We start from the raw sequence: 282,206 nt of genomic DNA on the forward strand, positions 1-282,206 counted from the left end.
GGGGAGGTGTCCTTCTACAGTGTGAACGATGGGTCCCACCTGCACAGCTTCTCCCAGGCTGCCTTCCCTGGGCCGCTGCTGCCGTTCTTCTGCTTGGGAGCTCCAAAGTCAGGCCAGATGGTCATCTCCACAGTGACCATGTGGGTGAAGGGATAGAGGCGTGGAGCCAGGCACAGTAGTCACTGGGCATGCCCTGGTTCCCCAGGAGGCAGGGCGCTTCACCACCGTGGCTACCTACCCAGGCTTTCTCTGGGGCGCTGAGAGCCAATACCTGGGCTGGCAGGGCAACTTCCCGAAATACAATCACGATTAAAATGCTCAAATACGAACCGACTATTGAGAAGATACTAAATAGGGTTAACTTTAGAAAGAGTCCCGATATTTCCGAGTGAACTATATATTTCTAAATATATACCCGCTCACCGGGCAAATTGGTCTTCCGTTTTGTTAGCTTTGTCCTGCCCCAAAACTTGCTAGTATCTTGGTTCCTAGGGCACTTTGGCCATCCGGTCCTTCACAGAGAAAGTGGAGCCCCACCCACCCACCCTTAAGATAATTAGGGAGGGCTCCACTCCCCTTCCTCCATATACCGGTTCCTAACACTCCCGCTCCAAAGAACCCCTCACTTTCCATTCCTGTTACAAGACAGTAGCACCCCAGGACTCAAGTGAGTGAGGCAGTACTCTGGCAAGGGCCCATTTCCAAAATGGTTTCCACTGTGAGCCTTCTGGACCCACAGCGTGACACGCGACTCATTTCCTGTGGGGCGTTTACCCACCAACCCCACAGCTCCCCAGAGTTTTCCTGAGTCTGAGCAGCAGGAAATATTAGAAGGATTTATATTGCTGAGATAAACAGATAGAAAATACAGGATAGCCTCGAGAGGGCCTGGAACCTTTTCCAACAGCCTGTGCTCCAGGGTATTTATAGAGATGCCAAGGGGTGGAGCAAAAGACCTCCTCCCCCAGCACAGCCAAGTGCAGACCATCTCAGACACCTGCACTCAGGCCCGTGGCCCTAATCATCCTCTATGCAGACCTGCTGGGTAAAGCCATGAGGAACCTGAAAACGGGCCCCCACAGATCCCCCTTTAATATTTAAAAAATAACTCATTATGAGTAGTAGCTTACAGCAATCTCCATAGCTGTTACACCTCCCAGTATGGGAGTAGAGGATGATATAGATGACATTTCTTTTTTTGAATTAAGTCCAAGGTGACCTCAGCAGTCTTAGCTGCCTCAAGCCCTTTCTAAACCAAAATCTTAATGCAATCACAAATTTAAAGAATCCCTTAACTTCATCATTACCATTGCCAGATTAACATAAGTATTGCTGTACATAGTCACAATTCTCCCAAACTTATAACTCAAAGCAAACATTAAGCATAGATTCACACTCAATATTTACACTTTTCACAAACTCACATATAACATGTGCTTAAACAAACTCACACTCAACATTTATACATTTTTACAAACTCACATATAACATTTTTTGCCTTGCAAAGCATTGACACACATTCAACATTTACACTTTTTTTTTTACAAACTCATATAATGTTAACATCTACTTATTTATACTCCTTAAGGAAACTATAGAACTACTTTAGCAAATATATTCATTCCATCTTATTTCTTATTTAAACTTATATTTACAACTAGCATCTTCTTACAAGCTTATTAAGACTACCTTAGATCCTTCTTGCAAGTTTATATTCTTAAAGGAACTCTATAGCTCTATTTTACAAACTTATATAGGGCTACCATTAGCATATATCTAACTTAGCAAACACCTAAAGATTTCTTAACACAGATCTAACAAAACAGAATAATTTCTACAAACTCACATATCTTTTCATCTTTTCTACTTCTTACTCTTAATTATCATCACTATCTCCATTAGATTATCTTAACTAGACAGGAAGTACATACATCATTTCTAAAGTTTAGAGTTTATAGTCAGCTTTGCTATACAACACTGGGAATTTAGTGAGTGTTGTCGTTATAGAGTTGTGATTCTAGTTGCTGGGGGACTGTAACCTTCTTGGGACGAAGCCACACCCCAAAGTTGCCGAGTTCTCTCAGCCATTACAGAACCCACAGAGATGCACTGTCAGCAGTAAACGGTTTTTAACTAGAGGCTGTCCCTTCACCCTAATTCATAATAGCTCCCCTAAGTGCTTCAATTCAGACAAACATTTCTGTTACAGCAGTACTTTTGGTTTGTTCTACCAAAAAACTTCACTTCACCCTGAGGATGAACTTGCCGTATTTAGTTGCTGTAAAGCTCTTTGCAAAAATACTGCACAGCTATTAGGTGATATAAAGTATTTTTCTAAAGGAGCTAGTAAAGCCAAAAGTGGCACAGTTCTGAACTCTATTTCCAGTGACAGAACCTCAGAAACATTAATCAGCCACTTTCATTCTGGTTCCTTTATAGGAACGTCATTGGAGCTGACCTTCCTTAGTTCCACGCTCCTTACCAGACGCTCCGATAACCACCCAGCTGCATTCTCCTCCTGTGAAAAAATACAAACATGTCCTCAACCCCATATTAACACAGGATCGGGACCCTTCCATAATCCTGAGCAGGGATCTTTCCATTTCACTTGAGCAAAAGTTGCTTGGATGCCACTGTGCCAAAATCTGTCTGTGGCAGACTGCTCATGGACATCCATATTCAAAAGTTCAGAACAAAAAGAGCATGATTTATTTTTTGAAGTTGTATTTTAAGACTGCTATGAGCCCTTTCTACAATACCTTGTCCCTGAGGATTATAAGGAATAGCTGTCTTATGTACAATTTCCCATTGGGTACAAATTTGTTGAAATGCCTTATACTATATTCAGAACCATTATCAGTTTTAATTTTTGGTATACACATATACGAAAAACACATGTTTTGTAGCTTCCCCAGGTTGTGCACTAGCCATTAAAAATCCTGAATAAGTGTCAATGGTCACATGTACATATTTTAATTTGCCAAATTCTGCAATATGTGTAACATCCATTTGCCATAGATGATTAGGAAGACCTCAAGGGTTCACCCCTAAGTGAGGGACAGGAAAATATTTTGGACATACCCCATATCGTTTAACTATTTGACGAGCTGCTTCTTTGGTAAGATTGAATTGCTTTCTTAAGCTTTTGCTATTTTGATGATGAAGAGCATGTGACTGTTGAGCCATTTCCACCTGGGATAATGCTCAGCCATTGCATTACCCTCAGCTAAAGAACCAGGAAGATTGGAGTGAGCTCTAATATGGCCCACAAAGCATGGCAGCTTTCTTTTGTGAATAGCATCTTGAATTTGTTGAAACATTTTGACTTGATTGTTGTTAGTTCCAATATTTTCACCAAAACTGTTATTATTCAAAGGAGTCAAGAACATAGATGTTCTTTCATGAAACATCCTTCATTAGCTTACTTTGAAAAAAAGCATTTTCAGGATTTAGTATTTTCATTTCATTAGCTTTAACTCCTGATGTTATTAGCAGCTGTGATATTTAGCATTGATTTCTTATAAGGAACTTCCAGGTGAAGCAACTCTTTTGTAAGACAGCTAGATTTTCTGTTTGTTTCCCATCTATAAAGCAGTCATTTCCCTCTCTCTCTCTCTCTCTCTCTCTCTCTCTCTCTCTCTCTCTCTCTCTCTCTTTTTTAAGATTTATTTATTCATGTATAGTGTTCTGTCTGTATATACCCCTGCAGGCCAGAAGAGGGCACCAGATCTCATTACAGATGGTCGTGAGGCACCATGTGGTTGCTGGGAATTGAACTCAGGACCTTTGGAAGAGCAGCCAGTGTTCTTAACCTCTGAGCCATCTCTCCAGCCCCGTCATTTCTTTTTGAATGCCTGTTTCCTTGTCTCCTTATTAGATTTGCAAAGGAATTACTTATTGCAGGCAGTTTGTTCAAAAGGCAAAGAACTTTTTAAATTTCAACATGTTTCTTCATATCTAAGACAACATTCAGTGTATAAACTGCTTTCCCTTATTTTAAGGATTTTAAAGTGGCTTGTTTGCTCATATAGGTAGCTTTTTTTCTGATCTGAGTTCTCAAGAGGTAAGATTAAGCTTTCTAGCATTTCTTTGAGTAGAAACTTCATTCTGAGCTGAAAAGTTTTTGTACAGTATCGCCATCTTTAGCTGGAAAACTACATTTCCCAGAATGCATTTCTCTTATATCAGTCCTTTGTTGCATGCTGGCTTTCAGACTTCATTTCCCATAGTTCTTTGGGGTTCTAAAAGTCAACTTCTGACTCTCCCTTACCGACTCACTAAGTTTTTGCCTGGGAGGTTTGAACCTTGTTTTTTTGTTTGTTTGGTTTGGTTTTTTGTTTTGTTTTTGTTTTTGTTTTGCTTTTGCAACGGGAGGTTTGAACCAAGCATTTTAAGTTTTCAATTATGGGACATTAAGAGATTTCTATTCTCTCCTCAGCTGGCTTTAACAGGTGTCTCTCCTTCATTAGACACTGGCCCGGGTCAGAACTGCACCTGCCTCAGTTAGCTGGCATTGAGGCTGGCATTCCTGATAGCAACTTTCCTTGGGGCTTGTGTTTGCCTTAGCCAGTGAAAAACAAAAACATTTACAACAGCTTTTCCATAGCTCCTTCAGAGACATTTTCTCCCACTGATATTATTCTCATTTTGCTTGTTCCTTTCCCCCTAGATGCAGAGCTTCAGATATCTCAGGCTGCTCTGTTCCTCTGCTAGCTGCCTTTGGAGGTAGGGACTTTCTTTTCCCCCATCTGCCTCAAACTCTAGCAGCTTTGTCAGGTCATGCATTTTCTGGGGAGGATTATGTCCCTTCTCCGTTTCTTCAGAGTCTTTCTCCCTGACAGTTCCCAGTTTGGTCTCAATTTATCCCTTCTACCCCAGAAACATTTACCAACGCCACAGTGACAGCTGTTTTGCTTCTGAAGGTAGGGGCTTTAGTCCGTTTCTGTTTTGGGGGTCTGAGGTTTGTGTTCATAAATAAAGCTTAACAAGGGAGGTTTTTGCCCTCTCTAAGCTCACATTAGGACAGGTGTTTTTCCCTCAGGCCTTCACCTGGCCCTGTCGCCCAGGGGGTTGCATTTGCTTGTCTAGGTGCTCAAGGACAGAGCTCAGGCCAGAGGCAATCACCTCTCAGGGCTACACTCCCTCATCTCACCTGGAGTCAGTTGAAACAAAGCTTTTCTCAAAGAGATGCTTTCTCTGACAGAGAAGAAAGCTTTACTCCTGGATAGTTCTGTTCTGCCCTGGCTGGGCTCTTTCCCCAGACAGCTTCTGACTCGGCAGCACAACTGCTTCAGACACAGTTCAGCTTCACTGCTTTCCCAGAAAGGTCCTTTCTCTGGTAGGAACGCTTTTCTCAGATTTCTTTTTGCAGCTGTGGACCTATCAACCTGGGACTTGTAGGAAAGCGGACAACTTTGCCGTTCCCACCGGCTTTAGCTGTGTTTGTTCATTAGCATCTTCCCCTGGGTCCTGCACCTTCGTGCCTCAGCTCTGTGCTCCAGGAAGTTTGCAACTGCAGGAACCCTAGTATCCCCGAAACGTACTCCAATTCGGAGACGCTGGCCAGTCGCCTCTGGGTTTTTGGTCAGAAGCAAGGATACAATGCTAACACAGTTTGTATCACTTCAGGGGAATCTTTGCATTAGAGCAATTAGGAGCACCTTTTCCGTTCTGAAATGCTCAAACAAACCCCTTGATGTCTCACAGCTGGGCTGTAACGGAAAAGCTTGGCTTGTTTGCTTTTCTCAGGTGAGGTTTTCTGCCCTTTCGGCTCTGTAGCTCTTCACCCACACTCTCCCAGGGTTTCCCTCAGGGGACTCTGACCCACGGTCTTTTACTCACTTGAAGAGACAGAGCTTAGAAGAAGTTTGTAGGAACTTGTCCCTGCCTCCTGCATTGCAGGGAGGAATTTTAAAGCTTGAAAGAGAACTTAGAGAGGTTTTGCTGTCTTGAGAGGTTTGTTGTTTTCCCTTAGAACTAATCACAGGTGATTCTCATACTAATATCTTCAGGGGATTCTAATTGGTCCATCTGAGAGTTAAAGGCTTTAAAGTTTAAGAAAGATTAAGCCTTTTTTAAGAGATTTTCCCCCAAAATTTTCCAAGAAAAGATTTATAGTTTAAGAGAAAGATTTTTTTCCCCAAGAGAGAGAAAGACCAACTTTCCCCAAAACTTTTGAACTTTAAACTTTTTGACCTTTTACACCCACATTTTTGCCTCAGGGAGAAATCACTTTCTCCTGCAGCTTGGACTTAGCATTTCAGCTGTCGCCAAGACAAAAGCTTTCATAGGAAACTTTTTCTTCCCCATAAGCTCAAAGAAGAGCTTTTTTACTACCCATAAAGCTTAAAGATTTTTTTCTTCCCCAGTTTGTGTTCATAGCCCCCAAGTTAGAAAATTGAAGAGTTTTTCTGTCTAGTTGCTTTTAGTTATCTTAGAAATGTAAGATTGTGTAGAAAATTTTAAGTTTTTCCTACACTACATTACTACCCTATGCCTTATACCTATTTTTCTCAGATAGAAATTGAGAAGGGAACTCACTTGGTATCCCAGGCTGGCCTCGAACTCACAGAGATCTGCCTGCCTCTGAGAAACCCTGTCTTGAAAAACCAAAATTGAGAAGGGGATAGAAGATAGAAACTTTTGACAGAAGAGAATTTTGCACTGCAGCATTGGATATCCTTCCAGTCCGTTTTCCTTTTCTCTTGAGGATAAAACCCCTGCCCCTCAATAATATATATATATACATATATATATATATATTAATATATATATATATATATTAATATATATTAATATATATATATATATATATTCCATAACACTGGCATGCCACTTTCCACTGGCAGGGCTGACTCACATGTTCACCAAAAACTCTGTAATAAAACCATTATTTCCCTTTATCTTTTGTTCCTATTACTTTGTCTTTAGTCCCTGTTCATTTGTCTTTAGCCCCCCTTTTTTGTCTTTAGTGCCTGTTCATGGTGCCATTCTGTAGGGTGTTTACCCACCAACCCCACAGCTCCCCAGAGTTTTCTTGAGTGTGAGCAGTGGGAAATAGTAGATGGAAGGATTTATAGTGCAAAGATAAACAGATAGAAAATACAGGATAGCCTCCAGAGGGCCTGGAACCTTTTCCAAGAGGCCCAGACTGTTTCTGCCCCAGGGTATTTATAGAGACGCCAAGGGGTGGGGCAAAAGACCTCCTCCCCCAGCACAGCCAAGTGCAGACCATCTCAGACACCTGCACTCAGGCCCAGTGGTCCTAATCATCCTCTCTATTCGGACCTGCTGGGTAAAGCCACCAAGGAACCTGAAAACGGGCCCCCACAGATCCCCATCCCGGATCACTCAGGTCTGCCCCCAGACATGAGGGTGGCATTGGAGGTGTCTTAGCGACAACTGTCCTAGGGGTGCTATGGACACTGGGATACGTTCCATGCACTCAAGGTCATCCTGTGTCTCAATACTCTTAGTCCCTTTCTGGACCTGCGGGGACTGGTGGAGCGGGGACACCACCTGCAGAGACCTGTCACCGCGAATAAGCGCTGTAATGCGTTCTAATTCGGTCTCAGCCGCAAGGCCCTATGACATGCAGCGGCCAATCCACGACAAAAGCGGCTTCCAAAAACATAATAAAAACCGGTTTCCTGCTTCCGCCGCTGTTCCTCTTCCGGCGGAAGTCTGCGAGCCTGGTACCGAGCGTACCCACTACCCGGGAGGCTGGCCATCTGGTCCCGGCCCGTGCCCACGCGCGCCCCGAAGAGCCTGCTCCAGGCGCTGCCGCCCGCACCATGGCCGCCCCAGACTTGTCCACCAACCTCCAGGAGGAGGCCACCTGTGCCATCTGCCTCGATTACTTCACCGATCCAGTGATGACCGACTGCGGTCACAACTTCTGCCGCGAGTGCATCCGACGTTGCTGGGGCCAGCCCGAGGGCCCGTACGCGTGTCCCGAGTGCCGCGAGCTGTCGGCGCAGAGGAACCTGCGACCCAACCGACCCCTCGCCAAAATGGCAGAAATGGCCCGGCGCCTGCACCCGCCGTCGCCCGTCCCGCAGGGCGTATGCGCGGCGCACCGCGAGCCGCTGGCCACCTTCTGCGGCGACGACCTCTGCCTTCTGTGTCCCACCTGCGAGCGCTCGGAGCACTGGGCTCACCGCGTGCGACCGCTGCAGGACGCGGCCGAAGACCTCAAGGTGCGTTCCGCCAAGTGCAACTGGTCCGTGTCTGGAGCGAAGGGATGACCGGTCACTGTGCCCCTCCTTGGGTGAGGGAGTGTGAGTTACAGTTAACCTGATCCCGTGATGGGGTCCGGATGTAGCCTGTCTCATTCCAGGATGAGATGCACCGGCATTCTTGAAAAACTGGGTGTTGGTAGTCAGCCCTGACGGGGCTGGGAGAACTCAAGGGGCCACTGTGAGATTTAACAGTTTGGCCGACGTCAGAGTTGATACTTGCCCGGTGTGTTACCATCCCAGCATGAACTCCAGTTACCAGAATAAATCAGGCACCAAGTTTCCTTTGCTTTGGATCTCAGCACAGGGTTTTGGAGCTTATAGACAGAGAGATCCCTGTGGTTTTTTCGTTTCGCTTGATCCATACCGGATTCATTGGTCCAGCAGGCTTTCCTCCCTGCTACCGCAAGCCCCTTGGTGGTGCTGAAAGGGACCCACATCTCTCCAGAAGTGACATGATAAATCCTGGCGGGGCAACACAAAAGAAGAAAAACCTTGTCCTCTTCTTTGTCAGGTTCATTGTCCGAACTTAACAATTACAGCTAAAGGAACACTTTAAATTTCCCCTGCCTAGGGCTTCACACAAGAAAAAAGACAAACCAGAGAAGCAGTTACCCTGGGGCTTTTATCCAAACGGTGTAGAGTTACCAGAAGGAGACCTGGAAGTCCAGGTCTCAGCAGTTAGGACCTGTCTAGGAATTGGGAGGCTAATGAAAGGGAGTGTCTCTCCTGCAGAATTGATGCTCTGCCTTCTGCCCGCCTGTGTATCTGTGTCTGTTCAGACACCTTCACCTCCACATAAACCTCACAGCACCCAGGCAGGTTTGGGTGTGGGGACACAGCTTGCTTTATCAGATGACACCAGGAAATCAGCAGATGGCTTTTACTTGTGACCAATGGGTACGCAGTAAGCCATCCCTCCATTCACTGGAGCTTGGGATGTGGGTCCCCTGGGCCATGCTGGCCTCAGTGGCTCAGGTGACAGGTTCACTCTTTGGCTCTGGCCCTGGGGCGGTGAGTGAGTAGTACCCAGAGGGGAATCTCCAGCTCTCCAGTAAAACCAGAGAGATGGGAGGAGGGTTCACAAAGACAGGAACTGGGAGTTGAAGGGAGAACCCAGGCCTACCCCAAGGCCTCCTGGGTTCACACAACTTCCAAAGTAGGAAGTCTGCATCATGACCTAACCAAAGACAGGTTTGTATGCAGCTAGAACTTTTGCCAAAGTGTACACATGGTGCTGCTTTACAAGCTCACTCTGTTTAAAATGCTGCCCCTGACCTTAACTTTGAAAATGGGGAAATGGGGGCTGGAGAGATGTCTCAAGTAGTTAGAGTTTATTGCTCTTCCAAATTGCTTAAGTTACGGTACTCATGCTTGACAGCTCATAGCTGCCTGTAACCCCAGCTCTAAGGAGAGCTGATTTGTCTGGCCTCTACAGCCCGCTTGCAGACATACACATAATCAAAATAATAAAGATAAATTTTTTTATTGAGAAAGTGGCTGGGTATAGTGGCTCATATCTGTCATTCCAGCTACTCAGGAGGCTGAGGCAGGAAAATCGAAAGTTCAGGACCTACCTGGGTTACAGAGTTCAAAGTTCAAACCCAGTGCAGATAACTTAGTAAGACCATGTTACAAAAGAAAAAAAAAGGCTAGTTATAACTCAGTGGTAAGGCACTTACTTAGCATGCGTGAGGCCCAGGGTTCCAGGAGAAAACACTAGAAAGACTCAGGCAGAGCTTAGAACTCAAGCTGGAAGGGTACATGATGATGGAGCCAAGTGACAAGACAGGCCTGAATTTTCAAGAGAAGTTAAGCAGCATCAGAGATAGGCCTGTGGCTTCTACCATAGCCCTGATGAGGACTGAGCCCAGCTGGCAGCTAGGCTCCATCTCTCCTCCCTGACCAACTTCAAGATTTCCCCCAGCACCATGGAGTTGATAAGGTTTGGATTTATATAAACAGACTCTGTTGGAGACAAACACAAGCCACCCAGCCGGCCTGTTTATAGGAATGCTTGCTCTTCAGTGGTACGCAAAACTGCAAGAAAGTGGAAATGGAGCTGGATCAGGTCCAGCCTAGGAAAATAGAGCCAGTTGTGAGGGACAGGGAAAAAAGATGGGGTGGGAAGTCACATCTACATCTAGTTTGAACTCCCATGGTACAGCTAAGGCACACAGCCCTGGAGGCTGTTCAAGGTCAAGGCATGTCTAGTAAGGGCTGCCTCCCGGCTCACAAGTGGCCCCGTTCTTGCAGGAACTCCCAGATCCTATCCCGAATCACCTTCCAAAAGTCTAGCCCATCACCAAGGTGGTCGGGTGTTCAACTTAGGAGTTGTTGGGGACACTCAAGCCTTAGCCTCTGACTTGCTGTGACCCCTTGTGACCACAGGTGGAAGGAAGAGGAGGGGACAGTGGCTTCAAGGGGGGGAAGCTCAGTCCTCAGTGCCAGCTTGGTGGGTGTGTCCTGTTGAGGGAGCCTGGATGTGCTCACCAAGCAGGCAATACGCTGTCCGCTCTGCAGAGGTGAGCGGGGCTGGCTTAGGGACACAGGGCTAGCACTGAAAATAAGGAGAAACCTTGACTATGACATCTGGTGAATTTGGGGAGGGGTAGCCTTGGTCACTAGAGGGGTTACTGCCGAATCAGGAGGATGCCTGCCAGTGGGGAGCATTGTATCCTGCCATCATCTGGACAGATTTCATTTGGCCCAATGGGGAAGAGGTTGCCAGAGGAGGTCAGGAGGAGAAAGGCAGACTTCTGTGTCTGGGCCCTACCTGTAGGGCCCGATGCCGACTGAGATTCTCATGGCACCGCCTGGTCTCCATCCCACCAGGGGAGGCTGGAGAAGTCACTGGAGCACCTGCGGAAACACATGGAGGATGCGACGCTGTTCCAAGCCCAGGCTGAGGAGACCTGTGCCTTGTGGCAGGCAGGTGCTGGGTCTGGGGTGAAGGCGGGAGCATCAAGTCAGTAGCTAGATGCCAGACTAGCCTGAAACACCCTGTGGTCAGCCCAGAATGTATGTGTGTGTGAGTGAGTGAGTGTGTGTGTGTGTGTGTGTGTGCGTAAAATAGAAGATGCCAAAGTTGGATTCTGTCCTGCCCTTCGCTAAGTACCTGGGGTCCTGGCATGCTTGAGTTCAGGGTCATAGAGGGAGCAGACATGAGGGGTCCCAAGGATGGATTTGGATGGATGTCAGGAGCAGGCCCAGCTATGGGGAGGTCTCCAGTAGTGGATCTAGGGGTCAGGGAGGTGTTTGGCATTGGGGTAGATTTGGCCTATTTAGCTTTGCAGTGGCAGATTTGTCTGGCTGACATCTGGGGATGGGCTTGGGGGCCTGTGTGGCCGATGTTGGGTGTGGCTGGTCCCAGGAATGGATCTTGAGTCTGGGTAGCCGCGGGTGATAGATGGGAGATCTGATGGCTCAAGGGGCAGGTTTGGGTTGCCAATAACCCAGAGTTGTCAGTTATGTATCTGGGCAGCCATGGGTGACAGACTGGATGTGCCATCAGCTCTTGAAGTCTAGGCGGCTCCTGGTAGTCTATCCTGTGTCTGATCAGCCTGGGGTGGTAGATTTGGGGTGCGGGCATCCCCAAACGGTCAGTCCTGGTCTAGCGTCAGGTCTTTCTTATGCCCTACAGAAGATGGTGGAGAGCCAGCGGCAGAATGTGCTGGGTGAGTTTGAGAGGCTGCGCCGCCTGTTGGCGGAGGAGGAGCGACAGCTGCTGCAGAAGCTGGAGGAAGAGGAGCTGGAGGTGCTGCCGCGCCTGCGCGAAGGCGCCGCGAGACTTGGCCAGCAAAGCGCGCAGCTGGGAGCCCTCATCTCAGAGCTTGAGAACCGCTGCCAGCTGCCAGCACTGGGGTTGTTGCAGGTGAGTGGGCCCGGTGGAGTGTCCTGGGGGATCCACAGTACTCCCCAGGGGAACACCAGGTGTGCGCCTCTCACCCCACTGCTCAGCACGCCGCTTCCTCCCCAGACACACAGGGTCTGCATCTTCTTATTGCCGGGTTGCCACAGGGCATGCAATACAGCCCCAAGTCCCAGCCACTTGCATGCCTTCTGCATCCACCACTGACCACATGCAGGCCCTGCTGCTACCTGATGTGTCAGAGACTGTGCTCCGTGGGGCGGGGGGGAGAGGAGGGGCAGGGAGCTGTCAAAGGATTCAGAATAAGAAAGTGTTGGCAGTGCTTGTCCATAACAGATCAAGTCTGCAGAGAGCCTGGCCTGGCCACCTGTCCTGTAAATTCCACAGCAGCTAAGATGGGTGTCCCAGTATTCTGCCACCCTACACTCAGTGTGAATAAAAGAGAGAGAAGTAGTCTTTTGGTGGAGATGGATGCCAGCGCCCCCTGCAGGCGCCCAGTGGGGGTGCGCCAGTTCCTTGAATGAAAGGGCGCAGTGTTTATGCATCAGCTCCCACTTCCTCTCCTGCCTTGAGTCACTCCTGGCTGACCTGAGATCCTGAAGATTCTGAACATCTGTTAAACAGCTGCTGCTCTGTATTTAAGGGATCATGAGAAGTCCAGATGTGGTTTTACTTCCAATCCACAGTCGGTTGAGTATACAGGTGCAAAATGAGGGCGTACAGTGAGGCAGACCTCGGGAGAAGTCCCATTTTCTCAGGCTGGCTGGCCACAGTTGCTGTTCTCTGTGGACACAGCAGTGGATGTGGACCAGCCTGTGTGCTTTGCGGGGAGGGACGCTGTCTTCCCTCACTGATTACTCGTTCTTGTTCCTGGACCCTGGAGAGCTCTCAGTAGGTCCCCACCCCAACCCTTCCAGTTTGTGAGCTCTACTCCCCACTCCCTGCCGGGTGTCCAGTTGTCTTTGTGGGAGGTCGTACCATCATTTTCTGTTACAGTAAGGAGAGACTGGGGAGCTGGTCAGCAACAGCTTCTGATAGGGACTCTCGGAACCCTCAGGACAATTACTCCGGAAAAATCCTCATAAGACCCCATGGCAGGGATTACATGTTGACGTGTGTCTTGATGGAGACATTTCGACTGAAGCAGGTCCCTTCGCGCCTCTCGTCTTCTTTAAGAGTTATCCTCAGGATGTATGCTCTAGTCCTGTTCTTCCCTGAATCAAGTGGCTCCTATTCATTTCCCCCAAACCAGAACACTCAGGTCCCACACCCCCCCCCCCCCCCCCCCCCCCCCACGCACCCGTCCTCTGCCTCATGGCAGTCTAGGTAACCATGAAAAGTGTGGCCGTCAGTTCCAGGACCCTTCAACAGGCTCAGGGCCTCTGTCTCCCCATTTGTCCAGTGGGCATTGATGAGATTCAGGAGGTGACTGCCAGATACAGGCTGTGGGGTTCACTGTTGCCTTTCCTTAGGGGCTTGGCTATGCTGTGTGCCACCCCACACCCTAATGCCATCTACCTTGTGTGTAGATATGGGGTCTAAGACTGGCTGTCTGCCTTCCATGTAAGATAGAGGCCCCAGGGGCTGGGGACGTAGTCAGGAGGTGGCTCACTGGGACGAGACACCTGGGGATTTCGACCTTTACCAAGCTGTCAGATGGTTAGAGCCTGGCAAATGGAAATGTCTCTGTGAGATCTCGGAGGGAGGCTAGGAGAACAGAGAGGAATGGAGACAGGGGTCTATGTCAGTAAAGCAGATGAAATGCACTGGCATGCCTCTCACCTGGTGTGTGTGTGTGTGTGTGTATGTATATGTGTGTGTGTGTGTGTGTGTGTGTGTGTGTATGTGTGTGTGTGTGTGTGTGAGTGTGTGTGTGTTCCATTCATTCAAATCTCATGCCCCTCCTTGAAGATAAATAGACATTGCTATATGTTGCTAGTGAAAGGGCCCCTTTGGGTTTTTTTGGTGGTGTACCCACTGTGAGGTACTCACACTCATGTGAGCAACCAGTGAGACTCACTGGTACAGACAGGAAACACGGAAAGTCAAACCTGTCTTGTGTTGCATCAAACGTGATAGGGTACAGGTTGTTAGCCAAGTCATCTTCCTAGACTCTAGGAAAACAAAATGCTGGAAGGTTTTTGGAAAACAGGGTGACTTGGAAATGGGGGTGCAGGGTCTGTGTGAACACCAGATGTGGATTTGTTTTTCTAGGTGGTGGTCTCGGCCGTCTACTCATATTTCACATCACCTGGCTGCTTAGCTGCCGCCTGTGCCCCTCCCCATCCTTCTCCCACTTTATCCCCCGCTGCCTGCCCCCCACCTGCCCCTCCTTCGCCTGGTCCTCTCTTCCACCAAACTTTACAGGAAAGCCTTTGCTGTGTGCTGGGACGGGTTATGCCTACGGCTTGGGGTTAGGAGCAGCTTGCTTCATTCTGGCCCTGTGAGCTGCTGTCCATTGTCTAGGGTGAGAGAAGGAGGTTGAGGGGGTCTCCACTCTCAGCCCCAGTGTGCAGGGTCCTTCTTCCAGATCTCTAAGGCCTGGTGTGGTCACCTATGGCCTTCTGGACAGGTGTCATGCATAGATGAGGGCTGGGGGACCTGGAAGCCATCCATGTGTGCTGATAGCCTCTTAGGCTGACATGCTCTGTAGCACAGAGTTGATTTTTTTTTCCCTTTGCCCCTGAATAGATGTGTCTGAGGAGGCCCTTTCCCTACTCTGGAGGCCAAAGCTTTCCTATCACCCAGCAAGCAAGGCCTTGTGCCATCCTTGCTTCAGGCCATGCGACCACCAATACCCGCAACACACCTGTTTCCAAATGGGTGAGAGGCAGAGACGATTCCAGCCGCTCTGCACATCGGACTACTCATGGTTCCAGGCTCTTGCCCTTGCATCCCTATTCACCTGTGGCTTCGGAGCCCTCTGTTTGAGGCCTTTGTGACCTGTTGTCCCCTAGACAGAACTTGCAAGTACGATCCCATCTGCAGGGACTGTATCTCACTTCCCGTGTCTGACAAAAAGAGCAAGCCTGTGGGAGCTGGCTAGCTGCATGGTCCTTCAGCTCTAATGCCACACAAAGTACCATCGGCTGAGTGCCTGACACACAGAACTTCATTTCCTTCTGATTCTAGGGGCTAGAAGTAGAGGACAAGGGTTTCAGCAGAGCCCATGTATTAGTTTATTTTGTTTCTATGGAATACCCAAGGCTGGGGGTCAAATGTCCAAGCAGCATGCTGGCAGCTTGGGCGGGTGACACCTTGGCTGGGTCGTGTTACAGCAGTGGTGTCATACTGTAAGGGCCTGAGCAAGGGAGATTGCTCAGTGAGATGGGGGCTAGAGGAGAGGTCAGGGCCAGCGTGCTGTTAACTCTCATAAGAGCTCTCCAGGGTCCATGCAAACTGTGTTATATTAATTCCTTCCAAAGGTAAGCCTCAGACACGTCCTTTTAGATGGCACCTCTCAAAGGTCACACCACCTCTTAACAAATCTTCACAGGGCCCAAATTCCCACAACATACCTAGGAAGACAGTCAACCCAGCCAAATCACTGAGGTTGGCGTCTCTGGAGACCTCTCTCCTGGTTCAAGGACATCCATCTTCTCCCATGTTCCTATCTATCACTCAAGCCAGTCACCAATCCTGTTGTTACCGTCAACTGACTGGAGTCTGCTCTAATGAGATAGAGATCCTGGATTGGCAGGGAGCTTTTATCTCCCCTGGCGTTTGGCAGGAGTGAGCAGTAGCAGCAGGCCACAGCGCGTGACACTCTGGTGTCCTTGTGTGTAGGTCTAGGACATCAGGAGCCTTGGACCTGCAAGTGTTACTGTTCTTGTGCCCCCGCCCCCCACCGCCCTTGTTGCAGGCTGTACCGAATCCTCCAGACAGGCCTGGGTATCAGGATTCCTTGACCCTCAACACCAGCCAGTGTTGAGCTCTTGGCCCAAGGTCTCAGTCAGACTCTTGACTGTAGAGATTAGACATCTCCTTGGAACTCTCGCTGGCAGCCAGGGCCTGAAGTTTGCGGTATCTTAGGTCTATTTGTTTTGGGGCCGAGACTGACTGCCGTGGCTCTGTCCCTCTGCCTCTTTATAACCACCTTCTTCCTGCTTCACACTCAGCCGGCTGACTGGGCAGCATCTACCATCTCTGTTGCTTCTTTAGTGTTCCCAGGTCAGCCTAGGCCGCTACAATTAGAGAAGAGAGCAGCAGGAAGGAGCCTCTCGTGGGGCCTGCTGGAATACCAGCGAAGTGGACAGGAAGGAGGATGCCCTGAACCTGCATACCATGTGAGCCGCAGCCTGTTTTATAGCCAGAGACAACGTTTTATATCCATTGCAGCCTGGCCTTGGAGCACCAGTCACCACTGCCCACTGGGCCACCAGGGGAAGTGTCACCTAGAGTCCCCAGAGGCAGAAATCTGTTACAGGCTGTTCTTGCTGAAGCCACACCTTTAGGGGCAATGGGGGTCTATTGCCATCTTTGCATAGTAGTCAGAGACTGTGGGGAGTGCTGTGATGACGTCAGCAAAGTTGGGACCACAAGGGAAAGTCCAACAGCTGCCAAGTAGGGAATAAGTGGCCCACCCCCCAACGTCTTTGCATCCACAGGAAAATGAATGTGAGGAGTACTTTACAAGAAGAACTTTTTTTTTGACTGAAGGAACCATTTGTTTACTCTGTTTAATAGGAGGTGAAAGTACCCCCCAAAAGAAAGAAAACAATCCTAGATGTAATAGCTGTTAGAGTATCTAGGTGTAAAACTCATCCCAGGAGATGGGAAGTGGCGGTTCCCATGAGGAGCTTACAGAGGAGTCAAGCAGGACTCCTCAAGTACTGGGCCCTGTTTTTCCAGAAATTCTGCACCTGGGCTCCCAAGGTGGCCGGGGCTCCTGGAGCAGCCACTAGGGAAGAGGCGGGAACAAGAAACAGAGCAGCTGAGACCCTCCATGCTTGCTCTGACTCGCTCCATCTCATGCAGGAAGCTGTAGAACTGAGGCAAGGTTAGCTCTATGTACACGTTTTCAGTTTGTTTTCCTTTCTTAACCACCAACTTTAACTGTAAAAATATGCTTCCCACTTTCTCTAATTCACTACTTCCAGATGTCACTCCAAATCGCCACTCCATATCAATCAGCTGGTTAATCATCAGGGTCTGACCTATGGCCCATTGTGCAAGGGTTGGAGCATTCTGCTTCCACTTTTCAGAAAAGTAAGTGGCTTTCTCCTCACTAAGACCTAGAGTCAGGAGATCAGTCCGCACCTGCTCTGCAGTGAACCCCTTCTTCAATGCCCCATTCAGAACCAGAAGGAGGCTTTTCATGACGCTTTTGAGGGGGCCAAGACTCATCTGATTGGTAGTGGCAAATTCTGAGAGCTGAGCCAGAAAGCGCTCCACCTCTTTGGGCTCAGTTAGGAAATGGAAAAGCACTTCTGTCAGGGCTGAGAACTGCTGCATGTCGCCATGCATGGCCTCCTCGGGCACCGGGTCCTGTGTGCAGTGCAGGCGGCCCATGGCGCCAGGAGCCCCACAGCGGGCGCTCGCTTCCTCCCCTCCCCGGCCTCGCTGCGCTCCCGCAGCCGCCTACAAGAAGAACTTTAATAGTGATTTTTGTAGCCCTGGCTGTCCTGGAACTCACTCTGTAGACCAGGCTGGCCTTGCACTCACAGAGATCCACCTGCCTCTACCTCCAAGTGCTGGGATTAAAGGCATGTGCCATCACTGCCTGGCTCTGATATTTTTTTTTTTAAGAAATATTATTGATTCTCTAAGTTTCATACACCTATGTCCCAGATCATGAGCACGCCCACTCCCACTGCCCCTCACATTCCCTCAAACACCCCCAGCACTGCTTTCCCACCTCATGCCTTCTCTTTCTCTCACCCTCTTTTATTTAAATGATCCGAGTCCAGCTTGTGTTGCCCTGTGTGCTGATGAGCCCCTCCCCGCCATGCCGGACTCACCGGCTGGCTTGATCGTGTGCAGGTAACCACAGCTGCTGTGAGTTCCTAAGGCCAGTGCTCATGTCCCGCCCGGAAGATGGCATTGCACGCTCTCCTCTCCATCTTCAAACTCTTACATTACTCCCTCCCCTCTCTCCTGTGATGTCCCCTGAGCCTCATTTCGGGTTGAGCACTCAGCAGCCCCATACCCTCGGCACTTTGGCTGGTTTAGAGACTCTGCACTGACTGCTGCCTACTGCACAGAGAAACTTACCTAGCCGAGGTTGAGAGCAGCACTTACCTATGGATATAAACATAAACGTTGAGAAGGCAGTTTGACAAATATCTGTTTAGCAAATTGACAGTAGTAGGTTTCCCTCTAGGGCCTGTGGTCTCCCCAGCCTTACTAGACATGAATTCCTTCCTCGTGTAGAGCAGGTCTCAAATCCAATGAAAAATCAGTTGGTTACCCCGTAACCTCCTCCATGCCACTATTGTAGCGGTGGGCACATCTTGCCTCATAGGTTGGCATTGCACCAGTATCTACCTCTGAGTGAGTCCATTGATGACTTTGGTCCTGTGAAAGCTAGCCATCAGGGGGGTAATTTCCAGATCCATTCAACTTGATTTCTCTATGACCTGCAACCAGTGTGTTGTGTCTTCAGCAATGGAGGCTTACCTTTTAATTATGGTGGGCGACCAAGAGCAATGGTAAGCCTGTGTTCTGGGGGCGTTTGGGGCCTCTCTGATCAGTAACAATAGGGATGTATCTGATAGTAATTTTTGACAGACCGTCTGTATCTTGAACTACAGTTACATTCCAAGGTTTGGAGGAGGGAAGGACACAGCTTGGTCCCTGACTATGAAATACTTTGCAATTAGATAAATAGACACAGAAGGATGAACAGGCATGCAGACAAGATAGGAGACCCGTGGACCTTGGAGGCGGTATTAGGGGAAGGGGCAGAAGACACAGTGGGGGCACAGGGCTGGGCTCTTACACAGCACACCCCATTCATGGGGCAAATACACACACTGGTCCTATCCTAAGAGAAGCAGGGAGTCCTCTGGGATTCTATGGAGTGTAGACAGTGGCCCGTCGTTTGCTGGAAGTGAGAGGAAAAGGCCCAACTTGATCCGCACCTGGTCTACCCTTCAGGAGATATCTCCACAGGGCTCTAGACCCCTGGAGCATCCCTGTATCTGGACTGTGACCTGACCCCACTTGTGTGTGTCTTTGCCACATGGGGCTGGAGTGACCTGGGGAGACTCAGGATGAGGTAACAAGCCTTGGTACTGAGTGTACACTTTCTCCCTCCTACAGGACATTAAGGACGCCCTGTGCAGGTATGACGCAGCTGGGCAGGGTATGGGTGGGGCCCAGTTGCTGGCCCCAAGCATGAAGCTGAGCTGTCCCTTGTAGGGTGCAGGATGTGAAGCTGCAGCCTCCAGAGGTGGTGCCCATGGAGCTGAGGACCGTGTGCCGGGTCCCAGGGCTGGTGGAGACCCTGCGGAAGTTCCGAGGTGGGTGTTGAGTCCTGGGGGCAGAGCTGTCAGGAACCCCAGGACTTGAGATGGATTCAGTAGCTTTGAGCAGCAGTTTTTAGACATGTTACCATGTGTGGATATTTTCCAAACCAAGCAGCTGTCCATCAGGTCCAGCCCCACAAGACTGCCCTACTTCCGTGCCGCTTACAGGACCCAGGGGGACGCCCAGGTCTCTGTCTCCCCGCTCTTCCTCCAGAGCCCTCACAACCCTACCTAATGTTAGATGATTTACCAGGGTGGCCCACAAAATCCAGGAGACACTTTGCCTAGCATTAACGGTTATAAAAGCTGCAGTTAAGGAGATGTGTCGGCAAGGATGGAGGATGGGCACTGAGCCTTCCTGCCCTCACTGTACACCACCCTCCTGGCATGTTGATGAGTTCCCCAGCTCAGAGTCACCTTGGACCCCACCTTTGAGAAGTTTTGGGGAGGTTCTGTTCTGTGGGCACTGTGTGCCAGATCACTGTGAGCAAACTTGACCCCAGCTCCTCTCTACTCCCTGGAGCCCGTGAATGAGGCTGAAATTCTCATCCTTCTGTCCTACAGCTGGCTATGGTGACCAGTCCCATCTGGTGATGTCATCAGCAGGCCCCACCTGAGCCATCTTGGCAGCTTTCTTAGGATTGGCAAAGCAGGTTTTCAGGCCTTCCTCAGGAGCTAGGGTTCGAATCTTGCTAAACCTTGGTTGTCTGGGTGACTGCTGCCCTTGGTTCTAGCCAAAGCTGGCAGAGGTGGGGGGGGGGCGGGGCAGGCAGGGAGCATGCCAGGCCCAGAGGTAAGTAGACCAGAAATCACCTGGGACTCTGATCTGGGAGGTCCTCCTGAGCAGGTCTCTGTTTCCCTGGGAGCCGTCAGAACGCAGAACCCCAGAGTACAGCTGTAGCCCAAACCCAGTCTTCGATTGGAGATTGAAGGAAAGAACAATTGTAGAAAGTGGTCAAGACATGGGGGTAGAAGGACCCACACTTCAAGGTACCCTTGGCTATGTGACTAGCAAGCCCATCCTGGGCTACATGAGACTCTTTCTCAAAAATTGCAGTCAGAATGCCCTCTTGTCGTCGTAAGTAGACATAGGACTGGTCTCTAGAATATTCTGAGTTAAGATAGGGCTAGGTGTTTTTTCCCAGGGAGGGAAAGTTCTCCACTAGGGACGGTTACTGAAGCCTCAGGCTCCGGCAAACAGCACAGACTGCCAGGGAGGGTTTGGCTGATGGCCACAGTGGATGGGGGCTGACTTGGGAGTGTGGTTGATCTCTCCACAGGGGACATAACCCTGGATCCAGACACTGCCAACCCAGAGCTGGTCTTATCTGAGGACCGGAGGAGTGTGCAGCGTGGCGACCAGCGGCAGGCCCTGCCCGACAGCCCAGAGCGTTTTGACCCAGGCCCCTGCGTGCTAGGCCAGGAGCGCATTACCTCTGGCCGCCACTACTGGGAGGTAGAAGTCGGGGACCGTACCAGCTGGGCACTTGGCGTGTGCAAAGAAAATGTCAACAGGAAGGAAAAGGGGGAGCTGTCAGCTGGCAACGGGTTCTGGATCCTGGTGTTCCTGGGGAGTTTCTATAATTCCACTGAGCGGGCCTTCTCCCCACTACGGGACCCCCCCAAGCGCGTGGGGATCTTCCTGGACTATGAAGCTGGTCATCTCTCCTTCTACAGTGCCACAGATGGGTCGTTGCTGTTTATCTTCCCTGAGACCCCCTTCTCGGGTACACTCCGGCCTCTCTTCTCACCTTTGTCCAGCAGCCCAACCCCTATGACCATCTGCAGGCTCATAGGTATACCTGGAGACACCCTTGGTCCCCAGTGACCCAGACCCTCTAGAGGGTCCTCTGATGGTCCCTTGTCCTGACCATGCAGAGGCCCAGGAGCCAGATGGTGTCCTGTGAGCATTAGGAGAAGCACATAGTGCCTTTCTGACCACACGTGGGAAACCCAAGTTCTCAGTCTCAGAGACATAATGTGAGTGGAAGTATGCTGGTCTGGGCTCTACCCTCATGTTGGGGATCCTCTCTGCCACTGATGTCACTTAGTGCCAAAAGCCCTCACCAAAGCACTAAGTCCCATGTGTCACCAGCACCTCTGACTCGAGGTTCCAGTAATGCGATAGGCCTTTCCAGAAGTAATCCGGGCCTGTCCACACTGCTGTGCCAACAAGCACACCACGCTATCCCTGAAATGAAATTTGGTAAGGTTAGATAGGGAGTCGGCTTCAAGCCCACCAGCATCTCAGGATTTGGTCCAGTAAATGGGAGGGCTGCTCAGAGTCCTTACCATGTGGGTGTGGCTACAGTGAAGGATTAGAGAACAGCAGCCCAGCCCCAGAGGTGAAACAGTCTACTTTTGTATTCAGCACATACGGGGTCCAGAAACAGAACTCAGAAATGGCACTTGAACATACCCTTCTGTTCTGAGACTTACCTGGTTTGCCTTCAAAGGGGCTTCCCTGGTGTCTGGCTAGCTTTGGTACACTGCCTGTGGTTGTCTGCCCTGCAGAGTCAACCACACAGTCCCGAGTGTACAGGAGCCAGCAATGACTGCTTTTGTATTACACTTCCGGGAGTTTTATCTTTTATTTATTGAAAGAGAGACATTTAAATAAACTGTCATCTGGAACAGTGTCCTCTGCCTATCCTGTGGGTTAATAACTGGGGCCTTGGCTCAGCAGTTAAAAAGCATGCACCGCTTTGGCAGTTTGAACTGCCTTTGGTTCCATCTTCCAAGTTGGGCAGCTTATAACTGCTTGTAACTCCCACTCCAAGGAATCCCACATCTGGCTCTGAGGCATCTGCATTCACATGCTGCATAAAGCCCTCTCTCACGCATGCTATTAAACCTGACATGCCAGGCAGCCATGCCTCGAGGAGATGGTCACTGAAGAAACGAGGCTCACAGGCCACCAGAACTAAGACAGATACGTCTTTCCTACACAGGCAAACTGGAGGTTCCGGGTGGTCTTTACTCCACATATGTGTTGAGTTTCGGAATTTTGAGGTGCTACCAACGGCGGGGAAATGAATCTAACCAAACTCTTTGTCTGTTTACTTTATTCCTCTATGACAAAATTCTATCTGTGCAGCTTCAGCTCCATCCTCACAGCCAGCTCCTCTCTGTGCCCACTTTTCCTGTCCTCATGGTTTCAGTAAGCTTCTGTGTTTTTGACCTCGTCTTCGTCCTCTGTTCCTTCATCCTGCATCCTAGCTCCTTACTCCTGGCTATGGGAAAACTCTACAAGAGATCTGCCTTACCATCTACAGAATCTCTACCTTTCTTCTCTCTGGCCATGCAGCTGTCTACCCTCTAGAGACAAACTGCCTTGTTCTTTCCTGGCTACTATGCTCTCTGCCTGCCTCTGGAATTCAGCTCCAGTCCTTACTGCACCTGGTTATGCAAAAAGCCCTGTTGTCCTCAGCCAATCTGTCTGCCATGTACCTGAAGGAAGGGGATGGTCTGAGCTTCATTTGCACAAGACACAAAGCTATGCATCCACAGCCTCCCTGTCTCCTAGGCTCTGGGGTGGGTGTGGGGAGAGTTAGTTATCTAGTGAATCAGCAGGTCTGAGAAGCTGAACTGTTTGCCAAATGACCTAGTAGTATATGGGCCCATAAGAATTTCATAGTAGAAGACAGCTGAAATATTAAAACCATCAAATATTCCATGATAGATGGCTTCCTCTAGAAAAAAAATGCCTTAAAATTTCTAGGTATAGCTTTAATACACAGCTGAATCTCTATAATATATTCTTGCGGCCCACAAGATTGAGTATGTCTGGCACCAAAAGGACTTAGTTCCCTGGGGGTAGTGGGTACTTTCTCATATAGCTCATCATCAACTTGCTCCTGTCCTGTAACCAGCTCTATTTTGGGAAGGATGCCCTACACTTCCACATATTTGTTCCAGGCAAGGGAGGTCTAGCCGGTGAATGCAACACCTATGTCACCTGGCTGTGGCTTGTAGACAATGTGCTGCATTTGTAATTTCTGGGGCAAGGAGACCCTGGAAACCAGGTGGGGCAAGCCACGTGGTTGAGACCAACATGTGCACATAGCCCTAGCCATGGCTTTGGAAAAGAGCTGGACACAGGTTCTAAGGAAGGATGAAGTCCATGACAAAGCCAACTGGGTTCTGTAAGTCTAGTGTTGTGCCACAGAAATGGGTCCCTGGGGAGGGGCCCTGTCCAGGGAGTATACATACAGCCAAGAACTCCCACATCCTGATCTGGAGCAGACACCACGCAGTGAGAGAGACCAAAGGACATAGATTAATGTAGTGGGTGAGCTCTACCGTAGCAGTGGCTGAGCCCTATCCCAGCAGTGGGTGAACTCTGTAATGAAGAGTCGCTGAAGGACCAGATGTTGGTTGAGAAAGAGCTCATAAAAGCCAGAGCAGCGTGGAGACTCCTGGGAGCTGCTTTCCTGTGTTACTCATCTTTGTATTCCTCAAACCTAAGTAAAAGTCTTGTCACACAGGTTTAGCCAACCTAAGTGAATTAAAGTCTTAGAATTAAAAATCAAAACAACCCAGGTCTTCCTCGAGGGCAGCAAGCGTTCTTCACCACTAAGTCGTCTGTACAGCACCCTTGTTTCCTTGACAGTCTTTCTGGTTGAAACAGGATAGAGCTTCAGTGGAGATGCTATTTTGTTTGAGGCAAAGTTTCATTTTGTGGACCAGGTTGACTTTGAACTCCCACAGATATACATGCCTCTGCCTCTAGAATGCTCAGATTAAATTGCAAGAGCCGCCACACCTAGCCCCTCGATGTACTTTTGATTCGCATTTCCCTGATAGCTAAGGATACTGAATGTTTTCATGTGTTTGTTGTGTGCTTCTTTGGACAATTATCTGTTTAATTCATATTCCCATTTGTTGATTAGGTAATATGTTGTCCTAGTTTTTCATATATTCTGGATATTAATCCTCTGTCCAATGACTAGCTGGCAAAGATGCTCTCCCATCCTGTAGGCTGACCATTGCTTCCTTTGCTGGGCAGGAAAGGCTATTTGATTTTATGCTGTCTGTCTGTATTCCAGAGGGTTCCTATCCTGCCATGTACCTAGAGGCACAGAGAATCTGACAGGAAACTGAGCTCTGAAGTAAAGTGCTTGGTGTTTCTGGAATGCTTGGGGCTGACTGTTCAGAGGTCTCAGACATAATCAAGACAGGTGGCCTTGAAGTCAAGGTTTCCATAGTATTTTTGCGTCTTATTTTAGTTCATTCTCCCACCCTGGTTTTCATGATTAACGTGAGGACATCTCATTTTGTCCTTTATCAGTGCCATCCACTAGCATGTGACACAGTCAGGGGGTCCTCACCATAGGCAGAGTCACAGGGGCACAGACTTGGACTTTCTGCTCCCAAACCAAACAATAAATGACCCTCTTCACACATTCGGCAGCCTTGGGTACTGTATTGTACGGACAAATGAGGGCTGTGTCTGTGAATAGGCCCTGGTGAAATCACCAAACAGCGAGGAGGTGGAAGCAGTGGGAAGATTGAAGAGGTGGGGGCCAGTTCCAGTTCTGAGATCAAAGTACCCTAGGTGCAAAAAGACCTAAGGGGCAATGTCCAGTAAACAAGAATTGGTTCCAGCTTGGATGCTCTCAAAAAAGCAGACAGTGCTGACCAGTGCCTCAAAGCTTCTCAGCCACAAGAGACTATTCAGCAGCAATGACTGGTCCCCAGCCATCAGTGAGCATGGGTGCAGCTTGCTCCGAGGACATCTGGATCAGTGGTACTCTACTCAGTCACTGACCAAGTGGAAGATCAGGAGGAACCACTGGCCATTGTCACTCGGGGTCTTTCTCAAAGACTTGGTTTGGAATTGCTGGTTTATGACCATGATAAAAAGAGGGAGCAAAGCCTTCTTTCTATCCACGGTAGATGGGAACTGGCTTTGGCTCAAAGGGCTGCCCCCAAGGTTGGATTCTGTTCCTGCTTCTGGAAGTCCCAGCCTGAGCTTCAGCAGTCCTGATGTGGACTGTCCTTCAGACATCTAAGTGTTGCAGGTTGGCTTTTCAGTGTAGTCCTGCAGGAAGTTAGGACCTGAGAGAGTCAAGGCCCTGTGGGGAGGCCCCTAAGGCCGGCCCTCCGGGAGGTGGTAAAACCTTCCCTACCACACTTTGGATCCTGGCCAAGGGGAATGGTTTTTGCCTGCTCTGAGAAGAGGCAGTGGTGAGACCCTGAGCATCAGGATATCCATATGTAAAAGCGGGGGATCCAGGGCCACTCACAGAATAGGTAATGTTGAAGGATGGCCTGGGCTTCACCATGGCCATGAACCAGCAATGAATCCCACAAAACAAGACCTGGATAAAGACCCCAGGGGTTCATGGCCAGCAGTACCTCTCCCCCACCCCAGAGATTTATTTTATGTATGAGTGCTCTATCTGCATGTATGCCTTTATGCCAGAAAAGGGCATCAAATCCTACTAGAGATGGTTGTGAGCCACCATGTGGTTGCTGGGAATTGAACTCAGGACCTCTGGAAGAGCAGCCAGTGCTCTTAACCACTGAGCCATCTCTCCAATCCTAGCAGGACCTCTTGATTGGTCTGTTGACTAAGAACTGACACAACCAAGATGTTCAGGGCACAAGCAAGTTGCACACTGCAGTAGGGGGAAGGCCAATGGGTTTCTGTGGTAAGGAAGAGCTGAGGCTCAAAGGTTACTAGAAACGCATGAACAGGTGGGGCTTCACCGTTTTAGGCTTTGCGGGCCAAAGGTTCTGGGGATCTACCCCAGTCTGGCAGCAATGACCAGTGTCTAAAGAAACACCCGTGTCTCTCAATTTTATCAATAAAGCCCCAAATAAATGGGAGTCATCATCCTCACCCCACCCCACCCCAGGAAAAGACACCACCTAGAGGGGAAACGTCTCAGAACGAACTTCCAAACAGTTCTTACCTATCAGAGCATTTTACAAGATGAAACTGAAAGCTGATGACCATGGTGGATGGGACCGCACCTTGGCCAGCACTGCTTAGATGTGCGTATCCTTGGCCCTCTAACTTTAATCTTATTTCAGGTGCTGAAGATTGACCTGAGGGATTTGCTGTATCTCTTTGTCCCTCTTCCCAGTGGAGACGCATTTTAATTGGCTTATCGAGGATGGGTGGCTGGACCTGACTTGGGGCACAAGTTGTGATCTCCAAGTTCCATAACACTATGAATGAAGATCCCAAACACCAGGATGGTAACTCAATGAAGCAGAACACTCTTTGGCCATTTTTGCATCTTTTATTGGCACAGGTGTCCTCATGTGGCAAGGCACATCTTGCCCTGCGGAGGAGGACCTCAGCGTACCTGAGCCAGGTTGTGCTTCTTGTAGAGTAGCGCCCGCCGCTTCTCGCGCTCGCGCACGAAGGCGCGCAAGCGAGCAGTGGGGAAGGTCACCGGCGTGGTCCGGGAGCCGGCGGGGCCCTCCTCTGTCAACCACGCGCTCTGCAAGCAGGTGGTGGCGCATGGGCGGCCCCTGAAACAGAAGGTGGATCACCCGGGATCTGAGGGTTAGGCTGGGCGAGCAGGGATAGGGGAGTAAGGGGGAGGGGGATATGTAGGACGAGGCAAGTGGGGAGGGAAGGACTGCAGAGTGGGTGGGGCCGACGAAGTAGGCTGGGCCAGCAAGAGTGGTGGAGGGGGCGGGTCGGGACACAAGTTGGGCTCCTTACCAGGGTCGAGCGCATAGTGCGCTCTGCAGGAAGGCCACGGCACCCCCAGACAACCCCGCGTAGCAGCGACTCAACCGAATGAGTCCCCTGGGCAAGCCTTTCTGCAGGTCACGAGTCCCCTCGCTGCTGACCGGGTACTCGCCACTCAGCCTGCGTGGATGAGAGGCGCAGGAGACGCTCAGTTACCCTTGGATGGATAGGAGACGTAGGGACATCGAGCTCACCATAAGGGATGGTGGAGTATGGGGACCAAATTCTGGATGTGTTTGTGGAGATGCACAGGGCTCTGTGTTTAGGGCTGGCTCCACCCACCTAGCACAGCTCCCCCAGACTCCTGAGGGACTCACATAATGAAGGCTGTCACACCAATAGCCCAGATGTCTGTCTGTGGAACAGCCCCTTGGCCTTCCAGGAGTTCCGGAGCTGCAGAGGAGCATGGGTTGACACAGTTGGGCAGGTCAGGTGGTAGACGCAAGTGGAGGAGCCAGGTGACATGCTGGGCATCTGGGCCCAGGTGAATGGGCGCACGTATGAGGCTCTGCTGAGAGTTGTCAGTGGAACTGGGAGGGACAGATAGGGAAGAGCTTCCCACCTCCTACCTCCACCGATCAGGAGTCACATACGCACCCATGGTCTCCAGGTAGTCTTTGAAGTTCTCAGGGGGTGGGACCTTCTCTTGGCTGAGGCTCTGAGCATTGCCCAGGTCCACAACCTTAAGCAGGTTGTACTCGGTGACCATCATGTTCTCGGACCTCAGGTCCAGGTGCAGGATGTGCTGGGCATGCAGGTACTGGGTGGCGCTCAGCATCTGCCACAGGTAGTCCTTCACATCAGACTCTGAGTAGGAGTCCCTAGGGGACACAGATGGCTCAGGACAGGCCCGAGGCAGGAGGGGGTGTCCTGCTAGGGCTAGGCACACATGGGGCTGAGAACACTGTCCTGGCGAGCCAGAAGGAGCCTCAGGTTCTGCTGAGTACTAGCTTGATGCGGTCAGAGTTCTCAAAGTCTCTCCCAGAGACAGCTGCTTGCCTGTCTATGTCTGTCTCCCAGACAATCCATGTTACCCCCTCACCTCTCTGCCAGACAGGGTAGCAACTCAGGGCCAGAGCACAGCTCCAGGATGAGCACCAGGTGCCGGGGACTGAGGTAGGCGGCATGGAGTTGGGCCAGATGTGGGTGGTGCAGTCTCTTAAGTGCTTCATATTCTCTTAACACAGCCGCCTTGTCCTCAGGCTGGTACGGAACAATCTTAGCGGCCAGCGCCCGCCCACTCGCCTTCTCCCTGCACTGCCGTACCACACTGAACCGGCCCCTGCATAAAGGGAACGCGGGGTCTTGTGAGTAGTCTCCACACACTCAGAGCAGCAGGAACCACGCTCAATGAGCAGATACGGGAAGGGGCCCATGACAGGTGCACTGGGCAGTTGCCCTGGGGTGTGGGACAAGAAAAGCCTGCAGGAGGAGCTGAGGGACCGTCCCACCCTCCCACCCTCTGCAGACACCCCTGCACCTCCGGATCTGCATCTGGAAGGCGAAGGTCTTTGTGCTGGGGAGAAGCTGGGCTGGCCTCCCCCTGCCGCTCTCCTCCTCAGAGGCTGTGGGAGGTGAGATAGGTGACCTTGTCAGGAAGGGATATCCATGTCTCATCATCCCTTCCCAAGCACCAGGAAAGTGGCCCTTCTTTAAGATCCCATGCACTTGAACCTCTCATTCCCTGAACAATGTTGTGTGTGTTGGAGGAGAAACTCGGACAAGGGGGGAATCATGGCAGCATCTGTCATCGTGACGGATGGCACGCCTGAAAATTCCAGGATGGAACCCGAGAGCAGCCAAATGACATCTGCCGTTCTTGAGTCTACACCAGCCATTTCTAATCACCCACACCACCCTTCCATCAGAAGCAAACATAGCACCCAGTGAAGTTAAAAATCAACCGTCATCAACTCCCAGGGTGACATGAGGAGGGTGTCGGTGAGTGAAGGGGGACAGGAAGATGATGGGGTCCCCAGGGAGCTCAGGCTCTGAATACTGCATGCAGGGAAGTAGATCATCCATGGGCAAGAGGTGTCTATGCCTGATCTGATGGCCACCCTTATCTGCCCCATCTACCCCACCCAAAGCTCACCCAGGTGGTTGGGCCCTCCCAGGAGGACTTGTTCTGAAGGGCTGCTGTAGGGGCCCATTCCTGCTTTGCTGACACACGCGGTCCGGAAGGTATACTTGCCACCCCGGGACAGCTTGCCGGTGAGGTAGCAGCAGTCGGAGATGTCAGAGGCCAGGGTGGTCCAGCTGCCTCCTGACCACACAGGAGATAGAGAAGCAGTTGTGGAGAATCAAGGGAACCCCTTTTCTAAGGCTACCCACAGACACAGAGCAGACACGCCCACAGTGCCTCTCCACGTCAACCCTGCATAGAGACCTAAGCCTCAGGAAGCCTGTACCTTCTATACAGCACTGCACAATGTAGGTCACTGGGCCACAGGATTCCACGGGCTTCCAGACCAGCAGCACTGCATCTGTGTACACTTCCCCCACCTCTGGGCGTGGAGAGGATGAAGGGCGCTCTGCAAGGGCAACCTATGATCAGCATGGATACTCGACCCTTGAAGGGCAATCTCTGGCCACACCCACCATCTCCCTCTCAACAGCTGCCAGGCCGACTGTCTATTGGATGCTGGGCCTACTCTCTATTGGTTCTGGAGAGGGGTTTCAAGGTGGGATGTGTAGAAGAGATGGGCAGGGATTCAGGGATATCTGCCTGGCTATCTGTCAAGATCCCTCTCATGGGAGCCTACTCAAGACCCTAGGGAGTGGTCCTGGCTAGTGCCTCATCTCTGCTGAGTACTCCAGCAAGAGCATACAGGCCACCCAGTGATGGACTGGTACCACAGGTAGGCCAATAGTCCCTTTCTTCACTGCCCCAGAAACACCCTTGGCCACTGCATGAACCAGTACAGAAGGCAGTACAGGCAGATGAGGTGTGCAACCCGGAGAGGAAGCTCTGATCGGCACTAGATGTGACAGTAGCAGCTTTAGCTGCCCCTGACTTTTCTTGAGTTCCCTACAAGTCCCAGTTCCACGGACCCTCACATAAGAAGCCAGCATCGTCCTGCTCACTAATCAAGATAAGGTCTCCTGGAACTCCCAGCCCAGCCTCTGTGACCTGGCAGAGACTTCTGGTGTGGCCTACACACCTGCTTTCCGGAGGACACCTGTAGTGACTGCCATCCCCAGCGGATTGCTCACACAGCAGGTGTATGTGCCCAGATCCTCCTCTGTCACCACCAGGATGGTCAACAGCTGGAAGTTCTTCAGGGTGGTAGAGATGAGGAGGTGGCTGCTGCTCTCCAGGGGGGCCCCATCTGTGACAAAACAAAGCCAGCCGTGGTTCCTCCAGGAGAGCCACAGCGTCCTGCTGGGACTGTAGTTGCTGCTTGTCCACACCAATCCAGCATCCAGACTCTGGGACAGCTCCTTACCTTTGCTCCAGGTGGCCTGGGCAGTTGGTTGGGCCAACACCTGGCAGGCCAGTGTCACTGACTGGCCCAGGACCACGGTCTCATCTGAGAGCTCTCTTAGGAAGGATGGCGCTGAGACGGGGGATAAGATGAGCCTTGAGAGGAGACTTCCTGACCAGACAGCCCAGGCTGGACCCTGTTCAGCTCTACCCTCAGCTTCAACAGAAGCCTTCCAAAACTGTTTAGACCTCTACACCAGAACCCACACTGGACTCCCACTGTTGTGATCCCTGCTTACCTTGGTCCCTGCCCTTCAGGCCTGACAGCCGGAAAGAAGCTAAGCCTGCCTTCTTCCTGGGGGGCTCCTCCTTCTCAGGACCTATGGGAGAAAGAGGGCCAGGAGCTCAGGGCGTGGAGCAGGTCAGCACCAGCTTCTTCACCCTGGGAAATCTGCCAGGGGAAAGGACAGGGCCTTAGGGAGCATGTAGGAAACCAGAACAAAGCTTGGTGACGCCACCCCCAACTTCCTCCACAACAGGCTGTCAGGACACAGGCCTGAGCACAGGACTTGGATGCCTGAGGGGTGGGTGGGTGCTGGGCCTGGGGTTAGGAAAATCAGACACCATGGAGGCTCTGAAGATGAAGGGGACCTGTGGTCGCTGAGGGTCATGTCAGAGGGTCTGAATTTGGAGTGGCTCCTGGGCCAGAGATCTGGGGTCTGGTGAACTGACCCATGGACCTCCTCTCTCCCCAAAGGTCTGACTGTGCTGCTGGCTCCAGGTCCCTGGGTCAGGGATGGTCTCAGACACCCAGTAAGGAGGAGTGTCAGGGCTGCAGAGGGGATCCTAGGATTGGAGCCAAGACCTGTGGGGTCAGGCTAGATGGTGTGGGTAGCATAGAACAGGGAGAGGAGGCCAGTTGGATTTGAGAGGGCACAGAGGACGAGGTAGCCCCCCAGGGGGAGAACAAGGGACATGTAGACATGCCAGATGTTGGGGGAGGTCACCTTCCGGCTTGCCCTTCAGGATCCTGGAGATGTGAGCCATGGAAGCCTTCACCCTCTGGCGCAGCCCAAGCTCCACGGGCTCCTCCCCTGCCAGGCACCTCCCAGGGAACAGGAAGAGGCCACGGGAGGGGGACCACTTGCGCTTCCTGCCCATAGCAGCCTCTCCCAGCAGTGCTTCCAGGTCCCCTGGCTCCTCTGACTCCTCTGTAATTTCCAAGCCAGCACCCAGGCCCAGCTCTCCTGGCCAGGGCCACACAGCCTCCTCTAGGAACTCTGCCAGCCCTTGCCCGGCCTCGGTTTCAGAGCCGGGTGACTCTGGCGGCTCCACAGGTTTGGGGACCCTCCTGAAGATCATGAACTCAAAGGGGAGATATTTGATGTCATATAGATCAGAGAGGTTGAGGTAGGCAGGATCTACCTCAGAAATGTCCAAGGAGATAGTGTCAGCTGCTTCTGCATCACCAGACAGATCCCGGATCTGTACCAGGGAAACCTGCTCGACTTCCTCCCATGGGGGGAAGCTCGGAGAGGTCCTTAGGGGAACCCCACCAGCTTCAGCCATGGGCCCTGAGCTGCCTAGAGGTTGAGGGCTCTCAGTCACAGCTTCATCCTGCTCTTCTGAGGACTGGGACACAGCCCACGCCATCCTGGCCCAAAGAGGACCCTGCCCTAGCATGCCCCCTGCATCCCCACCAAAGGCAAATGTGCCATAGCCTGACACCCCTGCATAGCCCCCACGGGATTCCAGGGAGAACTTCCGGGTGGTGGCCTGCTCCTGAGGCCGCGGCAGAGGGGGTGTGAAGTCACATGTGTCTCTAGCTTCAGACAAGTCTTCAGTATCCAGGGAGGCACCTACTTGGGAGGCTGGCCCTGAGGAATTAGAGGGACTGGGACAGGGCCTTCCATGTAGAGAGCTATCCCCAGGCTCCTTCTTAGAACTGGGAAGGGAGCTTGCTTGGGTTGGGAATGGGGCTGCCTGAGGCTGTCCTGTGAGGAAGGAGCTACTGGGTGTCAAGAGGTCCTTCTTCAAAGACTGTGGAGGTAAAGAGCCAAGCGGTTGTGATGATGGAGAGCCACAGCCCTCCTGGGAGCCAGAACACAGTTCAGAGTGACAGGAAGGGGCAGGTTTCCCTCGAGAGCTGTCCTGGGATGATCCCTCTTGCTTAGCAGGCCCCGAGTCACCACTAGAAGGTGAATGGGGGACAGACTCCTGCAAGGACCCTTTTGAGTGCCCCATGTCTTTGGCAGTGGCTTCATGAGTCACCCCAGAGGAGGGTGGGAATAGGTATTGCCCCTCGCATTCCTCAGGAGAGCGGCCGGTGGTGTCTGGTGGGTTGTGGTCCAGGGAGCGGCTTCGGCCTGGGACTTCTCGGGCACTGGAACTAGGTAGTCTCAGGGCAGTCTCAAAGGAGGGTGTCTTGGTCATCAGAGCGGCCTGCTCCTCCCTAGCAGCCTCCTCCTCCAACACACTGTGCTCCATCAATGGTTCTCGAAGTCCTGGTAGGGCCCTTGCGATGTACCCGCCCTTCAGCAGGTGCCGCCTCCTAGCTGGGTGCCGCTTGGCCCCGGAGGTTTTGCTCCCACGCTCTGAACCCTCACCAGCTTGCTGGTAGAACAAGCTGCTGATAACGCTGTGCCGGGGCACACAACCTGGGCTTGCTGGAGGCCCAGCTCCCTGGGGGGATGCTGGCAGGGCTGCATCAGCAGTGGGCATGCTGGCTTCTGTCTCCTCTGGGAGGCTGGCTGAGGGCCGCAGAAAGCCCCGAGGATGCAGCAGTGGGGAGTGAGTCACAGGGGAAGGCGGCAGTGACTTAGCCCTGGCAAATGGGGCGAGCTCATTGTCTGAGGAAGATGATGAGCTGGAGGAGCCACTGGCTTCCCCTCGTAGGTGCCGGGCCACTCCTAGGGACGGACTGTCTGGAGGACCCTGGAGCAGCTCAGGGATGGAGCGCATCACCAGGATAGACTTGTAGCTCATCAAGGAGCGCTGGAAATGAAGACAGAGGGGCACCCATTGGACATGGCTAGTCATGGCAGAGGGTGGGGTGCCCACTGCCTCTATTCCCCCTGGGGGCCCCGAGGGATTACCCAGGACATCTGGGTCCTCTGCACCTGGTGCTCTGTTGTTCCGCCCACCACCGGGTGCACTCATGGGGACCCAGAAGCACAGAACAGGCCAGCCTGGCCCCTGTGCTCCTGGCCCAAGTTGGGCACACAGCTAGAGTCAGGTTCCCTTCCCTGGCCTCAGCACCTCTTTCCTGGGAAACGGGGACCCACCTGCCAGCGACTTCGAGCGAGAAGGAACTTGAGCTGCTTGGTGTTGATGAAGTGGGCCTCCTCAGCAGGCATGGATTTCTGCAATGGGAGGGGCTGTGGTGACAAGAGACCCTGGTGCCATGGTGGGGGCCCTCCGGGGATGCAGGCCCAGAAGGGCAGAGGCAGCAGACTGGCCTCCACTGCAGGCTTCAGAGTCTCCTCCTCTCAGACAGTCTGAGGGCAAATCCCTAACCCAGATGCCCATGGAGGCAGAAGGACCCCTTTGTTGCTAACTGCCTAGCAATTCTTTGTCGGGGGCTCCAGGACCCCCTGACCAATATGAAGGGACTGAAGTCCTCTGAACTGGGGACAACAGGCCAGAAGCAGTCCATGCTGATGAGACGTCCTGGCCTTTGTCTCCCTTTCTGCAGAGCAGTGAGTTGAGCCCAAGCTGGGCCTACTTACCAGGAACCAGGGGTGGGCAAGGCACTGGGAAGTAGCAGGCCTGGCCCTGGAGGAAGAAGAAAAGCAGGTGTGCTAGTCAGTCAGGTGGCCCTACCACAGGGTGACTGGAGCTTGGGCAGGGGAAGGACAGGTATGCACTCACCTGGGGGTCTTCTGCAGTGTGGCCTTGATAAAGTCCTTGGCATCCTCACTCAGATGGGCAGCCATGGGATTACTCCAAGATACCCGCCCCTCCAAAACATTCAGCAGGGTGGCACGGTCACTCTCTCCAGCAAATGGGGATGTGCAGGTCAGGCTGAAAGCAGGGATATGCTGAGGCTGACTCTCAGAGAAGATTCCCTGACGGGATGTGCACTACACTCATCTAGACCTGAGGAGTCTAGCCAGTGTCTCAGGCTGGACCAGAGCTATCCAGGATTAGCTTGGAGCAGGGATCCCGGCGAAGCCTGGAGTGGTTATCAGAGTTCAGACTAGGATGTGCATCCAGGCTTCAGCTAGGCTAGAGATGGAGGAAGAATCAGCCCACAGAAGTACCTTAGCCTGAGGTGGGGGTTAGGACTTGTCCTATAGAAGAAACAGGCTCGGCTGGAAGCGGGGATATGAGACAAGCCTAAAGTGTTATCTTGGCTCTAACCTGGGTAGAGATAAAGGCTCATCCTGGGGTGGTCACTTGCCCTTATCCTGACATGGGGACTCGTGTCCAAAACAGGACAGAGATACAGGTTCAGCTTGAGATATGGATATAGCTGTAATGTGAGGTAGGGATTTGGGTTCAAGCTGATACAGGTATCCAAGGTCAGTTTGAGGTGGCACCAGCCTTCATCGGAGGCAGAACTTCAGGTTCAGAATGGAATGGGATTCAAGGTTGTGTTAGAGTAGGAACCAGCATTTACCAAGGTAAAAATCAAGGTTCAGCCTGCAGAGGAGATCCAAGCCCAGGCTATACCACTACCACCTTCGGGGCAGCAGTGGCCACTTTGAGTGTCCCATGGACAAGCCCCCAGACCTGTAGGGACGTGGCCAAGATCTGTCACATGACAACTGGGTGTTAGTGAGAAGTGTTAAAGAAAACTTTTTATCAGGGCTGGCCCTACTGCCTGGTCTCAAAATAGCTGCCTGCTGCGTCTCGGGGTTGATCCAGGGGGTGGCCAGCAGTGTGTGTGGCCTACATGGAGCGGTCAGCTTGGAATAGGTGAGGGGGCAGGGTCTGCTTACCTGAGGTAAGAGATGACACCCACGGCCCTGCAAGAATGAAAGAAAGCACCACACACTGTGAGTCAAACCAGGCCTGGCCCACAGGCAAGGGGTGTGCATGCGGGGGTTGGAGAAGCCTGGGGCTGGAGGAGGAGGAGGCAGAGGCTCAGAGGACCCTCAGCTGCCAGACAGACAGAGGACAGGAGGCTCCAGAACCACAGCCCTCCTGGTGGTCCATCCACTTACCAGATGTCTGAGCCCTCGCTCACAGGACTCTGCTCGATGATCTCTGGAGACACGAACTCGGGCGCGCCGTACTTGCTGTACTGTGGCTCTGAGGGGGTGATTTTTTGGGCAAAGCCAAAGTCACAGATCTTAATGTCTTCCCGAGCTGGGTGCACCATCAGGATGTTGGGGGGCTGTCAGGCAGAGTTGAGAAGTTGCTGAGGGCTACGTGTCACGAGAGAGGTGACTCCTATCTCTCTGGGCCTATGGGGGGGGGCACTGAAGAGTCCTTGGGGCTAGTAAAGGACAGTGGGGAGTTCCTAGGTCAGACTGGACGTCACATCTTCTGCTCCATCAGATCCAAGCCTGAGGGCTAGGAAGCAGCGAGTTCTCTACGCTCAGTGGAACTCAAGCACAGGCAGGCTCCCTTGTGTCCCCACCCTGAGTTCCAGAGGTACCATGGGGTCAGTACCTTTATGTCCAGGTGGAGGATGCCATGGCCATGCAAATAGTGCAGTCCTTCCACCAACTGCTGGATATAGACCTTGACCTGAGGTAAAAAAAACCTGGTTCAGCTGGGGACCAGCCCCCAAGAGACTGGCTCAGGTACCTCCTGGAGGCCTGGCTCAGGTGAAGGGCCAGCCCCAGCCTCCTCTTCTATTCCATTCCAGCTTGCTCCCATAGTCAAGCCTTCCTCCCCTCAATTCGGGCCCCCACAGAATGGGTGACTGGCAAAGTCTTCCAAGAATCTGTGAGGCCTAGGTCTGGGGCGGGGTGGGGTCCCAAAGATAGGCTGAGCCTGAGTAGGCAGGAAGCAGCAGCCTGTTCAGATCATGGAGGAAGCAGGCATTGCGACCACAGCTTGACAGATATGGTCAGGAGGGGTAGGAGAGGGCTGGACATGCCTGGGTACTCTGGAAGCTGTAAGGGGCTTAGGTCAAGAGAGACTATGTCTGAGGACCAGGGGGTGTAGGCCCTGACCCTAGGGCCCCACTCGGACAAGGAGAGGGTAAAGGTCACCTCAGCCTCAGTCACGACACCCTTCTTGAAGAGGCGATCCAGCAGCTCCTCAGATGAGCACCTGGGCTTGGTCAAGGAAAAGCTGCACCTGGTTGGAATCCACCTGACTCCTGGGCACCTATGCTCACAGAGAGGTGTCTAGGACCCGAGGCTCCTGTAATCCAGATCTAGGGGTGCTAGTACTCAGATGAAGGAGGGTAGAATGGAGACTGCCCAGGGTCCCAGATGGCTACCATCCCTGAGAAAGGGGTCTTCAGAAAGACCTGGTGACAGGCTGTTAGTCAATAGCATATTGGAACTGTGGCACCCTTTCATCTCTGCACAGAGCCCACACCAGCACCCCTTCCCCAGGATCCTAAGACACAGTTTTGAGAGTAACAGGGCAGCCAGACCGTGAAGAACAGAAGACCCTCAAATAAGGCCCCATGAGCATGACAGAGACCTGGAGGAGCTGGGATGGGAAAATCTTCTCAGTCTCCAAGAGGTCACCTGTGAGAGGGACCCAGCCCACAACTATGGTGTCCACCCCCACCCCCCAATCATGCCACTGTGAACTATAGGGTCCACACACAGCCACAGCATCAGGAACAGAAATGCTCAGATGTGGGGCTAGTAGCTGTCACTGCAACACCCAAGTCTAGAAACCCCACACTCGGTAACTCCAACCCTAGCCTGGGTTCCCATGTCTCTTGAATTCTCCCTGGAGTCCAGGTGCAGGATACAGCTCCAAGATAAGGATGAGAGTCTTCCGTGTCTCAAATTGGTCCAGGAGCCCAGTGACCAGCGGGTGGCTGAGTGTAGCCAAGATGTCTCGTTCCTGGTACGCCTGGGCCCGAGTTTTGCTCCGCAGGGGGATGAACTTGGCAGCACAGGACATCTTGTTTCCTTTGTGCTGAACTTTTTTCACAAAACCAAATGCACCCCTGGGGGTGAAGAGGGAGAGAGGGAACCATGGTTAGGCGTCATGCAGAAGGGGGAGGAGTCATCCTTGGGGAGGACTAGAGTTGTGTGGAAGGTGAGGAAGCCATACCTCCCAATCTCTTCCTGGACTTCATAGAAGGAATGCAGTTTCCTCCGATAGACTTGCTTTTCTGAGTCTAGCTTGTCCCCTACAGTCACAGCACAGGATATGTACAGTATAGGCAGCTATGACAGCCTTGGCCCCACTGTTCTCCCATGCAATGACAGGGACTGCTCCCTGGTCCCTGTACCCTGCCCAGGACCTGGGAGGAGCCAGCCAACTCACCCCCATGGACCAGCAGTTCCGCCTTGCAGAGCACCTGTCCACCTGCATTATGGGCAAGGCATGTGTAGACGCCAGCATCATGTGGAGCCACATCAGTCAGCACCAAGGAATATGTAGTCCCATCCTGCCGCTGGCTCAGCCTGTCACTGCTCATCAGCTGGTTGCTGTCCTGGACACACACACAGGAGGCAGCCTGGGCTACCATCAGCCTACCCTGGGAAATACTTGCACCTGGACCCACACACCCTTCCTGGAGCAGTGCTTCCAACACCTGCTGTATGTCCAGCCCCAGGTGCAGGCCAAAAGTGGGATGGGAAGGTACAGGATAGGGCTGCAAGGTGGGGCCATGGAGTGGGGGTTGCAGATTGGATGGTGGGGTGCATGAGCCCCATACTCCAACATGGTCCCATGTATATGTGAGCTCATGCCCTCCAGCTCCTGAAGCCTGTCTCCTCCCCCTGCTGCCCGGGCCTGCTCCTACCTTGTACCAGGTCACTGTGGGTGGTGGGTTGCCTTCGATGACAGCGTCAAACTGTGCCGTGTCACCTATGTGGACTTGGACATCCTCAATAGTGACCTGCATGGATGGGGCCCCTGGGAGAGGTGGGAAGAGAACCTGTGTGTGGGGACCCTCAGGCTTCAGAGCCCTGGGTGCACAGTCTACCATGTACATCTGTGGTCAGTAAAGCCTTGGTTTATGTCCCTTGGACCAGAAGCCCACCTCCTTCCCTGCTGACAGTGACCCCAACCTCACTGCCTAGGCATCTGGTGGCTGCAAAGAGCTTCCTTCATTCCAGCTGATGTTTCTCCTGCTTTAATTTCAGCTGCCCAAGCAATCACAGGACAGTCAAGCCCAAGCAGGCAGAATGCAGAAAGGCTCTCTCACATATAGAACCTGCAGGCACCACAGATGCAGCTTCCGGCCTCTTCCCAGAGAAGAGGGAAGGGGGCGCCTCAGAAAGAAGGAGTGGGGGAAAGCGGGCTGAGGCATGCCATGTGACTTAACCAGGCCCTCAGAGAAATGCCCCTGGCACCTGGCATGGGCACACCCCCATCCGGCTGGCCCACTTCCATACTTGTGGCACTTGTGGCAGGAGCTTGGTACACATAGGTCCTCTGTGTGGTCTCCATGACGACTTGGCTGTGCACATCCAAGAGCAGCGGCCCAGCACCTGCACCTGGCCAGGCTGTTCCCTCCACCCTGGAGTCAAGGCAGGGTGGTCTCCACTCAGTGAGGCACCCAGACTCTGTACCTCCCGGGCAACTGTGGCTCAGGGTGGGAGGGTGACCCTAATGTCCCTCTTTGTGGGGTTAGATGTATGGACACAGGCCCGGGGCTTCTCCCCAAGACCTTAGGCACTAGAGTGGGTCCTTCTTCCCTCCCCTGCCCACCAGCTTGGGCTGGAGCCTGTAAGAAGTGTGCTGGAGAGCTTTAAGTCCACTCTGCTAACTCTTCAAGGCCATGAAGCCAGAGGCGGGAGGCCCTGCAATGCCAACCCAGGGTGTCCCTTTGGGGGCAGTTTCTGGCTCAAGAAGTTACCGAATAGGTACAGTCCGTCCCTGGGCCCCAGAAGTCGTTGTTGTCTCCTGCTCCATGCCTTTGTGCATGTCAGGCTGTGAGACCTCGGGTGAGTCAGCTGGTGGAAGACAGGGAGCCTAGTGAGTTGAATCTAGGCTCGGGGCGGAAGGACATCCTTTAACAAGCATGGGTCCCCCGTGTGACCAGTGTGGGGTGGTTGCAAAGTCAAAAGCAGCTCCAAGGCCAGAGCTACTCAGGTTCCCTGAGTAGGAACCAGGCCCCCACAATGAGTCCTGTCCCCCACAACCTAGTGATGTACGCTGGCTGTCCCACTGAAGCCAGACATCAGAGTCCTCCAGCTCCCCACCAAGGTGTCCTAGCCCACCAGCCAGGCGCCATGGGGATGCAGCAGCTCTGCCCTCCAGGACCTGTGCATCCAGCCAGGCTGACATTCCATGAGAACAGGACACAGGTGGCAGTGTGGGGCCCTGCGGAGGATATTTTACTCCTTGACAAGATAAGACACACCACACTGACTAGTTAGAAAAGAGGAACTTGGGACAAACTAAGTGGACAGATGGCACATTTGGGGAAACTGAGCTTCTAGGTATAGGAGTGGGCACCTCCGGGTCCCGGTACGTGCATAGGTGACCTGGGTGGACCCAGTTGATAGATAGGAAAACTGAAGTCAAGTTAAGGTTGGGCCTTGACCAGACAAAGTACATGATGGCACATGAGGCCATAAAGATCCCAAAGTGCCCCAGGGCTCTGCAACTTTGTAACTATAGAGTGGGTAATGGAGGTGATCAGTTAGCTCCCTACTGGCCTCACCAGGTATACCTGAGGCTGTCGTGCCTGGGATCTGGGGAGTAGCCTCTTCAAATGCAGGTGGCTCACTTTGTCTGGTGTGGGGGAAATCCCCCGGGGAGGGGCTCAGGGCTTCTGAGCTCAGCAGTCTCCAAAGGACAGAAGTGGCATCTTGGTCAGCTCCGTCCTGGGTAGGGTGGACTGAGTCCTCCACAGAGGTGTCTGTGGACAGGAGAATGGGAACACAAGGTAAGTCTGGCCTGAGGACTGAAATCCCAGGCATGGGCTCTGAGTGCCCACCCCCGTTCTCAGAGACTGCCTTCTCATGCTTATCCTGCTGCCTGTTCCTGGCTTTGGAAGACCCAGGTGGATACGGCACGGTGAGATGCTCTGAGCTCAGGGACAGGGCCACCGTTTCCTCCACCAGAGCCATGTACACCCAGGGCCAGCCTCCTCAAAGCTAAAGGAAGTGTACATCTCCTTCAGAAAGTCCCATCTTCAGTGTGACTCCAGCCCCACACACCTTCCATCTCAGCCTGCCTCCCCTCAAGGCTGGCTCTAGACTCTAAACCTTAGACAGACCGGCACATATTCAGGGTCAGGGGAACCATAGGATCGAGCATTCAGGAAGCCATGCCCATATTTCACCTCCCAGGGCATTCAGGCCTCACCCCATGTGGCTGACAGCTTTCTGCCCCCCACCTAAGTGGTCCCAGCCCAGCCAAAGCCCATGTCCTTACCCAGTACCTAGTGAGCAACCCCAGTACTCCTCTAACCCTCTCCTGGGTGTGGCTCATGTTCTCTCTCCTGTACCTTTCAGACCTGCTTACCCACGTTGGGGTTCCACACACATGCCCCAGGACTGCTGACCACTCCTTTGCCAGCAAGCCCCCGCCCATAGCCTCCTCACCCAGATCCTCCTCCGTGCTTGCGAATGAGGCATCTTTGATACCCCAGACCAAGGCTGGACAGGCACCCAGACCTTCTCCCCAACTCCAAGAGGCCAGCAACACCCTTAGAATGGGCCTCAGGGCTAGAGGCCTCCTGGCCCTCACAGACAAGTGCTAGGATCGTAGGTCATCTCCTTTGAAGACGATGGAATCGACTCCTATATGTTGAGAGCTTAGGACACATGGGTCACCCAATCTCACTCATGACTCCCTATTTGACCTACAATGGTCTCAACCATCCATGGCTTAAGAAGGTCTACTCAGATTCCCACAGGCCAAAAGTGACCATGATGCCTGCCCTGGTCACACTGTGAGTCTCAAAGACCAGCCCCTAGACACTGTCAAGGAAAGATTCATTATTGATCCTACTCTACCCACGGACCTCAAGGCAGGCTGGGACCTGCATGCCCTTCATCAGAGGACACAGGTAGCCAAACACCCTAGGAGTCCTATATGACCTGAGATGTGACCTTGGAAAAAAAATGAGTAGGTCTAGCAGGTATTTATAAGAGGAGGGACCCTAAACTTCCAGAACAAGCAAGAAGAAACAGAGAGGAGGGTCTAGGACTTGTTTTATTGTTCTCATCAGGACAATGGCCTGGGGTTTCCCCCACCCCACAGCCCGTGTCCACCATAGAAGTGGCCCTGAAGATCTGCGGAGCTGATGGCAGGTCAGCACAGGCCTTGGGTGCAGAAGACCCTCAATGGGGATACGTCTCAGGGCAAACACCCAAATCCACATCTTGTTTTCAGAGCCCCACAGAAGGCCCGAGGGATGGAGTCCAAAGTTGGAGTCTCTGAACTGCTCCTGGCCAGAGCTCTTCTGAAGTGACATGGGCATATTCCAACATTGTAGGAACTTCTCCATCTTCCCGGCAAAGCACAAGTCCAGTGAGGTAGGAAGGACCGGGCAGGAAAGCAAGGAAGACTCCATCCCAGACTGGAGAAGAGCAGGGGGTAAGAGGTCCCCGAGGTAAGCTGTGGGTTCCAGGGTAGGTGCTGGTACCTGGCAGGGCCCAAGGCTCTGGGCCACTCACCTTACCTTGTTGTCCCCAGGTTGTGTCCCCAGGGTGTGGTATCAACTCTGGGAGGGGTCTGGGGCCTCTCCCCCATCGGGGTTAATATGCAGAGTGACTGTCTCTCCTACAGTCCCAAAGCTGACCGTCTGGGTAGAAACCTCTGTCTTGAAGCTATTCTGACCGCCATCTACAGAACTCTGGACGTGGGCATGGAAGGAGCTTGTCCAAGGGGTGGCACTTACTGGCTCTGTCCAGTCCTCACGCAAGAGGAAGGAGACACCCTCGGGGCTGTGGACTTGGGGCCCTGACCCGAAGAAGCTGGGTATGGCACCGGGGACCGGAGGACGCCCCACATTGAGCAGGACAGGTTGCCCCACAGTGGGCTCTCTGATCTCTCTCTGGAGCACAGAGACTTCACAGGGAGGTTCATCAGGGGTGCTGGGGGTGGGGTCCCCGCAGCCAAAGGTCTCTCCTTCCTGGGGTACATAGTCTTCCAGGTCAGCCAATGTTAGCACCCTGCCATTGTGCATAAGGATTTTAGGGTCACGGCCCTGAAGGCTGCCCATGTCCTGGGGCTCTTCTATTAGCGAGATATTCTCTTCTCTGTCGCTGCCTCCTTCCTCCCTTGCAAAGTTCTCTTCCTCCTGGGAGGCTTCAACCTCCTTTGGCTCAGGGCTAGCAGTTGCCCAGTCCACATTGCCCATTGAGTCCACACGGAAGACGAGGGGTTCACCAACATGGACTACAGCAGGGCTGCGGGTCCGGGCTTCCCGGGACACACTCTTGTTGTTGGAGTTGTTGGCATTTGGGTCCCTGCCAGCGATGCCACTAGGCAGTGTGAAGACGATCCCCTCTCCACTGCTGGGCATCTCTCGGACAGGAGATGCACCCCGTGACCCCTGTCTTCTTCACCCGGACTTCAATGGTTTCCTCAACCTCTAACCACTTGGGTTTGGGCTGCGAGGCTGGAGCAAGGGTTTCAGCCTCTGTCACAAACAGTGCAGGCACTGGGGCCTTCCTGCTCACTTCTACCTCAAGTCTCCGGGATGGGCTGGTTCCGGGTGGGTACAGCATCTCGGGGGCCAACAGCCCTGGCCTCAGTGGACTGGCAGAGCGGCGGGAGGGTGAACGGGAGGGAGACTTGCTGGGGGACTGTCGTCGGCCACGGGGACTCTTCACCACGGTGGTGATGGTCTCTTCTCTGGTAGAGGGAGAGGGCCCAAGAAGAGATGGGCACAGAGACTCACGGCTTCACCCAGCATTATGCCATCAGCATAAGTCAGAGCCCAAGTTAGTGCATGTGTGAGTGAGTGAGCAGGGGATAAGACAGTACAAACTCCTACACATGCACTTGAGCCCAACCTGTACAATCCTAGCTAAGAAAACCAAAGAAACAAAGCACAAAAGTTCCAGTGGTCAGCCTCAGACTTGTTTGGTATGGGATCTCAAACAAGAGTCCTAGGTGCCTCCTACCACCAAGTGAGGTGTGCTTTGCAAATGTCCCCTATACTGGTCACCCCTCTTTTCCATCCCGAGAAGTACTTTGCCCCCTAGGGATAGTACTTGGCCAGCTCTCCGTGCCCGAAGCTCCTCAGTTAATAAGGATGGATGGCTAGCAGATGCAGCAGCCACATGCACAATACCAAGCTCCGGGTGCAGCTGCCTCTGACCTGCAGCCAGTCTTCCTGCTTTCTGGCGTTGAAGGGGTGAGAACAGTGAGGGCTCATCAGACCCAGGAGGACACCTGAATTGGCTACTTAGCTCTGGACTGCTCTGGGGCTGCCACAGGCCTTGTGACTTCTTGCATGCCCTATTCTGCGTTCCACCTTCCAAAATGGGAGCAAGGGTGACAGGAAAGGGAAGCAGAACTTGGGCACCAGGGTGAGTGGCAGGCCTTGGCTAGGACTTTCCAAGCTTTTGAGTAAGGGCTCAATTACTTCTTGCTCCCAGCAGAGGTATGGATACAAAAACAGAAAGGTGGAGAACTTTCCCAGGGCTATGTCACAAATACTGGTTAACTGGGTCTCCTTGGGCACCAGGGACCATGGTCTGGATACCTCAAAGTGTCTGATAATACAGCTCCCCACATGGCAGATATGGACAACCACTGGCGCCTATCTCCAGCATAGGGTCTTTCCAAGGCTGGGGTGGTGTGCATAGGCTGGGTGGCACCATGGGAGCTGACCACCTTAGAAGGAGAGACGTGGATGAAGGGCAATAAGGTATAACCCAGATTTCATCCAAGGTCTGCAGACAGAATTCTCCAGCAACACAGCCACCCATGGCACATAAGAGACCTCCCCTTACTGGGCTTCCCTCTCATCTCCTGGTGGAAGGCTTCCCAGATTCTCCAGGTCCCACGCAATCCCACATCTGGTGGGGTCACCATGCTCTGAGCTCCTGGAATCCATACATAGGATTTTGTTTGTGCTTTGAAAGCACCAGAGGATGAAGAAAGGGCTAGCTGGTGGAAGTGGCTCTCAGATGGCCTCCTTACTTTCCAGAGCCTCAGTTTCCCCATCTTCCAAATGTAAGGGCTGGGCTTGGAAACACAAATGCTCCAGGGCTATGATACCTACCTACCTACCATTGTAGCATTATTTAGGTTAGATCTAATGAATAAAAACCGGGTCACATTTAAGATTTGGCTGTCTGTTGTACTAAACACATTTAAACGCTGTGTTGGGCAGGGCAGGCTATGGAATGGGAATCGATTGCTGCGGGAAGCCCTGCCACCAACATTCCCCTAAACTCTCGGACACTAAAGGGCAGGAGTCTGTCTTGAGGCCACTGAGGGAGACAGATGGTTTTCATTGCCAGCTTTCCCCAACCGCTGGGAAGCCACTATGCTGGTGAGTCGCCATGAAGTGTGTAGAATAACAACACTCTGCAGTGTGTGCTCTGAGGCCTCAGAAGAGAGCTGTGGTGTGTAGAGGTCCCACAGACCTGGGGATGTGGCTGGGCTAGGTGCCTATAAGAATCCGCCAGGTGCCAATGACCCATGGGGTACGTGGAGGTTGTGTGCACAGGCAGGCAGGCAGGCAGCAAGGGCATCAGGCTGGCAAGGTGAGGGGTTAGTAGCATGCATGGGCACGACAGTCAAAGGAATATTAGAGTCACGCCTGCACTTACATGATGACGGTTTTCTTGGGGACTTTTGTCTCCTGCTCAGTGACTACAAAGAAAACAGTCGGAACAGCAACCGTTACAGACCAGCAGCGCCGGGGGAGCGGAGCTATCTGAGTGGTGGTGTTGCTAGCTAGCATAGCAACCTGCTTGGTGTAGAAGCAGGGTCTGGCCCTGTCTGTCTGTGTGTTCCTGGGAAGGCCTTTGCAGGTGGGGGATCGGGGTCCCTCATCTGCGAAACAGGGCCAGTACCTACCCTATGGGTGGTGTCAACCTCACATCTCACATGAAGCATCTAGTGTCCTTAGGGTGCCACAGGGGCTGGGGCTGGGGTGAAGAGTCTGCCTCTGCATGAAACCTCACTCTTTACTCAGTCCATAGGTCATGAGAGTCCTGTGAAGTTGTCACACATACGGCTCCACTTCTCAGATATAGAATCTGAGCCCCGTGCAGGGCCAGGGGTGGGGATGGGGCTGGAGCTGCACAGTGAGCCATCAGGCACACTAAGACTAAAATAAGATGGCCGATGCCTCTTTTACAAAAAAATCACAAAGACTTAAAACAGGATGGACCCTAGAGTTCCAAAAATGGTACATCTGAGCTGAGTTGGTGGGAGGCCACATGTGTCCTAGGAGCAGCCATAGACAGTGTCTCAGGACGGGAAGGGGACCTGCCTCTCTCAGTAAAAACAACCCCAGCATGTCTCTGTCCATACCAGCAGCTCCTACCTCGTTTATGGAGCTCTAGGTTGAGAAACAAGCTGGGACTCATCGGGGACCAGATTGTCTCTGGCTCTATGAAGCAAGAGGGAGCTTCCCCTATAGTACCCTCAAATGGGTTCTCAGATGCACCCCAAAGGCTTGGCAGCCGGGCAGTAGGCAGCCTGTAGACTGCCTGCACCCTCACATCTCTCAGTAGATTCCTTTATAACCTTGTGGGGGAAACTGCCCAGGGGTGTAGCCTGGGACACTATCTCATGAGTTCTGCTTTGCTGCAAGGCCACACAGAGGAAGGCAACAGAGCATGTTAGCCTATCTCAGCTGAGGTGCACATTAGTTAAAGTACCATCAGAGTCTGTGTGTTCAGCAGGTACATTTACTATGTGCTTGTGTATAGGCACATACATACATATGTCTTGCACACAGGCACATATAGGCTTATATATGCATATTTATGTGCTTGTACACACATGCATACATGTGTGTGCATGTATATGTGTACATTATGTGCATGGATACACATGTGCTACACATATGTACATGCACATGTGTGTAGGCGTGTGTGTGTGTGTGTGTGTCTAGGTTTTCCCTAATGGGAAGGGACTCCACAGTGAGAATCTAGGTTCCAGCCCCAGAGCTTGGTGTACACAGATGACCAGCGTGTTTGCCACCTGCTCCAACACCTTCACCTTCCCTAATAGATCCCACTTTACTGCTCTCAAGGGCAGTGGGCACAACACCCCTGAGATGCTACGTTCCTGGTCCCTTCGCTCCCAGTGCTCAACTGTGACAGCTTCGGGCCTGCGTGTAACTGGCAGCCACAGGCAGGCTGCTATTGTGCAAAGCAGGGCTCCCAGCCTGAGGCAGGACAAAGCAAGAGGGCAGCCACACCCGCAGAGTTCTGTCAGACCACTCTGGTTGCAGAGCCGCAGGGTTAACAGGAAGCAGGATGGGAGTTAGGAAGCAGGTTGGCAGGACTCTGGCTCCAGGGTCTTCCAGGACCAGCCTTCTTGCCTCTCCAAGGCGTCGATACACATCCAATCCCAGAGAGTCCTGAAGGCCTGCTCCTTCCACACTGCCATCCCTCCTCTCTCCCAGAAAAAGACTCATCACGACAACCAAGTAAATGACTATTCAGGATGCTCTTGTGCACAGTGAGGAGATGTGCACAGGACAGGGTTTGCCCCGGAAGTGAGTGTGCTGGTGGCGGCAGACACAAGTGTGCACAGTGCTTCAGCGACCAGGTTGTGGTCAGACAGAGAACAGGTGTGAGAAGTCACAGAAAAGGGCTTGTCCAGGGTCTCTGACCCTATGAGGGACAAGAATCAAAGACAGTTGCTCATCAAAGGGGGGGGGGGTGTGTTTGAGAGGACAGTGAAGGACACCAGAGGTCCCAAGGCTGAGCTGCTGGGCTCTGACCAGCTCAGGTCTGAGAAGGTGTAGGAAACAGGACCACTAGATGGCAGGTTCCAGTGACCAGGGGACCGCATGTGCCAACTTTCAGTATGCAAAAGATATGTATGCCACCCCTTCTACTGTAGGAGCTGTGGCTCACTCGGTGTTGGTCCCGACTCTGTTTGCCTATCCCCAGGGATGTGAGTCTCTCAAGTGTCTTGGAGCTCCTTCCAAATAGGATAGCCCTAGCTGGATCCTCCCCATCCTGACTGTCCCCATGAGTGTCTTGTCATAAGCCTCGTTATGTGGCCCTTCCTCCAATCTGAAACACTCCCTCCCGGAGGGAGGTTCACTAAGACTCAAGAAGCCGGGTTGGGGATTTAGCTCAGTGGTAGAGCACTTGCCTAGCAAGCACAAGGCCCTGGGTTCAATCCTCAGCTAAAAAAAAAAAAAAAAAAAGGACTCAAGAAGTCAACAGAATGTACAAGGCGCTGCCGGCTTCCCCAGTTACCTAAGCGGTAACAACCTCTGGGAAGTGGAGACTGAGCAGCAAAGCTGCCTCCAGACTGTGCTGCAAGTCTAAGGAGACCAACTTTTTGAGGCTTCGCTCTTGCCGAAGGAAGCAGGCTTCCTGTGATATGTAACCCCAACAGTCTCACAGGTTCACTAACCTCGCTTGGGGAGAACTGTTTCAATCTGTCATCTGTGCCGTACCGGGCACAAACAGAGACATTTTATCGCACTCTAGTGGTGACTGCACAGGGACCAGAAGAACTAAAGAAGTTTGGGGTGAGGCAGTTGCCCGGATCCTGCAATGGGTGCTGACATACGCAACCTGGGCTCCATCCTGCGGAGGCCATGAAAGTGGGGTGATGCACACAAGTCCTGCAGCAGCAACAGCACCTCAGGGTGAGGCGGTCGGAAGGTTCATGAAAAGTGACTGTGAATTCGGGGAGGCTGGATGAGGTGGTACCTCCCATGTGTGCCTGCAACTGCTCTTTGACGAAGCAACAGATAGAAATGATGTGATCTTTTAGCACGACACCGGCCCTCTATAATGTTTCTCTTTGAGTATACCCCTAGCTGACCAAGACCACTTGATACTTAAAATGGATGATGACGGGCCTTCAGAGAACCCACCCCACCCTCTGTTTAAAAAAAAAAAAAAGTCTCATCATATAATGCTGACCCCTGAGGCGAGTCTTACAGATTTGTTAAAGCATCTGCAAGAACAGTGAAGGAGTTCAAAAGAAAGCACCTACATGTCTGGGAAGACACCTGTAGAAGCATACGTCTGTTGACTAAGATTCCAGAGCCTGCGGTGGGCTGCTGCTCTACATCTGTGGCTATGGAGGCCCCCAAGGCCTTACAAACCACAAAGGCTGCTGTCACTGCTGTATCCTAGGACTAAGTGGTGTGATCCTGCTCGAAAGCTGTCACACACTCTGAACACAGGGCATGGAAAGTAAGTTTGGAACTGAAATGGAAATTCCCTCTTTGCTGCCTAGTGCCAGAAGGCGCTGCCTGGACCACTGGTAAAGTGTGGCAAACATCAGCAGCAGCTATGAGTGGCCATGTGTACTACACTACTAACATGCCAAGCAAGGTGTGCTTGCTAGTACAGCATGGGCACAACTGCTGAGGGGCAACCATCTGATTTCCTATGAGATTTAAAGCCTGCCTCATGAGGGGGCGAGCCACATATGGTACAGTAAGGAAGGGCAAAAGCCTGTGGTTCCAGTGTGGAGGCAGCTACTGTTGTCTTGTTCACTGGACGCGATGTGCCTATCAGACTGCCTACTAAAGATTTGCGTTTACACCCAACCATTACCACAGCTGTCAGCTTTGGTCAGTCCAGTTGGTCAGCCACAGAGGGAAACTTCACTTTTCCCAGTGAGGGGTGTGCGACAGAGACTCCTAATCCATTAGCTCCTGAAACTAAACGACGGTTTCTCTGCCACACTCAGCCATGGATGGAAGAAAATCATCAGACATATATACCATCCCTCCAAGGCTCAGGGAGCTCCAAAGAAGGGGGTCTGGCGAATGTGAGAGCCTGGGGAAGGGGTGGAATACTATGAGGCTACATCTCCCGATCCGCAACACGCCTTCAATGAGAGAAACTCATGAAGACAGAAGAAGGAAGGAAGGAAGGCCCCTCCTCAGGGTCACATAAACAGAGGCTGTTGCTAAGTCAACCCATAGGGCCGCTTGCAAAGTGTGTCACATGGGCGACGTGCTCAGGGATGAAATGTCACCCATGCTGGGCTGGACTTTTCAGTGACATAGCTGCCTTTGAGTTATTTGTGTTTCTGTAAGTAATCCCTCACCCAGACTAGTAAGTAATCCCAACAAACTCTTCAGTTTGCTAAGACTCTGTGGAATTATCTCTTTGGTCTATTATAGATGATCTGAAGTGAACAGAGGCCTGTTTACATCTTCAAGGATGAGTAACCAACCTCACCTTCTGTCCCTAGTCAGGCTTGTTTATCTAGTTTTCAATATTTATGTTGACTTTACCACTGTACATGTGAGCGCTGACACTCACGGAGACAAGATTGTGTTAGATACCCCCCTGGAGCTAGATTTACAGGCAGTTGTGAGCTGCCTAACATGGCCATGTTCTGGGACTTGAACTCAGGTCCTTTGCAAGAGCAGCCAATGCTCTTAACCACTTAGTTCTCTCTCCAGTCCCTAGTGAGGCTGATTTTATAGCTTACTCCCGCCCTCTCTGCTAGTACACCAGGAGTGGCCCTGAGCCAAGACAAGGACACTGAACTGCAGCATTATGCTTCTCACAGGCAGCCCATCCCCATGGGATGTCCTACACCTGCCCCTGCTCCAAGCAATGTGTCTTCTGCACTTGGTGTGGACCCCTCACCCACTCCTGTTGCCACCTACACATTGCCTCCATGACCATTGCCCGTCAAGCTGATGCAGGCCCAGCTCTGTCTTTTCTGCAGAGACAATGGTTGAGCAGGACTGTGGGGTCCCCATTATCCAGGGCAACTTCCAGCTCTCACTCTGGGCTCATGGCCTTCCAGCCCCCACAGAAGCACGTGTGACCCTGCAGCTGCCTCCTCTGACCTCCTGTATGCCTCCCCAGCTTTCAGCCTCCACCATTTTCCACCCTGAGATGCTAGCTAGCCCCCTCCTCTTAGAGGCACCTCCTGGTTGGCAGGGCTGACAGTTTCCGGTCCACCAGGCTCTTTCCAGGCCAGTGGAGGTTCCCACCTGGGGCTTAAAATGCGTGAGTCGCTGAGACAGACAGCACAGGTAGACAGAACCTACCTTCCACAGCGGCCACCAGCTGTTCCCGGTGGTGCTGGTCCCGGGCACGCAGGGCAGGACTCTGCATGTACAGTTCTCCACCACCCCGTGTGGAGCCCAACCGGTTCACCAACTGCCAAAAGGACAACAGAGGCCCACTGAGAACCCAGGCTCCTCAAGGGATCTGGACCCTCTCGCTAGAACCACCCTGATGGTCTAGGAGTGTGAACCACGCCCCTCAGTGTGTTTTGTACAGGGGAAAGGGCTCCCACCCTGACCATGGGCTCCCTAGAGACTCCTAACGTGGAGACTGCTCTCTTTCTCCTCTGGCCAGGGTGTGGCTGCTCAGTTGGAGGTGGGGGGGGGCAGGGGATGAGCACTTGAACTAGAACAGTAGAACCTGAAACTGGAGTTAACTTTAATTAGTCATTGCATGGCCCCTGGCCCCTCTACTGCCTAATCCAGAGTTAACTTGAGTACCCTTGCTCCCAGGAAGTCTTATGGGAGGCAAGTGCCCCTAGGGTCACAGCTGAAGCCACACAGAGGAGTCTGGCTTCCAGACAAGAACTCTAGTAAGAGCTGGACACAGGTCAGAGGACCCAGACTGGTCTCCACCTCAGATCTGGGGACAGAGCACAGAGATGGAGGCTAGCATTGCATGGGCAATGTCAGACTCGCCAGATAAATGGCACGACATCTTGACATGAATGACAGCAGAGGTCAGCACCAGGTCCTCTCCAACAGACTAAGCATCATCTTGAAATGGTGGGGACAATGGAAAGGGGACAAGATAACAGGCCCAGCCTAACATGAAAGGAGAGGCTACAGGGCAGAGGACAGGTAGATGGGGATGGTGGGTGACAGCAATCTGATGTCTTCTGGTCGGCCGAGAGCATCAACACCTACACAGTGGAACCTGGGTTTAATCAGACCCCAGAGGATGGCCACTGTCCCTCATACACACGCCTCACCTCACACTCATAATGTCCCAAGTCCTCCTTGCTGGCTGCCCGGATCACCAGCACCAGCACACCACTGCGAGGCTCATTCAGCAGCCGGTACTTGTTGCCCAGGGTTAGCAGGGCACCATCCTTGTACCACCTGGAACCATTCAAGAGGTCCTGTGAGCCAGTGCCCACCCAGAGCCATCTTCATGGTACCCTCAGGGTCCCCAGGGCACCTCCAGACAGAGCTACTGGTGCTTAAAACCCCTCCAAGGCTACCCCAGATCCAGTGTCCCTACTAAGTTCCCTTCCTGGAAGCCACAGTCCAGCCATGTCTGCCCAGCCACAGAGGGTCCTACATCCAGCAGGAGTCACAACCCCATGATACCCACTTTCCAGTGATCAGCGGCCATGTACAACCTCCCTGGCTTAGAAGCTCAGGCTGTCCAGCCCTCCTCCCACTGACAGGAGCTGCAGCCCTTACCCCTGCAGCCCAGGCCTCACCTGATCTGAGGGTATGGGGCACCTTCCACAGTGCAGGTGATCTGTGCATCCTCCCCCTCCACAAAGGGGGTGGCCCGGACCTTGTTCACAAACCGTGGGGGCACTGTGGGCAGAGGCAGGCAAGGGCAGGAAAGACAGAAATATATCTGGGATGGAGCTGAGGGAGTGCTGGGGTGGGGATGGTGGTGTCCCCACTTCCAGCAGTGGCCTTCCTCTGGGAGTTTCTGGGAGGTCCCAAGTCCCCGGGCCTGCTCCACCCGCAGGCCCGCCCCACACGCCAGCCCTACCACAGCCTGTACTCCGGACAGAGTCCACACTATTGACAGTGGGCTGGTGGGGTGTCCAGCACACCAGACAACCCACTCTGCTCACCTTGTACTAGAATCTTCCCCAAGGTGCTGGCATTGCCAGCAGCACTGGCTGCAAAACACATGTACTGGCCAGAGTCGACACCCGTCAGGTTGTCCAAGATGAGGGTACAGGAGCCATCAGGGTCTTCGATGAGGATGTGGTGTGGGTCCACCTCCACCGGCTTCCCATCTGGAAAGCAGAGGCAGGCTTCCATGGAATAAGGTCCCAAGGCTGAGGCCTGGGAATAAGAGGCTGGATGCAATCTGTTCTCTCTCTGTGTCTCTCGGTCTCTCTCAGTCTGTCTCTCTGTCTCTTTTTCTGAGTGTCTTTCCACAAGGGCCCTGACTCAGATATCTGTCTGTCCAATTTCAACGTTCTAGGAACAGAGGGTGGGGCGAAGCGTCTGAACTGGAGAGGGCACTCAATAAGCACAACCGGTGTTTGCCCACTCCATCTCCTCCATGGCTGCACCTCTTCCGAGCACCTTACACGGCGACAATGCCCAGCATACTTGACGTGAGCTCCCCTTCCCTCAATCGCCTCCACCCTGAAGGCCTAGAGCCTACATCAGCCATTCCCAAACCGTCCTTCCTCTTCCCACGTCTGACCCTGTCCTGCAGCCAGCCAGCCCCAGTAGCAAGTCAAGCACCTAGGGTTTCCCCTGAGCAAGTGGAGACCACCCCAAGCAGACAGCTCAGACCTCAGTACCAGGCCTGTCCAGAGGGTCCCCCCTCCCAGGCCACACCCTTGTGCCTTTCCTCTCGAAGTTAAAGTTCCAGTTTCCTCAGACATGAGCAGCCAGAACCTCCCCTTCCCATTTGGGGAAAATGTGTCTCCTTCAAGTTGTCCCCACTCATCCTAAAGGGAGGCACTCTGGAGCCATCTGCAGCAGATGAACACACCAGACACCTATCTTTTCTTTTCGATCATCACCTTTGCAAAACATATTTGAAGGTTGGAAATAAATTCTGAAAGCAATGCATGGCTCGTGGTAAAAGATTTGAAGGGTAGGCTGGGCATGGTGGTACCCATCTTTATCCCAACACTTGGGAGGCAGAGGCAGAGGCAGGTGGATCTCTGGGAGTTTGAGGCCAGCCTGGTCTACAAAGCAAGTTCTAGGACAGCCAGGGCTGCTACACCCTCTCCATCTATCTGTCTGTCTGTCTGTCTGTCTGTCTGTCTATCTGTCTGTCTGTCTATGTATCTATCTATCTGTGTGTGTGTATTTATATTTATATTTGAAGGCTAAGTCATCATATAAACATCCACCTAAACATCTCAGGCAAGCCTGCTTCTTTCCTGAGAGAGCAATGGGGAAGGGCAAGTACTTTGCCATAGAGAATTCACAGCCCTTAATATTTCAAAACAAGTAAAACTAAACACATTCACAAAGACTCTGACTGTGTCTCCATGGACCCAGAGGGATTAGAATCCACTGTGTATAGCCTTGAGAAAGAATGTCAGCTTCCCAGCTCTGCCAGACACAGATGTCACATCCCTTTGCCACCCAATCTGACAACGGGAGGCACCCTTTGGGTACCACAGCCTTGCCTTCCACCTCTGAGTACTCAGTATGTTTGTGGCTCTCCACATCTACCTCTGGCTGTCTCCAGAGGAGATGGACTCCATGTAGAAAGTTGGCAGTGGAGGAAGTAACTGCTGCCCAGCCCAGTCTCCTTGTCTATTCCCAGACTGGCTGACAGGCAGCACAGAACCCAGGAGGGAAAAGAATCCAAGGATCAATGGAGGTCAAGTCATACGCAGTGACATTGGATGGTGGCAAGGAGCTAGCTATAGGAGATGAATTGGGTCAGTCAGATCAGGCACTGCTCATGTAGCACCAGCTGGTGTGGACATCCTCAGTGAGACTAGCAGCTCCTGATGGGCCATCTTAGGGACATCAGATATGACTCCTCTTTTGTCTTGGACAATAACAGCCAAAATCTTTTTGAGTTCACAAGACAAGGTCTGTCACATACATCCATGGCACCTCTAAATCTGGACTCAGCACTCTGACCTTCAAGGTCCTTTGACAGTGCATTTCTGCTCACTCAGTGCTCTTCTGGTTGGTAAGTTAGAAGCATCCATCTCAGATGCCCAGGCTCCAGTGTTGCGCTCCACCAGCAGGGCTGGCTGAGAAACCTAAGATTCAGGGTTCTGTTCCCAGTGTGTCACGTCTCGGAATTCCATCAACATCCACAATAACCAATCTTTGTCTTTTGAGTTCTCCATGGGAGAATGCCTTAGAGGACTCTTGGACCCTGGGGACAGTGTGTGTCCCACCCATGTCTTCTCCTTGGTCTCAGCCAGTCAGTTTAGAGTTGGCCTGAGGGCTTCCCAGAGCCCTGCAGCGGACCATCTGGACTCCCCCATGGGCAGGATTCCCTTGAGCACTGCTATGGTTTCAGTGTGGGTCCCCTGGAGTTCTGTGGTGTAAGCTTCATCTCCACAGTTGATGTTGAGGAGGTAGAGCCTCTTTAGTGGAGGGCTCTAGGTGAAGCTGGTCAAGCCACTGAGGATAGTGCCTTGAGAAAGGGTTGATGCTGGTCTCTAAGTGTAACTCAGTTTTTCAAGAGTTATTCAGAGAGCAAACCCAGCCAGAGAACCTCTTCCTTCCTGTCCACCGTGATTGCTCTCTCCATCTAACACATATTCCCACCACGATGCCCGGTGCCACACTGTATCGCAGTCAGCCAACAGGAGCCTCACCAGGTGACACTATGCTTTAAGGACTTTCAGCCTCCAAACCCTGATATCAAAAGAGATCTCTTTAGTTTATAAAGAATACAGACTCTGGCACTTTGTTACAGCAACAGAAAACTGAAGTTCTAATGTCAGCAGGCTTCTGTATGGTCTTGAGCAAACTTGAAGTTTCTGAGACTCATGATTTTGCCAACTGAAGTCTCTGGTGTAGGAGGCTCAGCTTGGAGTTTGGATCTGACCTCTTTCCAACATGGCCATTAGAGACATCCCTTTCAAAAAATCAACTCTTTGCAATGTTGTGGGGGCTCTGATGGAAACCAGACATTCAATTCAGTGATGTCCTATGTGTCCATTCTATGATGACACAGTTTGGACGCTGTGACAAGCAGTGTCCAGCCAGCCTTACTCAGCGAATGGAAGGAACCGATTTGCCAAATTGACATGAACAAGAGGGTCTGGATCCATGAATCATTCATCGTCCAGATGAGCAGAAAGGCAGCAGCACACATGGCTCTGAGCTGGGCAGAGGTGTCGTCCTCTGTTCATGGGCAGAGTTCAAGGCCACTCTTAGAGCTCCCCCCAGGCTACTCTTTGTGAAGCCCACTGTATTCTTAAGCCAGCTGTTTGTTTTGCCATGTAAACAGCTGGAGTGGCAGGTTAAAGGAGTCCCTCTTTGGGGCCACAAAGCATAGATCAAATAGAGATAAACACCTGCAAACTGAGGACACCTCACCCAGACCACCAGGACTCTTGTATGGGGCCATGACAACACAACATTACTTTGACCCAGCTTGACAGACACAAAGCTATGCTACACGCTAGATAGAAGGCTGTTGAGAGATGCTCTCACGTCTACAGAGAGCATGATCACATCCCTGGGGTACCCACACCCTTATCCTGGCAGATGGTCCCGTGAAACCAGCCATAATGCTTCTGGTCAATGAACGTGGCCAACATGAGCCACATGGTGCCACGTGGGCCTCTTACCATCTGATGGCCACTCCAGGACCTGACTGTCCCTTTTGTCCTCTGGTCCATGTACCTCAGGAAGGTTTTTTTGGGTCACTGAAAGTGGCTGCCCCCTCCCCACAAAAGACTGTCTCTTCTCCTCCAGGCACCTTACTGGAGGAACAGGCAGGGCCTGGCCACAGGCTTCACTTTCCTCCTAACAACCCAGTCAAGAGAGATGGAATGCCAGGGGCTCAAGCTGTCCTCTGGCTTGTTTTGATGAAAAGGTGTTTATCCCCCTACACTTGACCTCTGGATGTAAGGAGGGAGGGATGGATGGGTAAAGGGGCAGGTTCTGTGCAGCTAGAGGGAGGCGGCTGTGAAGGGACCCCCCACCGCCAAGAGCAGTGGTCACAAGTGGTCTTCTCTAGAACCAAGAGATGACACCCAGGGCAGCTCTCTCAAGTCACCACCAGGAGCCGGCCATGTGTCCCTCTATTCTCACAGCCCAATAAGAACTAGGCATGATTCAGGATGCTACTATCTTGCTATATCACAGGAACAAAAATGTCTTTGTCCTAGATAGGAGAAGAGGAGGAATCATGTGGTACCTTCTCCCTTTTACTTAAGTTTGTATTTAACTGTTTATTTATTTTGGTTTTTCGAGACAGGGTTTCTCTGTGTAGTTTTGGAAACTTTCCTGGAACTCACTCTGTAACCCAGGCTGGCCTCGAACTCACAGAGATCCGCCTGCCTCTGCCTCCTGAGTGCTGAGATTAAAGGCGTGCGCCACCACCACCCAGCTGTCGAACCAGCCAAGGAGTCTCTGGAGAACTCCGCTTGGTCTACCATCCAGTGTCCAGGATCACCAGGAACCAAGAGAACCGGTACATCCAGATCTCGGGTCTTAAGGGCTCCCATCTCAGCCCCACCTCAGGAGTAGGTCATAGGTAGACATAGACATGACAGTTACCAGAAGCCTCACTTGGGGTAGTACTTCCATGTCAAAGTTGGAACAGCTACCCACTACACTAGACCTTGGGACTTACACAGATGCACACACAGACATATATGTCTATGGTATGTCTGTGTACATATATATTTGCAGTGTTTATGTGCATGTATCTGTGCATATATATTAGTGAGTCTCTATGCCTGTGTCTGTAGTGTGTTTGTATACATGTGTACTGTCTGTGTATATACCTATGTAGCAAACATATGAATATATGTATTATCTGTGTCATGTGTACATGTGCTAGTATCTATCCATGCATATAAGAGTGTCTAGTGTGTACTTTCGCATTATATTCACGCATGTGGCGTGTTTTAGTATGTACCGGTGTAATGTTCAAGTTACATATGTGTGCCATGTACAAACAAGTATGTGCAGTGTGTGTATGATCTGTGATGGGGTGGTCCACAGATAGGTGGGTGGGCATAGAGGCACATTTCAGTCTGGTTGTAGGTGATGGTCACTGTCAAGCTGGTCATCTGCCCTTATCCTTGCTGAGGTGAGGGTCCTCTCTCTCTCTATCTCTCTGTCTCTCTGTGTCTGTCTCTGTCTGTCTCTCTGTCTCTGTCTCTGTCTGTCTCTCTGTGTCTGTCTCTGTCTATCTCTCTGTCTCTCTCTGTCTCTGTCTCTCTTTCTGTCTCTCTCTCTCTGTCTCTCCCCCCCCACCTCACTGTTCCTCATCTCTCCAGACTCTGGAAGTCAGAGGACCCTTGAGATCACTAATGCCAATGAGACCATAGTACAAGCTCTAGACCTCACAGACAGCTGATGTTAACAGTGTCTGTGGTGGGCACTCTGGGCTCTGGCAGTGCCAATGTGACTTCAGATTGAGGTTGCCCATGTGAGAAGTCAAGCATGGCCACTGTCACAGACCCAGTTAACCTGAACTGGAAGACTCGGGGAGCTTCCTGGCTAACAGAGTCTATCTGTCCCTCTCTGTATCACGTACTGATGCTGGGAGATGAGGGAGCTGGCCGCATGACTCCACTGGGAGGGATAAATAGGAACTTACACATGACAACTCACGGACCCTGCCCAGCTGACTTCAGTCTGGCCCCTTCCACTGCAGTAAAACATAACCCTGAAGGGAACAGCTCCGCTGAATTCCAGTGAGTCCACGGAGTGAAGGATTAAACTGGAAGAGGCTCCTGGGACTGTGAGCCTGTAGCTGGTGTTAAGTGAGAGGGCTTTGGGGATCCCCAAACCTGGCATCAGAATTGTAGGTGCTATTATAGACCTCTGAGTTGGCACCAGAAAACCAGGTGCTCTTGAGGACCTTTCGAGCCACAATTGATGTCAGGAGTAAAGGCTGTAGGGAACCGAAACGTGCAGGTGGTGTCAGTGGTGAGGCTGGTCGGAGACTCTGACCTTTGCAGCTCCTCCCATTACAGCTGAGTGAGGTGTGTGCACCATGCCCCTCAGCCCCAGCACTGTCTCAAGCCCCCTCCATCCACATAGCTCTACTTCCCCATGTGACTTTGAGCTGATTGTGACATGTGACTTGTTGACCGGAGCTGCTCCTCAGTGTCATGGCTATTGCTTACCCAGGCCCTCTGTCTCTCACTCATGCAGAAGCTTTAGACCTGTCATCTCAGAGGACTGTCCTGCTTTTTGTCATTGCCCCAAGCCACTAGTCTTCTGGATAGGCACAACACTGTCTGGCTTCGGGCTTATTTATCCATCACCTGTCTCCTACCCTACATCATCACTCTCTTGATCAGGACCACCTGTCTCCTGCCTCTCAGGCCTCATGTACCACTGGGCGGATTCCACATTCTCAGGAAGTTCTTCCCTATTGCAGAGCCAGCTCCCCAGAGTAAGGCTGGAGACCCTCGTCCCTGGGTACCTTTGTACCAGCTGACAACAGGCTTAGGTGTGCCAGTCACTCGGCATGCCAGCTTGACTGTTTCACCCAGCTCAGCAGTGCAATCTGCCAATTCCTCTTCAAAATCAGGGGCACCTGAGGATACATAAGGAGAGCTCCATGTTATGTGTACAGCAGGTCAGGCCTATGGTCTTCATTGCATACACCCTGGCAGGTTTCCCAACCCAATGCTAGCCCTCCATGTCTCACAGTGTGGCTGCTACCATCTGGGGTCCCAACTTAGGATCAAAGGTGAGTGAGGGAAATTGGATGTACAGTGGGAAGGGGTGGGACAGTGGTAAAAAAAAATGAAGAGTTTGGGGAGATTCTTTAGTGGGTAAAAGCATTTGCTATGCAAGCATGAGGACCTGAGTTTGAATCCCCATCATCCACATAGCCTCATGTGACTATATCCCCAGCATTGTGGAGGAAGAGACAAGCAGATCTTCGGAGCTCATTGGCCAGCCAGCCTCCTCCAAAAAAGTAAGCACCAGATTCAATGAGAAACCCTAACTCAAAGAAATAAGGCAGAGAGTAGCTGAGCAGAACACCTGATATCCTGCTCTGGATCCAGCACATATATACAGGCCCACATACCAACACACACATATGTACATGCATGTGTAAACACATGCATATACCACCAAAGGTTAATATTTTTTTCGAGACAGGGTTTCTCTGTGTAACAGTCCTAGCTGTCCTGGAACTCACTCTGTAGGCCAGGCTGGCCTCGAACTCACAGAGATCCACCTGCCTCTGCCTCCCAAGTGCTAGCATTAAAGGTGTATGCCACCACCACCTGGCTAATTAATTAATTTTTAAAAACACTGGATGATATGTTTTTGTTCTGGATGAGGAAGGCTGGTCCAGGGTGCAAGATTCCCCTACATCTTTCAGAATCCAGATGGATGTCTGAGCTTGGGATCTCTGTGTGGGAGCTTCCTACCATGTCCCCGAGTGTCCTCTCCCTGGTCAGGGGTAACCTGATACTCCACCTGGATTTCCCTTTTGATGGTGCGGTTATTATACCCCACCCAGAGCTGACAGGACAGAGTGGGTCCCTTTGCTCCCAAAGGCACCCCCTCATGCCCAGAAGGCAAGGGCCAAGGCAGTGGCACCCAATTACCTGAGACTCAGGGTCTCCACAGCCTGAGTGCAGCCCAGCTGGACAACCAGGGTAAAGAAAGGGTCACATCCCCATCCTATCCTGACCACCATGGCCCACCAAAGGACACTCACGCCACACAGGCTGGGCCAGGCGCTGCTGGATACCACAGATCTCCTTCACCCATGAGTTCTTGATGATGACTGTCCTTGCCTGGAGCAGGTATTTGCGCACAGAGTCCTCCCGTTCATGCCACACCTCAAAGGCGCGGTCATCCCCCTCGACCTGGTCATTCAGGTCGATGCTACTCAGCTGTGGGGACAGGATATCAGTAAGGAGGGTGTGACCACCCTCAGATGATGACCCAGGAGAGATACACTTAGGTTACCCTGGAACAGCGGCTGAGGGACTGGCTACCAGCATCCACTCTGAAGCCTGAGAGGCAAATGGACCTCCACCCACAGCACATTCACTTGCCCTACAGAGCCCTTGGCAGCCCCTGCACACACAGACCTTCATCATGTTCCGGAACACATAACTGAAGGTGTCCGTTCGAGAGTCTCTCCGGGGCTTGCAGATCACCAGATGGTTTCGGAAGAGGAAGACATGCCGGTTGTGGCCCTTCCAAGGCATCCGGGCCCCTGGTGCCCCCTCCCACACTATGAAGTGGCCCTAGAGGTGTGAATGGGCTCTGGTTAACCAAGTCTCCCCCCCATGGATGCAGCCCCTACTGATAGCCACATATCCAGCTCCCCACCAAAGTCATGCGGTCATCCACATGGAGCTCCCACCTCTAAAAGCCTCCTACAGTACCCCATGGAGCTCCCACCTCTAAAAGCCTCCTACAGTACCCACCCTCAGTATCCACAGCCCCCACCTGGCGGATAGGTTCTCCCAGGGCCTCCAAGGTTCCCGGGTAGTTCTCCATGAGTGACACATGCAGCTTATTCTCAGCACGCTGAGGCAAGGCAGACACCACAGCATAGGCCTGCTCCAGCAGTGCACAGTTCTGCCGGTTGCGGGCCTTGTTGCGGATTAACTCCTGGGGTGAAGGCCAAGAGTCACGGATCCAGGATCCTCTGAACCCAAGAACCCCCCCACACACACACAGGTACAGCCTGCACAGAGGAGGCTGGAGCATGTCACCTTCAGCAAGGCCTGGTATTTCTGCACCCGCTCTACTGGCTGCTCCAGGTAGTGCTGAAGTGGAGGTGGGGGTGGCTGCGTGGGGTCCTTGGCTGACAGTGTCTCTTCTGCATATTTCTGTAGGAACCACAAAAGTGGTTTTGTGCATGAATGCATGGTCCCTTGGTGGCTAGAGTTGCTCCTGGGGTGTCACAGACACAGCCCTGAACCACCCAGGCTATGTCCCCTGAGAGCTAGAGGATGATACCAAGGGTGCCAACACACACAGCCCTGCACAAGGGACACCGGGTCACCATCTCACTGGTGGTGGCACAGGGCTTGGGCAGCTTAAGTAACAGCCGAGGCGTACAGAGCTGTGGTTACTCCTGTTGCATTTTGCACTGAGCCAGGGCCCAGGCAGGTGAGGTGGGTTTAGGAAGATGAACTTAGGCTGGCCACATGGACCAGTGGAGCCACACCTCAGAGAGCATCTGGGCAACACCTAGGCTCTAGGAGCAAGCAGGGTGGGTGGGCTTGTGACGGACAGGAAGTACCTTGTAGAACTCCTGGACCGGGGTGCTGACAACCACTGACTCAGCTTGCACGCGGCCCACCAGGAACTCGAGGTACTTCTCAAAGGCCTCCTGGTTCTTGATGAAGCACATGGCCACATCGTCATCGGTGTCACAGGACTGCAGCTCCTTCAAGAAGCTGCCACAAAGGGGACAGTGTCAGCACCTCCCTCCACCGACCAGCTCCAGACCTTCTCCTCTAGGAGAAGGCCAGGATCCTAATCAGGGCCTGAGCCCTGTGATAGAGTATGTTGTTATGTGTGCAAGAAGTGCATGGTTGTGTGTCCACCTGCCCATGTACAAGTACGACATATACTATGCATACATACATACAAGAGCATTCATGTTGTGGGTGCACACATATGTAAGTTTTCTAAAAGCGCGTATACACATACACATAAACATGCACAGATGTGAACATCTAGATGTGCAAACACTGTATATGTGCAATGTAGTGTGCACATTTGTGGTGTGCATGCATCTTGGTACATATATATGCTCATGTGTACTTGTATGTCTTGTGTGACAGTGCACATGCATAGAAACCCACATGTGTGCACATGTTAGCATGTATGTTATGAGGCATATACGTTACTGGATATGAAATGTTATGTATCTCCATGAGGAGGGATGTAAGTATGAGTGTCCATGTATGTGCAAATATGCACAGACACATCAAGCACATGAGCATGCACAGTGTGGCAGCTATGCATACACACATGTACATATGTACATATGTACATGTACATATACATATATATATACATGTACGTATACATATATGTACATGTACATATGTATATATACACATATACGTGTGTATATGCCTGCACATGAGAGTCTACATGCATAGTGCACACACTAGTCAGGCATATTATAGGCTCTACCCTGCATAAACCAGATACACAGTAAGGGAAGGTCTGCCTTGTGACACACTAGCACGCACACAGCCCCCACATACACATGTGCACGCACCCAGCCCCCACATACACATGTGCATGCACACAGCCCCACCCTCCCACCTGCTGTGGAAATGGCTGATGTCCTGCACATTACGGAAGATGACTGTCTTCTGGCTGGCCACAGCTGCAGGCACACGGGGAGATCGGTCCAGGTGCTTCATGTGGTGACTTTCCAAGAACTGCAGCTCACCCACAAAAGCCTGCTCTGAACTCAGCAACTCCTGGATGACAGAGCTGGCGGGAAGAGAAGCCATTAGGGGGTACTCGGGGCGCCAGTGGCCACAGGCTCCTGCCTATTTCACGGCCCTGGAACAGCGTTGTTACAGGACTGTTTACTCTCTCACATCCCCCATCCCCTCAACTTCTTGCCACCAGCATCCTGCTGTCAACTTTCAGAGAGATGAGGAGTCCCTGGGAGGAGCCACTCCTCCATGTAACTGCCCCCCACAAGGAAGTAACCTGGCACAGCCCACGTGAGGACCGCCACAGGAATCAGTGCCCCTGGCACAGCCCACGTGAGGACCGCCGCAGGAATCAGTGCCCCTGGCACAGCCCACGTGAGGACAGCCGCAGGAATCAGTGTCAAACTGGTGCCCACTCTCTTCTCTGTCTCCACCCATCCCTGATACAGAGCAGGCATTCACAGACCCCCATGAAAGCAGCAGGTCAGAACTCCATTTGGACCCTAAAAGAGGGCAGGCAACAGGTCTCCATGAGCAGCGGGCCAGCTGGGAAAAGCTCTACCAGAAACTCACCTCAGCCTCATTCTATACTCATCCTCAGACACAGCCTCCCCAGGGAACTCAGGGGCCTCAGTGGGCCCCCACTCAGGAGACAGCTGGTGAGAAACAGGCATCTGTCAGAGGTGGGCTGAGCCCTGGCTCTGCCCCTATGAGGCTGGGGGCTCCTATCCTCCAAATGGAAAAAAACAGTGCAAGAATCCTCTGGGCTGGTGACCTTAACACCCTCTCCCTGAGTCCCCGCAGCCAAGTACCTTGAGCCTCTTGTCCAGGTAGGCAGGTGACACCCAGCCCTGCCTAGAAGGGCTGGATTTGGTGGGCTTGGTGCGTACAAGCCAGCGCAGGGGATGGGCTGAATCCAGGACCTCCACATACTGGCCTTCTCTCAGAATGATGGCGTCCTGCTCAGCCCCCAGTGGCAGATAGTCGGCTGTGACCACGTAAATGTCAAAGATCTGGTTGGGCAGGGAGAGGAGATGAGCTGGGGGATAGAGCCGGCCTGTCAGGACCCCCAGCAGCCACCAGAGAAGGTAAGATGAGAAGGCCCCCAAAACCCTGGAAAAGAGGCTGAGTCGGGAGACCCACAAAGGTATCAGCCAAGCCTGTCACGTCCCTGAATGCAGGACATGGGTCTTGGGGACATTTAGCACAGCTGCTGGCTCCCAATCCCACACAAATGGTAGGAATGTGGACATTCTCCCTTGGCTTCCCCCAAAAGAAAGCACTATGAGGCCTCTAGTTGATGCTGTCCATACAATTTGATCACATCTCATCACGTGTCCACTTGCCGCCTGGGACCTAACAGGGTGCCTACTACAGCAGGGGGGGGAGTGGGGGTGGGGGAAGGGCAGGTGGAAAGAAGGGAGGAAGACTCAGAAGCAGCACTTCCCAGGAATCCCCGGGGAATGGACCTAGTTCCTCACCAGTTCCCGCCTGCAGTATGTCTTGGGAGCAGAAGGCAGACACCACCCTTCAGCCAGGAGCTGGTCTCCTGATGGCCTGTGTGGTGTACTCACTTTCCAAGACCTCCCTGGGATTCTGGCCCTGTGCCTCTTATTCCTCTGTCTTCTCTCCAGGAGCCCCAGAATGTTCCCCAAGGGTCCTGGCCCGCCTACCTCACCACGGGAGTCCCCATCCTCTGACTCTGAAGAGGATTCTTGGACACTGGAGGAAGGGCGAGACCGGCCATGCCGAGGAGAAGCAGATGGCGTCTTGGACTCCTCGTCGCTGTCACCTCCCGGCACCTGGAGCTTGGCTGGATGGGCACAAGGGTTGTGATGCCCCCCCCCCAGTAGCCGGGCAGTTTCTAGATCATGGAAACAGGAAGGCCTCTGCCCCTGCACAAGTGTACTTGGCCCCTCCACCCCCTTGAGATACACACCAGCACCTCACCTTGTGAGATCTTGGCTGATACCATCTCAGTGATCTGTGAGGTGAGTTTCTGGAGAAACTCTTCTGTGCCCACCTCAGCGAGGGACAGGTGACCGTGGGCCTCTTCAGCTACCAGGGACTCCCCTGGGGTGGCAAAAGTGGCCCTCAATCAACCATCCTCTCCCGGATGTCTACTGAGTACTCCCTACACTCCAGGTTCATTTTTAGCCCCAAAGAATGCCAGGCACACAAGACCAGGCTTTCTAATGGTGCTGGGGTCTGGAAAGGAGACCAGCCTTGAGGACAGGGGTGTTGAGGTTGGCTATATGAAGTCACAGAAGGCTTGCTGTGGTCTGAGCCAAGATGTAGCCAGTGTGATTGAGAACAAGAGGAAATAAGTCCGGAGGGAGGGGACACAGTAGGTGCAGCTGAGGAACACTAGGGGTGGCTAAGGATCAGCAGGGTCCCCACTGGGCAGTCAAGGGACAGCAGCTGGTTGGGGGAAATGGACAGCACAGTCAAGGTCCAGACAGTTACTAGGGAGCAGCAGGCACAATTAAACAGTAGGTAGTCTATGGACGGTGGATCCACCAGCAGCAGGTGGCCAGCATGGCTACAGGGCAAAGGGTGAACAGAAGACACAAAGCTGCAGAGGGGTCAGACCTCGGTTATCAGGCTGTGGAGGACCTGGAACATGGCTCACGCCACCTCTGCTCCTGCTGCCTGGCTTGCTGGCCTCCACAGCCCAGTGGATGTGAGCTCTGCATCTAGGCTAGGCTTCCCTTGGGATCCCATAGGCTCCCAGATGCACAGAGGTCATGAATGCCTCTGACTCCAATCCAAGCTCGGCCCACAGGACTGTGGAGACCTCTGACCCAGCACTGTAGCCAGCAGCTTCCTATTCCCCTACCCTGGCTCGGGGTGAGGGGTGCTCATCATCCCCATCCCACCTGTACCTCTCCTTTGTGCAGCAAGATCAGCAAAAACCCACAGATTCCACCATCTGGGCTGAGACAGCTTGGCTTGTCCTGTGGAGACAGGGGTATCCTGAGAGGCCTGAGGTCAGAGCTACCACCACCTTCCACCTTCCCACCCTGGGGCTCCTGACAGGAAGGGGGTCTGGAGGCAATGCTCTAGGACACCAGTCATCATCTCCACATCAGAGGGATCCCAGGAAACCCTCGCTCTATACTGGGGAAACTGAGGCATGGGAGGGAAAAGGAGAGGCCCAAGTACACAGCCTATGCAAGCCAGAAGTGGTCTATCTGCAGGATAGGGTGGTCCCCACGGGCACCACAGCTGTCCTGTTCGCAGTTCCCAGACCTAGTCTGTGATCTTGGCCTGGGGCCTCTGGCTAGCATCCACTCACCCTTGCAAGAAGGAAGAAATGAGAGCCTCCTTCACTCTTTCCTGCTCTTCCTCTTTGGCCACTGTTGAGAGAGTGGAGAGCCATCAGCACGAGCCCCTGGACCCTGAAGCTTCAGATTCAGATACTCAGGATACCTGAGCTGTCCCAGAATCCTGGACTCTGTCCTCTGAGCCCTCAGCAGGGACTGTTCTGAAACTGTACTCTCCTACTCCTGACCATGATCACCTCAATGGTAACCAAGAACATGAGTCTCCTCTCAGAGTGCCAGCCCACAGGGGGTTGAGTAAGGCCCTGGAGCAAAGAGTTCAGCTCACCCTAGATACACACACACACACACACACACACACACACACACACACACACACACACACAGAGCAGGGTGAGTGCTGGACCTGAGAGACTCTGAAGCCCCACACCAAATTCCCCTGCACCCATGAGCTCTCTGGAGGTTTCCTGATACTGAGGGAGTATGAGAAACACAAATGTTGAAGGTCAACATGCCCCCTGAAGAGTCCCTGAGTCTGCACTGTCCTGCTCAGTTGCCCTCCTGTTCACATGGACCTGCCTTACCCCCCCCCCCCCCCCCCCCCCCGATCCTTCACTCACAGCCAGAGACGTGCAGGCTGGCAGAGCAGAGCGCCTGGCCAGCAGCGTTGGTGGTGATGCATGTGTAGGTGCCCTGGTGCTGTCGGCCCACATCCAGCAGGACCAGGCTATGCTGCTTGCCAGAGCTGGCCATGGTGTAGCCAGGGCTATCAGGGCCAATCCACAGCACTCCCTTCTCTGCCTCCTCCTTGAGCCAATGCACAGTGGGGGCTGGGTGTCCTAAGGTACAGAGGGCAGTGAGTCCACCCCTGACAGAGACAGAACGCCACCAGGAACCCTCCCCCAGGTCCAGAGTATTGTGTGTGGCCGTCAGCCTCTCCGTGAGAGTCTCCTCACCTTCCACCTTCACTGAAAAGGTGATGCTGGAACCCCTCTTCACTTTCTTGGGGGTGAACTTCTCTAGGATCCGGGGTGGCACCAGCCGCTCGTGCACATCTGGAACGATACAGCCAACCCTCAGGGACCCCCTGACGTCAAAAACAGCCCACCCTAGTGTCCTAATCCCAGAGGATCCCCTGAAACCTATGTCCACTGGCCATCCACACTTCCATGGCAGCCAACCCCAGGTCCATCCATTCTGGCTTCCTGCCCATGGTCTGCCACCCACTCATGCCCATCTGGGGCTATCTCACCTGGTGCTGGCTTCTCTTCTGGTTCACTGGGACCTGAAAACAAAGAGAGAGTCAGACACTCAGCACTCATAGGTGCTCTGTTCTGGTAGCCCCACTGCCAGGGCAAAGACACCCAAACCTCTTAAAACCTCAGTCAGAGAGCTACAGAACTCACCACTCAGCGTGAGGATGGCCACAAGCCACACAGACCTGCCTGACAGATGACATACTGCTACCCATTCTTGTTACCCCCAGCCTCCCCAGACCTGTGGCCTCGAGCTGCAACCAAATGCATGGGCATGTGCACGACCCAGCAGCTTAGGGAACCACATCTTCCAAGCTCTGACAGAAGAGGCCACAGGAAGCACTGGGTCCCTCATAGCAAGGTAGGTTTGGTTCAAGTTTGCAATTCGCTTCCCATGTTCAGGAAGAAGGAGCCTCCAGGCCACCATGGTCACCTGTTCCCTGAAGGGCTGACCTCCAGCTACCTGAGTCTCTGCTCACTGGAGCAGTGACCACAGAGCCTTGGCCTCAAGTCTGACAGGGCTTGCCAGTCAGTTCTGGCCAGCCTTGCAGGGCACCCACCTCGGACCAGCAGCCGGGCCGATGAATAAGCAGCACCCACGGCATTGCTGATGTAGGCTGCATACTGGCCGCTGTCCTCAGGGGTGACTGAGACAATTTCCAGGGTATGCAGGGTCTTCTTGTCAGTCATGCGGATGTGGGCAGATGTGGTCAGGGGCTGGCCATCTTTGAACCAGTACAGTCTGGGGGCTGGATAGCCTGAGGACACAAAGGCAGGTGGTCAGTGATGACAGCAGACCCAGAGCAGAGGTGCCTCAGAGACCAAAGGGTGCTGGCCTCCTTATCCAGAAAGGACTCACCCATACCCTACCCAAACACTGCTGGCTGGGGTCCCCTCCTGACTGTGGCTGGTAGGACTTGGCCTCTGTTCAGTGAGGCAGTGATGCTTCCTCACCAGCTCCTTACCTTTCACCTTGAGCTGGAATTTGGCCAGGCGTGTGCCAGGGGCCACCTGGAGGTCTTTCAGCTCCTCCAGCACCTGGGGAAGCTGTCCCTCATCTGACTCAGTTCCCTCTTGCTCCCGGCTGCCAGGAAGGACAAACAAGGGAACGCCCATAAAGCAACAAGTTAAGAACGTTCAAGGCAGGAGGGCCACGGGAGTGAGGTCAGCCATGGAGGGATACTGAAGTTTCCTGAACTGAGAGACAGAGGAAGCAAAGCTACCGGGGCCTGGTGGAAGTCCCCGAGATTTGTCTTGTCAACCCAAGTACCCTAACCCCCCTGTCCCAGGTAGCAGGGCATAGTTGCCTCCTCAGAGCCCCTGGGGTAGTCAGTCACTGGACCTTTCCATCTCTGAGGGACCCCACCTGGACAGGTATCCCTGGGCGCTGAAGTATGATGAGGTCTCAGTAGCGTCTGCTGCAGTATCATAATCTGTGCTGGTCACTGGAGAGGAAAGGGTGATTCAGGGACAAGGCCTAAAACACATGCACTAGGCCACCACCTTGGCCCTATGAGGCTCTGACCATGCAGCCTTGAGGGGAGCTACCTGCACTCAGCATGGAGAAGGGCAACAGCTTCATGCACCCTCCCTGCCCCCAGCCCATGACCGGGCAACACTTCCAGGCTATAACTAACCGCAGGCCTCTTTGGCCCAACAAACTACAGGTGTCACACAATTTGCCGTCTTCATGAATTACAGCAGCTCAGGCAATCACTTCCAGTTCCATCTTACAGGACCACAAGGGGTTAAAGAGATACTGGCCTCGAAACCAACAGCTGAGGACTACCCACCAGGATATAGCAAGAGAGACTAGATCTCTCTGCTGTATGCCGTCACACATACAATGTTTGTGTCCCACAAATACACGTGTTAAAACATTAATCTTGGGATGGCCAGATGGCTCAGCAGGTAAAGGTGCTTGCCACCAAACCTAGTGACCTGAGTCCAATCCTTGGACAAATTGTCCTCTGAAAGCCATACAAGTGTCATGGCACACACACACACACACACACACACACACACACACACACACACACACAATGTAAAACAAAAATCATCAGTGTGGTATTGGTATTAGGAGGTAGAGTAGGGAGGTGGTCAGATCACACCCAGGCCACCCTGGAGACACCCAGCTCAGGCCAGCACTCACGCTCCACACGAAGCTCCGCCTTGGTGGAGGAGACTCCCACACTGTTCTCCGCCAGGCAGCGGTAGACACCCATGTCTGCTGGCACCACTGCCGTGATGATGAGCTGGTGGCCGCCCTGTTGGTCCTCATTGATCATGTAATGGTCATCCTCCTCCAGCAGCTTCCCGTCCTTGAACCAGCGCACACTGGGCACAGGCTGGCCCGTCACCACGCAGTTGAAGCTCATGGGGTAGCCATCCTGCACTTCTTGGTTCTGCAGCTCAGTCAGGAACACTGGGGCTGGCACAGGCAGGTAGAGGGCACAACGTTAACCTGGGATGCCCATCGTACCCAGATACCACGTACATGCAGGTTGCCACCAGAGGGTGGTGTGACACCGTAGCCTTTCCTATATGGGGTTTCCCAAACTCCACAACTAGACACCCTGAGCTTCTCTCTTTCAAGCATTCTCTAAGAATTCTCTCGTGGTTCCCAATGAGGCAGTTGAGTGCAGAACTGGAAAGGACCGACAGAAAAGGATGCACAGGCTGGAAGTTTAAACCCCAGGTACCCCAAACTGGGGAGAAGTCTCAAGACACAGCCTGAGGGTCCTTCATGATAACCTCCTGGTGGCCCAGGAGAGACTCGAGCGAGCAGTAAGGTTGTCTTACTTCCAGTAGCTGACATGAAAACTACCATAAGGAACGGAGCTCAGCACGCACTGCTAGCGAAAGACAAAGCCGAGGTTCACACCCACTGTTTAACCTCAAAGTCAGGGCTTTGCCACGCTCCCCTCCACCCCTTCAGGCTGGGGGACAACCAGCCAGAGCTCCCTTCTGGTTCTGCCTCGGTCATCCTCCATCCTCTTCTCCCTCTGCCCTACCTCAGACCAAGCTCCCCCATGCCCACGCCAGGCTGCTGTAGCCCATGGACTCACCAGCATCTGAAGTCTGCGGGCCGGGTGTCTTTGCTAGCGGCGCCGGGGTGACAGTGGGAGCCACCTTGCCAATGCGCATCTCCACGCCCCGGGGTCCCTGCTCCCCCAGGCTGATCTCCACCCCGATGCCCATGGTGGCAAACATGTCGCGGAAGCAGGTGACTGCTCGGCGGGCCTCCTCAAGTGCCTCAAAGCGGATGCACACAACGTCCTCGTCCTCTCGGTACGTCTGCCAGTCTGCAGGCTCCTCTGGCTCCGCAGGGCCTTCGTCGGCGCTGAGGAAGAGCTCCTCCTCTGAAAGCTCAGCTGGGCTCTTGGTGCGGAAGAGCCTGTGCAGCCTCCGCGCCGCCCGGCGGAAGGCGTCGTCCAGCTCACCTCCAGAGGAGCTCTCAGCCTCACTCTCTGTCCCACTGACCACCACACAGGCACTGTGGCTCACACGGCCAAACTTGGTGCTCACCTGACAAGTGTAACGGCCAGTGTCAGTGGGGCCCAAGCCAGTGACCAGCAGAGAGCAGGTACCGTCCTTGAGCTGGTCTATGTGATAGTGCCGCCCGTCCGTCAACTCTATGCCATCCTTCAGCCAGCAGGCCCGCATATCAGCCTTGCTGGCCACCACGCACTCCAGCCGCAGCACATCCCCAGCCTGTGCCTCTGTGTCCCCAAATGTCCGGGAGAACACAGGCCCTTCCTGCTGCTTTATCTCCTTCCGCACTTTGTAGCCCTTAAAGGCAGCCTGGATCTTCACCGCTGCCTTGTCCAGAGATGGATCCTTCAGGTCAGCTGCACTCAAGTCTCCCGCCGGTGGGCACATGGACACTACTTGCTCCTGCTGCTTTTCTGGCTTCACAGAGGTGGCCACCTGGGCCCCATGCTGTGGACACAGGATGTGAGGTCAGAGCAAGGCTGGGAAATTAAGACCAATAACACTCCAGGCCCAGTCCCACTCCAGCACTCCATCTGCCTCCGGCTTAGTGGCTGCCCAGGTGCTTGCTGAAACCCTGCTACTTCTGCTTCCCAAAGCAAATGCTCATCCTAGAAATCACAGTATGCAGTGACCCAGATGGGGACCAACAGCATTTTGGGGAACACCAGATAGGCCAGGCCCATCTCTTCGGGAAAAAGTTGTAATTGTTTAGTAGGTGAGGAGGTGTATGGAAAATGCAAGAAAAAAATAGGCAGGCAGGTGGCTGTGTGGTTGAATGGGTAGTGGAAGGATGGATGGAGGGAGGGAGGGATAGTTGGGTAGATGGCGGATACATAAGTGAGCAGAAAAATAAATGAACAGGTGAGCAAATACAGGAATAATGAGCAAATGAATGGTGAGTGAGAGGATAATGAATCAATGGATGAGTGAAGGAACAAGTGGATGCTGGGTGAGTGGACAATGAAGGGTGACTGGGTACACAGATGGGAAACTGAATGGATAAACTGGAAAATCCGTACAGGAGGTATGGATGGTAGATTAGTGGGCAGGTGGGTGGAGACAGGTTGGTGGATACGTGGCCAAACAATTCGACAGGTGCAGGAGTGACGGATGGTGGGCAGATGAGTGGCTGAATTACAAATAATGGACAAACAGGCAGATGGACGGACAGATGGACAGAAGGATGGTTGGAAGGGGGAGAGAGTGATATACAAATGGAATGATGGGGAGTAGACAATGAAGAGATGAGCAGATGGGTAGATGCAAGGATAGGTGGAGAGTGAATGGTACATGAGTCAGTGGATGTTGGATGGTACGATTATGCACATATGGGTAGGTGGTATTGAGATGGATGGATAGGTAAGTTACGGGACTAAAGCATAGAAGTGGATGTTGAAGATCTGAGACACACACACCCCACCAGCCCTCTCCTTGCAGGCCAATTAGGAGGTTCACCTTGCTGGCCAGGGGTGAGATCCCAGGACCCCCGGCCTTCTTGAGGTAGGTAACTAGGGAAGGGGTGCCAGCCCGGGACTCGTCGTCAGAGCTGGTGTGTGAGAGGTCAGCCTCTCCTGTGCGTGCTAGCTCATCAGCCGTAGAGTAACCCTCAGAGAGGTCAGGGGCTGTCTCTTCTGCCTCCTGCCGCAGATGTTGCACACGGCTGTCTTCCTCGGGCAGCTCACTGATGGAGTCCAGAGTGGGCTCCCGACTCATGCGGCGCTTCCGGGCAAGGGCCTCCCAGAGCAGATGCAGGTCACCCTCCTGGGCTGCCTCAGGAGGCAGGCTGGGCTGCGAGGGGACCTCATCCCCAGAGCCTGAGGTCATCACCACTAAGGAGGGCAACAGAGCAGTCAGTGGGTGAGGTCAGACAGAGATGCAACTCCATGCCAGCCTTTGCTGCTGGCTGGGGTATGACCTGGCTGTGGTCTCCTGGACCTCTGCTCTCTGTCTTGCACCAGGAACCTTTATCTGTTCCGAGATGCTCCAAGCCTCAGCTTCCCACCCTCATTTTCATCCCCCTCCAGTCTACCTCCTGCCAGGGGCACACGGTAACTCAACCAGAACAGAAAATAGCTCAGGAAAATGAAATTAGGTGTATTTCCACCTGTTCAGCCCTGCTGCTAGTACAGGAGCCCAGGTTTACAGGGACATTAGCACTGCACAGAGAGGATGTGCTGACACCATGGCAGGCTCAGAAAGCAAGAGGAGGAGACCCCAGTGTAGCACGTGACTCCAAATACAGTGGATGGAGGAGGTACTCAGAGCACAGAGGGGCTCTGGGCAGGAGGGCTGAGTTAAGGGATGGGCTCAACACAATGGGGAGGTCTGGGAGCGTGGGACAAGGGGCATGAGACTCAGTGTGGGTAGGACCTCAGGCACAGGGAAGCAGGAGAGGATTAAGAGCGGGAGAGGGTCAAAGCGTCTGGGGGTGCTAAGAGTGCAGAGGATGCTGCTGGGGGCGGTGTCACAGTGCAGATAGTATTCAGTGGGGGGCGGGGGTCACGGTGCAGACAGTATTCAGTGGGGGGGGGCCTTGGAAGGCAGCGTGGGTGGAGAGGAGGACATGCTCAAAGTACAAGTGGCTTCAGAAGAGGTCTCAGAACTCCTGTGGGCAGGGGTCCCAGGGCTTAAGAAATCCACACCAGTCCTACTCGGGAACAGGAGGCTGACCTACAGCACAGTTCAGTCACTTGAGACCTGCCTCACCTGGCCAAGCCTTGGTTTCTCTGCCCGTCACATGGCGTCTTAGAAAGGGCTCTCAGCCTTGTGGCCAGAGCACATCAAGAAGAAAAGCCAAATCAACCCCTCCCCACTCCCACAGCATCCGACTCCAGAGCCCAGACTCACCATTAAAAGTGGCAGCCCCTGAGGAGGGCGGGCCCCGGGCGGGACAACAGCGGTACTCCCCTTGGTCTTCCGTCCTAAAGCCCTTGATCACCAGCACCTGCCGCTGACCCTGAGAGAGGACCTCAAAGTGTCCGCCGGGCTGGATGCGCTCTGTTCCCTTGTGCCAGACGACCTCACCAGCCTCAGCTGCCACTTCCAACTCCAGACACACATCCTCACCAACTATTGCCTGCCGTGTCTCCGGGGCTGGGGGCTGGGTTGGGGCTGGGGTAGGGGCTGAGATTGGGACTTTGGCTGGGGTTGGGGCTTTGGCTGGGGTTGGGGTTGGGGTTGGGGCTTTGGCTGGGGCTGGAGCTGGGGTTGGGGCTGGGACTGGTTCAGGTTCCGTTGGCTCTGCTGAAAAACAGTGTCCACAGAGGATAAGCCGCATCAGCCATGATGGATCCCAGGGTCATTGCCCAACCCTATAGAGCTCCCTCCCTCCCTTGTTCAGCCGGGCACTGCCATGGACTGAGAGCAGTAACTCACCTAGCTTGACCATCTGGGGCAGATGGACAGGCTCCCCAGCACCTGCTGGACCTACAGCTGCCACTCGGAAGCGATAGGTCTCCCCAGGGACCAGGCCGTCCACCACACACTCTGGCCCAGGTACCAGCTCATGGCACAACTGCCACTGGCCGGTGGATGCCTCCTTCATCTCCACACGATAACCACAAAGACCGCCGCCACCATCACTCATGGGAGCCACCCAGGATAGGGTCACGGAACGGCCACTACGACCCACCACCTCAGCATCTTCAGGGGGGTCAGGGAGGGCTGCATGGACGAGGGGAGATTAGCACACACACTGGGTCCTGAAGTCCTTCCAGACGTCACTGAGGTCCAATACTGGACATGGCATACACTTCGGGGTAGACTCCCTTATGAGTCCTGTTGGACCCTGAAGCCAGTGGTCCAGACTGTTATGGGGAGCAAGGGATGCTGCTGAAGCCTCCATGGGCCTGCGTTTGCTCATCTTGGTACCCACCACTAAGGTCAGGCATTGGGACTGGAGGACCAAGAGCTGGGCTTAGATGTGCACTAGGCAAAGAGAAGAGGACAGAGTATGCTCTCAAGGGACTCTAGCCTCGGACCATCCTCAGGCTCTTAGGGTCTAGTGGAACTGCACAGAAGCCAGCTCTGAATGGTCACCCATCTGAGTCAAAGTGGAGGCGCGGGTGTGGGGGGTGATGGTGACCCAGACACAGACTGTAGGGGAGGGGCCTCTGCCACCCACTCACCCAACACAGAGAGGCGTGCAGAGGCCACGGCATCACGCGCTGCAAATGTGACCTCTCCTGTGTGTTGGGGCTGGGCGTTGCTCAGCGTCAGGGCATGGTGGCTGCCATCTGCGGTGACTGTCCAGTCAGTATCGTCAGGCTGGATGGCAGCCCCGTTGATGTACCACGTAGCCTCGCCCACAGGCACTGCCTCACTTAGTGTACACGTGAAGGAGGCCTGCGTACCAGCTCTCACAGAGGCATCTTGTGGGGGCTCTAGGACCTCCAAGCGCCAGCCTGTGGGGGAGCAGGATGGATGAGCATTGGTGGCGGGGGCGGGGGTGCAGGGCAGAAGGGAAGTGCAAGGCCCCTGGCCCTTACAAAGCCTTCCTCCATCTAGTCTCAAGTCCTCAAGGTGGAGGTGTCTCCGACAGACTTACCTAATTCTCCTGGCCCAGGAAGGCCTCATGTTGGGGAGTCTAGAAGGCCAACAACCCTCACCTACAGTCCCACTCCCGCTGTTCTGATAGCCCACCAGGACCTCTAGTGGATGAGTCCTCAGAGATTAAGGGAAGTCCTGTGGGAGGGTGTCTTGGGGATACCTTCCTTTTTTGGGGGGAGGGAGGGTTTCGAGACAGGGTTTCTCTGCGTAGCTTTGCGCCTTTCCTGGAACTTACTTGGTAGCCCAGGCTGGCCTCGAACTCACAGAGATCCACCTGGCTCTGCCTCCCAAGTGCTGGGGTTAAAGGTATGTGCTACCACCGTCCAGCGATACCTTCCTTTTTGCCTCCCCATTTCCTGTCCCACTCCCCAGCCCAGTGCCCCTAAATCCCTGTAGACCATGGAGGTCCAGCCACCTATGGGAAGCATCTGGAGATCTGACACCCACCAACTCTCCTAGGCAAGTAGAGTCTTTATTGGAAGGGTTCTTGGAGACGTCTCCCTTCTATGGTGTCCCCACCCCTTAAGAGTGGCAGATCCCACCATCCCAGACCCCAGTCCTTCCAACCTACTGGGTTCCACTAAGGTCGCAGCACAGTCCAACACCCTCCCGTCCTGCACGGGCGTTGACAGAGAGAGCTCAGAGGATACCACCTTCATACATAACCCCCTTCACTCCCACCTCTGCTGGAAGTTCAGCCTCCTCTGGAAAAGCACCATCCCATCCACCCAAGCAAGCCCTCCCTCAGGTTGGCACCTCTCACGGTGAGGAATGCAGATGTGACCACACCCCCTGCCAGGAAGGTCACTCGGCAGCTGTCCTGCAGCTTCAGGTTTTTGAGCAGCAGCAAGTGCCGCAGCCCATTCTCAAAGTAGACCATCTCCACATTTTCCGAGGTGTGCACAGGCTCATCATCCAAGAGCCAGGTGTGGGCAGCCACTTCAGGCTGGGACAGCTGGCACTCGAACAGAGCTTCGCCGCCCTCCAGGGCATCCACGTTCTCCAGGCCATGCACCACTGTGTTCTTGGCTGTGGAGAAAGCAGAGTTCAGCGTTGTGTAGCTCCGGCAATCCTTCACTACTGTCTCTTGCAAGAACTCCCCCACCCCACCCCAAAGTATATAAAGGGCTAAACAGAACAGGACCCCAGAAGCCACTGCGGAGGGTGGCACTCAGGGTCCACTGGAGGAGGAGTGGTTGCCCAGCCCCACCCATCCCATCACCCTCTCCAGAGGCTTCACGTTGGCAGTGGTCTCCATGAGGCTGAGGGGCATCCTGTGTCTCACAGATGAGAACTTCATAGGTGTTCACAGACCAGAACCTCACGAGCCCAGACTCAAGCCCACTGGAGATGCAGAGCTGTGTCCTTTCCCACAATGGTGCCTGCAGCCTCAAGATGCAGCCCACACCCTTTTCCCAAGTCCCCCACCAGCACTGCTCGACCTGTCCTGATGCCTGGGATGCTATCTTCCAATTTATATCAACTGGAGACCTCCCAAGTCCGTAGCCCTCCCTTCTCCCCTCTTTCCAGTTATCTTAACCACTGTTTCTCATAAAAGCCACAAGCTCACGAGACTGTGTCTTAACCCAGCTATAGCTCTGGGTCACCACCCATATAGGTGTTCTCACTGCATAGGTCACCTGCATTGCAAGGCTGGCGGCCATGGCCTGCCTTTCTACCATGATCTTGTCAGCCTGCCTGCCAGGTGGCCTCACCTTGCACTTGAAGCAATGCCACAACTCGAGTGCCTACGGCCTCACAAGAGTAGATGCCGCTGTCACAGGGCAGGGCCGGCCTGAGGGTCAGCCTGGCTACGGTCCAGTCCTGCTCTATGATGACACGGTTCCCATCTGCGCACACCTCCCGCTCGTTCATCTTCCACACGGCCTGCACGGGCCTCGAGTACTGGCAGAGGAGCTCGGCCGAGCCACCCTCCTCCACCACCAGGTCCTGCATGGCACTCACCACCTCCACTGTGGGATCTGTCGGCCAACATGCCAGACATGCATCAGCCCCTGGACAGTGGCACCATGGCCCACCCACCTTCTGCTGTCCATGTTAGTGGCTTCAGCGGCTGTAAGCATGGAGCTTTGGTGGGCAGTGGCTTAGCAACAGGTGCCTGGCATGTAGCCAGGAAGGGGACCCATCACGGCTGCCCAAGAGCCCTACACACCAGACATGCCTCACTCCACCCAAGGCAGTTGACAATGTCACGATGTCTGTCCAGGCTGGGCCCCTCTAGCCCAAAGTGAACACACAGGTCCCATCTTAAACACACCTGGACCACAGATCCTGCAACTCTGCAGCTACAGCCCATCTTTCCCCTCTCCAAGGGTGTAAGGATGCTTGCTGACACCCTTGGGGTCCCATTCTATCCCCACCTGTTGAAATCCTATGCAACCAATAACCGTTCATCCTGGATCTGGTTCTATGAGGGCTTACAGGAGGCCTTAGGCAAAGACACTGGGTGAAAGATTAGGAAGAAGCTGTTTGGAGTCCCTGGCAATCTGCTGCCCTCCCTGTCCAGCCAACTCTTCCCCAGAAGGGTGCCCACAGGAAGAGAAGCAGGCGTGCACAGGAGCAAACCAGAACTGGAAGCTGTGGCATCTCCATCAGGAGTGCAGGAAGCCCCCCTTCAAAAAACTAGCCTTTGGCTGGGATGTCTACCCAGTAGGGTGGTTAACAAGAGTCAGTGTGTGCAGGTCCCACACAGCCAATGTGCAGGAGGCCAGTCTCCAACTAAAGAGTTCAAGGAGACTTAACCTCCCACTCAGGAAGTGAATGGAAGGCCTCCTCTGCCCTGGGTACATGATAGGCATAGAGAATTGCCTATGGCCCTTGGGGTCAGTACCCGGCACTCCTCAATTCCCCAGGATCCTGCAGGAAGCATGCGGGAACAGCAAGGGCAGAAGCACCAGCATGGGGAGGTCCCCGCTGGCCAATACCTTTGACCAATAACTTGGCTGTGGAGACCAGGGGCCCTGTGCGGAAGGTGATGGTGCCTGAGTCGGCCACCCCCAGGCCCGAGAGCATGAGGGAGTGAATAGTCCCCTCTTGCACAGTGATGGCACTGTCAGGGCTGTTCTGAAGCAGGGTGCCATCCAACCACCAGCGGGCCTCCGGCCCACCTGCACGAGACACCTCACAGGAGAACGTAGCCACCTCCCCCGCGAAGACATCCACATTCTGCAAGCCACGTACCAGGCACAGTGCTGCCTCTGTGCAAGAGGGCGAGAAGGAAGTCTGGGCTGGGGCTCCCTGGGGTCTATGGGGAGGGGGCTGCACTCAGAGGCACTGGCGTGGGAATGTGACCCGATAGTCAAACGGGTCTTTGTCCCAGTTCCTAGCACAGAACTTCCTGAGTGTGGTAAGTGCTCTTAGGCATAGCACACACCTTTTGATCACATCAGAGGCTATGCTAATGAGGTGCCAGCTTCAGGAAGGGGGTGGTCATCGGGAAGACAAAGTGACCAGAGGGTTCAAATGTCCAGCCCAACTCACCAGCCTCAGGCAGAGCAGTAAGGCTGGAGATAACTGTAAACAAATCTGATAGATTTCAAGGTCCTGGATGCCAAGGGGATGGAGAGTGATATATGGAGAACGGGAGAGGTACCTGTCGACTGCCCCCCACACGATGCTAGTCTTGGACTGTTGCTGGGTGGGGTCCTGTGTGACAAACCAGTGACAGCATCTGTTTCCTGACTCAGCTGTACTAGCAAACTGGTCAAGCCCAGGTGGGCAGTGCGAGCCCCATTCACATCCTCTTAGCTAGCAAGGTTAGGCTTGCAACTGACTTTGTTGAAGGGCGCGTCTAGTGGGACTGAGTCTATAACCAATGAGTCTATGCTAACTTTGAGTAATGTCAGAATTGAATCCAGTTATATTGCGTCCGGTTGGTGTCTGCTGGAGGACTGCTTGGTGTGTGGGGAGCCCACTGTCCTAGTCAGGTGTCCTGTGTTGTACAGAATGCAGAGGGGAACGGCTGTTCCCTACCACTGGGGTCCCAAGTGAATGAATTTACTAGAACAATCTTGAAATTGACTGGCATGGGCTACCTGGAATCTTCCGGGATTGGGTACTATCCAGACCAGAATAGCTTGGACCAGAGGTCCAGAAATCAACCCCAGACAGTTAGCATACACTAATCAAAGAGAAAAGCACTGAGTCCATCCACACTGAGCCCATGAAAAGCATGTGAGCCACTGAGCATCCCACACCCCTTCAGAGCATTCCTAGCTCCATCCACAGGAGGCCGATGACACCTATCTGGCATCTTTTTCAAAAGGAACAACGGATAAACTCCACATTTGGGGCTCTTCTTGATAATAGGGGCCTCCGCTAACCTGGTATGGGCAGGAAGGAGGCACCCCAGGACCTGTTGCCCCAAGAGCATGGGACTCAGTCCCCAAAGTAGCTTTCCATTCCTCAGGGTATAGCAGCAGACAGGGGCAGTCTATCTAGATGTCCACTGAGATCCTGCCACCCTTAGGACTCCATGGCCTTAACTGCTGGGTACACTGCTCCTCCACCCCACAGCAAGCTCTAAGCTCAGGAGCCTCATGGATGCAGATGAGCTCTGCCTGCATCCCATCTACCTTTTGAATGGATGCTTGGGGGAACCACAGGAGGTGGATAGCCCAAGAACTCCAGGGCATTAATGTTTTCATAGCTGACTTTCCAATACCCTAGGACACACAGGAAAAGACCAGTGGCATCTTCCACACTTGCTACGTGGGGCCAGGTAAGGAGGATGCCACCCCCTAGCCTGTGTTTCTCTCTGATCATCTACCAGGTGCCTTTTTGGGGGCAATTGACAAAGTCCAGGTGTTTCTGTTGCATTTGCTTCTATACCACAGAATGGGGCTGAGAAGAGTCAGGAACTATTTGTAGAGACATCAGTGCCCAGCAAGACTGGGCAGCCCCGAGGATCACCCCCAAGTGCTACTTTAGAAGTCTTTTCACACCGTTCCCCACTGATACACCTCCTCCAGCACCAGTTCCCAAGCCTGTCCACAACAAAGCTGTACATGAGCCAGCTCTTTCAGAATAGAATCATCTCGCCTTAAAGCAGGACTGAGGCACAGCCTGCAGCTCCATGTTGTCCCCTAGTAAACACAGACCCTTTCTGCCCTGCCCCTACTCAAGACAACGGTGATATTCTTCATCAATCAACTTGTAAGTTGTGCATTGGCACTTGGCAGCCTTTCTCAGCCCCACAGGCCATAGAATTGGCCATGCCTGACAATCTCTAAAGTTCCAGAACATGCTCTATTCTCCACATCTAGCTCCCCTCAGCAGACTGAGGGCTCCATAATGACAAAGCTATATGTAACCCATCCTGAAACCCTAGACATGAAGGGCAGGAGATCAGAGGTCTCATCCAATGATGAATAGATGGTTGGATGGCCAACAGGTGCTTGAATAGATGGGTGGATGAATGGATGGATGGTGGGTAGGTGGATGATGAATGGATGGATGGTGGGTAGGTGGATGATGAATGGATGGATGGTGGGTAGGTGGATGATGAATGGATGGATGGTGGGTAGGTGGATGATGAATGGATGGATGGTGGGTAGGTGGATGATGAATGGATGGATGGTGGGTAGGTGGAGGGATGAATGGATGGATGGTGGGTAGGTGGATGATGAATGGATGGATGGTGGGTAGGTGGATGATGAATGGTTGAATGATGAGTAGATAATGAATGTACATGTGGTATAAGGGTGATGGATAGATGGATGATGGATGGATGGATGGACAAATCATGAGTAACTAGGTAAATGGGTAGTGTGATGTGGAACATGAATGAGTGGAAGATTGATGAAGATTGGGCTTAGGTGGGTGACAAATGGTGGCTATACATGGATGGATGCATGCATGGCAGAGGATAAATCAGTAAGTGGGTAGATGATGGGGGTGGGCAATGGCATCACATTGAGAACCAGGACTAGGCAGCATGGAAAGGTTGCTCAAAGCCAAGCTCCATAGGATGGACTTATTCTAGGGACAAGGTACACTCTAAACTGAAAGTTCCTAAAGTCCTGCCTGCATGTTGGGGCCACATTTACCATGGCCAAATATATATGTGTCACAGGTATGTGATTGTACATACATCTCTGAGCCTGTTGAGTAAGTAAATGTACATCACCATGGACATATATGTTTGTGCAACATGGACATATATGTATGTGCAAAAGGACCTAAACCACAGAGCTGGTCCCATCTCCACTCAAGGCCCAAGCCCATGCTAGTCAGACTCTCTAGCTCTTCCAAGAGGCAGCATCCATTCTGGCCTGAGATACCACACACTGGAAAATTGACAGCACCAGCGCAAAAATCACAGCTGGAAGTCTTGAGCTCCTGATCCCCCACGAACAGCCACAGTGCTGGGAAACAAAGACATCCACTGGCACAGGTGGGGTGTAGGATAGGGATGCCCACCTGTGACCTTCAGCTGGGCTTCTGAGGAGCATGAGCCCACTTGGAGAGTGATGGTTCCAGTATCCTCCAGGGTCACCTGAGGAGGCAGGAGGAAGATGCTTGCCCTTGCACCCCATCCTGACCAAAAGGGGCCAATCCATCTTCCCCATACCCCACAATAGGGGTTTGTCACCTCCCCTGCCCAATGCCCTGGAGGAGGATCTTCCCTAATGGACTCAGAAGCATCTTTGTGCAGGCAGAGGCAGGAACCAGAACCCCACCTTATGCAGAGTGAGCAGGTAGAGTGTGCCCTGCTCCACAGCGATGTCATTCATCTCATTGGACTGCAAGGGAACCCCTCCCAAAGCCCAGCGGGCCTCCTGGCCTGAGGCCCTGGACAGTCGGCACTGGAAATGGGCATCCTGGCCTTCGCTGAGCTGCACATCTTGCAGGGGCTCCAGAATGGTCACCTCAGGAACTAGACACAGGAAGCATGGGCATCAGCCTTTGCATCTGGAACGCTCCCTTGAATGGTAGAGCTCTCATATCCCACAAGTCCCATGATGCCTCACTCCAGTCCCTGAGAATAAACCCATGGGAGCATGCCACCAATCCCCTTCTCTAGATCTACATAGATATAAACCCATGGAGGCATGCCACCAATCCCCTTCTCTAGATCTACATAGATATAAACCCATGGAGGCATGCCACCAATCCCCTTCTCTAGATCTACATAGATAGCACACCCTGGGCTCTGGCCCACAGAGAATCTAGAGGCGACCTTGGGCTTGGACTAGTAGTCTTCAGAATGTCCTGAGGGATAGTGGGTAGGTCTTAAGCACCAAGACAATATGAGCTTCTGAGAAGCCCACTCTACCTGCCTACCAGCCAGATACAGCTGTAGAATTACCAGCACACAGGCTCTCCTAACTACCAGAACCTCACCCCCCACCAAAGAATGCCTATCTATGTTCCCCCAAATGGCCAGAGCCTGAACATTCTCATCCCGGGTGAGGGAAGGACAGCCCCCACCCCCCCCCCCCCGGAGCCAGATACCTCGGACCGTGAGCTGAGCAGATGATGATTGGTTGCCCACGTGGAAGGAGACGGTGCCAGCATCCTCCAGTGTCACGCCCTTCAGCTGGAGCATGTGGGTACGGCCATCTCCAAGAACAGCCACCTCTGTGACTTCATTGCTCTGCAGTGGCAGACCCTGGAGATGCCACCGCATGTCTGTGGCTCCTGCTCGCGACACCTCGCAAGTAAACTCCACATCCTCGTCAGCCTGCACCTCCATGTCAACCAGTCCCCGCACAATGGTCACCTCAGGCTCTGGAGGAAGGGGACAGAGGAGAGAGGCTCTTTACTAGCCCGAGTCAAATTCCTTGAAAGCCTTCCCTGACACTAGGGTGCTCTCTGTCACCTGCTGGGCTCACAGGCATGGAAGCTGAGCTGTAGGGTGGAACGCTCACTCTCCCCACAGGCCAAGAGAGAAAGTGGTCATACAATGGGGAGTCCTGTGTCTGGCCCTGATACCTTTGGCAGCCCTGTCCTGGCTAGGTCACCATGAAGCAAAACCTTCTGTAGGAATAAGTAAGGGCACAGAGAATGCTTCAAAGGCCAGCAATGCCATACTACCTGCTGGCTGGGGAAGAGGAGGCAGGGCTGTTTTGCGGGGCTAAGGTCTGTCCTGGCTGCTACGGCCCTTCAGTTGCAGAATCAGAACTGGAAGTAGTTTAGAAATGAGGGGTAGAAATGTGGAGGTCCTGGCCTCAATATAAGTTGGACCCAGGAGAGCCCTAGGGGGTTAGGTGTGGCCGGAAGGGCTCAAACTCTCCTCCTGGGGTCTAGCTACTCACCTTTGACTCTGAGAGAGGCCAAGGTCTTCTGGCCACCCACCACACAGGCATATTCTCCGGTGTCCTTGGTCTCCAGCCCGTGGATCAGCAGCTCGCACATAGCCCCTTGGCGCCGCATCTCGTACTTGGGGCTGACGCGCAGCTCTACACCCTCCTTGAGCCACTGCACTGGAGCCCCTGGCTCAGCCTCGCTCAGCTGACAACACAGCTGGGCCACGCCACCTGCTTCCTGCTCTGTGCTCTGCAGGCCAGTCTTGAACTTGGGCTTGGGGGCTGAGGGCCATCAAAACATACTTAGCGCCACAGGCTCCATCTCCCCGACTCGGACTGAACAAGGCCTCCTGCTCTTAAAAGAGCAGGAGGGGGCTGGGTACATACCAGCTACAGGCAGCTCACCTCGAACTGAGAGCCTGGCGATGCTCTGCGCGTGGCCCGCATCGCAGATGTATTCCCCGGCATCCTCCTGCTCCACCTCCCGGACCAGCAGCGCAGCCATGGTGCCCTCCTGCACCATCTGATACTTGGCACAAGGGAACAGCTGCAGGCAGCCCTTGCGCCACTCCACGCTTGCAGCTGCCTGGCTCAGCTCACAGTGCAGGTGTGCAGTGGTCCCCTCATCCACTTCCTGGGCCTGCAGCTCCCTGAGGAACCGCACGGGAGCAGCTGCAAGGTTGCAGGGACGGCATGAGTGTGGGTCCCTGAGTTGTTAAAGGTGTTACCGTCAGGGAACCCCCCAGAGGAGACCCGTGGTCAGGATCCACAGGGCGGAACTGGGGACCCGCATACAGCGGTGGCAGAAGTTACCGCACCTGCCCATGAAGCTACCAGGGAGGGGAGAACAGCTGAAGAAATAACCCTGAGGGACCACAGAGACAGGAATAGTTAAGGTCACAAAGTCCCTGCACTGAAGCTATGATGTGTGAAGGAAGAACTCTGGGGCAGGTTTGGAGAGTGACAGGGGACACACGAAGACTTGAGTCACCTGGCAGGACAGTAGAGAAGCTACCACAAAGGGCGGGCATATGACAATGGGTCTCTGACAAGGGCAGAATGAAGGAGATGCTCAGGAGAACCTCAGGCGCCCAGCTACTGGTGAGGGAGGCAGACCTTGGGGCCACCCATTCGAATGAGTTCTCCTGGCTGCCACCCACGAGACAGGGCTGCAACTGTGAGGGTCAGCATGAAAACTGTACCCCCAACAGCCGGCCCCCAAACACTGGAGTCGACCAGCCTCGGACACCTACCTGTAACCATGAGTGTGGCACTTGTGGTCTGGGAGCCGCAGGTGCAACTGTACTCGCCCGCATCCTCACGGCACACATCCCTAAGCAGCAGCTCTGCCGCACACCCCTGCTGCCGGGACTCCCGGCGTGCATCAGCCTGCAGCTCCAAGCCACCCTTGCTCCAAACCACAGCAGCGTTGGGGACTGACAGCTCACACTGCAGGCTGGCCGTGGAACCTTCTTCCACTTTCAGGTTCTGCAGTGGTTTCTGGAACACCACCTGTGGAGCTGTGAGGGGACAGAGAGGCTAACAGACCCAATTAAAGACGCACCCTTGAGTGCCCTAAGGCAGCCAGTCAGGGCGAGGACAAGCTTCTCTACAGTCCCAGGGTAGGCCGGGGGTTGATGAGGGATGAGAACACAGGTCTAGCTGGGCTTCAGGGTAAGCGAGCTGTGGGGAGGTCAGAAATAGCTCAAGACCTGACTCTGAGTGCTTGCTTCCCACTTGGTCCAGTCCCCTGCAGGACTACATATCCAAAGGACCCATAGAGGCACTCACGTCAGACCACCCAGAACAGAATCAAGTGTACTCATGTTCCTACAGACCAGAACTCAGGAAAGGGCTTTGTGCCTCAGACCAGGCCTTGGAGCATAGCCTAGCTCTTCCAAGGCTCCTGGAATGGTCCCTCTGATACACAGTGTGTCCCACAGACACCAGGAAATAGCCAGGCCTCTCAAGATCAGGCAGAGTTCTGTCCTCCATGTTCTGGAGACTTCAAGATATAGCAGCCATTGGGCTTCACAGAGTCACACTAGGAACATGTCCCCATCTGCAGGGTACAGGACCCACTGGGTGTCCCACATGTCCTCTCTGAACATCCACTGAACCCCAGTCCAAGAGAATATTTAGCTAAGCACACACAGAAGCTGGAATGTGGCTGACAAAGGGAAGGATATCTGGGGACACAGTGGGAACACAGAACGTGTTCTGTCCCAACATGATGACCAGCAGTGTGAGGGCATAAGGGGTAAGTTACAGACACCAAGACCCTAGAGAGTGTTGTGTCTGAGATCAGACAGGACAAATGGAGCACTACAGAAAAAATGAGAAAGGCAATCTCAGGGAGAGATGGAGTGGGACAGGGTAGATAGGAAAGCAAGAACGAAAGTCCAAAATCATCATGTGACCACAGGAGGTGTTTACCCGTGATGCTCAGGGTGGCCGAAGTCCTCTCCTGCCCACACATGCACGAGTACTCTCCAGTATCTCCCACAGTCAGGTCACGGATCTGCAGCTCACACACAGCCCCATCCTGCCTCAGGCTGTATCTGTCCCCATCTCTTAGGCTCTCAGACCCCTTCCTCCACTCCACAGGGGCCTTCTTGCTTAGCTCACACCGCATTGTGGCTGTGGTACCTTCCACGGCCTCTTGGCTTCTCAAGCCTTCTATAAATCTGGCCGGCAGGGCTGGGAAAGACCAAGAAGTCACTGAGAACATGAAACTGGAGAAGCTTGTACACAGAACGCACCACCCACAAAGAACTAAAAACAACCACAGAAAACAGGTGGCAGGTGTAGATGGTGAGTGGGGGGAGGCTCCATGAGGGACAGCAAGGGCAGTGAGATGGACTGGAACACAAAAGCATCTCTTCCGCAAGCAGAATGACTGCAGGCACAGGACAGATGGCCACCAGGTGGCCACAGGAGCTGTGCCACATGTGCAATCAGACATAGCAATGAGACAACATGGAGACACCAAGGCTGAGGTCCAGGTGGCCAAATATCATCTTTACCCTTGACACTCAGCGTGGCTGAGGTCCTCTCCTGCCCACACACGCATGAGTACTCTCCAGCATCTTCCACGGCCAGGCCACAGATCTGCAGCTCACATGTGGCCCCATCCTGCCTCAGGCTGTATCTGTCCCCATCTCTCAGGCTTTCAGACCCCTTCCTCCACTCCACAGGGGCAGCCTTGCTCAGATGGCACCTCAGCGTGACCACAGTGCCTTCTGTGGCCTCTTGGCTTCTCAAGTCTTCTATGAATCTGGTGGGCAGGGCTAAAAGGACCAAGTGCTCACTGAGAACATGGGACTCAGAAGGACACGCTGCACAGAACATGGACTACACAAGGAGACACACATTCTGTCTGGCAGAGGACTTGGCAGGAACAGTGAGAAAGGGAACAGACTGGGAGGAGGCAAGAACCCAGGGAGGTGTTGAGGGGACAGCAGGGTGGACGTAATCATGAGAATATTTCCTGGACCTGGGAAGATGAAGGTAGAGATACCCAGATGACCCCAGTTATAGGACAGATGGCCACAGGGTCACTGCAGGAGCTGTGCCCCATATGAAGAACAGACATAGCATTGAAATAACATGGAGACACCAAGCCTTGGGTTCAGGTGGCCACACATGATCTTTACCCTTGACATTCAGTGTGGCTGAGGTCTTCTCCTGTCCACACAGGCATGAGTACTCTCCAGCATCTTCCATAGCCAGGCCACGGATGTACAGCTCACACACAGCCTGGTTCTGTCTCAGACTATATCTGTCTCCATCTCTGAGGATCTCTGTTCCCTTTCTCCACTCCACTGGGGCTTCTTTGCTCAGCTGGCACCTCAAAGTCACCATGGTCCCTTCTGTGGCCTCTTCATTCTTCAGATCCTCTGTGAACTTGATGGGTAGTGCTAGGGAGGTCAGAAAGACACAGGCCCAGTCATTCCATCAGAGTGAGTAGAAGACGGGGCACGGATCACATAGAGCAGACACAGGACTCGACCAAAGGGCACATGTGAGTGTGCTGAGAATCTGATGTGGTATTCCTCAGGCTAGACTGTGCACAGCTCCACCTTGCCCAGTCTGCAGCTTCCTCGGACCTTATACTTCATAGGGACCTGGCATGCAGAGTTAAAGATCGTCAGGATAACATGGAGAACCTCAGATTTCCTAGAGGACTTTGGGGTTTGGGGCATGACAGTGAGGACAAAGGACACAGGATCCAACAACATCAACCCTACACAGCACAAGGCAGTGGGGACGCGGCTGCAGAGGCTCTTGTCTTCTGGGTAACACAACCCAGGAAGCAGGACCAGATCCCACGCAGTGACAGACAGATGGCGTTCATACTTGGGCACCACCACACAGATTAGCCAGTTGTGGGTCTTTACCCTTGACAGTCAGCATGGCTGTGGTCTTCTCCTCCCCACACACGCATGAGTACTCTGCAGCATCTGACATGGTCAGGTCATGGATTTGCAGCTCACACGTGGTTCCCTTGTGCTGCAGCTTGTATCTGTCTCCATCTCTGAGGGTCTCTCTTCCCTTCTTCCACTCCACAGAGGCCTTTTTGCTGAGCTGACACTGCAGAGTGGCCGTGCAGCCTTCCATGACCTCCTGGGACTTCAGCTCTTCAGTGAACCGTGTGGGCAGGGCTAGGAAGGATCAGGTGGACAGAACCCGTCAAACTCTATGAAGGTTTCGAAGGTCATTATCTGAGTATCCAGGAAGGAAACAGAAGCAGAAGGTCTGGAGAGCACAGGAAGAGGCTGATCAAAGTGTGTGGGCTGAGGTTCCGGGGCTGTGCCTACTGAGATGTAGGTTGATTGGAAGGTGGGTACCATTCCAGCTTCATCTTCTCAAGGGCACCTTGTTCTTCCTGTGGTCTCCCATCACCAAGAGGCATGCCAGGCATTTGAGATCAACCGTGCATGCAAACACATGTCTTGACTGACCTCCATGACAGGCATCTCCCAACTGGGACGCCTTCCAGCCTCAGAGACTGGACGCCCATTCACACAGGGCCTCCATCCTGCACCGCCCATGCTTGGACTCACCCTTACAGCTTATATAAGGCCCTGTCTCCTCCACATTCCACTCCTGTCCTGACACTACTAGAGCCACACCCCACCCTTTGGGGTCACCTCCCTAGCTTGTGACTCCTGGTCCCTGAGAGACTGCAGCTGGGGGTTCCTAGGCATGCCTTTGAGCCTTTGATCCGTCCCGCTGTCCTCCCCCGCTGACAGAGCATAGCTCACAGTGGTTATACTTGTAGTTGGCTGTGCCCCTCCAAATGTATACTAAATTTCTAATTGATACAACTTCAGAAAGCAAATGAATTTGGAGATTGGCCTTTGAAGAGGTGGAAAATGCTAAATGGGGTCTTGCAGGTAAGTACTTAACCCAGCAGAAATCACATCCTTAGAAAGATGTCTGGATACAGACAAGATGACTTGGGGAAGACAGCGAGAGGCCTTGGACAGAGCCAACCCCGCTGGCAACCTGATCACAGGCCTCCAGCCTTCTGAATAGGGAGGGAATGAACCTCTGTTTTAAGAGTCCTGATCTACTGTTCTTTGTGATGGTCACCCAAACAACCCAAATTTGAGGATATATTGTAAGAAATACCTAAGAATCTGGAGCTGTCTGGGAACAGGTAATGACTAGAGGCTGGGTGATTTTGGAGGTATATATCAGAGAAAATCAAGATGGCTGGGAATGGTCTGTTAGTGGAAATAGGGATAATAATGCCACATCTGGTCAGGCCTCAGACAGAGTTGGGGTATAAAACTAGAAAGAAGGAAGATGCCCCTTTTGACAGCATCAATGAGCTTGGCCAAATTCTCTTCTAGTGCCTTTGGAACACAGAATTTGTAAACAATGAAATTAGACATTTAGCTAAGGAGGTTTATAGGCAAAGTGTTGAAGGTATAATCTGGATTCTTCTTTCTGCTTATAGTAAAATTAAGAGAATAGAAAGATAAATTAAAGAACTACTAAGTAAAATGGCAAGGGAATTGAAGACTTAAGAGAATTTACAAACTACCAATGCTGCCAAAAAAATAATGAGAATGTTCTGAAGAGAACTTCAGGATGTAGTTAATCCTGTCATCTCTGCAGAAGCCACAGCTAGGGAGGAAAGGTCCTGGAGGACCCTTTGTGACTTCACAGGAAAGTAAGGACGTTGAGAATGTCACACCAGGTGAAATACCGCTTAGTCTAGAAGGGACAGAGACCCAAGGGAAGAAAGACCGTGGTCAACCTGATGAAACAATAGAGCCACCCAGCTGCCACTTGTGTGGCCTTTCAAGTCGATGACCACGGTCGGCTGGGATGGCTCATGCCTGTAACCTCAGCACTTTAGAAGCTGAGGCAGGAGATGACGCTCCACAAGTTCCAGGCCAGGCTGCTCTACACTGATTGTTCCAGGCTAGCCAGGGCTGCATAGCAAGACCCTGTCTCAAAAAGCAAACAAGTTTTAAAAAAGAGTGATTGTCAAGAGTAGACCAAGATCAAGAGGGTTGCCACAGCCACCAGGGGCCCCAAGTAAATCGACTGGGGAGAAGGCATTCTCCTCCTCGACCCTAAGCCATTTCCACTCAGGGCTCTGAGGACCAGTCTAGAGGACAGGGGGGTTGAGCAGGACAGAATTCTCCTGCCTTGAAATCTAGTAGAGTCACAGTGCGGTTTCAGATTGCTGAGACTCATATCCCATCTCTTCATTCCAATTTCCTCCTCCTTTGGTAAGAACATCTATCACATGCCTGTCCCATCATTGTTCTAGAGCAGTGGTTTTCAACCTTCCTAATGCTGAGACCCTTTAGTCCAGTTCCCCATGTTGTGGCAACCCCAATCATAAAATTATTTTTGTTGCTACTTCATAGCTGTAAATTTCCTACTGTTATGAATCATAATGTAAATATCAGCTCTGGAGGATATCCTATGGGTGACCCCCGTGAAAGTGTCACAGCCCCCAGGTTGAGAACCGCTGCTCTAGAAGCATGGTTCTACCTGGTTCTGCAGCCTCATAGGTGGGAGGTAAATGTTCCTCAATGTGAATGAAATCTAAAACTTCACACTTAGAAGAGACACTTAGACACCGGGCCGTGTGGACTGGAAGGATGGATTTTTACGTGCAAAAAGAACATAGATTTGAGGAGGCCAGGAGGTAGGCTGTCATAGGCTCTGGTGGTGTGAATGACACGTCCCCTGCAGTCTCAGACAGTTGAATACGTGGTTCTTAGTTGGTGGCAATGTTTGGGTAGATTTAACAGGTGTGGCTCTGCTGGAGTTTGTCACTTTGAGAGTTTAAAGACTCATGAAAATTTTAGTTCACTCTTTTTACTTCATGCTTTCAGTTCAAGAGTTCAGCCCCAGATTCCTGCTCCTGCTGCCATGTCTACTGCTGGCTGCCATGTCTCCCTCCCAGAATGGACTCTTATCCCTTGGGAACCCTACATTCAGATAAATTCCCTTCGTTGTTTTGTTTGTGGCATTTTATTGCAGTGATAGAAAAGTAACTAATACATGACACATGAGCTAAAGTGTGCCACCTCTCAACTCATACATTGAAGTTCCCACTTTCCTGGTACCTCAGGGAGTCACTCTACTTCCAGGAAGAGGAAATAATTAAGTCAAAACAAGGCCAGGCTAGGCTCAAGTCCAAAGTGGCCAGTGTGCATCTAAGAAGAAATCAGGATGGAGACACAAGAAATGACCATGTGAAGAATCAGAGAAGACAGACATCTTCAGGGAAAATAATAACAAAACCTAAACCACTGCCAGACCGCAGTGGAGGAATTCCAGCCTCCAGAATCGTGAACAGACTAGGACAGAAACCCTTCAGAGCCTGGCATCATCTCAAAGGAACAGTTCAATGCTCTCACTGAGTTTAGCAGTGTGTGCCTGGCTCCTCCAGCCAGGACCTCACATTGCTATGCACGTCTGTCAAGGAATAGACATCTGTTAACTCTGTGCCTGGAAGCAAAGGACCCAAAATCTCCACAGGCCTTAGCAAGATTCAAGTGGCTCCAACAGATCTCCCATTGGACACTGATGAAATATGCCAGCACCACCCTCAAGACTGCACACTACTCTTCTCTAGGTCTGTATCTTAGAACAGGCTCTAGACTACACTAACTCAGTGTGGTTGGGGGAATGGATCACACAGATATATGTCTGTGCACGACATGATGCCATTGAGAGGCACAGGAAGAGCCCAGCTTACATGGGAGAGACAGGAGAAAGCAGATCAATCAGGTTGCTACACAAAGACATTACCATCTACACTCAGCGTGGCTGAGCTCTTCTCCTGCCCACACACGCATGAGTACTCTCCAGCATCTTCCATGGCCAGGCCACAGATCTGCAGCTCACACGTGGCCCCATCCTGCCTCAGGCTGTATCTGTCCCCATCTCTCAGGCTCTCAGACCCCTTCCTCCACTCCACAGGAGCAGCCTTGCTCAGCTGGCACCTCAGCGTGACCACAGTGCCTTCTGTGGCCTCTTGGCTTCTCAAGTCTTCTATGAATCTGGTGGGCAGGGCTGGGAAGGACCAAGTGCTCACTGAGAACATGAAATTGGAGAACACTACACATAGGACACACAACTCACAAAGAATGACACAATGTCAAAGGAACACAATTAAACATGTGGTGGAAGGTGCAGGTGGTGAGGAAGGCAAACTGGTGGCGAACAGAGAGGGTGGTGGCATGGATGCGAACACGAGAACATCTGGGCATGTGGAAGCACAGGGGGAGATGCCAGGATGAGTGAAGGAGCAGAATAGATGGTCACAGGCTCACTACAGGAATCCACATGTGGATACAGAAGTGTCCATGAGACAACATGGAGACACCAAGGCTGAGGTTCAGGTGGCCACACATGATCTTTACCCTTGACACTCAGCGTGGCTGAGGTCCTCTCCTGCCCACACACGCATGAGTACTCTCCAGCATCTTCCACGGCCAGGCCACAGATCTGCAGCTCACACGTGGCCCCATCCTGCCTCAGGCTGTATCTGTCCCCATCTCTCAGGCTTTCAGACCCCTTCCTCCACTCCACAGGAGCAGCCTTGCTCAGATGGCACCTCAGCGTGACCACAGTGCCTTCTGTGGCCTCTTGGCTTCTCAAGTCTTCTATGAATCTGGTGGGCAGGGCTGGGAAGGACCAAGTGCTCACTGAGAACATGGGACTCAGAAGGACACGCTGCACAGAACATGGACTACACAAGGAGACACACATTCTGTCTGGCAAAGGATTTGGCAGGAACAGTGAGAAAGGGAACAGACTGGGAGGAGGCAAGAACCCAGGGAGGTGTTGAGGGGACAGCAGGGTGGACGTAATCATGAGAATATTTCCTGGACCTGGGAAGATGAAGGTAGAGATACCCAGATGACCCCAGTTATAGGACAGATGGCCACAGGGTCACTGCAGGAGCTGTGCCCCATATGAAGAACAGACACAGCATTGAGATAACATGGAGACACTAAGGGTTCCAGCGGCCACACATGATCTTTACCCTTGACACTCAGCGTGGCTGAGGTCCTCTCCTGTCCACACAGGCATGAGTACTCCCCAGCATCTTCCACGGCCAGGCCACAGATCTGCAGTTCACACACAGCTCCATCCTGCCTCAGGATGTATCTGTCCCCATCTCTCAGGCTTTCAGACCCCTTCCTCCACTCCACAGGGGCAGCCTTGCTCAGCTCACATCTTAATATGGCTGTGGCCCCTTCTGTGGCTTCTTGGTTCTTCAAGTCTTCTATAAATTTGTCAGGCAGGCCTGGAAAGGGTCAAACAATCACTGAGAACCTGAAGCTCTCTGAAGGTCTCTGCGTGGACATGGAACTCACAAAGAGCCACACACATTGATCAGGAGCCACGGCGTGAACGACTGAACTCATAGACAGATAAGAAGGAAGCGGGTAGCTGTGGGGTGGGGAGGGACGGCAGCAGGAAGAGCACCCACTTGAACAAATGAGAAATACTCAAAGGACATCAGTGAGAGACAGATGGCTACACAGGAGCTGTGCCACGTGCTGAAGACAGAAGGAAGGGACAGGGCCAACAGGAAGCCAAGCCACCCGTCTTTACCCCTGACAGTGAGCGTGGCTGAAGTCTTCTCCTGCACACACACACATGAGTACTCCCCAGCATCGGCCACGGTCACACCATGGATCTGCAGCCTACACACGGCTCCATCCTGCCTCAGGTCATATCGGGCTCCCGCTTGCAAAGTCTTTGTCCCTTTCTTCCATGTCACAGAAGCTGCCTTGCTCAGTTCACACCTCAGTGCAGCCGTGGTTCCTTCTGTGACGTCTTCATTCTTCAGACCTTCTATGAACGTAGCAGGGAGGGCTGGGGAGGTCGGAAAGACACAGACACAATCACACTCTCTGAGAACATGGAAGACCCTAGATGTGGTGGTCCAGGTAAGACAGGAAGCCCAGCTGCACACAGGCCACACGCTAGGCACACTAAGCACAGGTAAGGATGGGGTGGTCTAGACTCCGTCCATTCTACGGCTCCCACAGACCTCAGACTGCTCATGAGTTTGGCTTGTGGGGCTGGGGGGCGGGGACAACACGAAGATCACCAGGATCTTACAGAGTGTTAGAGATAGGATGCGACACTCAACAGTGATACACATATTGGAGATTGTAAAGGATTACCATGCAGACACAAGTGAGAAATAACACAGATGGGGCAGCACATAAACTGGTCAGCCTGACCCTGGTGAAGCAGCAAAGACACAGAGGAACTCAAGATAAGGAGGTCTGGAAAGGGAGCCCAGGACCTAGACAGAGAAGCATTTACAATGGAGGTATCCCTGGCCCCAAGTCTTCTGTGCCCACCCTGTCCTGCACGCAAACTCCATGCTCAATGGCTTGGCTTCTAGGTCACAGCATGCCATGGCTGGGAATGTCACCAGTGGTTCTTGTCCTCTCATTTTGATGATGCTGGGAGAGCACACAGGATGCCGGAACACCCCCACCCCACCCCCGCTCCCAAGTCATAGCAAACCCCACTTCTCATAACAGACTTTGAAGAAGGAATAGCTTGGCTGGATGGGAAGAAGTCACAAGTCTTTTCAGCCTGGGGTAGGTAGCCACAGGGCTCTGGCCCCATCTTCACAGGGCAGGCAAGAGCCCTATCTTCACAGGGCAGGCAAATGCGCTGATGTGTGAGAGCAGAGGTAATGATCCACAGTTGAACGAGGGGAGAAACAATCCACCTGTCCTTGGCCACCCATGTGGGAAGTGGTCCCAGAGAAGAGGAGGGACAAACCAGCTCTTGTTTGCCAAATCCAGAGACTTCCCTTGGCTACCAGGCCAAGTCTGAGAACTTTGAAGACCCAGCTCTATGTTCTCAGAGCATCCTCGGGACTTCATGGTCCAAGGGTAACTTTGGAAAATGCAGCACTCTCTAGAAAGGCCCAAGTAAGGTATGCATCATGACTAGTCCTTGTTGGGACAAACCCAGTTCTGCAAGCAGTTGGTTGCCAAGACCTTCTACACCTCAGCCATCAACAGTGTGTCCTGGAGATGGGAATAGGAAGAATGTTTTCCTGTAAACTTTTTCTAACTCTGCAGCCATGGGACAGGCCTCAGGTGCATCCTTCTGTCATTTCTTGGAATGTCTGAATGCATCATGGCACCAGGCCTCTGTGTTTTGACACTGTGATCCATCCACACTGGACAGCTGGCTTTCATTCAAGTGTCTTGTGGAGATGATGGGAGCCACCTGCCAGAGCCTGGACAAAGATGGCCAGGCCTTACCATGCCTTCCTCTTCAGTGCCTCAGTAGTTGGTTCTTCATGTGAGAGCAGCGCCCACCAGGCCAAGGGCTTTGCGCTTTCAGGAATTTCATTCCATCTCCACTCTCCAGGATGCCCAGGGTCCTCCAGCAATGTCTGTGCATTCCATCGGCTTCCCTGCAGGGGATACCTGGGTCCTCCAAAGACCCGATGGAGAGCTGACTCCTCACTGTGTCACCAGTCACTCAGTTGGGAATCCCGGTTCCCTGGACACAACTGTGACTCAGGAGCACAGGCCAGCAGGCCAGCCACTCTAGGAGGGTCTGTTGCTGCCTGTGCATACATGAGGACAGCCAGGCTCCAGGGCTGTGTATGTCCTATCTGCCTCAATCCCTGCATGCCTCTGTCTCTGATGTCCAGGAAGGCACCTTGCTCTGTTCACACTACAAAGTGACCTTACTCCCTAAAATGCCCTCCCCAGGCCTCTAATGGTCTGTGAAGTACTGTTCACAACTGCAGGGGACACACAAGCACAAAGACCATTAACCTCTGGAACCACAGACAAAAGTGGGCCCCAGACACTGCGTGTACAACATAGAACACAGAGAGGCCAGAGGCAGGATCACCGTCCCTTCCCCAGTGGGAAGACCTAGAACTGACCAGTGAGGACAGGGCCCAGCTTACCCCCATGGACCTGTCTTCACCTCTTCTCACCACCATAGGATAAGCCCCCACCTTCACCTGACTCTCATGGATCAGGTGTCCACCTCTGCCTAATACCCGTGGGGTACACCTTCATCTCCATCCAACTCCTGCATGTTAGACCTTCCCGATTCCTATGAAGTGGGGCCTCACCTTCATCTGACTCCTAAGAGGTGGCCCTCAACCTTGCCTGACAGTTGCATGGTGAATCCTCACCTTCTCATTCAGGCACATGTCAAGGCTGTCCTTCCTGGATTCCTGCTATGTGGGCCATTCCTCCATTTCCTGCCTCCCCCTTTCCCTGGTGTTCCCCCAGGACCTACAATTGCCTCTTTGTAATTGTTTTCACACACACACACACACACACACACACACACACACACACACACACAATATCTCACTCATCCCAACCAAGACACTGAGGTTGGGAGAGACCAGATTCTCCATTGTGTTCTGGCATCTATAGTGGGTCCCGTACAACAAGTATGAGAAATTCCAGCTAACAGAATAAAGATGAGACCCAGAAAAGCAGGAGAGGTGGGAGAAGAAGACGCTTAGGCATAGAGCCACCCATGCACAGGGGCACCAGCACACAGGAACACGCGTGGTCTTTACCCCTGATGGTCAGCGTGGCTGAAGTCTTTTCTTGCCCACATATGCACAAGTACTCCCCAGCATCTGAGGTAGTCAGGCTGCGGATTTGCAGCTCGCACACAGCCCCATCCTGTTTCAGGGTGTATCTGTCTCCATCTCTCAGGGTCTCTGCTCCCTTCCTCCACTCCACAGGGGCAGCCTTGCTCAGCTCACACTGCAGCGTGGCAGTGTCCTCTTCTGTGGCCTCCTTGCTTCTGAGCCTTCTGATGAAGTGGGCAGGCAGAGCTAGGAGGGTAAAGCGGATTGGAACATCAGATCTGCTGTAGAGTGTTGTGGGATAGGACGTGACACAGGACAGGACGGGGAACATGACAGAACACAACAGAGAACAGAGAAGAACCCACCAGGGCTCAAGAGTGGGAAGCTAGCTGTGGATGCCACATTTCCTGGTTCATATAATGGCCAAGCAGTGGGGTGGACCCCACAGTGGGGATGAACAGAAGGTGCACAAACATGAGAAGAAGGCATTGGAGGAGCTGGGCATACAGCACCAGGTCAATTCATGGGTAAAGCACTGCTCCACATGGCCACGTGTGCTCCTTACCCTTGACAGTCAGCGTAGCCGAGGTCCTCTCCTGTCCACACACACACAAGTACTCCCCTGCATCTGCCACAACCAGGCTACAGATCTGCAGTTCACACACCGCTCCATCCTGCTTCAGGCTGTACTTGTCCCCGTTTCTCAGGGTCTCTGCTCCCTTCCTCCACTCCACGGGGGCCTCTTTGGTCAGCTCACACCGCAGTGTGGCCATGGTCCCTTCTGTGGCCTCCTTGTTTCTCAGTTTTCCTATGAACTGGGCAGACGCAGCTGCAGCAGGTACAGAGATGAAAGACCTCGTTATTCCCCTATACTGAGGTGAGTTTCCCACTGGACCATGAGCACAGTACCGACAGGCACACTTACTTTTTACCGTGAGTGTGGCTGAAGTTGTCTGGTCCCCAAAGGAGCATGAATACAGTCCACTGTCCTGGGGCTTTAAGTCTCGGATGACCAGCTCCAGCACAGCCCCTTCTTGGCACAGGCTGTACTTGCTGCTAGACTTCAGGATGTCATCTCCATGCCGCCACTCCACAGGGGCAGCCACGGATGACAGCACGCAGCGTAGCGTGGCTGCCCTGCCCTCTGGCACCTCCATATCTTTCAGGGACTCCCTGAACCGCACTGGCTGAGCTATGGACAGCAGCAAGTATAGCTACTGTTATATAGTTATAGACAGTCCTCCTCCAGGAGTCCACCAAAGCCAAGTCAGGAATGGGCCACAAGCAGGGGTCAGGAGACCAAGAGAAGAGGGGAAACTACCGGAGCAGTAGGAACCCTGAGATACAAGGAAGCCAAGTGTCCTACCCAGCAGACAGAGGCAGAGGAGAGGAACCAGAAGCTGCTGGCGGGGGGCTGCGGAGGGCTGCTTCCTGTGGAAATACCTCTATTCTTACCCCAAACATGGCCACTTGGCACTCACCATGAACCCTGACGATGGAACTGCTGGAGGTTCCGCCAACCTCACATTTGTATCGCCCACCATCTTGTAGGGTGGTACCAATGATGACCAGCTGGGCCCGGCAGCCTTCATAGCTCATCTGGCATCGTGCAGAGGGCCTCAGTGTCTTCCCATCTTTGGTCCAGCGCACAGAGCTATCCAGAGTGGTGGTTTCACAGACAAGAGTCAAGTCCTCGCCTTCTGTGACTGTGACATCCGTGAGTGGCCGAGAGAAGATGCTCGGCTTCTCTGGGGGATAGAGGAAAGGCAAAGGGACTTGGGATTGTGGTACCTGTGTGAGAGGACTAACACAGTGGATCATGAAATGGATGGCATCAGTATCTGCCTCTTTCCCTCAAGCTGGAGCCTGACAGAAATGCTGAGCCAGACAGAAAGGCAGGCTCTGTGTAGTTCCTATCCTGGAAGGAAAGAGCTCATATCACATCACCCACAAACTCTGTATTCAGAAATTAATCCTGAAAGAACCCAACTCAGTCTTCTGAACCAACTCTTAGAGATCGGAGACCTCCATGCCATTGGCTACCTGGAATGAGAGACCCCTTGCCATTGATAACCTTGCCTCTCCATGAACCCCAGGACCACACTGTGCACCAGGCAGAACTCGGGAAGAGCTGTCATCTGCCCCTCTTCAAGGCTCCTCTAGGCCATGCAGTGTCCCCATCATGGATGGCCCTTAGACACAAAACCCACCAGTCACCCGCAGGGCAGCTGAGGTCCGCTGATCACCCGCCTCGAAGTAGACAGTGCCTGAGTCCTTGAGTGCCAGCTGCCGCAGGATGAGCACGTGGTAGCCTCCAGGCTGGACAGTGATCTCATTCAGCTCATTGCTGTGCAAGGGGGTCTTATCCAGGAACCAGTGCACGGGGCTGTAGTCAGCAGGGGAGATACGGCAACAGAACTTGGCAGAGGAGCCCTCCTGGACAGCAGTGTCCTCTAGGTCCTCGGTAATGCGCACTTTCTGGCCTGCCAGGCAAAAGTCACGTCAGAGCTCCTGCAGCCTAGGGCCAGCCAGGCTTGGTTAGCTGCCAAGAGAAACAGCTTCGCCCGAGGCCCCAGGTGGGGCCATAGGCAAGTAGTCTGCTTTACCCCTCGTCAAGGAACCTCTAAAGCAGATCTGAGCCATGTAGTCCTTTGGAGGTCAGCGTCTGAACCCCAAACCTACATTCCCCTCTGAAGTCCTTTTGCTAAGATGGCGGAGGGTCCAGAACCTGCTGAAGCTCATGTACTCTCTCCTGCCCTTCGTACTGAGCTGGGCTTGCCAACAGACAGGCTGCCCGCTCCCACTTACACCAGCAGTGTTCGTCACAGTTCAGCACACCTCACACCGCAGTCAGTCTCACATTGACAGATGAACGGTGGGTGCAAAAGAGGTGACAGTTACCCCCACTCTGCTGCAGAGTCTCGACCGATTCCAGCCTCCCATCCCCCCTCCACCCGGTCCTCTCCGGTTCAGTGAGATGGAGTTTTCAGCATCCACAAACGTGAAGAATTTGTGGTATCTGCCTCCCTGTGCCTGGTTCAGCTCACTTACATTTCAAAGACCTCAAGGGAAAGCTTAAAGTCTCACAACAAACAGAAATGATGAGTACTCAAGTGTGGAAGTGCCCGGGAGCCTGATCAGATCACTACGTGCTGCCACCGCATCCCCAATTATCACACTGTGTCTCACAGGTAGATACAAACAGGTGTTGATTGAATAGATCGAAATAATACAGAGAATTGTGCCTGCATTAGAATTTAAATTGAGGGCACCAGGTAGCGTTGGCACACTCCTTTAATCCCAGCACTTGTGAGTTCGAGGCCAGCCTGGTCCTACAGAGTGAGATCCAAGACAGGCACCAAAACTACGCAGAGAACCCTGTATTGAAAGACCAAAAAAAAAAAAAAAAAAAAATTTAAATTGAGGGCTGGAGGGTGGCTTGGTAGTTAAAAAGATGTACTGCTCTTCAAGAAGATCCAAGTTTGATTTCTAGCACCTACATCAAAGGGCTCACACCCACCTGCAACTCTAGCTCCAGAAAATATAAAGCTTCTAACCTCCTCAGGGATCTACACTCACATGAACATACTTACATCCAGACATACACATACACACACACACACACACACACACACACACACACACACACACACACACACACACACACACACACACACACGTGATAGAATATGTAAATTTCTAGAAATAGTTTGTTGTTGTTGAATTAAAAATGGTAGAGTTGCCGGTGGTGGCACACACCTTTAATTCCAGCAATCAGGAGGCAGAGCCAGGCAGATCTCTGTGAGTTCTAGGCCAGCCTGGTCTACAAATTGAGTTCCAGGACAGCCAGAGCTGTTACACAGAGAGAAACCCTGTGGTGATATATTGTGTACCCTAATAAAATCTGCCTGAAGATCAGAGAACAGAACAGCCACTAGATTAAACATAGAGGCCAGGCAGTGGTGGCACACACCTTTAATCCTAGCACTCAGGAGGCAGAGATCCAACTGGACCTCTGTGAGCTCAAAGCCACCCTGGACTACATAAGATTGACTTAGTCTAGGAGAGAAACAGCCAGGCAGTGGTGCCACACACCTTTAATCCAAGTACTTGGGAATCACATGCCTTTCATCCCAACACTAAGAAGGAAGTGATATGGCTGGGCAGAGAAAGGTATGTAAGGCGTGAGGAGACAGGAACGTAAGCTTTTTGGCTGAAGCTTTTTCAATGGAGGCCTTTCAGCTGAGGACTGAAAGGCTTTCAAACAGAGGATTCGTGGAGTTGGTAAGCAATGGCTTGCTCCTTTCTTTGTCTCTCTGATCTTTCAGCACTTTCCCCAATATCTGGCTGCAGGGTTTTTTTTATTATTATTATTATTAAAAAGACCTACTAGAATTTGTGTTACAAAACTCTGTCTTGAAAGAAGAAGAGGGAGAAGAGGAGAAGGAAGAAGTACTGGTAGAAAAAGAAGGAGGAGGAGGACGAGTTGGACATGGGTCCTGCATGCACACAATTGCACTCACACATGCCTTGGAGGTAGGACTCCACTCGAAAGGCCCCGACACTGGATGGCACAGAGAGAAGGACTCTATCTGTAGGCTGACACACAAACAACAGCTCTACTCTATCCACAGGTGTCTGTGTGGTTCACACTGAAGGTCTACATTTTACTGATTTTCTTTTTTGAAACATGGTCTCATGCACCCCAGGCTAGCCCTAAACGTGCTATGATCTTCAACTTCTCCTCCTCCTACCTCTATCTCCCCTGTCTTGATGGAGAGTTGGTCTGGAACCCCACAGATATCAAAATCTGAAATATTTGCACTCTGCATACGTCTGCTGGTACATTTTAAAAAACTGGTTTTTAATAGCCAATACAATGGAAGGACTCACTGCAACATTACACTGTATTGTTTGGGGAACAGTGACAAGGAAAAAAAAAATCTATGCTCATCACAGCCATATGTTCTTTTTTCCACTTGTGTGTGCAGTGTGCACGTGTATGCATGCATGTTTGCATGTGTGGAAGCACATATGTGTGCATGAGCACATGCATGTAGAGGCTCAAGGTTGATGTCTAGAATCTTCCTAACAGCTCTTCCACCTAATTCAATGAGGTGGAGGTCTCTCAATCAAGCCCAGAGCTCACTTATATGGCTGGTCTTGATAGCCAGATTGCTCTGAGATCTACCGTCTCCACCTTCCCAAGCAGCTGCATTGCCATGAGCTCTCGGGGATCCAAACTCGAGCCCATATGCTTGCACAGCGGGTGCTTAACATCTCCCCATCCCTAGCCCCACAATTTCTTTTTCCATGTGTTTCTGATTAATGAGAGGCTAGATCTGAAGGTGTAGAACCCGCAAACAGAGAGGGCAAACTTTGTTACGTCTAATTATCCAATGCTGAGGCTTCTCACAAACATGAGTAACATCATGTCCTGGAGGCAGACTTCAGCAGGGGTTCCAGTAAACACGAACCCGGACTCCACCGTCGGATTGCAGAGCCAGGTGAAGGCTGTGGTCAGGAGGGCTGGGGTCCTCTCTGCTCTGATACCATGACACATCCCCACTCCCCAGGCTGGATACCACTTTCCTTCTCTACAAACCAGAGAGAACAAAGCTCTCACGCTGTATATTGGAGGGGAAGGTGCTTCACAAGTGAGAACAACAAACAAACAAAACAACATTGTCAAACTGGACTTGTAAGTTCTGCAGAGACCATGCTTGTCAAACCCTGCCTGGCACACAAACACGTTCTTGAGTCCCTAAAGAAATGCCCCCTGTGTTCCACATACACCAATCATATCTAAGTTTGCCTTTGACCTTCTTGAGCTCTGCATCAATTCAGAAGAGATGCCCTGGACAGCCATCTGCCCAGCAGGGATACCCCCACCAACCACAGACACCAGCTCCTGCCCCATGTCTGCAGGAACCTTGAGCTCTGTACCCAAGCAGCTTGTGCCCACCTGTCTCCCTCTATGCCCCCTTGCTCTGGGATGCACCCTGGGTTTTCATTCTGATGCCATGCATTCCCAACAAGATGACTGTTCTTCAACAACATTGTCTCTATCCTTTTCTAAACTGACTCTGTCAATATTGGTTACACTGATAGTCTGCTCTCCACTCAGAACACATGGGGCGCCTTAGCTGCCGCATGGTAAGCGGTCCTTCTGCAATAAATGACACACTATGTGTGCAAGCACACACACCTGGGACTCAGCACAGGCCTGGATGCTGTGAGAACACAGCATGCACCCACTGTATAAATGAGGGCAGTCCATCAGCTCCCTCACAGAAGGTCACACTAGGAAAGCCTGAGATGCTCAAGTCTGCTCTACCCTTAGACATAGAGAAACTAAGGCTGGGCTGGTCCAGAACAAGCAGTGTCCTGATGACTAACCACTTCTGAGCCTCCAGAGTCTACTTCAGATAAGGCAGACCCGAGCACCCACTAAGGAGCCATAACCAGCATGCACGTGAGTGCTGCCTCACCATGGACGAGGAGCTGGGCCTGGGTCCGGGCTTGGCCAATGTCACAGGTGTAGGTATCACTGTCTGTCCTCTCCAGGGCATTGATGGTGAGCTTCAAGGTCAGGCCCTCCTGGCTGGGGGCATGCTTCCCTGAGGCACGAAGCTCCAGGAGGCCTTTGCGCCAGGTCACCACAGATGCTGGGTGCTCTGTCTTGCATGTGAACACAGCTGTGCCCTTCTCTTCCACCTGCAGGTCAGCCAGCTCCTCCGTGAAGCGGTTTGCCTTTTCTGGGTAAGGGACAAAACAGGCAGGGATGGGGCATAAAGCACTCACTATGCATGCTCTGTCCCCACCCCCAACCTGAGCTCACAGGCTGACAGGAGTGGGCGCCTCCACTGAGGTCCTGGGGGTGGTCCCAGGCCATGTTGCAGGGGAGACAGACAGGGTAGTGAGCTTACCTTCCACAAGGAGCCTGGCGGTGCTTCTAGAAGCTTCTGTTTCACAGGTGTACTCTCCAGAATCCTTCAGTGAGGCCTTGCGGACAACCAGCACAGCCCGCGTGCCTTCACTGAGCAGGTCGTACTTCTGACTCTTCCGGATGGCCTTCCCATCTTTCAGCCAGCGCACGGAGGTGCCCGCCCTAGACAGCTCACAGCTTAGTGTCACGTGTTCTCCAAGCGTAGTGCGCTGGTCCTCCAAAGGCTTTGTGATCTCCACTGGCCGCTCTGAAATAAGGAGAGATGGTCCCTATGAGGCACACCCTTAGCCACAGAACCAGCCATGGTCTAAGACACAGAGGCACTGCAACAATCCCTTAAAAGTGGCCTCAGCCATGGCCAGGATGAGGACAGACAGGCGTTTAGGAACATGCATTTTCTTTTTTTTTTTTTAAAAAAAGATTTATTTATTTATTATGTATACAGTATTCTGTCTGCATGCGTCCCTGCAGGCCAGAAGAGGGCACCAGATCTTTTTACAGGTGGTTTTTGAGCCACCATGTGGTTGCTGGGAATTGAACTCACGACCTCTGGAAGAACAGTCGGTGCTCTTAACCACTGAGCCACCTCTCCAGCCCAGGAACATGCATTTTCTAGAGATCAAAACCACAGACTCTACAGCCCTTGACTCCTGGGACCTGAGACCCCCTAGAGGCTCAGGACTTTGAAGTGCTGGAAGCCCTCATTAATGGTGAGACCTGGGAAGCATGTGCTACAAGGGCACCTCATTCAAGGTTCCTATGGCCACAGCTTGGCTGGTCCCTGTGCAGATCCACTCAGGAGCACCAAGTATGTGAATCAGAAGTGCAAACTACAAGACATCAGAGGCTACTTCCCAGCCTCCCTGGCCTCTGCTTAAGTGTCAGACTGGCTGAGTAAGCTACATGCACTGAGAGCAGTCAGCTCATGGGTGATAGACCAGAATTCTATGCTTGCTCTAGAAATTCAGATGCTTAGGCAGGAATATGACTCCCTTTAATAATCAAAATTTCCCCCAGCACCCCCAACAGATATACTGGGTCCCCACCATGATGGGTAGACAGTCCCTATAAACAGCCCAACAGTGCCCCAGTTCACAGGTTCAGGCCCTGGTCCCAGCCACAACACCCACCTCTGATGATGAGCGAGGCCTTGGATGTGAGACCCATCACTGAGAAGACCACCTCCCCTGCATCACTGAGCGCGGCATCTTTGACTGTCAGAGTATATTTGCGGCCCTGGCGAGTGGCCCGAAAGTGGCCAGAACTACCCACTGTCTTCCCAGCGACGGTCCACACTGCTGGGTCACTGTCACTCTCGTGGGACAGGACACACTCAAAGCTGCAGCTCTCTCCCTCCACCACCTCCACTGTCTTTAATCTCTTGGTGATGCCCACGTGCAGATCTGTGGGACATAAGGAACAGGTCACCAGTCAGCCCACTGATATCACCGGAGGGAACAGTAGTACCATGGGCCAGGCAGTGGGAAAGGTCAGGTCATACTGCAGGGCCCGGTTTCCACTGTCCCTAGCTCCACACCTAATGATCAAGAGTGACATCACCAAATTGGAACCAGAATCCTAGCTGCGAGCTGGCAAGGCCTAGTGTTTCCATGATTGACAACTATGAGCTGCAATCGGGGTGGTTGGGAGGACATTCCTCCACATCTCTAACCATCTTGTAAGACCAGGAAAGGAGGGACAGGTACCCCACAAGTGACCTCTTCCAGAGAGAGCAAGTCTAGTCCTAAGAAAATCTCACTGTGCTCCCTTCCCATAAGGCTGACACAGAGCCCCAGAGGGATCACGAAAGAAAAGGTTGACAATCTGTCTCCTCCAAGCCAGGATGCCAGACCTGAGCCAGGACAGTGGGTGGGTGGCCAAGCTGAGAGAGGTGTGCTCAAAGGGACCTGCCTCTTTAAAATAACAGTGCTGAGTGGGGCAGCAACTATGAACCTATGGACTTTCTGGGGCTCTGTAAAGAATGGGAACATAGATGGCCTGTAGGCCTGTTAACCTGCAGGATAGGACATGTGCCCTTGGCCTGGGAGCCCTTTACAGACTGTCTCCTGGTCATACCTCTCAGTATCCCACACATGCCCGGCTGATTTCCTCTCAATCCCAACATGTGGTACAAAGCAAATATCAAGGACCTGAGCAGGTCCATACCAGCCCCCACACTGTGAGGCTCTGTAGACAATTATTCCTTAGCCCATCTGCCTGCCCCTGGATCTCAAAGGACAACAGTAAGCCCTATGTGCTACAGACAACTTCTCTGGTGCCTCCTGGATACCCAGAATAGCCTTTCAATCTTGAAGAGCAGCCTGGAGCTTCTGGATGAAAGAAGGCCTAGCACCATTGTGATGGTTTGAAAGAAAATGGCCCCCACATTAGGGTGTGGCTTTGTTGAAGGAAGTGTGCCACTGTTGAGTGAAGGCTTTGAGATCTCACACACTCAAACTTTGCCTAGGACACAGTTGCTTCTACTGCCTGCGGATCAGGATGAAGAACTCTCAGCGACTTCTCCAGCACCATGTCTGCCTGCATGCCACCATGTCCCCCCATGATGACAATGGACTAAACCTCTGCAACTGTAAGTTAGCCTCAAATGAATGCTTTCCTTTATAAGAGTCGCCATGGTCATGGTGTCTCTTCACAGTAATAGAAACTGTAACTAAGACAGCCATCCTGCACAAAAGCCCTAGCCGCTCACCGTGCACGCTGACCCTGGACTGGGTCTCCTCACTGCCCACATGGCAGGTGTACAGTCCTGCATCCTCATGGCTCAGGTCATGTACCGTAAGGCTCCGGGTGCCTGCCTTGTGTAAGAAGTCATACTTGTCACTGGGACCCAGCTCCACACCATCTTTGCGCCAAACCACACGTGCTCCAGGGTCTGAGACCTCACATTGCAGGGCCAGCGTACCACGTTCTTCTACAGATACGTCATCCAGTGCTTTCAGGAACACCACTGGCTTTGCTGGAGGAATGGCATAGGCCGGTGAGAGGAGCCTGTGCCCACCCAGGGGGGAGGGCACCCCGCAGACCCCACAGGACTTCTCACCTCTGACCACTAGCTGGGCAGAGACTGACACCTTGGGGGAGGTGGCACACACAGTACCAGTGTCGGCCTGCCGGACACTCTTCAGTACCAGCGTGTGGAAACAGCCCTCGTGGCTGATCTCGTGGAAGCTGTCATTGTACAGGGGTATCCCATTGAGTGACCATTCGACGTCCTCATCCTTGCGGGACAGCTCACATGAGAAGCAGACCCGGCCTTCCTCCATGGTTTCAGCATCCTTCAGTGGCTGAATCACTGTCACCTCCCGAGCTGCAAGGTACACACCAGCTCCTCAGCACCACACTATCAGCCACCCCCTGCCCTGGGGTGAGGCCCACGGCCCGCCCCTGCTGCCCAGCTCTCTACCTTCCACAGTAACCTTGGCACTGCTCTGGGCGTTACCCGCCTGGCACTGATAGAGCCCAGCATCGGCTGGAGTGAGCCGGAGTATGCGCAGCTCTGCCATCTGGCCCTCCAGCACCATCTTGAATTTTTCTGACGGGGCCAGCGGGGTGTCCTCCTTGTACCACTGCACGGCCTTGGGGGCCGGCCTGAAGTCACAAGTCAGGACTACAGACTGCAGCTCACGCCCTGCTTTGGGCTCCAGTGGCCGTGTCAGTACCACAGGGATGTCTAGAAAGGACAACGCAAGGGCAGGGCTGGGAGCCACAAGAAACCAGACCACCCTGCCTAGCCTGGGCTCCAAGCCATTTGCTTCCACAGCCCCTACAATGGGCCTGGACACCTCCTTTGGGGGTGTGCTGCCCATGCCCCTCACTGCCCGCACACACCTCTGTCCCAGCCAACATAGACTACCCCATGCTGCTCTGGCCCAAAGCCCTGCCATGCCTGAGTGCCTATATCCTACTTGGCAGGCCTCTGACCATATCCCTACCCCCCAAAAGCCAGCTCCGACTAAACCCACCCAAGTGCTACCTGGTGCCCATTTTCTGCTCCACACTCTGTAAACACTGAGTATTGTCCACACACAGCCTTCAGACCAAGCATGGTTACTTTGGCATGGGCCACCTATGCCTGGCCACTGTTCCTATGTCCTCCCCTAAACCATGTCCACCCATGGCCTAAATTGTGGCCACCCACATCTCTGAGCTGCGTCCATCTTCAGCTTCGCCCCATACCGCATGCTAACCTGAGACGACAAGCTGGGCAGAGGAGCGGGACTTGCCGATGGTGAAGTGCACAGGCCCGGTCATGGTGGAGCAGGTCTTATGTAGTGTCAGCCGGTGCACGGTACCGTCTTGCTCCAGGCCCACATTCGCCCCCGCCTGTAGCACAGTCTTACCAAGGAGCCACTTGGGTGGCCTCACAGAGGGGATGGAGGTCTCACATTCAAACCAGGCTGGGGCGGGTTCCATAACTGTCATGTCCTGCAGGCCTCGCACAATAGTGATGGATTGCTCTGTGGAGGAGGAGCTGGTCACCAGTGAAACGCTACACGAGGGACCAGTCTCCCCACCCTACAAGCTGTCTGCTCCTTCTTATCTTTCTCTACCATGTAGCCAAGCATCCTTCCCCAGCTGCCTGGGTGTCCCCAGTCAGGCCCCTGTCAGAAGTGGCAGCCTCCAGAATCTCCAGAGCAAGCCACAAAAACCACAAATCCTACCCCACCCCCGAAACCCAGGAGGACTGTCCACCCTTCATCCCGCACCTTCCACAAAGAACTGGGCACTGGTCTTGACATCACCAGCATCACAGGTGTAAGTATCTTCGTCCTCGGGCTGCACATCATTGATGACCAGTTTGCGGTAAAGGCCGTCGCTGACCACTTCATACTTGGGCCCAGGCTGCAGCTCAATTCTGCCCTTGAACCACCGCACCTGGGCACTGGCCCGGGACACCTGGCACTCAAGCACACCACGGTGTTTCTCCATGGCAATCTTGTCCCGCAGTGGGCGCAGGAGGGTCACAGGCAGCTCTGTGGACGCAGTCAGGTGGGGTCAGGACGGTGACCTGGAAGCTTTGCCTGGGCAACCTCCTAGGAGCCAAGAGACTGACCTCTGCTCCAAACCAGCTGCCCATGCCTTCCACCTTGGCCAGCAGGTGGCCAAGTCAAGTGTCCCACCCAGGGCTAATCTAGAATCTTCTGGGTACAACTGACCGCCACAAAGTGGAGCTTGGAGTCTTTGAACCTCCCCTTCCCACTGAGGAGACAGACTCTACCCCTCTTCATGAGTCATTATTACTGGGAGGGGTTCCACAGCACCCCAGGCCTGTGGTAGGCCAGCTGTCTGTAAGGCCTAGCTCACCATGTCCGGTCCCTCTCTTCCCCTCAGCCCTCCTCACCTTTCACTCGGAGGTGGGCTCTTGATTCTACATTTTCAGCTACAAATTTGATCTCCCCTGCATCTTCCGCCAGTACCCTCCGGAAGATGAGAGTGTATGTCCTCCCTGGAGACAAAGCACACACAGTGCTGTTGAGAGAGAAGAAAGCAGCCAGGGAAACCCACCCACACTGCTCGGCAGCCCTCCTGCCCTCTTACCTTCCTGCCGGATGCGCACATTATCACTGGGCCGTAGCTTGCTGGTTTCTCGGAACCACAGGCCAGGAACCTCATCATGGGACACCTCACAGGAGAAGGTGGCCCCCTCCTTCTCCATCACCTCCACATCCTCCAGTGGCTTCATAATCTGAACACTGCGGCCTGCGGGAAGGGAGAGAGGGCTGTTGTGGAGGTTTGAACATGAACAGCCCCCACAGACTCAGATATTTGCGTGCTTAGGGAGTGGAATTAGGAAGTGTGTCACTGGGGGTGGGCTTTGGGGTTTCAAATGCTCGTGCCAGGCCCAATGTCTCTCTTCCTGCTGCCTGTGGATCGGATGTAGATCTCTCTGCTTATTCTTCAGCACCGTGTCTGCCTGTGCCCTGTCATGCTTTCCGCCATGAGGACAATGAACTAAACCTCTGAACTTTAAGCCAGCCCTAATTAAATGCTTTCCTTTATAACAGTTGCTATGGTCCTGGTGTCTCTTCACAGCAATAGAATACTAAGACAGCTGGCATGCCCAGACACAGAGGGTACCCCCAGAACATCCACCAGCTTGCAGCCAGGCTAGGAGAAGCAGAAGCACAAGAAAGCACTACTCATATCTGCCAACTTTCCCGGCCTTCTCTGCCCAGAACTCACCCTGCACCTTGAGAGAGGCCGAGGTCTGAGCATCAAGAGCATCACACACATAGACACCCTGGTCCCCAATCTCACATCGGTAAATGACAAGACTCCTGCAGGTTCCCTGGGCCACTATGCCCATGGTCTTGCCTGCCCGCAGCTCCACACCATCCTGTAGGGCAGGGAGGACTGGTCAGGCAGGCACCAGAGGGGCTCAGGAGAAGGGGCTCTCCTCCTGGATGCCCACAGGGAAGAGCAGGGAGGAGAGAGCAATACCTTCAGCCAGCGCACATCCACTGGCCGTGACAACTCACACTCCAGGGTCACTTTCTCTTTCTGGGTGGCCACCACATCCTGTAGTAGTCGGGTGAAGCTCACCGGCAACTCTGAGACAGGAGTTAGGGAAGGAAGACATGAGGTTAGGAGGTACTTTCTGATAAGGTGGTCTAATTGTAGTCACACAAGGGGGTTTCCACTTTCGGCCTGGTCCCATCTGCCCACCTGGGCCACTTCGGGAAATGAAATAGGTGTGCTCTGGATTGGGGCTGCCAGCCTTCATCTACTCACCGGTGACGATGAGCTGTGCAGACGTGTGCACGCCCTCAGCCCTGAAGGCCACCAACCCGCTGTCCTGTGGCCTCAGCGCTGAGAGTGTGAGGATGTGGATGGGGCCTTGTACAGCCAGGTGACATGTGGGCCCAGGCTGAAGCCGCAGGCCATCTCGAGTCCAGCTGCCCTCCACATCCGCGTGGGACAGCTCCACATCCATGGAGGCTGTGCCCTGTTCCTTAGCCTCCACGGCCTGCAAACCTCGAACCAGCCGGACCTGCCGCACTGTCAGGGACGCAAGTGAGCTAGTAAACTGAGACCCTCCAACCAGCCAGGACTCAGACCCAGAGGTGGGTCCAGCCTACCACCCTGGAGGCCACAGAGCAGAGTAAGGGCCCAGGCGTCAGCCCTCAGTCACCACCTCCACCCAGCTCTACCTCAACCCCAGCTGACCCCCCAGGCCTGACACTCTACGTCCTCCTCCATCTCTTCCTTCCTTGGTTCTACTTACCAGAACCAAGGTGACTGCCCTCTTCCCTAAAGGAAATCCCACCCCCCACTTCCGGAGGAGTCCCCTCTCTTCCTCTGAGGCCCAACCCTGGGCTTACTTTCCACATTGATCTTGGCCTGGGTCTTGTCATCTGGTGTCTCACAGCCAAAGAAGCCACGGTCAGCAAAGCCCACACTGCGCAGCACCAGACGGTGCCGAGCGCCCTCAGCATGGATCTCCACGTTCTCGCTGGGCGCCAGGACTGCAGCATTCCGAGTCCACTTCACCTCAGGCCAGGGGCGCGTCAGCTCCACCTCCAGCGTCACGGAGCTCTTCTCCTCCACCGTCTGTGGCTCCAGCTTCTTTCTGAAGAGGACTGGTACCTCTGAGACACAGAAGGGCGGAGCTCGTCTTGGCCATCTGGGGCTTACTTGAGTCCCACCCCTGGGCCAGCCTGAGTCTAGGCCGGAGAGCCCCACCACAGGAGCAGTCCCACTTCAAGCAAGGTACGCCCAAAATGGCAGGCCTTACATAGGTGCATTTTATGGGGGGTGAGGGAGCGCTAAGGCTGTTTCTTCCTCAGTCCCCTCCCCCGCCCCGTTTCCCATCCCCCACTTCTCCACCCCACCCGCACCCCCTTCACAAGCCCTGCTGCTCTGCTCCAATCGGCTGTGCTGAGCTCCTAGCAATGGCCAGATGCCAGCAGCAGCAGCCTTCAGCACCTGAGTAGGGCCACTCCACAATCCCTCAGGCGCTGTCCCATTGCCTGCCCTTTAACAAGGCCCCAGGACACTTGCTCATGTGAAGCTATATGGGAAGGAGAAAGGCTCCAGCGTGGGCCCACCTGACCCATCATTCCCCCTCCTCTGGGAGGTACAACCACCTTCATGACACCCACATTCAAGAACCTGCCACGCCCACGGCTTCTTCAGATAAAGTGCTGCCTCTCGAAACACACCCATCCCTCCTGCGCTTGAGCTTTCGAGCACGGCCTTCCCCTTGCTTGGCCATGACAGACTCAACCAGAAAGAGGTCTCTCTGGTTTGTCTCACCCTTATTCCCTGCCAAGTACACTTGAAGAGACGGTACCTAGTCCCCCCACCAAATCACCTCTGTCCACAGCTGACAGAGTTCATGTCAACCAGATCTGCCCCACACAAGAGAACAATATGGCGCTGTCTCGTCAGCTCACAGGGAGAGAAAGGTACCTACTGCAAGGAGCCACTGGACATCCTGGCAGTCCTGCCAGCTCCCAGCTTACCTCGGACCCGGAGGGTAGCAGAAGACGAGGCGCCCTCAGCCTCCACTGTGACACGGCCAGCATCCTCCAGGGTCAGACCCAAGATGGTCAAGCTACAGGTGGCCCCACTCTGTGCCATAACGAACTTCTCGCTGGGCAGCAGCTGGGCACCATCCTTGTACCACATGACTGCTGCATCGCTGGGGGACACGACACACTGAAAGGTGGCCTCTTGACCTTCCTCGACAACCACGGCGCTCAGTCCAGATGTAAACTTGACCACCCGGGGAACTGCAGAGGGAAAGTCTTCTTAAGAGGCCACAGGAGAGGCTCTGCAGAGACAGACACACACAAGGACCTCTCCCCCAGGAAGCCACCTTAGCTCAACCACGGGTACCTTTGACAGTGAGCCGCGCGCTGGTTCGGTCATCCCGGCTCTCACACACATACTCCTCTGCATCATCCTCTCGAAGGCCAGACACAGTCAGTGTGCGCCTAGGCCCCTCAGAAGTCATCTGGAAGTGCTTGCCCTCCCGCAGCTGTGTGCTCCCACAGCGCCACACAACCTCAGCCTGTTCTGGGGTCAGCTCGCAGACCAGCTTCACGGTGCCACCTAATTCCCCTTCGACGGGCTCCAGGTGTTTGGAGAACTTGGTGGCCACCTCTGAGGGTAGAAGAAGGTGTCAGCCAGTGCCCCGCGCAGATGGCCATGTGTCCAGAGCCCTACACTGGGGCTGCTGTGGGATACTGCCTACTAGTCTTTGGGGCAGACACAGGGACCCTGGAGGAGACCCAGACTCCTGGCCCCCAACCACTGCTTACCTTCCACCTGCACCGGAAAGTCCCGACTTTCCTTGCCAACACGGCAGCTGTAGATGGCACTGTCTAGCACCTGGGCACCCTTCACGGTCAGGGTGTGAGTATCACCCAGGCTGGTGGCCTCATGCCGCTTACTGCGTCGAATCTCCACGCCGTCTTTGAGCCAGGTCACAGCAGCCACAGAGGGTGCAGCCAGCGTAGCGGTCAGGACAATGTTCTCATGTTCCTTGACCACCAGAGGCTCCCTGCGGCTGGGTCTATCTGGAATTTGGGACTGGGGCTCTGGGTCTGAGGAGAAGTAAGTAGGCATGAATGTAAGGGCCAGCATATACAACGCTCCAACAACAGTGAGTGCGAGCTGATGCCCCTCTGTTCAGCCAGCAAAGACATTATGTCCTCTAAAGGCCATCATCACCAGCGCTGTCCCAACCAAGAACCCAGGAGTCCTGCCCTCCAGGGAGACCAGCCCATGAGCCAGAACGGCATGGAAGAGTAGGCAACTAGCACCCCAGAGTATGACTGGCCTGACCTGGGATGAGACTGAGAGTCCATAGAGGCTGCCTGAGAAGACAGTCTGGGGCAGACAGACTATTGGCAAACATTAGGGCGGGTGTAGGAGAGAGCAAGATGGTTCAGCAGAGTCTCACCCGGCAGTTCCACTTAGACTATGTGCTTTGTGATGTGCGGGTGTGTCAAGGGCCACAGCTAAGGACAAGTACAGCTAGGCGGGTGCAGTAGTAACCAATTCCGGACAAGCACCATGACGACATGCTACATGGTAGCAGAACTACCAGGACTCCAAGGCCATATAGGGCCCGTAGGCCTGCAGCAGGAAGAGCAGGTTCCTAAACCTCGGGCCGGAACACGGAGAGCCCACAGGGACTCAGAACTGCAGGAAGGTCCACTCAGGCCCCACCCAAACAAGGGCCCTCTCCCCAGAACTTGAGAGGCCAGCCCAACAGAAGGTAGTGAGGTAGAAGGTAGTGAGGTGGACGGGGGCACGGACCGGGACAGGAGACATCAGGAATACAGGAGAAAGGGCTCAGTCCTCACACTAGAGGGCAGGGGACAGGAGAGGGGAAAAGGGACAGAGAAAGGGCTGGGAGAACCAGACAAGGAGCCCTGGTGCCTCTGAGTGGTCAGCTGCACCTCTGCCCTGAACAGTGACACCCACCTGTGATGTCCAGACGGAAGGAGACCTTCTGGCCCCCGGCCTCACAGCTGTACTCCCCAGCATCCGCCTTGCCCGCCTGCTGCACCACCAGCCTTCTCTCACAGCCCGAGGCCTCCACTCGAACCTTCGAGCCAGAGCTCAGCTTCTTCCCATCCTTGAACCAGGTCACCTCAGTCTGGGCCTGGGCCACCGTGCAGCTCAGTGTGGCACTGGCCCCCGCCTCTGACTTCACCTCGCTGCGAGCCTGCTGTTCCTCGGCAAACACCACCTTGGCATCTAGGGACAGAGGGGGACATACAGGATCAGAGACATTGTCTGGGTTGAAAGGCCACACAGAGGGAGAGAAGGATATGTCAGGTGTAAGATGCACTAATGTAAGGTTTCATCAGAGATGGAAGTGTTGGTTTTCATTTGTGTTGAGTGGATTTATTTCTTATTTAAGTAATATCCCAAGATCCTAAATAATCCACAGTGTCTATTCAGAGCTTGTTTTCCTCAACAAGAGTCTGATGCAGCCAGCCAGGTTACCTGCCTGCTGCTCCTTGGTCAACACCAGCAAGATGGACCCAAGGAGCATCAGGGAGGCTCTGGGCAGGAGCAAACACATGACAGAGATGAAACTCCCCAACCTGGGAACATCCAGGCACTCGAGAAAAAAGGACCTTCCTGGGACACCCTTCCCATTCAGTGTCTTGCTCAACACTGGACTAAACACAGGGATGGCAAGAGGGGAGATGTGAAGAGAAGACAGTGTATGGATGGAGCGTAGGGTCAGCCTTGGTCAGCATGGCTCACCACCCCCTAAAGCACACAGGAGTGAGTAAAGGGACTGGACTTAACAGAAGGCACACGGGATCAGTCATGGACATGAGCCAGTCATCACTTCCACACAGGCTTAGTATCACAACACCCACCTGTGACGTCCAGACGGAAGGAGACCTTCTGGCCCCCGGCCTCACAGCTGTACTCCCCAGCATCCGCCTTGCCCGCCTGCTGCACCACCAGCCTCCTCTCACAGCCCGAGGCCTCCACTCGAACCTTCGAGCCAGAGCTCAGCTTCTTCCCATCCTTGAACCAGGTCACCTCAGTCTGGGCCTGGGCCACCATGCAGCTCAGTGTGGCACTGGCCCCCACCTCTGACTTCACCTCGCTGCGTGCCTGCTGTTCCTTGGCAAACACCACCTTGGGCTCTGGTGACAACCAAATGCATAGAGTCAGAGACGTTGTCTAGGTCAAGAAGACTACATGGGAAACCAGCTTGACTAGGTAGGTCAGCTGGAGACAGAACCTCCTCCAGGCTCTGCACTGACTATGCCCAGGAGAGAAACTCCAGTGCCTCTCAGTACAAAATCACATCATCCACACAGGACACTAACCCTGCAGGAGGGCACGTGACAGAGTGTTGCAAGCTTCCTGGAGGGAAGGACCTCAGGGTCACAGCATATGTGCCTCTGCCCCTCCATGACCACAGAACACAGCCAATAGCATTGTTCAGGGAACATCATCCCCAGAGCAGAGGGTCCCTGAGGGTCCCTGAAGCCCCACGCACTTGCCTACTCTGAGCAATGTCAGCTGCTATGTCAGGAGGGGGCTGGGCTGTCACTGGTTAGACCTTGTCCCGATGCCTCACCAGGAAGGGGGCCAATCTGGTTTTGGCTGTTAGTGCTTGGCCCCCTTAGGGTAACATTTATTTAGTGACCAATAGTGTTGTTGGCCTTTTTCACAGCCCTTCTGTGCATACTACATACTTTCACATTCTAAGGTTCTGACTACTGTGAACCAGTGTCCTTCTGTCAGTCATATGCCTTTGTTTTTCCTCTTAAGGGGTATTTTCTACGACATAAAGGCCTATCACAGGTTACATGGACACAATGTTTCAGCAGGAGTAAAAGTCCTGCTGTCCTTCCTGCTGAGTGCATCTATATTCTGTTCAAGTGAAACTATCCTGGAGTCTTACATAATCCGCAGTGTCCACCGAGAGCTTGTTCGCCGCGGCCGCTGGGTACCAGAGTCTTTCTGGAGTGAGGAATACATCCATCATAACTGCACTTTCTGTACTGATGTGAACAGCTGTGTGGTCCCGCCACCATTTGCCTAACAACACTTTTATTTTTCATGCCTCCAACCAGGGCCATGGTCAAAACACACACGAAAAGGAGGGGTGGGGGCCTGGCTAGTCTCGGGTCTGTTTTCAGGTTCCTCCTCCATTTCCGGATCTGTTGCCCACATCTACACCAACACCCGGCTGTCTCCACTGCCACGGCATCAGAATGACCGTGGACGCCTAGACTATTCTGTCTCCATCACTCTTTTGTCTCTACTTGGGCCTTGGAATCATCCTGTCAATTTTCACAACACCGAAAGATCTTCACTTTGACAGCCATCAAGAACAAATATGGGCTGGAGAAATGGCTCTGCAGTTAAGAGCACTGGCTGCTGCTGATCTTGAGGATCCAGGTTCGATTCCTAGCACCTACAGGACAGCTCACAACTGTCTGTGGTGCCCTCTTCTGGCTTCAGTGGGCATTACACCCATGTAGAGCACCAGACACTCATGCAGGCAAAATACCCATACACACATAAAATTAAAATAAATAAACAAACATCTGGTTTGTCACACCATTGATCTGTTGTTCCTCTCCATTCTTCCTAAAAGAAGTTCTCCCTCAAAGGTTTAAACATGCCTCAGTAGACATGGAGCAAGGACCATGACATACAGTGTTCCCTGAGTTCTTCTGAGCTGTCTTTTCCACAGTGTAACCCTATTGCCTGTGACTTCTAGCTTTACGATGAATGCATTTCTTTAGCTTGTGCTTTTCCTTGTGGTTGCATGTTGGATAAGCATTGTTATGTTAAGGCCCTTTGAAATCTCCAGTGATGAGAAAGTGTGCGTGATGGCAGCTCTTCATGATGTCTGCAGCTCGGAGAAGCACCCTCTGGAGATTTAGGAAGCCTCTCTCCATTCCTGGTCTTTTGTGGTGCCAAGGCCTCGAGATTGCTGGGTCAAGGCGCTATTGCAGAGCTACACCTCCACCAAGAGGACGTTTTACATGAGTACATGCTAAACTTTGTTTTTGATATACGATCTAAACTTTCATCAAACACTTAGTTCTGCATTTATTAAATACATAAGATTTTTTTTCCTTTTTTAATCTTCCTGTCACATTACCTTTCACATTCTCGTGTTAAACCAACCTTGCATTCCTGGATGATAACCTTCAGCACGGCATACTAAGGTCTTAGCTATCACCCTGTTCACTCTGCCAAAAGTTTGTAGAGATGCTGTCTTTAGTGTACAGAAGGGAATGTCTGTTGGTTTTGATCTTTAACACTGCCATCTTAGTATCAACAAGGTATTATCCTCATAAAGTACGTTGGCAGTACATGTTCCCTTTGTAATCTCTAGAAGAACCACTGTGACCACAGAATAATTTCTTTCTAGAACATTTTGTACAGTTTACTCACAATTCGCTGAACTTGACTATTTTCCTGTGACATTCTGAACTAGGTTTCATTTCTTTAAAGAACTTATAGTATACTAGGTTAGATGACTCTGCGGATAAAGTTCTTGTCACATATACATGATGCCCAGGACTCACATACCAGCTGGATGCAGTAGTGCACATCTGTAACCCTAGTGTTCCTACAGTGAGATGGGAAATAGAGACAGGAGACTCCCAGGAGCTGTGGGTCAGCTAGCCTGGCTACACAGTGGTGAGCTACAAAGAATCTGCCTCAGTGAGGATGTAACCCGAGGCTGTCCTCTGACCTCCACTCATGTATGCTCACACTCACACACATGAACATGCACACACATGTTCATATATACACACATCACACAATGCAACATAGATTAGTGAGGCAGTGATGGCACATGCCCTTAATCCTAGAACTCAGGAGGCAGAGGCATGAAGATCTCTGAGTTCAAGGCCATTCTTGCCTACAGTGTGAGTTCCAGGACAGAGCTATGCAGAGAAGCCCTGCCTTGCAAAACCTGTGTGTGTCTGTCTGTGTGTCTGTATGTGTATGTGTGATAACATATATATCATATTAAAATCATAAATAAATATAAAATAAAAGGTTATAGAACTCTTTGAATTCCTAGGACATTGTTCTTAAGCTTTATAGTCATTTTTCAGGAATTGGCCAAGAGTTTATTGAAATTCTTGAAATTTATCTACATAAATTGATGTCATAGTCCTTTCCAATCATTTGTCAAAAAGATTCTTAGTGGGTCTTTCGTTTGGCCATGTTTGTTTGTTTGTTTGTTTGTTTGTTTTGAGACAAGGTTTCTCTGTGTAGTTTTTGGTACCTGTCCTGGATCTTGCTCTGTAGCACAGGCTGGCCTTGAACTCACAGAGATCCACCTGGCTCTGCCACCCAAGTGCTGGGATTAAAGGCATGCGCCACTGCTGCCTGGCTAGTTTGGCCCTTTTGTATAACACAGTAGCAAACTAACCTCACAGGGTGGGGAACGGCACCCCAGCCCACAACACTCTGAACAGGAGAGCAGTGTCAGCTCACAGACCATGCAGTGGCCTGGGCAGGGAACAATTACCAAACTGATAAAAAGATACCGAGGAAGTTGTTGGCTTTCCCGGTGGAGCTGTCCCTGTGGTACCTCATCTCTCAGTTTGTAGATGTGGCAAGAGCCTCACAGTCATTCTCAAATCTAAATGTATTCGTTAAAATCATTAAAAGGTGTTAAATAGAATGTTCTGACTGAGAAAAAAGGAAAAAAGAATGTTTGCTTCAAAGAGACACCTCCACAGCTCAGAGACGTGTGTCACTGGACCTTATCTATTAGCCTTGTGTTCTGGGTTCCTCCTCACAGACACCTGCCACAAAACATGCATGCAGACAGTGTCACCTGGGGTAACATCCATCCCATCAGGGACAGGCCCACCACAAGGGATGAGAGAGAGACAATAAGCGACAATGTATAATAGACAAAGAGAAACCAAAGGAACACAGAGGCAGCCCTCGCTTGAGTCAGTCACAGAACCCCCACAAGGTCAACTTAATGTCTCAGCACCCACCTGTGACATCCAGACGGAAGGACACCTTCTGTCCCCCGGCCTCACAGCTGTACTCCCCAGCATCCGCCTTGCCCGCCTGCTGCACCACCAGCCTCCTCTCACAGCCCGAGGCCTCCACTCGAACCTTCGAGCCAGAGCTCAGCTTCTTCCCATCCTTGAACCAGGTCACCTCAGTCTGGGCCTGGGCCACCATGCAGCTCAGTGTGGCACTGGCCCCCGCCTCTGCCTTCACCTCGCTGCGAGCCTGCTGTTCCTTGGCAAACACCACCTTGGGCTCTGGGGGCAGACAGGGATGCACAAGGTCAGAGACACTGTCCAGGTCAGGAAGGCCACATGGCGGGAGAAGGTCAGAATGGGGCAGTTGGAGAACAGAACACCCTCCAGACACGGCACTGGGCCCAGAAGAAGCCTGGGCACCTCTCAGCATAAAACCACAGTTCAGCCCAACTGCCCATCACTACGGCAGAGGGATGCCCATCACTACGGCAGAGGGATGCCTTGACAGTCTGCATAAGGCTCCTGCAAGCAGCGACAGCAGGTCAGCATACATGTGCACTCGCCCTACAGTGACAATGGAGAATCTCTCCCAGGACCATGCAAGGCCCCTGCCTTCTTTGAGTATCATCTGATGCTATGTTGAAGAGGTGGCCTGGACCATCAGGAAAGATGGAATAAAAATATCTTTTAACATCTGGCAGATGAAACGTTCTTACACTCTCTTCATAAATCTTTTGGCTCACACATTCAAAAGATCATCTCTTGAACAGTCACCAGGACTGGGCCTCTCTGGGTTTTCCATGCCTATCTCACCACCAACTAATACCCTCTCCATTGTCTTCCTGAAGTAAGTTCCCCCTCAGAAGTCTGAATGTCTTCCATTAGACACTGAACTAGTAGCTTCACACTGGGGATATGATGACACTTCTTTTTTGTTGTTACTTGTCTGTCTGTTTTGTTTTGTTTGTTTTTGAGTCAGCTGGCTGTTCTGCATCTCATTCTGTAGACCCGGCTGGCCTTGAACTCACAGAGCTCCACCTGCCTCTGCCTCCCGAGTGCTGGGATTAAAGGTGTGCGCCACCACTGCCCGGCTATCACAATTCTTTTCTAATATCATTTCCCACTTTTTTTTGCTAGTTTCCATACAGAAATGGTAATCACACCAACCATGACATCCACCTTTCTGTAAACCAGGCTGGCCTCAAACTCAAAGAAATCCAGCTAACTCTGGCCCGCAAGTGCTGGGATTAAAGATGTGTGCCCCTGGCTCCTTTTGAAAACTTTTAAAACATACATTTATTCTATTTTTAATTATACACGTGTCTGTCTGTCTGTCTGTGTCTGTGTGTCTGCACATGCGAGTGTCAGTGCTAATGGAGGCCACTGATCCCTTAGAGCTGGGGTTACAGGAGATTGTGAACTCACTGATGTGGGTGCTAGAAACTGAACTCAGGTCCTCAGCAAGAGCAGGTAGCATTCTCAACTACAGAGTCATCTCCCCAGCTCTGATTCTCCCAATATCATAGATTTTATTGGCTTTTACATTCTAATACTAAGCCAACCTTGCATTCCTGGACTAACGTTATCCCAGTATACTCAGCTCTTAGCATATTTCCCCAGTCAATTTGTTGATATTATGTATACATTATTTCAGCATTTATGAGAGATTGGCTTGTACTTTCAGTTTTTAATAATGTCTGTCATTTTGGTCAATATTGTACTATCTACATAAAGTGAGTTAGAAAGTATATATATATATATATATATGTATATATACATATATATGTACATATATATACATATATATGTACATATATATATATACATATATATATATATCCTTTGAACTCTAGAGAAATGACCATTACACAAATTATTTGCTTCCAGAATATTTTTAACTTATCTACAGGCTACTGAACTTAACTCTTCTATAATATTTTTTTAAGTTGAGTGTGTGTATATGTGTGTGTGCATGTGTGTATGAATGTGTGATTAAATGTTAGTGTGTATGTGTGCAAGTGTGTGAGTGTGGGATTATTATAGAATTGTGTAAGTGTATGTGTGCACATGTGTGCTAGAGTATGTGTGTGAGAGTGTGTGAGTGTGTGAGTGTGAGTGTGTGTGTGTGTGTGTGTGTGTGTGTGTGTGTGTCACTCCCAGAGCCAGAGAAGTCAGAACCTCTAGAGACGGAGTTACAGGCAGCTGTGACCTGATACGGGTGTTAGGAATTGAACTCAGGTCTACCACAAGAGTAGTGTGTGCTCTTAACAGCTGAACAATCTCTCCAGGCCCTCTCCTATAATGTTTTTTTGAAACTAGTGTTTATTGACTTAGAGGGCTACAAGGCTATTTGAATTCCCTGTTTTTTCATCTATACGTTTTGATAACAGTTCTAAGGAATTGACCAACTGAATGCAACTATTCAAAATTTATGTTCATAAAATCATGTGATATTCCCTTCAAATCATTTGTCATCAGGGATACTTCATTTGGTCCTCACAACAACAAGGCATTTCATGAAAACAATCCCAAACTGCCATGGGATGGTGCCTCCGAGGGAACTTCAAGCTGCTAAACTGGTCTTTTATAGCATTTCTTTTGGGATTTTGTGGGGGGCATGTTACCATGTATGTGTGGAGGTCAGAGGACAGTTTGGGGACTCCCTTCTTGCCTTCCACTAGGTGGACTGGGGGAACTGAACTAGGGTCATGAGGGTTGGTGGCAGGTTAACCTGCTGAGCCTCCCCACTAACTCCCCAGGTTGAATGCTTCTCACAAAGGACAGTGAAGTCAGCTCACAGATCTCTCGTTGGCCCGCCCGCAGCGGGAGACAGGGGCCTGAATTTCTAGGCAGTTTTGCGGATGTTGTGGAATACTGTCGAACAAGGGCTGCTTTCCTGACGGGGCTGTCATTTGTAAAGCAAGCTTCATAGTCCTTAAAATTTCTAAATGTATAAAACAAATTCTTAAGAGGCACAATCCATGTATGATGTTCTGGCTGAGGCGAAGAAAAAAAACAAGAATTACTGGGAAGAGAGGTCCAAAGCTCAGAGGTTCACAGCCCAGAACCCTATGTTGTTGGTGCTCTGCACAGGCACTAAACTTGGAGGGCTCCATGGGAAAAGCAGAGAGAGGCTGTCCAGTCTTGGATGACCTGAAGTCCAAGCTGGAGATGACTCTGACTCTGAGTATGAATAGGAGGTCAAACTTCCCCTCGTCACATTCAGAGCCACTGAGAGCTCTGAAGGAGAGAGAGCGCTCTGAAGGAGAGAGTGCTCTCGGGTCCATGTGGCTCGGGTCCATGTGGAGGCGCAGCCCAGAGCAGAGCAGCCTGGGCACAGATCCCAAGTGAGGACACTTAGCCTCCTAGGATCAAAAAGATGGACCCAAGCCACATCAGGAAGGCTCCAGGAGGAACAAAAACATGACAAAGTTGAAACTCCCCAACCTGGGAACATCTCTCGGGGTATACAGGAAGAAGAGAACCTTCCTGGGCCACCCTTGCCATTCAGGGTCCTGCTCAACACATCACTAGACATGAGGATGGGAAAAGGGAAGACATGAACAGACAGTGTGTAACACAAGTGTGAAACACAGGAGCACAGAGTCAGCGTGGGCATGAGCCAGGCACTGAACCACCACAAGGTCAACTTAATGTCTCAACACCCACCTGTGACGTCCAGACGGAAGGAGACCTTCTGGCCCCCGGCCTCACAGCTGTACTCCCCAGCATCCGCCTTGCCCGCCTGCTGCACCACCAGCCTCCTCTCACAGCCCGAGGCCTCCACTCGAACCTTCGAGCCAGAGCTCAGCTTCTTCCCATCCTTGAACCAGGTCACCTCAGTCTGGGCCTGGGCCACCTCACAGCTCAGTGTGGCACTGGCCCCCGCCTCTGACTTCACCTTGCTGCGAGCCTGCTGCTCCTTGGCAAACACCACCTTGGGCTCTGGGGGACAGAGAGGGATGCACAAGGTCAGAGATGTAATCAATGAGGAAGGCCACATGGGTAGCAGTACTGGGTGGTATGGGAGGAGGACAGAACATTGTGCAGGTTTTTCACTCCCTGATCCCAGAAGCCACAGTCCCTCTCAGCACAATACCAAAATATGTGCACACAGCTTGCCCGTGCTGCCTAGGCTGTTCCAGGAGAGCTGCTGTGCCTGGTCCTAGGAAGGTCTGCAAGTCATGACATTTGTCCACTTGACCCTCCCTGACAATGGAGGGTCTCCCACAGGACTGTGTAAGAGTGTGTTCTCACAGGGTCTCAGAGTCCTTAAGGCTCCACACCCTGCCCCACACTAACCACCGTCAGCTGCTGCCTCTGAAGGGCAGCCTGGACCACATGTGGGCCTAACTGATCCTGATGGTGGCAGGCCTCTGATCTTTCTGCTGCCTCTGAAGGGCAGCCTGGACCCCATGTGGCCCTTACTTCCTGGTCCTGATGGTGGCAAACCTCTGATCTTTCTGGCCACGTGTGCATATGCACTGTGGTGTCATAACTCAAGCTTCTTGCTCACCCCCAGTCACTGTTCATCAGATGGTGACATGCTGTGAATTTGGCAAAATGTAGGAGGTGACTATCCTCATCTTTTCACTGTGTCCTAAATCCGCTGATAAACGTCCTTCTGAATCAGTGTGATTTGTTGCCATGAGGTCCAGTCTCCGCAGCTTATGTTTTGATGAGAAGACTTGAGTTCCTGAAAGGAAACTCTGTCCTCACCCTGCAGTCCTTAGAGCAATCCATGATGTCACCTTCACACCCCTGACATCACCTTCAGTTTTCACACTGTCACCTTTTACCCTTTGCCTCTAACCCATCTGGAGCTGACTCATGTGATCTGAACTAGTATTCTAATTTTTCAGTATTTTCCATATACAGTAAAATGTTCAGCATGCCATTCACGAAGATGTTGGTCCTTTCTACACATCTGCACAGGTGTAGAAAAACTAAGGGGTGGCAGAGGGACAGCTGAGCCTGGGTTCAGCTTCACCCTCTATGGTGGCTCAAATGAGAACAGATCCCACCGGCTAATCCACCTGTGTGTTCACACCTGCCACCTCAGTGGCTGTTGGTGGCCTTTCAAATCTCCTTAACTCCCAACTCCCCAAAGTAAGACATCCACTCGGCCTTTTATCAGGCGTGAATGTATTTGGGTCTTCCGTGGATTTCTATGCACTTTGATCTTCTTACTGTCTTCTAAAAACATGTAACAACTCTTCCTCACAGGTGTCTTAAGAATCGTTTTTAGCTTTGGAATTAGAAATAGACTTTTTGTGTTGTTTTAAGTCTTTAAAAATTTCACCCTCCGCCGGTGTTGTCAGTACAGCAGACATTACAAAGAAATGCTTTCTACATACTGATTTGGGTTTTCCCTTACTGTTTTAACTGAAGTCGTTACTGTGCATTCCACAAAGGTATGTTAGAAATCACCTGCTGCCCAGACCATCATACCTATAGCAGCAGCTTTCCCTTCTCAGAGACACTGACAGGCTCCCTACTGAGACACTGTCTGTAAGCCTCCAGCTGAGAGACCCCAGGTGCAGTTCCTCACCTAGAGAAGTGAGTTTGCATCCCAGGGCTGTTAGTCTGTTAGCCCTCTGCCCCAGTCCCTTTCCTGGCTCTGCCTGGTTGCGGCTCCCCGCTGTACAACTTCTCTCCTCCTCAAAGAGCTGTAAATAGAGACCCCCCCCTTCTGCCTGTGGACCCTGAGTCCTCTGCAGAACACCCACCATGCTGTCTCTCTCTGGTACCACAGCCTGAACTCTCTTCAGAGCACCCGCTGTGCTGTTTTCTATCTGTCTGTCTGTCCATGGTGTTAAATAAATCTTAATGCCTCAAAGAACAATTTCTGTCTCAGTGGCCTCTACTGTATCTAATAACTTTCATACACATTTTATGGAGTACAATATGACATCTTGATATATGTTACAGCACGGAACAATTAAGTCAAGCTAGATAAAATATCCACCACATTCTGGCTTGCTTGATGTTGCTGTGATTAACACCATAACTAAAAGCAACTTGGGGAGAAAAGGATTATTTGGCTTACACTTAACACTTCTAGGTCACATCTACCACTGAGGAAAATCAGGGTAGGAGCTCAAACAGGAACTGAATGGAAACTACGGAGAAATGTGGCTTACTGGCTCACTGTCTAGCTCCATTGGTTAGCTTTTTTATATAGCCCAGGCCACCTGCATAGGGATGGTGCTACCCACTGTGGGCTGGATCCTCCCACATCCACCACCAACCAAAACAGTTCCTCACAGATGTGGCCACAGGCCAATCTATTCTTGGTGATGCCTCTTCCCAAGAGACTCCTGGGTGTATCAAGTTGGCAATAAAAACTAACCAAGAAACATTTCCACGTGCACATCAGTTTTGTGGTAAACATTTGAAATGCACTCTTACGGTGATTTTCGAGGACATGGTACCTTATTATGACTACAGTCACCTGACGCATTTCTCCTGTGCTTTCTTGGGATGTGGTATGTTTCCCAAAGTCCATGTGATGGACGTTTGGTCCTTGATGGGGAAGTGCTAAGGTCCTAAGCCTCCGAAAAGTGAGACCGGATCACTGGGTCCCAGGATGAAATGCACGCCACCAGGTTTGGTGGCGGGAACCTCTGAGCCGGGGCTGGAGAGATGGCTCAGCGATTAAGACCACTGGCTGCTCTTCCAGAGGTCCTGAACTCATTTTCCAGCAACCCCATGGTGGCTCACAGCCATCTGTAGAGGGATCTGATGCTCTCTTCCGGCATAACGTCGTATATGCAGATAGAGCACTCATACATAACATTAATAAATAAATCTAAAAAAGAAAACTCTGATCCACCTCACTGGTTCCCTTTTTTTTTTTCATTTTAAACCAATAAATAATAAATGATAGGGTACAATGTAATGTTTTAATAACCTGTCTACATTGTTACCAAAACATGGTAATGAACATATCTACTGCACCAACTGTTTATCATTTATTTGTGAATATTTAAAATCCTCTTAGCTGTTTGGAAATGCATTGGACATTATGGTCATCTATCATCATCTTACTGTGCAATAAAGCACTGGAACTAATAATTACTTTCTAGAATGTTTGGTATGATTTATCCGTAAGCCCATGTAATAACACCCTTTTCTATGATATATTGGTTCGTATGATTCTGTTTCAAAAAGACATTAGAACTATTCAAGATTTCTACTTCTTTGTGTTGCTTTTTATACAGCTTTCTAGAAAATAGCCAAATAGTTTTATCTTTTTAATTTCATATTCTCTGAAAAGAAAATGAAGTTCATTTTGTTTTGTCGATATGTTATTCATAAACCATTTCCTAGCGATGGACTGTTTGAAATGTTATCTAGTGACACCCAGAGGTAAGAGAGGGCTCCTAAGTGAAAGAAGATTGGTGCACATCTGAGATTTCGGCCTGATGAGTAGGGAAGGTGTAGACAGATGAACTCCAGTCAGTGACATCAACACTGACTGTGGACAGAGAACCCACTAGAGGAACTCACCTTGTTAGGGAAAAAAACATAAGCTACTTCTTTCTCTTTTCCTAAATGATGCTCCAAGGAGAATACTGATACTGACTTGTTTTCTAACCTGCATTTAGAAAATAAGACTTTCCCTGGGGAGAGCATTCTATTCTTGCAGCAGCACATCCACAGCCTTCTGCCCTTTCCTGACCACACACAAACACTGCCATGCAATGTGGACCTACACCTCAGAACACACAGAGACCCTTACATCTCAGAGTTTAGGAAAGAGTAGCCAGGTACCTGAAACTACAATAAGCCAGCTTTTGTTGCAAGAAAATCTATTTATGATCAGGAGATTAAAATATCCCTAGTTTTATTTAAATTGAATAGAAATGCTTCTTGTGAATATGAATGTTGGTTCTGGGTTAGGGCATGCAGGAGCTGCAGATACTTGAACATTCAGAGGCCAGAGAGTCATACCTGGCTTACCCCGACCTGAAGACGAGGAAGAGCCTTGAATAGCCCTTGGCACCAAAAAGCAACACAGAGAAGCAGTGGGATGTTTTGGGGGTGATAAATGGTACCACGTGAAAATAAGGACAGCTCCCCAGACTTAATCACGTCTGTTTCTGCTCACACAGACAAACGATATGTGTGAAAATAGAATGTCAATGACAGGAGACTTGCAGAAGGCAAGTTCCCTGCTGCAGCACCAGGGTCCTTCAGATTATTCGTCAGTCTCAGCCTCTCATCCAAATGAGCAAGCTTAGTGCCCTCAAACAACTGACCTGTGACGTCCAGACGGAAGGAGACCTTCTGGCCCCCGGCCTCACAGCTGTACTCCCCAGCATCTGCCTTGCCTGCCTGCTGCACCACCAGCCTCCTCTCACAGCCCGAGGCCTCCACTCGAACCTTCGAGCCAGAGCTCAGCTTCTTCCCATCCTTGAACCAGGTCACCTCAGTCTGGGCCTGGGCCACCGCACAGCTCAGTGTGGCACTGGCCCCTGCCTCTGCCTTCACCTCGCTGCGAGCCTGCTGTTCCTTGGCAAATACCACCTTGGGCTCTGGGGACAGATGGGGACACAAAGTCAGAGGCACTGTCTAGATCAGCAAGGTCACAATGGAAAGACCCTGGATGGCTCAGCTGGAGGGCAGAATGTCATCCAGGACCTGCACTCTATGTGCTCAGGAGAAACCCCAGGGCCTCCAAATACAGGAAAGTCATGCTTCCTTATCCATCCAGAACACATTCCAAGACCTGCAGTTGGTGCCTCAGAGGCAGATAGCACCAAATACTGCGTATGTTTTTCCTAGAGGGCCCTGAGAAAGTTTAGTTAACAAGTCAGGCACAGTAAGAAACTCATAAGCCAGGTGTGGTGATGCATGGCTACAATCTTAGCATTTGGGAGGCAGAGAAAAGCAGACTCTGTGAGTTTGAGGCTAGCCTGGTCTACATAGCAAGTTCCAGGCAGGGCCAGCCAAGGTTACATAGTGAGACCCTGTCTCGAAAAAAAATAAAATAAAATCAAGAAGATGTAATAATTATGAATACACATGTGAACTGTCCCAAGGGACTGACCTGTGATGTCCAGACGGAAGGAGACCTTCTGGCCCCCGGCCTCACAGCTGTACTCCCCAGCATCCGCCTTGCCCGCCTGCTGCACCACCAGCCTCCTCTCACAGCCCGAGGCCTCCACTCGAACCTTCGAGCCAGAGCTCAGCTTCTTCCCATCCTTGAACCAGGTCACCTCAGTCTGGGCCTGGGCCACCTCACAGCTCAGTGTGGCACTGGCCCCCGCCTCTGCCTTCACCTCGCTGTGTGTCTGCTGCTTCTTGGCAAACACCACCTTGGGCTCTGGGGAAAGACAGGGACACCAGGGTCAGAGATACTCTCCAGGTCAGGAAGGCCACAGGGAAAGAGTCTGGAAGGGTGTCTGGATGGTAAAACATCCCCCATTCTCTGCACTAGCTATACCCAGGAGGAGACGCAGAGTCTCTTGGAGCAAAACCAGTTTATCCATACGTCCTGCCACAGATTCAGGGGCTGCTCCAGTGGGACCACTGGAACAGAGTCCGAGCAAGCCTCCTCCAAGAAGGAACTGCGGCTCAGAAGACATGTACAACAGTGACAGTACAAAGTCTCCCCCAGGACTGTGCAGGACCACACAGTCTCCCAAGCTTCACTCCCTTGCCTGCTCCAAACATCCTCAGCTGCCGTATTCAGAGGACAGCCTAGACTACCAGCCCTTATCATCAGCCTGGTCCTGGGAGTGGGGACCTCAAGCCTGTGGTCATTAGTGGTTGCCACTCCACGCTGCCACGCCAGTGTTTCGCCTAATTTCAAGAGCACTGTGGTGTTGACAGTCCTCTCAGGACCTCCTTGTGTCATGCCCTGCTAACATGCTGGCATTATATTTGTCATCCTCATCTTTGACTTTGGTATATTCTGAGAGAGTTAGTTTCACTGCAGGCAAAGATACCCATTTGTCTGATGGCTAACGCACTTATGACCTGCTCAAGAATCTGCTATCACCCTGAAAACATCAGCTAACCTATAACACCTGCTATCTCCCTCACTTGGACGACTCTAACCACCTGCAGCTGCCTCCTCAGTGGTGAGGAGGCCACCCAAGGTGATTTTACTGCACTCTGTTCTGTGCACCTCCCAGGGCCCCAGGGCTGGGAGAAGAGGATGAGAGCGGACCTGCTTACACACAGGCTGCTGTAAGTTCACCCCTTAATCATTTAGGTCCCATTATCGGCTCCCATCTTTAGACTCGATTTCTGGGTTATTTTAGCTTTGGAAGAATCTTGGCATCTGGTATAGCAAGCGCCCCCAAGTCGATCTTTGACAGTGGTTTGGCTCAATGTTTTCCCACGTGAACAGAGGCATCCCCTGCTGCATTTGAATGAAGAGCAGCCACCTGCAGTTCATCCTGTATCCATTTAGTGTATCTTCTTTACTGTCTCTTTGGAATGTTTGCTAATTTTCACAAAGTGTGCCAGCATACCTTGTAGGACTTGGAACTGGTAAGGTGATGCCTTTGACATGAGTGTAAATCTAAACCTGTCACCTCTCCTACAAACCTGGAGGTGCCTCCTTTACACCACACTGTGGTCTAGAACTCATCCTCAACTCTCTTACAAAGTCTGATGATTTTGGCCTAAGAGGGCAACACAAAACACCACCTCCAAAAGGCCATGGCTCCTCAATTACTGAAGTCAAAGACACAGAAATGGCTGAAACGCTAGACACACAATTTAAAGTCCACGTGTAAAGATAGTCAACGACTTCAAGTAGGAAACACAGAAGCATGTGGTTAAAGCAAGGAAATCAGTTCAGGATGTAAATAAGGAAGTCAGTAACACAGAGGAGATGGCCAGCAACATGCATGAGAAACTGAGCAAGGACATCGAGATCGTGAAATATATATATATATCATCAGGGAACTCTGGGACACGGTCAAGAGCACAAACCTGATACCTACGAGATAGGGAAAGATGAGATACAAACTAAAGGCACAGAAAATCAATTCAATGAAATTAGAGCAGAGAATTCCCCAAATTTAGAGAAAGAAGTAGGCACCAGAACACATGGGGTATTACAGCCCCAAATAAACAGGGCCAGAGAATCTCCGCACAATGCAATAGTGAACACGCTAAAACTCAACAAATAAACAGTATTTATTTTAAAACAAAGTATAAGAGGACCCATGAAATGGCTCAGCAGATCAAGCTTGGCAGCCTGAGTTCAGTCACCAAAACACACACAGCGGGAGAGAACTGACTCCCTGATTGTCTTCTGACCTCTCCATGTGCCACCAGGTGCTCACACACAACTTAAAAATGTAGCAACTTTTTCAAAAGGCAAACCCATTAGAATAACCTCCAACATCTCAGTAGAAACCCCCAAACCCAAGAAAACAAGGAATGATATATTCCATGCCCTGAAAGAAAAAAAAGCAAAGCTACCAGCTAAGAGGACTATTCCAAGGAATTTATCTCTTAAAACCAACAGAGATAGAGACAGCTCCGGAGAAACAAACTAAAGTAACTCATAGCAGCCAAACCAACCCTGCATCACATTCTAACAGGAATCCTAAAATCAGGGGAGGAAAAAAGACCTAATCACAATAGCACATGAATTTCACTGGAAGAGTAGATGAACAAAGGAGACAAAAAGATTCAGTCATGACCAATTCAGTAATGACTAAACTCGAATTAATATAAAGAGGGAAGATGGGGGGAGAAGAAGAGGCTGGTGAGCTGGCTCGGACACTAAGAGCACTGGCTGCTGTTGCTGAAGGCCTGGGTTTGGTTCCCAGCACCCACTTAGCAGTTCCAGGGGATCTAATGCCCTCTTCTGGCCTCTGTGAGTACTGCACACATGTAATATATATACATGCATGCAAACACTTGTACATAAAATCAAAATAAAGCATTTTTAAAATAATGAATAGTAATCCTAGAGCTGGGAAGTGGTGGCACATACCTTTAATCCCAGCACTCAGGAAGCAGAGGCAGATGGATGTCTGAGTTCAAGGCCAGCCTGGTCTACAAAGCAAGTTCCAGGACAGCCAAGATTACACAGAGAAACCTTATCTCCAAATCCCACCACTCCCCCCCAAAAAGAATCAACAGTAATTCAACTAAACCAAAACAACCCGGAAAATGACCAACAAAACCGCAGGAATCCAAAAACACCTCTCTATACTAATCCAAAACAAACATGATCTTAACTCCCCTACAGAGAAGCCTATTGGGTTAAAAAATAAGATCCAGGGGCTAAAGAGATGCTATGACAGTTAGGAGAGCATGCTGCTGTCGCAGAGGACACAGGTTCAATTTCCAGCATCCACATAATGACTCATAACCATCTGTAACTCCAGATAGACATTCAAGCAAAATGCTCTTACACATAAAATAAATAAATCTAAAACAATATTTAAACATGTTAATAGTTGTTTTAATATCAAACTATTTGTAGTGTTCAAAAACATACACTTCACTGGTAAATGCAGACTTGAGAGTGAATATGGATCACTGGAAGCAGGGATAGCTAGATTGAAATCTCATTAAACAGATTTCAAGGCAAAGGTAGTCAGACGGGACAAAAAAAGCTCACTACACACTATTAAAGGGAGTGATCCATTACATCAAGAAGATGTAATAATTGTAAACACACATGTGGATTGTCCCAAGGGACTGACCTGTGACATCCAGACGGAAGGAGACCTTCTGACCCCCGGCCTCACAGCTGTACTCCCCAGCATCCGCCTTGCCCGCCTGCTGCACCACCAGCCTCCTCTCACAGCCCGAGGCCTCCACTCGAACCTTCGAGCCAGAGCTCAGCTTCTTCCCATCCTTGAACCAGGTCACCTCAGTCTGGGCCTGGGCCACCATGCAGCTCAGTGTGGCACTGGCCCCCCGCCTCTGCCTTCACCTCGCTGCGAGCCTGCTGTTCCTTGGCAAACACCACCTTGGGCTCTGGGAGCAGACAGGGATGCACAAGGTCAGAGACACTGTCCAGGTCAGGAAGGCCACATGGGGGGAGAAGGGCCTATGCCTGCCTGTTTTGCCTCACGGAGCCCACAGATATAAGATGGCATATGAGAAGCCAGAAGATGGTAATACAGAAAGTGTAATAGGAAGGACCCAGTGGTCAGCCATGCATCTGATCAGTCATCACCTCTATACAAGACAAACTGGCATCTCAGCACTCACCTGTGACGTCCAGATGGAAGGAGACCTTCTGGCCCCCGGCCTCACAGCTGTACTCCCCAGCATCCGCCTTGCCCGCCTGCTGCACCACCAGCCTCCTCTCACAGCCCGAGGCCTCCACTCGAACCTTCGAGCCAGAGCTCAGCTTCTTCCCATCCTTGAACCAGGTCACCTCAGTCTGGGCCTGGGCCACCATGCAGCTCAGTGTGGCACTGGCCCCCGCCTCTGCCTTCACCTCGCTGCGAGCCTGCTGTTCCTTGGCAAACACCACCTTGGGCTCTGGGAGCAGACAGGGATGCACAAGGTCAGAGACACTGTCCAGGTCAGGAAGGCCACATGGGGGGAGAAGGGCCTATGCCTGCCTGTTTTGCCTCACGGAGCCCACAGATATAAGATGGCATATGAGAAGCCAGAAGATGGTAATACAGAAAGTGTAATAGGAAGGACCCAGTGGTCAGCCATGCATCTGATCAGTCATCACCTCTATACAAGACAAACTGGCATCTCAGCACTCACCTGTGACGTCCAGACGGAAGGAGACCTTCTGGCCCCCGGCCTCACAGCTGTACTCCCCAGCATCCGCCTTGCCCGCCTGCTGCACCACCAGCCTCCTCTCACAGCCCGAGGCCTCCACTCGAACCTTCGAGCCAGAGCTCAGCTTCTTCCCATCTTTGAACCAGGTCACCTCAGTCTGGGCCTGGGCCACCTCACAGCTCAGTGTGGCACTGGCCCCTGACTCTGCCTTCACCTCGCTGCGAGCCTGCTGCTTCTTGGCAAACACCACCTTGGGCTCTGGAAATAGACAAGGGTACACAGGGTCAGAGACACTGTCTAGGTCAGGAAGGCCACAGGGAAACAGCTGGCTTGGGCAATGGAGAACGGAACTTCCTCAGCCTTGATGTGGAGACTATGATCCTCATCACAGTGTGCATCCTCCAGCCTCTGCTGGCTTCACTCTGCCAACACTGTGGCCACCATGGCAGACGGCTCTTTGGGAAGATCACTCTTCCCACCCCTCCGTCAGCTCTGATGTGAGTGCTATGCTGACTGCATGAAATGACCAACAGGTTTATCTCCTTTCTCTAGTCTCTAAAAAAGTCTCCACGATCATGGAATAACTGTTCCCAGTACTATTTGATGCTTTCTCAACAAAATGACTTAAATATTTGGTTGCTATTCCACTTATTTGAAGAACATAGGATTTACTGAATGTTTATATCAGTTTTCACACAGTTTACTAGTGATCAGCCAAACTGTCATAACTTTTCAGATTTATTACCATAAAATATTTTATCATATACTCTTAAAATAACATTTCTGCTGGGCGGAGGTGGCACACACCTTTAATCCCAGCACTCAGGAGGCAGAGGCAGGTGGATCTCTGCAAATTCAAGGCCAGCCTGGTCTACAAAGCAAGTTCCAGGACAGTCAGGACTTGTTATATAGAGAAACCTTGTCTCAGAAAACCAAAAAAGAAAGAAAGAACGAAAGGAAGAAAGGAAGGAAGGGAGGGAGGGAAGAAGAGAAAGACCAATAATGATGATGATTTTCCCATGAAGACTCGACAGCTTGTTTCTCAGTATCAACACAGTCAGCTATTATGTCGAAGTCCGATAGCCCCCTGCTGTGGGTACTAGAGGTCATCTAGGATTGCAGCCCACCCTATAAGTCCTCAAGGCTCCACCTGCACACAAGGCAAATGGCTGTCCATCTCGGACTTCTCCCTCTGAGAACCAGAGCCAAGCACTAACACTGATAGAAATGTGGGCTGACTTGGCAGGAGACACCCCTCACCATTCCTGAGTTCAGAGCAGGAGCTCTGTGGGGATCCCTGATGCACCTATCCAGACTGAAAGCAAAGGTTAACTGGTATTTGCTTTAAACTCTGCTCTTTTGTGTAGGAGAGGAAGGAGGATTGAGACTATATGCAAGGTCTAGCCAGAGTCCCAGATTCCATACAAGAGCAAAGATGGTTCTGGGAACAAGGGACTCTGAATTACCCCATAGTAACGCCACTCGAGGCTTACAAAATGCACCCCACTTCCACCTCTGTATTGATCCCCAGCCTAGCTGCAGGAAATGAGGAAGGATGGGAAACGAGAGAGATGAAGGCTAATGTAAAGGGCAAATATAAAAGGCTAATCTAAAATGATAAATCAGGCCCCTGTCCACTATCTCATAAGGCCACATAGGTACCTGGCACATCCAGACGAAAGGAGACCTTCTGGCCCCCGGCCTCACAGCTGTACTCCCCAGCATCCGCCTTGCCCGCCTGCTGCACCACCAGCCTCCTCTCACAGCCCGAGGCCTCCACTCGAACCTTCGAGCCAGAGCTCAGCTTCTTCCCATCCTTGAACCAGGTCACCTCAGTCTGGGCCTGGGCCACCGTGCAGCTCAGTGTGGCACTAGCCCCCACCTCTGCCTTCACCTCACTGCGTGCCTGCTGTTCCTTGGCAAACACCACCTTGGGCTCTGGGAGGCAGAGAGGGATACACAAGGTCAGAGACACTGTCCAGGTCAGGAAGGCCACATGGGGAAAACCTGATGGTAGTGGAAGGCAAAACATCGTCCAGACTCCACATGCGCTCTGCCCAGAAGCCCCGGTGCCTCTCAGCACAGAACCAGACCATGCACACATCCTGCCTCTAGCTACTCTGGAGACTGTCCCGCTACTACAGCGGCTCTGTGGTGGAGACCTGATGTTTCAACCCCTGCATTTGCTCTTCAGGAGTTCATTGTTGACCCCGTTTATACCTGTATGGTCTGTCTTCAGATTTTAGAAGCTCTGTATGTACCCCATTTATACCTGCACTGTCTCTTCAGATGTTAGGAGCTCTGTATGTACCCCATTTATACCTGCGTTGTCTCTTCAGATTTTAGGAGCTCTGTACATATTTGAGTACTGGAGTCTTACCAGCTACATATATTGTAAATATTTTCCCCATCTGTGTGCTTCAATCTCTCACTTTTGTGTGTGTTCCAGTTAAATCAAGTATTTTCACATCTACTGGTTCTTTGTGGGCCATGTATCTATGTACAGGCTATGAAATCATTCATATGTCAATGCCCTGGCTCACTCAGCTGTCACTCATAATGGCTTTCTCTGAAGTTGTCACCCATGCACTGTTGACTGCAGCGTATGCTTTAGGTGAGAGACTTCCAGGGCTAACACATTTTCCAAATGTGCACTGCCCTTAGTACCATGTGGGGAAGGTGATCCTATCTCTATGCGTCACACTCAGGAAAGGAGGGGCAGGGCCCATGATGGCCGTCACCAAGAGCTGGTACAGCGGCCATTTTCATCTTGCTCTCCTCTTCCATCGGCACACTTGGACCCACCGTCCTTTCCGTTGTTATTTATGGTGAGGGTTGAGTTCATGAAGCTGATGCTCTCAGCTGTTTATCTTCAAGAGAGCACGATGCCTTTGTAATTGGTTTGCTGGTCATCATCACACTCAAAATCAATAAATACGTTTGGATTCTGACTTAAGAATGAAATTAAGTCCTCTGTGGTTTCTAGCAGTTTCTCCAGATGTTCATCACAGTCCTTCAAAGACATCTGACCATTTCCTCACTGGACTTCAAATGTCATTTCTTGGGCATCAGATTGGAAAACAGATGCTTCCGCAGTTCCTGTGAGTACTGTAGAATTCCATTTTTCAAGCCTTCGCTGCAGTGTGTGGATGGAGCCGTGTCTCCTGCGGGCTGGGTTTCTGTGCAAGGTGATCAATCCTTCCCAAGGCTCTCACCACAATGCTTACCTTAGGGACTTTCTTAACTGGTGACTGGAGTCCCACTCCAGCTGTCTTACCCTGGCTTTTCTTGTTGCCATTGCAAAGGTAAATCCCTTGACTAAAGTGGGATGTTAGCTGCTGCTTCCTGTAGTTCTGGTTTTCATATTTAAGGGGGGGCGGGGATGCCTGTTGGTTTCTGTAAAGAATTCACGCTGAATATTGAAGATTCTTCAGGATATGAGATGATAACTGATTTTTTTATGATTAGTGTGTGTGTGTGTGTGTGTGTGTGTGTGTGTGTGTGTGTGTAGGCATGTGTGTGCCACACCATGCGTGTGATCAGAGAGCAACTTACAGGAGTTGGTTCTCTCTTCCCACCATGTGGGTCCCGGGAATCAGATCCTCACTCAGGCTTGGCAGAGACACCTTCATCCACTCAGCCATCTCACTAGCCCAAAGACAGTAAATGTCATGAAATCCTTTTATTCTGTACTGGCTGCGCTCTCTGTGCATTTCCCTTTCGGTGCCCTGAGCTTCTGTGCCTTGTGTCCAGCCAACGCCTCACGCCAGGCTTCCCTTTCCCCACAGTCTTCAACTACTGCAGAGCATTTTTCTACCAGGCGTCACTATGCTGGCCTTGATATGTGTGTGGCCTTTAGTACTGCACATTTTCCCTGTTTGTTTCCATGTCACGTTGTTTCCATAAAGTGATCCATCTTTCATCCTCCTGTTTCCCAGGAGAACTTCTCTAAGTAAAGAACAGTTTGTTTCTAGAACTTCTGGAATGTTGTTCCTGCTGGCTGCACGCCCTGCCCCCTAAAAAAATGGTTCTTGAACTACTGAATGGAAATTCAGCTAAAGCTTACAGAGTTGTTTGAGTTTTCAATTTCATTTGTCAGTTTTGACAAGACTTTCTAGGAATTAGCCAAATTGTCACAATTTGCCCATTTCATTATAAATGTTTACCTTTACTTCATGTGCATTTGGTGTTTTTGCCTGCATGTATACCGGTATGAAGGTGTTGGATCCCCTGGAACTGGAGTTATAGACAGTTGTGAACTACCATGTGAGTGCTAGGAATTGAACCCAGATCCTCTGGAAGAGCAGCCAGTGCTCCTAACAACTGAGCCATATCCCCAGCCCCCAATTTACCAGTTTTAAACCATAAAATTAGTTGTCATAATCTCTTCAAATAATGTCTCACAAAGAAGCAGCAGGGTTTTTTGACAATTGTCCATGCTCATAATTGATGGTGTGATTGGCCCTCTGTATCATAGATTCAACAACAGCAATAGATAGAAAATATGGAGGTGGGGCAGAACTGCATCTATCGGGCACACAGGCTTCCTTCTTGCCATTGGTCCCCAATTAACAGATGAGCTACTGGCAGCATTGACATTGTACTGAGCACAATCAACCAGGACATGAGTTGAGATGTACGGAGGGAAAGGGTTCTGATGACCAGACAGTTAAACGCACTGGCTGTGCTTGAGGAAGACTCAGGTTTGGTTCTAGCAGCCACATGGTGACTCACAACTACAGCGCCAGGGGATCTGATACTCTCTTCTGAACTCCATGAGCACCAGGCACGCACAAGGTACACATACATATATTCGAGTAAAACATTCATATACATGAAATAAATAAATATGGCTTGTTTTGAGGTGGGAGGGGTGTTGTTTGGCTTGGTTTTTTAGTGTATAGATGGGCCTGGAGAGGTGACTCACCAGTTAAGCTTGCTACTCTTCCAAGGGACCTGAGTTTGGGCAGCTCACAACTACCTGTAACTCCAGCTCCAGGGGATCTAGTGCCCACTTCTGGTCTCTGCAGGTGCCTGCACTCACATACACATACACACATACACACACACAATTTTAAAAAGTGAAATACTTCTAAAAAGAAGAAAATGAGGGTTGGGGATTTAGCTCTGGTAGAGCACTTGCCTAGCAAGTGCAAGGCCCTGGGTTCGATCTTCAGCTAAAAAAGAAGAAGGAAGAGGAGGAGGAGGAGGAGGAGGAGAAAAAGAACAACAACAACAACAACAACAAGAACAAGAAGAACAAGAACAAGAACAAGAACAAGAAGAACAAGAACAAGAACAGAGCACGTGTCCTGGTTAGATGTAAACGCAGCAACATTTTACATAAAGGACTGGTATATCTGAGGATTTTGCATCTGCAGTGGGGTCCTGGAACTAACTCTTAAGGACACCAAGGACACAACAGAAGCCTACAGGCCAAATGCAGAGGAGCAGCCTATAAGGACCCAGCATTATGTGTCTGAACAAAAGAAAAATGCATGTGTTTTCAGCCATCTCTACGCAACCAGCCAGAGGTCCAGTGACTCCCAGTCACCAGGGACATGCTGAGATTTTTCATAGCACTCCAGGCAGTGGCAGATCGCACAGCAGCATGGCAGTACACCATATCAACGCTTCTCCACACCAGCATTGTACATCAGCTTCCAAGGGCTGATGATGAGAATGTTCTGGTGGAAAACAGCAGGAACACAGGGCATGATTGAAAAGACCATTCCACCCTGACAAGTGTACATTGAAGCACATTGATCAGTCTCCGCTCTGTACCCAACACAAGGCTGTGCAACCATCCACCAGCAGGCATTCTCCTGCAGACAGGTGGATAGGAGGCCAGCTTCCAAATCCCTGGGAAAGGAGTGAAGGGGATCACGAGAAACCAAAGCTGAGAATACCAAGACAGTCTTGGGACAGTTACAGGTGTGACCAAGTATCTGGTCTGTGGCTTGTCCTTAGCCTGAGTCAGTGGGCGGCTCTAGTCATGAGAACCACACATGGCTCTGGAAGAGAACCTGGAAGTTTCCAGTGCCTCCAATCCAAGGAAGATCATTCTCCCAGGTGAAGGTCACATGGTTATCTTACAACCAAGAACCAACTGATTCCAACAGAACCAACCAAAAGACACTGGGCAGACCCTTGGAACATACAACTAAGGATCACCACGTGGACACCACTCAAGGTGTGTGAGAAGGGCCTATGCCTGCCTGTTTTGCCTCACGGAGCCCACAGATATAAGATGGTGTATGAAAAGCCAGAAGATGGTAATACAGAAAGTGTAGCAGGAAGGACCCAGTGGTCAGCCATGCATCTGATCAGTCATCACCTCTACATAAGACAAACTGGCATCTCAGCACCCACCTGTGACGTCCAGATGGAAGGAGACCTTCTGGCCCCCGGCCTCACAGCTGTACTCCCCAGCATCCGCCTTGCCCGCCTGCTGCACCACCAGCCTCCTCTCACAGCCCGAGGCCTCCACTCGAACCTTCGAGCCAGAGCTCAGCTTCTTCCCATCCTTGAACCAGGTCACCTCAGTCTGGGCCTGGGCCACCTCACAGCTCAGTGTGGCACTGGCCCCTGCCTCTGCCTTCACCTCGCTGCGAGCCTGCTGCTTCTTGGCAAACACCACCTTGGGCTCTGGGGACAGATGGGGACACAAAGTCAGAGGCACTGTCTAGATCAGCAAGGTCACAATGGGAAAGACCCTGGATGGCTCAGCTGGAGGGCAGAATGTCATCCAGGACCTACACTCTATGTGCTCAGGAGAAACCCCAGGGCCTCCAAACACAGGGTAAGTCATGCTTCCTTATCCATCCAGAACACATTCCAAGACCTGCAGTTGGTGCCTCAGAGGCAGATAGCACCAAATACTGCATATGTTTTCCTGGAGGGCCCTGAGAAAGTTTAGTTAACAAGTCAGGCATAGTAAGAAACTCATAAGGCACTGGGTGGTGGTGGCACACACCTTCAATCCCAGCACTCGGGAGGCAGAGCCAGGCGGATCTCTGAGAGTTTGAGGCTAGCCTGGTCTACAGAGCAAGATCCAGGACAGGCACCAAAACTACACAGAGAAACCCTGTCTGAAAAAAAAAGGAAGGAAGGAAGGAAGGAAGGAAGGAAGGAAGGAAGGAAGGAAGAAAGGAAGGAAAGAAAGAAAAAAAGAAACTCATAAGCCAGGTTTGGAGGTGCATGGCTACAATCTTAGCATTCAGGAGGCAGAGAAAAGCAGACAGACCTCTGTGAGTTTGAGGCTAGCCTGGTCTACATAGCAAGTTCCAGGCAGGCCATCAAGGCTGCATAATAAGACCCTGTCTCAAGAGAAAAAAAAAAAAAAAGGTGGGGTATGGCAGTGCACACCTTTAATCCCAGCACTGGGGAGGCACAGGCAGGTGGATCTCTGTGAGTTCAAGACTGACCTGGTCTACAGAGCGAGTTCCAGGATAGCCAGGGCTATGTAGAAAGACTCTGTCTCCAACCCCCCTCAAAAAAAAATCATAACTACTAGTGAAAAAAACGAAAAAATTAAAGAAACATAGTGTAACAAAAGCCCACACTCTAGACCATTATTAAGTAAAATAAATAAGGACCAGCTGAACAGAAGTGATGTGACATCTTCGCAAGCCACCTGAAGAATTTCTCATTTCTGGAATTTTCCGTACATTTTAGAACCATGGATGACAGTGGGTAACTAACCCCACAGAGTGTTACTCGAGGTAAAAAGAGTGACTGCCACCATCAGACCCACACACACACACCCCTCCTTTCTGGTGTCCCTAGGCAGTTTTTCCTGCCAATTTCCTGCCCAGTTTTCCAAAGCGCTCTCTTTCTTCCAGGCGCTCACTGCAGGATCTCTGTTCCACACTAGAGGACTATAGTAACACACTCCAGACACCTCCCTTGTGATGTTGTCTTCTGGTGAGAAGGTAGGCTCTGCTGAAACGCTGGGTTTGTTTTTTTTTTAGTTAGTATTATTGTTGGGTGTAACATGGGCAGGGCGGCAGCATACACCGCAGCTTTCAGGTGGAGGCCAGAGGACAACTTTGTCGGCACGTTCTCTCCGTCCACATTTACGTGGGTTCCAGGGACTGAACTCGGGTCATGAGGCTTGCCCAGCCAGCTCATCTGCACCTGCTGAACCATCTCACCAGACCTAACACACAGTTTTCCATGTCCAAATATTCATATGGGTCTTATGGTTGTTGCCATGCTTCTTCCCTTGTTCCTGGGCACTGGGGTGGCTCAGCAGCAGAGCTGTGCCTAGCCTGTACATAGCTCTGTATTCCATCACCAGCATTGTACATGTGTGAGTGAGTGAGTGTGTGTGTGTGTGTGTGTGTGTGTGTGTGTGTTTGTGTGTGTGTGTGTGCATGTTCCAGAAGTGTACATTTATTCTATTGGCACATATATTCATTCCATAAATTCTGGTGTTCTCCTGTACAGTAGAGAATTAATTAAGTCCTTCATGATAATTACATGAGAAGAATTTCAATGTTTCCAACATAAACATCGAAGGAACTGGAAATGCTGACTGCCCATGTTTGATCAGTGCACATCATAGACATGTTATCAGATTCCACACTGCACCTCATTTTCAGTCTGTATGATCATTATATATTGGTTAAAAATAATGAATTCAATCCTTAAGTGGAGACCAGAAATATCTGCATGTCACCTAGAGGATTCTCAGTTTCCTTTTCTATTCCAAGTCTGGAACTCAACTAGAGTTGGCTTTATATGTAGTGATTACTGGACAATGTTTTTTCTGTATGGTAAATGGTCCAAAATCATTCATGAAACAATCATATTGTCTGTAGCCCTTCCATGAGTCCCAGAGGGGACAGGAGAGATGTAGGTGGGGTGGGGAATGGGGAATCCATTGCTGTGAAAGTCCAATCTGAGCTCTGTCCTCTGCTCCTTCAGTCTGGCTGCCTATGCCTGTACTGAGACACCCATGCATTCAGTACATGATTTTAGCATAGTCTGATATATGGTCCAGCAAAGACTCCCTGCTTTTCTTTGGGTGTGATGTTTGTATCGGAAATGTTCCCAAAGGTCCACATGTTAGAGGCCTGGTCCCCAGACTGTGCCATTGGGAGATGGTAGAAACTTTAGTATGTAGGGGTCTAGTGGGAGATCTTAGGTCACTGGGATTGTGCCTTCCAGGAGGACTGTGGGACCCAAGCCCCTTCCTCTCTCACACTCACACATGCCAGCATGAAGTCGGTACCTAGACTGAGAAGGATGGAACAGTGCAGAGAGTTTTTCTAACAAGAAAACCACTGGGATCATCTAGGTCATCAGCCAATCTCCTGTCACCTGCAAACAAGCAACCTTGATATATGAACACTGACCTGTGACGTCCAGATAGAAGGAGACCTTCTGGCCCCCGGCCTCACAGCTGTACTCCCCAGCATCCGCCTTGCCCGCCTGCTGCACCACCAGCCTCCTCTCACAGCCCGAGGCCTCCACTCGAACCTTCGAGCCAGAGCTCAGCTTCTTCCCATCCTTGAACCAGGTCACCTCAGTCTGGGCCTGGGCCACCGTGCAGCTCAGTGTGGCACTGGCCCCCGTCTCTGACTTCACCTCGCTGCGAGCCTGCTGTTCTTTGGCAAACACCACCTTGGGCTCTGGGGACAGATAGGGACACAGTGGGTCAGAGACTCCAGACTAGACATAACCCTTCTGCAGGGCCTGGGGCTCATCAGAACCCAGTCATTGCTAAGGCAACACTGCCCATAATTGACAGATCATCATGGAATTGTAAACAAGGTTCTGTGCCACATGTGACCCAAGCTGCATGAGCTGAAGCTTCATATGTGGAAGGCTGGGGTATGCAGGGTCTTGTCACTGCCCCAAGAACCTCCAATCCCACTCTGACATTTGCTGGCCGGTGAGACACTGTAGCCCTTAAGGCCATCACAACGAGCATCCCTTAACACTACCTATCCTGACCTTGAAGGACAGGACTCTGACTCTTCTCTGTCTCGGGTCCCCCAGAAACTTCAGGCCATTTGTGACTTCCCAATCCTGCCCGCAGAGACCACAGATAGCAGGAGGAGGCTCAGTTGAGAGGGATGGCCACCTCAATCTCCAAGCTAGAAACCCACACCTTTCTGGACCACAGCCAAGAGGGGGTTCAGGAGTGGAATACAGTAGAGTCAAGCAGGAAAGACTGGCTGCATGGAGCGTCACCTTTTCCCAAACTCAAGGGCAGGGTGGACAGGGATGAACACACATTCGTGGTCACATGGGAATTATGACAGGGCCAAGAAGGGCTCCCCGAACCCTGGAGCCCAGCAAGTAGCAAAGACAGAAGACTTTCCTGCCATCTGCAGGTCTTGTTCTGCAGCTGTTGGGATCCGCTCCCCACAGCCAACAGACTAGACCCCAACCATGCCCATGTTCACTATGCAAGCTCATCACTCCAGGTTGGTGTCACCAAGGAAACTCTCCAAGATTGGCTCAGGCACCCTGCTTTAACCTGATGGTGACAGACCTAAAAGTCCCTGGACAGAGCCAAAGACACACACTGAGGTCTAAGGACCCAGGATACCATCCCAAGATACCTAGATATGTCGTGGGATAACTCCATTGAGCACAACCCTGGCATTCACCTGTGACGTCCAGACGGAAGGAGACCTTCTGACCCCCGGCCTCACAGCTGTACTCCCCAGCATCCGCCTTGCCCGCCTGCTGCACCACCAGCCTCCTCTCACAGCCCGAGGCCTCCACTCGAACCTTCGAGCCAGAGCTCAGCTTCTTCCCATCCTTGAACCAGGTCACCTCAGTCTGGGCCTGGGCCACCGCACAGCTCAATGTGGCACTGGCCCCCGCCTCTGCCTTCACCTCGATGTGTGTCTGCTGCTCCTTGGCAAACACCACCTGGGGCTCTGGAGACAATGAGGGCACACGGTGAGAGATACAATATGTTGCCTACTTCACAGACGCTGATTCTCCAGGGTTCCATAAATTGTGTCCTTGGGGTCATGGACATCAGGTGTCCAGTGAGATGTGACACATGTCTTCACAGATAGAGTTTCTTTTGTCTCAGTGACTCAAGTGTACATTTGGAAGTTATCAAGCAATTTCAAGGCCAGAGGAAAGAGGCTGGGCCATTCTAGCTCTCTACATATGTGTTTACTGTCTCTGCCATGTTGGTGGCAGATCCCATTGCTCAGTGATATATCCCAGAGCTGGCACACTGTGTGCTCTGTGGACTACAGCTCCATTCTCTGCTGGTTTTATCCACACATGAAGTATGCACAAGCACCTGTTCCACTCAGTGAACTTCAAATGTACGTCTCCCCATAGAACCCGAACCTATGAACAAACAGAGCATCTCAGCTCCCTACCCACACTAACTGCCAACGCACAGGCAGGCACACACACACATACACACACAGGCATACACACAACACAAACACACATACATACCACAGATGTGCACACACACAGGCACACACAAGCATGCACACACATAGGCACACACACACAGGTGTACACATGCACACACACACACACACACACACACACGCATGCACACGCACACACACGCATGCACACACACACAGGCACACAGGCACACGGCCAATACTCTGATTTCTGTCACCATCAGTTACTTCTGCCTGGGCTCTGACTTCACACCCTTTAGGCCAGTTACATGCTCTATAGCGACGCTCTACTCAGTGACGGACCCCAAAATTACAATAACGGTCCCTTAAGGTAGTATTGCCCATTAGCTTCACAGCTGTCTCCATTTGTGTGACTGTCCTCTGTGGTACCCACACAATGGGAAAATCACCCAACAAAAGATTCTTCATCACATTTATAGTATTATATTCTGGTGGGTTTGGGTGCTTTCATTTGGCTTATCTGAAGGACCCATATCTATGCTACATAGATCATTTGTTCATTTAAGCCAGGCATTGTGGAACACCACTTTTACTTGGGAGGCAGAGGCAGGTGGACCTCTGTGAGTTCCAGGCCAGCCTGGACTACACAGTGAGTTCCGGGCCAGCCTGGACTACATAGTGAGACCCTGTCTTTTAAAAAAAGAAGCTTGTTCCTTCAAGTTGCTCCATAGGGTTGTGCTGCATAAACACCACAACTGGATGACTTTTCTGTTCCTTCTTACAGTTCATTTGGGTTGTTCACCTGGAGATACAATCAATAAAGCTGCTACCAACATACTTGGGTAGCTGTGGAAATGGCTCAATGGTTAGGAACTCAATCTACTTTTACAGAGGACTGGAGTTCAGTTCCTCATGCCCATTGTGGTGGTTGATTGAGAATGGCCCCCATAGGACTGAAAACTTGGTCCCCAGTTGGCAGAAGGACTTTGGGAAGGATTAGGAGGTTTGGCCTTGTTGGAGGAGGGGAGTAGCTCCCACATTCCCAGCGTGTCTCTCTCACTTTGCCTCCTGCTTGAAGATCAAGGTGTAACCTCTGAGCTGCTCCAGCCAGCATGCCAGCTGCCTGCTGCCACACTACCCCACCATGATGGACCAATTAAATGCCTTCTGTTATGAGTTTGTCTCGGTCATGGTGTTCTATCATAGAGGTAGAAAAGTAACTAGTACACCCATGTTGGGTGACTAACAACTGCCTGTGACTCCAGCTGCAGGGGATCCAACACCCTCCTCTGGCCTCCTGGACCACCTGCACTCATATGCACAGACCCGTATACAGGCATATACATACACATAAACAAAAAGTTAAATGTCTTAAGAACATCCTTGGATGCCTCTTTGGTGATGGAAATCAGCACAAAGGGTTCTCCGGCTTTCAGGGATATTGCACAATTAACAAGTTCTCCATCTCCACCCCCACTCCTGACATCATCCATCTCCAGTGAAAACCTTTGTCATATAGCACCAATGTCCGTGATTCTGCTCATCTCTGCATCTGTAAGATGCTTTCATTTAAAATTGATTTGTCCAGCCAGGCAGTGGTGGCGCACACCTTTAATCCCAGCACTCGGGAGGCAGAGGCAGGCGGATCTCTGTAAATTTGAGGCCAGCCTGGTCTGCAGAGTGAGTTCCAGGACAGGCTTTAAAGCTACAGAGAGAAACCCTGTCTCAAATAAATATATAAATAAATTTGATTTGTCCTTAAATTGGAAAGTTCATTTAATTACATTAAAATTTAAATGAATATTTAATTAAGGCAATTTACATAGGAAATGCTGTAATTTTTTTCCATTGGCACAAAATCTTCAAAGGTGAATGTTATTAAGGAAAATGTGACCCCAGGCTATGGGAGCACTTACTGATTTAGTCGTCCCTTCCATAGCCCGGGTGAGCAGAGGGTCAACAAGAGCTGGGAGGTCTGCAGTGAGCAGCGGAGGCTCACGCTTCACCTCGTGGCTGGGGCACAAGCTTATACTATGAAGATGAGGGTGCACCAGTCCATGAAATGAGGTTGGTATCGATGTTGGCACGGCAGAGGAAGCAGGTGACTGAGACTCGGTGGTGAGGGAAGACCTTGGTGTGCAGCAGTATTTAAGGAACACACAGCCAGACAAGTAGGACACTGAAGTTCCAGAGATCTGCACCCTTGGTAGGAAGTGTGAGCAAGAAAGTGGGAGCCTGAGCTGTGGCACAGAGAATGCCGGGGAAAGGTGTCTGTCACACCGGGCTACTCCCACCCCTGCTTTTCCATGCTAGATAGAGTGTGACAGTGAAACGCAGGCCTGAGGGTAGGCACAGGGCTTCTACAAGAAACAGGAAGTGGGAGAGTTCAAAATGTAAGCAAAGAGGAAAAAAAAATCAGTGATGTGGTTGACATCTCCTATTGTCAGAAATCAAATGTATGAGGTCAAAACTCCAATGAACCAAGACAGTACGGGGCTAGGGCCTACACTCTAGCACTTGGCCTTCTGTGGTTGATGAGTTGTTAAGCTGCCTAACAGGTTACAAGGCTACTTGAGTCAGTGTGTGTTGCTAGAACAAAATGCCTGAGGCTGGTACTTCACTAAAATAAATAACTAAAACGGGTTTGTTTGGTTCATAAAAGGTTGAAGGAAACATCCCTGCTCTAATGAGGACCCATGGAGGAGAGCAACACAGTGTCAGGAGAGGAAGGAAAGGGACGTGAGAGGTGTCACACTCACTCAGGAGAACCCATTCTCATAGGAACCATTCCCATCCCACAAGACCTGGCCCGTTGCATTCAGCTACTTTTGAAGCTAGAAGATCCATGGCCACTACTTCCCATCCGGGCCACCCTGTAAATGTCTCACCATCTCAACCCAGTAAGAGCCAAATGCCAGCACACGTGCCTACATGAGAAGCCAGCCATCCAAACCCGAGCAGAGACCAGCAGAGACGCTCTGAGCTGACGGGTGGTTGCAGGAGTCCTCAGGGGATTTTGCCCGGGACTTGGGTAAATAAGAGCCTGGCAACTCTGGTCAAGCTGAAGCAGGCCTAGAAGGGCTCCAATACTGAGTGTTCCCCACCTGCCCAGCTGTTGTGGAATATTTAACTGTGTAAAGATGTGTTATTTTATTTACTTATGCTGCCTTTGTTAACACTGTAAAGATGTGTTGCATTTGTTTCACCTAGCCTGCCTAAGGCACCTGATTAGTCTAAGAAAAAGCTGAACAGCCAAAAGCTAGTCAGGAGAAAAGATAGGTGAGGCTGGCAGGCAAAGAGAATAAATAGGAGGAGGAATCTAGAGAAGAGAGAAAAAAAGAAGAGAGAATGAGGGAGAAAAAGAGGGAGACTTCCAGGGAAGCAGGAAAAGAAAGGCATACAGAAATAAAAAAGTAAAAAGCCCTGAGGCAAAAGGTAGATAAAGAGAAGCAGGCTAATTTAAATTAAAAGAGCTAGCCAGAATCTAGCCTAAGCTAGGATAAGCATTCCTAACTAATAAAAAGTCTCCGGCGGCTGGAGAGATGGCTCAGAGGTTAAGAGCACTGACTGCTCTTCCAGAGGTCCTGAGTTCAATTCCCAGCACCCACATGGTGGCTCAAAACCATCTGAAATGAGATCTGGCACCCTCTTCTGTATACTAAAATAAATCTTTGAAAAAAGTGTCCATGTCGAGCTGGGCAGTGGTGGTGCACACCTGTAATCCCAGTACTCGGGAGGCAGAGCAAGGTGGATCTCTGTGAGTTCGAGGCCAGCCTGGTCTACAAGGTGAGTTCCATGACTCCATGACAGGCACCAAAACAACACAGAGAAACCCTGTCTTGGAAAAAAAAAAAGTCTCCATGTCATGATTTGGGAGAAAGCCTGGTACACCCTAAATAAAGGGACTAGGGGACAGCATCATAATCAACAGTCTGAACATAAAATGTGTGGAGGTTGATTTTAAAAAGTTATCTGGCACACCAGGACAGAAATGGATATGAGAAACCCCCCAAGTGCAGAAGTGGTGGGGTCTAGTGGGACATAGGTCATGGGCTCCACCTTCAAGAATAGCAGCACCATTCATTAGAGATATCAGACAAGGGAACAGTCCTAGAGAGAAGGAAAAAAACAAATGTGGTGATGTTATTGAGGACAGAGCTCAGTGGTAGAGGATATAATGAGGTTGTAAAGGGCCCTGGGTTCAACACCAAAAGGTATGTGTGTGTTTGTGTGTTAAATCAAACAGAAATTATAAAGCTTAAAAATGCAACAATTGAAAGTAAACCTTCCTCCAGTGATATTGGCAGACATTAAATGTACTACAACATAAGATTAGTGAGTTGGAAGATGGATCAAAAGAAAATATCCAAACTAAAGCAAAGAGAGGAAGATTGAGCAGGGAGAAGCATGTGTATAACAGCAGGTATAAGAACATGAAAGGGTCTACCACAGTAACAGGGGTCCTTGCAGGTACAGATGGGACAAAACAGCCAAAGACCAAGAATGCCCACAACCCATAGGTTCAAGATGCTCTGGTCCCCGAAATCAAGCAAACCACACGAGGTCCTCACTGTAACAGTATTGCCTTAATCAGGGTGTCGACTGCTAGAAGACACCCTGACCAGAAGCAACCTGGGGAGGAACGGGTTGATTTCAGCTTACATGTCCTGATCACAGTCCATCATGAAGGGAAGTCTGGGTAAAAACTTAGGGCAGGAAGCTGGGGCAGGAACTGATGCAGAGGCCATGGAGAAGGATTCTTCATGGCTTGCTTAGCCTGTTTTCTCTCTCCTCTCTCTCTCTCTCTCTCTCTCTCTCTCTCTCCCTTTCTTTCCTTTTTTCTTTCTTTCTCCTTTCTTTCCTTCAACTGGGTAAAGGGTTTTCTTTCAATGTATAAAACTAGAAAAAAAATTTTAAGGAATTTTTTAAGATTTATTTATTATGTATACAGCATGTATGTCTGCAGGCCAGAAGAGGGCACCAGATCTCATAACAGATGGTTGTGAGCCACCATGCGGTGGAATTGAACTCAGGACCTCTGGAAGAGCAGTCAGTGCTCTTAATCTCTGAGTCATCTCTCCAGCCCTAGACAAAATTATTTAATGAATTTCACAAGTGATTCCTTCACTGCCCATTGAGGTCAAGTTCAAGATTTCTGAAAATATCCTTTCTCAAAGAAAGATCTTTGATCAGTTGTGTTATCAGCATATGATTCCTTTATCTCTCTTTGAAGACACACACTTAGGACAACTTCGAAGTTCCCCACCAGAGGATCTCTGGCAATTTCTTCAAACAAATTCACCGGAGGAACCATTTTAAATAGAGCTGCTTCTCACTTGCTGACACCCCACTTCTCCTAAGAAGGAGTTCATATCATATTCATTCCTAACACGCTCAGAATGCAAATCTGTATGTAGGACATGCCAGTTCTACACTGAAACAAACATCCATCCACAGGGATCTTCAACTCCAACCCTCATGTTCAAGCTTCATTACCACCACAACCAGCCCTGTGAGCTATCCTGTGTATCAAAACTCAAACTGAACCATCAGTTCTGGGTTGCCAAAGAGGATTTATCTGTGCACCTGTTTTCCATGTCAGCCTGCTTTCTCACACACCCAGGACCACTTGCCCAGGAGTGGTACTGCACACAGTGAGCTGGGTCCTCCCACATCAATCACTAATTAAGAAACTGCACCACAGACCTGCCTACAGGCCAATCGTATGGGGACATTTTCTCAACTGAGAGTCCTTCTACCCAAATGATTCTGGCTTATGTCAAGTTGACATAAAACCAACCAGCACAACTGCCAAAAATCAATATTTTCAAACAAACAGAAATTTTGAGAATCCACACATCAGGAGACGCACCACAGCAGACACCAGGGGGCAGAGGTCTTCAGGGGGAAACTAACCCTAATCCAAACCCTGGCTCTGCAACTGTCTGGCTAAGCAAATCAAAGCTCCTCTGTGCCCATCTTAAAATGGAAATAGGATTCTTCCTCATAGGATTGTTGCGAAGTTCAAAATCTTTTAAAGATAAGAATGCACTTCACAAAATCAAGGCACCCAAATGTGATCAGCAATTGCTAACAATGACGATAGGCGAAGCTGAGAAAATAGGTCACAAGGTAGCGTCTCATCCTAACGCCTCATATGCACACTACAGAACACTTTTAAGAAAGAAAGAAAACTCACCTGTGACATCCAGACGGAAGGAGACCTTCTGGCCCCCGGCCTCACAGCTGTACTCCCCAGCATCCGCCTTGCCCGCCTGCTGCACCACCAGCCTCCTCTCACAGCCCGAGGCCTCCACTCGAACCTTTGAGCCAGAGCTCAGCTTCTTCCCATCCTTGAACCAGGTCACCTCAGTCTGGGCCTGGGCCACCTCACAGCTCAGTGTGGCACTCGCCCCCGCCTCTGACTTCACCTCGCTGTGTGCCTGCTGTTCTTTGGCAAACACCATCTTGGGCTCTGGGGGCAGACAGTAAGACAAAATCAGAAACTGATTGAGTCATGAAAGTCACATGGAGAAAGGGCCTGGATGAGGCTGCTGGGGCGGGTGGGGGCAGGATGAACACCCTCCAGGCTCTGTACTCACTGAACTCAGAGAAAGGCCCTGTACCTCTCTCTCAGCAAAAAACCACAGTTCATCCACACATCCCACCACTGCTTCAGGGGCAGTTAAGGAAGGACAGAATCATTGGTGACAGACTACCGAATAAACACTTTGTAACAGTAACTCACTATTGGCAAGTGAGCCACTGCCCTATGAGCTGCTCGGTCCTTTTCATCTGCAACCATAAATCAGATTCAAGGGGGGAAATTGTCATACAGAAGATTTCAGCTTGGACAAGGCTGAAGAACAGCAGTAAATCACTTGCCTAGCATGCACCACCAAGATGTGCACACACACACACACACACACACACACACACACACACACACAGCACAGCATGTGTCTACCACTTCGCAGATCCTCATGTGTTCCACAAAGAATCCAGGAACATGGGTCTAGAAAAGGGCAGCAGGCCTGAACTAATGCACGAGCTAGCTTATGTGGGCTATAAGGGGAAAGGATCCATGGTGAATACGAAAATCACTCCTGACCATCCAGAGACTGGAAGTTAACTAAGAACAACAGTGCCGGGCAGTGGTGGAGCACACCTTTAACCCCAGCACTCGGGAGGCAGAGGCCAAGTGGACTTCTATGAGTTCGAGACCAGCCAGAGCAAGTTCCAGGACAGCCAATGCTACACAGAGAGACCCTGTCTCGAAAAACCCAAAACAAGAACAACTTCAATTACTTCTTGGCAGCTGTGAGAATGGAGAGCTCTTAGGGGAGTAACTGCACTGGAGACAGGTTGGAGGACAGCATCACCATCTATATAACTTATGGGTGGCCAGGCCTTCGAGGTCAGTAAGAACAAGCTGGAGTCAGAGATGGCAGAGGGCTTCAGTCCTCTAAGTGGACAGGCACTGCACCCCATCTCTCTGATTGGACCAGGAGATCAGGGACAAGATATGGGGCTCTCTAATTGGTTAGCTAAAATATAATTGACTCAGTCTTTGCCCAGTTTCTGCCGTAAGTTCTATCAAAACTTCCAGACAAAGAAGGTCAATGTCTTTTCCTCTCACTCTGGGAGTGGGGGGGTGGGGGTCTTTCACTTTCCCCTAATTTCTCTTACCAGCGCCTGCTTCCACTTAGCTTGCTCCCGAGAGCGTCCGAATCTCTCATTTTCACTGGCATGAGGCAACAAACCTTTGTCTCAGGTTGACTTCTGGTGGCCACTGAGTTTCTGGTGCCTTATGTCTCTGGGTCAAGCAGACCGGGACTGAGAAAGGTCTTGTTGTTCTCAACCCTGCATTAGTATCCAGGGAGAGCGGGAAGAGCATTCCAAAACACCTAACTGAACCCCAACAGCCCTGGGTTCAGTGTTGACATTTGACCATGTGACTAAAGTTCTTCCTCGCCCTGGCTGAACATGAATTAAAATTTCTCTTTAAAAGACACCTCATGTGGGACTGGGTGAGACCACAGAGAGCTGTGGGAGAGACCTCAGACAGAGACACTGGTCATCTCAGACCTGCACACAAGTAAAACCTGAGTCCACAGCACCAGGGAACACTGGTAGAACCTAAGCAGGTGTCGAGAACATGAAACAGAACGTTATAGCATTAAGACACCTTGTATGGCACACAAGAGGCCCTGCCAAGCTGAACACATATCCACCATCTGCACCTGGACCAGACACAGGGATGAGACTGGCAGAGGATGAGACAGGCAAAGGTGATTCTCAGTGGGAAAGGCACCAGGACCTTCCTGGTCACAACCAGGCTTATAACATTTGCAAACTAATTTAGTGTCTCAGCGTCTACCTGTGATGTCCAGACGGAAGGAGACCTTCTGGCCCCCGGCCTCACAGCTGTACTCCCCAGCATCCGCCTTGCCCGCCTGCTGCACCACCAGCCTCCTCTCACAGCCCGAGGCCTCCACTCGAACCTTCGAGCCAGAGCTCAGCTTCTTCCCATCCTTGAACCAGGTCACCTCAGTCTGGGCCTGGGCCACCATGCAGCTCAGTGTGGCACTGGCCCCCGCCTCTGCCTTCACCTCGCTGCGAGCCTGCTGCTCCTTGGCAAACACCACCTTGGGCTCTGGAGAAAGACAGGGACACACAGTTGCTGTAACTAATTAGGGTCTACCTTGCTTCCCAAACTCTGGTGACTCAAGGACCCCATTCTGTTAACTTTTGAGTAAGGTTTTTCACTCTGAGCAGTATATCCACTGACAATTCTTTCAGTAAGTTTTTGTGAATGGGAAACTCTCTAAAGATAGCTTCACTTCTGAATGACAGCTGAGCCGGGCACGGAATTCGAGGTGGACAGTGGTTTCCCTCAATACTTTGGACACCATGTCATCATCGCTTTTTCTGATCCTTGTCGCCCAAGTCTGCACTGTGCCCCCAGCTCCCTCTTCCTTACCCTTCATGCTCATAGTGTTGACCCACTCCCCTCTACAACAGCTCTCAAGCCTCGGCCTCCTCTCCAAGCTCACAGTCACCGTCTCTCCTGACCTCACCCCTCCTCCTGGAGTAAGGAAGAGCCTTACAGCTGGTCTCCCTGCCTCGGGTCTCCCCTTGTTTAAATCAATCCTCCATCTCGCCTCCTAGAAACTAAATGTATCATCTCCACGTCCCTATCTCCAGGAACCTAAAGAACAAAGGACCACTCCTTTAGTGGACACCTCTGGGTGTCTCCAAATGCTCCCAGGTGTGCAGGATAGACCAACAGAATAAGCATGTGCTTTTGAACACATTTCCAATACAAATTTGTAGTTCATTTTCCATTTCTATGATAAGAGAAATTGAAGCATTAGCCGCCCACCCCTACCACCACAAAAAAAAAAAAAAATAAAAGAAAGAGAGAAAGAAAGAAAGGAAAAGAAAAAGGTTAGACTCAACCTTCAGAACTCTACAAATTGACCAATGGCTTACAGTATCTGAAGAGACGAACAGACATGGTCCAGAAAAACCTCTGAACCTGGGTCACAGACTGCAGAGGTGAGGAGTTTTATATCACTACCCCCTCACCCTCTCGACTACAAAGTGCCTTTGAATCCAGTGCTGCCCCTGCAGTCCCAGACAGAGCAAGGCAGACCAGATCCTCAGACAACTAACATCATCTGATGTATGGTGACCCATGAACTTCATTCACAGACTGTCTTTATTGGTTCTGAGTTTTCAATGCAGAGCACTGTCCCCAGGAAGGACTATAGGACAACTGGAAGTCTTTACTGAATTCCAGGCTTCCCTGGACAGTGAGAACATGTTGTAGCAATAAGTCTAACCAAAAGTTAGAGAGAAGAAAAAAAAAGCCGGGTGGTGGTGGCACATGCCTTTAACCCCAGCACCTGGGAGGCAGAGCCAGGTGGATCTATCTCTGTGAGTTCAAGGCCAGCCTGGTCTCCAAAGCGAGTTCCAAGAAAGGCGCAAAGAAACCCTGTCTTGAAAAAACAAACAAAACAAAAGTTAGGGAAAGAAACTCCCCAGGGGGCTTTGGAATGCATTGGCATCCCCTAGCATAGCAGTCATGCTCAGAAAGGCCTACACACCTGGGCAACCCCATGAAAGGCCTAAGGCAATGCTGAGTTCAGTGTACAGCTGCTCAGAAAGTATTGTATCCATGGCCAACAGCCACAGACCAGCACTATCCAATCATGTGATAAGCAATGTGTCCTTTATAGCCCAGCTCAGAGAGGCCACTGACACACGAACACGACCAGCAACAAATGTTGGTGACAATTTTAAATAAGCCTTTTTTTCTAAAGAAAAGGGTATATTCAAGTAAATAAAAAGTTGGTTCTTTGAAAAATATCGATAGAACAGACTAACCATTGTCTCAACTAAAAAAAAATAATAATAATAACTAAATTTATTAAAATCCAAAACCAAAGTGAAAACATCAAGACAGACTCCCCACAAGTACAAAGGCTCTCAAAAAACATTGGAATGATTGTGTGTCAACAAATAACACCCTGGAAGCGGTGGCATACGCCTTTAATCCCAGCACTTGAGAGGCAGAGGCAGGCCCATCTCTGTGAGCTCAAGGCCAGCCTGGTCTACAGAGTGAGTTCCAGGACAGCCAGGGCTACACAGAGAAACAATGTCTCAAAAAAAAAAAAAAAAAAAAAAAAAAGAAAGAAAGAAAGAAAGAAAGAAAGAAAAGAAAGAAAAGAAAAGAAAAGAAGGGAAGGGAAGGGAAGGAGGGAGGGAGGGAGGGAGAGAGAGAGAGAGAGAGAGAGAAAGAGAGAGATGAAACAAACAACTTCCGGGAAATGTTACAGAAACTGACTGAAGAGGATAAAGAGAAGACAGGAAACCCAGAGAGTCCTGCAGTCAGTAAAGGACTGAATCAGTAATCTAAGCACAGGAGCACCCAGACCAGAAATAAGATGCCCAACCCTCTCTACCTGCAGATGAGACAGCCTTGTACCTGGGAATCCTCAGGGATTCACAAGAGAATTTAGCTTTAAGAAGCTGGTTCAGCACAGTTCCATGTACAAGATGAACACACAAATCAGTCCTCCTCCTGTGCATCAGCTGAGGGGCTAATGGTATCTGGTGGCTACTGAGAGCATAAGAGTCATTTTTCTTTGGGGTGTCGCCACTGGTGAATTACCCACTCCCTACTGGATGATCATGTGCATGCCCATATGGGCAGCACAGATTGAAGCTATTAGGAAAAAGAAAGGAAAGAAGAGCATGGGAGAGTCTTTGGGTGGGGGTCAGGAGAAGCTAGAGGAAGGAGTTGGGGGAGGTTTGATCAAGATATATACATGTGCCAGGCAGTGGTGACGTGCACCTTTAATACCAGCACTCGGGAGGCAGAAGCAGGCGGATCTCTGTGAGTTCGAGGCTAGCCTGGTCTACAGAGCTAGTTCCAGAAGAGCTAGGGTTATTACACAGAGAAAACCTGTCTCAAAAAAGAAAGATATACACAAGTATGAAATTTTCAAAAACTACATTTTTTAAAGATTTATTTATTTATTATGTACACAGAAGAGGGTGCCAGATCTCATTACAGATGGTTGTGAGCCACCATGTGGGCACTGGAAATTGAACTCAGGACCTCTGGAAGAGCAGTTGGTGCTCTTAACCTCTGAGCCATCTCTCCAGCCCAAAAAATACATTTTTAAGGTGGGATTAAGTAAAGAATTCCATCACAGTGGTGACATTGAAAAATACACCCTTAGTGGTAAGTTCTCAAGCAAATGCAAGACCTATTAACTGAAAATGTTCATATAAATAAACAAATGAAAAGTCATACCATAGTCACGGATTTTAAGTCTTAATTTTAAAATGGCAATACTCCTAAAATTAATCTGTGTGGTCATGTAAACATATGTCCTATTTTATAAAATTTTTAGAAATGACATTAAAGTTAACAGAAGGCAAAGGTAACTTGAATGGCCAATACAATCTTTTAAAAAACAAAGAGGAACTGGGGAGATGGCTTAGTGGTTAAGAGCACTGGCTGCTCTTCCAGAGGACCTGAGTTCTGTTCTCAGCACCACACTGCACCTCACAGCTGTCCATAACTCTAGTCCCAGGGGATCTGATGCCCTCTTCTGGTTTTCATGGGCACCAGGCACACATGTGGTACACAGACACACATGCAGGCAAAACACCCATACATATAAAATAATAATTTCATAAGGAAATAAACAAATAAATTTTAAAAGAAAAAACAAAATTGGAGGTGTTCACCTCCCAGTTTTGAAACTTACTATAAAATTACTGTCATCCAGGGCTAGAGACATGGCTCAGCAGTTAAGAGCATGTGCAGCTCTTGCAGAAGACTGGAGTTCAGTTCCCAGCACCCACATAACAGCTCACAACTACCTGCGACTCCAACTCCAGGGGCCTACTGCCCTCTTTCAGTCTCCTCTGGTACTGCACATACATAGAGGTATGCATACGTGCAGGCTTTTTTTTTTAATTACAGTGACTTGCCAGGCATAGTGGCACATGCCTTTAATACATACCACTTTGGAGGCAGAGATGGACACATTCTGGTAAGTTTGAGGCCAGCCTGCCCTACATATCAAGTTCCAAGCCAGCCAAGACTATATAGTGAAACCCTGACACACACACATCCCCAAAAAAAAGAAGAGAAAAAGGTTTATAGCGATCAATTAAACAAGGCCCTAACTCTCTCCATGTTCAAACGTGAGCTCAAAATGTATCAAAGACCTAAACATAAAATCAGAAGCCACAATACAACTAGAAGGAAGTAAGAGGGAATACCTCTGTCAGTACATTGATACAGATAATGAATGTTGGCTAAGACCCCAAAACCAAAGAAACAAAAACTAATTTTAGCATGTGCATGCACACATGCAGGACCGTACACACACACACACACACACACACACAGAGAGAGAGAGAGAGAGAGAGAGAGAGAGAGAGAGAGAGAGAGAGAGAGAGGGAGAGACAGACAGGCAGACAGACAGATAGACAGAGGGAGAGCTCTAATCCTTCCATATCCTTCCTCTTTTGAATGTGATGGTTGGAACCACGTGTGACCAACCATGAGGCAGAATGAATTTGAAAGAGGATGACACAGAATGAATGTCCGTGACTTTGTGATAAAAGGTCAAAAAAGTTCCCCCAGGGTCCAGCCTCCGTGTGTCCAGACCTTCTGCAATGGCGCCTGCCACCCTGCTATCCACAGCAGGGTCTGCTTCTCTATGCTCGGGAGCAGGCAGGCTTTTGCTTAGCTCTGACCCAAACAAGCAGAGGTAACACTCTGGTCTCCAGAGCAGAGCTTCAAATGCTCCTGCACCCTGAGGGAGACCTGACCACCTCAAGTAGAGGCCCGGGTGGCCCTAGAGACCACAACTCTGGGGACAAGCTGCTGCAAAGCAAGAGACCACAAAGGGAGACCACAGCTCCCAAACCAGCACTGAGGTCAGCCCCGTTGCCTCTCATCGCATACAGTCCTTTCCTCCAGGGCCATCTCAGTGAGGACGTCAGATGCAAACATACATCCGGCTTGGCTTCCCAGCCCTGGTGACACCACACTAGACAGAAGTGAGCCATCAGTACAGACCACACAGTACCTCCTGCCCCACGGACTGGAGAGACTAGAGCATACTTCTCTTCACTCCTCTGATCTTGGGGTTACCTGTTACTTGTAGAGAACTAGCCAATACATGCCCTTGTGCAGTCTTGCAACACACCCAGCCCACACTGAAACATGCCCCCCAGGGTTGTCCCGTGACATAGCCAAATGTCTAACCAACTGACCTGTGATGTCCAGACGGAAGGACACCTTCTGGCCCCCGGCCTCACAGCTGTACTCCCCAGCATCCGCCTTGCCCGCCTGCTGCACCACCAGCCTCCTCTCACAGCCCGAGGCCTCCACTCGAACCTTCGAGCCAGAGCTCAGCTTCTTCCCATCCTTGAACCAGGTCACCTCAGTCTGGGCCTGGGCCACCGTGCAGCTCAGTGTGGCACTGGCCCCCGCCTCTGCCTTCACCTCGCTGCGAGCCTGCTGTTCCTTGGCAAACACCACCTTGGGCTCTGGGGACAGATGGGGACACAAAGTCAGAGGCACTGTCTAGATCAGCAAGGTCACAATGGGAAAGACCCTGGATAGCTCAGCTGGAGGGCAGAATGTCATCCAGGACCTGCACTCTATGTGCTCAGGAGAAACCCCAGGGCCTCCAAACACTGGGAAAGTCATGCTTCCTTATCCATCCAGAACACATTCCAAGACCTGCAGTTGGTGCCTCAGAGGCAGATAGCACCAAATACTGTGTATGTTTTTCCTAGAGGGCCCTGAGAAAGTTTAGTTAACAAGTCAGGCACAGTAAGAAACTCATAAGCCAGGTGTGGTGATGCATGGCTACAATCTCAGCATTCGGGAGGCAGAAAAAAGCAGACTCTGTGAGTTTGAGGCTAGCCTGGTCTACATAGCAAGTTCCAGGCAGAGCCAGCCAAGGTTACATAGTGAGACCCTGTCTCAAAAATAAAATCAAGAAGATGTAATAATTATGAATACACATGTGAACTGTCCCAAGGGACTGACCTGTGACGTCCAGACGGAAGGAGACCTTCTGGCCCCCGGCCTCACAGCTGTACTCCCCAGCATCCGCCTTGCCCGCCTGCTGCACCACCAGCCTCCTCTCACAGCCCGAGGCCTCCACTCGAACCTTCGAGCCAGAGCTCAGCTTCTTCCCATCCTTGAACCAGGTCACCTCAGTCTGGGCCTGGGCCACCTCACAGCTCAGTGTGGCACTGGCCCCCGCCTCTGACTTCACCTCGCTGCAAGCCTGCTGTTCCTTGGCAAACACCACCTTGGGCTCTGGGGACAGTCAGACAAAGACACTTATTCAGAGGATCCTTTCAAGCTCCTGAGTCCTGGATTCTGGTTAACCAACTCTGGACTCCAGGACACTCCATTTCCTGCCACAAAGATCTCCCAAGGTCCCCTGCCTAGCGGTGACTCTTCTTAAACCTGAGTGTATGCTGTCTAGCCAGTGTGTAATGCCAGAACAGATTGGCATGGCAGGCCAGCAAGGAGTCACCAGGCCAGCCCATGCAAGCCAACACAGCGTTCTATTATCCCCTAATCTGCCCACCTTCAGGAACACTCTCTACAGAGCAGCAAAGGAAGGTCCCATTCATGAACACATCCCCTGTTTTCTCCACCAACTGGAAACTGACCATGCCTTGATTTTTGCTTTTGGATATAGCCAAACATAAATCCATGCATATAACCGAGAATCCTGTTGCACAGAATTTGTGCATTTGTAGGCATGGAACACACATGCCTCTGGAAAAGCAGCAAAGAGTTTTCAGCTGTGGAGACGTACATGGATTCCACCCAATGGTCCAGTGTGGGGAACCCCAGTCCCCTCAAGGGTGGTATGCACCTATGCCAGAGATGTAAGTCTGCAGCATCTTCATGCAGGGAACAGGAGACTCCCTTGCCCTGCCTGGTATCCGAAGCTGCCCCCAGCCAATGCCATACTCCCATGCCCTACTGCAAGAAGCCCTGGCAAGAGGGACCAAAGCATCTTGCTATCTTTGCCCCAGTACATTTGCACATGTGCCTCTGAGGCCCAGTTGGCTCCCAACCACCGCATCCACACAACCACCTGCTACATCTGTGAAGAAAAGCTGTAATGCCTACAGAGTACATGGATGAAGATGCCCAGACCTAGACCACATATGACCCTGACTCTCACCCAGACTGGAGAGGTTTCAACCACAGCTAGGAGGTCCTTCTTCCTACAGAGCTGAACTACCCACCACCATTCTCTCTCTCTCTCTCTCTCTCTCTCTCTCTCTCTCTCTCTCTCTCTCTCACACACACACACACACACACACACACACACACACACGTCAGAAAACAGCTACCCCACTGCCCAGAACCCCTTAGGAAATAAATGCCTGGAGCTAGGGGACAGAGGCTACACAACCATGAACCATGCTGCAGCACAAGGACATGATGCCAGCCCCACTGCCCACCTGCACTCACCTTGGACCAACAACTGGTAGGCAATGCGGCTCCCACGACTAACACACTCATAGAGGCCAGCATCATCCTGTGCCACATCCCGCACCAGCAGGGCTCGCCTCCCAGCTGACACCTGCATCTCGTACTTGGGTCCTAGGGGCAGCTCGCGGCCATCCTTCAGCCAAGTCACAGCCGCAGCCTGGTCGGACAGCTCAGCCAGCAGCTGTGCCTCCTCATGCAACCAGGCCAGCACCTCCCGGGCAGCCACAGCAGGAAGCTTGTTGCTGGCTAGCCCCAGAGCGGCTACAGGTCAGGGATGGTTAGACAGAAGTTAGTAGGAACAGAGACCACAAGAAGGTAGGCAAAAGGAGTCGCAGGCAGCGAAGGAGAGGAGAGAGGGTTTGAGGATGGGGAAAGAGAGGTAAAGGGAAAAGAGAAATTCAGGGGAAAGGGTGGATTGGAAGGAGAGCAGACATGGAAAGCAAGTCAGTGAAAGGCAAGAGAAGGGTGTGAAGAGGCGTGAGAAGGGAGCAGAGAGAGTGAACACAGGGTACCAGTGAGAAGAGGGAGACCATGGGGAAAGGCGGATGTAGGGGAAGTGAGACAGAGGTAAGAAAGAGACAGGCAGGCAGAGAGGAGACACGGGGGTAGATAGATAGATAGAAGAGAGGACGAGAAAAGAGGCAGTCAGAGACGCGGTCCAGCCCTGGGGCATCTCGTACACGTACACGCATGCGTGTGTGCACACACACACACACACACACACACACACACACACACACACAGCCCAGCCTCAACTGCCAGCCTGGGGTGAGCAGCCTCAAGCACCCAGCTCTCCTATCCCCTTTGCACACTGCCTTCAGACAAACCTTCCCCCCGGGGATTACCGCTTCTCCCTACTACCACACCGCAGAGGAAACGGGACTCGGGGACTCAGGCCTACCTCGGACCACCATCTGGATGCTGGTTTCAATGCCGTTAGCCACAAACTTCAGCTGTGCCCCGTGCAACCTGGCAGGCACCTCTCTGATGGTGAGCATATGCCGGGTACGGTCACAGCGGATCACGTATACGCTGCTGGCTTTCAAGGCCTCCCCATTCAGGTACCACTCGCCCTCAGAGGCCACGGTGAGGTCCACAGAGAAGGTGACCTCACCACCCTCCACCGCCTCCACTGCCTTCAGAGGTGTCTTTACAGCCAGCCTGGGGACTGCAGGGTGGGCAGAATTAAGGGAGAAGTCGGAGGCAGATAAACCCTCAGGTTCTGCCTCCCCTTCCTCTGCCCTGCCCCCACAAAGATGGAGTAGCCGAAGCCTGGCTTCCTGAGGCTGCTGAAGAGGGGCAGGTTCAGTGGGACCTGGGTCCTGTCTTAGGATTACTCCTCCTTCATAAGGAGGCTTCAACATACCCCCTCCCCCCGCCAATCCACGTAGCAAGTCCCCTTAAGATGATCCTGGCTCCCCTGGAGGCAGAACTACGCTTTGGGGTCCAGTAACTCAAGAGCAGGTGGCAGCCCCCTGTGATGTTACTAGATGGTCTCACTCACCCAAGTGGATGGTCCCTGGAAACTCAAGGTAAGGGCTCTGGCCAAAGTGGTTGATGGCTGACACTCGGAACTGGAAGTCGCCCTCCTCAGCCACACCAGCCACGGTAAACTCAGTTGTGGCCAGCCATTCTGTTTCATGACACCGGCTCCAAGCATAAGCGCCAAGTCTCCTTTTCTCCACCACATAACCGTCAATGGTGACAGGGCGGTCCCCATGGGGTGGTGGGGACCAGCTCAGGGTCACAGAACTCTCTGTCTTGGCCTTCACCACAGGGTTAGCAGGGGGGTACAGGGGTGGCCTCCTGGGTGCTGTGTGGAAGATAGGTCGAGCTCACCAACTGGGAGCTCCCTCCCCCAGCCTTGGGTCACCCAGAAAGGGAATGACAGAACTCTCCCTGGGCACTGCTCTGGTGGATGGGATGGTACCACCCACCATCAGTGGGCTCAGAAGTCCCTCTCCAGCTCTGCGGCCACCCAGTTGCAGTGGGAAGGTCCCTCCAAGAGAAAAGCTTGGAATGGAGGACTCACAGCCACAATGTTCTGCCACCCTTGGACCTCCACTGGAAAGGGGGAGCCCACAGCACTGAGGGAGGACGGGCGCAGCTGTGCCCCTGGCAGGAGGGCCACCCAAAGGCCATTCTTCCAAGCCTTACCTGATACACAGAACTGGGTGGTTGTTCGGCAGCCACCAGCCACAAAGGCCACCTCACCCATGTCCTCCAAGGTACACTGGAAGATGGTCAGTGTGTGGCACGTGCCTTCTGCAGTGATGGCTACCCGGCCCCCTGCCACCATCTCCTCCTGGTTCCGCAGCCACTGGACAGGGCCCTCGGGGACAGCTAGCTCCACCCAGAAGATGGCTGTGTCTCCAGCGCGCACTGCCGTCTTCCGGGGTAGCTTTCTGGTCAGGTTCCCTGGAGTGGGAAGATTGCCAAGGGGGTAAGGCAAGCCCCCTGTGTACCCCATTCTCCTTTCACACACACCCTACATCCCCTACTCTTGTGGCCTCCGTCTCGTCTTCTTACCCATCCAGCCCCATTCTCCCACCGGCTTCACTCGTGTGTACACACACACACACACACACACACACACACACACACACACACACCTTCTGCCCAACCCTACCTCCTGGCCCCCTGCCTTTCCAGAACCAGGCTTCACTCTAACCCTACCCTCCTTCTAAATACTGCCAGCCTCAACCCTCGGGAGCCCCAGGTCCCTACACACCTCGATGCCCTAGAACCTCCCCATCTACTGACACGCCTCTTGCGAACCTGCACCCTCCTCCCTGCCTGCGGACCTCAGCCTATCTCCCCAATGCAGGAGCAAACACCTTCTTGTCAACCTGACCCATCACACTCTGCTCGACCCCACCCTCACCCCACATCCCAGACCCCCTCTGCCCCTCCCCCTGCCTTTCCTTCACCCTGGCCCCTCTGGCCCTCTCACCTCCGTCCTATTCACCCACCTTCCCTCCCACACACCATTGACTCCACCCTTGGATGCTAGGTCAGCCTCCTCTGCTCCCAAGCTCGTTTGCCCGCCCCGTCCGGCCCCGCCCGGCCCCACCCAGCCCCACCCAGCCCAGCCCCGCCTGCCTTGGACCGAGAGCTCTGCCACCGTGCGGCTGCCCTCTGTGGTCTCGCAGATGTACACCGCGTCGTCGTCCGCCGAGACGTCGCGCACGGTCAGCCGGCGCTCGGTGCCCTCCTCCTCGATGCGGTACTTGGCGCTGGCCCACAGACGCGTCTCCTCCTTGAACCACGCCGCCTCCGTGGCCGGCTGCGCCACCTCACACTGGAACGTGGCAGACTCTTTCTCTTTCACCTCCAGGTCCTGCAACCGCTTCTTGAAGGGCACCGCCGGCTCTGCGGGAGAGGGGCCGACGGGGTTTCGGGGTGTGACGCAGCGGACCAGGGGAACCAGAAGTGGAGAGGGTGCAGGGTGGGATAGGAGAGTAAGAGAAAGCGGAGCACAGAAAAGCGAACAGCAGGGGATGTGTGAGCTGTGAGGCAGGGGTGTGGAGGGAAGGATGGAGGGATGGTGACTGGGACTACGTTTCCCTACGGTGGTTCGCGCCCGGAGCCATGATCGCCTGTTCATTTTGAGGAACCACAGCCGCCCAGGCCTCCAGCTCAAGATGCAACCACCCAACCCTAGCCGATCTTTGGACCAGGTTATCACCCAGGACCGCAGCTGGCGCTCAGATGAATGCACCTGAGGTTGTGGGGAGTCGGGGAAGAGCCTCACCCCTGTGCCTGTGTCGGGAGGCTAGTCTGCTCACCTCGCACGACCACCAGCACGGAGCTGTAGGTCTGGCCTACGAGGTTGGAGGCTGTGCAAGTGTAGAGGCCACGGTCCGATTGCTTGCAGAAAAGAATCTTAAGGACGAAGTTCTCTTGCTCATCCTCATACACCACGTGGCGCCGGCCCTCGGTCACCAGCTGCCCGTCCTTCTTCCACACTGTCTCGGGCTTGGGCTCGCCGGTCACAAAGCAGCTGAGGCGCGCGTGTTTGCCCTCGGTCACCGTGCAGGTGCGTGTGCCGGCGCCGGGCGGGGAGGGGGGGACGCCCTCTGCGCGCATGGCCTCGCGCCGCTGCTGCAGATGCGCCAGGAGCGAGGCGGTGGAGGCCCCGGGTGGTCCGGCAGCCTCGGCGTCCGAGTCCACCACGAGCGCGGCGGCGGCGCTGGCGGAACCCAGCGGGTTCTCGGCTCGGACTTCGTAGGTGCCACCGTCGCGAGGCCGTGCCGACCGGATGCGAAGCGCGCTGGCCTCGCCGTGATCTTCCACGCGCACATGGGGGGCATCGGGGGCGCCCAGGCGCCGCCCATCCTTGGACCAGCTCACAGCGGGTTGTGGTGAGCCGCCCACGCGACATCGGAAGGTAGCGTCTGCGCCCTCGCGCACGCGGATGGAGGTGGGCCGCAGCAGAAAGTGGGGCGCCTGCTCGGCGCACGTGCCCTCCGAGTCCACTCGCAGGCCGACGGCGGCGAAGGCCTCCCCGATGGCATTCCTCGCGCGACACACATACTGCCCACTGTCACCGAGCGCCAGATCCAGGATGGTGAGGCGGTACACATCCCCGTCCTGGGCCAGGCGGAAGCGTGCTCCTGCCTCCACTGGCTGCCGGTCCTTCTCCCAGCTCACGTGTGGCGTGGGGTTACCCACGATCTGGCAGCTCAGTGTGGCATCCTTGCCCACAGATACCACAAAAGCCTTTGGCCGCGTCAGGAAGCGGGGCGCTCCGCTGAAGGAGTGGTCCATGGTGGCAGCAGGGTTGGGGGGTCTACAAAAGGCAAAGATGAAGGTCATGAGGCTGTTGAGATGAGCTAGTCGCCTGTGCCACATTCGGCCCTCTTCCTTATCTAACATGTTAACAGGAAACCCCAATTCAACCAAACGGGCACCTCCACGTGGGCTGCCTCCTCTGCAAGTCTCGTTTGCCCCTCCACTCCCAAGACCCCATAGTGGCTCCAAAGTTCAGCAGTTCAGACTAGCCCTTTTCTGTGACTTGGAAATCTAGCATCTTTCATTACCTGATGTACTTCCACTCCACACCCAACTCCAGTCTCTCTACCCAAACAGCAAGTCCTCTTGACTTCCAAGAGGACATGTTCTTCAACCAGCAGAAAAGGAAAGGAACCCTCACCCTCACCGGAAGTGAAGCTCGTCCTAACCGAAGTGCTCTCACCCTCTGGGCTGAAGGTAAACCCATACTCACTAGAACCTGCCTGCCCTCATACTGCCAGTCTTCAGGGAAAGCCTGGCCGGCCCCACGTAAGGGCAGGGTGTGGGAACAATGCAGTCAATGTCTGCAAAGGATGGCAGGAAGGTCCCTACAGTCTGGGGACAGGACAGTCAGCCTCTCTCTAGAAGAGCTGGGGTCCAGCTGGACCTAGCTAGCCTGGGGCCCCATTGGCCTTGTCACTACTCGGTCCTTAGCATGGACCTGCCAACTTGGACCCCCTGCAAGAATGAAATTGCATGCCTCAGTCGTCCTAGGAATCATCGGCACCCAGATAACACTGGCCTCTGCCCAATCAAGGCTTAGCCCCAGCCAACCATCCACTGATCCGGTGAGTGGATGGGACTACCTGCCTGCACCAGGTCTTATATAAGAACAGTGGGCACCATGGCTGGCTCAGCAGGCGAACCTCCTCCACCCTTGGCAGACATGAGCACCCCAGTGCAGAGACCTTCACCACAGCCTCTGCACTTGCCCTGCTTTACCAGTCTCTCAGCCTGGGCTACCTGAGAGGGGACCGGCCAGTTGATGGGTTTATATTCCCCGACCCTCCAGTTCCTAGTCCTGTGATTCAGGAAGCTAATCCCCCTAATCCTCTTCCAGGAGGCTGATTCTGGACCAGGGCTGGGCTGCACTGGCCAGTTTGCTGACTCACTGCCCAGTCAGCACCTCTGTCCCCCACCCACAGACCGGCTTCATCTCTTAAGGTTAGCATAGGGCCGTCAGGCAGCACCAGCCGGGGCCTAGTCCAGCCCCTGGAGATGCCTTTCAGCATCTGTCCCTTGACATCAGTACCAGAGTCCTTGCGTCAGAGCTCTTTCTACCCTCCTTACTCAGTCTGCAGGTTCCCGAGAAGCATGGCAGGGCACCCCATGACCCTACCCACCATCCCATGCATAGCCTGGGGTGGCCCAGCGTGAAACACGTGAACAAGAATGTGCAAACAGCCTCGCACACACATGTTTAAGGGGAGCTGGACCCAGCCTCAGCAGGTCCACAGGCCCTGGAGAAGCCAGAATGATTGAAGACTAGAGTTCTCCTAAGCCCCCATGATGGTGCCCCTGGGTCTCGCTGTCTGCTCAAGGCCTGCATTCCTTCCACAACTGTTGCCAGTCAGTCGCACACCAAGGCACTGGGCCACTCTCATGGGGTCAGAATGGCAGCCTTAGAGCTGCTCAGCCACCCTGACAAGCAGGTCTAAGGTCAGAGAAGGGCTCCCAGGCCTGGGGATCTATCTGTTCTCTTCCCTACCGATGAGGAAACCGAGATGGTGACAGAAGCTTCAGGAAATCTATCCCAGACAGGCCCCTCCTCTCGCCTGGCTTGGGCTGGAGGCGCTGGACATATGTCCTAACCAGGAGGGTCCAGGTGGTCATCCCCAGCCTCTCAGAGAAGCCTCTTCCTCCTCGGAAGTCAGCTCTTCCTCAACCTTAGAGGACGTCTCCAACCCAGCAGGCGCTTTGGACCACCCCACCCCCGACTGCCTAGGGTGGGTTTGCAGGAGCCCCTGCCCCTGGTTCATAGAACTGGCCACACCACTCACACCCTCCACAGCTGTAACAGAACTCTGCTACTCTGTTTCTTGCAGGGTGAACCAGGATGAACCAAGTGGGAGGTGACACACAGACACCGGCCAGAAGCAGAGGCTACCCCCTCCCTGGAACTCCACCTTGCTGGGCCCCTTCTCCTCTCCACCACTCCAAGAGCAGAACCAGCAGACCTGTGGCCCCCATGCCCTTCTAGAGCAGATCTCCAAGGGCAGCCCCTGAGCTCAGCCTCACCTTAGACCCCAGGGCTGTGGCTTCCCCCGCTCCCCGGGAAATTCTTTCCTGGAGTCAAGTGTCAGTGCCCCTCTGGCTGTCCCCTCCACTGAGCCAACAGGCCCAAAATAGCCCCAGCTGTCAGCGGGCATCCATCTTGGAAGAGCTGGGGGCAGGGCCGCCAGACCCCCAGGCAGCAGGAAGACTGGGGGTAACCCAGTCAGGGGTTGCACAGTGCTAGCCCCAGCCCTCCCAGATCCCTAAGGGCAAACTGCCCCTTCCCATTCTGAGGTCTCAACCCAGAGTCACAGAAGGGCCCAAGTCTGGCATCCAGCCCACTCTTCTCAGGGAGGGGCCTAGGCTGACCAGACCCTTAAGGTCCCCAAGTTCCACAGAACACCATGACCTTCAGCCCATCTGACCTCCAGGAGCAAAAGTCGGCCCTCCAGGCAGCTCTGCCTCCTCACCTGTGTCTACCAGGGGTTGGGGCAGCGCCCAGGCAAGGGGCACAGGTGGTGAGTTGGGGGCTGCTGGGTCTTGCCTCCTTCCTGGGGCCCAGGCCGACGTGGTTCCCACCCAGCAGCCCACACTCCAGCCGGTCCTCAGACTGGACAGGGACGAAAGGACAGGCAAAGGCTGTCAGCTGAAGAAGGCTGGGCCCGCCCCTGCCCCACCCCCATTTCTGGTCAGCCCAGCCCAGCCTAGCTCCAAAATAGCCCTGGTGTCACTGTCCAGGATTCAGTTTCACCCTCAGCCCCAAGGAGGCAAAGGGCAGATGGTCAGGAGCAGGAAGACGTCTGTGTCCTCCACTGTGATGCAGGGAGAAGGGCAGCTGGTCCAGCTCTCCTCAGACCAGCATCGTGGAGTGTGGCGCGGGAACAGAGCGGAGGGTCCCAGGATGGTGTCGAAAGGATCCATTAAGCAGTCTTGAAGGCAAAAGTTGGCATTGACCATGAAGGGGACCCAGGACCACCACAGAGAACCAGGTCTACATCTAAGGAATCACAAGACCACACAGGGGTCAAGATCAGTCCCAGGGGACACAAACCACCCAAAGACCCAGGTGTACTTTAAAGGAACCCATGGACACTCAAGAAAAGCCAAGGACCCACGTCTGCCCTCAGAAGGATCAAGTTTACTCCAAGGGGACTAGAACAACCTGCTCTGCTCCCCACCTGGCACTCCTGGGACCCAGCAGTATAAGGGGACAGCCATTAGCCATACATGATCCCTGACTCATACCTACTCTGCCATGTCCACTTCTGGGACCCTTGGTCTCTGTGCCATGCTCAGGCTGGCTTGGGTCTGTGGTGACCTTCAATGAGAGTGGAACCCTAATAAGAACCAACCTAGCCAGGGCCAAGGGGTCTGAGGCTGGGGTTGAGCTGGGCACTGGCAGTACCTTCATGCCCCAGGCAGGGCTGTTCATTGTCCCAGTGTGGACTTGGGCAGTACCTACTGCTTTGTGTCCCGAGCAGGACTGCCCATTCCCCCAAACCCAGAGTAGATCCTGTCTAGAGAGAAGATGAGCTGGCAGCTGGGAGCCTGGGGTTGGGGGTTATCTTGTGGGCTCCTTGGTCTTTCCTGACCCTTAAGGAGCCGGTATTGAAGAAGGCATACAGCTCTCCCTGTGGGCCCCATTTAAGGACATGGGGAACCAAGGGGAAATACCAAGGTTTGTCTCTTATGAGTCACACAATCTCTAGCTGTCCCCCACTTGCCAGTGCTGTGGGACCCAGGGGAAGAGTCAGCCAGAAGTAGGCTGGGAACTATTCATACCTCCAGTCTGACCCCTATTCCAAGGCCAGGGTTCTGTGTCCTTGCCTGCACTCTGAACCTATGGTAAGGGCCCTCTTCTGACTAGTATCCCCAATCCTTACCTGACATAGAGGGCAGGGGCACTCTCAGGGTCTCTGTACAGGTACATTCATTCTACTCATAAGTTTCCTTCCTCATCACCCCCAAAAGCCCCATCCCTAACATGAGTACCACAGGGGACGGGCTTTAGCATGTGAATTTCAAAGGAGATAGCTCCCGATCTCAATGAGGAAAGAAAGAAAGGGATTTAGCTCAGTGGTAGAGCGCTTGCCTGGCAAGCACAAGGTCCTGGGTTTGATCCTCAGCTAAAAAAAAAAAAAAAAAAAGAAAGAAAGAAAGAAAGGAAGGAAGGAAGGAAGAAAGAAAGAAAGAAAGAAAGAAAGAAAGAAAGAAAGAAAAGAAAAGAAAAGAAAAGACACCAGGCCTAGGAACAAGACCCTAAAAGGCCATGGCTGATGCACTCTTATGTGCTCTTATGGATGTTTGTGTAGTGTGTGTGAATGTAAACATCTGCACAGATGTTAGTTCACATGTTTGGGGGGAGGTTATGGAGACACTAGCTTATGTAGAGGCATACATGCCTCATGCCCTCCCAGGTCATGCATGGAAGGACAGAGGAAACATCTAGCTCCCTGGCTACCTCCAGGGCCTCCTGGGAAAGTCGGATCTTCTTTTGCTTGGATGAAACCATTAAGGGTTTCCTTTTGTAGCCTGGATTGGCCTTAAACTCACTCACGGTCCTCCTGCCTCAGCCTCCTGAGTGCTGGGATTTCAAGTACATGGTACCAGGCCCAGCTCCTCTTAACTCCAGGGTGGCCCTGGGCTACTGGTGGTCTTCACCCTTACCTCACTGGCTCATCCATGAAGTACCACTGGGGCTGGGTTTTCTGCCTCCCACCTGGGTCTGAGTCTGTGGTGACGCTTGCACAAAGCTCCCTGATGCTGCAATGGGCCCTGCAAACCTGAGTATCTTCCACACATTAAAGTCCAGATCATCAGCCCAGGATCTGTCCCATTTCTTGCTTGCATCCTTTGACAAAACAACTGTTCCCTGAGTCTCTCCAGTCCTCGTGGAATGTAACAGAGAAGCAGATTCTTCTGGCTCCAAACCCACAGGTAGATACCAAGTCCCACAGGAATGCACACCCAGGGACTTGCACAGCTGGGTGGTTTTAAGGAGAGTGGCTCATTGACGGAATTGAAGGAGACATGACGGCCAGGGAGCTGAAGCACCTGCTTGTGTGCCCCAGACAACAGGCATGGGAAAGGGACCGGAGGAGTGGAAGCCCTCCACTTGGTGAACACACACAGACTGAGAGGCAGTATGTGGACCCTGATGGCGTAGTTACACACACGGGGCTGGGGCCATACAGACTATGAGACAAAGGCAGAGAGACTGGGGGGCAAACAGGACCATGCCCTGATGTCACAGCCCCAAAGTGAATCAACCGTGGCTTTCTACAAGGCCTGGACTCCTGTTCTGCAGCTCCTCCTCCCTTTTTGTTCCTGTTTATTTATTATGTACACAGTGTTCTGCCTGCATGTACACCTGCAACAACAAGAGGGCGCCAGATCTCATTACAGATGCTGGGAATTGAACTCAGGTCCTCTGGAAAAGCAGCCAGGGCTCTTAACCTCTGAGCCGTCTCTCCAGCCCTCCCTCTTAGATGACTCCTCCTCTCTGACTGTGTCCTCCCACTCTGTGCTCCTCTCTCTGTAGCCCCACCCCTTCGCAGCTCTGCCCCTTCCCCACATTCTCTCCTCAAAGCTCCCTTTCTGGACAGGTCTGTTTGAAAGAGGAACTGCCCTCCCCCTTTCCTGCTGTGAGCTAACACTTGTAGTGGGTCACCTCTTTTTCTGTGTGCTTTCGTTAGTGCTTCTGTCTAGTCGGGAGCCTGGCCACTTCTCTGCCCCAGCAAGGACATTCACACCAACGTTGAGCCTGAATAACACACATGCAAAATCCAAGCCCATCCTCCCTCACCAACTCTCCCCATTTCCCCTTGGCCAGCCCCTAACACTCATTTTTCTTTTTTTTTTTCTTTTTTCTTTTTTTTAATTATTCTACATTTGAGTGAGAAATTCAGTACCTGCCATTCTGTATCCTCCACCATCCATGCACTCAATAATAACGGGAATTTCGTATTAGGTAGAATGGCATGCGACTCTGTAAGTGCATTGAACCCCCATTTAATATTTGGATTCCTTATCCTCAGATTCAGATACACTCAGACTGAAAATACCAAAAAAAAAAAAAGCTGGCTGTGGTGGTGCACACCTTTAATCCCAGCACACAGGAAGCAGAGGCAGACGCTCTCTGAGTTTGAGACCAGTCTAGTCTCCATAGTGAGTTCCAGGACAGCTAGGGCTACACAGTGAGACTGTCTCAAAAACCAAAATGAAATGTATTATCTGTCTTGAAGTGTATGAACTATTCTTGTCATTCATTCCTAAGCAAAACAGACAGCTCTTTACCCAGCTCTTACACTGTATTAGGCATTACCAGTCAGCCAGAGATGAATTAAATTACATGAGAGAAGCTGGATATAGCAGCACAAAGCTGTAATTCCAGCACTAGGAGGACTGACTGTGAGTGTGAGGCTAGCCTGGGCTATGTTCTAAGACCCTGTGTCAAAAAGTGAAGGAAAGAAGAAGGAAGGAAGGAGGGGGGAGTGAGGGAGGGAACCAGGAAGGAAAGGAGGGCACATGGAAGTTCTTTGCAATCCCTAAGCCATTTTGAATCACGGACTTGAACATCTGTGGGTTTGGCATCAGCGGGGTGGGGAAGGGGGTCTTGGAACAAACTCCCCAACGGTAGACAGTGGGCACACTTTTGTCAGTTGATGAACACTTGGTTGTTTCTGTTCCTTGGCTGCTGTGATCATGCTGCCGCCTACACAGGAGTGTAGAGGCCTCTCAGACTCATTTCTTTTTGCCCGACTATATCCCCAGGAGAGGCATTGCTGGACTAACGGTGGGTATATTTCTAACTTTTTAAGAAAATGAAGATATACAGACCAAAATGTGCAAACGATAAAAGGATGAGTAAATTCCGTGACTATTACACAGCCCCGTGTCTGCCTTAGTAAAACTGTACTCTACGTCTACGTCAGTTCCCTGAGAATCCACCTGAAGTGCCCCCATGTGCAGGGCAGAAAACATGATGGGTGTGCTCGCATGTGATCTTCATGAGTTACACCTCCGTAAAGACACTGGGCTGAAAGAAAATACATTTAGGCAGAAACCAATGAAATCTGGTCTCCAGGGTTTCTGGAGCACTTTATTACATGTAAGTCTTATGAAACACGTTGAGTACTGGGTGTTCGTGAAGGAGTTGTGTACTCTGGAGAAGCTCGTGTTTAGTCCCATTCTGGAGACTTTATTTGGGAAGCATTCCAGGACTTGGTTGCCTCGTGGATGTCACACACCTGGCAAACACATGTTCCCAACATAGGAAGTAAATGCCCTGTGGGAGCTTTAGTGATTCCATCTTGGTCTGATGGGTCAAAAGTGCATGCTTGTTTTGCTCAGCCTTGCTGAAATAGGACAAACGGTATTTTGCCAAGAAAAACAGCACCCACTACCTCCTTGAGAACAGGGAGATGGCTTGATGGTTCCTTGAACCGTAGTTAATTTCAGATGAAGAAGTCGGTAACAATGTAGTATTCTTTGCTGATGTTCCTTTGCCTATTTCTGAGCTGCATATATGCACTGGGTAGAATAAACTCCAGGTGGCAACATTCACTGACAGGTCTCCCGAATCTATCCTGTGTCTCTGTCTCTTCTTAATCCTCACTCCCCTATTCAGGTGCTGTTCGACAGGTCGGCTGGTCCCAACAATGCGCACGGTCACACATTCACCTTCCAGTGCCCTTTCAGATCAGGCTCTTAGTATATACTCGCAAGACATGGTGCCGACCTGTGGACCACAGACCAAGGTTAAACCAGTTTCTCCTGAGTGAAAATGAGAACAGCCCTGGGGCCAAGGGAGAAGGTGTCACTCACTGACTTGTCACTCCTGGATGGGATCCTGGCTCCGAAGACCATGTCAGTGGGGAAATGTACAAAGTACCAATAAACCCTCCATGGTGGTGGCTCGCACACCTTAAATCCCAGCACTCAGAAGGCAGAGAGGCAGGCAGATCTCTTGAGTTCAAAGCCAGCCTGGTCTACAGAGAGAGAGTTCAAGGACAGCCTTGAAAGCCCCCTGCTGCTGCTGCCGCCGCCCAAAAAAAAGGAGAGGGATTAAAATATTTTGGGGAGGTTGAGGACAACTCACCAGACAAAATTTGACAGGAGAGATCCTTGTACTGCTGGGTCTTTCCTTGCCAGCTTTATTGATGTGTAATTGAAAAATCATGTGTATGTGTATATACATGTGTGTGTTTATAATATATTATATGTGCTAGGCAAGGGCTACCTCTGATCTATATCCCCATCTGACAAGTATATAAAATGATATTTTGAGATTCATGTGTCCTGAATAATGACCAGAGTCAAGCAAATGACCTTATCTGCCCTTCACAGAGCTGTCTCTGTGGGGGGAGGGGGACGACACACATTCTGTACCTGTCTGTGCTCTCATCAAACTTTAAAGCAAATTCATCATAGTCACACTGGGCTACAAGCCATGGGTGCTTATCCGTACACCTAACTGAAGCCGTGTGTGCACCCCTGGAGACACAGCAAGGCGGAGAGATGACAGCAAAGGTGTTGCACACCTGGTATCTCCTAAGGAGCTAATCCTGAATGCGTATGGTCAATTACTCAATAGTAACACGTAAGGTCTTTTCCTTCCTTCCTTTCTTTCTTTCTTTCTTTCTTTCTTTCTTTCTTTCTTTCTTTTTTTAGTTTTTTTTTTTTATTTTATAATTAATTTAATTTTACATATCAGCCACGGATTCCCCTGTCCTCCCTCCTCCCATCCCCCAGCCTTCTCCCGCAATCCTCCCCCGATTCCCACCTCCTCCAAGGCAAGGTCTCCCCTGGGCATTCAGCTCGGCCTGGTAGATTCAGTTGAGGCAGGTCCAGTCCCCTCCTCCCTGCAGCAAGGCTGAGCAAAATGTCTCAGCATAGGCCCTAGGTTCCAAAAAGCCAGTTCATGCACTATGGACAGGTCCCGGTCCCACTGCCTGGGGGCCTCCTAAATAGTTCAAGCTAATCAACTGTCTCACTTATCCAGTCTTTTTCAATAGCATCACAATGTGGTTTACTTAAGCAATTGGATCTTACATGTCCTCACCCCACACAAAGAAGTAACTGTGAGGTATAGATGTTTTAATGGCCTTAGCCAGTAATTAATTCACAATGTCTACTAAACCATTATGTTCTAGACCCCAAATAAATATGATTTTTAAATGGACAAGGGACATGAATGGCTGTAGGTACCTGGGAACGTGTTTAACGTCACTCATCATCACGGCTATGTCATCAGAATCTCAAAGAGCTTTCATATGCATAAGCCCACACACAGAGATAAAGTAAAAACAAGTCAGGAGTGGAGGTGCAGGCCTTTAATCCCAGCACCTGGGAGACAGAAGCAGGCCAAGCTCTGTCAAGTTGAAACCAGCTTGGTCTACTTATCAAGTATCAGACCATTCAAGACTATATGGTGAGATCCTGTCTAAAAAGGAAGGAAGGAAGGAAGGAAGGAAGGAAGGAAGGAAAGAAAGAAAGAAAGAAAGAAAGAAAGAAAGAAAGAAAGAAAGAAAGAAAGAAAGCGTCTATTCTGGAGGTGAAATGTGCAGCAACTACAACGACACATTCACTAAAGGGTTTCGTGGGAGACTCTATGTATGGGAACAGTCAGTGAGGCTGTAGATAGACTGCAAGTATGCAACCTAAAGAAATAAAGAAAATGCTGAACAAAGGAAGTAAACTGAGACTTAGTACAATGAAAGACACCATTAAACACATCAACACGTGCAACACAACAAGTTGTCACATATGAGGAAAGCTGAAGGAGGCTGGCAGCCAGAAGACAGATAAGAAAACATGGAAATGTTTACCACCCAATTTGATCACTACACACTGTCCTCATGAGTCAAATCATCACACTAGACCACACACATTTGTATAACTAAAATAATAATTAACTTTAAAACAGAACAGTAATAACTTTTTTCTTGGGCTGGCAAGTAGCTCATCAGATAAAAGCACCTGCTGCAAGGCTGAGAAGCTTGAGTTTGATTCCCAGGACCCACATGGTGGAAAGGAGAGCACAGACTTCTGGACATTGTCCTCTAATTGCTGTTTGAATCTTAGATGGTCTTTTGATAAAAAAAAAATTTAAAAAAAAAAAACAGATATCAAGGTGAAAGCTGAAAGATCAGAGGAGCAGAGCAGCCAGCCACTAGTTCTTACCTCTATGAAATCCTCAGCCTAAAGAGAGTGAGTTCCTGTTTCCTCATGCCTTATATACCTTTCTCTACCTTGCCATATTACTTCCTGGGATTAAAGGTGTGTGTGCTTGCCAAGCAAAGGAGTGAGATCTCAAGTGATGGGATTAAAGGTGTGTGCCACCACTGCATAACCTCTATGTCTAATCTAGTGGTTAGCTCTGTCCTCTGATCCTCAGACAAGTTTGTTAGGTACACAATATATCACCACATCTGATCTACACATTTTACACACACACACACACAGAGGTACTTTATATTTTTAGTTCTTAAACTTTTTTATCAAAACAAAATTAAATGTGATAGATCATCTAGAGTCCTTCTGTCTCTGTCTGTGTAACTGCCTAACCTGTTATAACCTAACCTGGGCAGGGGCAGTGAGCTATGGATTTCATGGGGAAAGGACAAGCCATCCTTGCCCTCTTTACAGCAACCTGCTCTGTGACTTTTCCCAGAGAGATGTGAACAAATGACTGCTCACCCCATATGGGGCACCCAGGCCAGACCAAGGAACCATTCACCCAGTTGTATCTTGGGGAAACAATGAGTTTAGTGGGTTATTCACAGGAGCATGAATGGCTCACCAAAGCCTGCATCCCTAAAGAGCCCATCACAGTATGAGAAGGCTGCATCCCTTAAAAGCCCATCACAGTTCAGGTAACTATTTCCAAGCTGCACCCCTGGAGCCCTCTCCTCCAGCAACTGTACATGTTAGTTGTTGATGTTGTTTTGTTTTTTTAAGATTTGTTTATTTATTATGTATACAGTGTTCTGTTTGCATGTATCCCTGCAAGCCAGAAAGAGGAGCCAGATCTCATTACAGATGGTTGTGAGCCACCATATGGGTGCTGGAAATTGAACTCAGGACCTCTGGAAGAACAGCCAGTGTTCTTAACCTCTGAGCCATCTCTCCAGCCCCCACATGTTAGTTTTATACTGTGTACCTGATTGTTGGGAGGGGACTTGCGAACTGTCTAAGATGTCTTAGCTTCCTGATTTAGGAGTCTCCCCTACCCCTCCTTCCAGGAGGAAATCTTCCAATTAAATGGAAATAACCACACAACAGAATGAAAGCAGAAATCTTTGAAAAACGCTACATCGCAGCATTCAAATAAAGGCAATTTGCATGAAATGATGCTGACCCTGAAAGACACTTTAGACATCCTACTGGTAGGGATTCTGAGGTTTTTGGGCGAGTTCTGCAAATTTCCTCCTGGATCTGTTTTCTCGTGATATCCAGGAGGAATTCTGTTGTGAGGACTAAGTGCAACATCTGGAAACAACCATGCAACCTGGAAAAGTGGTCCACGAGGAAAGGCTTGTCTAGGAATTTAAGCAACTTTAAGGAAACACAGGACATTAAGAATCCATCTTGACAGAGCCAGGAGGATCTCTGTGAGCTCGAGGCCAGCCTGGGCTACCAAGTGAGTTCTAGGAGAGGCGCAAAGCTACACAGAGAAACCCTGTCTCGAAAAACCAAAAAAAAAAAAAAAAAAAAAAAGAATCCATCTTGAGCTGGGTGGTGGTGGCTCTTTGTGAGTTCGAGGCCAGCCTGGTCTACAGAGCGAGATCCAGGAAAGACACAAAGCTACACAGAGAAACTCTGTCTCTGGAAAGAAAAAAAAAGAATCCATCTTAGCCAGGCAGCAGTGGTGCACACCGTTAATCCCAGCACGCAGGATGCAGAGCCAGATGGATCTCTGTGAGTTCAAGGCCAGCCTGGTCTACAGAGTGAGATCCAGAACAGGCACCAAAACTATACAGAGAAACTCTGTCTTGAAAAACAAAACAAAAAAAAAAAAATATCCATCTTATGTTGACTAAAACAAATGTTAACAAAAAAAATAAATAAATCCTTTGGGCAAAAGAATGTTGCAAGGCTTTGAAAGGGTTTGTGGAAAACCTTTCTGATGCACCCAAGGTAGACAAACCACAGGAGGCCTTCGTATCAGCATCGCCTGCATCAGCACCAGCGTCAGCTGCATCAGGACCAGTCACTGCTCCCCCAGTCATAATTTAAAATTAGGGTCAGTGGAACTAGGAGCTGTCATGGAAGAGGGTGCCACCTTCCACCTCAACAGCTGCCAAGAGTAGGGCTGCACACATTCCTAGGACAGAGATTGACAGCCACAATTAACTGGGTGACTTAATTGGGCAACCTTTCAATTCCATCCTGGTTAGAAAGTGGCACTTCCTACTCCCATGCCCTACCAAGTGACTCAGAAACAACCTGGGTCTCTGATCTCTCAGAAGAGCTTCAAGTGCCAAACTCAATGTTCCGGACATCAGGTTCTAGCTAGCATCAGGTCATTCCACATCCTGTGTTTGTCTCTTGTCCCAGAGCTGTGCTGAGGGGCGCCTCAGACGTAATCAACTGTAGACACACCACAGAGGTGCCCGGGACCTCCATGTGGCAATCACACTCTCCAGCAGCCAGGGTGTGTGTGTGTGTGTGTGTGTGTGTGTGTGTGTGTGTGTGTGTGTGTTTGCACGGTGGTATACACAAGTGCACATGCACCTGTGTATGCAAGTATAAGGAGGCCAAAGGAAGTCTCCTCTATCACTCTCTACCTTTTTTGTTGCTGTTACTTTGTTTTTGGAGACAGGGTTTCTCTGTGTAGCCCTGGCTGTCCTGGAACTCACTCTGTAGAGCAGGCTAGCCTCAAGCTCAAAGATCAACCTGCCTCTGCCTCCTGAGTGCTGGAATTAAAGGCATCCGCCACCACCACCTGCTGTCTACCTTATTTTTTGAGACAAGGTCCCTCATTAAACCTGGAGCTGACCAATTCAGCTAGATCAGCTGGTCAACAAACCTCAAGAATTATACTGTCTTTAGTTCCCTAGTGCTGGGATCACAGGTGTGGGTAGTCAGGCCCATCCTTTTACATAGAAGCTTGGGATCTGAACTCAGGTCCTCACATTGGCATGGAAAGCATCTTCCTGGCTAAGCCATCTCCATAGCCCCTAGCCTCTGCTAACTAGTGCCAACCTAACAACCACAGAGACTTAGAGGGCGCCTGAGGACTAAGATTATCAATCAGGTAGTGCAGAGCACAGCACAGGAACAGGATGTTGTGCTAAACAGGCAGATTCAGGAGGCAGAGAAGAAAGGATGCTCCAAAAAGTGAACCGAGGAGGATCACATCAGATATTCTGAAAGAAGGACCCTTGGCCATGAGGATCAGGAATAAAGGTGAGGTCCGCTGAGGTTGAGCCATAGTTGTGGGAGGCATCCCTGTAGTATCCACTGAGTAAGGTGTCCGTGGCCTGGAAGCAGGGCTGTGGCCCTGACAGAGACTTTTGAGAGAGCCCTTGTCGGGCACATCACCTAGCTTTACGCACTTGAGTTACTCTGTTAGGATAGATGGAAGCCACTATACTTTGATTCTGATGGCTCTGGCACTGTTCATTCTGATGTTCGTGGGCAGATCAACAGATCGCTAACTGTACAGAGATGGGAACTGTCCCTCACACGTCCAGACCCAACCATCCATGTGGAGGAATGGGAAGGATGCGCTAGACAACCAATCCTCTCAGAAAAGAAGCAGCTGGGCTGCTGCTTCCAATACATTATGGGATGGAGGGCATCCCCTCAAAGAGCTATGCTGCAGGCTGGAGAGATGGCTCAGCTGTTGAGAGCACCGGCTGCTCTGCTAGAGGTCATGAGTTCAATTCCCAGCAGCCACATGGTGGCTCACGACCGTCTCTAACTAACTGTAACCCTCTTCTGACGTGCAGAGGTACATGCAGACCCAACCATACATTTAAAATGCGTACATAATCAGAAGGCTATGCTGAAGTCTCACTCTAGAACCTGGGATAGAAGCGTACTTAGAAAGAGTGTCTTGGCAGCAGCAATCCAGTCAAGATAAGGTCAGTAGGGTGGGCCTGATCCATTAAATGGTGTTTGTATAAAAAGAGGAAATGTGCCCGGCAGTGGTGGTGCACACCTTTAATCCCAGCACTCGGGAGGCAGAGGCAGGTGGATCTCTGTGAGTTCGAGGCCAGCCTGGTCTACAGAGTGAGATTCAGGGCAGGCACCAAAACTATACTGGGAAACCCAGTCTCGAAAAACCAACAAAAAAAAAAAGGGAGGGGGGTTGTAGACACAGAAACAGTTACAGATACACACACAGGCCATGTGAGAGGAAATCACCCAGAAAAAGATGCCCGTGTAAGAGGAGGGCAGAGGCTGGAATGATACAGCAGCAGCGGCGGCAGCAGCTAGGCTACCAGAACTGAGACGGGTGGGAAGGCTCCTCCCTGGGACCTCCAGGAAGCACAAGCGAGGCCCACACTTGCTTTTGGATCTCTGAGAGGAATTTTCACCCAACTTGTGATCCTATATTTTAAAAGTCATAGGACACTAATTTAGTATCATAAACAAAACTCGAGCTGATTAAACAAAGAGCAGGAGCTGGAGAGATGGTTAAGAGTACTTACTGCTCTTGCAAAGGACCCTGGTTCAAGTCCCAGCACCCACATAGCACCTCACAATCATCTGTAACTCACGTTCCAGGGAATCTGATGCCTTCTTCTGGCCTCCATAGGCAATTTATGATGTGGTGCACAAACAAACATGGAGACAAAACACTTAGACATGTGAAATAAAAATAAATAAATCTTTTCTAAATGAAGCCTGAGTTCTGAGATATGACCCATCAATTCAACTGCTTGATATGGCTCAACACCAAAACCTAGCAATGCCCATACAAAAATCAGTCCTTGCAGACTCGTGGCAGCATTACTGACAGCAGGAAGGACTGGTGAGGTGGCTCAGTGGGTAAAGGCAAGAGCTGCCAGGCCTGACAACCTGAGTTTGAAGCCTGGGACCCATATTAGAAGGCAAGAATCAACTCCTAATAGTTGTCCTCTGCCCTCCACGTGTCATGGCATTTTCTTATACAAGTGTGTGTGTTTCATATATATTCCTTCCCTGCAATATAAAACGTGCGCGCATGCACACACGCACACACACACACACACACACACACACACACACACACACACACACCTTGAGACAAATAGCCCATCACACACTGCTTGGGGATGAGAGATTAGAGCTCAGGATTCACTGTGAACCTCACCTACTCTGCAGCCACATCTGTCTGTCTTGTGCTGGGTGCTAGGCTGCCCATCTGCTCTCAGACTGGCAGCTGACAGGGGTCAAATCAGAAACTAGTGAGTGCTTGTCTAGCATGCACAAAGTGCCACACAAACCGGGTGTAGTGGTACATACCTGTCAGCCCAGCACTTAGGAATAGATTCTGGAGTTTCAGAAGTTCAAGGTCATCTTCAGCTATATATTGACTTTAAAGCCAATACTGAATACATGACTTGTTTTTTTGTTTGTTTGTTTTTTTGTTTGTTTGTTTTTTTGTTTTTGTTTTTTTTTTTGAGACAGGGTTTCTCTGTAGCTTTGGAGCCTGTCCTGGACTAGCTCTGTAGACCAGCTGGCCTTGAACTCACAGAGATCCACCTGCCTCTGCCTCCCGAGAGCTGGGATTACAGGCGTGCGCCACCACTGCCCGGCGACTTTGTTTTTTTAAAAGGCAAGCAAGAAAGAAGAGCAGGAAAGGAACAGAGACCCTTCTGGAAAGGGCCGCCATCTATATGTGATTGTTCCATTGGCTTCCTACTTCTCAGTGACCTGCTGGCCCCACTTCCTCCCTCCTTGTCATTGAGGAGTGTGGCCTGTCCCTGTCACATATAAGGCAGCTGACAAGGGTCCTCACAGTACCTACATGGCACCACCTTGGTCTCCAAACTGAATGTCTGAGCCCTGAAACAAACCAGGCCATAGAGGCACCAGAGACTGAGCCTGGTGCCTGGCCAGCCAGGGCTAGAGGGACCCAAGAGGAAGCTCTGAAGCTGTACCCATGTGGCACAGCCGGGTTGGCTCTGCCCCATTGCCCCACTCATCTTCCCCATGGAGGAATTTGGCAAAGAACCCATGGGGAGGCTGCTTACCCCACAGCTCCTTGTGAGTAGGAGCTGAGGTAATAATGGGGCACCCTGGGGAAGGGTGCCAGGACCTCCCACCTCTCAGAGCATAAACAATGGTGACTGTTGGAAAGGGCTGACCCTCTAGCTTTTCTTCAACACTTGATGTTTTCTGTTTTCCTTTCTCCTCCTTCACTGTCATGGGGTCAACCCAACTCAGGACAAGGAGCTGGGGTTGGGGGACTTGAGAGGGATAAGAGGACCCTCCTGACTCCAAGAACCCACTTTTGCTGCGTGGTGGTGGTGAACACCTTTAATCCCAGCACTCAGGAGGCAGAGCCAGGCTGATCTCTGTGAGTTCAAGGCCAGCCTGGTCTACAGAGCAAGATCCAGGACAGGTACCAAAACTACAGAGAAACCCAATCTCAAGAAAAACAAAAAACAAAAACAAAAAAAAAAAATCAAGAACCCACTTTCAACAAGCTTCAACAGCATATAGCACTTGACAATTTACCGATATAATTTACATCCCTGCCGGTGTCTTCTGCTTCTGGAATTGCCCTCACGTTGCAGGGTGCTGTATTCCAGTCTTGTCTGCTCCCTAGCTCTCATCCTCCTGTCTTCTCTGTGCTCGAGGATGATCATTCTTGAGGCTCAGTGGTCCCCAGCTCCCGATCCTCCAAAAAACATGCTCAAAGACTTCCATATAGGCAGGGCATTTTTTTTTTTTTCCAGTCAGGGTCTGTGTAGCCCTTGCTGGCCTTGAATTCTGATCCTCCTGCCTCAGCCTCCAGTGTGCCAGAGTCCCAGGCATGTGCTTGACATATCCCACTTTTCCATTAGAACTTCTCTGTTTACAAATGTCCTTGTTCCGTTCAGTGGTCCCCCTTGCTCTCCCACGTTTTCGTTTTTCTTTTGTTTTTGTTTTTCAAGACAGGGTTTCTCTGTGTAACTCACATTTTATTTTTAACCTGGCAGCTAATTATCAAGTGTCTTTAAGGGCCCAGTGTGATGGTGCATGTATTTGTCTCGAGATGATCCCAGGATGGCTGGGTTACACCATCACACACAGTTGCCATTTCTTTGTGATGAGAACATTCACAACGCTCTTCCAGCTATTTTGAATGATATGACCAGTGTCATTGTCTGGTCACCCTTCTGTGTAAAAGAAGAGAATGTGCTTGTCTCAGCTGCCGTGACCTTGTACCTGTGAACGGATTTCTCCCCACCCCCACCTCATTCTCTGCTAACGAACAGGCCCTCTCCTGTTCTTCCTCAAATGTAAATCCTTTACATCTTAATATATTCCACACGTTTATCTTATATAAGCCTGGTGACTCCGTCTTAAAACTTGTAGACTTGTCTTTCTGCTGGCCCTTCCTCAGAGGATTCTATTAAGCATGTGTGGTATTTTCCCTGTATACTGTGAGGTTCTGGCATTGGAGCCTTCCCTGGCTGGGAAGAGCCTGCTCTTCCCGAGCTAGTCAGCTCCTAGTCTGGCTGGGTTCAGTTCTGAGCTTGCCCTCACCCTCTTGACAAGCAGGCCTCAACCTCTTCCTGGGGAGCAAGGTGCCCAGTGATTGGGTACCACCCCTACAGCTTGAGCCCCCTAAAGTCACTAAAATCACCTGTGCCCTCACACTGCGTGGTCCTGGCACGGGTAAATTTACCCCTGCTCCTTCCTGCCTTCTGGCCTTACAGGTTCCAGGGGCCTTTCCAAAGCCACTCCTGACTACTACCTTACCAGAGAACAGAGCAGACAGCTAGTTACCTTGGAATGTGGTGTCAAAAGTTTGGGGACCCTGTATCCTAGAAATGCATTCCCCAAAGCCTGATTTGGAGAAGCTTTTCAAAAAACAAGAACAAGCCTGGCTTCGTGGCATACACCTTTAATCCCAGCACTTGGGGATCTCTGTGAGTTCTAGGCCAGCTTGGTCGACAGAGTGAGTTCCAGGACAATTAGAGCTATACAGAGAGACCTTGACTCAAGAAAGAAAAAATAAACTAAACCAGAATAACAGCTGCACCTTTTCCTCTTAATCAGTTTATTTTTCACAGCTTTGTGCTTTTTACAAAATACACTGAAAAGCAGTTAACGGTTTTCAAGTGTCTATACTAGGGTCCGTGCAGACCCCTGTGAGGATGTGAAGACCAAACGCACGCCTGGATCACTAAGAGTGGCCCTGAGGTCCCTGGAGGCCAGCCCAATGCACAGGTGACTCCACCTATTAGCATTTCTACTGTGTGGGGCTGCTACTCTAAACTTCTGAGACGGATTGTAAGAGTCCAACATCAGGTAGCGGGCGAGCACTCATGAGGCAGTGCCTCAGCCCAAAGCAGCATCCGCCTCTTTGGGGACTTGCCCTTTCTTTACCCAAGGGGACTTAGAACCTTTCTGGCCTCCTTTTGAAAGCCGGAATGTGTGAGGGACAAGGCCCAGAGGCACCAATCCCTGTACGGACAGCTCCCCATCAGGTTTGAGAGGGCAAAAGCCAATCACATGACTGCACACCAATTTATGTCATGTCAGTTAAAAAAGCTGCCAGGTGGGTCAGCAGGAGCCCAGCAGTCACAGACTTCCAGAGCACAGTTGATTTCATTTTTTACCTCAACATTCAACACAACTGCAGTATTGCTCCTGAGTGGACAGGCAGTCACAGGGCACAAGGCAGTCGTAGACCAGGACAGGTGGGGTCTGCCAGCCGTGCTGGGACCTGCACAGCCTATGTGTGCACCCCAAGTGTTGTGGTTTGAATGTGCAGTGTCCTCCACAGGCTCACATTTGACCTCATGGTGGTCCTCAGCTGGTGGCGCTGCTTGGGAGGCGGTGTAACCTGTGGAGTGTGAGGTCTGTCCTGTTCTGAAGGGTATTCTCGGCTTCCTACTTCCCCTACCATGTGAGGGACTCTGCCACACCCCCACGGCCATGAGCTCCACTATGAACTGCAACCCCCTAAACTCGTGACCCAAAGTAATCCATCCTTCAAGTTGTGTCTGCCAGGTCCCTGTCCCCTACACTGACCACCCATTCAGTACCATGAGGAGTGAGGTCATTCAGGGTGCCCCCATCACATCCTGCCTAAGAGGGAGGCCACCCCCAACTCACCAGTCTACTCAGGGGGCACCAAGCTGCTGCAAACTGCACTTGAGTTCAGAGTGCGCCCAGAACCCTAGCCTAGGTAGCCTCCAAAGTCACAGTTCTTAGGACTCCCCACTGTCCCTGGCTCCAGAATAACTACCTCGGCTACTCCTCACCCCAGCCCTCTGTGGTCTCACCTTGAGGGCAACTGCAGAAAACAGTGCAGAGCTATCCACCCTAACCCTGAAGCCTGGGCGTCCACTCCCTGTGCCAGACTCAGAGGCCACCCCACTTCCTGCCAGCCCAGCATGGCCCATAGAACTCTGCTAAAAAAAAATGTATTGGGTCTGGAGCAATGGCTCAGCGGTTAAGAACACTTGCTGCTCTTGTAGAAGATCCAAATTCAGTTCCCATCATGCACGTCCAGCAGCTCAGAACCTCTTGTTACTCTAATTCCAGTGTATCTGATACCCACTTTTGTCCTTCATAGGCACCCAGATATACATCCATATGCATACGTAGACACACATATCTAGACATAAAAACAAAATACATCTTTTGAAAGAGAGAGACATAGGTGTATCTTGTAAAACACAGCAGTGCATGCCTGTCAATCTAGCTAGCACTCATGAAGCCAAGGCAGGAGAATCTCAAGTTTAAGACCAACCAGAGCTAGATAGCTACAACAATGGGACACTTTGATCTGGTGTGCTCATGATCTCCAGGGACAGCCATGTCATGGGTCTGTTCTACCAGACCTGCCCGAAATGAAGCCAAAGTTCCCAAGGGGCTGTTTACAGATCACACTTTACTGGTCCTTAGGCTTTGTGGCAAGACCCCAGTTCACATTACAAAGGTTAGAAAAAGTGGTTCTGGGGAGAACGCACCCCAACAGCAAGTCACTCCCCACTGACAGCATATATATAAAATGACATCCCAAACCAGCAAAAAGGTTAGCCACACAGAAGCTCCTCCCAGATGGACCTGAGCCCAGGGCTCCTGCCTCCTGAGCTTGCTGGGGAGTGTGAAGAGACAGCAGCTCACTTTGAGAAGTGAGAAGAACCCTTGGGACAGTGGCCATGCAGTCCCTGTGGCTCACAGAACACAGGTCCCAGTCCAAGGGACTCAACCTCCCCACCGTGCACACAACCAAACAATTCCTGCCCTGAGATGTGTTTCAAGAGAACACAAAGCCTGCATTCCTGGCCCAGTAATTTTGCAGACACAGAGTACCTTCCTCCAAGGGAAACAAGGTTAGGGAGCTGACACTGGACGGAGGCTTCACTCTTGCCTTGGCCCATGGACTGTATCAAATCCCATTCAGAATCTGCTCCAAAAGGGAGCTCAGACCCTTCCCTCTCCCGGAATCAGGATGGCGACTCTGTTCTCTGTCACACACTTGAGAGAGGAGAGTTCACAAGAGTAGGACCCTCTGCAGGAAGCAGCAGGCAATCAGTAGCCTGGAGCACACGGAACTTCCCCAGTGGGTGTGTCCAGGAAGCCACCACAGGAGAAGGAACTCATACCCAACGGGGCACAGCACACATCGTGGAAGACCTTGGGCAGCAGCTCAGAGGCACCTGGTAACTCTAAGGCCGGTGAAACTCCAGGGCATCCAGCTACTTGGCAGCCGTGGGCCACCAGTCCGGCACCGAGGCAGTCACGGCAACCTGTTGGCTCTCGGAGGTCTTTATGTGGAGAGGACCCTTGATGGTCTCTGACCGCAGCAAAGCCAGGCCCACATGTCCCTGGCCGGCCCTGAACTTGCCTGCTGCCTGTCCTGTTGCAGTCACCGTCACTGAGGTGCCGGGGCTGATGCCATTGGCAGGCAGGGGACCTTCGAGCCTCACAGGGAAGAGACGCTTACGAATGATGCCTGTGTGGTGGGTGCGGGCCGTCAGCTCCTGCCCAATGTAGCAGCCCTTGGTGAAGCTCACTCCATTCATGAAGGCCAGGTTGGACTCCAGGGGTAGGGCTGTCCCTGGGGGCAGGTCACAGACCCCCTCAGGGATGCCTGTGGGGTTCAAAAACAAAGAAAATGAGGATAGCATGCCCAGCAGCAAGTGCAGGCCTGCCGTTTGTGAAGTCCAGTCCTACAGGCCAAGTCCACCCAACCCTTCTACCCCTTACGGGGTCCACCTTGCATCTCCCCGCCCCTCCCCAACACCAGCCCAGCATATTATCCTACTGGCATACATACCTTGCTGGTACCGGTGTGTATGATAATCTCGGAGGTCCCCAAGCTGTCCCCTGGGCACCAAGGCTGGGCCGTCATCCTGAGTGAGAAGCCGCCACCCCATACGTACAGTCCGGGGGTCACGGGTGAGGATGGTGGTGGCTTCCGCCCTCTCTTCTAGTGGTACAGCCTCGGGGACCTGAGGGGCACAGGGTAGCACAGCCCACACCTGGAGCTCTGGACATGGCTCCACAGCGACCTTCCGCCGGATCTTATATACGGCCAGGTACTTCTGTAAGGTGCCCAGCACAGAGCTGTCAGACTCTAGGAGAAAGCCTGGTGCCTCCTCGGTGCTCTCGGGGAGTCTGTAGGAGACAGACATGGGCTTAGGGCTGGCAGGAGTCCCTGCCCACTGCCGACTCACCAACTTGAGAGCTGCTGGTAGCAAAAGGCCACACAGCCCGTGATAACTAGTGTTCAGATGGTCAACCTATCAGAATCAAGGGTTCTGTTGGAGGAAACCATCACGCAGGCATTTTGGAATTACTGCCTTTTGAATGAATTGGCTATTTCTTGTTGTAGACTTTTTGTGTAGTAACAGCTATGACTTTCCCCATTACAAAGGGAAAAAGGGGGCTGGAGAGATGGCTCAGAGGTTAAGAGCACTGACTATTCTTTTAGAGGTCCTGAGTTCAATTCCCTGCACCCACGTGGAGGCTCACAACCATCTGTAATTAGATCTGGCACCCTCTTCTGTATACATAATAAATAAATCTTTTAAAAAAAGGGGGGGGGGTAGGTTGGGGATTTGGCTTAGTGGTAGAGTGCTTGCCTGGCAAGCACAAGGCCCTGGGTTCGATCCTCAGCTCTAAAAAAAAAAAGGCAGTTTTCTTTTACTCGTGACTTATACTGACACAGACTCCTAACTTTTTTTGTTTGTTTGTTTTGTTTTGTTTTTCAAGACAGGGTTTCTCTGTGTAGTTTTGGTGCCTGTCCTGGATCTCACTCTGTAGCCCACGCTGGCCTCAAACTCACAGAGATCCACCTGCCTCTGCCTCCCTAGTGCTGGAATTAAAGGCATGTGCCACCACCACCAGGCTGGACTCCTAACCTTTTACCTAGCCATTTCTTTTTGTTTGTTTTGTTTTTTGTTTTTCGAGACAGGGTTTCTCTGTGTAGCTTTGCGCCTTTCCTGGAACTCACACTATAGACCAGGCTGGCCTCGAACGCACAGAGATCTGCTTACCTATGCCTCCTGAGTGCTGGGATTACAGGCGTGTGCCAACACTGCCTGGTTACCTAGCCATTTCTAAGATTAAAGTCTGAGCATATAAATTCCTTTTTTAGATCCCCTAATTGATTCTAACTCTTCATTGACCCTGTCTCCATAGTCACTCTCCCTTCCTTCCCTGAGCAAAAGGACTGTCAAATAGGGAGCCAGGCTACCCTCTGCCAGCAGCTCCCCCCCAACAGCACAACTGTCACCAGGGTTGTTAAAGCAGTTTTTAATCAGACTTTTGGCCATCACAAGTCTCAATGAACTCCTGATGATATTGCAACCACTTCTAACCTAGGCCAGATAGACAGCATCTTCTGATACCTAGAAGAAGGACTCTGTTAACTATCGCTAAAGACACAGGGTGATTGGTGACTGTCCAAAACACAATCCTCAGTCATGGTGAAGGTGCCAACAGGCAAGTCTGTGACCGGCCCCAACACGTCTCTGAGGCTACACAAACAGGCTGTGCAGGCTCACTTAATGAGTCTGTGGGGAGACTCTCCTGAACTTCACCCCTAGAGTGAGAGCACCAGCCCCAACAAGAAGCCTCTCTCAGCCTCTTTTCTTGCCCACTTTTAGTTGTGGAGGGTGGGCTGGTAACAGAGATAGTAGCAGCAGCAACAGTAGAGGGCGGTGGAGGCAGCGGAACAACGGTGGGGGCCGCAACTACGCGGCTGACAAGCCAGGCTGCAAAGAGGACAAGACTGCAGCTGTCTGGCTGCTGGAGCAACCACTGAGCGGTTCAACAATAGCCAGGGCAGGGAGAAAGGCAGCAACAGTGGAAAGACAGACGGCGAGAGGGCGGAGAGCTGAGGCTGGAAGAGGGTAAAAGGTTGCAAAGAGCCAGAGAAGAGAAACTGCGGGCCCAGGTCACTGAAGAGCTCCAGAGAGCTGTTAATCAAACCTTTGGAGCCAAGGGTCTACGAGCTGGCCAGAGGAAAGCTGTGACATTGGCTGGTGTTAACAGCTAAGGAATCCCATACAGGAGCTGGAATACTGGGCGCTGCCAAGAGGAGAGCCACAAGAGCGGTAAACACTTGCAGGGCCAAGGCTGCAGACTCAGGGTCTTCAACACTAGAGGGCACCCGCATGCTCCTGCTTCCAGAGGCAAATGCCACCACACGCCAACCCCTGCCAACCACCATGAGGAACGAAAGGCACCAAAGACTGGCACTTGAATAGCTTCTCCTTGCTGGCCCAGGCCACCCAGCAGCCTATTGGTAACACACAGAGATGGTGACATCCTGGAAATGTGGTCAGATCCAAGCCTCCAGAGTAGGGCCCATGCGTGTTTTCTACAAAGGGCAGAGACTGGTTCAGGCTTGAGGGCCTGAGCCACCACAGCCCTAACACTGCCTGGAAGACAATGTCCCAGGCTGAGGGGAGGAAAATGGGTGTGCCGGGATTCTCAGAGAACTCTACACATCAAAGCATCATACTGGGTCTGGCCCAAGGGTTGTCATTTGCTGACACAGTTCTAGATTCAGAGAGTCCACTAAGCGATGTAATACAGAAAAAAAAAAAAAAGAATCTCTAGAAGGCTCATCACTGTGGCTTTTTAGCACCTGGAGATAGATGCTCTAGGTTTCCCCACAGAATGCAGACAACTACTGGATAATGATGTCATGGCTGCCAAATCGCAGTGACTACTTTAGCCTGGAATGGCCATCCTCAAGGGTTCAGCAAAGACCCTCCAGACATGCGGAGTCTCGACATAGTCTTACTCTGAGACCCTAGGTGGCTACTGAAGATGCTTACCAAAACCCAACTTAGAAAGACACCAGGCAGCCCAGCCGGACCTTGACTCCGGTAGGAGTCAAGGAGGGACAGCCCGGGTTGTGGGACGGGGCGGGGCACTTCTGACTTAACCGGTAGGGAGCAGAGGCACAAGGCTCCGCGCAAGTAACTAGCCGACCCCTTCTCTAAGTCCAGATCATCCTCCTTTGGAAGCCTTTTCCGGAGACATCTAATTCGGCCTCTTCTCAGCGGTGTCTAGCCAGCATCCCCCTGGAATCTTATCCGGACGTCCCTCCTTGGATGCGTCTACCCACTCCTCCAGCCGCGGATGCTCCTTTGCCGGCTCCCCCCGCGCTCCATCACGCCTATCGCCCCGCCCTGCCGCCCAGGCTCCTCACCCATACAGGATGACGTCATACAGCGTGCGTCCCTGCACATTCAGGAAGTGGGCATACGCCGCACGCGGAGAGGGCTGAGCCGCGCCGGTTGGAGGACCCGAAAACGGCAGCTCATTGGTCAATAGTCCCAACAGGAAGGGCGCAGCGTCCGGGCCGCGCACGCGCAGTAAGGCGCGCTCGTCTAGCCGGAAGCAGGTCCAGGCCACGCTGTCCTCCGGGTTGCCGCGGAGGCCGGAGCCACGGGCCAAGCAGCGCCTCGGGATCCAGTTGGGCTGCCAGAGCCAGGCCGGGCTTCGGCGCCCCGCAGCCGCGCCCCGGAGCAGCAACGCGGCTGCCATCTTGGGCGCGAGTGAAGGCAGGAGCCACAGCGGCCCCTGTCGGCGGCGGGCAACGCGCGTGCGTGGGGGGAGAAGTGGGCGGGGCCTCGACCTGTCGATGGGTGCGCAAGCCCAGATTAGACGCCGAGGCTGGAAGCATCTGATGCCCTTTCCCCTACTTGGCTGCTGTTCAAGCCGGTTGTGGTTGTGGTTAAATACATAAACGTGAAATTTGACATCTTATACCGGACCTAGTGTGCAATCCCAGCCTCGGGAGGCAGAGGCAGGAGGATGCCAGTTCAAGACCTGTTTGGGCAACTTAAAATCCTGTCTCCAATAAAAAGCAAGAAGAGCGTTGAAGATAGCTCAGTAGTAGAGCACTTTCTAGCAGCAGAAAGCCTTGGTTTCCTTCCCCAGTACTGCCCTGAAGAAAGCAGGAGGGGAGGCGTTTCTTTGTTCACAGTGGTTAAATATAGACAGTATAAGATTAACCATCGTTGCCACTGTCTTACTTTTATTGCTGTAAGAAACATACCCAAAAGCAACTTGGAGAGGAAAGGCTTTATTTCATCTGAAAACTCTCAGGTCACACCCATAGCTGAAAGAACCCTGGGCAGATACAGAAGCAGAAGCCGCGGAAGATGCTGCTTACTGGCTTATGCTTCTTAGGGGGATTCTCCAGCCTGCTTTCTGATACAACCCAGGAGCACCTACCCACAGTGAGCTGGGCCCTCTCATAACAGTATCTCCAGAGACTTGCCTACAGCCCAATCTTATGGAGGCATTTTCTCAAGATTCCCTCTTCCCAGATATGTCTGGGTTGGTGTCAAATTGATGAAAACCAGGCAGCAAGGCCACCTTCAATACATTCAGGTCAGCATTCTTCATACTGCTGCACAGCCCTCACAACCATCCAACTGCAGAACTTTCCCATCTCCATATTGACTCCCCCAGAAACACACATCCAGGCCCTGGCACCCACGGTTTACTTTCTGTCCCTGTGGTTGGACACTCCGGTGCTTTTCCTCTTGGGCCTGGCTCTTTCCATGTAGCCTTCATCCATGTATCACGTGTTAGAATTCCCTTCCCTTTTTGAAGGTTATGTTCCATTCCATGAATGCCCACATTACCCTTATGCATTCAGCTGTCAATGGGCCCTCAGGAGGTGTCCACGTTTTGAATGCTGGGAGTAATGTTGCTATGAAAACGACCGCGCGCGGATGTCTCTTTTGAGACCCTGGTCTTGGTTCTGGAGTTCCCTGTTGTAGGTCTGTAGTCTTATTAACAAAAGATTTTAGAAATGGACTTGGAAGCTTGAGAGCAATTTTATTAGCAGTTGAGAGAAAAACAATAGAGTAGGTGCACTGAACAGTTTTATGTCAGCTTGACACAAACTAGAGTCATCAGAGAAGAGGGAACCTCAATTAAGAAATTGCCTCCATAAGATCTGGCTGTAAGGCATTTTCTCAAGTAGTGATCAATGGGGGAGGGACCAGCCCGTTGTGGGTGGGGCCATCCCTGGCCTGGTGGTCCTGGGTTCTATAAGAAAGCAGGCTGAGCAAGCCATGGAGAGCAAGCCAGTAAGCAGCACCCCTCCATGGCCTCTGCATCGGTTCCTGCCTCCAGGTTCCCACCTGGTTGAGTTCCTGTCCCAACTTCCTCTGGTGATGAACAGCGATGAGGAAGTGTAAGCCAAATAAACCTGTCCTCCCCAACTTGCATTTTGGTCACGGTGTTTGGTCACAGCAGTAGAAACCCTGATAGAAACAGAAAGTCTGTAGGTAAACTGGAAATGCTACAGCTGCTTGGAGAACAAAGCCCTTTGCGTTTAAATGAAGGTCACAGAAACAGAAAGCCCAGAGTAGTAGGGGAAGCGAAAGCATGCTTACTAGGCTTTGGGCCAGAATCCAGAGATAAAGAGAAAGAAAGGGAGAAAATGTGCTTAGTGTTGGGCCCCAATCTAAGTTCAGAATGTTAACAGCTCAGGCCTGAGTTCAAAGGGCACTTGATTCCAGGCCCTTGGATCCTAATGTTGTAAGATTATGAGGGGTTGGAGATTTAGCTCAGTGGTAGAGCGCTCACCTAGCAAGCACATAGGCCCTGGGTTCAATCCTCAGCTCAAAAAAAAAAAAAAAAAAAAAAAGATTATGAACAAAGAGACAGGACACCAGGACTTTAAGAAAACAGTTTTTGATTACTCCAGCAGTCTCAGTGAAACTCTTGCTTAAAAAAAAAAAAAAAAAAAAGTGACAATGAGACTTTTTTATGTGGCCTTTGGTTCCTTGTCTTCCATATATGGCAACTTATAATTTCATTGGATATTTTACAACCTTAAAGTGGGATTCTAAAGATGGCCTAGATATGGAGAAAAGGAGGGCCACTCAGGGAATGTAGCAAGGTCTCACATAAGCTTGGCAAAAGTTAAACCATATGATGGCCTTCCTGCCCTTCCTTCAAGGTCTCTGGAGACACTAAGCAAAGATGGGGTGAAGGAGAAATGTAATCATTTCTATATATATTCAAGGGCATTACTCAGCCCGAGTGGCAATTTTCTGTTTTTCTTTCCCATGGCTTTCAGAGGTCCCTACCACACCAGGGCAAAGGATTACACCCAAGACACAAGGTGAGAAATAGGCAGTTTATACCATTTTTTAGATTTCTTTATTATTTTGTATGTATGTTCATGTCTAGTGCCACTGAGGTCAGAAAACTGTGTTTGGATCCCCTAGGATTGGCACTAACAGATGGTTGTGAGCCACCACATAGTGCTGGGAACTGAACTCAGATCCTTTGAAAGAACAATCTTAACCTCTGAGTCAACTCTCCATCCCTCTTCTAGAGACAGTTTATTAAGAAAGAAAAAGCAGGTAGAGAGTGGTGGTACATACCTTAAATCAGCACTCAGGAGGCAGAGGCAGGTGGATCACTGTGATTTTGAAGCCAGCCTGATCTTCTCCATAGAAAAGTTCCAGGCAGGCCAAAGCTACATAGTGAGACCCTTGTCTTAAAAAAAAAAAAAAAAAAAAAAGATAGGGGTCTGTGCTGTGTCAGCAATTTCTGTACTACTAGCAGACTCCATTTAAGATAAATATCAAGTCATTGGAAATAAATGCGTCTTACCCCGTACACTGCAAAACCTGGTTATCCTGAATCAGCTTGGATTAGGACCAAAGGGCTGACAGTTCACCACAAGCCTTTGGACATGAAGGATGCCTAGGCTGGTAGTCCAGATGGAGTAGAAACATTCAGCCATGGCATGTGTGTTCCCAGCCTTACACTAACATTTCAACCCGAAGAGACTGTGTTGGGATGATAAGCAAGCTGCTAATCACCTCCATTTGCCAAGTGTCCACACACCGCTGCTTTGCCTAAGCCATCCAGCTCTGCCAATTTTATTGTTGCTGCTGATGGTGTTTTCTGCACAACCATGGGGACATGAGCAGCTCAAGTGTCTCCTGGGGACAAGGACAGATCTCATTCTTTTGTTCTATCCCTGTAACAAGCCTAGACATGATTTTGAGTCCTCTAGGAGCTGCTGTGTCGGCTCCTCGTGGATGAACTCAAGTGGATAAATGTGGTGGGAACTGCACCTCACGGAGCTGTAGCCACTGGACTACATACATCTCCCAAGAGTGATAGCCCTGAGCCCTGATCAGAAGCTGCACCCTCAACAAGTGGCTTCTTTGCTGGAAGGCCACTTCCCTTGCTATGGGTCACCCCACTTCAGGGTGGCTCCAGCAATCTTCTGCAAGAAACCTGCTCAAGTCAGTCCCATGCTGTCAGCCTCCAGGGGCCCAACTTGTTTCTCTTCTGTGCTCCGCTCCTTACACAACACATCAAAGACCTGAAAATGTGCTTGTTTATAGCTCTGAGCTCCAGGCTGGTGGGACTTTCATGTTAAACGAAAAACAGGTTTTCTGACAGGGTTTCGCTGTGTAACCCTGGGTGGCCTGAAACTCCATATGTGGAACAGGCTTTCCCCAACGTCCCAGAGACATTGTCTCTGTGTCTGCCTCCCTAGTGCTGAGAGTAAAGGTGAGTGCCATCATGTCCAGTCTAAAGCAAATACTCCTTATGGTAGTTGCTAACAGGGTGTTAAAGAAGCTGCTGTTGGGGCTGGAGAGATGCTCTGTGATTCAGAGCACTGGTTACATAATCATGAGGACCAGAGTTTGGATCCCAGCACCCATGTAACAGACATGCTGCAAACATGTAACTCCAGCTTGGAGTGATCTGACACCCTCTTCTGGGCTCTGAATGCACACACATATATGCATGCACATGCACATGCACATGCATGCACACACAAATAAGTCTTTTTTTTTTTTTTTTTTAAAGCTAATACTGAGACCATGCTGATAGGTGCAGTGAGGGTTGTGATTATAGGGGCCAAAACCACAACAGCAGGGCACTGCAGTGAGGGAGAGGTCAGGCTCTGCCCCCAAAACAACCTGGCTGTGGGAGCTTACAGGAGTAGGGCAGTTGGTGCCTGGAGAGGAACCAAGAGGAGACTTCTGCTGAAGGGGACTCGCCCAGCCCACCCAACAGGTTCCTGCTGGGAGTGTGCCAGGTGTGCACACAGCACTTCGGACTGGAAGGTAAGGAGCTGGTCACAGAACCATGCAGCTGAGTGTTCAGAGTGGAGAATCCCACTAAACTGCTGTAGCAGGGTTCTTGCTAAAGCTTGGCTTTTTGAGGCCGAGCACAGTCAGAGACCACTATCTAGCCAAGCAGAGAACCTTCATGCAGCTCACTGACTGATCCCTAAATCTAGGGCAGCAGCTCGGTCGTCGCTGGGTAAAACAAAATTTGTGGTCCCAGGTAGAAGAGCCTGAACAAGCAGGGTATGGCATGCATGCCTCTAATCCCACCACTTGGGAGGCACAAGTGGAAGGATCCAGAGTTCAAAGGCATCCTCGTCTATATGTATAGTGATATTTTATTTGTACTGAAATGTGTTTCTATTTGTATATTAATAAAGTTGCCTTGGGATCAGAGCAAGCCATAGCAGAAGTTCAAGCCAACCTGTGCTATATGAGACCCCAGTCTCAAAAAGAATGGACGGGCGAGAGCTGAACACGTAACATCCCCCCTCCCCCCTCCCTCACCCCCACCCCGCTAAGATCAGGGCTCAGGCCCTATGCTTGAACTTCAAGGTCTTCCTGTAAGGCCCTAGGATCACTGGTGGGCCCGGCCTGTGTTGGGACACCCACCTTTTAACACCAACCATCACCTTCACTACCGTGAGTAATATTTTGTGATTGATGTCTTCCCCATTGATGTCTTCCAACCCCCAGCTCCCCTCAGGCTGCAGGCTTCCTGATTTACCCTCCCTGCAGCTGGAATGTGTGCCCCTGGAAGATCACAACTTCCTCTTCCCTAGGCCTGAGGGTGACCTAGCCACCCCTGCCAGCCTGGGGGAGAACATTAGGGAAGCCATAACAGGACAACACTGGCTGGGGGCAACACCCACAGGGTCGGGGGGTCACATTCCTCAGGCCTCACATCAATTTGTCCCTGGCCAGCACAGGAGGAATGGGCTTCCCACCCATGCAGGGAGGGCAGGAAGGGCAAGCAAGAAATCTACCCAGCACCCCAGTGCCCAAGCTAGAGTCACTCAGAATACATCAGAAAGCTCCCTCCATATCTGCCCTGGCTGGCAGCCATGGTCAGTGCCATGTAAATGATTCCAATGAAACTAAATGGAATTTGTCTGCTGAGATGTGTTGGTGATGGCTGCAGCCTCTGTCCAGGGAACTTTCTGGACTCTTCCTCAAAATGCTAGGTCCATGCTCAGTAAACTCCACAAGACTGGCACCTGGACTGCTGCCCAATTCCCTGAGGAGCGGACCATGGACCGGCCCCTGAAAGCTCCAGGGAACTGAGGCGCCTATGCGGTCCTCATAGCCCAGCTACAACTAGCGCCATCACCAACATCCCTCTTAGGCTCAGGTCCTGCCACCATCAGGAGGGGTGGGACAGCTGGAAAATCAGCCAGGTGGGGTCCCAGGTCCCACTTCCCAGGATGGAGGTAGTTTCCTGTTTTTCTCTCCTTAGGCTTCCTCCCTTCCCAGAGGAAGAAGTGTGCAGCCCTATTCTGGGGGTGTCTCTGAACATGCCCCTCTCCGCCCTGGCCCTCCACAAACTCTCATGAGCCGCAGCCAGTTGGCTAAGGCTGTGGAAACGGATGGCCATGAGACAGGCAGCTCCCATTGATCCTGCGCCAGCAAGGCATGGCCACCATACAGTGTGGAATAAGGGTGGGCCCTCCAGCCAGGCCACAGGGCTGCTCAGAGGTCAAAAGGTGGGGAGTGAAGAGGATGAGGGTGGGTTTGGTCAGGAGTGTCCAGTGGAGCCTGTGCTTATCCCAGGGAGATGGGGAAACTGAGGCATGAAGCTAAGTGGCTACTAATACGTGCTAGATTAGTGGTTGGGTGACTTCAGCCTCAGGAAATTAAAGAGAGTTGAGTATCTTAGATTTCACAAAACAGTGGGAGGCCACAGCCCAGCCTGGGGCTCAGGGCTCACGCATGTGTTGTTTAGCTGTTTCTCCCAAGTAGGACACGACAATGCTATCTTGAACCTGAGCAATAGTCATCACCCACTTACTCGGGACCCTCATGAGATCAAACCATTAAGATTCCCTCATGGGTGGAGCAAAAGAGGCTCTTGGGGCTCACAGGGTTTTCAAGAGCTCTTCACTAGGTCCAACCCTTCCCAAGGTTGTAAGGAGGTGGAAGGATCCTGGGGAATTTGAGAAGACTCTTCAATCTCATAGCTACTTGCCAGTCACCCAGGGGGCTCCCCAATGGTGCAGTTTTTTCATGAGCCATCCATACTGCATGTAGGTTCTCCCAATGGTTTGATGTCCATAAATTGCCCAGGGGACTTCATGGCAATATAGCTGCTTATAGAGTTTACCCATGTTCCTAAAATAACTCTAATACACTCATTGTTTCACCAACCTGGACTTGCACAGACTCTGTCCTTTAGTTTGTTGCTACCCTCCCTACCTGGAGTCACACAGGGGACTGTGATGATGTCCACATTGTCAAGGAGCTGGTCTTAGAGGTAGGACTCAGAGATGGCATGGAGGCTGGGACTTAGCCAGCACAGTCCAGGGACAGCCAGGGACACTCTATGAGGATGGAACAGTACCTAAGTCATCACTGTTAAGAGTTTCTCCCTCCATGGACACAGAACATTCAGCTGGCAAGTACCTCTTGAGATGGGAAAAATTGTATGCTGACATCCTAAACTCTGTGAACTCAGATTGCATTTGGAGATAGGCCTCAAAAATTATTAAGGGCGAGGCAGTAGTGGCCTTTAATCCAACACTCGGGATGCAGAGGCAGTTGGATCTCTATGAATTCGAGGCCAACCTGGTCTACAGAAGGAGTTCCAGGACAGCCAAGGCTATACAAAGAAACCTTGTCTTGAAAAAGAAAAGAAATTATCAAGGAACTGGGTGTGGTGGTACACACTGGGAGACTGAGTCGGAGGTTCAGGAGTTTGAGGGTAGCCTGAGCTACAGTGAAATCCTGTCTCAAACAGTTTCACCCACCAAAGATGTGCTTAAGGTAAATGAGGTCACCAGAGTGGCCCTAATCCAGGCACTGTGAGGACACAGTGGGAAGATGATGCCTATAAGCCAAGAAGAGGGGTCTCAGGAGCGGCCAGCCCTACGGTAACTCTGGTCCTTGGCTTGCAGCACCCATGCCTGTGGGAGACCACAACTCTATATACAAGGTACCCATTGTGGAGCAATGGACCCACCTGCAAAATTGAGCTTTGTGCACTTCCAGGCCCAGCTCTTAGCCAGAAGTCTCCAGAGAAACAGATCTCACAGGAGCTGCAGTTACATGCTGCATACTGCATTCTCTATCTAGCTGATTAAAATGGTTTCCCCCAAACAGAAGCTATTCTCCCTCCAGACTCTCCACACTGAGAACTCTATGTGTCCGCTAGTGTTATAGGAGTCTTTGAATGTGACAAAGCCTATTTCTTGACTTGAGTGGGCTTGACCCAAGGAACTGGGGCTCGAGGAATTCAATGGCCTCCTAAGTCATTCTGAGCTAGTGGCTCCCAGGTGAATTGTCTCAAAACTGATCTAAATAAATAAATAAATAACCTCAAGGACAGCAGAAGGACAAGCAGAGCTTTATTGAGGTAGAGAAGTGGCTCCCTATAAGGAAGGGAACTCAAAAGTGAGTTTCCGGTTGACATGGACTTGGCTAGGCTATTTCCATACCCAGTACTTGGGTCTGGTTGGCTCAGGCCTGTATGTAAACGAGGAACTGCATGGAGAGGTTTCTGTTCAGCTGAATTGAATGGGTGTGGGAACTTTGTTTGGGTGGAAGATAAAGTAGAGGAGTGAGGGCTCAGGAAAAGCCCACCGGGACAATTCAAGGGAAGGAAGAACAGGAAGTGAGGAGAGCAAGAGCATGTATTCAGGCATCTTTGAAAACCCGGCTCCTAAGCTACACTTAACAGGGAAGGAGCTTGGTTACAGTGGCAGTGTGCTCACAAGGCCCAGTCCAGTATTCATGCGAAGGAGGGCTTTTGAGCTAAGTTTTCAGCTTGTAACTAATTTCATTTGGTCTTTTGTTTGTTTGTTTGTTTGTTTGTTTTCTGGATCCAGCTTCCGCATTCACTGTCTCCACATCCTTGGTAAACCTGCTACTCTGCCAATGTCTCCTTGTGAACCTCGAGGCCTCTGCATAGAGCCCACAGAGAAACTGGCTCTGCCTGTCTGTAAAGGTTTTTATCTCAGGGCCTCTTGTCCTCCTCTGTCTAAAAAGGAAACTGTCTTACTCTATCTCTTTCACTGGGCTGGACCACAGGGCTTAGATACCTGGCCAACTAGTACGTTGTAATTTACAATAGTTCACATACTTCCTTTAAAAAAGTAGCAGAGTGGGATGGAGAGATGTCTCAGCTGCCGCCGGGTGGTGGTAGCACACACCTTTAATCCCAGCACTTGGGAGGCAGAGCCAGAGGATCTCTGTGAGTTCAAGGCCAGCCTGGTCTACAGAGTAAGAGATCTAGGACAGGCACCAAAACCACACAGAGAAACCCTGTCTTGAGGGAAAAAAAAAAAAAAAAGAGCACTGGCTGCTCTTTCAGAAGACCCAGTTCAATTCCCAGCACCCACATGGTTGCTCACAACTGTCTGCAACTCCAGTTCCAGGGGATCTGACACCTAACACATAAAATAAATAAGTTAAATACATTTTTAAAAAAAAATAAAAATAAGGAGTAGCGAAGAAGAGCCTGAAGGCTCCAATACCCCCCCAAAAAAAAAATTATAAAATGATAAATCTTTAGCAACAGACATACCATTAGCCTGCTCTGACTGTTACACGCTGTAGACACCTACCCAGTTATCAGACTCTATACAGTTACCAGTGTCAGTTAGGAATGACTGGTTAAAAATGATGTCTTGGGCGTGTCTGGGAGTTTCTCTGTGAGATAAATGGCATTTGAATCAGTAGACCGGGAAAGCCAGGGAGGCCTTGTCCAATCAGGTAAAGACCTTACGAGAACAAACCGGATAGAAGGGGGGTAAGAGCTGTACTTGGTTTAGGAGCAAATTTGACTCTATGCCCTTCCCCCCAGCACAGAGTCCCTGCCCCCACTCTATGATGACACCCCAACAGCACAGCCCCAAATTCACAATGCCTTGTAACAGGGATGCTTTCTTAGCAGAGACGCCATCAGCGTCTCCACTGGACCCCACTAGACCCCATTTGGAGAGACATTACTTTGGGTTGGATTTACCTTCCTTCCTGAAGCTCCACTCCCAGCATGGTCTTCTGTGATTTCCTAGGGATGAAGCTCACTCAGCTTGGAGCCGAAGCTTACCTGGAGCTGAGGTTGAGCTGAGGCTAGTCAGAGCTTCCTGAAACAGGTTCTCCTGGAGGCCAACTGAGGACTAGGTTCACCTAGGTTCACAATAAGGTGGGGTTCACCTGAAGGCAGGGTTCACTGGGAGTGGGGCACAGCTGGAGTAAGGGCTCTCTTGAGACTTGGGACCAGGTATGTGGGCTCCAGAAGGAAAGGGACTCAGCCTGCTCTATCTGACTCCAATCATGGTGAGGTCAGGCTGAGGCTGGGCTGAGCCTGGCTCGGGGACTCCAGGAAGGGATGTGCAGCTGGGAAGTGCAGCGCCATCCTGGCCATCACAGGAGGCAGCTGGAGTCTGCTCTGAGCTTGCTCCTGGCCAGGAGTGGCTTGTGTTTCCCTATCCTCTGCCTTCCTCCCTCATCTCTCCAAAGTCAACACCACTGTCCTGGCCAGCACTACATACCTCCAGCCCAAGATGGACTGCCTCTGTCTCCCGAGCTGCAGGCTGACCTTCTGCCTGACTGTTCTTTGTTTCTGACATCTGTGTGTTCCACCAAGCCCTACCACCCGACCCTGACACGCTGCCTGGCACCAAGTGGCACCATCATAGGTCTGATGACCTCCAGGGTTTGGTCTCCGGCTTTATTCTCAAGCCTGTCCCTGAGAAGGGGTCTCCTCTCCCAGCCTCCCTGCAGTTAAGCTGTCTCCCTGCAATGGACTGCCGTGAATACATTTCTGAATGCTCAGACACAGACCCACAATACATGGTTACACACACACACATACCGGTGCACAGCGACCAATGTGCAATGTGGGCTCAGACATAGAAGCACACATACACACTTGGGTGTAAACAAAAAGTTAGTTTTATTTTCTTCATTTGTTCCGGAAGTTGGCTTTAAAATGGGGAGAAGGGCACAAAAGATGGGGACAGGTTCCCCAGAGCTCTAATTTTCCAACATGGCCAAAAACCACAGCCCTGGACCACAGCCTTATGGATCTAAGCAGCAAGGCATGACAGAACTTCCAGGATGTCCTAGAAACGGCCCATGCCAGGCTACCTCAGCTCAGGGAGTGGAGGCTGTACTCAGCCCAGGCCTCCTTGGGGTCTTACTCAGTTGCCTCAAGCAGGGAGCCAAGAGCTGGGAGTAGACCAAGGCTATCTGCTTGTCCCGGACCTGGGAGTTCCCTGGCTCTGTAAGGGCTGAGGGGGCTGAAGAGGAACCTATATGCTCCTGCAGTGAGGGTAAGCACAGTCCCCAAAAGGTTCATGCCAGACACCTCCATCCTATGAGGAAGCTGCAGGACAGCCTAAAAGGAAGGCTGGCAGACCCAGCAGAGGAGTCATCTGCTTGACAGCCTGGAGGGGCAGTCAGTTCCTGGGACACAGCTCTGCCCCCTCCTCCCTCCCCCCTCCCCAGGGGCCACGGACAAGACCCTGGTGGCTCCCCTTCCCATCCTGCAGGGAGATACCTGAACCAGCGCCTCTTAAAGGTCTTCAGCTTCCTCTTTGAAAAGCCCTGAGGGGGTCTGTCAGCGGTCACCGGTTGAAGACAGAAAGATTTCCATTGACCCCTCAAGCCAGGCCCTCCCTGAGCTCTCTCCCCAGTGCCCTCAGATCCACACTGTGGCCTTACCGTCCCTACTGCCTGTACTGCCCTTCTCAGAGCCAGCCCTGGGCTTAGTGGTCAGCTGTTCCTGAGCTCCCGGCCGGCCCTGCTCCCCAACGGTGCCCCCAGACGTGGCGCTACCGGTTCCGGAAGCCGGGCCACCGGCCCTGGGTGGCCCCCGAGAGGCTGCATTGAGCCCTGAGCATGGCGGGCTGTCCCGATCCGCGACCACCGCTGCCGCCGCCGCCCCATCGCGCAGTGCCTGCAGGGCCAGGTTAGCCAAGTTCTGGTCGTGCGCCCGCGCCCGCTCAGCCGCGCGCACCACCAGGCTGTATTCGGGAGGGCAAGCCAGCCCCGCGGTGGCGGCGGATGGGAAAGCGCAGGGCGGCGGGCGCGGCGCGGGGCCAGGACCCGGCGCTGAGGCTCCCCGACGGCCGCGTACAGCGTCCTGAGCACTGCCGAGGCCCAGGTGCGCCATCTCACAGAGGTTGAGCAACAGACATAGGCAGCTAACCACATACATGACCAGCAGGAAGACCGTCTTCTCGGTTGGCCGCGACACGAAGCAGTCCACCACGTGTGGGCAAGGCTGGCGGCTACAGGCAAAGAAGGGTGGCACCTCGAAGCCGTACAGCAGGTACTGGCCCACCAGAAAGGCCACCTCGAAGGCCGCCCTTACCACCAGCTGGGCCACGTACACGCGCATCAGGCCCTCCCTCTGGATGCGCCGTCGCCCGTCGTGCTGCCCGGCCGGGCCAGGAGTGACCACCGTTTTGCCGTCACCTCCGCCCCCCTTGGCAGCTACATCCTCTGCGCGCTCCTCCTCCGTGTCTTCCCCGGGGCCCTCGGGCGCCCCTGGCTCCTCGTCCTCCTCCTCCTCCAGCGCCAGTATGGGCTCCGCCTCACCCAGATCCGTGGTGTCCGGCCAGCCAGGAGGCGGCGGTGGCAGCTGCGCCCGGGGCACGCGCCGGGGGCCGGGGCGACGACGGAGGGCGCGTCTGCGCTCCTGCTCTGAGGCGCGCGCCAGGCGATGGACTGCATAGCCCAGGTACATGACAGAAGGCGTGGAGATGACCACGATTTGAAAGACCCAAAAGCGCACGTGCGACAGCGGCGCGAAGGCGTCATAGCAGACATTGTCACAGCCCGGCTGCCGAGTGTTGCAGGTGAACTTGGATTGCTCATCCGAATAGATGGACTCGCCACCCACAGCCGTTAGCACAATTCGGAAGACCACTAGCACAGTGAGCCACACTTTGCCCACGAAGGTGGAATGATTGTGGATCTCCTCCAGCAGCCGCGTCAGGAAGCTCCAGCTCATGTTGGTCATGGGAGCGAGCAGGTGGGACCTACAGGCATGTATGACTGGTGGTCAGCAGGTGACAACTAGAAACTGCTGGGGCCCAGAGTTGAGGTGCCTGCAAGCTCGTCCAGCAACTGTGTTCTACTTACACACCCCAAGTGACCTTGAGCTCACTACTTTGCAGAAATGGTCTTCCTCGTCTGCATCCTCACACTATGTGCTAAGGATAGGACAGAGCATCTCCCACTGACCCCTGCTCCCATCCTTCCTGTCTTCTCTCTCCCAAAGCTCCCCAAGAAAGCTCCAACTTGTGAGAAAGGCACCTCTGTCCCAGGCCCATAGAGCCATAGAGCTCCAGTCCAGCTCAGCCCCAGATTGGATGCCACTCTCCTAGGACTTAGCCCAGGCCTCCCAGTCACTCAGGCCTTCACAACCTCTGCTGCTTCCCAGCCCTTGTAGTCAGAACAGTCCCCCATAGTCCTGAAGCTCCATCATTCCCCAGCCCCAAACCATACATACCTTTTGGCCCCCAGCCCTCCCTAAATGCTTTCGCTTCTAACCCTCCAGTATCCCCAGCTTTTCTCCTTCCACACCCTGCAAGCAGCTCTGGAAGTCCCTTCCATAAAAGACCCTCATTCTCCCCAAGCCCTTTGCTAGTCCTGCAGCACTTAGCCTGTCAGCTACCCCTCCCACTGCTCAGAGACCATCCAGGGTTTTTTATCCTGCCCCAGGTCCCAATCCCCTGGCCAATCCCAGATCTGTCCAGGCAGGACCATGTCTGGTGAGGCTACAGACTGATACACAGCCATACTCAGGCACCTGGTGAGCCTCAGAGATGGCAACATCCAGACCAACTCAGCCTAGAACAGACATGTATCAGAGAAGGGCTCTGTGGTTCCCTGATGCCCACCCTTCCTCCTCACAGCTACCGCAGAGTTAGTACCTGCTCCTGGAAAGGTTTAGGGCACGAGTCTCCCAAGCATTCAACACTGACACTTCAGGCTCCCTCCCCCGGCAGGGCCTAGGAGGTAGCAGCAGGTATGGACCAGCATCAGGAGTGGTGGCTCTAGGCCTCTTTATGAAGCTAGGGCCTCTCCCCTCAGGGCAGGAAGAGGGGGCAGCCAGCAGGACAGCAGGGGTTCCTGAGGAAATGCCCCCACATCCTCACATCTGTGAATCCCCTCTTGGGACCACATGCATGCAATCAGAGACACACACCCTCATGTGCATACAGGCATGCACACAAAAGTACGTGTGTCTATGTGTCTTATATATGCAAACATTCACATATACATACAATATAGTTACCTTCATATGCACACAGGTGTACATCCACAGACACAGTGGATATTCATATGCATGCACATGCATTCAGATACAAATGTATACACAAAGATGTGTACATTCATAAATACACATGTGCACACACATACTGGCGCATACACATATTCATACACACCAGCACTCATATACACTTGTTCACCAACTCAACCACACATGTAAAAAATCAAAACTTACATATCCAAGTACTCATTCATAAAGAAGAGTGAGCTTGGGCACACGTGATCACTTACATATGCACACAAAGGAACCCATGCATACTCCCACAGCAACAATGAACACATCCACACATGCACATTCACAGGCTGTGACACCTTCAGGGTCCACCCTTTCTACTTCTCTGCTTCAGACATGGGCATACAGTGGGGCCACCTGGTACCCTCTCAGGAGCAGAGTCAACTCTCCTAACCTCAGCTTTGGTCTTAGCCCCTACCTGAGACCCCAATCAAAAGAGCCTGAGGCTTACCAGCAGGATCTGGAACCAGGAGTTCCTGAGTAGACCTGTTTAGCCATGTGTGGTATTTAACAACTGGATCTCTGGTAAAGCCTTGATTGGCAGCTTGCCATTTTTCTGGTATACCTACTCCTGCCATCATAAGATTATGTCCAGGCAACAACAGAGACGCCGTAACTTAGCTGTGGGCGACTTTGGCCCTGGACAGACAATGGGACTTTGCTTTGGAAGGACCTGTCACTCAATGCATTCATTCACAGAAATGGCTATTCACTCTTGAGCGCAGCACTAAGAAGTGCTATGGTTGTAGAGTTGAAATGGAAAAACCAGGACCCTGCACTCAGGCCATATACAGGGAGACTTCCAGACTTGAACCTCTAGCCTGTAACTCTTTCCTGCCCTGGCCCTGGCCCTGGCCCACCAGCAGGCTCCTCAAACTAGAGGGTCAGACCCACATGTCAATGTCTCCTCCAAAGTGACCTCTCCAGCCTAGGATTACTTACCTGAGTTGCTGTGTCCTGCACATCTTGTGTCCATCAGTAAACCCTGAACCCATGTGCACTTGCCGCATGTACCGCTTGAGACCAGGCCCTCTAGGCTCCAGCTCCAAACCCACTGGAGTACCTTAGAATGCACACCGACCAGATTACCCCTGCTGCCCTCCAGTGGCATTTTTAAATGTTTTTGTATTTAAATATATTTATTAAATTTTTTTTTTCATTTTACATACCAACCCCAGTTCCCCCTCCCTCCCCTTCTCCTGCCTCCTCACCTCCCTCCCACTCTACCCGCATCCACTCCTCAGAGTGAGTAAGGCCTCCCATGGTAGTCAACAAAGCCTGGCATACCAAGTTGAAGGAGAGCCTAGCCCCTCCCCTCCAATGGCTTTTTCTAAAGACAAGGTTTCATGTGGCACAAGTGGACTTCAGACTCCTTATGTATTGATTTGTAAGAGTTACGATGAACTCTTCATCCTCCTCCCATACCTGCCAAGTGCTGGGACTTTTTAGGCATGTATCATGCTCAGCTCCTCCGTGACTTCTGACTAGGGCACATTCTATCAGGGTCTCACCTCGCTACTGCACCAAGTGCTCTGCCCATTCCTCAGTTGGCTCCTGCTACACTCTCTGCTGTGCTGGAGTCCACACCTGCTGTCTTTCTCTGGCTGCACTAACACAAGCACGATCACCTGGCCATTCAAGTTTTATAAACACACACACACACACACACACACACACACACACACACACACACACACACAGAGAGAGAGAGAGAGAGAGAGAGAGAGAGAGAGAGAGAATTGCATCTATGCACACTCATTACTCTAGGCTGCCTATCAGATGCTTCCCAGTCACTATAAAGGTTAATTTTCTGATACCATCTATGTGCTGGAGATTCTAGGATGCATCTGTGTTTAGTGTGGTAGAGGCAGGCTCTCACAGAGAATGTTACAGATACACCATGGAAACCTGCGGTGTGCGTATGTGCTCATGTTGTGTCCTCTGAAGGGCGCTGACTGCAGAAATACTTGAGTAAGAGCATTTTCTGAGATGGGTATGTTCATGCTGCCTATAATTCTAGTGCTTGGGAGGTAGAGGTAGGGAGGAAGAACAGGGTTTCAGGGTCATCCTCTGCTACATGGTAAGTTTGATGCCAGCCTGGACTACACTGAACCTCTTTCTCAAACCGCAATCACAAAAGAAAGAACGTATCTAGGTCCTGAGCTCTGGTTTCTATCTTCTTGTCCAGTAAGGAAAACTGGGAATCCCTGGGGGAAGTGGCTGATCAGATGGCTGGGTAGGGGAAGCAAGAGCATGGGGCGAGCTCAAAGAGGAAGACCATGTTTATACACTCATGAACATTGATATGTGGATTGGTCACACTGAAGTTGTAACAATTTAACCAATAGACTAAGCAGGATTACAGACTGCAACTCTAGCTACAGATACCCTAGATGATAGCAACTGCAACACAATAATAGCTGGGCTGAGAAGCCTCCCCTGCCTCCTGCAGAGAACTGCCAACCTCTCTCAGAGTCTACATTAGAGTAGGAAGCACACCCCCACTCCAGTGGCTGCATGTGGGTAGCAGCAGCATTATCAGAGGACAGCGTGAAAAAGGGACTTTCACCTTTGCAGTGACACCTGAGCCTGTGACTCAGGGCATCATGGACCTAAGTCCTGTTGATACCGTCCATAAAGATGGTTCATCACTCTTGCAGTATTCTTCCTGAAACCCTCAACAAAGCAAAAGAAAAAACAAAACAACCAAAAAAAAAAAAAAAAAAAAAAGTCAATTTCTGAGAGGGGCACCCTACAAAATACCAGGGTGGTATTGAAGTAGCCATGGGCAGCTAAGACAAAGAGACTATCTTCCAAGAGGTGCCCTGGTGTCAGGAGGGGCCAAGTGAATGTAGGAAACACCTGGATTGTAGCCTTCAGCTAATACAGAGGCAGTTTATTATGGTGATGTTTCATGTTAATGGGGCCTGGGGTATGAGGTCCTCTGGAAACTTTTCTGTACTATGTTATCCATTCTGTTGTGAATTTAAATATGTTGAAGATACAGCCACCACAGAGATTGGCGCCATTCCCAGCATCCACAGCTTATTGAAGGGGTTCTTCATTGAAGGAACTCCTGCCCCAAAGCAGCCCCTACACCTTGGTCCAGAATTAGGTTCTGTGGCTGTGATGATGGTGTGCTTCAGTTTGGCCAGGGGGTGCCCCCCCACAATATACACAGCCCATCAGCCCTTGCCTCCCTTGGAAAGCCTCTTCAGGTATAGGAGTACTACTGTAATTAGTCCATTCACACATCCAGCTAGGCCCTGAACTGACCAGAGCTCTTCAGATAGCATGGTGTGTGGCCCAGTGTGTCAGTAAACACATGGCCATTAACTTAAGCTTGGTATATGTGTGTGTACATGTGTGTTGAGGGAGGTCCTCAACTGTTCTCCAGGACTATCAGGAGGTTCAAGTGAGGGGTGAAGAGACAGTTACTGTGGTCAACAAGCATTAGGACTTGGCACACCAGGTCTCAAGCTCTGGGGACCCAGTAGAAACTACCCACCTCCCACTATGACCTGTAGGGTCTCGCCTACCACCTTTCCTCACTGGCACCCAATCCGCCCTCCTGAGAGCTCAAGCAGACAGAACTATCTAGGTGATGCCCGGCTGTAGGGACCAGAAACGGAGATGAGCCAGCCTCGGCCTGCTGAGAGTCACAGCCCTGAGTCTGAATAACCCCACAGGTAAAGAGCTGCCTTCAGCTAAACTGCATTCCAGCAACAGATGCTGGCCTGGGTTGGCACCACCACAATCTACACGCCTTCCTTTGGAATTGCCCGGGGAGCACACCTGTGCCCAATGCCTTGTAGAAAGTCTACACTCACCCTGACCCTTGTCCTTCCTCAGTCTCCCTGCCACATCCAGCAGCCCCTCCCACAGCTGAGCCAGGGTCCCCTGCCCACCTCTAGAACTTCTTTCTCTATCTGGTCCACAGAGGTTTCCCAGTACAACAGCAACTCCAGCCAGCAGGCAGGAGGCCCTCCTAGGTAGGACCCCGGCCCCATCTTTGGACATAGTACCTCCTCTTTGGGCTACCCATCCTCACATCTCCCTCTTTGCAGTCCCTGGACACAGCAGGCAGGTGGGGAAACACTTAGAAGCAGCTTCTGTGCCAGTCACAGGGCCATACAGACCCATAAGCAGTTATGTAGGTCCAGCTGCTGAGAGGGTCTGCTGGACAGCAGGCAAGTGGATAACGAAGTTTGTACAGTTTGAGTAGAGGCCTGGTGCCCATTCTGACCCCCTGGACATACTACAACTGGCTGGGGTGGACTGGCCCATCTTACAACAGCCTGGGGTGGGGGTCTCAGCTGCTGGGGGAGGTACTGAGTGCACCCTAGGCTCACTAGTTAGTTCCCATCTCCCCCCATGGGTCTAGTTACCCAAAAAGAGCTCAGAAGCCAGCTGGACCCAAGCTGATGGGCACCCCAAGGATCCATTAATACAGTGGGACAAGGTCTAGCCAGAGCTCCAGTGAGTTTCCCAGGTTAGCACTGCCTGTGACACACACATCCCCACAGAACCTGAAAGGCCAGCAAGGACACAGGAGCCTGGAAAACTCCACATAGCCATCAGAGTACAGGCCAGCCAAGGCTCTGCCTATCTGCAACCCCAGTGGTGCCCTCCCTACCTTTTCCAGGCTGGAAATGCAAGCCTCTCGCTGAGGCCTTCCACCTGCCGGCTGGATGCTGGTCCTCTCTAAGGGCATACTGCTGGGCAAGGGCTAGGGCCACCTCTCGCCACCAAGCACAATGGGGGATGGAGGAGGGGCCCTCAAGGGCTCCATTGTTCCCCCCAGGGTCTGAATCCATGATTGTCCCTGGGGGTGGAGCAGCGAGGAGCTGGACAGGCCTGCTGGGGGCCCAGGCAGGTCCTGGCTCTCTCTTCCCCAGCCTCCACTTGAGGTCCAGAAAGTTCTGGCTCACCCTTCTTGAGAAACATCTGTACTTTTGGAGGCAGCCCAGAGCTCCCCGGTCTCTCTGGCTACTTCTGCTTGGGCACCTGCCTGTCCTCTTCACACCCACATCCACCTCATCTGCCCAAGTCCTGTCCCAGGGGCGGCCTCACCTGGAGATGCACAAGGGAGAGCTGTGGCTGACCACCGGGTGGGGGAAGCTGGCAACAACCACTACCCTCACTGCAGGGATTGCTCTCTTGGGTGGAGCCAGGCAGCCTGGGCTGAGAGCCCAGAGGAAGAGGGGAGGACAGCAGGACTCAGACACTCAGAACGTCTCATCTTGGGCAGGAGGGGAGGGATAGTCACCCGGAACCTAAACTTCTCCCTCAGGAATGATGCACCCCACTACAAGCTCTAGAGCTCAGAATCTAGAACCTCTACAAAGGTCCCAGGCTCTGCCCCTCTACTAGCCCAGACAGTTCACTGGCCCTTCCTTGGGGCTTGCTGGCTCTACACAAGGACAGGCACACACAGCACCCATGGGTTCCAGGGCCAGCTTTAGGACTCTTCATGCTTTTCCCCTGTGGCTGGGCACTTTCCTTCCTGGCCAGTGGTGCCTGCCGCTCTGAGTCCCAAAATAGCTCCGAGACAGCTCAAAAAGGCGACAGTACAGGTTCTCCAGGGCTGAGCCCCATTCCAACCCATGCCGGCTATCCCAGTTGACTGGCTCCTAGGGGAAGAAGTGATCACAATCAACTCTAGTTAGCATTCTGATGACCGGTGGACCCTGGATATGAGCAGCAACCAGACACCTATGCAGAACCCCCTTGGCAGCCTTCATATGGGCTCACCAGATAGGGGTGGGCAGCCAGCGGTCATAGCCCAGTGTGGAAGGCCGTGACACTCTAGCCCAATAGTTACTTTATTAGAATGTCAGTCCTGCTCCAGCAGGGGGGACAGGGAGAGGGACAGGGAGATGGACAGGGACAGCCCAGGGAGAAAAGGTGTGGGTAGGTATCGTAGTCCTTTAGCCTCAGCAAGACAGTACAGGGTGAAGAGCCACCACGTGGCCAGACAAGGGGCAGCTCCTCCTACTCCACAGCGGAAGCCTATTACAAGTCCTTGGTGCCCTGGCAAAGATCACCCCCACCTCATAACCCAAGCATATTTGGGGTACAGGCATCACTCTGTGGAATGAAGCAGGCCCTCAGGCATGGCCGGTTCCCTGAGCTTTCTTGATTTCCTGCCAGAGAAGAAGGAAAACAGAAAGTCAGGAGAGGCAGGGAACCAGGGAGGGCTGGCTGGTCTCATACCCTGCCCTGGCCCCCAGGGACTCTTGGACTTTGCGCCTGTACTCAGAGCCTCAGCTGCTTAGAGTGCACAAAGGGGTGAGCCCTGGCCTCAGCAGGGTTTGCTGGACTCACGGGACAGCTTGTGCAGGGGACTGCCCCAAGACAGGACAGGTGGGGAGGGGCCCACCTCAGAGAGTGCCTGCTTCAGTGTTGCATAGGCTTTATCCAAGTTGTCATTGATGATCACCAGGTCAAACAAGCCAGGCTCCTTGCCTGGGAATGAGACAAGACAAGAGTCAGGAACACATGGAACTTGGCCCGTTCCGTGCCTACACCACTGCAACAACCTGCTACCTAGCTACAGCTACTCTTGCCTGCCACTGTGGGACAGCAGGGCTGGGTGAACTCTTCCTCCCCTCCTCTAGGGCACCTCAGCTGGGGCTTCTCCCATCAGGTTCTTAGTACTAGAGTATGGACCACTGCCCCCTCCCCAGGCCTCTCTTGAGAACTGGCACTGCCTGTGACAGGCTGCCATACGCACCCAGGGTTACAGCAAAAGGTCTTAATGACAGTGTCTGAGTGTGGGCCAAGCTCAGACCCAGAAGCAAGAGCACAGCTGCAAAAAGATGCCCGCAACACTCTCAAGTCAGGAAGAGAAATGTGGCCCTCCAAGGCTCTGCAGAGGGTCTGGAACTCCTCCATCTTTGGCCCTAGTTCTCCCTGTCTCCTGGTGAATGGCCTGGCCACATGCTCAGAGAGTGGTAAGTGGTCTGACTGCACTCACTGCTCTCCATGTCGGCCCGGGCAGCCACCAGCCGCTTTGCCAAACTCTCCTCGGTCTCAGTGTTGCGCAGGCGCAGTCGTTGCTCCTGAAATGCAGGCCTTTATTGGGTCAGTATTCTCCAGGTCTCAGGGCCTGCCTGCCCTGCGGGTCTCCCACACCAGGTACCCACCAGCACATCCAGCGAGGGGGGCTGTATAGAGATGTAGATGGGATGCAGATCAGTCTTCTTGATGCTGCGAACACCCTGTAGGTCAACGTCTAGCACGCAGATGCGGTTCACGGCCTGCACAGCCCGAACAGCCGCCTTGCTGGGAGCAGGGAAGGGTAGTGAGCAGATGTTCGGTGGGAGCCAAAGGAAGACCCTGGCCCTTAAGCCCACATGAGTTCTTGCCTGCTGGCCATCCTCAGGAACACATGCATTGGCTGAGAAACCTTGAACCTTGGTAGCCTCTTAAGGCTCAGTCCCCTCCTCCCTAAGGCCCATGCTGGGCCTGGCCTGGGTAGAGCAGAGGCTCCCGTGAACCCAGCATCCTCTGTATTTCCCAGAACATCCAAGCACACCCTGAGCTCTGTCAAGCCATGCACAGCTCTTTGAACCTGTCCTGCAGCCAAAAGCCAAAAAAGCTTGGGCTTATGATCAGGCCTGAGCTACCCATCACTGCCTACCTCTCCCACGTGAGGTTATTCATGTGGCTCCTGACACACAGGATGGCTTGAGGACAGATGAGCCTGGAACATGACTGGGCCTGCCTGTTCCCTGGAGCCTATTAGCTAAGCTCAGAGACTAGAGGGAAAGCAAGCCATCCCAGCCTAGGCAGGAGACTGAAAGGGTATCATAAGACAGAGAGGACAGGCTGGAGAGCTTCCTTCTGCCACAATTCTGGGATTACCCTGATCCATGACCCTGGGGCCACACCAAACTTAGCCCACCTTGTCCCGTACAGGTTCCCTGAGAACTCAGCATGCTCAATGAAGTCCCCTGCTGCAATATCACGCTGCATCATCTCCCTGGTCACAAAGTAGTAATCTGGAGAGGAAGAAGGCTTTTCAGAGGATACCCAAAACCCAGACCTGCCTGGCCTGGCCCCTCTCTCCATCCTACACAGGACTGCTTTGGCCAGATCCAGGCTGTCCTCGCTGAGGGACTGGAAATGGCTAGGTTCCACAGGGAAGGGGTATACCCCTGCCATATACCAGCAGGCAGAAGGTCCAGCCCTCACTCAGATGGTGCACAGACTCTAATCAAACCAATAACCCAAAGGCAAAAGATACTCTCCTGCTGGGGACTGAGCTCTGTTACAGCAAGGTACAGAGCAAACCCCCATACTTCCCCCCACACCCCACCCCCAGCTCATTATTGAGACCCTTGGGTTAGCAGGCCAGCTCACCTTTGCCATTTTCCTCACCAGGTCGTGGGGTCCTTGTAGTATCTAGGAAAAAGACCTATCACACACTGAAGGGATAGATGTCCAACCCTTCCATCCTACCCGGGGTCCCCCCCTTGCAGGCCTGCTCAGTCCTCTGGCTGTACAGCAGCAGGTGGTACCCACAGCCAGTGGAAAGCTCAGACCAGATCTCAAGAGGTCACTGGGGCCAAGATGCTTACTCTAGATGGAGGCCCTGGGAAGGGAGGGAGAGGGTGACGGGGTTGAGGAGAACATCTCCTAGGCTGGATGTGTGCATTTGGGAATTCTAGGTGTGGTCCAGTGCTGGGGTAGCCTCTGAGTCCCTTGCCCTTTGGGGTCCTGAGGCACTCACGGGATACACTGAAGCCAAAGATGCTGTCATGTTCCTGTAGCAACTTCTTGAGCAGGGTACTCTTTCCTGCCCCCGACGGCCCGCTCAGCACCACTGGCCTCGGTCCTGCCATGCCTGTGAGAGGAGGGGCATCAGAGACATGAGGGGGTTTGCCCTCACTGGTACCCTGGCACTGTTCTATATGAAGCAGTGGCAGAGGGGCTCCCAAGGGCAACATTCCTATGTAATGTGAACCCTCCTGAACAGCAGTCAGTTGGCAAGATGGTAAACACAGGCAGGAAGAGCGACAGGATTCCAACATCCAGCCTCACCCACACCCAACAGGATGTCCACGGGCCAAGTGACCCAGAAACAGACAATGCAGCACTCCCTGGTCCCACCCCATATAGGCTGCCCTCCAGAACCTGACCTCACACTGCAGCCTGGGCTTTGGTGCCCATAAATGGCACTGCCCACTGGGAGCTCCAATTCTGAAAACAGACATTTCCTGTTCCTACAAACATGGCATCCTCAAGTCTGTTCAATTCAAACCTGTTTGGGAAACTCCCCACTAGACATGCAACCATCTCTGACTTGTCTGCAAAGGACAAGCTGCAGCCAAGAGTTAGAACAGCGCCCCCTAGCCTCCCAAAGGGGAAAGTGAATACAGCTCAGGGATCTGGCAGGCAGGGGCTGCCAGGGAGGAGAAGCAGCTGTACTAGGTATGAAAGCACAGCAGAAACCTCTTCCATCAGTCTGACCTGAGACCTGAGCCTCCTTTCCTTAAGCTTTTCTGACATCACCCTAGGACCAGCTGATGTCACCCGCTCCCAAGCTCCTGCCTAAGCACCCAGCCCCACCTCATCCCCATTCCTCCTTCCAGCCTGGCCTCTGAGCAGGCCCTCATTTACACAGCCAGGACCCTGTCTATGAAGGCCCTCCTGCCTCCTCAGGATGGCACCAACCTACTTGATGTGCTGCAGCCTCCGTGGGTAGCCTGGGAAGAGTCAATGGCTGCTCTACACCGAGGAACTGGGGACTAATCTCTGCCAGGCACATACCCCGCCCTTCTGAACAATAAATCCCTGGGGCACCCACCCCTGCCTGCACTGGCTGCAAAGAGATAAGCCCTGTTCTCCCACTGTGCAAGAAGGAAAAGGAAGTTACTTGTCCTGCTCCTAAGACCTACACCTGTCCAAATAACCAGGGCAGCATCTGAACACCCTGAGAGATGGGGAAGAGCCATCCACAGGGGCTGAGACCTGAGCTGCTGCTCTCTTCTGAAGTCTAGGCAGAGGGAGACCAGGGAGGCTATTTGGGAGCTGGAAGGGCTGCCTGGCAACCCCAACACCTTTGGCCTAGAAGGGTGAGGCCCACAGAGCTTCTGGTCCAAAAGGCACAGGTTGCAGGAAGGGCATCAGCTTAGAGAAATCTTGTGTTCTTAATCCCCAATATAGGCCATGAGGTAATCTTACAAAAGCAGTGTTGCTGGCATTCTGTCACCTACAGGAGCACAAGTACTATGTGGTATATGGTCCATGCACATCACATGTGCATATTAAACACACACACACACACACACACACACACACACACACACACACACACACACGTCCCTGAGAAGTACACAGGACCATCTATCAAAAAGACACAGTAACCCAGAGAAACTCACTCATTACCATCAGTACTGCCTCTCAATAAAATTCTGCTCCCTTCTGGCTCTCCCCCAAATTCGCATGAGCCCAATCACACTGACCACTGTATGCCATTTCCTGTCTGGGCTCCAGGATTCCTCTGACCCACAACTCATCATCACCTTTTCACTGGTATCCTCTTCCCTAGTCACTGAGCCCTCCCTGCTGCTTCCATCACAGCCTGGCCTTAGAATGTGCACTACAGACCACACAACCCAGCTCCTGCGAAGCTGCCTTCCCTTCTGCCTGCTGTATCAGGCACTCAGGGTGAGAGCTCCTCAAGGTGCTGCACTGGTTCCAAACTCCCTGTGATGGCCACAGGTTGTCACCTGCAGCTGCCAATATGGGTTCTATATCTGCACGCTCCAAATGGCCCGTTTCTGGAGCTCTTGGTTCCCTTGAACTTAAAAGGGGCTCAAGGCAGTGCTCACCGTAGGGCTGAGTAGGCTCACTGCACAGGTGTATTCCAGAGACTGAGATCGTAAAAGCTGAGACTCAAAGAAGAACAAGTACCATGACAACAGAGAAGAACCAAAGCTAAGAGAGATGCTCCAAAGTGCATGAGATAAGAAAGCTTCTGAGAAAAGGATTCCAGGTCTGAGAGCCTGAGTGAGGGATAAGCGTGGGTGAAACAATGATCTGCCATCCCATTAGACAACGGAGCAGCCTGCACTCATCCCTCACTCTACACCCTGCTTCCAATTCTAGGTAATGATAAGCTAGTTATCACCCAGATTCCAGCCTCAAATCCTCATTTCTGCCTCAGTGGGAGCCGTAACCTGACCTAAACCCTACACCTTGTAGGCCATGACCAGACAGGGGGAGGATAGCCACTGGTATGCACATGCAGACACATTTGACAGCTGAATCCTGCACTCCCTACTGCAGCCCTTACACAGCCAGGTGAGCCATCTAATCTCTCAAGCCCAGACTCTCAGGAGTCACAGTGTGTAACTTGTGTCCTCCTGGGGCTGAACCACAGGAGACAGGAAGACATAGGACACCAGCTCCACCCTGCTGGCACCTTGGTTCTGAAGAGTGCCAGTAGGTGTTATCTGGCACGTGTAGCTCATGGATCTTTGATAGGACTTGGTGACCCTCCATGACACTACACTTGCTTGGATCTACACAAACCACACCACATGACCCTGGCTAGCTAGCTATGTGGTACAGTGGCAGAGAGCAAGCCCAGTGGGGGCCTCGCAGGGGCAGTATGGAGGGGTTCTAGTCAGCAGCTAGGTGACCAGGCATTTACTACATTGCCACAGGGCTACGGCTAACGGCAGAAACTCAGATCTAGTCTTTGCCCTACTATTTACAGAAGTGTGTGCTGCTCAGAGGCAACTTCCTTTGGGGAGACCACTGAAGAACCTTTGGACCCCAATCTCTTTAGCTCTTCCAGTCCCAAACTTCAACTGCCTGACAAAGAGCCCCAAACCCTGACTGTAAGACAAGTCAAGATGCACGTGATTTCTACAGGAGCACTGGGAGGGACATGCTCTGCTGGAATATTCTCTAGACACAACTTCCTACACAGCCCCTTCCTGTCTTTACCTTAGGGTCACTAGGACTAGAAATCCGTCACAGCTACCACGTCCCTCCTGACAACCAAAGACACAAACAACATTAGGCAGATGTAAGTGACACATCCCAGCTCTGAAACCCCCAGGATTTAGGAGCCTCTTCCAACAGCAGCACCAAGAACAACCAAAGCATTTTCTTTCTGATTCCTCTACCTGAGCCAGATGGATGTACCACAGCCTCCCAAGGAAGTCTGGAGGAGTAGCAGCCAGCCATGAACAGGCTGCTGCACCTTCCTGGTACTACTCATCTCCAGCTGTGTCTCTTGAATCTTTTTCTTCCTTTCTTTCTTTTCTTTTCTTTTACTTTTTTGAGCTGAGGATCGAACCCAAGGCCTTGCACTTGCTAGGCAAGCGCTCTACCACTGAGCTAAATCCCCAACCCAAGCTGAATCTTGAACAGGGTCCTGGATGACATAATTACAAGGCAGAGTGAACATTAAAAAGGGGGGGGGGGCGTTCAGAACCCAAGGAGAGTAAAATAGAAAGACCTAGGATGTTTCAGGGTTTGTCTTCTGCTGGCTTGTGTAGAAGGGAAACTAAGGAAAGCAGGTCAGGGAAGTCTGAGGGGTGGATGAGGCCCACCCAGCAGGACCAGGGAGAATGGGGGTGGGGGCGGGTAGGTAGGGCAAAGGACACTAAGGCCCAGTACATGTAGGCAGGGGATGGGTATGGCAGGGCAGGGGAGACTGGGGACCAGCACAAGCAGAGTCAGGGAGGATGGGGAGATAGGGCAGAGGAGACTGAGGTCTACTGCAGGCAAGGCCGGGGGAAACTGAGGACCAGCATATTCAAGATCAGGGAGGATGGGACAGGGTGGGCAGGGAAGACTGAGACCCAACCAGAAGAGTCAGGGATGCTGCAAGAAGCCTTCCTCCTACAGCTGCCTTCCAAGAGCTCAACCTCCTTCTACCTTTCCTTTGTTGCCAGAGCTCTCTCTTCCCACACCTCCTGCCTCTTCTTCACGTTACCTCAACATGTTTTGTGGATATTTTGTATGTGTCAAGACAGAAGAGAAAGTTTAAGAGTGGCTGGACAGAATATACTGCCTCAAATTTACTACTCCAGAAAACTACTCGTCCCCCTCTACCCCTCCTAGACAAAGATCCAGCGCTGCACCAAAGAAGGTCAGGCAAACCGCAGCAATGGCTGATGTAGCATCCAATGGGGTGTAAAAGCCTAATATGTGAAGGCAGGGTAACATGGGTAGACAGGAGCTAAATAGCAGGAAATTCTGCTCCTTAGTGCCAAAACAGGAAACCACCCTAGTGGTAGCGCCCATAACTAACCTATGAACCCTGAAAGGTGAACTGGAGGAGCACCCACAGAAGTAAACCTCATTCTCCCTTCTCTCCTTGGACCCCAACCGAGACTGACCAGTCACTTATTTGCTTTCTCCCTCTCCCCTCAGGTACCACGTGGCTAACGTCACCTGCTCCTCCAGCCAGCCACTAACCTGAACGACCCTTCTCGCTCAGAGGCCGTTTCCCCGCCCACTTCCACGTTGGATAAAATGATGCCTGGGAATTTTAAGCCCAAAGGTGGCTTCAAAAACCCCGAATCCCAGTATTTACACCCAGGCGTCAGGAGGGCCTGCAGAGACACCGAAGTCCAGCACCGGCAACGGCGGAAGGGTAAAGCAGGTGCTTGAGCCTGCACAGGATGCCTGGTGCGCAGGGCGCCGAGGAAGCGTGCCGGCTGCGCGGGTCTGCTGGCGGCTGGGACTCCGCGTGCCTATCCCTGTCGTTCTGGGGACCCGGAAAACACGTTCACCAGGCGTCCCCACAAGAACAGGGGTCACTGGAGGCGGCGAGCAAGGGAAGCACGCTGCCGTCAGTCCCGCTCCTTCTGGGGCATCAGCAGCATAACGCACTCACCGTCCGCAGGGGCGCGACCTAGGGCGGCCACTGCCAGCCCGACCAGCGGGCGCCGCAGCATCAGGGACCGCCCGCACGACTACGTCACAGCGGTGCGCCGGCCCACTAGGGCAGACCGGAGGGCGGCACGGCTGCGCACACGGAGTGCGCAAAATCGCCAGCGCCCGCCACTTCCCACCTCTGCCCGCCGACAGTACGTCACCCTCTCCGGCCCCGCCCACTCCGTATCACGGCCGCAAGACTACGTCACAGCAACGCGTCGGCCTGCGAGGGCCTACGGGAGGGGGAGTACAGCACGGCTGCGCAGGCTTATTGCACGGTCCTCCCCCGCAGACCACGCCCACTTCGCCCATCGACATTGTGTCTCAGGCCCCGCCTCATTCTACACTAGCCTTTCTTTTTTTTTTTTCCTATGCTCAGACCCCGCCTACCCCAGAGTGGAGCGCAGAAAAATCAGCATCGAAGGGCTGGAGATGTCCCAGAGGTTAAGGGCAATGCACTTCTTCCAAAGGACCTGGGTTAAATTCCCAGCACCCACGTGGCGGCTCACAACGGTCTGTAACTCCAGTTCTAGGGGATTTGACATCCTCACACAAACATACATTCAGGCAAAACGCCGATGCACATACAATTAAAAAAAAAAAAAAAAATCAGCGAGTCTCCATTTAGTCCGTCTTCGTGTTAGCCGGTTACCCGTTACAGCATAAATCGTTTCAAGAGGAGGAGGCTGTTCTTCCTGAGTAACCAGATTCAGTTCAGTTCCCAGCAGTCATGTTGCACGATCTCATCTGCACTCACTCAGGCTCAAGCACATGCACATAATAGTGTCTTACTATGTAGTCCTGACTGGCTTGAAACACCTGCCTCTACCAAACCAAACGGTAGGATTAAAAAGGGGTGCACCGGGGTTGGGGAATTAGCTCAGTGGTAGGTAGAGCGCTTGCCTAGCAAGCGCAAGGCCCTGGGTTCGATCCTCAGCTTAAAAAAAAAAGGTGTGCACCACCAGGCGGTGGTGGCACATGACTTTAATTCCAGCACTTTGGAGGCAGAGGCGGGAGGATCTCAGTGAGTTCGAGGCCAGCCTGTTCTACAATGCCATTTCTAGGACAGCCAGGGCTACCAGGGCTACACAGAGAAACCCTGTCTGGAAAGAACCAAAGTAAATATCTAGATCAATAGATAGGTGTGCACCATTGTACCTTGCCAAAATACATATTTATTAAATTATTTCGCCAGGCGGTGGTGGTACAAAAGCACGCAGATCTCTTGAGTTCGAGGCCAGCCTGGTCTACAGAGTGAGTTCCGGGACAGCCAGAGAGATACCCTGTCTTGAAAACCAAATATAAATAATTAATTTTTTGTTGTTGTTGTTGTTGTTGTTTTTGTTTTTCGAGACAGGGTTTCTCTGTTTAGCTTTGTGCCTTTCCTGGATCTTGCTCTATAGACCAGGCTGGCCTCGAACTCACAAAGATCCTCCTGGCTCTGCCTCCTGAGTGCTGGGATTAAAGGCGTGTGCCACCACCGCCCGGCATTTTTTTTTTTAAGATTTATTTATTTATTATTATTATGTATACAGTATGTATGGCCAGAAAAGGGAACCAGATCTCATTACAGATGGTTGAGAGCCACCATGTGGTTGCTGGGAATTGAACTCAGGACCTCTGGAAAAACAGTCAGTGCTCTTAACCTCTGAGCCATCTCTCCAGCCCTAAATAAATAATTTTAAGAAATTGGATGCCAAAGATCTCAGATGGAGAACACTGAAGTTGTTAAGTGTCCTTAATACAAACAGAGATAAAAGAAAAATAAGATGGTGTGGTAATACACACCTTTAGTTCCAGTCCTGGGAGGCAGAGGCAAGCTGACCTTTGGGCATTCAAGACCAGCTCAGTCTACATAGTGAGTTCAAGGCCACACAGAATTTAAAGAATTGTGGTAACGTGGGCAGCACAGCTGAATTAAATATCAATTCCCTTACAAAGCTGTTTTGGAAAGAAATCCTGAGCTTTAAGAAGGTGATCTAGAGGGACAGTTGTTACACCATGTCTGCTGTGCACCATGAGGAAGGAGAGAGGCATCAGTGATGGGCCCATAAAACAGTGAAGTCTTTAATAAACCGCCATGTGAACAGGGTTGGTGATGGATCGGGGCTGCAGCACAAGGACTCCAGAGCCTTGCTTCTCCTGGCAGCCCAGAGCAGGGACTGAAGTGGGTTTTTGTTTTGTTTTGTTTGGGGGGTGTTGTTTTGTGTTTTGTTTTTCGAGACAGAATTTCACTGTGTAGCTTTGGAGCCTGTTCTGAAACTCTCTCTGTAGCCCAGGCTGGCCTCAAACTCATAGAACTCACGAACTCACAGCCTGTCTCTGCCTCACAAATGATGAGATGAAAGGCTTGCACAATCACGGGCTGGGGCTGAAGTGGGGTTTATAAGTCACAAAACCCACAAACACCTGTGCTAAGTTACAGTTACAACTTTCTCCAGTCAGGTTTGAAGATTAGAGGCTTTCCTTAAGTAGTTCATCATTGTCTCGACACTTAGAATGCCAGCTTTCCAGCTCAGCTAATCAGGTTCAGTTGTTCTTTTTGTTGTTAGGAACAGCCATAGTGTTTCTAGAGAATTAAAGATATATAACAGGCTGTTTCTATTGTTTAAGGAGGAGTGGGTCAGTTATTGGAAAGTCCCTGGCTCCCCCAGAGCTTGGGAACTTGAACTTTGTTTCATCCTGCCAGTAAAATCGAATCTGAAGTCAAAACAGCAGTATTTAGGACAAGGTGCTTTTGCCTGTTCCCAACACTGTGAAGGAATCGCAAGTGGAATCCTTAAGTAAAGATGCACTGACTTTATAATAAATATCTTTGTCTAATTTTACATTTTTGTTTCTTTTAGACAGGGTTTCTCTGTGCAGCCCTGGCTGTCCTGGAACTTGCTCTGCTGACCAAGCTGGCCTCCAGCTCACAAAGATTCACCTGGCTTTGCCTCCCAAATGTTGGGATTAAAGTCATGGCCCTAATTTTTACTCAAAAAATCCAAACAAAAACAAAAACAAAAACAAAACTTTACACAGGGGAAAGGAAGGGAGTGGGGGCAGGCAGGAGGGAGGAAGGGAATATTCTCTAGGAGGGTGGAATGGACCTGCTCTTGTGCCCTCACTGTAAAGAACAAGGCTGCCTTGAGATGGTGCCCTGGGGCCTTATGGAAGCCTGGATGGGGTGGCACACTGCAGAAGTGGTTCTGAAGGGCATTCAAGCCCTGGCTTGGTTGTTTTAATTGGTTTCTCTTTCTTTCTTTCTTTCTTTTTTTTTTTTAAGATTTATTTATTTATTATGTATATAGTATTCTGCCTGCATGTGTCCCTGCAGGCCAGAAGAGGGCGCCAGATCTCATTACAGATGGTTGTGAGCCACCTTGTGGGTGCTGGGAATTGAACTCAGGTCTTCTGGAAGAGCAGTCAGTGTTTTTGTTTGTTTGTTTGTTTGTTTGTTTGTTTTTTGGGTTTTTATTTTTTGAGACAGGATTTCTCTGTGTAGCTTTGCGCCTTTCCTGGAACTCACTCTGTAAACCAGGCTGGCCTCGAACTCAGAGATCTGCCTGGCTCTGCCTCCTGAGTGCTGGGATTAAAGGTGTGCACCACCACCGCCCAGCAAGTCAGTGTTTTTAACCTCTGAGCCATCTCTCCAGCCCATTAATTGGTTTCTCCTAGACTGAAAGATAAGAGGGGTTCTAAGGGATTTGGAAAGAGAAGGAAATTTCTAAGTCTGGGCAAGGAAAGAACAGAGATAAACATGGGTAAAAGGCACCGAGAGGTGTACATCAGGACAATGGAGACCAAGGCTGAGCATCACTTTCCATCATGTGGCTGCTTGCTGCCTTATCCCAAGTAGCAAGGTTCTTCACTGCTCTACTTCCTCCCTAGTCTCAGGTCCCAAAGAAACTCAGGACAAATGGCTAACTGTGGTGCCTATTAGCATACAAAGTGCATGCTAGCCTCACACTGTCTCAGCATCCCAAGTACCTATTACAGAGTCCCCAGTACTGGCACCCCGGCTTCTACCTGCTCCTCACTGTAGTGGATAGCCACCCCAGCATTGGCCTGGAAGTTCCAACCCCCATTGAAGCTTCGGTAATGGTCACGCCCACAAGGCAGGGCGGAGGAGGAAGCGGAAGACCAAGGATCAGGAAGAGGTCTCTCACTTGGTTCCCGGACTCTGGACGCTGGAGGTAGACCGAGCAGAGTTCTCCAGAGAACACGGCCGGACTGCACTATACCCTTGCCAGACCCTGTAACCTACCCCTTCATTTGTAAGTACCCCACAAAATAAACCTCCCTTTTAACTACGTGGAGTGGCCTTAATAATTTCACCAATATCTGGCGCCCAACGTGGGGCCAGAGTTTCCACCTAAGACCTGAGAAAAAAGATTCTAAGACGGAGCTAAAAACAGCTTCCTAATTGTCTCTCTCAAGTAAGCGGCAGCCTGCCGGTTTGAGCTACTATGGCGGGTTCCTGATGTGTGCGTCTGACCTGCCATGTGGCAGGAATGAGGAGTGTACAAGGGGCACTTTACTCTGCTGCGTGGTAGATTTAGCCTTTGCTAGTTTAAAAAAAGAAAAAAAGTTTCTGGGCTATGCACTGCTTTGATAGAACTGCTTCTGATAGTTGATGGTACACATGGCTCCAGACACAGAGCTGGTGGTAAACTGTACCACCACCATGTTGGAAAGCTGAGGTGGGCGGAGCCAGCAGCCACAGTGGCGTTTCAGTCTTACAAAGATGGAGATTACACAGAGAATCTGGTTTGTGTTGTCTTTGGGATTCTTAACTGCAGAAAAAGATTTGATCATAAAAGCTGTTGAGTTAAATAAATATGTAAATTTTAAAGGTACCTTGACTTCAAAATTTGGATATAAGGATGTGTTGCTTTGGAAAAGAGTCTCTGCTTTTGTTTCCACAGAAAGCCAGAGACTGTGGGTTTGTTCCAGATTAAGATACATCAGGTTTGATCAGCCAAGACCACCTGAAAGGTCTCCGATGATACCATGGCCCAGATGATCCAACATTCAGAATGGTTTCAAGGCAACTGGCTCAGAGGTTCACCCTAATGGACTACTCCATAATCCTAAAATTTTCTTTGTGTCCCCATAAGATACAGTGCCCCCCTTCAGCAGGAAGTAGTAAGAGAAACTACGCCCAATTTCCCAAAATTATCAAGCTTGCTTTGGAGATAGAATTGGCTCACTCCTTCTCTAAACCCAAACATATTGCTAAAAAAAAAGGTTAAGAGATTTTTGTGTCCTAAATCAGAAGAACCCTCTGGTGTGGGACAGAAAAAAAACAGTACTTTTATTTAAAACAGGTTGATTATAAATGTGATCTCTTTCTAAAGAAGAAAAGGAGATATGATATAGATACAATAGGAAAAAAGGGTAGATTAAGAAACTTACTTCTAAAGAGCAACAACTTGTTTAAAATGTTTTACATTGGTATAGACTTTAGTCTATTGATACAAACTTAAAGTTAATTTTGTTATACTGTGTGCATATTTCTACTCATGTTTAAGGTATTATGTTTGTATAGCTCATTTAAATTGTAATGGATAATTAAAAATAGATAATCATACTCATAGCCATGTTAGTTAAGTCTTCTAGGTATACATAGAGATATTTCAGATAGATAGGTAATCTTCAAATACTTCAAAGACCTACAGAATATGGCATTTAAAATATTTTTAAAATTTAGACTTTCTGGACAGTGAGACATGTCTGCTCCTGGCAACACCGATTTACTTCAGAGAGGAGAATGGGCATTGAAGACACTTCATATCTTATCTTCACCTTGGCAAAAATAGTCATTTGGGCAAGAAACTGTTCTTGCCTGGACTGCTTGATCGACTGGACATGCAGGACCAATAGAAAGGTGATCACTAAACTTTGCTTGACAAAATGGTCCTTCAGGTTCCTGCTTCGCAGAGGAAACTGCCAGACATTCTACAGGACACTGAGAGAAGTGATCGAGAGACTCTAGCCCTGTGGGCTAAAGACAAATGTCCCCAACTTTACAAAGGAACATTAGGTGACTGTCCAGGCTGCCAGCTGTCTCTGTCTATCCTGCAAGACTCCCAAAAGTTACTTGCATCCTTCTCCCATTTCTCAGGTAATAATATATCCTTCTGAAGTCTTTGATGTGATTGAAGACTAGATAGTTGTAATTTCCTCAGTTATGATACAAGATAAGTTAGATATAAAACCTTAGACTCACAAATATAAGATAGGGTATCTTCTTTAATATTGTAACTATAATTCTTGCTAGATAATTGTTTTGTGATATGTAATTATACTATGTAAAAGTTAAAACCTTCCTTAAAAAAAGAAAAGGGGAAGTGCTGTGGATATCGCTCTGTGTAAATAAAGTTCTGATTGGCCAGTGGCCAGGCAGGAAGTATAGGAGGGACAAGAGAGAAGAGAATTCTGGGAAGTAGAAGGGTGGAGAGAGACACCGCCAGCCGCTGCCATAAGAAGCAACATGTAAAGACACTGGTAAGCCACAAGCCATGTGGCAAAGTATAGAATAACAGAAATGGGTTAATTTAAGATAGAAGAAGTAGATAACAAGAAGCCTGCCACAGCCATACAGTTTCTAAACAATGTAAGTTTCTGTGTGCTTACTTGGTTGGGTCTGAGCGACTGTGGGACTGGCGGGTGAGAGAGATTTGTCCTGACTGTGGGCCAGGCAGGAAAACTCTAACTACAAATGGCACCCTTCCCGCTACCTTAAACCTCTCCAGCCCAGGGGCTTCCCTTCCCTTCCTCAGTTCTCTGTCCCATAAAAACCTGCCATTTTGGCCATGCACTCTCTCGGTCCTCTGCTCTTGGCTCCTGGTCCTCTCTCTTGTCCCTCTCTTTTCTCTTATTCCCTACCCCACCCCCACCACACCCTTCTCATGGCCCAGTTCAGTCTGCTGAACATGTTCAGTCTTCCTTGCCCCCTGCTCTGGAATCTTCCAGATGCCTCTGGCTGTATCCTCTTCCTCATATCTACATAAAACCCTTCCCCTCAACCTTACCTTGGAACAGTCACGTCGTCATTTTCTTTCACCAGGACACTGAAAGTTACACCTTGCCTGCCCTGGGAATTCCTTTGCCACTAATGAATTGTCCTTGAGCTTCTGTTTGAGGCCATCCTTTGTCTTTGAGCTTCTGTTTGTGTTAGTTCTCAGCTTCCTTTATTAATAAAAATAAGAACTTCAACAGGGCACACTGATTTCCCAGGTACCCTATGATGGCTCTCCTAACTTGATATTTCCAGTAACACATCTTTTCGGCCTTTTAATTCTTTTTAAAATTATTTATGTATATGAGTGTTCTGCCTGCATGTGTGTGCCTGGTGCCCTTGGATGCCCTGGGACTGGAGTTATAAATAGTAGTGAGCCATCATATGGGTGCCAGGAATTGAACCTGGTTCCTCTGGCAGGCGATGCTCTTAACAACTAAGTCGTTTCTCTGGGCCCCACCCCTGCCTTTTAGTTCTTTGATTGTCAGAGGAAATTAACCTGTTCCTGAACCCCTAGATGGCATCAAAGCTGTAAAGTAGGGGCGCAGCTAAGATCCCAGAAAAGTAGGGCCAACATTAATGTGAGTGACACCAGCCATGGTCCCACAACTGGTCACACTGTATGGGGAGGGTAGCCTAGGGCTACTCCCACCCTGGTGTACACATGGTGCCACATCCAGAGGATTTAGCAGTTGCCTGATGCACCTCGGGCTGTCCTTGGGACAAAGCATTCTTCCTGTCTGGTGTGGAAATGTTTAACTTGGGCCTACCTCACTGTTGTATCTTGGAGGTATGTAACTTGTTTACAGGAGCCTTTAACTTAGGGAGAGAATTTGGACTTGGACTTTTGAAAAATGGCTTAGGCAGGGTCAGTATTACTATGATGAAATGGCATGACCAAAAGATGGATGGGTTAGAAAGGGTTTATTTGGGTTACATTTCCACACTGTCGTCCATCATTGAAGGAAGTCAAAACAGGGCCAGAACCTGGGGGCAAGAGCTGATGCAGAGACCATGGTGGGGTGGGATGGGGAGTGGTGGTGCTGCTTACTGGCTTGTTCCTCATGGCTTGCTCAGCCTGCTTACTAAAAGAACCCAGGACCACCAGCACAGGGATGGTACCACCTACTATGGACTCGGCCCTCTCTCATTGATCACTACTTGAGAAAATGCCTTACAGCTGGATCTCATGGAGGCATTTCCTCAACTGAGGCTCCTTCCTCCTTGATGACTCTAGCTTGTGTCAAGTCGACACAAAACCAGCCAATACAGCAACCCTCATTGTAACTCACCACTGGTTTAAAGACAAGAGGAGAAGCCAATTTTCACACTAGAGTCCCTAAGAAGAGGTCCTTAACCTGGCACATCTTGCAACTTGGAGTTCCTGTTTTAGCCCTGATCAACCTCTCAAACAAAAAGAACCTTGTGTGTCCCTTATGGAAATGAGGCATGAAGGCAGGATGCTGCCTTTACAAGTGTGCCCTTCCTGGGCACTAATTTTGCTTGGTGGAAGGCCCCTGCCTCAGTTGTCCTACCCACCAACAGGGGCTTTGGTTGCATGAGCATTTTCTTGAAACCAGTTGGCCCATTGCAGTGATTGTGCCTATCATTCACTTACCTTTCTGTAGGACACTCATTTGGAAAAAGATACTCACCTTCTCCTTCCCTAATGTCCCTCTCTGAGTGAGTGTGTTCTCACACACCCATGTCTATTTTTATGTAAGTCACAGATCAGTATCAAGTGTGTCTTCCTCTATCCATCTCCTCTATTTTATCCTTTGAGACAGAATCACTGAATCTGAAGCTTCAGGTGCTGTGTGGTACTACCTCAAGGCCATAAATATTCCCAGGCACTGACAAAGCTGTTAAGGTTTCGTCCAAAGCATGGAAAAGAAGTGACCCAGGCCCAAGCCACATTATCATTCAATCCTCATATAAACTCCACATTCTGACTTCCTCTCTCAATATACTGCATTCCTGTTGCTTGCTTGCTTGTGATCTCCCTGGAAGCACACAACACTCCGGTAAGCTCCAGTAGGCTGGATCAGCCTGGGGCAGGTTTTGAGATTGCAGTTGACCAGCAAGGAAGCTCAGGTAGTAGTGTGGGTGGAGTAGGACAGGTCCACAGGGTTGAAGAAATTGGCTCAAACCAGTTGCTAAGGCATGCACACAATTTACTTCCTTATGAGCCAACCTGGAGATTGCCTGAGGGCCTAGTAACAGGCGCTGTCAGAGTTCCTGATTGTGCCCAGCTAATGAGGGATGACCACGAAATGCCACCAGATTGGAACACAACTTGGGTGCTGGGAGGAGGGTATATAAGGCTTTCCCCGTTACTGAATAAACGAGTTTGTTGTTTGCCTTCAACTGACTCCTGGTGTCTGTGCATTTGTTGAAGCCACGCCTTCTCATCCCCTACCCCCTAGGGAGCCATTAGGATCCAGTGACAGCAGGTCTTGTCTACTGTGGGCAAGATGTTCAAGTTAGAGGCAAAAACACAGCTGTGAAGAGGCAATCTGTTAATTTCCAATGTGGAAGGACACTAGTCCCTGAAGAGAAGGGTTTTGGTTTTGATTTTTAGATTACACTGTGTTTATTTATTCTGTGTGTGTCTGGGGGCGGGTGCCCGTGTAACATGATGCACGTATGGATTTCAGAGGATATCTGCAGCAGTGAGCTCTCTCCTATCACCCGCGTTTCTGGGATGGAAATCAGGTAGTCAAGCCTGGCAGCAGGCACCTATATCACTTTGAGGAATATTCTTGGCTCCTTAATTTTTATTTGTTTATTTGGGATTTTATTGTTTTGTTTTTCTTCAGACAGGTTCTCTCTATGTAGCCTTGGCTGGCTGCTCTGGAACTTGCTATAGACCAAGCTAGACTGGAACTCACTAATTTAGCCTATTTTAGCCTTGTCCTCCTGAGGATATTCCTGCCTCAGGTTCTTGAGTGCTGGAACTATAGGTGTGAGCCACCAAGTCTTGCTCATAAAGAAAAATCTTGCTACTTCTTGGCTGGTTCTTTTGAAAAGTGGGCTGTGACATGGCCTTGATAGGTGAAGTTCAGCACAAAGAAAACAATGAAGAGCAGAGGACTTTCTCCCTCCTCTTCCTCCTCTTTGTCTGGTTTAAAGTTGTGAGTTAAAAATATGGCCTTATGAGGGCTGGAGAGATGGCTCAGTGGTTAAGAGCACTGGCTGCTCTTCCAGAGGTCCTGAGTTCAATTCCCAGCAACCACATGGTGGCTCACAACCATCTATAATAAGAGACCTGGTGCCCTCTTGTGAAGTGCAGGGACACATGCAGGCAGAATACTGTATACAGTATAAATAAACAAACTTTAAAAAATGGCCTTATATACTGGACCTGGTGGCTCATACCTTTAATCCCAACACACAGGAGGCACAAGCAGGTGGAGCTCTGTGAGTTCAAGGTCAGTATGGTCTACAGAGTGAGTTCCAGGACAGCCAGGACTACATAGTGAGATCCTGTCACAAAAAGCAAAAATAAGTAAATAAACAGATAAACAAACAGCCTTATTCTTTTTCCCCTCCACTCTCTGGCCTGTAACATATTTAAGACATATCCATATTCTCTTTATTATCACTGTATTCAAAGCAATTTTGGGTTCCCTAGTCGGGAAAATAGACAGTGAAAATGAGTCTCAGGATTTGGAGAATGGAAGACAAATATAAGATCTCAGAGCCTCATAAACTCAAAGCAAGCTGGGCAGTGGTGGCACACGCCTTTGATCCCAGCACTCGGGAAGCAGAGGCAGATTGATCTCTGTGAGTTTGAGGCCAGCCTGGTCTACAGAGTGAGTTCCAGGAAAGGCACAAAGCTATACAGAGAAATCTTGTCTCAAAAAACAAAAACAAAAAAGCAAAACAAAAAAACAACAAAACCCTCAAAGCAAGCCTGTCACCAGGTGTGTGATGCCCTCATCACCTGCCCCCCAGACTTAGCTATAGCCAAGCTTCGGATTGCCAGCTCCTGAATAATGACACCGAGACTTATTAATTATGAGAATATGGCTTTAGCTTAGGCTTGTTCCCAAGTAGCTTTTAAAACTTAAATTAAGCCAGGCGGTGGTGGCCCACGCCTTTTAATCCCAGCACTCAGGAGGCAGAGGCAGTCGGATGTCTATCTTCCAGACCTGGGTCCACCACGAGCCCCCTTACAAGCTGTGTACTTGCTGAGAAAAAGGGGCGACCATCGCATCCAGAACAAACCTGGAAAACAACCAGGTGTGGAAACTTAGATACCTGCAGGGCGTTTACCCACCAACCCCACAGCTCCCCAGAGTTTTCTTGAGTGTGAGCAGCAGGAAATATTAGATAGAAGGATTTAGATTGTGGAGATAAACAGAAAATACAGAGCAGCCTCCAGAGGGCCTGGAACCTATTCCAACCCGCCCTGACTGTCTCTGCCTCAGGGTATTTATAGAAATGCCAAGGGGTGGGCAAAAGACTTCCCCCCCCACCCCCCACCCCCAGCACAGACAAGTGCAGACCATCTCAGACACCTGCACTCAGGCCCGTGGTCATAATCATCCTCTCTATGCAGACCTGCTCAGTAAAGCCTCGAGGAACCTGAAAACGGGCTCCCACAGATACCAAGGTCGCACAGGGGCCTGTAGCAAGGCTGTCCTGCTTCTTTCTATCCACTCACTGCACAGCGCGTGCAGCCTGCACCCCGGAAAGTCAGAGAGTCCCGACCGCCTCCCGCCCACACTGGGTCTCGCCAGGGTAGTGCGCTGGTCTTGCCTACTCAGGTTTGACCACCCGCAGCAACAGTCCCGTTCAGGGAACTTGGACAACTAACCAGGCTTCGGTCAGCCTTAACCACGCCCACCTGGTCTTACCCCGCCCTTAACGGAGGGCCGCAGCCCGGCGTCGCGTGACGTCATCGCCGCGCGACGCGGCGCCTACGGGAGACCTGGGTCACGGTGTCTCCGGAGACGGGTTCCTGCGTGGCCCGGCCTCAGTTTACCACCTACTGAGTAAAGTTCTGCACGGCGGTCTACGAGGTCCCTGCAACGCTGAGGTGGCGGCCGCAGGTTGGAGTCTCTTGAGCGCCGGCACCTACCGGCCCCACCACTGTGGAGGGAAAGGGAGGGCGAGTGGCACCGTGGTGTGGGGAGGATGGGAGGGGGCTCTTCCACACACTAACCCGGGCCTCGTCGTCGTGGCTGGAGAAGAGGAGGTCCCGGACTTGGGGTACTGACCGGCGGGGTCGTCTCTTTCGAGAGGCAGCGGGCCCCTCCTTTCGGCTCCCTTCCCGACGTGGGACCCTCCTAATCACTCTCCCACTGGTTTAATGTTGCTGAGTGTAGGACACTCGACTTCCGCCTGCGCAGACCACTCTGGGAGTTTGTGGCATTGGAGAAAGTAGCCCTAGCTTCTTTTCCCGTCTGTAACCTCGCGGTATTGTTATAAAAACTAAAACGATGTTTAAAAGAAAGTGAACCAAGCAACACCAACACGCTCCCGCACAGGGGGAGGTTCTGACTCCATAACCTTCAGGAATGGGTGGGCCTCAGTCCTGCTGAAGACTGACCCAGTCTTGGGAGGGGAGGACCCTGGTAACTGCTTTTGTAAAAAGCCTCCACGAGCTATTCTAATTCGAGGCTAGAGGGCTAGTACGATAGACTGGCAAGTGACTGAGCGCACACCTGGTCTTCTGTAACCGAGAATTCAAGCCACAGATTGAAGATAACTTTTTTGTTTGTTTGTTTTTCGAGACAGGGTTTCTCTGTGTAGCTTTTGCGCCTTTCCTGGAACTCACTCTGTAGACCAGGCTGGCCTCGAACTCACAGAGATCCGACTGGCTCTGCCTCCTGAGTGCTGGGATTAAAGGCAGAAGATAACTTTTTTTTTAGTCTACATTGAACATAGGGTTTTTTGTTTTGTTTTGTAAACAAAATCGTTTAATAACTGTTATATGGCTATTGTATAATCTCAGGTTGTTTGCTTAAGTTTTTTGACACAGGGTCTCAAGTAACAACACAGCCTGACCTTTAGTTCCCTGTGTAACCGGATAACTTGAACTCCTGATCTACCTGCCTCTGCCTCCAGAGTGTTGGAAATACAGACATGCACTTCCATAGCTGGTTTTGTATTCTTTTAGGTGTTCTAAGTGATTTAAGGCACATGGGAACCAGTGCACAGATCAAATGCAAATGCTATGCCATTGTACAGCAAAAAGCTGACAGTCTGTCAATTTGATTATCTATATGGGACTCTGGGAACCAATTCTCCATGAATACCAAGGGACAACTGGATATGCTGCTAGAGACGCACCTGCGTCTGACTTAGCTCCAGGCCAGGATTTTAGGACAATAATCAAGTACAAGAATCAGATTTTTTTTTCCTTGCCTAGCAGGTCCTACATCTGGGCCAGTGACTGTTTTCTTGTGCCATCAGAGCTCGAAGGAAAAACAATGCCTTTGGGCAGCCTGCTTGGGTAAGCATGGAATTCCAGTTCCCTAAGGTACATCCCAAGACACCCTGTCCTCTCCAGGAAGGAGTTGTTATCCCCTGTCCTCAGTGCTGGAAGGCTTGCTGTACCCTGAGTCACCCACTATAGACTGCTTTGACTATGCTAATAACTCAACAGAGGTCCCTAAATGGGACTCATCAATCTTTGCTAGTGTCTGGTTGCTGGGCAGTTCTCAGTCATACCCTGAGAGTGGCTGGCAGGCTTGGCATGAGGTGCCTTCTGGCTCACCCCCGTCCACCAACCATTGTTTGCATGTCTGCCTGTAGCCTGCTGAGGCACTGTGCTGTGAGGGCAGCCTCTCCCGCACCCTGCCACCTCCACACATCCTCTTGGAGAGCTGACAGCAGCAGAGCTTCACTCAGTCGCCTGCGCCGCCAGGCCTATGCTCGCCTCTACCCTGTGCTGTTGGTCAAGCAGGACGGTTCCACTATCCATATCCGATACCGGGAGCCACGGCGCATGCTAGTGGTAAGCGTCCTTCAGCAGGTACCTGCTGAGCCGTAGTAGTGTTGGGGCGAAGTGCCAGAACTTGGGGCTGGAGTTGCATATGTAGCTAGAGTCACTATACTACAATGGAGGAGGAGGGCAACAGGTTGTTGGAGGAATTTACGCCAAAAGCTCCAACCATCAAAATTAGAACAAAAAATTATTTCTTTTTTGGGTTTTGTTTTTGTTTTATTGGTACAGGGTCTTATGAAAACAGGCTGGCTTTGATCTTACATACTGAGGCTCACCTTGACCTCCTAAACTTCCTGCCTCTTTAAGTGTTGAAATTATAAGCCTGTGTTACCACGCCAGGCTTAACAAGTCTGTTTAAAAACAACAAGGGAATGGAGAGATGGCTCAGTGGTTAAGGGCACTGACTGCTCTCCCAGAGGGCATGGGTTCAAGTCCCAGTACCCTCATGGCAGCTCACAACTGTCTATAACTCCAAGATCTGACACCCTCACACAGTCTATATGCATGCAGCAAAACACCAATGCAAATAAAATAAAATAAATTATATTTTAAAAAATAGAAGGAAAAAAAAAACAACAAAAACAAAACCTGCCAAATCTGGACTGGAGTGTGTTCTAGTTGGTAGAGTGCTTTTCTAAGAGGTACAAAGCTATTGTTTTTTATTCTTTACTCTCTGTTTTTGGGGGCCCGCCACCCAGCTCCTAAATAGATAGATACATGGAGGCTTATTCTTTCTTATGAATGCCCGGCCTTAGCTTGGCTTGTTTCTAACCAGCTTTTCTTCATTTAAATTCTCCTGTCTACCTTTTGCCTCTGGGCTTTTTGTCCTTCTCTATCCTATATCCCTTTCTTTACTTCTTACTCTGCCTGACTGTGTAGCTGGGTGGCTGGCCCCTGGCATCCTCTCCTTCTCCTTTTCTCACTCCTAGATCTCTTCCCAGATTTCTCCTATTTTTCTCTCTGCCCGCTAGCCTCGCTTATCCTTTCTCCCACCTAGTTATTGACCATTCAGTTCTTTATTAAACCATCAGGTGTCTTACACAAGGCACAGTGACACAGCTTCACAGAGTTCAACAAATGCAACATAAAAGAATGCAACACATCTTTGCATCATTAAACAAATGTTCCATATCATAAACAAATGTAACACATCTTCAACTAATATTCCACAGCACAAAGCCTTTGGTTCAAGGACCACATAAAACCAGGCATGATAGTACACATCTATAATCGTAGCACATTGGAGGCTGAGGATGATTATTGTGAGTTCAAGGCTTTCTTAGACTACTTAAAACTTTGTCTTAAACATACACTACGTAGAAAAACTACCGTTTTGAAGGGAAAGCAAGGCCAACCAAATCTGTAACCAGCAGGCCAGCACAGGATAGAAGGCACAGGTAGAAGAGGCCCAGCTGTCTTCCCACTCATTCTCGGACTCTCCCCAGTGGCGTGTACATACCTTTACTTCTCCCCATGCAGATGCCCCTAGACCTGGATTCCCTATCTCCAGAAGAGCGCCGGGCCCGATTCCGAAAACGTGAGGCTCAGCTCTTGCAGAAGAGGGAGGAGGAGGAGCCAGAGATGATTGACAATTTTGACACTGAACGATACAAACGGTTTTGGACCAAGACCAAGAAGTAACTATGTCAGGGAGTCACACCAGAGACATTTTGTAGGATGGAGAGGCATCTGCCTGAAAACTACATTCTTGAAACCGCAGCCTCCTGTCCTTGTCTTTGATGTGGAAGTCCCGGCCTGAAACTCATCATTTCTGGAAAGTATGTGCCAGTTCAAAGCCAGATTGAAAGACTGGAGTTAAAACAGATCAGAGGGTTTAAGGCCCATTTAGGTCAAACCTGTGGGTTTTTGTTTATTTGTTGGTTTGGTTTGGTTTGGGCTTTTTTTGGTTTTTTGAGACAGGGTTTCTGTGTGTAGCTTTGGAGCCCTTCCTGGAATGCTCTGCAGGTGAGGATATCTTTGAACTCACAGAGATCCTCGTGCCTCTGCCTCCCAAGTGCTGGAATTAAAGGCTTGTGCCACTACCACCTGGCTATTTGGGTTTTGTTTTTTGTTTTTGTTTTTAAAGACAAAGTCTTACCCTGGTTGGTCTATAACTCATTAGGTAGACCAGCCCTGATGCTTCCTTGTGAGTACTGGGATTAAAGGGATGTGCCATCACACTCAGCTTCAAACCTCTGGGTTTTTGGTTTGTTTTTTTTTTCCTCTAATTTTTTAATTTTTTTTTATTTTTTTGGAGCTGAGGACTGAACCCAGGCCCTTGTGCTTGCTAGGCAAGCACTCCACCTATCACTGAGCTAAATCCTCAACCCCAAACCTCTGGGTTTTAAATACTGCTTCAAGGTTAGTTGTGAAGTATGTAGACAGTGGGCAAGAAGCACCCAGCAACTAACAGCTCTACCTGCCTCCCCCTAGGAACCTCCAAGTTAAATTCCTAGGTCACACATAGCCTGCAGGGGTCTTTCTCACCGCCTCCCTTTATTGGTCCTTCCCTAAAAGGCTACTCAGGGTCAAACACTTTCCCGCCCTTGGGGACCCAGGAGTGTGGCCAAGCTGTGTGTCATTTTGTTTGTTTTCGAGACCGGGTTTCTCTGTACAGCCCTGGCTGTCCTGGCTCGTGCTGTAGACCAGGCTGACCTTGAACTTAGATCCACCTGCCCCTGCCTCCTGGATTAAAGGCATGCACCACCATCTGGCCAGGCTGTGTCTTGAACTCCTAGTCTACTCCAGTCTGCAGAGTAAGTGGCCACACAAACCAAAGCCAATAAACAGCTGCCTAAACCTTTGTACATCTTTATGTTGGCGTGATCCCAATGGCTTCCTCCAGATGCAAGGGTGCACATAGTACCTAACTTCATGAGTACCCAACCCTTCATGGCTGTAGTCAGTTGCTGCAGATTCTGGGTCTCACTGAAATAGGCAGCTCCTCAGGGCTGCACAGGCTTGGAACCGGTCTGGACACTTGTCCCACATCCTCCCAGCCCCATAGCCATGCTCCCCTTAGCTTCACCTAGTAAGCAATCTGGTCAGACAGTGCAGCTCAGCTTTCTACATCCTTAGAACCAGGTTAATGGTGAGGGCCCCAGAAGCTGCTGTCTTGCTTTCTGGAGATCTTCCCTGGGAGGTGGTGGGTTACTCCTCTTTCACTGTGGACCACATGACTGCTGCTCCCTTACTGTACAGCTCCCCTTGGGTCCATCCGTGCCATACATCCATCTCTAGTGTGATCTTGTCCTGACGGATATGGTTCCAGCTGTGTCTTCCAAAGCCAGGACATGAACTCAGGGCTTATACCAGGTGCCTCACAAGCTGTTGGCAGGTACTCGGCCTGTGTTCAGAACAAAGACATCAACAAAAGTGGGGCTGTTTTCGTCTATTTTGGATGCCAGAGAGCGCCAGGTTGGGTAATGTTTCAGACTAGGTATGGAACTCAAGACCTATCATTAAGATATAGCTGTCTGTCTGTCTGTCTCGCGCGCGCTCGCTCGCGCTCTCTCTCTCTCTTTTTTTTTTTTTTCCTGTTTTCAAAGACAAGGTTTCTCTATTAACAATCCTGGCTGTTTTGGAACTCTGTAGACTAGGCTGGCCTCGAGCTTAGAGATCTGCCTGCCTCTGCCTTCCAAGTGTTGGGACTAAGGGCTTGCACCACCACTGCCTGGCTCCATTTCTCTTTTATGTTGAGGCAGGGCCGTGCTAAATCGCTCAGAATCGCTTTCAAATCTCTTTGTAAGCCTAGGCAGCCCTTGAACTTCCAACCTTCCTGCTTCGGCCTCCTGGGGATCTGGATTACAGACTTTTGCCACCAGGCCTAGCACAGACTGGGTCCTTTAATTATCAGGGTGACGTACACACTGTGGTGTGCATGTTGTCAGAGGACACATTGTGGAAGTTGATTCTCTCCAACAAGTGGATCCTGGTGCTTAAACTTGCTTCAGGCCAGGCGGTGGTGCAGGCCTTAATCCCAGCACCTGGGAGGCAGAGGCAGGTGGATCTCTGTGAGTTTGAGGCCAGCCTGGTGTACAGAGTGAGTTCCAGGATAGCCAGGATTATTTCACTGAGAGAGACTGTCTCAGAAAACCACCACCACCACCAAAAAACGAAAACAAAACAAAAACTTGCTTCACCAGGCTTGGCAGCAAGAGCTACCCACTAAACCATCTCACCAGCTTGGGTACTTTATAAATAGTAATTTATTCTCAGAGTTGCAGATTTTATACATGTTTTGTAGAATTATGTGAAGTTTCCCCGAAAGCAGTGACAGAAGAGTTCTTACAAGAGAGTGATCCAACTGCTCTTAAGATAGGTCCCTAAAATACTACGGCGAGGTGTGGTGGTTCACATGCACCTTTAGGCCCAGCACTTGGGAGGCATAGGCAGGTAGATTTCTGTGTGGCCAGCCAGGGCTACATAGTGAAACCCTATTACAGAAACAAACTGGGAGAGGTTGGCCAAGTTGCCTCTCCTGAATAACACCGGAAAAACTGGAAACCAGGGGGCTTAAGGCAGCCAAGCACTTGAGTGCAGTCTGCATGACAAGACTTGTTTTTTTTTTTTTTATTTTTCACCTCCTTTGATAACAAGAGTTATGAATTTGCAGTTCAGCAGAGGAGCCTGCTTCAGAGGCCAGCATGTTCAAGGTTATATGAATCACAACTATGTTTGTCTTCAGAAAAACATCTGAGGAATAGGAACATCATTTACCCTATTCTGTAGAAGCTGAGGAAGGTCCCAGGCATTCTTATGTTCCTTGTCACATTGGTTGACATCCCAGTTTCCCTTTTTGAGAAATATCAACATGAGATGTTCCTATCTTCACATCAAATTCATTATATCCTCACATAACCTTAATTCAAACCCCCAACACAAGAAGAATCTCACCACCTCCCAAAATCATCCGGATGCCAGCACTGTTGAGTTTGAACAAAGGATCTGTTCTGGGTTCTAGTCAGCCAATATCTCATTTTTACATTCAAGTGACAGAAGGCAAGAGAGTTCTCCAGGATTCTCTTCATAGAGGCATTAATCTATGAGGCTCTACCTCATTACCTCAAAGGCCCAGCCTTCAAGAACAACCCTAGTGGAAGATTTAAACATGACAATGGGGGTGTGTTTTGCCACACATCTATTATAGGCAGGGCTGAGACTATAATACAGAAAACTTGCACTCATCATTTAAGCTTTAGCCCAGACACCGACTCGATCATTCCTTGGCTGCCAGGTACAACTAATGATTCTTTTCAGGGCTGGCCAAATGACAGTGCTAAACCTATCTTCAAAGAACTTTAGTTATCCTTGACTTTCTTCTTGGTCATGCCCAATCAGAACAAAATGCAGTTAACTCTGTTCTTCGTACTTCTTAGGTCAGTAAAGTCTCACCTACACAGAATATAGATCACTGTGGTTTAGGGATGGTTGGGCTTTGTGGCCTTTATCTCACTTTCGTGCCACAATCTGCCTCCCAGTGCACAGAAGAGTTGATCTGTGGTTTTGGTTGGCTGGTTGGTTGGTTGGTTTTTTGAGACAGGGTTTCTCTGTGTAGCTTTGGAGCCTGTCCTGGAACACACTCTAGCCAAGGCTGGCCTGGAACTCACAGAGATCTGCCTGCCTCTGCCTCCCGAGTGCTGGGATTAAAGGTCACTACCGCCTGGCCTTATCTGTGTTTCTTTGGCGACTTTGTCAGCCCCTCAGTGTTCCCAGGAGTTTTGCCACTATTTGACTGCGTTTCAGCACTGACCTGGGACCTCAGTCCTTTGGAGTTAGCACGCCTGGCTTTCCAGGAGGCACGGCGTCAAGCACAAGCCCTGCGGCGCCCTCCTGGTGTCACCAAAGTTCGTGGGCATCCCAGTCCACCGAGGATCCTAACAAGCGTGACACGTGAGGTGGCACAGAGCCGGTTTTTTTTTTTTCCAAGGTGCTAGTGCGCAGGCGCACGTGGTAATGGGCTGAAGGATGCGCCTGTGGGTCTAGTACTGACTGAACACCGGGTGCAAAGAGGGACCTCGGCTGAGGCTGCCCGAGCCACGCACTGCGCAGGCGCGCGGACACCTTCGTGAGAGGCGCAGGCGCACGAGTGACGTCACGGCGAGCGTCCGGAGGCCGGGTGGTGCGGGAGTGCGACGCTCGGGGCTGCGGGTACTGGAGATTGTGCAGGGTCTCCGACGCCATGTTCGGCTCCAGCCGCGGCGGCGTGCGTGGCGGGCAGGACCAGTTCAACTGGGAGGACGTGAAGACCGACAAGCAGAGGGAGAACTACCTAGGCAACTCGCTGATGGCGCCAGTGGGCCGCTGGCAGAAGGGCCGCGACCTCACCTGGTACGCGAAGGACCGTGCGCCGTGTGCCGGCCCGAGCCGTGAGGAAGAGCTGGCGGCTGTGCGCGAGGCGGAGCGCGAGGCGCTGCTGGCCGCACTGTGAGTGCCGGGGCGGCGGGGCGACTGCCAGCCCCGGGGATGGGATCCGGGTGGCTCCGGGGCGGGGCTAGATGTGGGCAGGGCAGGGAGGAAGGCCCCTGGGGCGCATGCCCCCTTGACGTGCACCCCCGACCCTCGCAGCGGTTACAAGAACGTGAGGAAACAGCCCACCGGCCTGAGCAAGGAGGTGAGTCCGGGATGCGGGTTGGGGGTCCGCAGGGCGGGAGGGGATCTATCTGTACGGGTCTAGAACCTCCTGCCCCCCCCCCCCCGGCCCCGCGTTCCTAGGACTTCGTGGAGATCTGCAAACGGGAAGGAGGCGACCCTGAGGAGAAGGGCGTGGACCGGCTGCTGGGCCTGGGCAGTGCCAGGTGCGGCGGGTTGGGGAGAAGCGGGCAGGACTGGGTGGTGGTCCAGAACTGTCCTCAATGCTCTGTCCTCTGCAGTGGCTCCGCAGGCCGTGTGGCACTATCCCGGGAAGACAAAGAGGCTGCCAAGCTTGGGCTGTCAGTGTTCACGGTAAAACTTGTCAACCCCATTGCTCAGGATCTTGGGCTTGGGGGTGTCTGGGAAGACGTGGGGCGGGACTCCCTGGGTGTCCCTCCCCACAGCTGAATTTCTCATATAGCACCACCGCGTGGACAGCGCAGGCCCAAGCACCGCCCCGTCGGCTGCCAGGAAGAAGCCCCGTGCTGAGGACAAGGCCGAGCAGGAGTAAGTTGAGTCTGAGTCCCTATTCTGCCTACTCATATTCGTCAGTGAGTCTCTTGCTGGCCTCCTATGTGAACTATGCCAGGCGTGGGCGTGAGGACACTGCACTAAGAGTGTATTCACATGAGAGACTGGATGTCTAGGATCATAGGTGGTATACTGGGAGGTTGAATGCCAGGTCTTTTTTTTTGAAGGACCCAAGCACTGCCTTAGCTCTTTTGGGCCTCCACCTCCAGGCTGGATGTGCCTACCCATCCGGAAGCCCAGGAGCCTGGAAGTGGAATGGAGTTTCAGAAGCTGCCACTGGTGACCCAGCAGGGCCAGTTTGATGAGAGGTGGAGCAGTTAAAGTATGAGGCTAGGAGCGGTGGCACTTGCCTTTCTTTATTCCTAGCACTTGGTAGACGGGCTGATCTCTGAGAGTTCCCGCCAGCTGGTTTCCAGGCCTTGGGATTTAGCAGTGCTTGTCTGTCTGGTTACTTCTGTGTCAACTCAACTTTGTACTTCAGTAAAATAGTGAGTTCCAGGCTACACAAGCCTGCGTAGTGAGAAGCTGGCTCCCCCACTACCCCACAAAAGGAGGCACCCAGGTTAGCAGCATTCCAGAGGGAAGCTTAGCCTTGTGGAGCGGATGAGGAGCATAAATTAAGCTCACTTACAAATATAAACTCACAGCATGTAGACATTACCTATGCTCAGTGCCATGGTATGGACCCTGCCCTAGTGGGACTACCCCACTGCTTTCAGCTGGCAGACTCCAGTCCTTCACACTTAGACCCTTTATATTCTCTCTTGCAGTACAGAGAGCTCTAAGAAAAGCAAGAAAGAAAAGAAACACAAGAAGAAGAAACACAAGAAACACAAGAAGAAAGACAAGGAATACAAAAGGGATACTGACAGCTGCCCATCATCTCCCTCCCCTGCTAGGTAAGCTAGGTCTACCCTCAGGGGCACAAGGAAGTGGGGGGCAGAGCTGGCCAGACCTGTTGGGATCCTTGGTAGGGTGAGAGACCCCTTCAAGTGTCTGGTTGTCCTTGTCTTCCTAGGCCCAGACACCAGAGACATGATTCTGACTTCTCCCCCTGCTCTAAGAGGAAGCGGGGACATAGCCAGGACAGTGGAAGGAGCCCATCCCGCAAACGACAAGACAGAGGTTTTGATGACTGAGAAATTGGCTAGACCAAAGGACACCAGAGCCCTGGTTGCCCTTTGCTGGGACCCTGGCCACCAGCCCCCTCCCTACTTGCTCAAACCAACCATTCCATCCCTATCTGGGATAAGGCAGGTGGTAGGATTCTGAACCAAGCTTGTTGGACCTTGGGATCTATCTCACCATTTGGAGGCAACTTATGTGGCAACCACTCCAGGCAGCTGAGGAGTGGGTCCTAGGTGACCAGAGACTAGTGATTCTGTGAGGGTGTATATAGTGCCCTTGTCTTGCCTCCATGCCAAGGAAGATACAGTTGCTCAGAAGCCTAAGGCCAGACTCCTGTTTCTGCTACTTCTGCTGCTACAGGCCCTTGAGGTTTAGGGGTATGTGTGTTTGTTTGGATATCTGGTTACTTCTTTTTGTATCAACCCACTTTGTACGTAAGTAAATGTATTTTAAAAGTAGAGTGTATCATCTCACTGAGGGCAGGTTAGGCTGGGATCCTGTGGCCCCAGCATGGGGCATCCATCCAGCATATCTGAAGGCACTTGGTCTAGGGACCAGAATCCTATCCTTGAGGCTGCCTTAAGACCACACAAATGACGAAGGAGTTGGAAGAACAAACTTTTGTGGATATGAATGCATCTGCTGCCTGCCCAAGAGGTCCAGTCTAGTTCCTGCCTAGACAGAAGCAGTGGTTCAGCAGACCAATAACAGCAATTTTAGGGCCTGTGTGCACGCATGGGCAGACAGTAGAAATCAAGCCAGAGTCTATATAGCAAGTTGTTCTCTTCTGACTGTAAAGCTGTGTCTGCTGGGTGGGTGTACTTCCTGTGACTCAAGCTGTAGCTTGCACGCTGACCTGTGCCCTGCAGGTGGCCACCTAAGCATGAGTGAAGATTAGTTATCTAGAACACCACCTCAAGGGAGTGAAGGTCTGTCCACTTAGGCAGGGGTCCACTCAGGACTTTGGATCTCCTAGTGGCCACACCCACCCAGAGACATGTACCATCCCAAGGCTGGCCACCTACTGAAAGGATAGAAGGCAACATACCTGAGTTGTCACAAAAGCACTGAGGCTGGTAGTGACCCTGAAACGTAATGGGAGCCAACAAGACACCCAGGTCTCACCAACTTGTACCAGGGCTTGGAGGGTACCTGTTTTCTCTTGAATTAAAAGGGCTCTCTTAGGAAGCAGCCTGGCAGTGGTGACACTAACACACAAGCCCATCAAATAGTTAAGAGACTTTATTCTAACAGCTATAATTACAGTGCTTGTCGAAATGAAAACTGAAAACAAGTATACAAAACAGTTGATTACTAATTGTGTATTGAAAGCAGTAAGAGGTTCCACGACACCAAATAAACCAGTTCTGAGATTTCCCCAAGATAAATTTAACAGCTCCAGCTTCTTCAGTGTTTATCAAAATACAAAAGAAAAAAGTAGAGGTCGTCTTTCGATGGCAAATCGGACCCTTGCAGGCTGAGGGAGAAAGCTACTTCACACATGGAGATGGGGGTGCTCCAGGATGTGGGTCTGGAATGGATCGACCCTCCCAGCTTGCACACGCTCCTGCTGGTGAGACCCAGGCCTCCTGCCAGCGCGTCCAAGTGGGCCCAAGAGTAAGCTGGGTATGTAGGCTGCCATCTGGCCCGGCCACACACCAAAAACAAGCCGGGCCCTGCACCCCACAATGGCTCCCAGCCCACCCCTAGGTGACCATGTGAGCACAAGTACAAGCACAATGCTATGGAATGCAGGTGACCCAAAGACAGGCGAGTCACGGGGCTCTACTGTGACCATGCAGCGGATGGTGGTTTGTCACCTTCTCTCCTGTCCCCATGGGAACAGGTGATCCGATGGACTAGCATTCAGGCCATTACTGCAAAACCTACACTAGGCATAGTCTCCGTTCTGTGTGTTCAAGTGTTCTTGTCCTGTATTTTTAACTATTTTAAAAAATGCACTGAGTTTGGGTTAAAAACCAACCACCAAATGGATACTGACACCAGTCTACAGCCCAATGGCTCCTGGAGGCCAGGTGCCCCTACACCCAAATCCCTTCTCAGTACTGACAGTGAGTTGATTCTCTTTTTACAATAAAAAAGCTAAGTAATATTGCATAGGAGTACCAGAAACTGCCTCAGTGGAAACAGAAACTATTTACATTAAATAAAAACCTGGCTGCAGGCTGCGTCTGCACATGTACAGCACGGTGCGATGCACACTGTGACCAACCCATGGAGACAGCTTCTGGCACTCAGGACCACAGAGTCGCACGTTTGCCACATGAGAGGAAAGCGGAGGGCGGAGAAGAGGAAGTGAGGGGGAGGGAGGGGTCTGGTTCACTTCTGGTTCCGGAGCTGATTGGACAGCCAGTCTAGTCCTTCATACAGCCCGTCCCCGCTGGTCGCACAGGTGGCCTGGATGTACCAATTGCGGTGGCGCAGGGAATGCAGGCCCAGCTTGTCTGTGATTTCAGCAGCATTCATGGCATTGGGGAGGTCCTGAGGGAAAGGAGGAATTAGTGGCAGGGACCAGCAGCAGCCAGGCACCCGGGGCAGCTTCTCACCCACCCTCTCTCTTCCCTGACACAGGTTCTCCATCAGGGAAGGAACTTGCTGGTACCTACCTGCTTGTTGGCAAACACCAAGAGAACGGCATCCCGTAGCTCATCTTCAGCTAGCATCCTCATGAGCTCTTCACGGGCCTCATTCACGCGTTCTCTGTCATTGCTGTCCACCACGAAGATCAAGCCTGCAACACAGCCACATTACTGCACATACTGAACTCTCCCCACCTGATCTACCCACAGGCTCTAGATCCAGTCCTCCCACTCGCCATGATGCTTTGTGTGGCTTTATGACCTGATACTGGCAAGGCCATCATCAGGCTCAGTGAGCAAGTCCATCCCTTTGGGGCAGACAAGAGGAATCCAGGACAAGGATTGGCCCCTCACCTTGGGTGTTCTGGAAGTAGTGGCGCCACAGCGGCCGGATCTTGTCCTGGCCGCCCACATCCCACACAGTGAAGCTGATATTCTTGTACTCAACTGTCTCCACGTTGAAACCTGGGGGCAGGGTTACAGCTGAGTTTCCTCTGTACTCCAGAACCCCAAACCCAACCTCCACCCCGGTCCTGACCCAGCTTCTCACCAATGGTGGGAATGGTGGTCACAATTTCACCCAGCTTCAGTTTGTATAGAATTGTTGTCTTCCCTGCAGCATCCAGGCCCACCATGAGAATGCGCATTTCTTTTTTGCCAAAAAGGCCCTTGAAGAGGTTTGCAAAGATATTCCCCATGCTTGTGGACAGGTGGAAGCGATACTGGCCAGAGACCTGGGGAAGCAAGTTGTTCCAGTCCTGTTATGTGCTGCCAGTTTAGGCCCTGAGGCAGGTCAGAGACATACCTACCTAGGAGTCCCTGGCCCCAAGCGTTCTCCCATCCTTCCTGAAATCTTATGGATGGGGGGGGGGGGGGGGGGATAATTCAACCCCAGGTCCCAGGTGGCAGAAAACCCTGTCCACCAGACTCACTAGGCATCTAAAGGCCACACACTAATCAAGGAAGGCACAGATACCAAAAAAACCCCCCCTTGTTTCCCAAGTCTATTCACCTATCGGGACATCTAACTACAGCCTTGCACACTCACACTTGGGAGCTGTCATGTTTACTCTCTAAATGAGAGAGACATGAGGCCTTTTACAGCCTAACAAGAGTTCTTTACAAAATCAGAGAGAACCATCTTACATCTCTATCCTTACTTCGAAGTGTCAAAGTACCACAAATTACAACTAGAGGGCTGGTCACACTCTAGGCTCAGTACTACAGGCCAAATGTTCCATCACCTCCTGGTGACAGCAGGACAAGCCCAAAAAGAACTGTGGTGTCACCTCTCCAGGCATTTCTGTCATCCAGGTCATGAGATTGTTAAGGCAATATCTCATCCATCTCAAGCAGCCCGAGAAGGTAGAGACCCAAAGAGTAAACCGATGGCAACATATTCCCTTGAAGACCTATACAAAAGGCTGCTCCTATGAGTACATTACGTGAGGATGTGTTCCTCCAAGGACATGTACACACACTCAGAAGGGCCCACTGGCAGAACAGAAATGCTAGAGGTGCCAATCAACTAAGCTGGCACCAAGCTGGCACTAAGCTGGCCTATCAGATGTTAAGGGCTTCTAGAAAGGATAGTAAGGCTTCCAGGGCTCTGGTCTCATCATCTAGTGGCCACTTTTATTCATCACTTGTTTTTCATCCAAATGGATTTTACTGCTTTCTTAAATGCTGATTGTTAGCTCCTAATAATAAGAGCAAATAGAAGGCCATAGAGCCTTCAGAAAGAGAGGTAACTGTGTACTATAAAAGGCTGCTGGAAAATGAACAAGCATGGTGTGAGACAGGATGACAAAGTTTCCCTACATATTGTCCCTCTGTGCTACTACAACAGAACACCACAAACTGGGCAAAACAACAGATGAGTTAGACATCCCAAAACATTGTCTGATTAGGTTAGATTTTTGGCTCTAAGATGTGGCCTTCAGTTGTATCCTCCAGAGAGGAATGCCATGATATCATGTGGTGAGTGTGAACCTACTTTCAAAGTCCTTCTCAAGATGGCCCTCATCCATTCTTGAGGGTGGAACCTTCAGACCCATAACACCTGCCCAACATTATTGCACTCAATAATTTCCTATATATAAACTTAGGGAATACATTCAGACCATAGTCAGTATATTCAAAATGAAGGCTCCCAAAAAGCAGAATAAGAAAAATATAAACACAAGAGGATGGCTGTAATTCGAATATTTGGGAGGCAGAGGCTGGAACACATACTGAGATTATCAAAGAAAAAGAAGAAAGAAATCTGGGCATGTTGAGTCATGCCTGTAATCCCAGCACAAGGGAGGCTGAGGTTGGCAGACCTCCTCAAGTTTGATGCCAGCCTGAACTAGTGCGAGACCTTTCTTTAGAAAAACTAAAAAACAAAACCAATGGCCAAAAGGTGGTGGTGGAAAGAAGTAAGAAGAAAAGAAAGACAGGTGGACAGGACAGATTGACAAAACTAGAGAAGAGACTCTTATCTAGGCAGGAGGAGCACATGCCTTAAGAGCTGAGGCCTGCTGCCAAAACAGTGACAATGCAGCGCTGGTGGGAGAAGGACTGTCAATACTTTAAAAGTTCTGAGATTATGGCTCTCAACCTTTAACTCCTACCTACCACAGATAGAGAAGAACAACTCACTTCAACATGGCAAGTCATCCTCTGAGGATCCAAACCAGGCAAAAAGAAGTGAGTCCCTAGTTGCCATAGAGTAGGGCGCACACCACTTAGCTGTTTGAGTTTTGGTGATGTCGGGAATTAGGAGAGTGTACAAGTACAGGCAAAAATCCAAAGAGGCAACACACAATTTAAGCAAAAAAGCCCAACAGAAGCAGATGGATATCTGATCAACAATCAGTTGTCCATGCAAAAAATTCCACGTTGTAGCCAGATGGTGGTTGCGCATGCCTCTAATCCCAACAGATCTCTGCGAGTTCCAGGACAGACAGACAGGGCTGTTATACAGAAAAACCCCATCTCAAACAACAACTACAAAAAATTCCACCTTCCTTCCAAATCACAAGTGGCTTGGTTATCAATGAAGAAACAGTGGTAAGCAGGGTGGGTATACATGGAAGGCTGGTGAGGCAGAGGGGGTATAAGACAGCTCTTTATGCTCAGGTAATGTGTAGAAACCAGTAATACCTGCTATATGTGGTAGTGCTCACCTATGATCCCAGCATATGTAAGGTTGAAACAGAGTTCAAGAATAATCAATCCTTGGTAATAAATAGTGGGCTAGTCAAGGCCAATCTGAACTACATGAGACCCTGTCTCAAAAAGAAAAGTACCTCCCCAAACCACCACCACCACCAAAAACCACAAGAGCACAGAGAGAGGGGAAGGGGTACTTGCACCCTAACAGGTCCCTACAGTAGCAGGCAGTCCACCCTGAATAACTGTCCTGAGTAATAGTGGTGGGGATCTCAGCCAAGTTTGACTGCACAGCTGCATGGCTGCCTCACTGTCCATGACTAATGGCCATCCAGTGCTGCATTGCATGTGATTGGGCATGGCCCACAGCTGAGTGTGCTGGGCCTAAGCTACCTTCTCTACAGAAGGGCTATGAAAACCACAGTGATCATTTTCCTCCTCCTCCTCCTCCTCTTTTTTTGGTTTTTCCAGACAGGGTTTCTCTGCTTATTTTGGTGCCTGTCCTGGATCTCACACTGTAGACCAGGCTGCCCTCAAACTCACAGAGATCTGCCTGCATCTGCCTCCCAAGTGCTGGAATTAAAGGCGTGCGCCACCACCACCGCCCAGCTCCTTTCTTTTTAACAAGAATCACCAAAATGAACATCAGTCATAGAATTAAATGAGGTGAGCTCTAGATTTAAGACACTCAACAATCTAAATTTAAGATACTCAATCCCCTGCTCACACAGGCAGATGTAATCAGCACTTCTGCATTGACATTCTTAGTGTCCTCATGACGCTACATCTACTGCTTTTAGAACAGGCTCAAACCCAAGAATGTCTCCACAGAGAAAAGCCCAGTAGCTACATGGACTCCTAATCACCACCAGGGGCTCTGGGCACAGGCCCTGACTGCACGATGCCCAGTCAGGGTGCTGTCACCTTCCCTCTACAATCCCCACGTACAAGCCAAACCTGCTTTTCAGGTTCCTCTGCATTACTCCCTTAGCAGGCAGTGAAAACAGACTTCCCAGAGAGCTCTTGCTGCTTTATTCTGCCTCCCAAGCCACCAGAGGGAATGCCTTAGGAAGGACTGCCAACAATGACCAAGTTGGAATGGGGTCAAGAAAGTTCATTCTTTGGAGAGGTAGGATAAAGGTTGAAGCAGCTTCCCCTTTGGCAACCACCCTCCCCACACTGGCCTCTTGAGTAAAGGTGAGAAAACACAGCTGAGTCCACACCTACTCCACGATGAATGAATGAATGCAACCAGTCTGGTTTAGCAGCTGAACAGGAGCCTGATGGGCAGCCCGGGGGAGGGGGTCCACCAGACTCAAGGACACCCAAGCACATGTCAGACAACCTTCTCTAAATCAGACTGTGTAGGTTTGCCATTTCTCGCCAACTGTTGATACTATTTTGAAAGAATCCCAGTAGGAAGAGAGGTTTTCTGCTGAAGAATGTTCTTTCCTGAAAAGGGCTCAACTTTACTACATGAATAAAAAGTTGGTGATATTTTAAGAGTTAGTTCCTTTCAGGGGGCTAGAGAGATGGCTCAGTGGGTAAAAGCACTTGCTACTTTTGCAGAGGACATTAGTCCCATTCTCAGCACCCACATGGCAGTTTACAACCATCCTTAGCTCTAGTTCCAAGAGATGTGGAGCCCTCTTCTGGCCTCTGAGGGCACTGCATGATACACGCAGGCAAAACATGTATTTTTAAAAATTTTTTAAATCTTTAAAAACATGTTTTTTTTCTTTTTTTATTTTTAAGAAAAAGCCAAGATCTCTCACTGACCCTGGAGCATACTAATTCAGATGGAATGGCTTAGTCAGAAAGTCCTTGTGCAATAAGTATTATTACTGACTGAGCCAACTCTTTAGTTTCTCCCTTCTGCTTTAAGACAAATCCACTGCAGTATAAATTACATATATTAGCCAGGTGGTGTTGGCGCACACCTTTAATCCCAGCACTTGGGAGGGAGAAACAGGCAGACCTCTGTGGGTTCAAGGCCAGCTTGGTCGACAGAGTGAGTTCCAGGACAGGCTCCAAAGCTACAGAGAAAACCCTGTCTTGAAAACCCAAAGTGTGTGTGTGTGTGTGTGTGGGGATTATGTATATATTTAGTCAGGCACAGTGGCATGCACCTTTAATCTCAGCACTTGGAATCAGAGGCAAAAGGATCTCTGTGAGTTCAAGGCTAGCCTGGTTTACATAGTGAGTTCCAGGGCAGCCAGTGCTACACAGTAAGATCCTGTCTCAAAATTAATTAATTAATTACATGTTCAACCACCCAGATCAATAGTGTATACTCTCAGCTGTTATATTTGAGGAAAAATACCAAATATGAAACTTTTCTGAAAGAATCTTAACACAATATAGAACATTTTTTAGCTAATTCCCAACAATGACACAATCAGATACATGAAACCCTGAACCATCCCCCAACAGGATGCCTGTAACTTAAAAAGGAGGCTTCTTTAGTGTCATGTGTAACACGCTCACATGGTGACCTCTGCACATAGTGCTCTCTGTACATCAACAGGAACTGAGTATGTCTGTTCCTAAAGCCTTAGGTCTTCACGTGCACCTCAGTGGAATATTCTAGGTTTGGTCTGGTCACACAATCCAATGCTGCTCTCCATGTGTCATTATTTCACAAAATCTGCTAAGGGTAAACTGAAGGGGGGGGGTAGGACAGGCAGGCACTCCTGTGAGGGCAGAACTGTGACTCAGTCAGCAGGGTCCAGGCTGGGAGCTGGAACCCAACCAAGCCTGCTCTGCACACCGCCTCCTCTCCCTCAGTTCTTGTCTTCTGAGTTGAGGGAATGGGAGACTCACTAGGTCTGATGTGAGTAGGTGGGATGATGAGTGAAAATGAAGCTATGAATTATGAATATCTGATATGCAGAGTCTCTGATAAAAGACCCCCAAAGGGACAGATTCTTTGCAAACTTAAGATGAATGTTCTCCCCCCTCCCCAAAATCAGTGTGTAACGCTCTCTCAGCTGAGTTCTTGAACTATGGTAACAAGAATGCTGAACCTTGTCTTTATGTTGTTTCTCCCTTTATTCTACTTTTAAGCATTGCCTTTCTTAACATAACTACCTTCAAAATATGTCACCAAACACATTCACGGTCACATTAACTCTATACATTAGCAGCTCTAAGCAAATACTGACTGGGCTACCACATGGCCTGTAACTAGAGCTACAATAAGGAATTCATGAAACACAATTTTTGAGACTTGTAAAGGCTCCAATGGAGAAGCATCTTGTCATGTGTGTCATCTTCCTCTCAGCAACAGAATCTTGACTTGTAACTGGGAGTCAGGGCTTCCAGAATAAAATCCACATTTTCTGGAGTTTCTTCCAGCATTGTATGCTCAGGGCACCTACCCAGGGGCAACAGAACCCACATCCCAACATAGCAGTTCTCAACCAGTGGGTCAAGACACATTTAGGGTCCTCCCCCCTCCCACACAGGGTTTCTCTGTGTAACAATCTTGGCTGTCCCTTTGGGGGTCTTATATCAGAGACTCTGCATTATCAGATATTCATAATTCATAACAATAGCAAAATTATATAATTTTAAATTATATATTATATATAATTGGGGGCAATCACCACAACATGAGGAACTGTATTAAAGGGTCCAGTATTAGGAAGGTTGAGAACCACTGCCCTAACATGTACTGCTACCATATTTCTACTTTGGCAGGAGGTACTTATCCCACTGGAAAAACTCCAAAACCACAATCTGGAACTGGAAACAGCTCAGCAGCGAAGCATTAGGTTTGCTCCCCCAAACCACAGACAAAACAAAGCAAGGAACACAAACATTCATCAACCCAGAAACACATCTAAAATGGTGGAAAGCACAGTAACAGGACAACACGAGATGCAAATGAAAAACCACCATGACTGAAATCAGAAGGCCCGGCTCAGCCCTGCCCTCCCTAGTGACCCTGTAGCCACTGTTCTGACTAGCATTCTTCATACCTTAGCCCACTCAACATGGCTACAAGACCACCAGCCTGGGACCAGTCTGGTGCTTCCAAGGAAGACCCCACCCTGACTCCTTATAAGCCCCAGGTTAGCTGTGCCCCCCCAGACCCTAGCCCTTTACTCCTTCCTCATCCTTCTTGAGCACGTGGATGGAGCATGCAATTGTGTAGAGGAGACAATACCAGTTGGCTATAGACAGGTGCGGCTTGTTTTTGTTGTAGACTGGAACTGAGGGGAAATGACCCAAGATCATACCCTGATCTCTCCTACCTTGAGATCCACAGAGCGCTTGATTGCTAACATGCATGTTCTCAAACCACCCAGGGCTCCTGCTGAAGCAATGAGGCTGAGTCTCAGGGTGGCTGTGGCCTCTTCATGGCACCTTGCTCCACTGTTCCTTACTGAGGGCAGAGTAGGCACAAAGCCAAGCCAAGTATCACACACCCAAATTAATCACCACCATCCCTAAGAACAGGAGAAGCAGAAGGACCCGGAGGAGCTGGTAACCAAGGACTCTTAATTTCTGTTGCAAGGCAAATCAAAGTAATGCAGCTTTACCAGCTTACCCCTTTCTTTTTTCTTTGTTTAGAGTTTTAGTCCATTATCATCATAGCAGGAAGCATGGCAGCATGCAGGCAAACACCTTTTTCTTTCTTTTTTTTTTTTCTTTTCTTTTTTTTCCAGACAGGGTTTCTCTGTGGCTTTTGGAGCCTTTCCTGGACTAGCTCTGTAGACCAGGCTGGCCTCGAACTCACGGAGGTCCACCTGCCTCTGCCTCCCGAGTGCTGGGATTACAGGCGTGTGCCCCTGCCTCCGCCACCACTGCCCGGCACCCCTTTCTTTATGAGCTCCCTACCTCCAACACTGACGCGCGCGCGCGCGCGCGCGCGCACACACACACACACACACACACACACACACACACACACACACACACACACGGGTGGGGCCAATGAAGCTGGACATGGCATCCCAGAGGCCCTTTCCGCACCGAAGAAAAGGGGAACTGGAACAGCCAACAGCTAGTTCATTGTGGTTTCATAAAATAAGTTCTTCCTCAAACCAGCCTTAGTGAGCAGGGCGCTCTTCTTCTAAAACTCAACTTTAATCCTAGGTCCAGCCCTACTTCAGACAAAGAGGCTGGTAGCTACTGGGGTACTTATTGAGTAAGTCAATCTTCAAAACTTGACTTTTGACACAATAGCTCAAATCTGTAATTCTAGCACTCTGGAGACTGAGGCAGGATTGCCCTGAGTTCAGGGCCAGCCTGGGCTATAGTTTGAAATAGTCTCATGACAACAAAAAACGAAGGGCTACAGATGGCTCAACTGTTAAATATTACTATTGCAGAGGGCCAGAGTTCAATTCCCAGCACTTATGTCAGGCTGCTTACAACTGTCTGTAATACAGCTCCAGGAGGATCTGACACACTTCATACAGGATCTTGAACACTGCACTCACTTACATAACCACATGCAGACACACACAATTTAAAAATTAAAAAAATTATATATATTAAAAACCAAAAACCTTTGTTTTTACCTTCAGGGAACTTTCATTTGGAGGGTAAAGAGTGCCCTGCCCCTTCTTTTGAATACTTGCTCTTCAGGAGGAAACAAGAATAAAGTGTACAGGAAGGCTGAGCTGTCACTAGGCTCCCTCAACTTTGCTGCAGTCTTGCCCCACCCTGCTGGAGTGAGACACACACACAAAGACCACACCCCCCAAGTCCACTGTCCACACTTAGCCAGGCACTGCTGACCACACACTACTCAATCCTATTTCCCCATTTTCCCAATGTCAGAAAACTTGACGCCTTGCCTTAGTTTTTAGAGGCCTCCCCTCAGGTGACCAGCACTCAAGGCATTCTCTAGCAACTAGCCCCATTCTCTGAGTAAGGAACCTCCATGTTTCCATATTCAGCTTTTCCACCAAAACTGCCCCCTTCCCATTTTTCCACCCAGTTCTTCAGACTTAAACCATGGAGACTTGCTGCTACCACCTCCCGCTATATCCCCACAACTGATAATCAGGTGCAAAGTGACACCTGTGATGTTAGAACCCTCACATACAGTAGCCATGGGACTACCTGGTGCCCACCACACCCTTTAATCCACTGTCATCTGTCATCTGGTAAAGAAGCCAATAGACAACCTAACATCTGCACAAGAGAAGATCCCCATGAGTCTGCCCCAACGATGACATCACAGGGACAAAAAGGGAAGTAACTTCTAGTGAAACTCTACTTTAATACTAGGCCCAGCCATTTCCATACACAGGACAAAGGGAGGTGGCTAGTTACTGAGGCACTAAACGCCGACCACAGCAATCTCAAGGGCATGCCACCTCCAAAATTAACTTTTTTCCTGAAAACAGAGAACAACCTTTTGTAAGGCACTGAAGAAAACAAAATGCACTGCCCTTGACTTACAAGGCGGTTAAAGCTGGGTTCCTGGAAGACTTGGAACATCTGTTAATATTATGCCAAAGAAAAGCTTTATCTTTCTGTGATCAAGCTTAGGCTATCACAGAGGGATTTTCTACCTACATGAAAACCACACAAGTGGCTAAATGCCAGAGGGTGTTGCTTCCCTACCTGAGAGAACCAAAGGGTTCCTACAGATTTCAAAATATCCTTTCTGAGGACTACAAAGCTGCTCCAGGGACCAGGAGCACCCTCTCTCTAGTCCTACCCTCCCACACTGCTCCTGGCTGGTTTCCATACTCAGAGTATACTTACCCAGCTCACAGCCCTTGTGTCCTGGGCTAAGAAGCCTCTGGTTCCTTCCCCAAACCTGCCAATCTTTTCCTATCAGATCTCTGCATAAATGTCACCTGCGAGGTGACATTTCTGCCTCCTTGGATAGGCCCCAGTGCCTGCCTACATAACTCAAGGAGGGTCAGGACAAACACTCTAAAAGCAGGCATGGACAAGTAGCTTTTGTGTCCAATGCTAAGTAAGGCTGCAGCCTCCACCTTTTTCCACTAGGCCCCTCACAGGTGACTCCTTATTAGAGAAGAGAAAGCATGTCATTTTTAAAAAAAAGGTTTATCAAGGCCTCTGGGATTAAAACAAAGATCATACACCGGCGGAGAGGCTAATCCTAATGACTGTCTGGGAAACTACAGGGCCAATAAGCAAGACTGCACTATTTTAAACTATGCACAAGTGTGTTGTGTGAACATTCCTACACCAGTTACATCTAGAGACTCAGGTGTGCACATACCTGGGAACTGAAGGTAAAGCTGTTGAGGAAGCAAGGTATGCATCAAACCTACCCCAAGAAATGCTAGCTCTAAGCATACATTTCAGTTGAATACCTTGGTATGTCCAAAGTCAGATGAGACTTTAACAGAAGAGAAATGTTAAAAAATGAAACTAATGCCAACCAAAATTACACCACCGAAGTCACTAGGAGACAGTATTTTAAATATAAGCTGTTGGAGTCAAACAAGGAAGAACAGAGGAAAACACACTTCAGGTCATCTAGCTCTGCCTTCATTCTCATTCTTCAGCAATGAGTCTCACAAAATCTAGAAACCCCTTCCATGGCCACAAGCACCTAAATCATACCAACAGAATTAAAAAAAAAAAAAAAAAAAAGAGGAGGAAGAAAGAAAAACTTGTCAGAGGACACCTAGAGAACCTGGGCCACAAACTTCCCTGTTTCAGTATATGCCATTGTAAAAATATTTTGACAATTGATACCAACAAAAAGTTATTGTTTAACGTACAGTCATCAAGCACAAAGAACCTTTTGGAAAGAGTTCTAGTTTGCTAGCATCCCTTTAACAGGTATATTTACCTGTATAGATAGTGATTAAGAAGGTTTTGTTTTTTATCACATAATTCTTGCTTCCTGAAATTTGCAGTGATAATAACCAAGCCCCACTCACTCATACTATACGGCAGCAATTCTCAGATCCTCAGAAATATGGGGAGCTGTCTGCCGCATAAACTTAATCACCTCTAACTACTGTCTGTAAAAATATGCCTGCCTAGCATGGGAGCACACACCTGTAATCCCAGCAGGTCGGAATCTCAGGGGCTAAGGCAGGAGGATTGAGTTTAGAGCAAACCTGTACAACACAGTGAACTTCTTCCCTATGAACAACACCAATAAAATATAGGTCTATCTTCCTATTCTGTCAATTCCCTGTATCACTTAAACCTTCCCTATTATCGGGGCCTGCAGGGAGTACTACTATTCCTAGTATATTGGCTGCTGAGAGGCAGCAAGCCCTGTTACCAATTTGAGTAAAAAAATCAGGAAACAGGACCAGGTAAGAATGTTGTGGAGGTTGGGCCCTAATCAGTCTCCCAATTCTTTATATCTGTAGCAGGACAGGGGAGTGAACACCTAAAAGGTCCTCCTGAAAATAAAGATCTTGGATGTGCCCATACTAACAAGTTTTCCAGCAAGGCCACTTGACCCACCTGAGAGGGCCGAGTTACCTTACAGGACATTGACAAGCAACACCACAAGCTATTACCTGGAATTTGTATCACAATCAATATTGGACACAAACCTCATTGTGTAGTAAGGAATCCCAATGTACTCACACACACCCCAGCTATCCTGTACTTCTCAGCATGCAGTATCAAACCCTTTTCAATAGTAGATAGAGCATGCGTGCGTGCGCGCGTGTACACACACACAAATGCTCTAAATGTCAGATCTCAACACAAAGAAATTTTCATGTTTCTCTCACCATCTCTGTCAATTTCATGAAGATCAAAAACCAAAGGGATTCATGAGAGGCACAGGGACAGATCATGAATGGCATAGCAACCTAGAGCAGGCTGAGTCTGATGGGCTCCTGAATGCAAATGACATATATAACCAGGCAGTGGTGGCTTAGGCCTTTAATCCCAGTACTAGAGAGTCAGAGGCAGACAGATCTCTGAGTTTGAGGCCAGCCTGGTTTACAGAGTGAGTCCCAAGACAGCCAGGACTGTTTCACAGAGAAACTCTGTCTTAAAAAACAAACAAACAAAAACCCTGCACATTAATGTAACATTTAATTCAAAGAATCTGAAAAACATTGACCCAACACCCTCAAACCACTGTTAACAAAGCTATTGCATGAACCTGCACAACAAGTTTTTCTCTTGGTTAGGATGCCTGACACTGGGTCACCACAATGCTGGTCTAATTTACCTTTACCTAAAAAAAAAAAAAAAAAGGTTGTAGTTTGAAGCCTGTCTGGTCCTGGGCAGAGGTAGCAACCCAGCAGATCGAAGATTTTGAACATCCCCTCCACAAGATACTATTGTGCAAGAGGCATAATGGACATCTTAGCTACATGATTTACAATCAGAAGCGTGTGTGAGGAGCACAGAACTAGTTATTGTTACTTTCCTTCCAGGATGAGTAGACTGAGTATGAGTCAGCTGTTATTCACAGTTAAACCGTGTTATGTGTGCAGTGCTGGAGATCCAAACTGAGACTTCACACAGCTAGGAAAAGCACTCTACCTCTAGTTCTTAAACCCTTTTGAAGTAGCAATTCTGTACATCTGCCTCACAAGCAAGACAGCAGTGGGTGATCCAGTGACTCAGACTTATTTTCAACAAGATGCTTCAGGATAAGTGACAGGCATCCCACTAAGAGAAACCTTTATGCCACAGAGGCAATGTAGTTCCACCAGGGTAGCTCACACACCTGTGGGCCCTTACACCACACAACTCTCAACTCTGAGAAACAGAGAAACCAGGTAGTGACAGTTCATCAAATCTCACGGACCAGGCTATTTGTGACAGTGCTGCTGAAAGCTCAAAGGTGAGGGCACTACGGTCGCCGCGTCACTGTAGACACTGGTGAAGACCGAGGAGGGACGTGGAGCCGGCACACAAAGCGCCACGGCCTCTCACTAGCCTTCTGTCTGACACACACTGCAGAAACCACCAGAAGCAGCCTGCAGGAAAAACTGCTGACCACTAGTTGTGAAACAAGAACTACACCGGACTACTCCAGCATCGGTTGGGGCATCGACTACTACTGGGCTGGCTCTCCAGCGACTTCTGGGACTAAAGAGTACCTGCCCCTTCCTTTTCGGGCAAAACAGCCCCTTTCTGGACGGCAGAACTGTTCCTTGATGAGAGCAGATTCCCTAGCACTTAGGTACCATACAACAGTTCAGCTACATACAGTTCAACATGGCAGGACCACCACCCTGACTGGACAGGCAGAACTGTGTACTGGATCTGGTCTGTTACCCGCAGATGACTCAGAGACTGGGAGCAGGTTGTTCCAGAGACCAGGTTAAAAATTCCCAAGTCAGAAGGGCCCTTCTAATCCACACCCCCCCCCCAAAAAAAAAGAGCATCAAGGAAGTCAGTCCAGAGGTGAAACAAGACCCAACTCCTCCAGAGGCCACCGGGCCCTTGAGTGTAAACCTCAATGAAGATCTCACCGGAGAAGTGTGGGGCCCAAATTACGGTTCACTGGGGATCAGAGTGGGCACTCTGGGGTCCCCCGAGATCAGCATATGCTCTTCTTAAATCCCAGCACCCGGATCAGCAGTCCCCAGCCCCAATCCCCCTGTCCCATCCCTTCCCCTCCTACAGCTCTGATTCTCTGGGCCGACAGGAACCGGACTCGAGAAACAGAGGAAGATCTCGCCACCTGAGTGACCTTGACGCCGTCTCAGGGCCACCCAAGCCTCAGTTTCCCCTGCCCCAAGGCCCGTACCGTATCTGAAGCTGTCGGCTAACCCTTCTAGAAGGGAGATCCCGTGCTCCCCGAGCCCTGCTCCCCGCTCCCGGGTTCCCGGGCTCCCGGGCCGTGGAGCCTGGGAGAGGCGCAGAGAGGAACAGCAGGAAATCTGGCTTCCTGGAGAGGAGCCGGCGTCCCGGCCGGACTTCCGGGCTGCGGCCCGCGGCGGGAGGCCAGGCGTAAGGGCCGCCGAGTGGGGGAGGGCCAAGCGGCCGTGGGCGACGCGGGACTCGGGGAGCCCGGATCCTCTGCCCGGCCTGCCGCTAGGTCCGCTGGACACAGATCCCGGCCCGCCCGACCAGACTTGGCCCTTAGCAGCCTGAATCGAGCACCCCTCGACGCCCACGATGACCCGCCCGTGGCCTCCCCAGCTTCGGCCCCAGCGCGCCCCGCACCTCACCTCCGCGGCGGCTGCTCCCAGCCAGGCGTTGGTTTCGCTCCCACAAGATGGCGGCGCTGACGGCAGCCACGTCAGCGCCTGCCGCGGGGCACGCCGGGGGAAGAGGGCGGGCACGCCTGATGCCCCGCCCCTAGAGAAATGGCGCTTGCGCGTCTGCACCAAGTAGCCTTCACGGGGTGGAGCCAAAGTCGCTATGCTTCCGGATCGCGGCCCGGGCTAGCACACGGGCTCCCCGGACTGGAACGCGCAAGGGTGTGGTGTGTGAATTTCCGTGTCCATCGACGCGTGCGCACGCGCGCCTTCCTGCGGAATTCCAGCCCATTCCGCGGATGCGGGGGTTGAGGACAGTAAGCGATCTAGAGCGCCAAGGTCAGAGTGGGAAGGTCGTGTCAGCACTGGGGGTGAGATGTCCCTCTCAGAGGTCTCCAGAGTCTCTGATATCCCAGCTGGCCCTGGGCACTGAAGATAATGATGTGACTGACAGGTGACCGCAGCGGGAAGAGGCGCAGGCCAAGTGTCAGATACGCACCACGCCTCTACACTGGCCTTGGACCTGTGTGCACTCTTAGAGCTGACCCAGAGAACCAGAGATTTGCGTGGGGATCGCACTGCCTGAGCGGGTACTCTGGGTTGCCTCGGTGTGTGTTGGGGGGGGGGGAGCGCTAATGAAGGATGCAGGTGAGGAAGAACCTGTTACATCTCCCTGGGAAGCCTTCCCTGACCGATCAGAAGCAGCAGCAATCTTGCGTGCCCCCTTTCCCAAGTAAGCGGGAATCAGATCCAGGCACTGTCCAGCCTGTCTAATTCTTCCACCCCATCTTTGTGAGGAATCCCACAGGCAAGAGATGTTCAGGGACCTAGGACATTTTTTTCTTTAACCTGGAGCCCTATTTGTTGAGTTGGTAAGAGGCAGTTCTGTTACCTGGGCCTAGATCAGTCACTCTGTGTCCAGGCACAAGGTGCAGGGCAGACTCACTGTGTTTAGGGGCTGAGATCTCTGCATAGCCCTGGCTGTCCTGGAGCTCACTCTGTAGACCAGGCTGGCCTTGAACTCAGAGATCTGCCTGCCTCTGCCTCCCAAGTGCTGGAATTAAAGACCTGCACCACCACCACTACCACCACCACCACCACCACCACTACCACCAGGTTTCAGGGCTCCAGTTTTAAGTGCCACTTCTGTAAATTGCTATGGGGGTACCTGCCCATTCCCTCCCACCCTCAACACACAGTAAGTATTCATGCAAAGCCTTGGGTGCTGGCTCTTCTTGGGTCCCAGAGTCCTGTGATCCCAGCCATATAAGAAGCCTGTCACAGACACTTTACAGATGAGAAAGCAAAGAGACAGTGTCCAGGAAAACCACAGATTACCAATCAGGAACCAAACTCTTTGTGTTCCTAAAAAGACAAAATTGTGGCAAAATAGAGACAGAGTGGTAGTCCACAGTTCATCCTAACCTGACCACTGTACATTCTAGTCATGACCAAAAACTCACTGTGTATCCCATAAATAATTATTTGTATCAGTTAAAAATGTAAATAACCATTGTAGATACCTCGCAATGGATGATAAATCTGAAGTAGACCCTACTACTAAAACCTAGATCGGCTTTCACTATCTTCCCAGGTCAGGTTAAACCTCCAGTGAAATTTTCATGTTGTATATAAACTCTGAGTGTTGAATTGTAGATTCACTTAAGTGTATATATCTTTTTCAAGATTTATTTATTTTATATATGTACATGACTGCCTGCAAATATATATGTATAACACATGGGTGCCTTGTGCCCAAGGATGCCAGAAGAGGGGGTCAGATCCATTGGAACTGGAATTACAGGTGTTTATGAGTTGCCATTCGGTGCTGGGAAGCAAACAAGGCCTCTACAAGAGCATCAAGTAGTCTTATGCACAGAGCCGTCTCTACAGCCCCAAGTATATATTAAAAAGGAAACTGGACAACTGAACTGAAGAGATGGCTCAGCCCTTAAGAGTACATACTGCTCTCACAGAAGACCCAAGTTCTGTTCCCAGAGCTCAACCCGAGTTCTGAGGGGTCTAATGTCTACGGCCTCCACAAGGGCGTGTGTGTGCGCTCTCTCTCTCTCTCTCTCTCTCTCTCTCTCTCTCTCTCACACACACACACACACACACACACACACACACACACACACAGTTAAAAAGTTATTTTTTAAAAAAGATTTTAAGGGACTGGAGAGATGTCTCCGTGGTTAAGAGCACTGACTGCTCTCCCTTCTAGAGGACCCAGATTCAATTCCTAGCAACCAACCCACATGGCAGTTCATAACTGTCTGTAACCCTAAGATCTGACACCCTCACACAGACACACATGCAGGCAAAACACCAATGCTCATAAAATAAAAACATAATTTTTTTTTTTAAGTTAGACAGAGGCAGGTGGATCTCTGTGAGTTCGAGGCCAGCTTGGGTTACACAGAGTGAGTTCCAGTACTGTCAGGACTGTTTCACAGAGAAACCCTATCTCAAAAAAAAAAAAAAGAAAAAAAATTAATAAAATCTTTACTTTAAAAAATAATTTTTTTTTAAAGAAATAGAAAACCAAAGAAACTTTATTTTGGGGGGAAGAGTTTAGCAAAATGAAAAAAAAATGAAGAGACAGAATGGGGCTTATGTAAGATACAGTTTTGAAAATGATAAAACAGATTGCTGTATGCCCACTCCCAAGTTAAGAAACAGGCTTTATTTGTCTGTGCTTCTGTTTGGGGCCCTGTCCTGGTGGGCGGGGGAGGGGGAGCAGATCCGGCTTACATGTCTGTGGGAGCCCTAAGTGGGCATGTCTGAGGACAGACCCTACCAGGAAACGTCAATTGCTTGGGTAAACTGAGGCTAACTGCTCCGCAAGATTGCTTAGAGACAAGGAGTGCCTTTTCCTCTCTGAAGTCCCTGCATGGACCAGCTCTGGCCAGGAGGGGGCGAGGTAAGCTGACTGAAGGTGTTCCTGTGGAGGTCCAGGATCCTCAGCTACCTGTACTAGGAAGCTAGGAGTGCCTATGGCGCCTCACCTCCCCTTCAGTTGATCATACACCAGGGCAAAGTACAAGCCCTTTCCTTTAGATCAGCCTACTCCTGAGGACCTAGTCAGAGGCATGGATGCCAAGTGTCCTGGCTTCTTGTTCTCCAGGTTGCTAGAGAGAGAACCTTTCCTAGAGTAAGGGACCAGAGACAGGAATGCCCCCAGAAGGCAAGACCCAGTAGGAGGTAAAAGGACCTCTGTGCGTTGAGGACTACCTCCTGTCCCCCAGACAGTTTGTACAGCCCCTGTGTGTAAGATGGGTGGCATTCATGTCAGGCTACTATTGCCTAGAGATGTTGAAGTCTTACTTCCATATATATACACCACATACATACATACACATGTATACACACTGATAGACTGAGATGGAGCCCACTGAAATGGAGTTTAATGTCCACATTTGACTGTTTCCAGCCCTGTGGCTCTTTTCTTGGCCCCTTAGGCCCAGTACTTTGGTTCTTTTACAGACTACAGTGTTCTCTGGGATTCCTATGGGATCCTACCATAGGATTTCCAGGGAGCTCACCACTGCACCAGAGAATCTAGCCTGTTGGGACTCCATGATCTACTCTGCTTGCCCTCAAGTCTCAAAAGCCCTTTGCAGCAGGGGTCTCTGAGCAGTCTAACTGGCTGAAAAAATAACTTCACAGTGCCTTAGGGAAATTCAGTGCAGCACTGAATCTTATTTGAATTCCACTTGGTGTTTTGTCTGATGTTCAACATGCTCATACAATCAAAACTCTGGATCTCTAGTACCTGGTTGCAAGAGGAACTCTTTATACCCTTATTGACTTCCCCAGGGGGAGGGATACAGGGAGAGCCCTGCCCTTCTCTAATTCTTTTTTGTTTTGTTTTTGTGAGACAGGGTTTCTTTGTTTAGCTCTGGCTGGCCTCGAACTCACAGAGACCCACCTGTCTCTGCCTCCTAAGTGCTAGGACTAAAGGCGTATGCCACCACCGCCTGGCCTTTCCCCTAATTCTTATCCCATTCCTTTCTCCAGGCCTTGGAGACTGAGAACAAAAATTCTGTTTTCTAGAATACAGTTCCTAAAATCCTGGGAATCTGGAAGCAAAGTGTATTCCATGTGCTGATAAACCCTCTGCTGGCCAGCAGCCCCTGGATAGCTCCTGGTGGGGCTGGTCACTGAAAGACCAGGGCTGGGTCAGAGGGTGGGGACCCTCAGCCTCATCTCAGCACCCACAAAAGGAAGAAGGGCTTAAGGTTGGTGGCCAGTGGTTTCATTAATCACCCCATGTAATGAAGCGTCTATAAAACCCCTAGAAACAAGTTCAGAGCTTCTCAGGAGCTGGATGTGTGGAGGTCCTGGGGGGTGGTGCCCAGGGAGAACATGGAAGCCCTGCCTCTTCCACATACCTGACCTCTTACATATTTTCATCTGTGTCCTTGGTAATTATTCTCATGGTAAAGCAGTCAACACAAGTTCTGTGAGCTGCTTGATCAGTGTAACCCAAGGAAGGGTAGAGGGAGCCCAGTTTATAACTATTGGTCATCAGAAGGAAAGGTAATGAACCATGGGCCTACTTCAACACCAAAGTGGGGATACCTCAGAGACTAATCCCCTAACTGCAGGGTCTGATGCTACAGGCAGACAGCCCCAGGGCTGAACTAAATCAGAAGATAACCTGCTGGTGTCCACTACTGAGGAACAAACTGTTTTCCGGTAAGCAACCGTCTCCACACGTTTCAGGATCCCAGAAGTCTCCTGTGTTGGCTGTGACATGAGACTGCAAGAGAAACTGACCCTTCTCCAGAGCTTCCTACTGCCTGCTGCTCCAGGTGCACGCCTGTAATCCCAGTACTTAGAAGGCAGGGGCAGGTGGATCTCTGTGTTTGAGGCCAACCTGGTCTGCAGAGCAAGTTCCAGGCTAGCCAGGGCTACACAGAGAAACCCTGTCTCGAAAAACCAAAAAGGAAAAAGGAAAAAGAACATTTACAGCTTCATTGACTCCATTTGGGATAATAGAATACCTTTCATCCCACAAGCAATGTGCAGCATGTGTGCAGGTATTTTGCAATGGCATCTGTTTGGTTTTTTGTTTTTCCATGATGTATATGTATCTTAGGCCCTTAGCAAGACCTCATGGGCTAGCTGGAGAGGTTCTTGCTGTGTGCAGACAAGCTTCAATCCTGCTGTGAATACAGACAGTGGCCAACAACAGGCTACCTGCCAGGGGTGTGATTCTGATCTTCAGGTGCTGTGTGGTGTGTGTTCCAGCTTCAGTCTGGAGCTGGTCTGACCCAGGCAATCCAGGCTCTTGAAACTCTGGGCCTCAAACTGGAGCTTCCTGTTCATCAGATCAGGAACCTGCATTTCTAGCTATTCTGGGGGTGATCAGGATGTTGCCCGCTCCAGGGAACATTCTTGGTGTATAACCTGTGGCTAGTGGCTGTCTTGCAGATCTGACACCTAGCATTCCAGTGTCTGGCCAGAGAGGAACCAAGTGCTGAGGGGAGTGAAACTGTGGACCTGAGGAGTATACACAGGTGACACTATACTCCCACAGGTCTACACTCTGGGAGCAGGGCAGACTACTGTGAAGTACCCATTAACATCTGAGTCTGGGCTCACTGGTACCCAGCTCAGATTTGCTTCCACAAGAGGCAGCATGGCCTCCACTCTGGATAGCTAGCTCTCTGCCCATAGAGAGTAGCCTTCACCTGTAGCTCAGCCACTGTCCTCAGCCTAGGCCTCTAGGGGTGCATCCTCTGGGAAAGTCATATGCTAACAGTCTCAGTGCTCCCCTCTAGAACAGGAGCAATCCCTCCTAATTCCTGTCCAGTTGGGGATAGTCCATCTTCCTAGAGCCCTAGGGCCAACTCCCTCCTAAAGGAGGGGACTGAGGGCAGAGAACAAAGGAAGCTGATTCTGTAAGCAGAGTCCCCACGAGGGGGTTCTTTTATAACGGGAGGGACGACGTGCTCACGTCCTCATAAGGAAACGCATGTGTGTACACATGATATATGCGTTACTGTACTTCAAGTGTGAGAAACTGTGAAATATGTATATATATATATATATATATATATATATATATATATATATATGTATATATATATCTCCATATCCCATTGGACCCAAAAAGTATTTAAGACACCTCTTAAACTCCACTCTGCACCTTAGGACCTGTCCTCCAAGCCTCAGTCTTAGATCTGTTGTCTACAAGGGTACCTTTCCCATCCCTGAATTACTTATCAGAGGCAGCTGATTCTGGTTCTTTCCCATGATCCCCAAACTGTCCTTTTACCTGCAGTAATCCAATTTGTTTAAGATGGTCTCATGTAACCCAGGCTAGCCCAGCGCTTACTATGTAGCCAAGGATGACCTTGAATTCCTGGGTCCTCCTGTCTCCACCTCCAAGTGAGGAGATTACAGACATGTGACATCACCTCCAGCTGTGTATATCTGATTTTCCTTCTGGGTAGACCAGGGCTAACCAATCTAGACTTCTGGGATTTCAGGAGCCTAGGGTGAAAAAGGACCCTGAAGCGTGAATCTAGTAGTTTAACAATAAAAACCTGGAGTCAGCCAGGCAGTGGTGGCACACGCCTTTAATCTCAGCACTTGGGAGGCAGAGCCAGGCAAATCTCTGGTAAGTTCAAGGCCAGCCTGGGCTACGGAGTGAGTTCCAGGAAAGGTGCCAAAACTACACAGAAAAATTCTGTCTCGGGGTGGGGGTGGGTGGGGGGTGGTGGGGGGGTGGGAAGCTGGAGTCAGATATTGAGGATGAAAGCTGAAAGATCTGAGAAGCAGAGCAGCCAGCCACCAGAGACTTCTTACCTCTGTTACTTATTTGTTGGCGTTATTTACTGGGCGCAAGAAAACACGAGGTACGATGGAACCCACTATAAGAGTTTTTATTAGGGAAGGGAAAGGGTAGAGGTGGGTAGACCTACCAAAAAGAAAGGTGCGGGTTGGAGGGGAGAGAGAGAAAGGGAGAGAGAGGTGCATGTTACCTCTGGCAAGAGGGAGACAGAGCAGGGAGCAGGTAGAGCCTGCTTTTATAGGTCACCTCGCACATGCGTATATGGGTTTACATAGCTACACCACACATGCACGTAGGTTATGTGATCACACTGTGCAGATTATGTGACCATGCTGCTCACAGATTACATAGGACATAAGGCCCTGGAGTGACTAAGCATTTTGCTGACAGTGCATACATGGTGATGTGACTCCAGAAGTGGCTAGGAATAATAACATTCCACCCTTTTTGTTATAAATGTAAGGGGTTAGGGGTGAACAGGAATGAGGGCATCATGCCTCTCTGAACTGCTTCCTGCTGACTTGGTGGGCATTGGTTAACTTTTGGGGGGTTGGGGAGAGGCTTTTCTTGAGGTACTTTGATGTTCTGAGGAAGCTGATTGGATTGTCTTTGTTGCTGTTTTGAGCCCTGTGGAATCATCCAGCACTGCTTGGATCTGACAGCTGTGACCTGACAAACTGAAGTGGATCTGACCTGTCCTGGTGGGTCCAAGCTGATTACCTGGAGCTCAGAAGAATTTTTAAGTTTATGAAGGGGACAAATTTTAGACATATTAAGAAGCAACCAGCCTGGCGGTGGTGGTGCACGCCTTTAATACCAGCACTTGGGAGGCAGAGCTAGGCAGATCTCTGTGATGAGGGCAGCCTGGTCTACAGAGTGAGATCCAGGAAAGGTGTAAAGCTACACAGAGAAAGCCTGTCTCGAAAAACAAAAAACAAACAAAAAAGAAGCAACCAAAGGGAATTTAAAATCCTGAGCTAGTAGCTATGATATTATAGTGTTTAATACTCTGCTATCAGAATTTTATTGATTAATGTTAAAATTATGGAGTAATATAGCGATCGAGAAAGAGAGAGAGAGAGAGAGAGAGAGAGAGAGAGAGAGAGAGAGAGAGAAATCTGGAACATGCTTTCTTTTTTCTTTTTCTTTTGTTTGGTTTTTCGAGACAGGGTTTCTCTGTGTAGCTTTGCACCTTTCCTGGAACTCGCTTTGGAGACCAGGCTGGCCTTGAACTCACAGAGATCTGCCTGGCTCTGCCCCCCAAGTGCTGGGATTAAAGGTGTACGCCACCACCGCCCGGCTCTCTTTTTTTTATTATTATCAATTAGGCTTTCTATCTTCATCTGAGACAAACTTTAAGGCACCTATTTCTTTTCATTATCTCTGTATCACTTCAGCATCCAGGAGACACAGGTGATTGATTGCTGAGTGCATTTAACAGTAATAAACTGTTATATTAAAGTCTGTTTTTGCAGAGTCCAGACCCTCTTGATTCTGGGGGTGTGAATCCCTCTGGAGTGTAACTGTTTCTTACCACCTGGGTATATTATTTGATGCTCCTTGCGCCTCCAGCTCTATGGCTGATGGTGGTCCTGTAACAGTAGCTGAGTAGTTAGTTAATTAGAAATTTGAATATGTCATTAGAGACACAGAGGGAAACTGGTGAAGCAGAATGTGGTTGGTAGAAAGAGGAGAATACGGAGGGGGAATCAGGAAGAAAAACATATGGGGTTCACAATCCAGTGGGATTGAGTATGGTTGTGGGATGAAACCTCATTCTTCTGGAATTGGATACAAGGCAGTTGATCCCGGTGTCCTCTGGAACTTAAGAGAACAGGGCCCTGTTTGTGTCACTGTGTATGAGGAGGAAGTCCCCTGGGTCGGGGTTAGGTAAAAGGCTAGGAGGAAGAGAGGAGCTGCTGTCGAGTCTGGGGTCAGGTGAATGGGAGCAAACGAAATGGAAGCTCCTACCTTGGCTAAAAAATTTCTTTCCACACAGGGACATAGGGCAAGTTGGAGGACCAAAAATGTCTGGGTAAGAGGGATACCCCTGAAAATGAAATTAGGTGGTGGGATCTGATGAGGTAGGTAATGCTGTCCCCTACCCCAGTAATAGGGAGACAGGAGAGGAGGGTCCCCCAAACTCCTTCAGGATTGAGTAAGTGGCCCCAGTGTCCACAAGGAAGGAAATGGATTGATTGCCTTGATACTGTAATGGCTCCCTGAGGCTCCCTGTGGGAGATGACAGTTGTCAGGCCAGAGCCTGGGCACCTTCAATCATCCATGACCAAGCCTAGAAGGTTGGCTGGAGGGTGGTCTATGTTTGATGTCCCTATGCCACGAGATCCATGGGGGCAGTCAACTAACCAATGTCCCTCTTGGTGATACTTCGGACGTGGCCCTGGTGGCCCATGTGGGGCAGGGCAAGTACAATCCCAATGGCCTTCTTGACCACATTTGAAACAAGGACCTGGGGGCCTTTGTGTGGCCAGTCAGATGGCCTTGGCCAGCATTTGGTATTCCTGTTTACGAGCTTTCTCATCTCTCCCATGGTAAACCTTAAATGCCAGCACTAAGACCTCTGCCTGTGGGGTCAGGGTCCCTCTCTCCAGATGCTTAAGTTTGGCCCTAATGTCAGGGAAGCTCTGCAAAAAGAAGTGGGTCATAAGGAGCTGTCTGCCCTCTAGGCTCTCAGGATCTTGATTAGTATACTGTAAGAGGGCCTTTGTAAGTCGTTCTAGAAATTGAGATGGATTCTCTTGTCTGTCCTGAACTATGTCTTGCAACTTTTCATAGTTTACTGGTTTGAGGGCAGCCTTATGAAGAACTGCCAGGAGGCAGGTCATAAACTGATCCCTAGCTAGAGAGCCACCTGGGATGTTATAATCCCACTGTGATCCGGGACTGCCTCAGCTCCAGGGGCATGTGCTATGTTAGTGTGGTGGACCTTGCCTACATGTATCCTAGCCTGTTCCCAGACTTACCTGCACTCCTCAGGAAGTAGGTTGTTAGTGAGGATCATGTATGTATCATGAAAAGTGTAGGATTGGGTGATATATTGGAATTGTTTAATAAAAGAAGTAGAGTTGGATGTATAAGAACCCAGTTTCTTTTCTGTCTGAGAGAGTTCTGCCAGTGAGAAAGGGACATGAACCTTAACCAGTCCATCCACCCCAGCTACTTCTCGCAAAGCAAGGATGGCCACCATGTTGGTCTGACTGGGGTGGGGTTCCTTAGCAGCTGAGAACTGACCGAAGGAGTAAAGGTGGCAGTTGGGTGGCCCGGTGCTGGAGAGGAGGCAGGGGCTGGAGGAGCTGAGGGAACAGTCACTAGAGGAGAGGGAGCAGGAGCTCACAAAGGCAGGGGTTCACTAGCAGGGTCTAGAGTGGTGGTTAAAGGTTCCTCAGGTTTGAGTTGCATAGCTAGGAGCATGGGGGCAGGTGAGTAGGACTCAAGGAGAGAGGGTTTAGAGCTGAGGTAGGAAAAAGCTTGGATATAGGGTAACTCCATTTGCCCGTTCACTGACAGAAGTTAGATAACTCCCATAAAATATCGAGGTCAAACCAGCCATTAGGTGGCCATTATTTTTTCGTTATCTAAGGGATATTTAGGCCATGTTTTGGTGCAGAGGTGGATCCCAAAGGAGATACAGGGCTTATGGGATTGGAGGTCTTATTTCCCATGATTGCGGCAGAAAGAAAAAAAATTTAAAAAATAAAAATGTAAACGATATCCAATGGCTATAATAACTCAGGCATCCCAGAGATTAAGCAAGGATCGATAATGGCACAAGTCCCTCCACGTTCTGTCAAGCAAAAGTGAGGGTCAGGGCAGTAGCCCAAGGACGAGGGTCCAAGAGATGAGAAACAAATGAAAATGAGGTCTCAGACCACAGTTGTGGGGAATGGCGGGGGGGGGGGGGGTGATAGCAATGGGGGCTGACCATAGCCACTAAAGACCGTGGATGGGAGCACCCCTAATTCTAAGGACACCAGAGGGATGCTGGAAGATTGACAGTCGTTCCCACAGGTCCAGGGGACTGTTTACACTGACTGGTTAAGGGAAAACTCACCAATCGAAGTAGCCAGTGTTGTGGAAGTGATTCGGCAGTCGGGCGGATGGAAAGTGGGCAGTTGCAGATGAACCTTGGTTCAGGATCCAGGCACAGGGTGCCGGGAGGGCCTGTTTGATCATGGCACCAATGTTTTTATTTGTCGGCATTATTTACTGGGCACAAGAAAACACAAGATATAATGAAACCCACTGTAAGAGTTTTTATTAGGGAAGGGAAAGGGTGGAGGTGGGTAGGCCTACTGAAAAGAAAGGGGTGGGGGTGGGGGTGGGGGGAGGAGAGGGGGGAGAGAGAGAGAGAGAGAGAGAGAGAGAGAGAGAGAGAGAGAGAGAGATGCACCACCTCTGGTGATAGGGAGAGAGAACAGGGAGCGAGTAGAGCCTGCTTTTATAGCTTACCTTGCACATGCATATATGGGTTTGTGTAGCCACACCACATGTGCATAGATTATGTGATCATGCTACGCACAGATTATGTAGGAAGTAAGCATTTGCCTGACAGCTGACAGCTCATGTGTGGTCATGTGACTCTAGAAGTGGCTAGGAATAATAACAACCTCAGACCGAAACGGGGGAGATCCTGTCTCTACCAATCCTCAGACTGAATGGCTAACATCCTGTCTCCACCTCCCTAATGCTGGGATTAAAGGCGAGTACCACCACCACCACCACCACCAGGCTCTGTTTCTTTTAGACTGGTTCAATCTTATGTAGCCCAGGGTGGCCTTGAACTCTTGATCTTCTTGCTTCCTCCTCCTAAGTGCTCGGATTAAAGATGTGTGCCACCATTGCCTGCCCTCTATGGTTAACTAGTGGCTAGCTCTGCCCTCTGATCTCCAGGCAAGCTTTATTTGTCAGAACACAAACAAAACACACAACAGGATCTCCTAGTCTTTTTCTAAGGCAGGTGTCTACTAGCCAGGACCTTCAGAAGTCAGAACACTCCTTCAGATTCCATAAAGACAGCAACTTAATACAGAGCCTGAAGTTCCTCAACCACCTGCCGGGTAGCCAAGGAACACAGAGCAAGTAAACCCAGGCCTCTCTCTTCCTCTCCTGATAAAGCAGCTCACACTGTCATGGGTCCCCATCCTCATGACCTCTCCTGACCCAAATTACCTTCCCCACCCACTGCCTTCAAACACTACCGATATATGATTTGAGGAGGTAGGTTTCCAGCACACTTCCAAACCAAAGCCACTCTTGTCTGAGTCCCACTGCTTACTGACAGGTAGGTACCTGCAAACCTCAGGGCTTCAAATGACAAGTATGCTGGCGCCCCCCACCCTGCCCCCGATATCCTGTCTTTGGAGTCAAGGCCTTGGGGTGTCTCAGTAGCATACTTCTTGCTTTTCCATGTGTCCCCTACCCGCAGTAGACACAGAGTAGCAGATTGCTCACAGATAGCCATGTGGCCGGCTCATCTGGGCGTTACCCATTAACTGGGCAGCTGGGAGCTCCATTTTGAATGTGCGCCTTTGCTTTAGTGACTAGTACAGGGGCCAAGGCAGATTTCTGCTGGGGAACTCCTACCTAGAACCTTGGCTAAACCAAAGAAACATCACCTGGCACAGGCCTTTTTGGTGACTGTACTTGGGCACTCGGGGTTTGGCGGGGCCTGAGGGAGCCTGAGTCTCTCTGGCAGGTGCGAGGGGCTCACAGTGGCCCTGGAGAAGCGCCCCCACATTCCACACCCCTCATTCATCACTCCCAAAGTCCCGTGTCTGGAGGAAGCCAGGCGTGGAGAATGCTGGCCCGTGGCTGCGGTTATTCGAAGCTGTTGGAAGAAGTATGGGAGGCTGTGGGGCGGACACGCGTACCTACCTGGCAGCCCCCCCCACACGCCTGAGAGTGCTCTCAGAGGCATGGTTATGGTCAATGGCATCAGGGACCTGTGCTTGGGCCAAGGTCCTGGGGGACTTCCTGTCTTCCTAGCCAGTGAGATTTTGAGGGGGTCAGATGCCTAGCAAATGTTTCTCCTTGCAAGAAACCCCATGAAACCCATGTTCCTCAGAGTGAAGCTCATAAGTCCTTATTCTCCCTGGTGTTTCTCTCTCTGTCTCTGTTTCTGTCTCTGTCTCTCTCTGTCTCTCTGTCTCTCTCTCTCTCTGTGTATGTGTGTGTGTGTGTGTGTGTGTGTGTGTGTGTGCGCGCGCGCGCGCACGCGCGCACGCAGTGCAGTAAAATACCTATAACAAAATTTTTATGTCAGCTTTTTTTTTTTTTTTTTCATAAAAGGAATGATGGGACAGGTCTTCTTTAGGACCATTGTAATAGGTGAGATAACAGCTACCTGGAATTTGCAGCAGGAAGGAGGCTGGAACTTACCTTTCACCTCAGCACCCGATTTTGTTGTTGCTGCTGTGGCTTTGAACCAAAATCTCATGTAGCTCAGGCAGGCCCCAAATCCCATGTAGCTGAGGATAATTTTGAACTTCTTTTTTGGTTTTTCAAGACAGGATTTCTCTGTGTAGTTTTGGTGCCTGTCCTGGCTCTTGCTCTGTAGCCCAGGCTGGCCTCGAACTCACAGAGATCTGCCTGGCTCCGCCTCCCGAGTGCTGGGATTGAAAGTGTGTGCCACCACCGCCTAGCTAACCTTGAACTTCTAGTGTTCCTGCTTCCACTTTCAAGTGCTGGGATCACAGGCATGTGCAACCATCCCCTGCTGCTTTACTGGTGTATCAGGCATCCTAGGACGCAAGGGATGGTGTCTTGTCACTTTTAATTTTTATTCCATTGGTTGCTTGATTGACTGTGTGCACGTGTGTATAAGCGTGGACAAGCACTTTGTGTGCAGAAATCAGAGGATAACTCATTCTGTGGGTTCCAGGTTTTCAGGCTTGCTGGCGAAGCATCTCTTTACCTGCGGAGCTAACTCACCGGCGCTCTCCCGGGCTTTGTCCTCACGTTTCCGGGAGAGCTGATTATGTTGAGAGTGAGCCGGCTTCTTCTGGCCATTCGGAGGAAAGCCTGGCTTTCCCTTTTACTCTTGCAGATGCCGGCCTTGCTGGTACCTCAGCGACTCAGCCCTGCTCTACATTTTACCAGGCTCTTCCCTCTCCAGGGGCGCTCCTTCCCCTTCCTGCTGCTCCTTTACAAGGCTGAACAGCTCTCCCTGCTGTCCTCCGCCCCTCCCCGTCTCGCCATGCACATTTGATGTAATTATTTGTTTTATTCTTTTTTGCTGCTTCTGAAGTAGACATACCACAGATGCTTATTATACCAGGGACCTGCTTATTGAACAGGTAGCAGATAGTTATTCCAGGTCAGGTGACGAATGAGAAGAAGTCAGAGGGGACAAGGTGGCTCAGAGAGGGCCTGCCTGCTAGTGGCCACACAGGCTAGACAAGGCAGCCCTTGGTTCTGTTGTTATCTAGTGGGATCTCGGCCAGACGAGTCTGCTGAGTTCTCTGTCATCTATCTGTCACGTGACTGCCTTTGAGCCGAGCAGGACCTGTTGAGGAGGCGGTCAGGCGGGGGCGCTCCTGCCCAGGCCACTGCACTTTAATTAAAACCAGCTCCTCTCTTTGACCCCACTATGCCATTGCATTCTGCACTTAATTGGGGCCCTTCTGAGCAGCCAGCAGAGGTTAATTAAAAAGCCCAGCTGAGGCATCTGCACCCAGCACTCCCGCCAACGTGAGCCCCACCCCTAACACCTGTGCCCCAGGCTGGGTCTGTGGTAAAGTCTGGACTGTGCCCAGGGGCTGGCCCTTCCATGTCTCCTCAGGTGGTCTCCAGAGCCTGGAGCTGTCCGGTAGCCTTGATAGTGACATCATGCTCACACGTTGGGGGTCTTGAGGAAGCTCTTGTCCTAAGATCCTCTGATGTTCTAATTGCCTCAGTATCCCCACTAGGGCTTACAGGTCTGGCTCTGGGGACACCAGACAGACGGGTCCTGACTCTCACCATTAGAGTCCAGATGCTGGGTGTGGCTTTGGGGTCAACACTACTCTGCCCTCCACCTTCGGGCTCAACTGAGCCCCCACTCCCATCGTCGTCGTTGTCTATTATGAGAGGGGTTTCCAGCGTTTACTTGGGTTGGCCACTGTGTCCCAGCCCTCACTGGTTAGGGCTGTCAGAGAGGCCTTAGCCAGAGCCTCCCAGAGGGTATTGCAGAGGCAGGGATGGACAGCCGGATGGAAGGGAAAGGGGGAGGCTGTGTTCCCCACACAGTGCTGCAGGCCAAGGGCCTGAGGGGCCCATGATCCCCTGAGTTTGCCTGCAGTGAGGGAAACAAGATGGGAGGAAAAGGAGGCAGAGGGAAAGACACGGGCCAGCAGAGACTTCGGCTGACAGAGGAGACAGCAGAGGACTCTGCTAGAATCTGCAGGATGCCTGCCCGCCCGCCCAGAGCCAACACATCGGTCTAGACAGTCTGTGGGCTGCCGCTCAGGCCAGCACCCCCCGGCAGAGCTGGGTTGTGAAATAGGGGTAAGGTAGGTAGAGCAGAAGGGTGGGTTGTGTGAGAAGGCCTACTGATACCTGCACCTCCCTCAAGGTTACTTCTGTCCCTTGAAGAAGACGGGAAAGATCCCCACGTGACAGAAGCTGGAGGATGGACCACACTGTAGCTGGAACGGATGTTTGCCAGCTGAGCTTGTGGTGTTGCTCCGTGTCAAGCTCCAGCTGACTGGGACTTCAGTGGGCTCATGGAGGACACCCGACCCCAGGCAATGTTAGGGTGCACTAGGGTTGTGGGGTTCAGAAGCCCCTCCAGCCAGAGTTACTCAAGTATCACAGACCTTTGGCTCTGAACCAGCTGGCTCATGGAACAGGTTCAAATGGACAATGGCCTTTCTGCTCTGGCCTCAGCGGTTCAGCTGGGTGCAGGGTTGGACAGGGTGCACAAGACTTGCCTGTGGTTAAAGCACAGAAGCACTAGAGACGGGGTGCAGACTTGTTCCTTTGCATTGATGACTTCCAGAAAGGGAGGGCCAGGTGACCAAAAGCATGTGCTTCCAGTACCCTCCCTGTACATTCCAGTGTGCATTGTCTCCCAGAGACCCTGGTCGGGCTCACTGTTCTGTGAGCTCAGCTCACCACCTGCCCAGTGACATATACAGGGTCCTCCCTGCACCATCCTCATCCTCACCTTCTCCACCTGCACTTCCTCTACTTGAACATTTTAACTTGCACCTTCCTCACCTGCGCCATCTGCACCTTCCATTATGTGATAGCAAGGACCTGGCAGGGCCTTCGTTTTGAGGCAGCCCTTTCCTAACCTCAGGGGTGCGGGCTCCTCTGGCAGATGGGTCACTTGGAAATGCAGGCCCTGGGTTCAGTGTGTATGTTTCAAAGCCCCTAGGAATGAGCAAAGTTGCAATGACATTAGAATCCCCCCTCCACCTTATTGTCACACAGGTCCCTGAGGTCAAGCTGGTACTTAGGGTGTTCCCAGGGACAGTGATGGGCTCCCAGATGTGGGAAGAGGAGGATCAAGAAGCTGGAATCAGTTCCAGAGTCAGTTAGGAGCCATTGAAAATTTAGGATCCAGGGAAGAAAAGGCTAAGAGACCTTCTTTCAGAGGTGGTGAGAAGACCAGTACAGAGGTCAGGGAGCATCTGAGGGGTTGAAGTATATATGTGGGGGTCAACTGAAGTTAGAAGAGTGATGTGTTTAACAGTTCCTGGGTAGGACAGTCTCTCACTCCATAGGTCAATGACTCATTTAAAGAACCAGACTGTGAGGTGCTGAGGAGTTTAATTTCATCTGGTGGACACTAGGGAGCCATGGAATATCCTTGAGCAGAGGACACATGGGATCAGGGCCACGGCATATGGAATGCTGCCTGGGTCATGACACCCACAAGATTAGCCCCTGGTCCCCGAGGTGCAAGCTGGCACTTCACTTTATTGCTGCAACCCAGACCTGGACAATAAAAACAGTCGGGGGAGAAGCATGTGCAATCCCCAGGGTCTACTCCAAACTACAGACGTCAAATGGCCTTCTTAGAGTTTCGGGACTCACCCTTCCAGAGCTGTGTATCTGGTGGACTGGTCAAGAGTCAGCTTGCTTTATAAAGACTGGTACTGTGGGGAAGCACAGTGTCTCAAGTCTGTGCCAGGGATGGGGATGGGACGGAGGGCAGCTGCAGCAGAGGGAGCTGAGGAGCTCGGGGTGAAGGGAGCCTGCTGAACCACCATTGCCAAGGAGCCTGAGGGTTCTGCACAGGCCTGCCTGCTCTCCACAGTGAGAGGTGAACAACAGGGGAAGTCCCCTTCTCCCAAGAAGCCCTCCCAGCCATCTGCTCAGGCTTGGAATTCCTCTGGCACCTGCCTTCCACACCCTGCACCCCACAAGCACCATACAGAAGCCATACATTCCTGTCTCAAATCTGTGAGGCCACTGGGTAAGAAGGGCCTATGTGTATGGATTCCCACCCCCACCGTGTGTGTGTGTGTGTGTGTGTGTGTGTGTGTGTGTGTGTGTGTGTGTGTGTTTCTCCCTCCTTCCCTCCCTCCATCTCTCCCCTTCTGTCCTTTGGTGCCTCCTGCATGCTAAACATGGGCTCTGCCCCAGTTCCTGCAACTTCCAGTCTCCCCACTATAAGGAGCCTCTTCCTGGAAGCTCCCCTGGATCAACCAGCCAGGCTGGGCCTGGATATGGCATTAAGGGTGCCTAGTCTCCCACAGGACCCAAGCCTCCTTTGCTCTCTCCTCCCTCCTTACTGGCCTGTGTTTGGGTGGACTAGCCCTGGGTCCTCCTCATCTTCACACCATAAACACCAATTTGCAGGGCTCTGAGAGGCAAATGACTATTTACCATGAGTTCTAGACGCTCAAATAAAAAAGAGAGAGAGGGTGGAAAAAAGACCAGAGCAAGGAGCTGGCTCAGGGCTAAACAGCAATTAGCACCTTCTGACAGCGTGCAGCTCCATCCCAGCTGCCTGGCCAGGCAGAGCAGGGCAGGGCAGGAAGAGTAGGGAGTGCCCAGGCTCCTGGAGTCGGGGCCCTTTCCAGGGCTTCTTTGCTGCTCTGGCCACTACTTGTCTTGGCATCTTTGTGGCATCTCAGAATTAAAGACCATCAGGGGGCAGAAACAGCATCTTGCTGGGCTCTTCTTGGAAGCCTTCCCACATGGCCCAAGAGTAACAATGAGAGTATAGTCCAATTCAACTCTAGAGACACTAGCCAACTGGGCTATGTGGGACTCATACCTCTCTCTAGTACTGGACTCCAGTAGGGTGGTATGCTGGTCCCCTAGGGCTTCCGGGGCAGTAAGTGGGTGTACCTTGTTTCTACTCTGGCTCTGGAAATCGAAGGTCATTGAAGAGCTGATGACCCTAAAAAGGCTCTGGTATCAGAGTGTGTTGTTCTTGGGTACCTCATGGAGAGAGTTTCTGAAAGGAAAATGGAGGACTCCTGAAGGGACCAGGCTGTGAGAAAAGGTGAATGACTGGTCAGGGGAGGTGGGACCCGGGGCCTATGGCATGCTGCCAGGGTACAGCCAGAGGGAGAAGAATCTGTTCCAAGCCACTAGCTGGACTCCAGGGAATTACTATGTCCCAAAGTTCCCTCTGGGAAGATCCTTATGACTGGGGCAGGCTTAGCAGGACTCAGAATTGATCCAGCTATAAGAATCCATCACCACAGCCACACAGCAGCAGCGCATCACAGACATCAGGTCAACTGGGACTCATAGAGCAAGCCAGGCTTGGCATCATCAGTGAGAGGGGTTCCTAGGGCTGGGGTACCCCTACATCTTAGTTTTCTCTCACCCCTATCAATGGATGGTTCACTTTCAGGAAGGCCCTAGGGACTTCCCAGTATTTCTTCCTGGCTGCCTGTTTGTTCCCAGGTGTTCCCTGGAGGAAACTATACCAGACCCTACAGCCAAGACTGCCTGGGTTGAGGACTCCAGCTTCTTGCCATACACTTGCCTATACCATCACCAATTATTCATGGAAAGCTAGTCCTCAGGTCCATTTTCTCAGTCCCAAGCCCAGGTGTGGGAACCATAGCTGGCTGCACCCCAGCTGTCCTGAGAGCAGGTTGTCTTGGAGGTCAGGCCATGGTGACAGCCTCCAGTCTGTCTCTGAAGAGAGGAAACTGAGCCCCAGGACCCAGAAAGTGGGCGTCCAGGGGAGGGGGTGACAGAAAGAGGGAGGGTCAGTGGGGCCTCAAGGTGGGGGCTGGCCACACCCTTTCCAGTACTTCAAAGCTACTGGGTGTGAGATTTGCAAGGGGATGGCCAAGCTTGTCCTGGCTGGGTGGGGCCCCCAGCCTCCGGCCCTTTTATATGGTTATTCGGGGGCTGTCTCAACTACCTGTGAACAAGCCCCCAGCTCATTTCCTCCTTCTCGGGGCAGCGGGAGGGGCTGTAAATTCACCAGAGAGGCAGCTTCTGAGGCCCACAGCTGCAAGCTTGGATCTGAGTGGGGCCTAGGACTTCCCACCCCTAGGCCTGGAGGTTGTAGTTCATCCCATTTCCTTCTGCAAGAAGGGAAACTGAGGCCCAGAGAGGAGTGGAGCTTGCTTTTGCCAGGCAACGAGTTCAGGGTTTCACCTTCTAGCTCCCCATGGCCAAGCCATTATCTGGGGTCTGTCTCATGTTCCCATGGGCTGTGGATGCTCTTATTCATGGGCTCTCTCCCTTTCTTCTTACACTGTAGCCATGAGGACCACAGCCTACTGTCTCCTCTAGACAGCCAAGACCATCTTCATGGTAGTCTGAGAGATACTGGGCCTGGGGGGCTGCTGCTCAGAAACTGGCACCTAGATGCCAGTGCCCACCTGGGTCCCTGGCATGCCCTCAGGCCAATGCTGTTGGGTGCTCCAAGCTTCCCAGACTTCTATCTCTAGGTATGTGGGCACCTTTTTTCGAGATAGGGTTTCTCTGTGTAGCTTTGCGCTTTTCCTGGAACTTGCTCTGTAGACCAGGCTGGCCTGGAACTCACAGAGATCCGCCTGGCTCTGCCTCCCGAGTGCTGGGATTAAAGGCATGTGCACCACCGCCGCCGCCTGGCTGGTATGTGGGCTCTTTAACCCTCTAAAGTGCTCTGTCTTCTGCATGGGCACATGGGTTCTGCATCCCCAAAAGCTGTGTGGCAACTGGACCCTGCTAGGGTCTTGGGACAGTTGTCCTCCCAATACCCACTGGACTCTGACTTCTCAGGCCCCAGTGACCTGTTGCTTGTGCCACTGCCCTGCCGCCTCCCAGTCGAGTCTGTCCCTTTCATCTGAGCACTAGGGTGGCAGGTACCAATTAGGGTGGCTCCTGCCCGGGGTGCCAACCAGAGGAGCTACTCATCTGTCGGACAGGCTTAACTGAGGACTCTCATCTCTGCCCTCGGGACTGATGGCTTTATTATTGTTAGCACCCAAGAAGGCCCAGCAGGCTGAGTGGACTCTTCCGGAACCTGCCCCCTCGCCCGCTAGTGACTCACTCCCCTGAGGGGAGAATGGGCGCCTGCAGCTGGCTGGCCCCACTGACCCTTGCCCTTACTGGGAATTCCTAGGTAGCCCTGCCAATAGTAGGTCAGGGCCTGGTGTACACCTGCAGCCCTGAGAGTGGGTGGCCTGCCTGGAATGCACCCAGAGGGGTACAGAAGGCCCCGAGGCTGAGGAGAGAGAGCTGTGTGTAGGCATAAATGACATTAGGGTGCCGACTGCCAAGATGCAGAGAATCAGAAGGCTAAAGAAGGGCTACTGACAATTCAGAACCTGGGCCTACACCCTGGGCCTACACCCTGTTCCTCCACAAGCCCTGAACAGACCTGGCCAGTTCTCCGGGGGCCAGAGAGCTCCCACACAGTGTGCCTTCCCTGAGACCACTCAGCTGCCAGTGCCTCTCAGAGCCTGTGATTTTTTCCCCCAGTGCTGTGGTGGTGTTCAGGGCTTCACACATGTTAGAAAAAGCATTCTGCCACTGAGGTACATCTCAGCCCTTTATTTGCACTTTGAGACAGGGTCTTACTAAATTACTTTAACTGGTCTTGACCTTGTTCTGTATCCCAGCCAGTCCTGAATTTGTGATCCTTAGCTTCTGTGGCAGCTGGGATCATAGGCCTATGCCGTCAGGCCAGGCTGGCTCTTCCTTTTGTACCCTACTAGGTCTCTGGTTACCTTGATGTTTGAGTATGACAATGTGACCAAGGAGGGCCTGTATATTGAGGTGGTGGACTGAGCCGTCTCAGGCCATGGATTGGCAGCCCACGGGTTGAATCTGTGCCCTGGAAGGGGTGAGTGAGTGCTCAGTGTGTCATAAGGCTTAGCCAGCAGGCTAGGTGGACAAGATGTACCTGGGGCATTCAGTGGGAGCTATGTACAGACCAGGCACATGTCTGGTCCCATCTTTAGGCCCTAAGACATGGGGGCTCCCTCCCGGTATACTTCTTTGAGGGTACAGGGGAGTCTAGTAGGGTCTTAGGACAGCTTATGACTGCTTTGAAGGTTTAAGGACCTCCTTTAATGGCCCTGCCACAAAGCCAGTAGCAGGCTGCTCTGATAAATGGCATTCAGAGTGTAGTGTCGGCCAATGTGACATAATGTTGGGCTACTAGGCCTATGGGCAAGTTCATGTGGCATGCAGACAGCAGCCTTGGCTTTTAGCAGTCACATGGACCAACGTCACAGATTCAACACAATGATGGATCAAATGGGCCCTGAAGGTCCTGCCTGTGTCTTCCGTCATCCCACTCCCTCTTTTCCCAGGTGTTTTTTTTTTGGGGGGGGTGAGCTTAAGGGAGTTGAGACAGGATTTCTCTGTGTAACCACCCTGGCTGTCCTGGAACTCACTCTGTAGCCCAGGCTGGCCTTGAACTCACAGAGATCCACCTGCCTCTGCCTCCTGAGTGCTGGGATTAAAGGTGCAGGCCACCATGCCAGGCCAACTTGGGTTTTTGAGAGGTGGGACCTGCTGCTCCCAGCTTCCTCAGGACACTCATTGCTCTGGTATCTGGACATCCAGGACAGGACCCCGAGGTGGGGACAGTATAGGGATGGACCTGGGGAGCAGGGGAAGGAGCAGAGACATGGTAGAACTTGCTTAGTCAGAGTTGTGGCCTTGAGAGAAGTATGGCTTTGAGAGAGGCCTTCAGCCTCACTTCCATGGTGCCCCTAAAACCCACCCGATCACTTGGTTCACTGACAGGATGGTTAATCCTACCTGGCTCAGCTGAGGCCTTGGGCCCCTTGTGAAGGCAAATGGGAGTATGGTGGCTCCTGAACAAAGACCATGCCCATCCAGAGCTTCCTTTGGGTGGGAATCTCAGACACTTCTGGTGTCCAGCCCCATTTGAGGACTTGAGTGTGCTCCTCAGATGCAGTTGACCCTACACTTAAAGGCCACCAGCAGCAAACCAGACCACTGTCCTCAAATGCCAAGGGCTGCCTTACCCTAAATACAGTGATCTTGGACTGTCAGCTGTGTGACTATGGATTAATGGGGAGATGTTTTGTTCCATGTTTCTCCTGCATCACGAATGTGTGAGGGGTCAAGCTGCTTCTCCAGTGGCCCAGGCTCCTTTCCTGTTCACCGGGGCTACCAAAGTATCCTAATTACTGTCTGGCTCCCCCGCTCTCTTACTTACTTAAAACTTCATCCACACCCCTCTATCCAAACTGTTCTATACCAGATTTTGCTACAGCTAACTAGCTCTTTTCCTACTCTTTCTTCTTGGAATTCTGGGCCCACAGACTTCCCTGGAAGCTTGTTGATGGTCTCTACTTGGTTCTGAGACCCAGCCCCTGAGCTGGTATCTTCAGGTCCCCAGCATAGTGCAGACACACCACAAATGATAGAGACAGGAAAATGTGAATTACCCTCAGGGGATCAGCACAGGATGCCATACCAAACTCCATCAGTATGTGCAACTAATACATATTAATAAAAGGGAGACTCTAGTACAAATCACAGGGTTTTGTTTTTCTCTCTTCTTTTTTTTTTACTTCTCCCATTATTTGAAACAAACATACTATAAACTAAAATAATTTCTTTCATAGAAAGAAAAGAAAAAAGAAAAAAGTCACGTTTCTCTAATTCCAGTGATGGTGGATATAGCAGCATTGGAAATAAAATTACAACCCCAAACACAAAGTTCCAGGCAAAAGACAGTCACCATGTAGAGCCTTTCTTCGGCGCTCTTGGGGCACACTCCTATGTGGCCACATCCCCTCCCCTGCTTGGAGGTGGGGACAATTCACAGTGGCATTGATTCAGAAGCTCTTATGGCAGATGACCTGCAGCATCTCACTTCCAGACAGACGCAAGAGAAGCTTGGAGACAGGCTGGTGGCCAACAGATGTGGTGACCATTGCCTCAACAGCAGGCTCTGAGTGTTGATCCTGAAGCGGGGCAGGGAGCAGCTCCAGGAGACATCTTGTCTCTGCAGCCTGACTGTGCCCTAACATCCCTGAAGTTCATACAACTCAAAGTGAGATCAAAGTCTCTGAGCACCTCTGGGGCCTGGGCATCACTGCCAGATGAACTGGGAAGGTTTCCTGGGAGGAGATCTGAGTGTTAGGTGTCAGGGCAGAGAGAGATAGGCTATGGTGGTAAGATGCCAGGCCCCAGGATCCTTCTTAGCAGATCCCATCCCCTAAGTACCCTCTCTACTCAGGATAGAGCTCTGTTCCTTGCTTGGTCACTTTAACTCTGGGAGATTGCAAATCTCCCCCACAAGAGATTTGGTAAGGAGGGTAGGAACGCCCAGGCAGAAGGGGTGCAGAGCTTGGAAAGGAGTCCCCAGGCATGGGGGTGAGATCTGGCGTCACCCCTGAGTTCTCCATGGCTCATTTTATCAGGAGATCCTGCTATGTACAGATGAGGCTTGCAGTTGGAACGGTCCAGGGGGACTGAAAAGGAGCCATATAGTAGCTGAATTGCCCGCTCAGAGCCTAGGTTTCCTTAGGAGCTCCTCCCTCCCTGGAGTTTGTCCCATGAGTCCTTGGTGAAGCCTTGCTTCACCCCAATGGAAGGGGGTCTCCTTCTTTTCTTCGTGCTCAGAAGTTCTAACCACTCAGGGTGAAGCCCCGCCCCCACTGGATTCCCAAGCCCAGTAGGGCCCACCCTGAAGCATCCTCTCAATCTATCTAGAGCAGCGCCTCTGGGAGGAGGGACCCCAATCCCTCCCGCCCATCCACGAACCCCAACTAGTTGAGGGAGTTGCTCATCTGTACGGGTTTGAGCCCTGTCGGGTCAAGAGAGAAGTCCAACCCATATGGGGCAGGACCCCCGTCCCAGGTTGGAATTCCATCCTTAGGTGGAGCCCCACCCTCGGTAGAAACCCA

General features: G+C 51.2%; 10 protein-coding genes across 16 annotated transcripts in view; 4 read left to right on the forward strand and 6 right to left on the reverse strand.

Moving 5' to 3' along the window:
• The window catches only part of Trim17 (tripartite motif containing 17), a 25,984-nt gene extending 25,547 nt beyond the window's left edge, over nt 1-437 (forward strand). For both annotated transcript variants that reach the window (XM_036195657.1, XM_036195656.1), the window contains exon 7: nt 1-437. This exon is cut by the window's left edge and continues 395 nt beyond it. In XM_036195657.1, coding sequence (XP_036051550.1) covers nt 1-156 — 156 coding nt within the window. In that variant the 3' untranslated portion in view covers nt 157-437.
• A 6,855-nt stretch (nt 438-7,292) lies between these two features.
• Nucleotides 7,293-22,216, forward strand: Trim11 (tripartite motif containing 11). Its single transcript, XM_036195811.1, has 6 exons — nt 7,293-8,198; nt 11,073-11,168; nt 11,881-12,111; nt 19,372-19,394; nt 19,471-19,571; nt 20,858-22,216. The coding sequence occupies exons 1-6, from the start codon at nt 7,587-7,589 to the stop codon at nt 21,403-21,405; spliced, it is 1,611 nt and encodes a 536-aa protein (XP_036051704.1). The 5' UTR covers nt 7,293-7,586; the 3' UTR covers nt 21,406-22,216.
• LOC118590141 (COMM domain-containing protein 7-like) lies at nt 16,909-17,619 on the reverse strand. Its single transcript, XM_036198012.1, has one exon. It carries the CDS (start codon nt 17,617-17,619, stop codon nt 16,909-16,911), a length of 711 nt encoding a protein of 236 aa, XP_036053905.1.
• Nucleotides 22,217-26,821: 4,605 nt separating the features above from the next.
• Obscn (obscurin, cytoskeletal calmodulin and titin-interacting RhoGEF) lies at nt 26,822-168,284 on the reverse strand. Its single transcript, XM_036198419.1, is given in 106 exon segments — nt 26,822-27,065; nt 27,262-27,411; nt 27,609-27,684; nt 27,889-28,112; nt 28,334-28,573; nt 28,772-28,856; nt 29,387-29,557; nt 29,703-29,825; nt 30,456-30,623; nt 30,741-30,833; nt 31,018-31,098; nt 31,726-33,712; nt 34,003-34,080; nt 34,447-34,492; nt 34,589-34,741; nt 35,662-35,688; nt 35,887-36,059; nt 36,338-36,415; nt 36,886-36,946; nt 37,608-37,808; nt 37,916-37,994; nt 38,132-38,300; nt 38,613-38,725; nt 50,958-51,069; nt 51,908-52,037; nt 52,385-52,487; nt 52,757-52,924; nt 59,245-59,358; nt 60,502-60,679; nt 60,881-61,039; nt 61,245-61,409; nt 61,514-61,630; nt 62,047-62,203; nt 63,087-63,260; nt 63,782-63,864; nt 64,021-64,221; nt 64,882-65,021; nt 65,159-65,281; nt 66,094-66,121; nt 66,123-66,165; nt 66,507-66,567; nt 67,113-67,331; nt 67,449-67,547; nt 67,745-67,777; nt 68,309-68,506; nt 68,714-68,832; nt 69,115-69,193; nt 69,901-70,179; nt 70,817-71,690; nt 72,699-73,072; nt 74,091-74,378; nt 74,619-74,906; nt 76,548-76,820; nt 82,233-82,308; nt 82,493-82,689; nt 83,268-83,543; nt 84,071-84,343; nt 84,467-84,733; nt 85,315-85,581; nt 87,088-87,351; nt 87,718-87,981; nt 88,462-88,725; nt 92,351-92,614; nt 92,965-93,228; nt 93,636-93,854; nt 94,166-94,429; nt 97,146-97,409; nt 97,729-97,992; nt 98,089-98,355; nt 98,645-98,911; nt 99,374-99,646; nt 103,655-103,921; nt 104,093-104,359; nt 105,243-105,515; nt 106,823-107,089; nt 107,174-107,440; nt 107,537-107,803; nt 108,321-108,590; nt 108,840-109,106; nt 109,475-109,579; nt 110,317-110,470; nt 110,575-110,684; nt 110,866-111,132; nt 111,456-111,722; nt 112,599-112,868; nt 112,975-113,241; nt 113,400-113,678; nt 119,610-119,885; nt 123,276-123,551; nt 127,871-128,146; nt 128,662-128,937; nt 132,807-133,082; nt 133,320-133,595; nt 135,000-135,275; nt 139,710-139,985; nt 150,900-151,175; nt 158,510-158,785; nt 159,294-159,567; nt 160,167-160,396; nt 160,749-161,030; nt 161,671-161,937; nt 162,274-162,582; nt 162,927-163,187; nt 163,872-164,141; nt 164,558-165,561; nt 168,248-168,284. Coding segments are annotated over 105 exon segments (24,126 nt in total). The 5' UTR covers nt 165,540-165,561; nt 168,248-168,284; the 3' UTR covers nt 26,822-26,887.
• Nucleotides 168,285-183,937: 15,653 nt separating this feature from the next.
• Nucleotides 183,938-190,990, reverse strand: Iba57 (iron-sulfur cluster assembly factor IBA57). 2 transcript variants are annotated; one of them, XM_036197697.1, is made up of 3 exons: nt 190,609-190,990; nt 187,219-187,559; nt 183,938-187,032 (listed from the first exon to the last, which is right to left on the reverse strand). In XM_036197697.1, exons 1-3 carry the CDS (start codon nt 190,944-190,946, stop codon nt 186,638-186,640), a joined length of 1,074 nt encoding a protein of 357 aa, XP_036053590.1. In that variant the 5' UTR covers nt 190,947-190,990; the 3' UTR covers nt 183,938-186,637. The 2 variants fall into 2 exon arrangements, with proteins under 2 accessions (XP_036053590.1, XP_036053591.1); XM_036197698.1 differs by lacking the exon at nt 190,609-190,990 and adding an exon at nt 189,378-190,222.
• Nucleotides 190,991-201,619: 10,629 nt separating this feature from the next.
• On the reverse strand, nt 201,620-210,755 carry Gjc2 (gap junction protein gamma 2). 3 transcript variants are annotated; one of them, XM_036196129.1, is made up of 2 exons: nt 210,114-210,755; nt 201,620-203,730 (listed from the first exon to the last, which is right to left on the reverse strand). In XM_036196129.1, the coding sequence occupies exon 2, from the start codon at nt 203,709-203,711 to the stop codon at nt 202,386-202,388; it is 1,326 nt and encodes a 441-aa protein (XP_036052022.1). In that variant the 5' UTR covers nt 203,712-203,730; nt 210,114-210,755; the 3' UTR covers nt 201,620-202,385. The 3 variants fall into 3 exon arrangements, with proteins under 3 accessions (XP_036052022.1, XP_036052021.1, XP_036052020.1); XM_036196128.1 differs by lacking the exon at nt 210,114-210,755 and adding an exon at nt 209,677-210,080; XM_036196127.1 differs by lacking the exon at nt 210,114-210,755 and adding an exon at nt 205,983-206,156.
• Nucleotides 210,756-210,844: 89 nt separating this feature from the next.
• Guk1 (guanylate kinase 1) lies at nt 210,845-219,105 on the reverse strand. The gene is made up of 8 exons (XM_036196130.1): nt 218,908-219,105; nt 213,778-213,891; nt 213,408-213,449; nt 212,950-213,046; nt 212,189-212,327; nt 212,020-212,104; nt 211,423-211,508; nt 210,845-211,186 (listed from the first exon to the last, which is right to left on the reverse strand). Exons 1-8 carry the CDS (start codon nt 218,966-218,968, stop codon nt 211,151-211,153), a joined length of 660 nt encoding a protein of 219 aa, XP_036052023.1. The 5' UTR covers nt 218,969-219,105; the 3' UTR covers nt 210,845-211,150.
• An 11,751-nt stretch (nt 219,106-230,856) lies between these two features.
• Mrpl55 (mitochondrial ribosomal protein L55) lies at nt 230,857-234,935 on the forward strand. Of its 2 annotated transcripts, none has more exons than XM_036196351.1 (4): nt 230,857-231,011; nt 232,334-232,417; nt 232,720-232,921; nt 234,392-234,935. In XM_036196351.1, exons 2-4 carry the CDS (start codon nt 232,395-232,397, stop codon nt 234,551-234,553), a joined length of 387 nt encoding a protein of 128 aa, XP_036052244.1. In that variant the 5' UTR covers nt 230,857-231,011; nt 232,334-232,394; the 3' UTR covers nt 234,554-234,935. The 2 variants fall into 2 exon arrangements, with proteins under 2 accessions (XP_036052244.1, XP_036052243.1); XM_036196350.1 differs by having other exon boundaries at nt 232,337-232,417.
• A 4,042-nt stretch (nt 234,936-238,977) lies between these two features.
• Nucleotides 238,978-241,662, forward strand: C8H1orf35 (chromosome 8 C1orf35 homolog). The gene is made up of 7 exons (XM_036195521.1): nt 238,978-239,338; nt 239,480-239,525; nt 239,627-239,709; nt 239,785-239,857; nt 239,967-240,052; nt 240,847-240,975; nt 241,095-241,662. Exons 1-7 carry the CDS (start codon nt 239,094-239,096, stop codon nt 241,213-241,215), a joined length of 783 nt encoding a protein of 260 aa, XP_036051414.1. The 5' UTR covers nt 238,978-239,093; the 3' UTR covers nt 241,216-241,662.
• Nucleotides 241,663-242,428: 766 nt separating this feature from the next.
• Arf1 (ADP ribosylation factor 1) lies at nt 242,429-258,158 on the reverse strand. Of its 2 annotated transcripts, none has more exons than XM_036195522.1 (5): nt 258,069-258,158; nt 244,355-244,538; nt 244,159-244,269; nt 243,832-243,956; nt 242,429-243,706 (listed from the first exon to the last, which is right to left on the reverse strand). In XM_036195522.1, the coding sequence occupies exons 2-5, from the start codon at nt 244,500-244,502 to the stop codon at nt 243,545-243,547; spliced, it is 546 nt and encodes a 181-aa protein (XP_036051415.1). In that variant the 5' UTR covers nt 244,503-244,538; nt 258,069-258,158; the 3' UTR covers nt 242,429-243,544. The 2 variants fall into 2 exon arrangements, with proteins under 2 accessions (XP_036051415.1, XP_036051416.1); XM_036195523.1 differs by lacking the exon at nt 258,069-258,158 and adding an exon at nt 257,645-257,817.
• Nucleotides 258,159-282,206: the final 24,048 nt, after the last annotated feature.

This window comes from Onychomys torridus, chromosome 8 (genome assembly GCF_903995425.1).
Source record: "Onychomys torridus chromosome 8, mOncTor1.1, whole genome shotgun sequence".
NCBI lineage: Eukaryota > Metazoa > Chordata > Mammalia > Rodentia > Cricetidae > Onychomys > Onychomys torridus.

Coding starts and splice junctions, on each gene's coding strand:
- Trim11 (XM_036195811.1), top strand. CDS start 7,587: ATGACATGCAGCGGCCAATCCACGACAAAAGCGGCTTCCAAAAACATA. Junction 19,395..19,470: donor ATTAAGGACGCCCTGTGCAG/GTATGACGCAGC, acceptor TGTCCCTTGTAG/GGTGCAGGATGTGAAGCTGC. Junction 19,572..20,857: donor GACCCTGCGGAAGTTCCGAG/GTGGGTGTTGAG, acceptor ATCTCTCCACAG/GGGACATAACCCTGGATCCA.
- LOC118590141 (XM_036198012.1), bottom strand. CDS start 17,619: ATGGGCCGCCTGCACTGCACACAGGACCCGGTGCCCGAGGAGGCCATG.
- Iba57 (XM_036197697.1), bottom strand. CDS start 190,946: ATGGCAGCCGCGTTGCTGCTCCGGGGCGCGGCTGCGGGGCGCCGAAGC. Junction 187,560..190,608: donor TATGACGTCATCCTGTATGG/GTGAGGAGCCTG, acceptor TGTCTCCTACAG/ACTCCCCGAGAGCACCGAGG. Junction 187,033..187,218: donor TACACACCGGTACCAGCAAG/GTATGTATGCCA, acceptor TGAACCCCACAG/GCATCCCTGAGGGGGTCTGT.
- Gjc2 (XM_036196127.1), bottom strand. CDS start 206,050: ATGCGGCAAGTGCACATGGGTTCAGGGTTTACTGATGGACACAAGATG. Junction 203,731..205,982: donor TGCAGGACACAGCAACTCAG/GTAAGTAATCCT, acceptor ACATGCCTGTAG/GTCCCACCTGCTCGCTCCCA.
- Guk1 (XM_036196130.1), bottom strand. CDS start 218,968: ATGCTGCGGCGCCCGCTGGTCGGGCTGGCAGTGGCCGCCCTAGGTCGC. Junction 213,450..213,777: donor CTTTGGCTTCAGTGTATCCC/GTGAGTGCCTCA, acceptor TCTTTTTCCTAG/ATACTACAAGGACCCCACGA. Junction 212,105..212,188: donor CCCCCTCGCTGGATGTGCTG/GTGGGTACCTGG, acceptor CCTGCATTTCAG/GAGCAACGACTGCGCCTGCG.
- Mrpl55 (XM_036196351.1), top strand. CDS start 232,395: ATGCCTTTGGGCAGCCTGCTTGG. Junction 232,418..232,719: donor CCTTTGGGCAGCCTGCTTGG/GTAAGCATGGAA, acceptor GTCTGCCTGTAG/CCTGCTGAGGCACTGTGCTG. Junction 232,922..234,391: donor AGCCACGGCGCATGCTAGTG/GTAAGCGTCCTT, acceptor CTCCCCATGCAG/ATGCCCCTAGACCTGGATTC.
- C8H1orf35 (XM_036195521.1), top strand. CDS start 239,094: ATGTTCGGCTCCAGCCGCGGCGGCGTGCGTGGCGGGCAGGACCAGTTC. Junction 239,526..239,626: donor CCACCGGCCTGAGCAAGGAG/GTGAGTCCGGGA, acceptor CCGCGTTCCTAG/GACTTCGTGGAGATCTGCAA. Junction 239,710..239,784: donor CTGGGCCTGGGCAGTGCCAG/GTGCGGCGGGTT, acceptor TGTCCTCTGCAG/TGGCTCCGCAGGCCGTGTGG.
- Arf1 (XM_036195522.1), bottom strand. CDS start 244,502: ATGGGGAATATCTTTGCAAACCTCTTCAAGGGCCTTTTTGGCAAAAAA. Junction 244,270..244,354: donor GACCACCATTCCCACCATTG/GTGAGAAGCTGG, acceptor CCCTGCCCCCAG/GTTTCAACGTGGAGACAGTT. Junction 243,707..243,831: donor TGGTGTTTGCCAACAAGCAG/GTAGGTACCAGC, acceptor CCTTTCCCTCAG/GACCTCCCCAATGCCATGAA.